Here is a 288358-nt window from a genome sequence, read left to right as displayed (position 1 = left end):
ACCATTAGATGTTATTTTCAGGTACTGCCAGTGTTTTAATTAGCTCTGTATTTTTATTTCCTTTGTCATCAAATATTTTATATGCGAGTACTCAAAGTTAAAGGGGATTTTATGCACTCTCTTTTCCTTTTTTAAAAAATAAAAAAGAATCATCTCCTTTTCAATGGAAAACTGAACAAAGGGAAAATAAACTTCACCCTTCTTTTTTCCTTGAGGGACAATGAAATCTTGTTTCTAAAATGGCTGCCAGGATTTTGTGTTTCCTGGGCGTTGCTAGTTTCTGTCTACTATCTAGATTGACAGGTTTGTTTTGCTTGAGTACCTCTTGTTATGTCTCCCCTTTAATTGCAGGCAAGCAAAACAAAAAGCAGCCGTTTCAGAATTAATTCAAATCAAAAACAAACCCCCACAAGAGAACGGCTGGAGCAAATTCCAATACACAGCAATAAATCCACACTCTGTCCGGCAATCCTGGCGTGGCAGTAAATCACAAGCCTCAGAGAGTTTGCTGCATGTCTTCACTCCTAATTAGTCACTTTGCTTCTGGCGAATTCCACCAGCCCAGCAGTGTCCTTTTATTCACTTATGAAGCGTGCTAATTTCCCTAATTAATGACTAGCTCGACGCTTCCTTTCTAACTGAGTTTGTCTTCTCAGCCTCCTTCTGTTTCTGACGTATAGCCATAAGTTCTCCAAATTTTCATCTCCGCTGGAAAACTCTCTCATGCCTTCCCTGTCAGCCATTCCCGGCTGCTGATCAGATAAAGAACCAGAGGAGGTCGAAGGTCCTGACAACTCTATTAATTCAGGTCTATCTTCCCTTGTTACATCCATCTCCTCATCCTGGTTACTATCCAAATCGCTAAGCAATGCCAGCTCATATTTTGCTGCCATGTCCTCATCACTTGAACTCATATCTGCCACAGGAGCAGAATCCAAACCCGGAGCCACAACAACCTCTTATCTGGGTTTTTTAAGATATACCCCCCCTCCTTCACTACAGGTGTTTTAAAAGAGGGAGGATAACTAAAGTTGGTGGCACTTTTCCACTATAATAATAGATTAGAACAGTGGTTCTCAACCTTTTCATCACTATGGACCTCCTTTAAATACTTTTTGTGGCTACAGACTCCCAAGACTTAAGCCAAGATTGAAATAATAACATTTCTTAAAGTCTTCGCAGGCCCTCTGTGATGACACTGTGGTTCCTCAGGACTCCTCAGACCACAGGTTGAGAGCCACTGGATTAGAGACTATTCCACGATGTATTTGTAGACATCTCCAAATTGGGTTTGTAATACTGTTTCTTAGAAAAGTAGGTTGATGCATCCTCCACATATTAAGAACTTGTTTTTGTAGATCCTACGATTTAATTCTTTGCAACCCCCATATGCAAATAGGACATTAATGATTCTGCTTTCCCTCTATTGCACCCCTGTGCTGCATTTCCTTAGAAACACAAGTAACTGTTGGTAATAAGTAACTAAGTGATCATTTATCCCTTGGAGCAATGGCTTTTACAGCAATATAATGTCTATTAGTAAAAGCAAAACATGCAACAAAGAGCTGGTAAATGAGCCTTCCCCCCCTTTTGTTTTATTTTTACAAGATATACTTGACTGAGCTACATGTTACTTTGATTACTGGAAAGATCAAAAAGGTATGAAGGGCTCCTGGATTTGGACTCCAACAATTCAATTGACTTCTGGAAGGCCACAGCAAGCTAAATTTTTCTATTATTCTTTGCCATTTAGTGGTTGTCCAGATTTTTGCAGCTCTGAACTGAAAAATTAAACTATAAGATTCATACTTTACTTTAAAGCAAGGATTCAGGGCCCGCATTCTGTATACTCTCCCAAACCTCAGATTGAAAGCAAACCAGGAATTGGCTAGGAAAAAATAAACAAACCATGCAAGCCTTGTTTTCATGCATAAATCCATCACACTCTCACTTGATGAGACATTCATAAGACAGTTTACTTTTAGGAGACATGGACTTTATTTTGGTTGTATGTGTATACAACTTTATAAGCAATGTTGGGCTTTAACTATGCTATGATACTATCAGAGAAAATGCATCTCATACAGTATATGGATAGATGGCCCTGGTTACTTTGATGATAAATGACCAGTATACTAACTCTGTTTTTCTTAACAAAAAGACACACAAATACCACCATTTCCCTGAGAGGTAAGCCATCACGAAGATCTATACCACTCTGGGGAAAACTTTGTGTTTCTTAGAATTAACAAGTTATTAAATGTTACGAGAGAAAGCATGGGAAAAATACCCAAACTGCTTAAATCCACGATGTTTAAGAATGTTACTAAAATTCTGATGCTTAATTTAGGAAGTCTTTCCCGTTGTTATAAAATATCCTATTGTTTGAGGCTTTTCTTGAAATATGCAGAAGGCTAAGCTAAAATTAATGCTGTGCAAATCTGTTTTATTTTAAAAGGACAGAGTTCACACACATTTACTTCCGCCATCATTTTTTAAAACAGATATAAATGTTTAATTTTTCAGGCACAAATCCATCACACTCTCATTTGGTGAAATGATATTTTAAAGAGGCATGTACTTCAACTCCCAGAATTCCCCAGTGGGCCGGGAAATTCTGGGAGTTGAAGTCCACATCTCTTAAATTGGCCAAGGTTGAGAAACACTGATCTAGACAATCACTAGATAACAGCAAAAATATATGAAAAAGAAACTGGTGTCTCCTGGATTTCTGCAGTTGAAATAGGATAACCCATTTGTTTGTTTGATTTATAAAATGCCTTTTTATGGGAGCTCATATATGGAATAGTTCCTTTCAGAGTCTGCTACAACATTCAGAATAATAAAGACACAACAATATATTTGTCTCTTGGATGTGGAATTCATCTGTCAGAGTGAAGGGAGGATTTAAATATTTTACTATTTATGAAATTTGTATACTTGTATATTCCCAATGACCTTATATCATGCTGTTTCTAATAATAGCCAAGTAGAAGAAATAAATGCTTCACAATATTCCACTCAGACAACCCATCTCCCCATCAGGGTGTTGGAAGAATTATCCTTCTGGTTTCAGTTCCAAGTGGGGAAAAAGACACTGTAAACATGGAGGCTGTTTGGAAAGATGGTTTAATGGTGGACAGGACCACATGGCTTGGAGCTCCAAAGTGAAAAGGACGATCACATGCTTCAAGATGTTGGGTGAAGGAAAAGAAGAAGGGCCAAGATGCTGGGAGACCCTTAGTTATATACCCTGTGTTGGGATTTGAATTTGAGCTTGTATTCTGATTGGTTGTCAGATTCTCATGGGGCCATGCAGGGGCAACTCTGTAGGCTGTTCTGAGTCCCAGGATTGATTGAGCCTTGCTGGATGATGATGTAATGAAAGGGCTTTGGGCAACTCCTATTATGGCTCTACCTGGACTAGATCTTTGTTATGTAAAACAGACTGTCCCAGGCCAGTAATGGCCCATTAGCAAAAATGGGGGCTGAGTTTCTGCCTCTGAGTTTTTACTTTTCTTTTTAGGGAAAATATTCTGCATTTTTAGTAAAATATTTCATTTTTCTAGGAGAGGGGTGCGTTTTAACTTCCAACAAGGGGAAAAAGAAAGCCTGTTAAAAAATCTACAAGGGAAGTTTTCATGCTTTTTATTTAATTTTTTTTTAAAGTTTGTCATGTCAAATATTTTTCCTTTTGGTTTATCAAAACTCCATAATTTTTCTATGCTTTCTTTTACTATTGCACAATTACTATGTAAATTACAGAGTATACTTGAATGTTTGATCTCAGGAATTACACAAAAAAATCTGATATGTTGGCTCAGTTTCTATGGTAATCTGAATAATTCTGAATTAATTGTAGGCTGTTGCCTTGGTTCCTGATGATAATTCCATGTTGACAAGATTTATTATCCATGGGGAAATGCTTTATTCATGTCTTTAGTACCTGTCTACATATTCATTTCAGACACTTCAGAAATCTATTAGAACCTTAATTGGGATGTTAAAACAAAAGATATTTAAATTGCTGCCTTCCCACCAAAGCTCCGTTTAAGCAGGCCAAAAAGAAGTAAAGTGAAGTCAGCAGTAATATTCTGGTAATATAAGAATTTGGTTCATATATAAAAATTGATTGTAAAGAAGTCTTAACAGTGTCAAACAACTCTAATTCTAAAAATATCAGATAATTCCTGTGTATCATGTTTACCTAACCTAAACAAACTAAGTATCCTGTCTGACAGAGTTGAAAGCATAGAATCATTCATTCACTCAATAGAAGAATGCTTACTAACACGTTTTGAAGCAACTATACAAGCCTAATCTCTCTTGAAAAAAAAAATACAGCACAGATAAGCGAATACCTATCAGCTCAAACTCAAATCCCAACTCAACAACCATGACCACAACTACTACCTCAACTACAATTAAAACTACAACCAAAATTAACCACCAAACCACAGCCACAAATAATCACTACCCCATCAAATAATTCCACAAATAATTCCCTTACTCATCAGAGACATCATGGAATGTGATCAGAAATGTCCAAATGCCATCTTATTTTGTCTCGAAGACACCAATGAATCAGATGACATCACCAAAGTTTGCAATATCATAAGCAACTCAAATACAACAAACATCTCTCCTGAAGATATCATTGAAATAACCAGAGATGGCCCCGAGTTCAAATACAATGATGGCTCGGTGTCCCCAAGATTTTGTAGAGTTGTTTGCAAAAATGAGTCCAGCAAATGTATATTTATTCATACAATAAACACCATTGCAAAAACCAATCCCAACCATAACAAACTTCGCTTAAGAACAGACTTATCCATACTGCAAAGAATACGCTCCCATGAACTCCGCACAGAACTCAAAAAACATCTAGACAATGAAGAGAAGGACCTGTACATTGACTATCATGCTGATTGTATCAAAAGTAAGTCACACAACCCACAACTCCGCATCCAACCCTACCTCATCCAACCCACCATCATTTAAAACTAGGCACGCATGCCCCTAACTACCTCAATTCCAACTACAAATGGCCTTAAATGCAAGCTACTCAATGCAAGAAGCCTTGTGAATAAAATACCTGAATTTCTCCTCTTACTAAATATGGCTAAATTTGACATCATATTTGTCTGTGAAACATGGCTCAATGCATCTCTCCCTGACTCCATTACCACAGTAAGAGACTATCATGTTTACTGATCAGATCGTGAAATCCGTAGAGGAAGTGGTGTTGCTATCTTCTATAAAAAGTCCTTACATCTAAAAAACATCCAAGTTACCCAGAGCTTGCTTTTCCTGAGACTATCATCTGTGAACTGTCCTTAAATATCACATTTCGATTCTTATTATGTTACAGAGCACCTGATTATGACATCGAACATGTAAACAAGTTAAATTCACTACTAACATAGGCAACATCCTGCCCACATGCTTTTATCTTTCTTGGTGACTTCAATCTACCTCATATTAACTGGACCCCTAAATGAATGTAAAACTGAACCCATACATGCAACCTTCTACAATGCTGTAACAAATCTGGGACTGGAACAACTAGTAACCAACAATGCTAGACTTAACAACTGCCTCGACCTCATCTTCTGCAATAGTTTGAATTCAATTTACGGATTACAAATTAAAGAACCCTTTTCCAACAGTGACCACAGCATGATTGACTTTTGTCTCAACATACGTCCACACAAAAATCAACATAACGATGGGATCACCAATTATAACTTCAAAAAAGGCAACTATGATCATATAAACAACGATCTCTTCATCTCTTGATTGGCAATTTTTATTCACTGGATGGAATACTGTCGAAGACCATTACAACATATTTTTACTTGAAGTCAAAAGAGTCATCAAACTATATGTACTAATAACAACTCCCAAAACCAGAAAAAAACAAATTACCCATAACAATAAGAAAGCTTCAATCCAAAAAGGGATCACTTTGGCGGAAAAACAAATCTGGTTGCGTTGCCAACTTCAAAAGCCAATACAAAAATTTATGCCTCCAGATACAGACTGAATGCACCAATTATCACATTAAATAAGAGGCAAAACTGCTACGCACCAATTCCACCCGCGCTTTCCACATTTTTGTAAAAAACAAACTAAAAGACGCAAGGTCCATCCCATCCCTGAAAGCACCTAATGGTAAAGACTGCAATGGTGACACCATTAAAGCCAACCTCTTTTATGCATTCTTTGGTTCAGTATTTGTAATTTGTAAATCTGAAGGCGAAAATCTATAACTCTGTGGTGCGCCCGTGGCCATATACGGCGCAGAGTGCTGGCCGCGACCAAAGAAGCCGAAAGCAGATTCCAGACAATGGAGATGCGAATGCTCGATGGTCGGTAGGCCTCACCCTACTCGATCGCGTCAGGAACGAAGAAGTGCGTAGACGGTTCAACGTCGTGCCCATCCCCACGGTCATGAGGCAGTCCCGGCTATGATGGTTCGGCCATGTGAGTCGTGCTAAGGAAGAATCCATCATCAAATCTGCGATGAAGGTGACTGTCGGAGGAGCGAGACCGCGTGGTAGACCTAAGCAACGCTGGATGGACACGATCAAGGCCGATCTAGAGATCGCGAAGGCAGACCCGACATACGTGGCAGACAGAGAGGCGTGGAAGCAATACTCAAGGACATTAGCGTGCCTCGATAGAGCGCGAGACAAACGCTGAAGAAAAAGAAGAAGAAGAAGAAGAAGAAGAGTATTTGTAAACAGCAATGGATCATGCCCAGTATTTCCTAGTCAAACCACAGACAACTACAATGATCTAATACATATTGATTTTACAGAAGACAATGTTGAAAAAGCACTATGCAATCTAAAACCATCTCTATCTATTGGACCGGACAGAATATGTGCCTACTTCTTAATAAAAGCTATCCACTGCCATAGCTGAACCTCTAATCATAATCTTTGAAAAATATTTCAGGACCAGCTCCTTGCCAAGCCTATGGTCACTAGCCACAGTCATCCCCATCTTCAAAAAGGGAGACCCCAGCCTAGTTGAAAATTACAGACCAATCTCTTCATGCTGCATCACCTGTAAAGTCATGGAGTCAATTATTAACCAATCCATTATCCTCCACTACTCTCTAATAATTTGGTTTCAGAAAAAAACTATCCTGTAATCTGCAACTTTTACACTGCAAAAACATATGGACTACACAACTCGATCAGGGCAAAGCAATAGACACAATTTACATAGACTTCTGTAAAGCCTTTGATTCAGGCTACTACTCCTAAAACTAAAATCTTATGGTATCTCTGGACAAACTACTCCTAAAACTAAAATCTTATGGTATCTCTGGACAACTGCATAACTGGATAGAAGCATTCCTGTCAAACAGACAACAAATGGTCAAAACTGGGAGCATCCTATCAAATTCTGTACCTGTCAACAGTGGTGTCCCCCAAGGCAGTGTTCTAGGACCAACTCTCTTCATACTCTACATAAATGACCTCTGTGATCATATTAAGAGCAACTGCGTTCTCTTCGCTGATGATGTAAAACTATTCAATATCACTGACAATACTGCTACCCTACAAAAAGACCTCAACTATGTATCAGAAACAAATGGCAACTTCAAATCTCAACAAATAAATGCTCTGTCTTACATAATTGGCAAAAAAAATCAGAAAATAAAATACAAGCTGAATAGTCAAGACCTTGTTGATGATCTAAACTCTGTCAAGGACCTTGGAGTACTCATCTCTAATTATCTAAGTGTTAGAGCCCACTGTAACTACATAGGCAAAAAGGCATTAAGAATTGTTAACCTAATCCTATGTAGCTTTTTCTCTGGTAATATCACACTACTAAATAGGGCATACAAAACATCTGCTAGACCAATACTTGAATACAGTTCATCAGTCTGGAACCCGCATTACGTATCTGATATTAATACAGTTGAGAAGTCCAGAAATATTTCATAAGAAGAGTTCTCCACACCTCTACTCATTGCAAAATACCTTATGCCACCAGACTTGAAATTCTAGAAATAGAAAACCTAGAACTACACTGCCTTTGGTCTGATCTAAGTATAGTACATAAAATTATATATTGCAATGTCCTACTTGTCAATGAATACTTCAGCTTCAATCATAACAACACAAGAGCACACAATAGATACAAACTCAAGGTAAACCGCACCATACTTGACTGCAGGAAATACGACTTCAGCAACAGAGTGATCAATGTCTGGAATACTCTACCTGAGTCTGTGGTTTCTTCCCCAAACCCCAAAAACTTTAACCTTAGACTGTCTACTATTGATTTCACCCCTTTCCTAAGAGGTCTGTAGGGGGCGTGCATAAATGCACCAACGTGCCTTCCGTCCCTGTACTATTGTTTCTTTTTATTTTTCTTATATGTATCCATTTCATGTATTCATAACTGTGTTTATACTTATACCTGTTATCTTATAATCGCTTGACAAAATAAATAAATAAAAAATAATTCATTAGCAATTGCTAAGAGTGGTACCTTCTACTGCAGTCACAAAGAAAAGAGCTTTATTTTACTCAATTTGAAGAAGAGAATTTACTTTTGGAATTTCTTTCAAATGAAGATAATTTCTGTGCAATGTACTTACACTTGTTTTGACATGAGGAAACTGAGGAGTCTCACTAATCTCAGGATTATTACGGATTATTATGGTGGATTATGATTATTATCTTGGATTTGGCATTTTTATCCACCAATTGAGTACTTCCTAAAGATCTAGGATAGACAGGTGTGGATGTTTGATAGTGTTAAAGGTATAATCTCAGGATGTAAGTTGTTCTGTGTAAAGCTGCAGTTTGCAATTGATTGATGGTGATTTTGTCAATGCTTATTGTGCTCCAGTTGTTTTGCAATTGCACCCAATGCACCTATTACTATTGGTAATGCTTTTGCTTTTTTATTGTAGTTGTTCTATTTGCAGGTCTTTGTATTTTGTTATTTTCTGTAGTTCTTTCTCTTCTCTTCTGCTGTATCCCGGTACTATCACATTAACTAGACATTTTTGCCTTTCTTATCAGGAATTACCAAATCTGGGTGTTATGCGGCAGGTCCTTGTTGGTTTGAATTCTAAAGTCCTAGAGCATGTTAGTTTCTTCATATTCTATTACTTTCTCTATTTTATGTTCTCACCAGTTCACACTTGCATGAAAATGACATTTCTTGCAGATATTCCAATGTACAATTGTTGGTACTTTGCCGTGCTGTTGTTTGTTGTCAGTCTGTACAATCTTTTTGCAGCAGCTTACCAAGTGGTCCACTGTTTCTTCAGCTCCTTTGCAGAGGCAGCACTTGCTGTCTGTTGCTATCTTCTCAATTTTGGTTTTGTATGCATTTGACCCATAATTAGCCCCTCTGTCTCTTTCTTCAACTTTCCTGCTCTTAGCCATTGCCAGGTCTTGTTAGAGCAATAGCACTTAGACTTATATACACAGTGCTTTGCAGCCCTCTTTAAGTGGTTTACAGACTCAGCATATTGCCCCCAACAATCTGGGTCCCCATTTTACCAACTTCAGAAGGATGAAAGGCTGAGTCAGCCTTGAGCTTAGTGAGATTCAATCTGTCAAATTGCAGGCAGCAGAAATAGCCTGCAGTACTGCATTCTAACCACTGTGCCATCATGGCTCAGTGATCTGTTTTCCCTGGTTTTATTTTTTTTAATGTACTGGCAATGTAATGCTTTGTGTTCCGTGCCTTTTTTTTTTCATTTGGTCTTTCCTGGGGGCTTGTTTGGTTTCTCCAGTAAGCCTTCTTGGCATACTAGCTACAGTGCATCTTCTTCACTATGTTTCAAATACTCATCCAATGTCCTTTTTCTTCTTCTTCAGCCATCTGATGTCCTTTCATGTCACATCCACCCATTTTCCTTGGTAGAAAGAGGTCAAAATCCTCTTCTTGTTGGACTTGGTCTCTAATAACAGACCATTATTTCTTTGTTTCAATCTCTGTATATTTGTGGTGGGTAAACACCTTTCTTTCCAGTAGTCCTGCAGCTGCTGGCCCTGGTTGCTCAGCCAACATTCCTGAGACCCGTAGCCCATTCTTCACCACATGTCCAGGAATTCCAACACCTAGCATGGACCTTGTTGACCCAGATGACAACCGACCTAGTATGCATTTCTGTAAATTATGTTTCACCTTATTTTCTATGGGAGAGACAGCCTTCATCTGGCTCTTTTAGTGAAACCTGTCCAGCATGGTTGAAACTCTGGTATTGTGGTCATCTTCCTCAGAACTGAAGAAGCTTCTTTGATGAGAAGTGAAATGTCTTCAAGGAAAATAAAGTCCCAGTTGCCTTTTGAAAAAACACCTTTCAGACTTCTGGTTTGAGCTCCTTCAGAGACAAACCGAAATCCACAATCGTGCGTGGTTTCGATCCGTGCTCGCAGCCAGAGGAACCGAGCCGGCTGGTTTTGGGACTAAGCCACCCCGTAGAGGTGGTGAAGAGGGGGGAGACTGCCAACAGGGTCAAGGAGAGCCACATCTCTCCTCCCCAGCTGGCCATTACTCCCTTTCCCAAAGGCGGTTACAGCGGTGGTCAGAAATGGCCACCTCAAAGAAGAACTCGACCGGAAAACAATGTGCAGGAGGAAGATAAGAAGAGAAAGTTTTGGTTGACCGGGTTAAACTGAAAAGCAACAACATAAGGTACCCTGGAATTTAAACTATAAAAAATAACATTGTTCCCAAAGAAGACTTTGAAGTGGCGAAGGAGAGACGGAAGGGAAAGGATTTGGCTTTCCCCCCCCCTTCCTTATACTGACAGCTAGGAGACTTAAGTAAGAAATTGACAAAAATCCACTTTGACATTAATAGGCATTTAAGCTGAAAATAAAATGTCAAAGGGATAATAAAGATTTTTAGATATTTAAAAACTTTTAAAAGCAGGAAAGGAGAAAAAAAAAAGAATAAAAGGGCAGGATCTGGAAAAATGGAGGAGACTGCCTGGAACTAAAAGGAATTTTCAGTTAAACCTTAACAAGATTCTTAAAAGATACATCCTAACTGAAACTTTGTAACAAAATAATAGAACCCCAGGAAGAGAAAGTGGAAAAAAGAAGCAAGAAGAAACATTTTGGATTATTTGGATTACTTGGTGATTTTTGGATTTTTGGCTATTGGATTTAAATGACTAAAATCAATCGGGTGGTTGTTTAAAAGTGTTTAAAATGGCGTCACTTTTAGAAGAACTGAAAATGGAATTTTAAAAACAGAAAGAAGATGCACAAGAAGGAAGAAGTTCTTTTGGCTTTGTATTTCAGTTCTTAGAAATGGAGATCTGGAACTATGAGAAACAACAAGAAATGCTTGTAGAACAAGAAGATCTGGACAAAGAAGAAGCCATCTTTGATGATCAAGTAATTTTATGTGGGGGAAAAAAGTAAAGGGGAGAAAGAGAGTGAAAAGTTTAAGATTTGAAAAAACAACTAAAAAAATAATAGTTTGAAACATAATTACAATATTAGAAAACAACAGAAGAGAGGATTACAGAAGAGAGAATTAGAAGTAGAGAGACAAGGGGGTAAAAAGGGGACGGAGAAGAAGAGGGGGAAGAAGGAAAGGAAAAGAAATTATAAAAGACAGAAACAAGATACAGAGAAACAGGGAACAGGTATAAAGATAGAAAGTATAAGCCTGTTTAGAGATAATGGATGAAAATTTAATTGAAAAAGGGATTCTGCAAAGGTACATAAGATAGTATTGTTATATTATAAATAGAAATAATTTCAGAAAATATGATGACTAAAATGATGGATAAAATATTTATTGTAATACAGTGGAATGTTTGTTAATAAATAAATGAAATAAAGTGAATGAGAGAATGAAATTAGGAAAGGATGAGAACATTTTAATTATTATTAATGATTTATAAAAATATAAGTGAAGAGAAATATGGAGAGAAAAAAGAATTAATTATGGAAAGTTTATAAGTGTTCACAAGGAAGTATGATATTCAGTTGAAAAGAAATGTTAAAGATGTTAAGATTTTAATGAATATTAACGAAAGAATTGAATTGGAATGGAATGAGTGTTTTATTTACATATATATATAATTTTTTAAGAATATCGTGTGTATTTTAAGAATGTACCAAGCAGAATTCGATTGGAAGTTATGTATTATATTGAATGTTATAATCTTAAAGGTATAAATTGAAGCTTAAATAAGAGTTGAATGGACAAAATTAAAAGATATAAAGGTGTCATACTCCAAGTTAGTAACTACAGGGGAAAATTTGTTTAATGAGAAAAGATAATATGAAATTGAAACAGGACAGACAAAAGTACAAATATAATGATTTGAATTGAGATATGAGATAATTAAAAATAAAGTTGAGAAAATCAAAGGAGGGGAAAAACTATGTAGAAAATGTTAAACAGTAATAAGACATGGAATAGAACACAAAGATGAACATGAAATTGAGTTTGTGTCTGTATGAAGAAGTGATAACCCAGGATCATGCTATTCTCAAAAAAAGATGTTTTATTTGTCTTATGTTTTTTGTGAAAACCCAAATAAAATTTATAAAAAAAGAAAAAAAAAACACCTTTCGGACAACCATGACCTGGATAACTGAGAATCTCCATAGACATCTTCCTCAGAGCACACAAACCCCACAACCACGTCAAGGTAGTGCCTCACAGAAGGTTGTTGTTATTATTATTATTATTATTATTATTATTATTATTATTATTATTATTATTATTATATATTATTATTTACACAAGATTACATAGTAAGAAATAATGTGGTTATTTATTTATTGAATTTACAGTATCTATCTGAGAACTCACCATGGTTTACATGGGAGTCTCTCCTATTTTTCCCCAACAACAATCATAAAAGGCACTTAGGGTGTAGCTGTTCCAAACTAGTCAAACTGGCTTTCACTAAAATGGAAACTCTCATCCAGACATCCACTTTTAGGACGCATCCCTCCTGTCACACAAAAATATACTGGCCAGAAGTTGCCTTGTTTAACCACCTGAGCTTGGTTCTGCCTTAGTAACCAGGCTGTCAAGTGGTACGATCCTTGCAGCTTTAAGAGGAAACAAGTTAAGGGCAGGGATTGGTGGATTTTTTACCCACAAGAAAAACTTCTACTTAATGCTGGTTAGGGAAGTAAAAGAGATGAGTTTGAATAGATGACTAGACCCAGGGATGTAGCTATGTGTCATAACCTGAACTGTTGGATAGAGCTAGGGTTTTTCCTCTTTTCATCCACACAGGATAGACTTTATAGTACTTGAAATAAGGTTTTCATAGTACAGTTTCACTGATTAATTAACATGGGTTTTCTTGCATTTTAAATTTGCTTTTTTCAATTGTGTTGTTAATAATTTCCCATAAGCTTTGGCCTTCAAGAAAAGTCTCTCTTTCAGAAACCGAGACTGACAGGAGAACATTCGATACATAATAGATAACGGTTTCGTTTTTAGCTTTTCTCAAGCCTCGATGAACAAAGAAAATAGTCAAACTCAATCTTGGGACACACTGAGAATGTATCTTATCCCCATACCTATTTTGATATTTTTCCTTTGCAAATGTTTCTTTTACGTTCATTCAGAATACAATGCTCTTTTCTCTGGTTATACTCACCTACTATTGGATGCTTTAATTCCTGTGATGTAACTGGACAGATGACTATTTCTAAAGCAATCAACTTTTCCTTTGAAGTTTTTTGTTGGGCTAACTATAAAAGTAAAAGTAATCCCTTTCTTCCGATTCTCCCCTTTCATAGGGAGACCACTTTTTATCAGAGTATTCTAATAAATTGCTTGTAAATGATCTTCAGATTCAGTTGTTTATCGGAAAAGGTAAACCAAAGCAGAACCTGCAGCCAGATTTGGCCAACAGTGCTTTTGTGTCCTTTTTCACCCACTTGCCTTTCAATTGCTTTTGTTCTCTATTTCTCTCTTTCTCCCTCTCTTTCTCCTTGTCCTCCTACTCCTTCTTTGTTTGGTCTTTGTTTTCTTTTCTGCCTCTAACGCACTTCTTGTTTCCTTGCATATTCTTCCCCACCTTGCTCTGTAATTCTTGCATTCGGTCTTATTGTCTCTTTCCCACGCTCCCTTTCTTTCTCTCATTCTGTTCTTTGGCTCTCTGACAGGCTCTGCTGTTGTACATTCTCTGCTCTGTCTTGTTTAAAAAGAGCTGACAGGAGGTTGTTGACAGGAACTGGTAGGTGGATTTCTCTGCTTGCATCCCACCTCCAGGTCTGGCAGTGTAGTTCATCTTGCCTGCCACTTCTCTGCCACAAAACAGCAAGGAAAAGCTGCAGCTCTAATCTCTTTGCAAAAAAAGGAACAAACACGGGAGGTTTGCCGTATCCCAGGGTCACTGCCAATGATTTGTTGGAACCATTTAACAACTGGAAAGAGAAGGTATAATTTGGGGTAGGAAGTCCTCTCTTGTCTTCACAAGGTTATTTCCCATAAGCAGTTGTCAGGGCTGAAGTTAACTTGTGTATGTGCGTCCCTGTGCACATTAACTATCACACTTGATGAATTGTACAATAACAATAATCGCAAAAGGCAGCTTTGCTTGGAACTGCTTACATTCGGCGACAATACCTTTAGCACTATTAAACAACAACATCTGCCTATCCTAGGCTCTTGGGAAAGACTTGATAAGTGGATAAAAATGTCAAATCCAAGCTAAATATTTGGCTGTCAATGAGACCAAGAATATTAAATTAAATTTACACTGTGTGCCTGAGTCCCAGAAGCCTTGAGTAGTTTTATATATAAGTAGTTAGATTTTTTTTTTTTAAATCAAGTCTTCTCCTAAATCAGAATTTTATCTGTCTCAGTCTGGTCTTCCCCTCCAACTCTTTGGAGATTTTGTTAATTAATTCTGAAGCTGTTGGAAAGATGAAGCAAATTCTGTTTCTCTTCTCCATCTATGTTCCTGAGTTTTATCCTTGTTTTTTTTAAAACAACAACAACAACAACAACAGTGCACAGATAGTATGCACTGACGTATGACTACAATTGAGCCCAAAATTTATGTTGTTAGGTGAGACATTTGTTAAATGGGTTTTGCCCCACTTTATGAGTTTTCTTGCCACCATTTTTTAAATAATATAGTTTTTATTAATTTATAATATGACATACAATTAGAATACAAAAGTAAATATTAGGGAAATTAGGAAAAGAAAAAGGGAAGTGGATAGTGGGGGAAAATAAAGAAAAAAGAAAAAAAAGGCATTGACTTCCGACATTAACACTTACCCTCAACTTTTTACTTTTTCATAATAATATAAACTAGTCATTTCTATCACAACAAATCTATCTAATCGGTAAAACCCAAAATCAAAGTTTTAGTTTTTTTCCCACCTCAAGCACAAAGTCCAGAAGTGGTTTCCAAGTAGAAATAAAGATACTGGTGTTTTTTCCCCCCTTTAATCAAAAAAGTCGATTGAGCCACCTCTGCTAACTCCATCAGTTTTTAAGTTGTTAAGTGAATCAATGCAGTTGATAAGTTAGTCACATGGTTGTTAAGTGAATCTGGTTTCCCCATTGACTTTGCTTGTCAGAAGGTCCCAAATGGGGATCACACCATCTTGGGGCACAGCAACCATCGTATGAGTGAACCCGTTGCCAAGCATTTTGATCACATGATCAGAGGGATGCTCCAAAGGTCGTAAGTGTGACAAATGGTTCTAAGTCACTTTTTCCCAGTGCCGTTGTAACTTTGAACAGTCACTTAATGAAGTAAGTTGAGGATTACCTGTCCTTGCAAGCTCAAACTTTCTTCTTGTATATCTCAAGCATTTTCTTTCCTTCTGCTTGACTATTGCACCATCTAAGTTTCTTTCCTCTTTTGTTTAATAGGGCACAGCTGGGCACTTCTGCCCTACTTGCTAAGTATAGGATGGTATTTTAGCTACTGTAGCATAAAAATACTGTTAGTTTATGTCCTTCTGCACAGCAGTCCAAAATGATAAATAGTACTGGTCATCATTACTGAATCTTAAAAAAAATAAAATGAAAAGGAGTTTGTTTTGTCATGTCAAAAGGTGCATCCATCTTTTAGGCGTCATGGTGCGATGAAAATGGGGGTTAGAAAATTCACCCAACTGGAATTAATAGTGAAATTAAGAGGAGACAAAAGTAAAGGATTTTCAAGTTCAGGCCCTGGAATTCTTTTCTTTCTTCTTCTGAGCTGTTCTGCTCAATCCTCCTCATTTTTGTACAAAAATAGGGATATTTTGATAAAATTCCCATAATATCCCATCTTGCAGTGAATCAGCAGTCTGGTTTATCATGCTGTGCAAAGCCTTTGGATGATGTTTATCCAATCATCTGTGGTTATGAAAACAAAACTTAGTGTAAGGTGAGAGAATCTTTACAAAGTATATATTTTTTGCACTTTCCTCGGTTGGTGGATCTTGGATTCAAGCAAAGTGAAATTGATCCCTATAATCTCCTTTTATCCAACTTAATCCACTGTATTCCCTTCCATTAGTTTTTAAAGAGTGGGCTCTATTTAGAGATATATAGGATTCCACTGGATGCATTCACTAAGGGCATGAGTGCTCTCCTTCTCCTTCTCCTTCCCTCCCTCCCTCCCTCTCTCTCTTTCTCTCTTACACACAAAACACACGGGTATTCAGCTTTGTTCGGGTATTTTTCCATGTCATTATAGTTGTGCTTTTAAAGTTCTAGCGACGTTTCAGCAGAACACCTGCCATCATCTTGTGTATATACAGTCGAACCCAATACACAAGCCTGATGATCGCAGATGAGATTCTGCCGAAACATCACTACAACTTTAAAAGCACAACTATAATGACGTGGGAAAATACCCAAACAAAGCTGAATACTCTATCTATCTATCTATCTATCTATCTATCTATCTATCTATCTATCTATCCATCTATCTATAAAATTCCAGTTCCCCCAGGTTCTAGCAAGTAGGCCATTAGCTAGGAATTTTGGCAGCTGAAAAAACATGGAAGCCTGTTTCTCCATAAGTTGTTCAGTGTCTAGAATAGACTGAGAGTTATTTAGGGCTTATTTAATCAACACATTTTATAAACTGAGTGCTAATTTGTGTAGAGGCTTACTTTGCTTATGATTCCCTGCATAATTAGATTTTTGAAGTTCATGGGAATAAGATCTAACCCACCTGACCGAACTCTGTATCAATGACTGATACAGAGGTGATACTTATGAAACTTATTTGTCAAGTTCTGAGGCAATGGAAGGAAATCCTTTATTATGACTTTTTTGAAGAATTATTGTGGCACCATGTACATCATTTATAGCGCATGCACCATGAATCTTCTTCAGTAATATTTGCAACAATTGTGTAAGGTGAGGCGATATTATTACTTTAGTGTTATGGAGCAGTTTATTACTTGATTTATCTTGGGAGCAGGTGCAACTTCCAATAATAAATAATGTTGAGTCTTATAATCAGCTGGAGTGAAAAATGCTGTAGTTTGTGGTTGTAGCCAATCAACTATATTTTCTAGAATATTTCAGGTTATGTGGCCATGAAGCATCCCAAATACTTCGCCTAAATTGGCCTTGTAGTTTCTCAAACAAATTCTCACGTGGGCAAGGATTTTGCTTTTCTTCCTTATTTTCAAAGTAGGGGCTTCATAATTTATCTTCATTTTCTTTTGATGAAATTATTGTGATTGGTTGCACAGTCAGCTAGATGTTCAGATTGAATTTGGCATTTTAGGTCCACCTATCAAATCCAAGTCCTAAGACCTGAGATAGGGAGATATTATTAATAATACTATTTTTCTTGGAACTTGTACAAATCCATGAAGTTTTCTAGGCAATGTTTTCACAACTAGGTTAAAGCAGGAGTGAAACTCACATTTCCTGTTTCTAATCCCTTGTTACATGACCAAACCATCCCCCTTTACAGAGCTTAATTATTATTCTTTAAAGAGACACAGAGTGCCACTGCGGGCATTGTTTCCTGTTACGCACCTTTCCAATACTCTAACTCCCATCTTTCCAAGTCTGAAAAAAGTCTCTTAACTGGAAACTAACCGACATGCTCAAACATAGAGGCTGCAGGCTGTTGAAGAGATGATTGACCAATGAAAGTAAGTATCAGTGCCACTTGTCATTAAATGAGTACGAGAGTGCATTTTCCACTGATCAGATTTTAACTCAATTATTTTCTCTGAAATAAATTTTAAAAGCAAATTCCTTTCCTCAAACTGAACGAGAGGTTTCTTCCTCTCGTGTATCACAATGTCAAAATACAGTATACCATACTTCTATTTTCCTACTTTTTTCCCTTCAATGCTCAACCATCTTTAGATAATCTAAACCACTGAAGACACCCACCCATGTTAAATTAGAGAAAAATCAGTACGAAAATTCAACAAACAGTACTATGAATGTAGATATAATAGCAATAGCAGTAGCACTTAGACTTATATACCACCTCATAGTGCTTTACAACACTCTATGAGCAGTTTACAAATGTCAGCCTATCGCCCCCAACAATCTGGGTCCTCATTTTACCAACTTCGGAAGGACAGAAGGCTAAGTCAATCTTGAGCCCCATCATGATCAAACTCCGGGTTATGGGCAGAGTTTGCCTGCAATACTGCATTCTAACTACTGTGCCACCATGGCGTCTAAAGATTTTTACATGAAAGGAAATATGAAATATGAAAATGCAGAAGTGTTCACTATTGATTTGCAAGATGCAGAAGAGGCAAAATAAATGCAAGAGGAACTAGATGAAAACAACACTGGCAGATATACCTATCTCTGGTGATAGGATACTTTTTAATTGCATAACTATTTATTTATTCTTTTTTCCTAAGTTACTTATGGTGTATCTTTATCCTATTAGACCTGCATCCCACTGAACTGAAAGCCAAACCAAATATATTCTATCCGTATTCAGCAGATTCTGACCAGTTCTGGAGAACCGGAAGCGTAAATTTCAAGTAGTTCGGAGAACCGGCAAATCCCACCTTTGACTGGCCCTGCCCCCATCTCTCCTCTGCCTCCCAAGTCCCAGCTGATCGATTCGGTCTTCTTTGGTTGCCATGCACAGGAGAACAGACCTGGAAAGCAGGATAGTGGAATGGGGAGGGAATGAGAATTTTGCAGTAACCTTCCCCTGCCACGCCCACCAAGCCACACCCACCAAGCCATGCCCACCAAGCCACACCACACCATGCCCACCAAACCACACCCACAGAACTGGTAGTAAATTTTTTTGAATCCCACCACTGATTCTATCCTATTGTGTTTTCCGTGTAGATGCTATTTTCTACTACCTTGGTTCCATACTCAGCTTGTCTAGAGCTGTGATGGCAAATTTATGGCATGTGTGCTGGAAGTGGCACTCAGAGCCATCTCTCCGGATATGCCAGCCGTCACCTTGCTCTTCCGGTTTCTGGTATACACATGCATGCTGGCCAGCTGAGCTTCCTGTTTCCAGCACAGTATGCACGCTGGCCAGCTGGTCTTCATGCGCACATGTACGCCAGAAACTGGAAAACCAGGAGGCCATTGTGCATGCACACACCAGTAACAAAAAGCTCAGGGAAGCTGCTCTTCCAGTTTCTGGCACTCCCCTAAGAGCACGTGCATCAGAGGTGGTATTCAGCAGGTTTTGACCAGTTCTGGAGAACCGGTAGCGGAAATTTTGAGTAGTTCAGAGAACCAGCAAATACAACCTCTGATTGGAGATTTTACAGTATCCTTCCCCTGCCATGCCCACCAAGCCACTCCCACAGAACCGGTAGTAAAATTTTTTAAATCCTATCACTGGTGTGCATGCACCTGTTTCGGCACTCGGTGCCATAAAGTTTCGCCAATACTGGTCTAGAGTTTGTGGGTTTTGTTTTGAAACCTTACTCTAGTGAGAATCAAATGTCATGTTTGTGTTCTTTGAAATCTATGTATAAAGTACTTATAAGAAGCATGTTTCAGCACGCCTTAATATATTTTATCTTGACTAATTGAATTCGGCAATGTTTTAATTAGTTTAGTCATGCTCTTGTTTGTATTATCAGTTCTTTATTTTATTTAATTAAGCTTATCATCTCATTTTCCCCTACTGCAGAAACTGAGATGCCACATGATCATATGTAATCAATCTATATAAAAGTTCAAACAAAGCCATCGGTCAGGTTGCAGTCTTAACTTCCTGGGTGATGTTGGATAAGAGGAAGGGAGAGGTTTTGTCTGCTTGAACTCTCAAGGAAAAAGGGGGAGACGAGCAAACAATAATTGGTAGATCATTACAATAATTTAAAATAATTCCCTGGTTTTGTGGATCTTTCATCAGTATGTGGTATTTTAAATTTTTGTTTTAAATTAGCCATGCTTCCTGATTGTTAAACAAGGAAATATCAATAATTTAAAGAAATAAATAGGATCAAGCAACCGGTAGCAAATAATGAAATTATCATCCTTACCTTCAACAGAATATGGGATACTATCTCGGGCAGGGGTGGTGAACTTTGAAAGTTTCATTTTCCCTTTTAAAGATTTAATGAAATCAATTGAACTTGGATTATGGTGTTAATTACAGATTCTTTTTTATTTATGTGCTTATTTGGGTAATGGTTTTTCCTCTTTGTCAGCGATGAATGTTTATTTTTATTTTATGTATGCTAGTCTGAAAATGAATAAAAACGATTCCATTAAAAAAAAAGAACAAAAATCAATCAAGGCTTCAGATTCTCAATAAAGCTAAGGGCTATACTAATGGTATAAGGTAGATACTGGCAAAGTCCCTAAGCTAGATGGGCCTTTAGTGAGATTGAACCAAGAACCTCAATATTTCCTTTGGAATCGTGAGTGGTAGAAAACAATTTCAGATCAGATCAGCTGTTGCTTGGCTCAAAAAGGTTGTATCTAATGATATAGCCCTTTTGGACATTAGGTGAGATGAGCTTCTGGATATGAAGGAAATTGCAAAAACAAACAAATAGCGCTCAGTGAAAATCAAGCAATTATGAAAGGCTGCTAAGAACTGGAACTATTGACTTGTGGTTTCTAGAAATAAATGGAAGATAACATTTCTGAAATCATATATTGTTGAGCAATGACTTATGGATCATAGATGTTTCAGGCTCAGAAAAAAAGGGTCTTTATAGACTTTGAACTTAATAAATTGGAACAACTATAAAAAAATGGGGGGGGGGGGGAAATGAAATTGAAAAAATGTACAACCAAAACAATATAGAAAAACAAAGCAACATAACTATCCATTGGAAATAGCCAATGAACCTTCTGAACAGACAAATCAAAATAGTGAAACGAAACCATAATTGTCTGAATTCCAACAGCATTATAAAAATGAAATGTATGAAAGAAACTGTAAGAGAAAAATCCTTTGAAGTCCACTCAAAATAAATATTTAAATGATTTTTCTCATGATGCATATGGGGCTGCTCAATTAATTATGACAAAAATGATCAAAGAGATGAACAGCTCATGTATAGCCTCATTAAAATAAGAACAACAGAACTGGATTATAAATTGAAAGCAAGCTGTGAAATGAAAAATTAAACGGCAAAGTCAAAAGTTAAACTGGAAAATAAAAAAAAAAACACTTTTGAAAATATATTAGCAACTTACAGCATCTGAATAAACAGAAATTGAAAAATGTGAAAATAAAACTAGTTTGAAAAAGGAATAGAATTTGAAGAGCAAAATGATTGTAGAAGTCATGGAAGTATTAAACAATGAATAATGTCAGCTTGTAAGAAAATTGATTTATATGAAAATAGAATCAAGCAATAGAATAGGCACTTTCAGACAAACTAACATTGTTATTTCAAAGCCTAACTGAAAGCACAAAACCTACTGAACCCTCTAAGAAGCAAGGAAAAGAGCACTCATATATGTTAAAGAAAAAATTATAAATAAAAACCTAAAAAAAGAAACAAGGAAAAGATATTTTAATTTTGTGAAAATATTTGGGATAATCACATTAAAAACAATGAAATATCTAATAGATATATGTTCAGCAAGACCTGAACAAATGGAAAAATATTTTAGTAACAATAGGAAATGCAGAAGAATAAGATAAGATGGTGAATAAATGGAATATAACAACCAAATGTGGCCTTCGTGGATTTTGACTCAAATATCCTTCTTTATTCCATTCTTGTCTTGCAAATCATTTCAATCAAATGTTGCAGCAAGGATTAATAGATGACTTGCTCAATACAAGCTAAATATTTTGATAATGAAAAACTAAGCAAAACGAAACAGACAAATGAGAAATTTTCTTCCAATTGCTTGTCTTCCCTAAAACATTCCAGCTCTTAAGAATCATTGCTGGTGGTAAAATCTACAAGCCCTTGTTAGCAAAGTTGTTGTACCTTATAGAGCAAAAAGGGATTTAAAAATTTCTACATGTGCAAAAGGCTCAATGATAAAATGATATGGTTTAAGAAATGTAATAGAACTAATTTGATCTGGTGGTCATTAAGACACTGGGCTAAAAGCGAGGAGATTGAGTGTTCTAGTTTCACTTTAAATATAAAAGCCAGCCCATGTTGTCTCAGAATGTTATTGTTATGGGGAAAATAGGCGAAGGAAGACATATATTAGATATATTCGCTACCTTGAGTTATTTATAAAAGTAATAAAGATGAGATGATTTTTTTTAAAAAAAAGATATATGATTTGGACTGACCGTAAATAAGTCATTTGTTTCATTAATCAACAATTGGATTTAAAATGTTGGAAACCTTTTTGAATTTTTAAGTTTAATCAAATTAAAGCAAGAATGGTTCCCATATATACAATATATTATGCAGCAAGTCAATAATAAACATTTACTGTATGGTTTCTAGGGGCCTTAAATGTTTGTATACATTACAAATTGGTCAAAAGAAGAGGGAAGTTAGAAACTGAATATCCATATTTTTCTCATTTTGTTTTTTTTCTTCTTATTTTAGTTATTGTTGTCAAATTTGCTTTGTGTTTTATTTCAACACGCACAAGTAATAAGTGGAGACTTCAACACTAAGTAATCGGCTTAAGCCAGAAACCCTTATTGAACAACAAATATTTTGATGTAATTTGCAGCATTTTAAAATCTTATATTTGTTTCTGTATGCCAAGTTAAATAATCTCATGCCTATTAACACTGACATTTTAATTCATACAGTATTTACTCTTTGTTCTATTTTTAATGGTCTAAGTTATCTAAACATTAGAGTGTTAATAAACTTTAATACTGTACAAATACTACTGTATCAAAATAATATATGTACTGTACATATTTTATAACTATGATAAAGCAAAAAGTAATATTAAAATTAACATTTTAGAAAACATAGTAAATACTTACCTAAACTTTCTAAATTTATCTTTAAAGGTTATATAAATTATCTACAGTTAGTACTGTATAAGTACCACTGTATCCAAATAATATAATGTAGTACTTACGTTTTTTATTAATACAATCAAGTAATATATTAAAAAAATAAAGAACTAAATGGGCCAGTGATGTAACTAAATGTTTGGGTGCATATATGAGCAACACAGGACTCCTGAGAAATGAGGCTGATAAATCCTTGCATTTGCACACCTATAAATTATTTTTTGAACATCCTTTTACCAGAAACCAGTTTTCCTATAAGTATCACACTGAGGAAATCTGCATTATAAATTGACATTAAGAACATCTCCCATTGCAGTTAATCCTCAATTTACAACCATTCATCTAGTGAGGGTTCAATGTTATGATGCTGCTGAAAAAAAATTACTTATAACTGCTCCTCACATTTACAACCATTGCAGCATCCGCCTAGTCACATAATCACAATTTGGGCACTTATCAATGGGCATGTATTTATTTAAGTTACAACATTCCTGAGCCATGTGATCACCATTTCTGACCTTTCCAACTGGCTTCTGACAAGAAAAGTCAATGGGGAAGACAAATTCAGACCATGGTGATTCGCTTAAAGGGGTACGAATCACTTAATGACCACCTCACTTAGCAACAACTGTAGTCAAGGATTTTCTATATGTTCAGAGTGTGGCAAACTACTTGGAGGACCACACATTATCACCCCAGAAACCAGTTCAGAAGGAAAATGTGTCCATGTTCTGCTTGTTCTGCTCCCTCCTTTGAAGGAGCAGATTTACGTTAGGGCAAAATGTATGTATAGCTTGACAAGACGCTCGTGAGCACAATAGAATAACAGAGTTGGAAGGGACCTTGGAAATTTTTTAGTCCAACCCCCTTCTCAGGCAGGAAACCCTATGCCACTTCAGACAAAGAAGAGGTTGTCCCAATCTCTTCTTAAAAACCTTCTGTGTTGGATCATCCATAACTGCTGGAGGCAAGCCATTCCATTGATTTAATTGTTCTGTCAGGAAATTTCTCTTTAGATCTCGGTTGCTTCTCTCCTTGATAAGTTTCCATCTATTGATTCTTGTTCTGCCTTCAGGTGCTTTAGAAAATAGTTTGGCCCCCTCTTTGTGGCAGCCCCTTAAATATTGGAACATTGCTATCATGTCACTCATTGTCCTTCTTTTCACTAAGCTTATGAAAACAAGGTGAACTATAATCCTATAATGAACTATAATAAATTAATGACTTTTTAATAAATACCTTTTTCGATTTATTCCCTTCAGCCTTGAGCATTTCCTCTTGCATTCTACATATGCAAAGTTCTGATTGTAAAGCAGACAGAAAGAGGCTTGAAGGACATAATTAATGCAAGATATAAGGGCTTTGTCGTATTTTACTGCATCGTTAGCTGAAAAGTATCCCCCTATTTTCTGGATTTTCTTCTGATAATTCTGTACAAGAAACAAACATTTTGCTCCTTTTGCTCTCTTTTTTTTTCCATTAGAAAGTTGCAGGGATTTGGAAAATCAGCAAATATACTAGGAATGCTGCTGATTTCAGTCCAACAGTACCTAGCTGCGATGAAGAAACATATGTTCCCAGTTTCTTTGCAATATTAAAGAGGCAAAATATTTATTTCTTAATTAATCAATAGCTGCTGCCACCCACATTCATTTACCTTAATTGAATATATGAAAATTCATACCGGAGACGTTTCCTCCCCTTTTTTTGTGGAAAACAGGAAAAGCTTCTAATAAGCAAACAAACTGCTGGAGAGGAGAAAATAGCACATGAATTAAGACCCAAGGAAAAAAAATTATTCAGTACATGTGAGAAAAGGTACAAGAGAATTGCAAAAGAAGAAAAGAAAATCGTAGCTGAGTTAATATAAATGAATATTTTAGTTATTTTCAGCACAATTTTTTAAGTGATGTGAAAACCATCAATGAGAAGCGCAAGCAGGATTAGGTAAAATCTTGAGAGAGATTTTGTGTCTTGAGAGAGATAAGAAAATACAACATTTATCCTATATTTATACTGAGTTCCAGAATGGTTAATGTGAGATGACAGATAAATAAGAATCTAATCAAGGTAAAAAAAACAACAACATTATATGAAGATACCAAAATGGGTCTCACCTATGGAAGCTGATATAAGGGATACAAAAAAATGGTCAGATATGAAAAATTATTAGATAATCTGGGGAATTTAAAAATGATTGATAAATTAAAAGAACGAGATATAACTATAGATTGGTGGTTATACTTACAAATTCAGACAAAATTTAGAAAAGATTTAGAAGAACAAGGGATAGAAATCAACATGATAACACATCTTCCATTTTCAACCTTCAATTCACTCATTTGCTTTTTGAGGGAAAGGCATAATGTCTCCTCAAAGTAGCCAGGAACTACTGGGAGAAGCACCATGATGTTGTGGCATTTTGGTTTCTGGGACAGGAGAAGGCTAGAAAAGGATTTGCAACAACTGAATCAAATTTTGACAGGCAAGGAGATAAAATTCATAACAAGAATGTACAATTATTTGTTGGAAGTGGAATTAGAAGAGGAAATAGTAAAGGGATCAATGATTGCCTGGACAAAAAAAATGTAGGTATAACGTAAGTTTAGAAACTTTAGAGGATTGGGAAAAAATGTGGACTGATAACTGTAAATTGACATTGTCAACAGCATTTAAAGAAAATCAATAGAAACTGTTTTGTAGATGGCACTTAGCCCCAGCAAGACTGACCAAAATGTATCCAAACATAAAAGCAGAATGTTGGAAGTGTAAATATAAAGAAGGAACATTCTTCCATATGTGGTGGCAGTGTCCAGACATTAAAAAACGTTAAAAAAAATGTTGGATGAGGGTGCAAAGATGGTTATCAGAAATTACAGAACACAAATTAGAACTTGAACCGGAAATATTTTTATTAGGAATAATTAAGGGAAAATTGAGCAAGGTCATCCGATACATCATTATACATATCATAATGGTGGCGAGAATAGCCTTCGCACAGGGATAGAAAAAAGAAAAGATACCATCTGAAGAAGACTTGACACAAAAAATAATGGATTGTGCGGAACTGGATAAATTCACAATGGAATTAAGAGGCAAAGATGATTCAGATTATTTATGCGGTTTGGGATAGGTGGTACAATAGGTGGAGGATAGAAATAAGAGTTGATGTTTATGTATAAAAGGAGATGTATGTATTAATAATGACACAAATGCTATTAATGTGAATAGAGATTTGTATTTTTGTTTTTTAAAAATAAAATATTTAATAAAAAAAAGAATCTAATCATGGAACAGAATCATGGAGTACTGGGTGCAATGTATACAGGCATGCCTCAACTTACAGCAATTCCTTTAGTGACCATTCAAAGTTTGTATAAGATGTTTTACAGGTGGCATTTCCCCCCGACAAGAATAGCAAGAATGTTCAAGAATAAATCCGAAAAATGTTGGAAATGTCATCAGACACCTGGCTCATATTACCATATGTGATGGACTTTATTTATTTTATTTTATTTATTTATTTGATTTGCCAATTGTTTACAAGATAATAAGTATAAATGTATACATAGTTGTGAATACATGAAATGGGTACATATAAGAAAAATAAAAGAATAAGAGAAACAATAGGACAGGGACGGTAGGCACGTTGGTGCGCTTATGCACGCCCCCTACAGGCCTCTTAGGAAAGGGGTGAGGTCAATAGTAGACAGTCTAAGGTTAAAGTTTTTGGGGTTTGGGGAAGAAACTACAGAGTCAGGTAGAGTATTCCAGACATTGACCACTCTATTGCTGAAGTCGTATTTCCTGCAATCAAGTTTGGTGCGGTTTACTTTGAGTTTGTATCTATTGTGTGCTCTTGTGTTGTTATGGTTGAAGCTGAAGTATTCATTGACAGGTAGGACATTGCAATGTATGATTTTATATACCATGCTTAAGTCAGACCGAAGACGGCGTAATTCAAGGTTTTCTAGTTCTAGAACTTCAAGTCTGGTGGCATAAGGTATTCTACAACGAGTAGAGGAGTGGAGAACTCTTCTTGTGAAATATTTCTGGACTTTCTCAATTGTGCTAATATCAGATACGTAGTGTGGGTTCCAGACTGATGAACTGTATTCGAGTATTGGTCTAGCAAATGTTTTGTATGCTCTGGTTAGTAGTGTGATATTACCAGAGGAAAAGCTACGTAGGATTAGGTTAACAACTCTTAATGCCTTTTTGGCTATGTAGTTGCAGTGGGCTCTAGCACTTAGATCATTAGAGGTGAGTATTCCAAGGTCCTTTACAGAGCTTGGGTCATCAACAAGATCTTGACTATTCAGCTTGTATTTTATTTTCTGATTTTTTTTGCCAATATGTAAGACAGAGCATTTATTTGTTGAGATTTGAAGTTGCCATTTGTTTGACCATTCTGATACATAGTCAAGATCTTTTTGTAGGATTGCAGTATTGTCTGTGGTATTGAACAGCTTTACATCATCAGCGAAGAAAACGCAATTGCTCTTAATATGATCACAGAGGTCGTTTATGTAGAGTATGAAGAGAGTTGGTCCTAGAACACTGCCTTGGGGAACACCACTATTGACAGGTACTAGATTTGATAGGACGCTCCCGATTTTGACCATTTGTTGTCTGTTTGACAGGAATGCTTCTATCCAGTTATTCAGTTGTCCAGAGATACCATAGGATTTTATTTTTAGGAGTAGTTTGTCGTGTACCACTGAATCAAAGGCTTTACAGAAGTCTATGTAGATTGCGTCTATTGCTTTGCCCTGGTCGAGTTGTGTCGTCCATATGTTTTTGCAGTGTAAGAGTTGCAGATTACAGGATAGTTTTTTTCTGAAACCAAATTGTTTATTGGAGAGTAGGTTATTTGTCTCTAAGTGAAGGATGATGGATTGGTTAATAATTGATTCCATGACTTTACAGGTGACGCAGCATAAGGAGATTGGCCTGTAATTTTCAACTAGGCTTGGGTCTCCCTTTTTGAAGATGGGGATGACTGTGGCTTGTGACCATAGGTTAGGCAAGGAGCTGGTTCTGAAAGATTTTCAAAGATTATGCTTAGAGGTTTGGCTATGGCAGTGGATAGCTTTCTTAAGAAGTAGGCACATATTCCATCCAGTCCAATAGATAGAGATGGTTTTAGGTTGCGTAGTGCTTTTTCAACATTGTCTTCTGTGAAATCGATATGTATTAGATCATTGTTGTTATCTGTGGTACGGCTAGGAAATACTGGGCATGATCCATTGCTGTTTACAAATACTGAGCCGAAGAATGTGTTAAAGATGTTGGCTTTAATGGTGTCGTCGTTGCAGTCTTTACCATCAGGTCCTATCAAGGGAGGGATGGACCTTGAGTCTTTTAGTTTGTTGTTTACAAAATTGTAAAAAGCACGGGTGGAATTGGTGCTTAGAAGGTTTTCCTCTTGTTTAATGTGATAATTGGTGCATTCGGTCTTTATCTGGTGGCATAAATTTTTGTATCGGTTTTTGAAATTGGCAACGTGACCAGATTTGTTTTTCCGCCAGAGTGATCTCTTTTTGGATTGAAGTTTCCTTATTGATATGGGTAATCTGCTTTTTTGTTTTGTTTTGGGAGTTGTTGTTGGTACATATAGTTTGATGACTCTTTTGACTTCAAGTAAAAATATGTTGTAATGGTCTTCAACAGTATTGCATCCAGTGAATAGAGATAGCCAATCAAGGAATGAGAGATCGTTGTGTATAAGATCATAGTTGCCTTTTTTGAAGTTACAATTGGGGATTACATCATTGTGGTGATTTTTGTGTGGACGTATGTTGAGACAAAAGTCAATCATATTGTGGTCACTACTGGAAAAGGGTTCTTTAGTTTGTATTCCGTAAATTAGATTCAAACTATTGCAGAAGATGAGATCGAGGCAGTTGTTTAGTCTAGTGTTGTTGGTTACTAGTTGTTCCAGTCCCAGATTTGTAATAGCATTGTAGAAGGTTGTGTGTATGATTTCAGTTGTACAATCTTGTGCGGATGCTAAAAAATACTGGACTAAAATCCACATGTGGTTGGAAAAAATGACGAAAAAACATATAGACTTGAAACCAGAGATATTTTTATTGGGAATTTTACCTGAAATATATAGTAAAGACTTGAAATACCTGATTGTAAATGTATTAACAGCGGCTAGGATTGTATTTGCTAAAAACTGGAAAAATGAGAAAATACCATCACAGGAGGAAATCATTAAGAAAATATTGGAATGTGCTGAAATGAGTAGATTGACATTTGAAATTAGAGAACAAGAGGATAAACAATTTTATAAAATTGGGGATCTTTTCTATCAATGGTTAGACAATAAAGTACAGTAATGAAATATGTAGATTTTTAGAAAATAATAAATATATAAAGATGTACTTCTTTCTTATTATAACTACAAAATGATTTTAGGATAGATTTGGGATGATAATATGAACTGTTATAAAATAAATTAAGTAAATTATGGTTATCTTGTAAAACATGAATGAATAAAAGTATAGTCAAATGACTGATTAATAATGATACTAAGGTATTTAATTTTTGATTGACAATATGAGATTATATGTAATGTAATTGTAATTGAAGACTACGAAATGGAAGCACGAAACAATTTGTAAACCAACCGGCACACTGTATGTACACCTATGGAAGATAGCTTGATGTTTTTATGTTTTGTTTGTTTATGTTTGTTTTTAAAAACCAATTTTAAAAAAAGAAATAAGAGTTGATGTTTATGTATAAAAGGAGATGTATGTATTAATAATGACACAAATGCTATTAATGTGAATAGAGATTTGTATTTTTGTTTTTTAAAAATAAAATATTTAATAAAAAAAAAGAATCTAATCATGGAACAGAATCATGGAGTACTGGGTGCAATGTATACAGGCATGCCTCAACTTACAGCAATTCCTTTAGTGACCGTTCAAAGTTATAAGGGCACTGAAAAATGTGTTTCTACTGGTTTGGACTGGTACAGGCAAACCGGTAGTTCCGGTGATAATTTGGTCTCGCCCACCCGCCCCTTTTCCTGTGCTTTATTTCCTCATTTTTGAGCACAGCTGATTCACACGGCAGAATGGTTCGCTGCACATCAGCTATTTTACTAACTGGGGCTGCAGCAGAAGATAAGTAATATAGCTAAAAATTGTCTTTTTAAATGCTGCATGCGTGCGTGCAAAGTCCGCATGTGTGCACGAAGTGCACGTTCACCAAAAGGTTTGTTACACCGGTTGAATTGCATGACTGCTTATAACCATTTTTCATAATTACGACCTTTGTAGCATCTCCATGGTCATATGATCAGACGCTTGGCAACTGACTCATGTTTATGACAGTTGCAGTGTCCCGGGGTCATGTGATCCCCTTTTGTGACCTTCTGACAAGTGTGTGTATGTGTGTGTGTGTGTGTGTTTGTGTGTGTAATAATGAAACTCCAGTTAGGAGAGTGTAACTGGAGAATTCTAGTCCTTTCTTAGGTATGAAAGTTGGTTGGGACACTTTGGTCAACTCACTTTCTCTCAGTCCAATTTATCACACAGAATTGTTACCGTAGAGAAAATAGGAGGAGGAAAGAGGATTAGATATATTTACTACTTCGAGCTATTTATAAAAATATTAATAAAGATGGGATAAAAAATGTAAAGAAAAAACTCTGAGGAAATTTATGTATTCTAATAAGACTCCATTACAGTGCAGATTCCCCTCCTCCCTATTACAGGGTAAAGAATATTTAAATTAGAGCAGTATTTCTCAACGTCATCATCTTTAAGATGTGTGGACTTCAACTCCCAGAATTCCACAAACAAGATGATTGGCAGCTAGGTTATCATGATGGTGGGGAGGGCTGAGAAGGGGGGGTAAGAAGGACTGCAAGGGCTTTTAATCTGTCCTTCCACAGTAACTTTTCAGGATCCGGGTGGCACATTTATGGGGAAAAAAAATTAGAACCACAGGACACTGTGAGCAGGATGGTGATATGATGTTATGAAAGTGTACATAATGTAAGATCCAGGGGTCACCCCCCCCACACATCTGGCGTGAAGTTTGCAGAGATTTCATTTTGTTTCTTAATGTGTGAAGCATGGTTTCTTAATGCTTTAAGATCAAAATGTGATGGTGTGATTTCTTGAGTGCTTGTGGTGCCACAGCAGCTGCTGATCTTGGCTGATCCCTGAAAAGTTAAGGATTGCACTTGCTAATGTTTATTTATCTCTAGTATTTGTTCACTGTTTCCCATTAAAACTCCCCTTAAAATAAGTTTGCTTTAAAAATCATTTAAAATAGTAAGTTAAAATGACTGATGCAAACATATCTTAAAACGTATAAAATGCACAAACAGTAATACAGTAATTCAGAAAGTAAAACCGGTAGTAAAAAGGGGAGCTATCATAGCAGCATTAACACATTGTTAGAAGACCTAGGAGAATAAACATATGGGGGGAGGAAATATGGTTCCAGAAATATCACACTTAGTAGTTGTGGGGGAAATGTCAAACTGATTTCGTATTACTACCAAATAAACGACGTGGAACTTTCCACTGATCACTGATTATCAAAATCAATTTGATTTCTTTTAATATATTTTAAATGCCCAGAGGATAACATAGTCCAGTAGCCTAGGAATTACAAAGAAACAACCCAGTCCTGCATTCCAAATTGATCAATATGAAATAATATGGAATCTTCAAAGCAGCATCTTCTGCAGATTTTAGCAGCTGGATTGCTCTGTAACAGAAAAGGAGAGGTGATCCCTGAAATAGGAACCCTCTCTTGCTGACCATTCATTTGGTGCTGAAAGTTTTGATGGTGCTGAAAAAATAACTTTAAAACTAACTATTTATGACTATTTATGATCGTTGGAGTGTTCCTCGGTCAAAGGATTGTCTACAGTCAGTACCAGTGGTGGAATTCAAATTTTTTTTACTAACAGTTCTGTGGGCGTAGTTTGGTGGGCATGGTGTGGTTTGGTGGGCGTGGCATGGTTTGGTGGGCGTGGCTTGGTGGACGTGGCAGGGGAAGGATACTGTAAAATCTCCATTCCCTCCCCACTCCTGGGGGAAGGTTACTGCAAAATCCCATTCCCTCCCCACCCCACTAACCTGCTTTCCAGCTCCGTTCTCCTGTGCAGGGCAACCAAAGAAGACCCAGCCAATCAGCTGGGACTCAGAAGGCAGACAATAGATGGGGGGGGCAGTCAGAGGTGGTATTTGCTGGTTCTCTGAACTACTCAAAATTTCCACTACCGGTTCTCCAGAACTGGTCAGAACCTGCTGAATACCATTTCTGAGTCAGTACGCATTGTCCTGTGACTGATCTCCCACCTCTAACAGAAGAGAGAGACTGCAAAAAAGGAGCTTGTACAGAAAGGAGTACAATGTACAGTATTTGTCTTGATATGTCTTTCTATCCAGTCTCTGTTCTGTGAGAGGGTGGGGAAAAAGCAAGTGATTTCTGTAGGCAATCTGTCCTTTGCCTGACCCTTTTTAGTTGCCAGTATGATGATTGTATTAGGATTATGATCATGATTCATCACTTGTTGCTTGTATGTACATGGAGAGTTTATGCACTGGAGACAAATTCATTGTGAGTCCAATCATACTTGGCCAATAAAGAATTCTGTTCTATGATCACATTACTCTCCATGTGCAGAACAGCAAACACTTATTCTCTTGAAATCTCTTTCTTTCCAATCTCTTGGGACATGAGAGAGAGAAAAAAGCAAGCTCTTGTACACATTGAAAACAATGTGTATTATATTTGAGTGCCCTTTCTTTAGGTACCTATGTAATCATTTATATAAAATAATCCATTGTAATTCCTGGCACTTATTCATCAAAGCGACTTTAAACCTCTACTTCAAGTTCAAATGCTTTTTTTTAATCCATCTGCCCACAGCTCAGTATGTTAGAGAAAATAAATCAAAAGCAGTTAGCATCTGGAGCATGATTCCTCTGAAGATCTGACACATCATTATCATCAGCAATTTTCAAAGGAGAGGAAAGAAAAATGGCAGACCACCAAAAATAAAAAAAAATAAAAAACCTTGATAGCTACTGCTACTGTTTTCTGTTATAGTTGGTCACTCTAGCCAATTCCTTTTACTCAATTTTATGTCATATGTAATTAGTCCTGAAAAGTTGAATCAGGGGATCTATCCAATACACTACAAATGATAGTTTGTAGTAGCCCTCTCTGGACATTTTACTGCCATGTAGAATCAAAATGCAAGGTGTGGCGATAGTAAAAAAATCTTACAGTGAGGGCCTTTGAACTTTGTTATTTCTACATGTTGAGGGAAGGTGGACAACTTACCCTGTTAATAGAAAATCAGGGTTCATCATTCAGCCGAGATAATAACACTCTTACCCTCTCGCACCAGAAGTGATCACTTCAACTCCTGGAAGTGAAACAATTAAACCTGAACAATTTGCTCTTCTTCAAAATGAAATTTCCTAAGAGGAATTCATTGAATGAAATAAATTTTTAAAAAGTATTTTTTTTAGAAGTAATATCTCAACATTAGAGTAGCAAATTAAACAATATGACACGTTTAAATGGTATTAGAATTAGAAAATAAAAGTATGCATTTCTTCACTCTTTTACTGCTTTGAATCAGTAAGTGAAATGCCTAGGTAAGTCTCCTGTTGAAGAATCATCATGTTTTCGATTGTTTATAAATTAGAATAATAAAAAAGGTTTTGCCACAGGCAAGATGACTCAAGCTCTGTAAAGGACCTTGGAATACTCACCTCTAATGATCTAAGTGCTAGAGCCCACTGCAACTACATAGCCAAAAAGGCATTAAGAGTTGTTAACCTAATCCTACGTAGCTTTTTCTCTGGTAATATCACACTACTAACCAGAGCATACAAAACATTTGCTAGACCAATACTCGAATACAGTTCATCAGTCTGGAACCCACACTACGTATCTGATATTAGCACAATTGAGAAAGTCCAGAAATATTTCACAAGAAGAGTTCTCCACTCCTCTACTCGTTGTAGAATACCTTATGCCACCAGACTTGAAATTCTAGAACTTGAAAACCTTGAATACGCCGTCTTCGGTCTGACTTAAGCATGGTATATAAAATCATACATTGCAATGTCCTACCTGTCAATGAATACTTCAGCTTCAACCATAACAACACAAGAGCACACAATAGATACAAACTCAAAGTAAACCGCACCAAACTTGATTGCAGGAAATACGACTTCAGCAATAGAGTGGTCAATGTCTGGAATACTCTACCCGACTCTGTAGTTTCTTCCCCAAACCCCAAAAACTTTAACCTTAGACTGTCTACTATTGACCTCACCCCTTTCCTAAGAGGTCTGTAGGGGGCGTGCATAAAGCGCACCAACGTGCCTACCGTCCCTGTCCTATTGTTTCTCTTATTCTTTTATTTTTCTTATATGTACCCATTTCATGTATTCACAACTATGTATACATTTATACTTATTATCTTGTAAACAATTGGCAAATCAAATAAATAAATAAATAAATAAATAAATAAATAAAAATAAAGATAAAAGACATAACCTTCTACAGAATTCCACAAAGAGGACCTTCTTCCTGTCCCAGTGCGGAGGTGGTTGACTTAGTCATTATCCTGGGTCATAATAATAAATGGCTCCAGATTTATTTATGGATCAAGATGGTATGCAAACCATATTCAGTGGTGGGATTCAAAAATTTTTACTACCAGTTCTGTGGGCATGGCTTGGTGGGCGTGGCAGGGGAAGGATACTGTAAAATCCCTATTCCCTCCGCACTCCTGGGGGAAGATTACTGCAAAATCCCATTCCCTCCCCATCCCACTAACCTGCTTTCCAGCTCCATTCTCCTGTGCAGGGCAACAAAAGAAGACCCAGCCGATCAGCTGGGACTTGGGAGGCAGAGAATAGAAGGGGGTGGGGCCAGTCAGAGATGGTATTTTCCGGTTCTCTGAACTACGTGAAATTTCTGCTACCAGTTCTTCAGAACTGGTCAGAACCTGCTGAATACCACCTCTGGTATAGTTCAGTAAAATCATGATGCAATTAACACATCACAGAAACACAGCTTGCTTATAAACACAAGTGCTTCTGAATAGTCAAGTGATACAATTGTTATGTGTGCGGAGGGCAGAACTTTGATATCAAAGTGACCAACTTGCATCCATCATTGCACATGGCCTTAAGTCATTTTTTTTTCTTTTCCTCAATATATTTTTTTGAGTCTGGAGCCTGAAAACAGCTAGTACAGTTTCATACTTAGCATATTTCTATGCTTTTCCTTTGTTAAAAAGACCTCAAAGCAGGTTAAAATCATGAACAATTTGCACAACATGTAACAAAACCTGTCGTCTAAAATGTACACATAAAATAAAAGAATAAGAAAACAAAACAATAACGAAAAGCAGCAGCTGAAGGTTCAAATGATGACGACGATGGTGGGGAGAATAGCAGTGTCTTTTCTTGAGGAGTAAGTAAAATAGTATCAGATGTTCAAAGCTGGAGGGCAACCAATTCCTCCTCCTTGATAGTCATAAACTGTGCTTCAACATGAAAGGCCCCTGGAGTAGGCCTTGTGAAAAGCCTGAGCATTTAAGACAGGGGTCTTCAAACTTGACAGCTTTAAGGCTTGTGGACTTCAACTCCCAGAATTCCTCCTCCAGTCATGTGAGCTCAGGAATTCTGGGAGTTGAAGTCCACAATCTTAAACACATCAAGTTTGAAGACCCTTGATTTAAGAGGAGCATAAAGGAAATGTGTTCCTTCCAACATTTTGGTTTCAAACTGTGAATTTTGTATTGGTAACACACACACACACACACACACACTTGCAATAAGCCTTCAAATAGGAAAAGTCACAGTTAAAAAAAAGAAAGAAACTCTGAACCTCCAATCCCATGCACATAAACTATGGTCCTTGGTAAGGCAAAATATTGTTGCCAGAAGGGCTAAGTCCCATTGAATTGAAAAGAGACGGCTTGGTGTGTGCTTGTTGATTTGCTGTGTGACATCTGGAAACCTCCCTCCCGCCCACAGCAACAGCACTTAGACTTATATACTGCTTTACAATGCTTTACAGCCCTCTCTAAGCGGTTCACAGTCAGCATATTGCCCCCCCCCCCAAAATCTGGATCCTCATTTTACCCACCTCAGAAAGATGGAAGGCTAGGTCAACCTTGAGCCAGTGAGAATCGAACTGCCAAATTGCAGGCACAAAAGTCTTTTTCTTGGTAATGCTCATGTTCTAGAACAGGAGTGTTAAACTTGATTTTGTTGAGGACCACATCAGGGTTGTGTTTGACCTTGGTGGGCCAAGGTGGGCATGGCCAGCATAATGTCACTCATGTTGGGTGGTGGCCCAAGTGCTCTGCCAGCGAAAACAGGCTCCTCAGCTCTGTTTTCAGCTGGGACGGCCTCCTGCAACCCTGTGCCATGAAAACGGAGCTCGGGAGGGCTGTCTTTCTGAGCTCCATTTTCACTGGCAGAAGTACTGTGGGCCAGTCCTTTGCTATTTCCAGGGCAGCCCCAGGGGGGCAGATCTAAACACCCCCCCCCCCGGGGCCAGATTCGTCCCCCGGACTTTGAGTTTGAAAAGCTAAGAAAACAGTCTTATTTCAAATTGATTGTGAGTGCCTCTCTTGGGTATGTTCACATGCAAGCAAAATACAACAACAGCAGCAGCAGCAAAAACAACAACAACAACACAAATTAGACACCTGGATGGAAAGAGATTCCAGATTTTCAAGTTGACTTTAAAAAAGACCAAGAAACAACATTTGGGGAATGCAAGTTGGATAACTCAGGCAGCCAAATAATTTAGAAAGAAGCCCAGAGGTGATATTCAACAGGTTCTGACCAGTTCTGGAGAACCGGTAGCGGAAATTTTGAGTAGTTCAGAGAACAGGCAAATACCACTTCTGACTGGAGATTTTACAGTATCCTTCCCCTGTCACGCCCACCAAGCCACGCCCACAGAACCGGTAGTAAAAAAAATTGAATCCCACCACTGAAGAAGCCAATATGTTGATTATAGAAAGGCCTTTGACTGGATCAACTACGTCAAACTCTGCCATGTCCTTATGAACATGAAACATCTCATTATACTCATGCCAATCTATAAAGAGGCTAGAAAGTCACAGTCCTGGAGAAACAGATTGGCTCTAGGTCACTAAAGCAACAAAACGAGGATGTATACTCTCCCCTTAATCATTCCACCTATATACTGAATATACAGTATATTGTGGCTGACTAAAAGATGAACATAGTTTCAAAAATGGAAGAAGAAAACCTACGTAGTAACCTGCACTCTACTGGTGACAATATTCTGATAGCTAAAAAAATGCAAATGATCTGCAAACTCTACAAGTGAAAGTCAAGGAGCACAGTGAAAAAAAAAAGGACTAAGATTAAATATAAAGACCAAACTAATGACAAAAAGTACACCCACAGCCTTACAGTTGTTGATATTGACAGTGAAGCTTTGGATGTGATGGATTTGCCTTTTGGATTGACAGTTAACACTAAAGGAGTTGACAATTGAGAAATGTTAGGCAAGCATCATAGTGAAGGCTACGGGATAATTTTCATCTTTCCTTCTGATTCCTACCTAGTGAGACTCTGAAAAGGAAACCTTTTCAGAGTCTCACTAGGTAGGAATTAGAAGGAAAGATGAAAATTATCCCGTAGCCTGAGAAGGAAACCTTTTCAGAGGTATATTTCCTACTGTTCATTTCGGGATGTGGGGGGAGAGGAAAGCTCAACTCACAGATTTTAATGATTTCAACACCTCATCCTTCTTTCCATTTGCTTGCTCTAATAATGTTGTTACCTGCATAACTGATTTTGAATCGCATGGACTTCTGTCTCCCTGGCAGTTTTAAACAGAATGTAATGAGAATTAAACATAATGAGCAACTATTTATGTCAATCACGGGTTTCAAAGTAGCCCCTCAAAACAATTTTTACAGTATTCACTTCACTTCCAATTACTTCTACCCCCAAGATATAATGATAACTGAGAAGCTTCTTGTGATGGGATAATGATGTGCTGATGCCAAAATAACATTCAAGGAAATTGGTTCTGTTGTGCCAAATGATTAACGAGGCAGACACAGCCATTTTCTTTGCTGAATGTTAATGTGCTCCTGAGAATTCTTCTCACCATACCCCATTACTGGAAGGCTGGATTACAGTGTGGTTTTGCATACGGGCCATTTGATGTAACAACCAATAGGATGACCCATCTCTTCCTTTAAGACCTTTAAAGGTAAAGGTAAAGGTTCCCCTTGCACATACGTGCTAGTTGTTTCCGACTCTAGGGTGCAGTGCTCATCTCCGTTACAAAGCCGAAGAGCCAGCACTGTCTGAAGATGTCTCCGTGGTCATGTGGCCAACATGACTAAACACCGAAGTTGCATGGAACACTGTTACCTTCCCACCAAAGTGGTCCCTATTTTTCTACTTGCTTTTTTACATGCTTTTGAACTGCTAGGTTGGCAGAAGCTGGGACAAGTAATGGGAGCTCACTTCATTACTAGGGATTCGAACTGCCGATCTTTCTGATCAACAAGTTCAGTGTCTTAGCCACTGAGCCACCACATCCCTCTCTAAGACTTTTAGAGACCCCTTTTCTTGGTTTTGTCTGCCGGCATGGACACAATAACATGCATTACTATTATTTTTTAAAATATTATGTTGTTAAGAAATCATTCAGTGTGATCTGACTTCTTGATGTTGGTATTGATTGGGTTTTCTTGATGTGCTGATTAAAAGACGGGGAAGGTGAGATAAGCAAACACATGAGAGAATGAGCAGGAGGGAAGCAGCAATAGAAGAAGGGTAGCTAAATCTATAGATTCTTCTTTGAAACAATATGCACAATTGTCATCCCCTTAGGACTTGTAGGTAATCTATCACCTGGTCTCAGGTTTGCTTGTTGGTTTCCACTCTTTTCCTGCTTGCTATAGTAGATAAAATACACATAGTCCTTGACTTATGACCACAATTTAGCCCAAAATTTGTTAAGCAAGACATCTGTTAAGTGACTTTTGGCCCCTTACTGCAGTTGATAAGTTAGTAACCCGGTTGTTAAGTGAATCTGGCTTCCCCATTGACTTTGCTTGTCATAAAAGGTGATCCCATGACTCCAGGACACAGCAACGGTCGTAAATATGCATCAGCGGCCAAGCCTCTGAATTTTGATCATGTGATCATGGGGATGTTGCAAAGGTCGTAACTGTGAAATAGGATCATGTCATTTTTTTTTAGTGCTGTTGTAACTTTTAACAGTCACTAAAAAAAATGTTGTAAATCGAAGACTACCTGTACATTATCTGTATGGATTTTTTTTTTAAAGGGACATCTCACAGCTTCCTTCCTTTCTGTGAGGATCAGGGTGGTCTCTAAAGTCATAGCATCCAAAATTGATAGCAAGTTCCGAAGTTATGGTGGTGTGTTTCTCTTGCCCTTTAAGCAGATTAGTAATAAAGAAAGTTCATTGAGCCCATGATAAGTGTAAAGCAGGGGTATCAAACTCGCGGCCCGTGGGCTGGATGTGTGACATGCTGGCCCTGCCCCTCCCAGTTTAGCGAAGGGGGAAAAAGTCCCCAAACATCACGTGACACTGCCATGATGATGCGAGTTTGACACTCCTGGTATAAAGACGTCTATTTGCATTTAATTCCATATTTGTTTTAGAAATTTGAAAATTTCACACCGTTTCCTTGGTTGCATTGTTATTTCATGAATATCCCTCCTGGCAGTTTCAAAAGTGAAAAAAAGTATATTACTGGCTGCCAAAAATTTCCCTATCTTGGAAGTGAAAGATACTTCCATCCATCCATCCATCCATCCATCCATCCATCCATCCATCCATCCATCCATCCATCTTCTCTCCCTATTTTCCTTTCCTTTCTTTCTTCCTTCCTTCCTTCCTTCCTTTCTTTTTTCTCTATTGTTCCCTCCCCCTTCCTTCTTTCCTTCCCTCCTTCCCTCCTTTATTCCATCCATCCATCCATCCATCCATCCATCTATCTATCCTTCCTATTTTTCCTTTCTTTCCCCCTTCCTTCCTTCCCATTGATTTTTAAATGCTTGCCTAATTTATCAGATCCAAACAATTCTAGTAATTAATTATAAGTAATTAATTCTAATAATTAAGACTCTTCAAATTGTATATTTACTGTTAATAAAGTGGATTCTCCAGTCTCTTAAAAAAGAAAGAAAGAAAGATACTGGGCAAAAGTTGTCTAAAAGGGGGAACATTCCTTAGTGTGTGGTTGAGGCGCCATGCTAGAAATTGGGGGACCATGAGTCCTAGTCCTCTCTTAGACACAAAGCCAACGATGTGACCTTGGACTAGGCTCTATCTCCACTCTAGGAAGGAGGCAACGGCAAACCGTTTCTGAAAATTTTGTTAGCAACTGTAGGTGCTAGTCCAAGCAGTTGTCAGGAGTCAACACAAACTCAAAAGGACAAACCAAAATGAAACAAACATTTTGCAGAACACACACAGAGAGATGTAAGAGGTCACCCAATGAGACCAAGCAAACTCCATCTGTATTTCAATGTTTCTTCAGGCATATCGCTAGTCTGCAGGCTTAACATTTTTTAACATTCCCAAAAAGTGTATTACTGCTTTTTCATTAGCTTTTCTTGTACGTTAACATTAATAGCATTTGGCATATCATTATCATTCCCATGCAAATGTTTAAAATACTTCTTTCAGCACTTCACTTTTATCCCATATAATTTCATAACTTAACTCTGCGGGAGTTTCCTTAATTAGCACTTTTTACCCACTTCAGAAGATGCTTTTTATTTCCTAAGACAATAAAAGAAGTTTCTTGCTATCCATTCCATTGTTTGGTATCATCTTTGTCTCTCTTGATACATAGGACCGTAACTTTCTTCCTCATCTTTTGCAGCAGTCATTCTCTTACATGGATTTTTCTCATTCATCCTGCCATATATGTTTCATTGCTATGCAGGTAATCCTTGTTGTGGTTAGCCGGCAGCAGGTGCAGATGGCTGAGGAGAATGAAGACTCTGATGAGGAGCCAGGACCATCAGGGAGTGGACTGCTGCCTTCAGAGATTGTGGGGGCTGGCAGAAGTGATGAGGAGGCTCCCGAGGAGCCTGTGCCAAGTGCATGTGCACGAAGGATTGCTCAGAGGAAAGAACAATTACAGCAGCACAGGCGACTCGGGAGTAAGGCTGCAAGTAATGTCCCCTCCCTCAAGAGGATAAAAGCCAGGTTTGGAAAAGCGTTCTTTGCAGAAAGCAAAGAAGCTCTGAAGCTCAACTTGTGGACCTCTTAGTTTGTGTTTGGAGAATCTTGTAAATTAGTTCTTATCTCTGGGTTTTTGGCAGCACTGATGAACAACTTGGCAAGGCTCTTTCTTGTTGGAGCTAATTAGTGGAAAACAGCCTTTTATCTGTAAAGGAACAGAATTCGTGATTAAACCTTAAAAGGTGGGGGCTGCTGCCTTCGTCTGTGTTTGCTTTTTGGGAACCCGGTTGGGTCAGAGCAATCCTCTTATGACCACAATTGAGTCCAACATTTCTTTTGCTAAATGAGACATTTGTTAAGTGAGTTTTGCCCCATTTTGCCCCAACCTGTTTTGCTACTACACTTGTTAAATAAGTAACACAGTTGTTAAGTGAATCTGGCATGTCTTCCTTATCAGAAGGTCATAAAAGGGATCACATGACCCAGCACACTGCAACTGTCATAAATATGAATTCTGAATTTTGATTTCATGACCATGGGGATACTGTAACTTTTTTCAATGCTGTTGTAACCCTAACCCTAACCCTAAACGAACTGTTGTAAGTTGAGGACCACCTATATTTGTAATTTTTTTTCTTTTTATGACCCTGTTATCCTTTGCTTCAGAGTGGAGTTAGGGCAACTGAATGGAACTGAGCCTTTACTGGCTGGATGCCCTTCCTGACGCCTATATGGAGTTCACAGCAGATATTTGCTCTTTGTGTCCTGATAGATCAGTGGTGGGATTCAAATTTTTTTACTACCGGATCTGTGGGCATGGCTTGGTGGGTGTGGAAGGGGAAGGATACTGTAAAATCTCCATTCCCATCCCACTCCTGGGGGAAGGTTACTGCAAAATCCCATTCCCTCCCCACCCCACTAACCTGCTTTCCAGTTCCGTTCTCCTGTGCAGGGCAACAAAAGAAGACCCAGCCAATCAGCTGGGACTCAGGAGGCAGAGAACAGATGGGGGCAGGGCCAGTCAGAGGTGGTATTTGCCAGTTTTCCAAACTACTCAAAATTTCTGCTACCGGTTCTCCAGAACTGATGAGAACCTGCTGAATTTATTTATTTTATTTATTTATTTATTTGGTTTGTCAATTGCTTACAAGATAATAGGTATAAGTAAAAACATAGTTATGAATACATGGATATATATAAGAAAAATAAAAAAATAAAAGAAACAATAGGACAGGGACGGTATTGGTGCACTTATGCACGCCCCCTACAGACCTCTTAGGAAAGGGGTGAGGTCAATAGTAGAAAGTCTAAGGTTAATGTTTTTGGGGTTTCGGGAAGAAATACCACCCCTGTGATAGATTAACATCTATTACCTAGAATTGAACTCTCAATCTGTCTTCCGATTGCCTATTCATTACTTTGAGTGATTCACCTCTCTTCAAATACTTTTTCGTACAGGGTTTGTATTTTCTATTAGAGCAGATATTCTTCTTTCATTCTCATTTCTTCTTTCCTTTCTCCCAGATCCATGATAGACATCCCATTCTTTAAAACTTTTTCATACAGTGTATTTTACTACAGATAACCCTTGTTTAGCAATTTACTCATTTATTGACTATTCACAGTTACCAGCTATAGTTCTCTGTATCTTCTGGTCTAAATGCCATCTCCACTCACCTCTCTACCTCTTAGTAGCTCTATTTTGGGGGCAATAAAATGCTGAAAATTACCATCCAGCCTGCAAGTCCTTAATTCCTCTACAACCCTACTTATATTCTAGAGCTAAGTGCTGCTTTTTCAAGCAGATGTTATAACAACATGAGCTCTGGCATAAGTTAATCGCTGCACACAGTATGATAAATCACGTTGTCCATACCTAAATGGATTTTTTTTTAAAAAAATAAAAATTCATGTTGAGTTTTTCCCTTGCCACGCAGGTGTCAAGGACGTAGAAGCTCCCACCCCGCCCACTTCCAAATACAGTCACCATTTTAGCCTGGCTGACGGCTTAAGAATATCCACTATTACAGTCGCATTGCATTAATAGTGTGAACTCTACGACAGAAACTATTTCAAGGTCTTATGGGGAAAAAACACTTCATGTATCACACTGCACTAAAATGGAAATGATTTCAAATGACGTGGCTTTTTCAGGTAGTGGGCAATCTTGTTCCAGCCAGCCTGATGTTCTGATCAGTTTTTGAAAAAAACCTGCAAGATACAGTATTCATTTCTCTTCCATTATTGCTGTAAAGTCAATAGTCCAATAGTATCACCCAGGTGAATGAGAGGAGAAAAACAAGAAAAGAAGGACAAAATAAAACATTAGCTATTATCTAGAGTATGCCAGTGTGCCACTTTGCAATATTTCATGATAGGGCCCATATCTCTTATAACTCTTAGTGCTTTTTGTTAATAAAAATAAAGTTTTTTTAAAAAAACCCTTTCTTATTTTAGGTTCAACTCCTGGTGATTTCACAGACATATCTATGTTAATTGTCCTGCCATTGCTACTGATTTTGTGACTTATTAGAGTCTCAAATACAATGTTGAAATATTCTGTCATGTTACACCTAACTAGGAACCAGGTCTGATCCTTCTTTGTATCTTTGACATCAGTGAGGAATTCATGCAAATATTGCTTTCATTATGAAATTATTTTTCCCTTTGCATTTTTTTCTTTATGAAATATAGATATTTTGAAAGCATTTAGATGCTTAGAGCTCTTTAACATATGTGATGTAAACATTCCTATTTAACATCCACATGAAACTCTTCGGTGAGGTTTTTATGACAACATAGGGTGTCATCAATATGTTGATGATGCATTCCTAGCTTAACTTTTTTGCTGGGGTTAAATGATGATTTGGACGTTGTGTCTCAGTGGGGAAGAAAAGGCTGTGGGTTCAGATTCTTTTGGATCCAGGCTTTTCCTGCCTCTGAATTTGGATAGGGCTACACTACTTGGGGTTCTCCTGGACTCCTGGCTCCTGTTGAAAGAGCAAGTGGCAACTGTAGGGAGAAGGATTCTGCCCAACTTCATTTATGCATTATTTATGTCTCTTCTTGTCACTGTTGCTCACCCTTTGGTCATCTCCTTAGTGCTGTGCATGGTGCTACTCTGGAAGACTGTTTAGATTGCTGCAGCTGCTTCAGTGAGCTTCCGGTTAGAATTTAAGGTGAAGGATTTTATAGATTGTCACCTATAAAGCCCTTCATGCTATAGGGCTGGGCTATTGGCAGGACTCTTCCATTAAAGAATGTCATCTTATGGAACCACAGAAATATGCCTTCAGCCATTATACCCACTGAGATTAGATTGGCCTCAACCCTGCTGGAGTTTCAGAAAGATCTAGATGGGTTCCAGGACCTGGAAGTCAAGATGTTAATTGTCCTAGTGAGAAGTTTTTGTAGTTTCATTACTTAAGATAACCCTTGTTGACCACTATAGTTTTTCTTAACCCTTTGTTAAAATTGATTTTTTAATTTTTTTAAATGTGTTGTTAACTCCTGATAGAATTGGATTGGTAAAATGGATGACCATTTAAATTGGCCGGATTCATTAAAAAGATTGCTTTTAAATAAGATATTAAATAAGACTTCTGCATCTTGATATGGTTCAAGAACTTGTTTCTTAATAGGCTAACCTTGGTTGTGTGCATTTACTTAACATGTCCTTTGGGATAGCAAAGTAGTACAAGGACCGGCTTGATGAACCAAACCAAGATTCTATCTATTTCAGCATGCTACAAGATACTAATACTGGAACAACTTGCCTCTTAAGGTTATGGGTGCTCCATTGCTGGAAGTTTTCAAGAATTGCACAACCCTCTGTTTGGGAGAAGATAAGGATCCCTGCCTTGGGAAGGGGGTTGGATTGGAAGACCTCCAAGGTCCCTTCCAGCCCTATGGCTCTATGATTCTAGATTCTGCTACCCCAGGGGTATGAAACTCACATCGTCATGGCGGCGTTACGTGATATATTGGGACTTCATTAAACCAGGCATGGGTATGGCCAGCATGTGATGCATCCAGCCCATGGACTGGGAGTTTGACAGCCCTGTGCTACTCAGTAAAGCTGAGGCCAGCTTTCTAAATGATTGCTGTTGAACCTAGTTCAGTTATTAACTACTTATATATAATTTCCTATTTAAATTAGTTTCCCCCCTTTCATGAACTAGGGAGGCAAACTATACTGTTGATCTTCTGTTAATTACAAATCCCAGGGTTTTGTTTTTTTTGCAATGCCCCAGCAAGCTGAAAAACAGCAGGTGAAGTCACATTTGTTGTGAGAACATGATTCCATTAGTGGTTTGGGGCAAATGATTACATATAGTAATTAAACTTGCCGCTGTGCCAGCAGCATAGATATGTATCTTAACATACTAAGGGAGAAAAATGGGAAGGTGAAAAGACTGAAAAGAACACTTTATTTATTTTGCATGTTTTATATTTACAGAGGCAGAGTTGGCACTGCAGTGTACTTTATCCTTTCCTTGTCAACATAATGTACCTGTTATATCTAAGGTAACACTAAAAGCACTGTCAGATTAGATGGCTTTTGGTTGTTTAAGTTTGATTCCAATTTGAAACAAAGCAGACAGTCCTAAGTGATTCGGTCTGACTTTTAAAGTTGCTAGGATATAAATAATGTTAATCTGTGGTGCTTGTAGAGAATCAGCAGATAATCAGTATATGCCCTTCTCTGCTGGCAGGTGAACCGTACAATGTTTGGTTATTGGCTGGTGATTGAGATCTGAATAAAACGTAGCCACAGGCTGGGGCAAATGAGAGTTCCGGGCCGTCAATCAATCAATCAATCAATCAATCAATCAATCAATTAGTATGACTTGAGCAGGTGAAAAGAATGTCCCAGTATGATCACATACATTCAGTAATGGTATTGACTATTATGTGAATCAATTCCCTTTGCAAGTGGCTTTGAGATGTCTGAAAGTACTCCAAGACAGACTATTGTTGACCCACATGTGTGTTCACCACGGGTGTCAAACTTGCGATATCATGTTGCTGTCACGTGATGGTTTGCGATGTTTCCCCCTTTATGGAACTGGGGTGGGCCTGGCCTGCGTGTGACACATCTGGCCTGAGGGCCACCAGTTTGACACCCCCAATGCAAGTTTCAGAAAAGTGTCATTTTCAACCCTACTTCAAGATGCAAAAACTGAACATGGATCCATAACTTAAAGTCCCAGGCATATGCAGTGGTAGGAACTAAAATCCGGTCTGGTTCCAAGCCGGGAGAAAGGCACTGGAAATAAAATGGAGGCTGATTGGAAAAAAGGACTCTGTTTATTGATAAGCAGAACCAACAACATCATAGTTCTGGTACAGCTGATAAAATGGCGGAATCAGTGGATAGATCTTTATAGGTTTCTGTTCTTGGGATTGTGCAATAAAGGTGCTTTTGTGTCTTTTGCTATTTTAATGGGTGGTGGTTAATACTATTATGTCCTAAAAGCAGAGGTGGTATTCAGCAGGTTCTGACCAGTTCTGGAGAGCCGGTAACAGAAATTTTGAGTAGTTTGGAGAATTGGCAAATACCATCTCTGACTGGAGATTTGACAGTATCCTTCCCCTGCCACGCCCACAAGCCACGCCCACAGAACAAGTAGTAAAATTTTTTGAATCCCACCACTACCTAAAAGGTCATGTCCTGTCCTTAGAAATTGGATGGCAGGAATGCAAATTCTTAATCCCACAAACTGGAGCTGAAGATGTTTTGTTTGTGAATAGATTGGCCCAGTCTTTCTTAATGGGCACAAAATATCCATCTCTAAAGTCTTCAGGCATCTGCTGGAGGATTTTGGAGCTGCTTTCTGCCTTTGTTAAGATTTTTTTTCTCAATTTCTCCTTTGGGGAAATATAATATTCTGCCTCTTTTAATATCCCACCAAATATTTCATTCCTGGTGGTGGTGGTGGGGGAACGTCCTCCACAGCCTTTTCATATAATCCAAGTGTGGCTGTCAAAGTGATAATTGAAGTTATTTAATATTAAGTGATTTATTAAAAAGATGCTCTTGATTCCTAGGGACTGCATGCTAATACAGACACAATTTTGTTGGCAAAAGGAGTAGTTTATCATTTTTTTTTCCAGAATATTTGATAACTGTCCAGTTGTGTCCATAGGCACTGGAGTGTTCTCCATCCAATACTAACCAGAGTCAACCCGGTTAAGCTTTTGAGCTCAGCCAATGTCAGGCAGATGCTGCCACCTTCTGGAACTTGTAATTTTCATTTACTTGTAATTTCATTTGAATGGAATTACTGTAAATATCTTTTTCTGCTTCTGCTCTGCTTCCTTTTTCGAGTACAGGCCTTATACACTATAAACAGTTGCAATTCATTATGAAAATCTGTTTCACAGCCTCAATTTTTCTCCATATAGTCACAAATCTAGATTATATTCTGGAGTGGAATCCTAATGAATCCATGTTTTATGGTAGCTAGGTTAGTAATCACTATGTTAAAGTTACTTGATTTCAATCAATACTTTTATCCATCTCAGTGTGTAGGAAATTATATGCCACCTATAATGGTCTTATTTGTTTGATCTCATTTGATTGATGAGCTTACCTATCTTTCATCCCGCAAAGTCTATTCTTAATCACCAAAAGGTATCTTTTCCAAGTGATGCAAGCTGCTTTGCAAAACTTGGAAAAGATATATTTTGGTGATTAAGAATAGACTTTGGGGAATGATCCAGCGTGCATCTCAAAAAGGTTATAATATAGATGTAGGGGAGAAAACATGTGGAATTTATATTCAGGAAATAATGTTTGGGAAAATGTACACATTAGGCAAATACAGCCATTGAATTAGAGAAAAGCAAAATAAAAAAAAATGTGGCAATGCAAAGAAATTGGCATTTTTGTTTCATTAGCAAAATGGATGCAGAATTGCTACAGAATGAATTTAAGGCTACCGGAATGAAGAATTAATGAATGTCTTCATTGAAATAATGTTCTGTTCCCACCGGTATCTTCAAGTTAAGTACTATCCTATAAAAACATTATAAACATAGAAATATAGGATTACTCTGCATATCATTCAGTACAAATGTTTATAACAGTTATAGGAAAGCAATGTTTTATACCATTCCTGTTTCATTAAACTGTGTCTTGATAAAGCATGTCAGGGATGGGTTCCCTTTTCTAATCTTTCCTGGATACTATGGCATAAACCTCTTAAGGTACACAATTATAAATAAATAAATATATATATATATATATATATATATATATATATATATATATATATATATATATATATATATATATATATATATATTCTTGGGAAAATATAAAATTTTACCACTGGGTGGCAATGTACATCAGCAAAAATAAAAATCCAGGCATTTATAAAAAGTCCCAAAGTCAACCTTTTGCATAAGAGTCTGTGATTCCAAAGTAACAGGTCCAGCCATTTTATCCATTGATTTATTTAAGATGTTTATAACCTCTCCATACTCTTTATGAATCTCACAGTAGGTTTCAATACATAAAATAAGCCAAGGCCAACAGGAAACCAAGGACAATAATAATAATAATATAAACAAGGAGTAGTTAAAAGACAAAAGAACTGAGTTAGGCTGTAGGTCAGAGGTGGTATTCAGCAGGTCCTGACCAGTTCTGGAGAACCGGTAGCAGAAATTTTGAGTAGTTTGGAGAACCGGCAAATACCACCTCTGGTTGGCCCCGCCCCATCTATTCTCTGCTTCTGGAGTCCCAGCTGATAGGTGAGGTCTTTTTTCGTTACCCTGCACAAGAGATTAGAGCTGGAAAGCAGATTAGTGGGGTGGGGAAGGAAAGTAACTTTTTGACCAGTCCTTGAATTTATGACCATCTGTAAAAGGAAAGCCAAGTAAGATCATATTAGTTTCACGAAGCAACTTTTTCGCTTAGATAAGTAGGGCAGTAGCTGTTTGATCAGAGAAGGGAGCAATAGGTATTTGATAGCCACATTTTGGCTAAGAATGAGTCAAATCAGCTTAAATCCAGAATTTTGTTGGGCCCAAAATGAAACTTGAGTTGTTTGTAAGCCTGTTAACTAGGATCATAATTTTGATTTAAGAATCTAATTTTGAACGTAAAAGGGATCAGTTTAAATTCAGGGGCATGTATAAGTGCACAATCGTGCCTACCGTCCCTGTCCTTTTATCCCCATTTATTCGTACCTATTTCCTGTATTCTTACTCAAGTTTATACTTATACCTATTATCTTGTAAGCCATTGACAAATCAAATAAATAAATAAATAAATAAATATATTAGGATCTAATCATAATTCTCCCTCAGTAATTTCTCATTTTGACATACTTCGTGAAGTAGTTGTATATATTATATGCTGTTGGGTTAACAAAATTAGAAAAAAATGAGATTATGACTGCGCTCTGAACAATTCTCCAACAATTGAGACAATACAGAAAGATTTGCTTCTTAAGAACCGTCCTATGTTTGATGTGGAAGAAAACTTTAAAAAAAAGTTATTTAACCTTATGAATACAGCAAAAAAAGCTACCGAAGCAAGAGCCTTATAGGAAACACCAGTAACTGCCATGCAATTTTGAATATTGATTGTATTCAATTGTGTGGGGTGAAACTTTTATCTCCTTCACCAGGTTCTGGGAACAGAACTCATTGCAGTGAACCATAGATAACCTCCCTAAAGAAGTCTACTCGGAACAACATGAAATTGTAGGAGACTGATGAAGATACCTGATTATCTGTGGTCAAAAAGAATATTTTTCTGCTGCTGTTTTTTTTTTTTTACTGCTTTTTTGTGGCTTTACCTTGTATTTTAAAGGTTAGCTGAATATGTAGCAAACAATCTATGAAAGTAGAAAAGTATAGGTAGTCCTAGACTTACAACAGTTCTTTTACGGACCATTCAAAGTTACAATAGCACTGAAAAAAAATGATTTAGGACAGTTTTTCACAGTTATGACCAATGCAGCATTCCCATGGAATTGTGATCAAAATTCAGACGCTTGACAACTGGCTCATATTTATGAGTTGCAGTGTCCCACAGGATCATGTGATAATCTTTTGCAACCTCTGGCAAGCAAAGTCAATGGGGAAGCCCCTGATCTAGTTGAAATGAATTGCCCTAGAGCAGGGGTCCTCACCTCCCAGGCCGTGGCCCATTACTGGGCTGTGGTCCGTTCAGATAGGGGCTACAGAAGCAGTCAGCGAGTGTGCATGTGCACGCAGCTCCACTTATGCATGGTGCAGATGAGTAAGCGCATGCGTGTGGAGTTCCATTTGTGTGAACGGCAGGCACGTATTCCTGCTGCCTGTGCAAATGGAGTTGCATGAGTGTGCGTGCACACTCTCCCACTGCTTGCACAGAACCATCCCTCCACTAGTCTGCACAGCTAGAAAGATTGGAGACTGCTGCCTTAGAGTATTGAATGTCTTCCTTACATGACATTAATTCAGAGCAGCATGGAATTGATAAGGTGCCATCAAGTCATTGTCAACTCTTTGAGAACCACACAGATTTTCTGCATGCAAATCTGTCCCAAACCTGGTCTTTCAGGACTTCCAATGTACTCGTCATCACTATCACTAAATTTATCCACTGTCAACTCGTAAAGCATGCCTGTTTCCAAGTTGCCGTGTGTGTGTGGGTGGGGTGGGGGGACCAGAAGTACATTCCATGCTTATCTTACAAAGATTGTAGCTAGGATACCGGATATTCTGCCCCCGAAAATCCTTCATTGGAGAGTGTGATTGATGACACCCAGCCCATGAACATGCTTTATTGGAGAATCTGATGTATGACACACCCGGGGGGGGGGGGGGAAACAGGGTCACAAGTGACCGTGAATTACATGTGTCAGAGTTGATTTCAACTGGGATAATGCCGACATGTTGCTCCTAATAAATCTTTTGGATTCTTTTGAAACTTGGCTCGAGGCTCATGATTTAATTAGGGCAATCACCAGAACCTTGACATCCATCTTATTGCTGGTCCTCCTCTTCTATTCTTCCTTCAGGTTTCCTGCATTAGAGTCTTCGCTACTGAGCTATGTCTGCACACAATTCACCCCAAAATAGGATGTAATAGAAGAGGCATGGAAGGTCTACATCAAATATAGATTGCTGTTGATAAAAGGCCATGGAATCTCAATGAGGTGCATGTACATTTTTAAAATATTTTTTTTTGAGCGATGCATTCATTTGTCTCACCAGTTACTGGTTTAGAAATTGTGGGAAGCAGAATATTAAGACCATGTGTAGTGCTGATACTGCAGTTTCCAGTATGCCAAAGTAATGGTAGGGATAGGAATTCTGGAAGTAATTTTTCCTATATGTCTGGGAAAAGCCAAGCTGGAAACAAACATGGAACAGGGATTGAAACAGCTCCGGTCAAGGGGCTCTTTAGCTATAACAGACAAAATAACAGTTGCAGATTCTTTTTCCTTCAATTTAAATTTTATTAAAAGAGTTCTAAGGTACTGCATCCAGTACATGATATTTATTACCAAAATTATTAACAAATATACAAAACTTATATATGGAATATTTATTACATCCTTTTATTCCTCTATAATACTGTATTTGTTCAAGTAGGTCACCTACAGTGTAAACTTCCCTCAGTTTGATCTTGACTAGCTTGGGAAAGGCCCTCTAACATCATGTAGATATGAAATTAAAACTTTATTTGGCTTTTACTGGTAACATCTGATTCTTGTATTTGGCACGTGGAAGAAGTATCTACAGTGCAGAAAGGAGGCATTCTTTTTATGATTTTGAATCGTAGTTTTTAAAAGCTGAGGAGACTCTGCATACATTAATTTGATATTAGTAATAATGGGTCAGTCATTCACCCTTCCGCTTCAGTCAAGTCTTTTCCTCTTCAGCCTCTTCATTAGGATTTGCTGGTAAAAAAATATTCTGTTTTACTGATGTCTTCTATGTTCTCTGACAAATTTTTCTTTTATAAACAAAGAGGAGGAAATCATCTACTAGAGACGGCTTTCTACCCACAATTCCATGTGAATTGAAACGTATAGATTTTTACACACAGATGTAAAAAAGTTAATCAGTGGTCCATGGATGTGAGTGCGTGCTTGTGTTTTAAATCAGCCAGATAATAATGTCATTCTAATCCAGAACCGAATGTTCAGGTGTAGTCTTTGAAAGAAAAATTAAAAAAAAAAAATCCCATGAAATTCTTCCCACCTGTCTTTCTCTCCTGTTTATCATCGTTTACAAATGTAACTTAAAGTAATTTCATAAAGCTGATCCAGAGAGTGCTATGATTTATTCAAACTCTTCTGCATTCTCCCTCAAGCATCATATTGCTAATTGTAGGAGGCCATCATCCCACCAAAGTCACATATCAGACGAGTCCAAGTTTAGATGGCGGCATTTGAGTATCAAGTACTTGGCCCTTTTTGTTACCAAAGAGTCCCACTCCCCTCTGTGGCACCATACATTTCCGCCAGCTTCCTAAAGCGTGGTCCCCAGTCTGTCAGATAGTCATAATTCTGTTCTGAGTCCGTAGTTACAGACTGTAAGGAACTGAGCGATTCAGCCACTGAGCCATTGCCCTCAAACATATAGGTCTGGAGGGAATCAAAGGGAGGTGCCCAGAGGTCCATGTCTGCTTCATAGAGTTTGGCCAACACATAGCTGTGAACACTGCTGTCCATCGTGCAGGCCTGAGGAACGTATCTCGAGAGGCTTTCAATTTCTGGCATCATGTCTTGTCGGTTCTTCAAGAATGCTTGGGCCTCTCTGGGGTTCCACAGGGCAGAAATGTCAAAAGCTTCCGTATCTTCTTCCCCACCGCCTTCGTCGTCATATCGGACAATGTTCTCATGGATATTCTCTTCCTCATCGAGCATGTAAGGTTGCTTCCGGTGTCTTTTCATGGATAAGATCAGTAGCACCAGAACTAAAGGTAATGAACGAAATAGAAATACTTAGCAATTTTCCTTCACTCAAGACAAGTCAACAAGAAATATTTTATACGTAATGGTAATTAAAAAGGTCTATTTTCCCCCCCTCAAAATTGCTACTGCTATAGTGGTGATTCTCGACTTACAACAGTTCATTTAGTGACCGTTCAAAGTTACAACACTCCTGAAAGAAGTGACTTAGGACCATTTTTCACACTTATGACCACTGCAGCATCCCCATGATCACATGATCAAAATTCAGGTACTTGGCAACTGACTCATATTTATGACGGTTGCAGTGTCCCAGGGTCATGCAATCACCTTTTGCGATCTTCTGACAAGCAAAGTCAGTAAGGAAAGCCAGATTCACTTAACAACTGTCTTACTAAGTTAACAACTGCAGCGATTCACTTAACAACTGTGGCAAGAATAGTCATCAAATGGGGCAAAACTCACTTAACAAAGGCTTCACTTAGCAACAGTGGGCTCGATTGTGGTCGTAAATGATTCGTATTACAGCCCAACAAATCTTGCCACTTCCCTTATTTCGCCTGAAGAATATTAGATCTGTTCATGAGATGGCATGTATACTTACCGAGCAAAACAAAAATGCAAGCTAGAATGGCAATCAGAGCACCTCTGCTCAGGCTGACAGGGAGTATGTAGGCCTCTGCATTACAGGACATCACAAGGCCCTTTTCATCACAACTGCAAACATGAATGGTTACTGTTCCAGTACTGCTTAACACAGGACGTCCATTATCTGCTATTAAGATGGGAAGGTAAAAGGTATTCTGCTCATGTTGCCGAAAGCCTGATCTCTTGGTTAAAATCCAAGCTGTGTTGTCTAAAGAGAAAGAAAAGAAAGAAAGAAAGAAAGAAAGAAAGAAAGAAAGAAAGAAAGAAAGAAAGAAAGAAAGAAAGAAAGAAAGAAAGAAAGAAAGAAAAAAAGACCCAATACTTATTCACAATGCAAAACTATCAAATATACATATTACAAAACTGATGTTTGGATTAGTTGTATAAACATACAGTATTATGATTACTTTTATCTACAGGTGCAACATAACTACTTTTGGAATATGTAATTGTTTGTGAGTCACTCTAGACTTTCAGTGACACGTGTTTCTCTGTCTTTGGAAGCTGGCTTGTTCATATCCATGCTATGGATGCTATTATTATTGTTTATGACCAGAGGTAGTATTCAGCGGGTTCTGACCAGTTCTGGAGAACCGGTAGCGGACATTTTGAGTAGTTTGGAGAACTGGCAAATACCGCCTCTGACTGGCCCCGCCCCCATCTGTTCTCTGCCTCCTGAGTCCCAGCTGATCAGCTGGGTCTTCTTCTGTTGCCCTGCACAGGAGAACAGAGCTGGAAAGCAGGTTAGTGGAGTGGGGAGGGAATGTGGATTTTGTAGTATCCTTCCCCTGCCACACCCACTAAGCCACGCCCACAGAACTGGTAGTAAAAAATTTTGAATCCCACCACTGTTTATGACACATTTATTTGCTCAATTGATATGGCCTCCTGCTAGCCAGGTGATTTTTTTTTAATTTTTATTTTTAAATAAAGTTTATTTAAGTTTCATATATTTAAAACATTTAAGAAGAAACAAACAAACATATAAACAAATATACTGTATATACATATATACATTTTGCAGCAGGTATTGAGCATTGGTTACATTTTTCTTTTCTTTTTTTCTTTTACCCCATAACATTAACGTGATCTACCTTGTTACAATACCTTCCTCATTCTTTTAATGTTTTAATTTCACAGAATACTTTATGATTAAACACACGTCCTTCATAGTTTCATAACTTATTCAGTTGTCAAATGTTGCCTTTTCTTTAACCATTCATACCAACAATTCCAAACTTTGTAGTATTCACTATCTTTGTTGTTTTTTTAAGTAATTTGGTTAGGCTGTCCATCTTTGCACACTCGTGAATTTTTTTAATGACCATCTCCTCTGAAGGGACAATAGACAGTTTCCAATTTTGAGCATAACTTATTCTGGCTGCCGTTATAATGTGCAAGATTAAATATTGATATTTTTTTCTATTTTTGAGTCTATCATACCCAGCAAAAAGGTTTCGGGTTCAAGTTTTACTTCTTGTTTAGTTATATTTAGAATCCAATTTTTGAAATTTTCCCAAAACTTCTGAGCATATGGACAGGTCCACCACATATGAAAGTATGTTCCCCGGACGCAGTTACACTTCCAACAGTTTGGGGGGATGTTCGGGAACATCTTAGCCAGTCTCGCGGGTGGCAAGTGCCAACGATACACCATTTTATAGAGATTCTCTTTGTACGAGGCTGACATAGTTAGTTTGTAATTTATTTCCCAAATATGCTCCCACTTGTCTAATTCAATACTGTGGCCCACATTTTTTGCCCAAATTATCATAGACTCCTTGACTGTTTCTTCTTTTAATTTATAACCCAATAGATATTTATATATTTTACTAATCAATTTCCTTTCCAATTTCCAGCCAGGTGATTTTGTTCACTTTTGTATTTCAAACAATGAACTTAGTTGCACATAAGAAAATTGAACAAAAAGAACCAATTAAAAGATGGCAGGCCTTGAAAAGGAAGGAGGTAGGAGAAGAAAGGAGAGAAAGAATAAGTAAAATAGAGATAACTAAGACACCACAGTGCATTAAATTTAAGAATTTCAGTTTAAATATCTTGTGTTCTTTTCTTATAAAGTGAAACCATTTGGAAGTTTTCGGGAGCTTTAGGTTCATCAACCAACATGGTAGATTGAACTTTAGCTGTGATCACTATGTTGTAATACATTTTAATGTTTTATTTTATTCTAATCAGAATAATTCAGAATCTATTCAGAATCTATTCAGGAGAAATTTCCTGACGGTTAGAACAATTAATCAGTGGAACAACTTGCCTCCAGAAGTTGTGAATACTCCAACACTGGAAGTTTTAAAAAAGATGTTGGATAACCATTTGTCTGAAGTGGTGTAGGGTTTCCTGCCTAAGCAGGGGGTTGGACTAGATGACCTTCCAACTCTGTTATTCTATTCTATTCTATTCTATTCTATTCTATCTATTCTATTCTACTATCTATTCTATTCTATTCTATTCTATTCTATTCAATTCTATTCTATATAATCTATAATCTCTCTCTCTCTATCTATCTATCTATCTATCTATCTATCTATCTATCTATCTATCTATCTATCTATCTATCTATCTAATTATATATAATCTATAATATATTCTAATCTTCTTAATATGCATATCCATCATTCTGAGATTCCTGTTAAAAATAATGAAAGAATATAGAAAGCAATGGCACCAACTAGCAGATACAGAAGCTTTTATTCTTCTGCCTGATAAAAAAATTGATGTGCCTGAAAACTGCTTTTTGACAATAAACCTCTCTTTTCTTTCCTAATTAAGATATTCAAATAAAGAGGCAAAAGGGAGAGAATTCCCCCCTCAATTACTAAATGAACCTAAAGCTCAAATCTTTTAATTATGACTTCTTTCAAGCTCATCAGTAGTGTAAGTTTTAAGGAAAGAAAATAAGAGTCACAAATATGTCCCAGCAAAGCAATATCTTGCAATCTTCACAGCAATTTCCAAATAATAAATCTGGGCACTTCATTGCTGTCTTGATGATGTGAGAAGGCACTCCATTTCTTGAAAAGTTATACATTTCTAAAAATTCCAGTTTTGCCATTTAAAGGTAACTAAACTAGTTAAATATGTCACCTTTATCTGACATTGATTTGCACCATTTTGAGTAAGGTTGTTATGGAACAATAATTGTGTATAAAAAAAAGAGCTAGAGAAAAAAATAGTTTTTTTAAATTCCTCTTGGAGAACATCTATGAAATGTTCTTGGCATCATATTGAAATGTTTTCCAATAACCCTTGCTTGGCTTTTTGAGATAAGTCCAAGTTAGCTAAATGTGAACTTCTAATTGTGGGTGCACATGGGAATATGTTGTGGTGGAATGTGGTCTGGGTTCCCAGGAGGTAGGCAGTGCATTCCAAAAGACAACTCAGTTTAGATAATTTGTGTGAGAGAAAAGGGGAGAAGGTGACTCCTTCCTAATAGTCCCCAGAGTATATGATTTGTGCAGGATGGTAGCATGCTTTAGTTTGGCCAGATTTTGTCTTTAGGTGAGGAATAATAAAGAAATCTGTTCGGAAGAACCACAAGGTATCTCTGTTTTTGGAACCTTAAAATGTCCTTTACCAAACCCTTTCGAAGCTGAACTGAGCAGGCTGAAAGGAATCTGTAATTTTTGTGCATGTGGCTTCCTGAACACACACAGAATAATCACTGCCTGACCACATGGTGTGAGGCCTGTAGTGGAGAAGTTAGAAATTCAGCAAACCAGTCAGTCCATTTTATAAAGCAAAGGGATTTTTTTAATATTAAATTGAAATAATATGCTAACTCAAATTTCAGACTATGGGGCTATGTGAAAAACTGATTTTGTGAGTAACATGTCCCAAAGCAACCAGTACTACATTTTCAAGGAATTCCTTTTTGGTAAATTCACTTTTTCCTTGCTTCTCCAGCTGTTGAAATAATGTTCACCATTAGGTGATGCTATAATGCTGCTTATTTTTATTGCATTTTCTACATTAATAGCTCATTCATTTCCCCAACTGTTTTACTGAGTTAAAAGAATATCATCCACTCAACAGAGGGAGGTGTCACTAGACTGAGGAAAAAAACTTTTGGTTGCATAATATATTTTTGGAAATTAAAAACTACAACTAGGCAAAAGGAACTTGAGCATGCTCAGAAGTAAAAAAAAAAAAATGCTATTTCAAGTGGGGGAAAACTGGAATTACAAAAGAAAGGGAAGGCAATAGAAGTGAACTGAAAAGGTACTTTTGAAAGGGACATGAGTATATTTGTTACACCTGGTTGACTTCTCTAAAAGAAGATGAAACTTTTTCTTGGTTCATGCAGCATTTGTGTACTATTTCCAGGAAAATAGAAGTTGAGTTAAGGAGATATTAAGGAGATGTTGACAACCTGTAATGGCCTTGTTGCACCTTATCTGTCTCTGTTAAATTCAAGTGCATATTTTCCTGGAACTACATTACTACCTTGGTATTCCACTGCTTTGAAACTCAACACATTTTGATATGGACATATTGTTTGTTCAGTACTCAATGTACAAGCTAGAACTTGTCAGTATCAGCTGTCTTGCGACACACTACATTTTTCTTTATGGCAGAAATTTGTTTGGTACTCATTGTGCCTCTCAGAACCAATTAATGATGAGTACTAAGGTACCACTGTAGAGTTGCCAAAAGCCAAAAAAGAAAAAAAAAGGCTTCATTAACGAGGAGGTGCACCAGATGTAGGAAATTTTCCCACATTTTCTTTGAAGCTCCTTTTCTGTTTTGGATACCACCCAAAGGAAGGAAAACTGAAATAATAAGCAATGGCCTTTTCTGTGTTTGGGGAAAGTCCAGAGAAAGCTTAGGATTGAGAAAAAGAAATGAAGCAATATTCATTTGGACCTCTCTTCCCTTCTGCCTCACCAGCGATTTATTACTGAAAATACCTACAACATGATAAAAAGCTTTGGATTTGCCGAACCTTGTTATTGTTCCTCATAAGAAAAGGCTTGTATCGCTGCACTGAGACATACAAGACAAATTCTTTGTAACTTTCTTAAAAACAAAATGAAACATTTATTTCATGGCTGCTTTTAAGAAGCAGGTGTCATTTGTTATTATTTGCAATGGCTGGTTCATGAAGGAGTTTTAAACAGAGCTTCTGCAATTCAACTCACTTCAGAAGACATTAATTAGCCAAACAAATTGCTGTCTAGTTCAATTACCTTGATTGTCCCTAAGAGTAAAATTGGGGTTATTTGCTGTCTCAGGAGCCAAGCTGTAATAGAAGTGCTGTCCCTCTTGTGGGTCATCTTGGTCCACTGCACTTACTGTCTGGATCAGCTGTAGGACAGAAGAACAAAACAACTGATTAATGACAATTCCAGTGGAGATAAACACTTTTAAGAATTAATCTGAAAGCAAAAGAAATGTAGGTTTTAAATACTACGGAAGTAGTATTGGAACAGGAAGCAGAGAGTTATGAGGGCAATCAAAATATCACAGGGATCAATGGTTAGGAAAAACCAGTCTCCTCAGGAGTTGTTTTGCTTCGTGGGAGAAGGACAAATTTGTATGGTCCATATCTCAGTGAAAGAGGACATGGTTTGTATACAGATAATCTGTGCAAAAAAATCAGCTAGTAAGGCTAGGAAAGAATATATATTATTATACTTTTCTACACCATGTTACACTACACTACACTACTCGACATTGTCACCCTGTCCTTGCTGGCATTTGATGGACCCAAATGCAGTTTTGAAGACAACTGGGTTCTTTTCTTGAAGCTCCGGCATGTGGTTCAGTGGACGCTCTGGTTGTAGCTTGGAACAAGCACATGGCAAGGCTCCTGGATTGGAATGTGCCTGCATGGATGTTCTCTGGTTGCAGACCTCACAAAGCACTTTGGTTTACTGAGGAGTTCCAAAACATGAAGCAATATATTGTGAGTAACCAAAACAGGCGGGAAAAATTTGAACTGTTGAATCTGAGGAAATGGACCAGGTCCTTGCTGCTCTGAGCTCTGCCATCTGTGCTTTGGACTCCTGCCCCTTGTGGGTTGGTCAAGGCTCCCAGGAACAGGGCATATGATTAGGTCCAAGTGGTGATTCACTCTTTGGGTTTTGTGAGCCACTTGAACTTGTAACAAATAAGATGGGTGGTCATACAAGTCTTTTAAATATGTCCCCCTCTCTCTGTCTCTATACCTTGGGAAAAAGCTTCCGGTTAAGTGAAGATAAGGTTGGGCCCAATGAAAATCGATTCTTGACTAATAAGCCAATCTGATAGGTTGAATGCAGTTTTATTATACTTAGAGAAGACATTAAAAAAATGGGACATCAATTATTTGGGATACATTGACTTCAATACATTTATTCTAAATCTCAAGTAATTTCAAATAAAATTCAATATCCTTTCAAGTAAATTTTGATGACACGCACAGAATACACTTTTCTTTTGAAATCTATTTGGGAAGACACACGAATGTATTACAGCAACAGTATACTTTTTTTAACCACCATTTTAAAAATCTCAATCCTAACTGTTCAAAGTGACATAATTGTTTTTCACATTTACGACCTTTGCAGCATCCCCATGATTAAGTGATCAAAATTCAGAAGCTTGGCAATTGACTCATACTTATGACTGTTGCTGTGTCCCAAAGTCATGTGATCACCTTTGGTAACCTTTTGACAAGCAAAATCAATGGGAAACCCAGATTCACTTAATAACCGTGTTGCTAACTTAAAAACAGTGGCAAGAAAGGTCATAAAATGGGGCAAAACTCACTTAACAAACATCTCACTTAACAACATAGATTTTGGGCTCAATAGTCGAGGACTACTTGTAAATGTCAATATTATCTTTTCTCTAATCAATCAGCTTGCCATATGTCATTTCCAGTGGTGAGATTCAATTTTTTTTACTACCGGTTCTGTGGGCGTGGCTTGGTGGGCGGAGGAAGGATACTGTAAAATCTCCAGTCACAGGTGGTATTTGCTGGTTCTCCAAACTACTCAAAATTTCCGCTACCAGTTCTCCAGAACTGGTCAGAACCTGCTGAATACCACCTCTGGTCATGCCCCCATTGGGCCTGAATTTGCGGGGGAAGATGAGCTGAAACCTGAGCCTCCCCCATCTCCTGAAATAGGACAAAAACCCAGGACAACTAGGACTACAAAACCAACATTAGGTTAGAGGGCAGGTGGTTAGCAAGGATCCAACCTCCTAAACATCTGGTCATGTTTAGTCTGCGGCTTGAAGATAATGTGCTATTGGAAAGAAATAGCTGCCCTACATTTAAAATCCTTTATCAAAATGTATCTACTCAACCTTTAGAAATGTCTCTTAATTGACATTGTGGAAAGACTGATCAATATGATTTCTTTTGAACAAAATGTAAATCTATTTAAAAGCAGAGTTACTTTTACATACCTATCGTGTGTGTTTTATTCAGATTCTTCCTCCCTTTTTTGTATATTTTATTTTTTTTTTTTTTTTTTTCAAAAATTTTAAAAAAAAAAAAAAAAAAATAAAAAAAATGAAAAAAAAAAAAAAAAATAAAAAAAAAAAAAAAAAAAAAAAAAAAAAAAAAAAAAAAAAAAAGGAAAGAAAGATAAAAATATAGTTGGGCCAACTCACCCCCCCCTATATTCCAGCTATAAAATATATATTTTAACATTTCTGCTTCCTTCGCCACAGTTTGGAGGACATAAGAAATTAATTTTACTGTTGCTTTGCTGCTCTTTTAAATATGCAGTGGATTTAATTTAATATTTAAATTAGATATTAAATACTAAATTACATAGTGTTATATTCTATTGAAATTGTAATGGGAAGGGACAAACATGTGCTTGTACATGTAGACTTAGGTATGTTCTCATTCCTTGCAGTTATAAGCTACTGTACCCTTTGGATTCTACTTTCGAAGTTTCAGAGAATGCAGCTCATATCTAGACAATATTAGTTTGGAGATAAAGATCATAGATAATGGTACCAGTTTTAAATATAAAACACTGTTTTAGCTTCTCACCTGTCCAACTTTTGCATTTTCACAGACAAATGCTTCATAGAACCTGGGAAATTCTGGTATGTTGTCGTTTACATCCAGGACTCTTATTGTTACTGAGACATTGCCAACCTGTGAAGGATTGTCTGAAAGGAGATAAGAGTTAATTAATATCAGAGGTGTTCTGCCTAAGCAAAAATTAATCCTGAATAGCATGACAGATCTCTGGAGAATACACTGCCCAGATACAGTAGATAGTATTTTATTGTATTAAGACTTTTGACTGGTGGCGTCTAATTTAGCTTTCTCTGTCGTTGTCCCTGATCTATGCAACATGTTGCTCCCAGAAGTGAAGATGGCCTCCGCTCTTCTGGATTCCAGAAGAGTTTGAATATCTGGTTCTGCCAATTGGCATGAAGAATAGCATGCAACTTTGGCTTGAGGGTGCCAAAGTGATTTTATCTCTGATTTTATCTTGCTCTGAACCTGTTCTTAATTCTGTTTTTAACCCTGTTTTTAATCCTATTTCTTTAGGCTTATAGCCATGATGGCGAACCTATGGCATGTGAGCATGTGAACTGTCACCCCAGTTTGGTTCCACTGTGCATGCCGCGCGCTTCCCATCACCAGCTGGTCTTTGGGTCTCTGCCATGCATGCATGGGGGTGGGGCGCATGCAGGGGGTGGGGGTGGGGTGCATGTGCGGGGGATGAACGAGTATGCGCAGGGCGGGGCACATATGCGGGGAACGCATTTGCGCACATGCAATGGGCACATGCAGGGGGTGGGGCGCATGCACAGGGGATGTGTGCACATTGCATTTTGGGGATGCGTGCACGCGCTTTGGGCACTCGATGCTGAAAAGGTTACCCATCATTGGCTTATAGCTTTTACTTGTAAAATGCCCAGAATCATCTAATCAGTGAGATATCTAAATTTAATAAATAATTAAACAAATAGACACATATTTTTCAACTTATAACTTTATCTATACCTACTTACTAGATATATAGATATAGTTGTCAGTTTTAATGTAAATTATGCATTATATTTACTTCTTGGATTGTAAAATAGCTAAACATACCTGTCTGTCTGATTTATGTTAAGCCCCATAACTTAATTTTGTTAACTATTAAGCAGTGATTAGACTACAGATAGGCTATTTCAAATATTTTTAGATAAAAAAATAAAAATAATAATTCTAAAACTAATGTAACTTTATACATGTTGGGCAGTTTGTCATTTGCCCTTGTGATAATAGGACTGTGCAGGGTAATAGTAGTCATACACATAATAGGAGCAAGTGGTAGGATTTATCAACAAAGATTTTACATAACAGAGATTAGTAGGAATGAACCATTCCTAATACTCAGCAATTTCAACTCAGAAATATGCAGAAAGAAACATGCATTTTGGAATGTAGTATCCAAGAAAGCACACAATATTTGGAAAAATTACATGAACAGAATAATAACTGGAGTTGGGTGAACAATACATTAATAATATTAATAACAGGTCCTTGGGAAGGAGTCAATAGATGGATAAAAATTTAGCTGACAGTGGAAACAATCATAATAATTATAAATTAGAAGAATTGCAACTTTTCAAACCTATTCCTTCTATGTGGGGTACTGACTTGATGCCATAATATTATAAACATTTCTCTTGAATTGTACAAATGAAAGTAGTTTACTAGATATTTTCCACATGAAGGTGTTAATATCTAAATGGGATATTTCAACATAATCCTTGCTGGCCAGAAGCTTATCACCAGTCTTGTAAGCCAAAAAGATAATACTATAGAGTTTTAACAGTCTAAGTATCTTAACAGTAGGATTTTTTTTCTACACCATATTCACCATGTGATGTAACAAGACCATATAATAATTTTCCTTCTCAAAATGTGATAGGATTAACTCATGGAATGTTTAAATAGGCAATAAATCAGCAGGAACTAAGGAATCCATATTTTAATGACATTTTCTGTGACCACGGGGGATGGTATCAGCTGATAAATCACTATACTCTGCTGAGGAGCAATTGTGCAACTCACACCATAGTGATATCATTTTTTGACAGTGAATGCCACCGTATAGCAAAATGAGAATTAAGCTCAGAGTAAGTTGTTTTAATGTGGTGATTTGATTTGATATCCAATTCTACTCATGAGGGAAATGTTTTCAGAAATATTGCTCTAATTCTAAAGCAGAAATTAACCAAAAACTAAGTTTTGGAAAGTATCTGAGATCCTAGCAAGTAGCTTTTTCTGTCCCAGATTAGGTATATTTATTTATTTATTCTTTTTAAAAAAAAAAATTCATAGGAGAATTCAAATTAACAATTGTTTGCTCAAAGAGTTTTTCAATCAGAGGTTGAAGTTATTAGCAATTCTGCGAGTCAGCTAATCTTTAATATTGTTTTTTTTCCTACTCTGATAAACTCTGTCATCCCTGTTCTGCAACTAATAATTCTTGGACAGAGTATGTATAGGTAGGTGTTATCTGTATTTCAGAAAAACCATCAAAACCTCCCTTACACCATAATTCCCTTGAATGTTAACTATTTGAGTAACCAAACTTTGTAGGGCTCCCAGGGGTATATAGATTAAATTCTAATTTCATTATTTGCATATACACACATGAGTTTTATAAATATATGCTGGCTTCTTAATTGAAGTTTGAATGATCAAAAGCTGGATTTGAGAGGCTGGTTTTAAATCCTGATCAGATGGAATTACAGGTTAACTGTAGTTAAGGTTAACTCAAATTCATCTTTTCACTGTGCTTTAGGACACTTGAGAAGAAAGAGAAAAGGAATTGGCAGATACAGTCTGAAGCTTGGCTTTCATCACTGCTGAATGGAAGTACTGTGCATTCCTGCTTGGTATAATATGCGATGTCTCCTTTGTTGATCCCTCTTCTGCCTGCATTGCTCCTTTCTCAGTTGTATCATTGCTAGTGACTTTTCTCTGGCATAATGTGTGACAAAGCCTAACAGATTTTCTATATCTTGACATTGCCCTTGGACAATGTTTGGAATTAGGGAGGAAAACAAAATTGAAGTGCTGCTACTTTAATACTGGAACAGATAAGGATGACTGCGTTAACTGAATAGCTGTGAAGAAGATCAAAGCTGTATCCCACAGACATGGCTCAAATATGGTGCTGTTCAGACTTGTTGGTGTTATGTTTCAGCGAACATATGTACATTGAAGCATTCATTAGAAATATAAAAGGGAAAAAATAGATATATTTGATAATACGTATAAGAAAATGTGATTATTGTTATATTGGTAAGCAAAACATGAATTATAATTGTAAGCACAAGAAATATGTACCTAGTCGACACGCAGTTGAAATGGAATGGAATTATTGTATATATAAAATAAAATAAAAAATTGGGGGAAAAAAAAAGAAATGCAAAAGGGAATTGATTCTATTTTTCCTTCTTTCTTTTCTTTCTTCTACTATGAGCATAAACATACTTGTTTTCTTTCCAGAAAGGTAAAAAATTGTATAACCTTAGAAATAGAACAAAGAGTTGGAAGGGACTTGGGAAGTCATCTAGTCCAACCCCCTGGTTGAGCAGGAGAGTCTATACCAGGGGTGTCGAACTCAAGGCCTGTGGGCCAGATCCAGACCATGGGATGCTTAGATCTAGAACTCACCCTGGAAACAACGAAGGACCGGTCTGCAGTGTCTCTGCCAGTGAAAATGGAGCCCTGGAGGGTCCACCCAGGCTCCATTTTCACTGGCAGAAGGCTACAGGATGTCAAGGTGGCCACGCCCACCCCAGCCATGCCCACCCTGGCCACACCCACTCAGCTCCCTGAGGTCAAACACAACCCTAATGCGGCCTTTAATGAAATTGAGTTTGACACCCTGATCTGTACAATTTTTCTTCTTGAAAGCCTACAGTGATATAGCCTTGCTATACAGAAACACACACACACACACACAAACACAGTTCTTTGGAGTTGGGTGGGCAATACATTTAAATAAATAATAATCTGATTGCCTTACTCAATTCCACACCTAGCACACTGATATTGTGCCATGAAATGTCTTCCCGATCCAGAGGTCTTGCAGTCATCAGAGCACCTGTTATAATGTCCACATAAAAGAAGCGTCCAGGATCACTGCTTCGATCAATGGAGTATCTGTAGAAGTTCACATTAAAAAAAAAATGTTGTAGTTAGAACCTGCCATTGCAAATTAAGGTGTAATTTAGTTTCATCGCTAATTTTTTTTAAAGCTCTGTGGACTTAACAGTAAGTCAGTTCAGATGCTAATTTATGTGTTGTTTACTGGCTCAATCAACTAATCCTTGAAAAATCTTTTATCATTGACTTGTGCAGTAGGAATAGAAGAAATAATGCTAGTTCACTTTAGATTCCACTTTTTCATCTCCTTTAGCAAAGAAAGACATATTTGTGCTTTGCTGGTTGCACTAATACAAGGAAGAGTGTTTAATTCTAGTTATTAAATTTTAAAAAGGATAAAAAATTAACATCCATATTAAATTAAGAAATATAAACTTATTGAATGTTTCTTAGACTCTCTTTGAGAAAGAATAAGAGAATATTCTTTCTTTGAGAAAGAATAAGAGGCATCACTCATTTTTTTTAGAGTTTAGGACAATGGAAAACAATTAAGATGAGCAGCATTAGCAGTTGGTAACATTAAGGAAGAATTAGGTATCTTTCTTTGTTTGGTAATTGACCTTTGGAGACACGAAAAGCAGTTAATATTCATAGTGTATCTAGGGTGGAAAAATAGCATTATTTAGTACAGTATGCAAGCATGCTAATGAAATAACCACACCAATCAGAGTGGGACTTGCTTCTAAATATTCATGAATTTACTCAGGGCAGTAAACGTGAAATCTTATTCGTGCAATAAAATTCCACAATGTTTCTACAAATTAAGCACCAATATTTTCAGTATGACATAGTGTCAGTTAAGAGTCTGCGTAGTTTCAAAATCATACAGTTGTGCATGAATAGCCATTAGTGCATCTGCTGATACCAAAACCAAATTCTATAGTGTGCTCAAAAAGTCGTCATTTAAGTTTTCATTAAAAATGTAAAACATGAAAGTCCAGTCCCTAACAAACTCCTCTGAGCATAGTTCAGAATCAAGATGCATAAAATAGCTGTTGCATAATCCTGGAAAGATGGAATGCACAGTAATTACAGAATCAAGGAATCGGAAATTATTCTAATTCCCAGATATAAGAAATTTCCCATTATGCCATGTCAATCCCAAGGAAAACCATCTGCCATCAGCTTCTAAATCCATTTTAATGTACTGGTTAAGGCACCATGCTAGAAATCAGAGGTTGTATTCAGCTGGTTTGGACCAGTTCTGGCATACCGGTAGTGGAAATTTTGAGTAGTTTGGAGAACCGGCAAATACCACCTCTGGCTGCCCCCCCGCTCCCGCCCTTTCCTGTCCTATATTCTCTTGGTTTTTAGCTCAGCTGATTTCAATGGCAAAGCGGATTGCTACGCCTCAGCTGAACTAAAAAACAGCTCACCACACTAACGCTGACACAGAGAGTGTTTTTTGAGTGCTGAATGCGCACGCAAAGTGCGGTCTCATAGAACCGGTAGGAAAAAATGTGGAATCCTACCACTGCTCTGAATGCTAGTTCTTCCTTAAGGTATGAAATCCAGCTGGGTGACTTTGAGCCAGTCATGCCTAACCTATAGGATTGTTGTTGTAGGAAAAATAGGATTGTTGTTGTAGGAAAAATAGGATGACGAAGGAGGTGTATCAGGTATTAGTCATCTTGAATTATTTATCAAAATAATAAAGATATATAGATATAAATAAAATAAATTAACATAAATTTAAAAAGCTATATTAGAGGATAAACCCCACTCAATAAAATTGAATTTACTTTTGAATAAACATTCCTAAAGTTGAATATTCAAAATAAGTGATCATGGCCTCCTTAGAACGAGGCAAGGCAATTAGACAAAACTCTCTAAATGTATCATGTCCCTTTTTAACAGGAAAACTATAGCGTTTACCATTTCAATAGTAAAAGATTTTTTATAACAACTGAAAACAGAATGCAGTAGCATTCATATTTTATTTTCAGTAAAATGCAGTTCTTTTAAAAAACAATCCATTTACATTTATGGAATCTTTGATTTTAAGTGTTATTTCTTGGAATTTCATGGATTGCAGAGTTGTAGGATGTAATATGAAACAAGCACAACTTTTTGACTAGAATGTTAGTTTACTGTTTGAGATGTAAGAGCACAATCGAGCCAAAGTTTAAAGTGAGAACACATTTCTTACATTTATTCCATGGGGTGCCAATGAAACTAAACAAGTTTTAACTTTGGCTGGACTGTATCCAAGATCTTTACAATTCCAAATTAACTCTCTGCTTAGCTGACTGTCATCAAGAAAAGCTTGTCACTGTTGGGGACAAAGTAATTTCAGGAGACTATTCATCCAAGAAACTTCTTTCCCACTTTGTCTTCTAAACTAATTTACCAATTTTTGGAATTAGTAACATTTTGTGTATGGTATCATTTCTTCCCCAGATTCTTTAAGGAAGGTTAGCTCAGTGAAACATAGTTCTGAATGAGCCATCTTGGCCTCACTGCTTTTTTATGGAATTTATGTTGAATTTACTTCCTGACTTTATATGGTATTACTTTGTAAAGTACATAATTCACTCTGAATGTAAGAAGCCTCTAAGGCTGCTGCTATTTATTTCAGTTTGTCCGGAGTTTAATATTTCTACCTATCAGCATTTAAAGTAGGTTCAAACTGCTAAATAGATAAGAAGATAGGATACCTACAAGCAGACTTTGTATAATGGTATGTGAGAATGACCTTGGGAGACAAAAGGAAGAGCAGCAGATTAAGCAATGGTGAGACAAGTGGCAGATGAGTCCACAGAAGGAATGGGACAACAGGGAACATCTCAAAAAGGACCCTCCCTAGTTACCTGGCAAGGCATAGGGGAGAGATGTACTTTCAGCTTTGCAAGGTATTCCAGATATGAAATTATAGCTCTAACCTTATTGTAAAGTTATGTTAACAGAATCTTTCTCCTATACTCCATCTCTGGCTCAGTACTTTCCAATAAATCATAAGAAGGGAACACTGTTCATCTTACAAGTCTGATAATTAGGTATTTAGGTATTTAGTCTATCTTGCGCTAAATGTGTAGAGTGTGCACCTATCTTTTTGAATAATTTTTAGAGAAAGCTAGGTTGTGAGTAGTGTGAGTTCAAAGAGTGCAAAATTCATTTTAGTGCGATTTATAAGTTGAAAACAGGTTATATTTAATAAGAGCCAAAATTTAGTTAGTGTAAGGCTAGCATGCACAGGCACAGTTGTGGCTAGCGCATGCACAGTTGCAATTTATTTATTTATTTATTTATTTGATTTGCCAATTGTTTACAAGATAATAAGTATAAGTGTATACATAGTTGTCAATACATGAAATGGGTACATATAAGAAAAATAAAAGAAGAATAAGAGAAACAATAGGACAGGGACGGTCTCATGCAAATCATTGTTTGTTTGTGCAAAATGGAGGAAAGCAAGGTTGAAAAAAGAGGAGGCTAATTTTGAAGAATGTAGCAGAATGTAGGAATCAGCTGGTACTCACTCCTTTTTTTAACTGGTATATATTATTTTATTAATAAATATATAAAATGTATGTTTAAAAATTGTAATTGTCTATTTCCTCTGAGCTGGAACCAATTACCCCATTTTCCACAGAAATATCGCTTTGATTAGTCAGGATTCAAATAATGTGATGATTTTGTGGAATTCATTAACTACATTAATTGAGACCAAATTGTACAAACACACATAGAGAACTGAGTTAGTAAAATGTAGAATCCCATCTCCTGGGATCATATAACATCTATTTTCTACCTTCATTGCCAGTTTGTCTTTAATATGTAGTTCATTGTTTTTACTGTCTTAAATGGGTTGGGACTGAGTTAACAAATCGTCTTTTTTCATGTAAATCTACTATATCTTTCAAGATTAGTTTTTAATCTTCTCTAGCAAATGCTTTTCCCTAAAATTCCTACAATCATAACACCTCCCTCTTTTTCATTCTAAAAGTTGATATTTTAATTAAAGGATACCAAAAAAGAAAGAGGAGTGAAGCATCTGAATCTTGTGGAGTTTTTATAGTAATATATTCTAGACCTGGAATTTATTACCTTAACACACATATATAAACAGGCCTTGCAAAGTATATAATCACTCTGGAAAAGCCTCTTCCCCTATTGACATGTAGACAGCTGCATGTGCAACCTTAGTTGATATCCACATAACAAAGATCCTATTATGGAAGGATACCGGATTGCATGGAAGTGCCAATGCATCAAATTGTATGTAGACGGGTTCTCTATTAAATTTATATACAACCCCTAGTTTGTTAATAAATTCCATATAACTCTTGAGACTTCCAGTTTGTCGGCTTTGCGAGCGGCAGGGATTCGCGATACTGCACGATCCCTGCTGCGCTAGCCGTTTTTGGTGCTCCGATCTGGACGGGTTTGGAGCTAAGGCTGCCCTGCAGGGCGGCTGAAGATAGGGGGATCCGGAGAGGGGTTTGGGGGTGTTGAAGACCCCTCCCGGCCGGCAGAACCCCTTTTCCCAAGACGGTGCAGCGGCGGTCCGTAATGGCCGCCACAAAGAAGCCGGCAGCTGGGCAAGAATGCGCAGGAGGAAGAGGAGAAAGCCTTTGAAAGTGAAAGTTTTTCTTGGTTGACCCAGGACTCTAAGACATATTTAACATAATTCCTGGAAATTATGGTTTTTTGAATGATACTTTCCAGAAGAGAAAACAAGCGGCAATTTTGAGGTGCTGAAAGGAAAGTTTACTCTCCTTCCCTATGGAATCAACAAGTGGATACTGAGAAACCTGTCTTTTTCAGGTAAAAACTGGCTTTATGTGATAAGTGGGAAGGGAGAGGACAAAAAATATATTTATATGTTAAGATTTTGTTGGAGGAGATGCCTTAAGGATCTGAAGACTGAAATGTATTGCAATAAGGCTTTAAGATACAGATTTGGACTTTCTTTTTTTGATTGATACTACCCCAGGAAGAGAAAGTGAGAACTTTGTCTTGGCTTGGATTGATTGATGACTTTGGGATTGTTCTATTTTTTGAAATATCTTGGTTGTTGCAAGAAGAAAGAGGGGGAAAAAAAAGAAAAGAAAAGATTTATAATGGCTTTTTCTGTTGAGGAACTGAGAAAAGAATATGAGCAAACAAAAAAAGATGGCAAAGATGGTGTAAAAGAAGCCTTCCTTTTTTTAGAAATGGCGCTTGCTACCTATCAACAAACACTACAACAGATGGAGGCAGCAGCAGAAGAAGAAGAAGAAGAAGAAGCCATCTTTAATGAATTTCAAAATTTAACTAAGAAAGAAGGAAGAAAGAAAGGAAGGAAAATGAAGGACTTAAGATTTAAAAAAAACACTCAAGAAAGAGAAAAAATAAGGTGCAAAATCAATATAATGATAGTAAACAAAAGAAAAAAGGAACACAACAGAGAAGGGAAGCCAGTAAGGCAGAGGCTAGGAGAAGGGGGGGTAGAAAGGTCTGATGGGAGAAGAAAGAAAGGGAAAAGGTGGAGAAAAGCCACAAAGTTTTGAAACCAGATGGGAAAAGAGGAATCTTTTTTTAGGGACAAAGGGTAAAGTATAATGTCTTTAAAAAAGATTTTGCAAGGTACATAAGATGGTATTGTAGCATTTGTATTAGAAATAGAAAATTAGAATGGTTTAAGAGTTAATAAGAGATTAAAATGTTGAAATGTTTAGTAATGATTGATTTTAAAATTTAATAAAATATTAAAGGGAATGTTTAGAATATTGAGTTTTAATTAAAGAGTTTAATATGACTATGGTATTGATGTTATTATAAAATTATTATTGTAGCATTTGTCTTTGGAAAAGGCAATGGGAATGTTATAAGATTCAATATTTAGATCTATTATTTAACTATGTATTTAATCATTTTGGATTTATTATTTTTCTTTTATTAAAAAAAAAATTAGTAGACAGAATGTACCAAGCAGAATCAGATTGGGTATTAGGTGTTATTTTAAATGTTAATCTAATTAATTTAGGGGGAAGATAGAAAGGCATCATACTCTGATTAGTGATTTCAGGAGAAACTCTTTTTTTTATTATAAGGAATGAGACAAAGGGATAATAAAGAATGGACAAAAGATACAAATATAATGACTCAAATTAAGATGGATTAAATAAGATAGAATTAAGAAGAGTGAAATGTGTGGAGAAGCTAATATAGAAGACATAGAATGGTAAATAAAATAGGTAATGACATGTAAGATGAGCATGAATATAATTGAAGTCCATGTAGAGAGAGGTACCTAGGGCCAAGTTACTTTCCTAAAAGATTTTTTATATGTTTGTGTGTTGTGTGTTTATGTTTTTTGGGAGAATTAATAAAACCTTGCAGAAATATAGAATGAGAATAATGGTAACTAAGTCAGAAAGAAATAGATGAAATAATAATAGTGAAATTGAATAAGAGTAAAGAGAAGTAAAGAGAAACTGGATAAGAGGTATTTGTATGCTCATATGGAAATGGTTTAAAATAGAATTATATTGTATAAAATAAGGTTTTATTTGACTTGTAAAATTTATAATGGAAAAAGGTTCAAGTATGTAATGGTTAATGATGATTTGTTTGTCTTTAAAATTAATAAAATTTGTTTAAATAAATAAATAAATAAATAAATTCCATATAACTCTTTAACATAATCAGCTACAAAATATTACTGTAAAATGACATGATATATCTGCCAAAGAAGAAAATATTGCTTTGCTGTTTGATTTGTAAAAATGTTGCCTTTTTCAGAAAAAAATCATTATCCATTTCCAAAAGCCATTTGTTAACATTGAAATAATATATTTTTTTCTAATTTATCACTCTTCCCTTTTCTAGGGATTTCTACATTTTTAGTAGTGTATCCTCTGGGACAACATGGTGAGCCACATAAAATGTTTGCCTTGCAAAGACATGACAAGAGATGGATTGCACAAATTATGCAATCAGCTAGAATATTGATTGCACAAACTAAGTTTCCATCGGATAAAATCTCTTTGAAATTCCCTAGTTGCCATGATTATCTATATATTTCCCTAGTTCCGTGATATTTATACTACAATGGTAGTAGATTAGATTTCCTGTATTGGAAAGACACAGGTCTGAATAAATGTTCATTCAGAATTAAACGAATAACATGATGATTTTTCTGAATAAACTGGCCCCAAGCAATATACAATTCAATATCGTATTCCATTTGTCATTGTGAATGCATATTAGCCAAGCAAATTACAAATCCAAGGAGTTCATATAATGGACAATTAGAATGATTAAGGAAAAAAATAAAATAAAACCTGATTGAATTGTTGATCGCATCAGGGTCCTTGGCGTTTATCATTTGTATGGTGGTCCCAATGTCCACATCTTCAGGCACTTCCACAAAATAAAAACTAGGCTCAAAAACTGGTGGTTCATCAACATCTTCCACACTTATATGCACAGTTGTTGTGTCACGGAATGGACCTAGATTCAAGAAACGCATTTCAAGGTGTGGATTGGCACCTTCTACTTTTAAAGTGTAACTTTTCTTGGTCTCAAAGCTCAGTGGCTGGAAAAAGAGAGGAAGAAATAGAAGACAAATTATAAAGCAACCTCTGCAACTGAAACGAACCTTTTCCTCCTACTTATCAATATCGTTTTTTTAAAAAAGCATTCCAATTGAATTTCTATTTCAGTCTAAACTGTGGAACTGTCTAAGCTTATCAATACATAATGTTGGAGAGATCTACTTCACTCTGTTATTTAAATATATTGCAATCTCTAGTTCTTTCCATTCTGTTAATGAAAAAATAACGGCATGGATTTTGATAAATTCCTGCTGAAAAGCAAGCCAGGTACAGTTCTGATGAACCACACTGGCTAAACGCAATAAAATAACTATTCTACCAGAACTAGCATTTAGAAAATAATGTTGATCATCTTTGGTGGACATGTAGGAAAGCTAAGAAATTTTAGAATCAAATATTTATGTGGATTCAGAAAATTTTGAAACTAGATGTAAAATTGAAACTTGAAGATTCTCTTTTAGGGATGGCAGATAAGCAGTTGGAAAGAAAACATGGCACTTCGTTTTTATATATGACATTGGCAGCAAGGTTGCTGTATGCCAAAGATGGAAAGATATACCCACAATGGAGGAATAGATTTTGAAATTAATGGAGATAGCCAAGATGGCAAAATTTAATGTTTTGCTTAGAGACAATGATTTGACTAAGTTTTTTATGACTTGGAGACTTGGATTTCTTACAAGTCAAGGAGAAAAAAATCAATTTTTGACTTTAGGATTTCAGGATTAGATTAGATTTGACCAGATTAGGGAAATATTGTAGCTTTTTAAAATATAGATTTATTCACATTTGACAATTTATTGTCCAATGATGTATTTGAGAATAATAATATATTCATTTTTAAATTTTACAATTCAATTTATATTAAATTTTATATAGTAAAATTAAGAGAAGAATAATTTTCTGACTGCTGATATATTAGAAAGTTGATTACTAGTATTCTAAGAGATTGGTATTATTAGGTTAAAGTTTTAGACAGAGGTTGTTGAACTGTTATTATCTCCAGACTTAAAGAAAGTTGGAGGTTATCTTTGTTGCAAATATGTTAGCAGTAGATTTTTTGTCACTTTTAATTTGTTTTGCTATTCCTTTTCCCATTTATGTTGGTTTGTATTTTAATGTTTGACTTTGAAATTTAATAAAGATATTATTTTAAAAAAGGATTAGTAGAAGCAATCACATTAAGAATATACCAGAAGTGCATAGTGTATAGGCTGCACATTTTTACATTTTAATGGCTATAATCATCTGTGCTTATATACTATTAATCCCATTGATGTTAATGGAGTTACGCACACGCTTAAGCACTCCAGTGAAACTAATGAGTTTCAAATATATTATGTTTGGTTAGTTTATAAGCCTTCTATTATTATTGCTGAAACTCTTAAAGAGAGGTCTTTATTACAGAGAAATGGAATAAAATGAAAAGCAACATGCGAGGCTTTCCCTTCTGCAGATCAATTTCTGTTCCACGCTGAGCTTTCTTGCTTTTTTGTTGGGGATATTCTACCTCAGAAGAAAATGACACCGATAATTGTATTGCACTGATACATAATGTTGTGCTTTTTATGTGTAACAGTAAAAGGATAATTAAAACAAATCCTCGTGACAACAGCAAAGCAAGTTCTAGGAATGACCAAAGAATCTTTGTAAAAGTGGATGTGGAAATGGAGGTTGCAAAGATCTTATACAACATAATGAGGCTTCCAGCTGGTAACTTAATTTCCAAGAATGCAGTGGTTATGTGCTCTTTACTTTTACATAATGGATACATTGCTGAATGGAATCCTCTGAACTGGCACAGACCTTGATCAAAACAAAATGCCTGCTAGTTCCAGAAGTTGCTGGTTTAGAAACAACCTCTTATTTGGAAGAAGTTTATTTTTGTTCTCTGTCCATATTTTTACATTCATGTGCTAAGCAATGTCACATCCAAGTTTAATAGAAAATTGTAAGCATGCATTGATATCTCTGTGACAGCTACAATATGTAAATTGTATACAAATATATGCAAATTCCTTAGTACAGTGAATGTAACCGAGAATTTGAGAAGTTAAAACTGTATCAGTTCCCCCCAGTCTGGATCATTTCTTTCTCAATTTCCCACTGCTAGCTGTCAACCCTGCCAAAACTTTGCAAACCGTAGTCACAGTCATACCAGAAGGGAAGACCTGATGATGCTAATTATTCCTTCTGATGCTAGTCATGTCCTTTCTGACAAGAGCTAGTGGAGTTTTGCCTGGAATGCTTTCTAGTGACCATGGATAGGCCACTACCTTTCAAACTAATCCTTCACTTAGACTGTGGATAAAATAAGATGGTAATGGACAAATCCTTCCTTAAGCTTACTGAAGAAGAAGGAGAAGGAGAAGGAGGAGGAGGAGGAGGAGGAGAAAAAGAAGAAGAAGAAGAAGAAGAAGAAGAAGAAGAAGAAGAAGAAGAAGAAGAAGAAGAAGAAGAAGAAGAAGAAGAAGAAGAAGAAGAGAGAGAGAGAAAGAAAGAAAGAAAGAAAGAAAGAAAGAAAGAAAGAAAGAAAGAAAGAAAGAAAGAAAGAAAGAAAGAAAGAAAGAAAGAAAGAAAGAAAGAAAGAAAGAAAAGAAAAGAAATTTATTTGTTCCTTGGCAAATTAATATCCTGCATGCAGAATGCCTCACTTTATCAGCACTTAATCCAAAAGATGGAAAAAGAGTTATTTCTTGAAATGGTGTGTTTGTGTTTCAGTCCTTCAGTAAATCAAATAGCTGGCCAGAACAGATTTGCCACGTATATTCAGACAGTGCTGCATTCAGAAGTGTTTGCACACTTTTGAGAAATTGATTACCTTTCTCACAGAGATGATGCCAGCTTGGTAATTAAGATCGGTGGTAATATCAAAGACGTCCAGTCCATCTCCATCCACAAAGCTGTATTTCATCTCAGCGTTAATACCTTCGTCCAAGTCTTTAGCAAGAACATGGCCCACAGTGGAACTGATGGGAGCAGATTCCAGTACGCTCATCTGATAATGTTCTGGAGAAATAAATAAGAAAAAGACAATGATTGCCACAAAACTTAGATAAAGTTATTATCATAAACCGTGGGGCTACAACAGCAGGGAGAAACAGTGGTAAATAAATGAGATTAAAAAATTTTTTGGCTTGCAATTGTGTAATCATTCACACACACAGGTCTGTCTCCTGCTTGACTGCTTGACAGAAACATCTGTATGGCTTTTTTTGACAACAGTATGGAAGTAATTGGTTGCTATTTTCTTTCAAGAATTTTTTTTAGCTTACAGTCCTATTATTTTGCCTTTTCTTAGGACAACCTTGAAAATTGGGTAAGACTAGGTCCTGGGAAACCTGTACTGTGCTGGGCTTTGATGCTGTTTCTTGCCACAATGGTAGGATTAGCCTAGCCTGGGCTGGTGGAAAACATCTAAGGATGCCTGTGACAGCAATCAAGCCATATTTAGAGTCTAGGCCCAAAGACAAAGCTGCCCAAACAGAAATGTATTCACTGTCCGTCTTTCAGATGCACATATATAAGATTCACTGGGCCCAGCGTCAGGTATTTGGCATAGCTCTGAGACTGTCCCGGGACTGCTTGGGCAGACTTGTCACCATGGGAGTGGCTGCTTTGCTGGTAGAGTTGATTTTTCTTCTGGCACAGATGATATTAAGAGGAGGATAAAAATTAAAAAATTAAAAAAAAGCCAATCTCATTGTACACATGTTGTACTTTGACAATAAAGGTAATAGTAATAATGAGCTGACCTATCCTAACTGATCCAGGCCGAATAGTAAATAGACACCAAAGAAGTGATCATCTGAACAACAATAACAGTCATAAGAACAATTTCTTCAGAATATTTTCAGCACTTTTGTTTTGTTTAACTCTCAGTCATTTATAGTACTATCTTCTTAAAACCCTGATCCTTTCTTCAATTAATACAATTGAAATTACACTATGGATTTCTAATTTCTCAATTTTCAGGGTCACAACCTTTTCGTGGTGCCTTCAGTCCCATGATTCCTTTAGCCTCTGGTTTGACATAAGAAGCTGTGGAGGCACAGTGGTTAGAATGCAGTATTGCAGGCTAATTCTGCTGACTGTCGACTGCCAGAAGTTCGGCAGTTCGATTCTGATCAGCTCAAGGTTGACACTGCCTTCCATCCTTCCGAGGTTGATAAAATGAGGACCCAGATTGTTGGGGACAATATGCTGACTCTGTAAACTGCTTAGAGAGAGTTGTAAAGCACTGTAAAGTGGTCTAGGTGCTATTGCTATGGCAAGTTGCACTCCTCCAAAACTAACTTCCTTCATTGCTTTCTTTTTCTTCTCTCCCTAAGTCCTCGTTGTCATATCTATCATCATTTTTTTTGCATCACCCAGGGTGCATATACAATTCCTTCTATTTTTCCCACATTTCTTCTGTATCACGCCACCTCCCTTTCCTAGAAAAATATGCACAATTTCACATAATGCCAGGTCAAAATATTTCACATAGATATTTGGAAAGTAAATATCTTAAAAAGAGCAAGAGGCTTCCATGTTGTTTCAAGCTATGGCTAAACTCTTTTTCAGCACTTCAGATGCTGAACTCTTTTCAGTGGCTGTGATAATTTTACAAGAATAATATGTTTTATGACATATTTTCCTTTTCAGGATCATTATCTTTGTATATATCTATCTTTCCCACCTTTGGCTTCTTTGTCTTATACTTTACATTGTAAGCTTTCAGTGCAGGGATTTATCTTGCTGTTACTTTTGACGTGACTCACATACTGATACATACAAAATAAATACAAACCAGACTTTATTATGCAAAATAAATAAAATCACTATTCATATTATAGCCAATGCTTACTGAATAGCAAGCAAATAATAACGTATCAGCTGAAGCATGCCTTCAAACTGAGAGATCCCTTGAGAAGCTGGAGGACAACAAAATACAAACCATGGACGCTACTTACTCTGTGGAAATCTGGGTGGATTATCATTAACATCAGAGAGAGAAATATTGACTGTGGTTGTCCCGGCTAATCCTCCCAGCTGTCCACCCATGTCTTTGGCTTGGATAATAACTTCATAATATTCTTTTGCTTCTCTGTCCATATTCATTAGTGCTGTCCTAATTAATCCTAGGGAAACCACAGAGAATAATACAGAAAAATACCAATTTATTAAATAATAATATGTCAAATTAACTGGAATTAGCCTTGATTTGAAAATATAGGCAGTTCTTGACCTTAATTATGACCACAATTAAGCCCCAAATTTCTGTTGTTAAGTGAGGTATTTGTTAAGTGAGTTTTGCCTCATTTTAAGACCTTTCTTGCCACAGTTGTTAGGTGAATCATTGTAGTTGATAAGTCAGTAACCCGGTTGTTAAGGGAATCTGGCATCCCCATTGACTTTTCTTGGGTAAAGATCGCAAAAGATGATCACTTGACCTTGGGACACAGCAATGTTCATAAATATAAACCAGTTGACATAAATATGAACCAGTTGACAAGCATCTGAATATTGATCACAGGATCATGAGGATGCTGTTGTAATTTTTAAAGACAGTCATAAGTCACATTTTCCAGTGTCACTGTAACTTTGAATGATCACTAAACAAACTGTTATAATTTGAAGACTACCTGCATTGCCTTTTCAAATAATTACTTCAAAGATTTCCAAGAAAAAATGATCTTTTATCAACTGGGAACTGACTTTGTTGATATCATTTTTGATTACCCAAAGCAATTGTTATGAAGGGTTATCTCAGAAGACAGTGAATTTCTCAGATTATAGCAGGAAATCCTGTTTATTTTTGAAGTAGAATTTGATTTTCAACAGGAAATGTAAAAGAAACATTACAAACAAGTTTTCCAGTTAGCATTAAGTGGTAATTACTATTTGAAATATTTCATACTTTTTTTTCTTATCTTCTCAGAGATGTAACACATTTGCATTTTAACATAATGGTTTAAGTCAAATACTTATTTAGTTAATTGTAATGCCATTTCTTTTTAAATAAGCATTGTATTTCTGATCTGAACCGCATGCATATTTGATGCCATTAGAAAGTCAATACATTGTTGCTGGATTCATTTAGGATGCTCAGGTTGTTATATCAACAATGCTTCAAAACTTTAATATGATGCTCTCACACTGCTTAAAGAGATGCCAATGCTTCCCCCCTGGAAACTGGTGAACAATTAAGCCAATTGCAATTAACAAGCATCTCAAGTGAAACAGAATTTGGACCAGCACAATAAGAACAGGTAAATCTGCTGTAGAGAATACAAAAAGATGGTAATAGTCATTGAATTTTTTTCCCTCTCTAATTAACATCTGGGTTTGTGAAAACCAGGTTTCTTTTCTGAGAACTTTACTGAAAGTAAACATGAGCAAGGTTGCCCCTGAGAAATCCTGCCAAGACCAATTGTTCCTTTTACTGAATCATGTTGCTCTTGGGTATAGAACAGGAGTAAGAAATCCTTAAGGTCTGCTGGCTATTTCACAATTGAACAGGATTTAAATGTAGGTTTACAAATTCACCAATGCTTTAATTTTTATTTTATTTAAGAATTTAGGTAGCTGACCATTTTACCTCAGTGAGTTTAGATAACTAAATCCAGCAACAACAACAACAAATAGTAACAGAAACAACAATAATTAATATTATGTAGGCCCAGGCCTAAGAATATTAATCCATATGGATCAAGCAATGAATCTACTTATAGACTGGCTTAATCTTTCAGCCCCAGGCATGAGGAAACATTCAGGTCTTTAATGCCCTAGAAAGGGCCAGAAAGATCAAGATCAGACAGATCTCTTGAGGGATGAAAAGACAATGCTGTTCCAGAGGGAAGGTGCTGCCACAGAGAAGGCGCAACCCTTATGTTCCACAAGATGCTATTTCTTGATGGAAGGGACTTGAACTAGGCCAATCCTGCAGTTTTGGTGAGATGATCACCAATATCAGATCATGATATTTCCAAGAGTGTCTTGCCCTAATGTCATGTAGGTAACAAACAATTGAATGTCGTCAAGCTATGCAGCCTGAAGGTGAGTAAGATACAATTTCTTTTTAAAAAAACAAAAAACAAAAACAAAACTGCTTTTAGATATTAGTGTCTGGTAACAGTATTACACTGCTGTTCCATCTGTATTGGGGTGGGGCTCAGGAATTCTGGGAGTTGAAGTCCACAAGACATAAAAAGGCCACAGTTCTTCACCTTTGATCTGTATGATCAAATCTTTGCTTGCCACCTGTCTCTCTCCACCCACCTTGAAAGACATAATAAGCTACTACTTGTAGCGGGAAAACTGTATTTTTATACCAAAATATATATTTTGTGTGTGTTTCTTTTAACCTTGATTTCCTCATGTACTTTACAGTAATTCTATTAGAATTTGATACAGCATTTAGTCAAGTTAATAATTCTGTACTCATCTGCCCGTGCTCCCTAATTAGTCATGTTTTTTTTTTGTATCTCAATACTTTAGAGCTTGGTGCTTTAGTGAAGTACGATGGGACACATGGTTATTGACTACTTGGCTTTGATGATGAAGCCCAAACTGAACACGCCACGACAGCTAAACACATATGTCACATGTGGGAATGATTTTGGATGAAATTACCTGTTTTGGAATCCACAGAGAAATATGGCTGTCCTTGGAGAACGCTGTAGACTACTCTGGCACTGTTCCCGTAAGTAGGATCATCAGCATCTGTTGCTGTCACTTGGATAACAGAGGTGCCTGATGAAAACAGTGCAGAACCTTGTTAAGATTTTGGAAGAGAAGACGTGGACAGACAGGAAGATCTAACAAGGACCAATGAATTGCAGGCTTTCTCATGCAAAGATGTTCTTTCTGTGTCTTAAGAATGTTGCACACATGAGTCATTAGCAATAATGGGAGTGACAGGCATAAATTTATTACACATCAAAAAGTGATCTGTAGTGAAACTATATATAAGTTATGAATGCTCTGTTAAATGTGGATCTTTCTTTCTTTTGCTTTAAAATGTATATGTAAAATATACCCATTGTGTTATCATTAAAAAAGAAAAACTGGCGGGAACCTTCAGAAATATTTTTACAGATATCTGTATATCTGCACAACCATCGGTATATGGTACTCTTTCTAATCCTACAGCCAAAACAGTGTCACGAAACACAGTCACTTGTAGCTCCATTAAGATTCCTGTATTGTCAGCTGATGAAAAATATATCTCAACTCATGCAAAGTGCAATGAAAATGAATATACCACTGACTATATTCATATCATCATATAATTTTCATAATGAGAATACAGAACTCTTATTTCTAGAGATGATTTGAACTTAATGCTATACAATATTTTTCTCGAAGTAGCCGGTCATCCTGCTATGAAAATTTCAGCAGGTAATTCACAAAAACTAGATTTCTTCCACAAAGACCACCCTTTATACCACCATTCTTCTTCCTGGCTTGTGCCCTGACTTGCCTGAAATTACAGTCTAGATTGTACATCTAATTTTTATTCTTTCTTCTGCATGGTTGTGTTGTGTCAGATTAGATGTGGAGAGACTTGCAAAAGCTCATTGGATCCCAACCTCAAAGAGTTATTTGTAATAAGAGCAGGAAATATTATAGGTGATGACTCAAGATCTTAAATGAAAGCTGGTCTATAAGACAAACAAACAAACCCAATTGTTTTTGTCAAAGAGATGGAATCGAGCCAATATTTATCAAGTGTATTTACGTCCAAGTTTAACACATATTACATTCTTTATGTTTTCCTTACCCACTGGTGACATTTCAGGAACTGAAGCAACATATGGCCCATCTAGGAATTTGGGTTCATTATCATTGATATCTTGGATTTTGATGATAAATTCAGATTCTGGTTCCATTGGTCTGCTGGTTCGTCTGTCCAAGGCTTGGGCCCTTAAAGTATACTGAGACCTTTCTTCTCGATCTAGTCTCTGAATGGCATGGATATCTCCAGTGGTGTCATCAATAGTAAAAACAATTCCTGCTCCTTCTCCCGAAAGAATATATTTGATTGATCCATCTCCTCTGTCCATATCAGAATGGAGCTACAAAAAGTAATGAAATAGAATTGGTAAACAGAACTTGCAAGGTGTTCACTTAATGAATTTGCTGCAGGAGTTTTGTGATCATATGATACAAAAGGACTAGCAAGTTCAATTATTGTAATAATAATACAAGATTAAGTATTCAGATTTATGATTATTCTCAGTGTTCGAGTATAGAACCGAGAATAAAGGAAAGAATCATTTTCATAGACTATGGGACTGACTGACAAAATACAAATAATTTAAAGATTCAAAAATCTAAAACACCAAAACCAGCTGCTGTTCATGAGCAATTGAGGCAGGAAAAAAGTACTAACTCTTATTGGCTGTGAAATTAATAATAATAATAATAATAATAATAATAATAATAATAATAATAATAATAATAATAATAATAATAATAATCATCTGTGATTGTCCTATAAACAACATAAAAAATATACATTACAGATTTTACTTATTGCATTCCTCTCATGCCACATCTTCTCCAGATGGTGAAGTTTTTGTGTAAACTTGACACTGCAAGTTTTTTGATCTAGTACCATAGGTGCTTTCTTATAATGCTGAAAATGTCATGTCCCTTAATGGTAGCCAAAGCCTTATGCCATCTGGCAACCTTCCATCATCCTCTGCAAATATAGTTGCAATGAATGATCGCAATTGCTCTCCAAAAGCACACTGAAGCTGTCAGGTTGGGCAAGTTATGCGGTAGCATAACTATGAAATATAACTGAAGGGTTGAACTATAAATAAAATCTGGCACGATTCTACAGAATAAGATGTGATGGGGGACACTCAGAACAGGGAACACATTAAATGAATGGCTGTTACTAATTCCTACAGAGGACAGCAATGTATGGTATTTAGGAAAAATATTGTAAAAGAGGCGAAATCTGCCTACTACTGTCTTGAATAGATGACTTAACCATCACTAATAGAGATCCCATAGAGAGGAGTAAAATACTTTCAACGGCCCCTGGAAGTCTAGGGTTATAAAACATATACATACATACATACATACATACACATACATGTACGTACACACACACACACACACACACACACACACAATATTTGGTTCTAAAAGAGTGATCCTGGATAAATTACATCCAAAGCATCCAAATAATGCTTCTTTGCATTATTTTTTTCTAGGACCTAAAGACCATTCATTATGGGGCAAAGTAAAATTTATGAATGTATATCCGTTCCTATTATATCTCCATCTCTCTTTCTCTATGATCTCTATATTTATTTTATCTAATTTCTTTACACTGTGTTCTAATATATAAAAGTAAATTCAAGTTATTTGCACATCATTTGCACTGCAAATGAAGAATGGGCTAATTATGATATCTACTAATTTGGAAGAGCTGACATATACTGGATTCACCTTATAACACACTGTATATATAAATATTTACAGGGAGTATGGGAACACAGCACAAAAATTACTTTGAAAGAATATACAGATTTTTTAAAAATGACCCTGTAATTCCTTGCATCAGGATGGAGTTTGGGTGACTGAATGGAACTGAACATTTACAGGCCGGATGCCTTTCCTCACACCTATGTGGAGCTCACAGCAGATATTATCTTTTTGGGCCCAGAGTGAAAAATATCTGCCACTATATAGGATCAAACTCAGAGCCTCCTGTTTGTGAGGCGAGTACTCTACCTCTAGGCCACTATGCCACTCTCAGTAAAATATACAAGAATAGAGTTTTAAAAGCATGCACAAGTAATGCACATATTCCCATGCCCCTGACACACACCTTAATTAAAGTAAAACTATCCATGTTTAAAATATAGGAAGGTAAAAAAGCTTAAATTGTCTTTGCTAAGGGAATAGCACAATGGGAAGGTAGGGAAGTCTCTTAAGGGAAATATTTCAGCAATTTGACATGACTCAGAAAGACTTTTATCTAATTACAAGTTATAACATCTCTGAAGGCATCTAAATACCATAGAAGAAGCTTTGAAGTCTGTCTCAAGGAAAGGCAGGTAAAGGGTGATGTGGGAGCACATCATAGTTTGTATTTGGAAAAGTATACAGTTCTTGATCGACAATGGCATTGATGGTGCAAGAAAAACAAAGCACTGGAGCTAGGAAAAAGCACTAAAATTTTCCACGTTACTGTCCTTTTCCTTTCCTCATCACTCCAAACCACAATTAACAAGTGGATCATAAAAATGTACACATGAAATAAGTCATTAAAAAAACAAGGCTGCTATGTGGTCTACATATTTGGTCCCAAAGCTATTGCTTCTTTGCATTGTAATATCCCACTCCTAATCAGTATTTCTCAGTTATCCAAGATTAAATCGAAAGTACAAAAATAACAATGCAGTGAATTTGTTTCACAGAATATAATGTAGTTAAGTAAAGGAGAAATAATAAAGTTATAATGTGGACATTATTAAAAAAACAAGATAAGACAATTGTTTGGGACATCTTTATGCACTCGCACACTGCTACAGATAAATACAGGATAAAATGTTAAAGGCAGTTAATGAATCAACACATTGCACAATAATTAATTAGTTCTGAGCACACTTTGGTAATCTCATAGACCAGCAAAATAAAGTACTGTTATCTTTTACGAAAACAAGAACAATTCAATTAATAACATGCCTACCGTTTCCTTGGAAAAATAGTCAAATAAATATTAAGCATACATAATTTGTGCCTTGATTAAAAAGCTTGTGGAACCCTAATTCACAACAGAAAACTGAATAGGCATTGTGTTTGCCTTTCACATGTATTGATAGAAAAAAAAGTTGAAAAACAAGAAGTAAACACTGCTCCTTTTATTGAATTTAGATGTCTAGTAATGTGATTGAATCTCAAGATCCACAAAAGAAGACTCATTTGCATATTAATCTTGGCCACAATAACCTTATCCTATACCCTTAGTTGGATTTTACAATTTCTTGTTTTCACTTGTATATAATTCTAGGTTTTTTAAAAAAAATTTGATAAGTATAAAAAAAATACAAATGCAGCTCCTAAGTAACTCATGAATGCAGCTAAAAATCTTAGGGCAGGAATGTTAACAGAGAGCACATTGTTAACATGTCATTATAATTTTGTATACCAATTATGCACTAAAGCACTACAGTGTTGCACTAAGCTCAATAAAGTCCACCCACCCACCACTCCATCCTTCCTGCTTTTTATTAGAGGTAATCTTTTTGGAACAGTTGGGTTGTTCAGCAAATATTGTATGTATTTAAAATATTTACATAGTCACCCATCTTATAGCAAGCTCTGGGTGGTTCCCAATCCAAATTTAAAACATGCATCTTGCCTCTTCTACTTAATTAATCTGCAAAACTCTATCCTGAAAAAATAATAATCTGTGAACTCCATAAAATACTTTAAAACCCAAACTCCTTTAAAAAAAGGAAAACAAAGATATTTTGATTACTGTATAAATATTTCTGTGGAATGAGGTGAGTGAACAAACAGCTTAAGTCTGCAGCGCAAGAGATGGGAACACAGTTTTTTCTCCTAAAACGATAAGCTTCACAATGAGATCATTTCTTTCATGTTAATATTCATCTCTGAACATCTCTGAAGACTACACACAGTCTTTCCAGTGTTTCCAGAACAGAATCTGCTCATCTGGCACAGACTTCTGTTGAAGGTCCTTGCTCTTTTCTATATATATAAAAATTTGCAGCATAACTCTGGAACGCCTCGAGCAATTTCAACCAAACTTGGTACACAGATAACTTACCCTCTGGAGACAAATACTGTGAGGGTAAGACCCCTAACAGCCCCTGGGGTGTGTGTGTGCCTTAAAATAGATTCTACTGTACAGCACAGTGGACTTGCCATGGTAACGGCTTCACAGTACTCCACAAGGGGATTCCCTCTCGGCCCTCCAAGGAAACGTCAGGTGATTGGCCAAGTCCAATCAAATGCTACAAAATTGAAACACCAGCATAGACAAGAAACTCCCGAGGAGAGGAATAGAAGACTTGCGATGCTGCGCGAGAGATAGTACAACAGCATGAGTCCCAACTACAGGATTTTCCTGTCTAAGATAGGATTGGGATAAATAAATACCTGGGCAATGCTGGGTTATTGGCTAGTTGTAAAATAAATGGGAGATGAACCAATTAATATACCTTCTCAAGAATGATCTTCTAGCTATCAGAGTGATTTGGTGAATCATCAGAGGTAGCAGTAGTTGCTGTTGCTATATTATTTGTGTTGATATTATACATTAAATTGTTGTTCACTGCCCAGAATTTTTAGATTATTAAATAATAACTGCTTGTGAGCAAGACGCCCCCTTTTGCTTAGTCTGTAAGCAAAAGCAGGTGAAAAATCTACAAAGAAATACTGTTTGGCTATCTCCTGGGCCTTTACTGTTGAGACCCTTGACTAATGTCACAAGAGATAGATAAAATCAAACTTTATTTAAAAAGGACAGAGAAAGAAAGAATATAAAGATCCCCTTTTAAGTAGCATGTAGAAAAATTCAGCGACAAAGGATATGAAAAATATGGAGCTGTTCAACCGACAGACCACATCAAGAGAACCTCCGGTAGAAAAATGGGCAGAATCTAATGCTTGGAGCTGTTCACAGGATAATAGATCTGCTACTAATATAGAAGGAACTCTGGTGTAAAAACTTGCTAATTTACTTAAAACACACTAGGAGTGAGTGTGTGTAGATATCACAATAATCAGAAACAACAGATTATTTAACTTTGTATCTCCCATGCTGGAGACGTTCAGAAGAATCTTAGGGCTGCTGAGGTCAAGGAAGGCCAAGAGGGATACTCCAGCTTCATCTTGATTCCACCAGAGAACATTTACAATGTTCTTACAAGGTCTAAACAGGGATGGTGTTCAAATTTCTTAACAACCGGTTCTGTGGGCTATTTTGTGGGTGTGGCTTGGTGGTCATGTGACTGGGTGGGTGTGGCTTGTTGACTGGGCATGGCTTGTATGTAAATATTTATGAAAATATTGATATTTTTTTTTTATAAAAAAGAGCAACTTTTACCCAAAATCAGGCAAAGCAGGCAGGCAAATTGAGTTGCTCACAGAATCACAGAGTCACGCATAGATCTACCTTTCTGAAATCGGCTTATAAAATTTGGTAGCAAGCAAACTCTCAAAATTAACTCACAACACACCATGTATGTAAATATTGAATTTTTTTTTATTAAAAAAGAGCAACTTTTACCCAAAACCAAGCAAAGCAGGCAGGCAAATTGAGTTGCTTGCAGAATCACAGAGTCACTCACAGATCTACATTTCTGCAATCTGTTGCCGAGTCTGCACTGAAAAATAGAAGCTTCAGTCCTAAGGAAGGTTCAACTCTGCTCTCAGGCCACTTCTCCCCCCCGCCACTCAAACCCCTGAATACCAGCCCTGACTGGGCCTCAGGGAAGCCTCCTGGGTGAAGGTGAAGCAGTACAACAACGATTTAGATTAGCTAGAAAGCAAGAAATATGACAATTTCCTACTTTCTACTAATCTAAATCGCGTGGCACAGCTGATAGTTGGAACAGCTGATCATTGGGAAAAAAAAGGAAAAATAGCAACTTACCCAAAATTAGACAAAGGCACAACGCAGGCAAGTTGAATGGTCCATATGCAAGATAAGGAGTGACTGGGTGGGGAGGGGTGGGTGGGGAAGGGCGGGACCAGCCAGTGGCACGATTTGCCGGTTCTCCAAACTGCGCAGAATTGTAACAACCGATTCTATAGAACTGGTCTGAACCGGTAGAATCCCACTCCTGAATCTAAACCATCCTAGTGCTGTATCCCAGATAACAGATAATCAGAGTTGGAAGGGACCTTGTAGGTCATCTAGTCCAACCCCCTGCCCAAGCTGGAGACCCTACACCATTTCTGATAAACGGCAGTCCAATCTCTTCTTGAAAGTCTCAAGTGATGACGCTCACACAACTTCTGATGGCAAGCTGTTCCATTGGTTGATTGTTCTCACTGTCAGAAAGTTTCTCCTTGTTTCCAGGTTAAATCTCTCCTTGTTCAGTTTCCATCCATTATTCCTTGTCTGCCCTACAGGTACTTTAGAAAATAGTTTGACCCCTTCCTCTCTGTGGCAGCCCCTCAAATATTGGAACACTGCTATCATGTCTCCCCTGGTCCTTCTCTTCACTAGACTAGCCATGCCCAGTTCCTGTAACCATTCTTCATGTGTTTTAGTCTCTAGTCCCCTAATCATCCTGGTTGCTCTTCTCTGTACTTTTTTTAGAGTCTCAACATCTTTTTTATAATGTGGTGACCAAAACTGGATGCAGTACTCTAGGTGTGGTCTTACTAAGGCTTTATAGAGTGGTATTAGTACCTCACTTGATCTTGATTGAATCCCTCTGTTAATGCAATTTAGGATTGTATTAGCTTTTTTGGCTGCTGCTGCACACTGCTGGCTCATATTTAGCTGGTTGTCCACCAAGACTCCAAGATCCCTCTCACAGTTACTGCTATTGAGCCTGGTTTCACCAGTCTATATGTGTACTTTTGTTTTTTCTTGTCTAAGTGTAGAACTTTACTTTTCTCTACATTGAATTTCATTTTGTTAGATATGGCCCAGTATTCTAGTCTGTCAAGATCCATCTGGATCTTGAGCCTATCTTCTTGGGTGTTAGCTATTCCTGCCAGCTTAGTATCATCTGCAAATTTATTAAGTATCTTCTATTCCCTCATCTAAGTCATTAATGAAGATATTGAAGAGTACTGGGCCTAAGACAGAACCTTGTGGCACCCCATTGCTTACTTTCCTCCATGTAGACTTAGACCCATTAAGACTACTCATTGAGTACAGTTTGTCAGCCAGTTGTGAGTCCATCTAGTGGTGGTGCTATCTATTCCACCTTTTTCTAGCTTACCAAGAAGTAGGTTGTGGTCTACTTTGTCAAATGCCTTGCTGAAATCTAAATACTGTATATTATGTACACAGCATTTTGCTGGTCTACTAATTTAGTCACTATGTTGAAGAATGAAATAAGATTGGTTTGGCATGATCTGTTTTTAACAAACCCATGCTGACTGCTAGTTATTATTTTACTTGTTTTTAGATGTTGGCAGATCTGCTTTTTTATTATCTTTTCCAGTATCTTCCTGGATATTGATGTTAGGCTGATTGGTCTATAGTTTCCTGGGTCTGTTTTTCCCCTTTTTTGAAAATGGGAACTACATCAGTTCTTTTTCAGTTCTCTGGTAGTTCCCCGGTGCTCCAGGCTTTTTGAAAGATATGGTGCAGTAGTTCTGAGATGACTTCTGCCAGCTCCTTTAAAACTATGGGATGTAATCCATCAGGCTCTGGTGATTTGTGTTCATCAAGATCAGACCGGTGTTCTTTTACTATTTTTTTTTGCTTCTTTTAACTTTTATTTCTGGTCTGTCTTTTACAGTTATGTTTTGGTAGGCTGAGCTATAGTTTCTTTTTGCATGAAGACTGATCCCAGTCTGAAATCCAATTGAAAAGAGTCAAGATACCTGCAATATTTTTACTAGTATCCTCTGAAAGAGTCCTTACCATTTTCTCAATAATCTTTCATAAAAATGGAAGGTTTTGGTCTCTGTAGAGATTAAGAAAGATTATGTCGACAAAGATATGCAGGAACTGTTACCGAGATAAAAAGAATTAGGGTTAATGGTAGGGTTAGGGTTAGGTTAAATATTTTTAAAGTCCAGAATGAAATACCTTTCAGAAACAATTCAGGCAGATAGCTACCTAATTCACTGAACGATAAGGAGAAAGTGTAGACTTGCAAGATCTGTAATCATAGTCAATCTCAATAGAAGTAGTTTTAACCTTCCTGTAACAACGATTTCCTGGTCTGGTCTGTCTAGTGGGACTGATAGAGACTGACCAAAAATTGTCTAGCACTGTGGGATCCAGCCATGGTTTCTTAAGGATGAGATGGAACATTGCTTCTTTATGACCTAGCACACACTACCCACTCTCTCATTTACCACTGCCTGGATCTAACCATGTGGTGTTACTTTGGGTTACTTTGAGCAACTTGGGGGGACATGGCTATAATTGTACCCACAGATCCAAAGAGTCTGTTCACTTCCTTGGTACTCACAGGTTTGAGCTATTCTCAACTAACCAAGCCAGACCATGCTTCAGCTAACTCCAAAGAAGCTGCAAAGTCTAGCTCTAAATGGTTACAAAGAACTTTATGCAATAGATGTCTTTGCACAGCACTGGTAGACATTTCCTTGGCACCTTCCTTCACCGGAGGGATTGAATCATCTTAAATAGGGCTACCAGCTGATTATCTACAGATGAGATAAGAGAAGAAAAGGAACCATGTTTTCTTTCAATTATTACCTCACAGTAAACCTAAATAAGATTTTATCTGTATCTAATCATATTTGGTTCATCCTCTTCCTCCAATGCTCTAAGGTTCTCTTTTGTCATTTTATCTCTCCTTGTTCTTTTGAGAACCAAGGAGAGATGAGAGAATCCATTCAGGCACAATCCGATCTCTAACCATCATTGTGCCCTCATTCCAGGCCATGGAGATGGCCTCAAAAGAACCTTGCATCACAGCCTTAAAAATATCCTCATTTTCCCTTGGAAACACTTTTGCAGTGAGGAAAGACGACAGAGGACTTCAAAGTTGACAGATAGTGATCTGACCATGACAAAGGTTTAATACTTAATATTGCCTAACTCCAGATATCACGGTCACCACCCTGGTACAAAAGCAGGTGTGATGTGTGACTATTTTTGTGAGTCAGGCTTTTAATAATCCAGGTCAGGTCTATAGTTGCCATGATGCCATGGACTCCTGGGTTGCCTCTGACTGCATACCCAAATTAAAGGAAAATAAAAATATACAGTATGAACTTCTGGACAATTCTGTTGCTAACCAGCCACAGTGGAGAACAGCTTTCTTTCAAGAAAAGAGACAAATAGAGTCTCATTCCTTTTCTACCCTCAGACTGAGGTGCTGGGAATTTATATCAGTGCATTTATCACTCATTGAAGGGTCAATTGTTGGTTTAGCCTAGAGCCCACTTCTTCCTGTTGCTCTGTGCTGGTTTAGGGAAATGCCTAAATTATCTGAACTGACCATGGAATCAGCTTGATGTTGAAGTCTCTCGCCCTAAATACCTCGAGCACTTAAACTCCTAGATTATACCAAACTTTTTCAGGAACATTGTAAGTCTAGTTCAGCCAATCCTGAATGCAGCTGTGATTGAGAAAAATATTTTAAAACTCCATATGTTTTTGTATAGCTCAGGATAATTTAAACAAGTGTTTTTCAACTTGGCAACTTTAAAACATATGGACTTCAACTTCCAGAATTCCACAATCAGTAAGCATTTCTGGGAGTTGAAATCTGCACATCTGAAAGTTACCAAGTTTGGAAAACATAGATTTAAGCACTGCTCCCTATCCCAGGAGGGTTCATTCTGGTTTCTGTTCCACCTGTGATGAACTTAATAGGTGGGTCTTAGACTCAAATCTTAACTTGATTCAAATCGCTGTGCTTTCCATTAATTATGATTAAAAAGACAATAAATGGCAATTGCTTTTGTTTTCTCCTGTGTGATACTGCATATATTTAATCAATTTTCAACCCACATTCTATTAAAAGTAATCTGAAATTGAACTAAATTTGCACAATTATAGCCTCTCATGAGATTGCATCACATGCCAAACTGAAGACAAAACATGGATTATTTTTTTTGTCATCAGAGAGATCTGCCAATAACATTTTATTTCTTGGCATAAGTGAAAATAATATTCAAGCATAGTTGACTCTTCTGAGGGGATAAATCTGCCAGGTTTCAGATGATTAGGTTCAAGGGTTTTATGTTTCTATCCTGGTTAATGAAAAATGTAAGACAAATGTCCAAAAAGAAATGGAAAAAAGAAAGTAAGAAAGAAAGCTGATTCACAGAAGAGTTTTTAAAATAAATACATCAAATGGCCTGCTGTGATACTCTTCATTTTCAATTCACTGGTGACTCTTTGATCAATGTATGAAAAGTCTTCAGCACTATGGCCTTCAGGCTAATGAATTAATCCTCAGACAGCTCCTGTGATGATTTGCAACCTTTGAACTAAAGGATGGAACCTAGAATTGTGTCTCTTATTTTTCTACAAATGGTCACATTTGTCAGATGCAAGTGAGGACAATTCTAAACTCTCTGTGGTGGTTCTAATCCAGATGCAGCCACCTATGTCTGTATCTTGCTATATAAAAATGGTCTCATTTCGTTCATTAGGACCTCTTTCATACAATTCACTTGTAGATGAAAATTATAGATATAGAAAATTACTCTTTATAACAATTTAGATATGACAAAAATACCATTTTAAATTTATGCATGAATACATATATTTGACATATTCATGTCTTGTTGGAGCACCTTAAGACAATGAAAAAAGCTCATGTTCATCTGCTGATTTAGAACAATCAGTTTAATGTCTTAAAATATTGTTGTTTCTTAGAAAAGGTTTAGGTGAAGATAAATTAAAGGTTTTACAAGATGTGTAGTTTTTAGGAAACTGACCTTTGGAATGCATTATAATGAATATTTCTATGAATGCTTGCTGCAGCCTGTTAAAATTGTTAAGGAGTGATTTAAAAAAGTTTATTTCTCAATAGCATAATTATCTCACTGCCTGCACACCACAGAAATACACAAGATTGGGATATACTTCTTATAGCTGACCTTTTTGAATTTGGAAAACTTAGTAGGCCAGGACATGTCCTCCATCTTTCTAGCACCACTTTCTCAATTACATTTGAATTAACTCAATCCATGTAATCCAGTACCCTCTACTTTGAGTGACTACAGCTCTCTCAGGCTTTCTTTTCCAATCTCTTTTAACTTGAAATACTAGTCAAGGAATCTTGGACCTGAAACAATACACTGAGGAAATCATTGAAATATTCACATTCAACTTCACTAAAATATTGATTTTAAGTGTGGGAAATCCACCATTAAGAAATAACTTATAGTAAACACTAAATGATTTTTAAACCTCTAAGGAATCAGTCAAGGTTGCAAGCTGGCTTGTGACTGTGAGGTGGCTTGTGGTAATGATCTCCAGTTTATGATACAGTTAATTTGATCCTGTTTAGACTAGAGAATAAGGTAGCAAGCTAGAAAGTGGGAGACTTGAGAGTTCTGGTTCCACTTTAACCATGAAAGCCAACTGGGTCATCTTGGACCAGTTACTCTCTCTCAACTCAACTCACCTCACAGAGTTGTTGTGGGGAAAATAGGAGAAAAAAAGTGTGTTAGATATGTCAGCTGCCTTGAGTTATTTCTAAAAAAACAATAAAGGCAGGATACAAATAAAATAAGTCTCATTTCAGAATGGAGATACCAATTTATTGGGGTTATGATATGAACAAAAATCTCACAGGTTATTCTTAAACTCACAAACATATGTTGTTTATAACCTGTTCTTTTTGTATTGACATTATGTAAATAATGCAATGATTTTTAGTGAAGAGATTCACTCCATTGTGTGTTAAAAAAACACAAATATGAAAATGATTGCTTTGGGAAAGTACTAGAGTCATATTGTAAAATGACCAAAACGCATTGTTTAATAGGGCTCTTTGGGCATATCTATGATTTGACCAGATTATTGGAATTACAAAAAGTGACTAAGTAGATGAATGTTTTTTAACCAGACAACTTTGCAAACAAGGAACTTATTCTTCAGTGTCTCAGAATAAGAGGCTAAAAGTGAAGCTGATTGGCAGTGATATGAACTAGTTGGGAAGATTCACACTCCCAGTAACAACATACTTATAGCAATGGTCACTAATCACATTTCCTACGGTTGACATATCTGCAAGATGCTGCTACTGCAAATAAGATAGCTCAGTTCTGCACCAATTAGTAATGATTGCATGTTTTATTGGACTGCAAAATAGTTGGCTGCAAAGGCTCTTTGAATCCCGCCCCCCATTTTGTACATCTAAAGCGAGATTGCTAAAATAATTCTTTGCAAACCTCGCTATCAACTAATTTGCTTCATAACTCCCAGAGTTGGTTGCAACTAAACTCTTAATTATTGAGTAGCTTATACATGAATAATAACACATTTCTGGGCAGTTTCAAAATACATTTTTAAAAAATTGACAGAAACAAGTATTTTAAGAGAAAATAAAATTTCAAATGTAGATTTAACTACAATGTAAATGTTATGGTAGATAAAATAATTGCAAGTTGATGAAAAACCAGGATCAAATATTATCCAGATTAGAAATCCTAGCCATTCCCTACTGGTACTTGCTACATACGATGAAGATCTACCTTCATATTTTGTACATAGCATGGATAATAGGAGTTGTAATCCAGCACATCTGGAAAGAGGTTGTAATTCAGCACATCAGCAGGTTCTGACCAGTTCTGGAGAACCGGTAACGGAAATTTTGAGTAGTTCAGAGAACCAGCAAATACCACCTCTGACTGGAGATTTTACAGTATCCTTCCCCTGCCACGCCCACCAAGCCACACCCATAGAACCAGTAGTAAAAAATATTTGAATCCCACCACTGATCTGGAAGACACCTGGTTTGAAAAAGCTGACCCACCCACATAGAGCAGCAGTTCGTAGAGATTTTCAGTCAATGGATATTATTCTCAAAATGCCCAATTCAGGGCTGGCTTAAGTTCTTTGCAGGCTGTAATCCATCCTTCCTTCCTTCCTTCCTTCCTTCCTTCCTTCCGTGTTTTAACTAACATAATACGGTATATTCCAATCATATTGGATTTTGTTTCTAAAAAAGATACATAAAGAACAGTATCAGATATACTTTGAGTGCTATTGATAATATAAATGAGGAAAACAAGAAAATTGTTATGATTTTTCTTATTGTGGAAAATGTCTTTGATAATTTTAAATGGCCTTTTATATCCATAATATTGAATATACTGATGAACTGTAGGGATTTTCTTGCATGGGGCATGGCATTTAGAAAGAACAAGAAGCAAAATGGACTCCCTTTCTCCTTCCTTTTTCTTTCAGCTTTTTTGAGGAAGATATGACAAAAAATAAATAAATCAGGAAACAAACTGGAAAATTAAGAACTGTATGCAGGTGAAGTTGCACTTACAATTATTCATCTAAGGGATTCTTTAGAATTAATAAGCAATATGGTTTGGTATAATGATATTGAATTAATTAATAAGAACAACACTGAAATGGAGATTCCCTAAAGAAGAAAAGCAACATTTGCCGCAAATGGGATTCAGTATTACTGTTAAAGCAATTAAATACTTGGGAACTTATTTAATAAAAACAATGAACATTTGTAAAAGAATAATGACTTCCAGACTTAGAAAAATATAATTATGTTAAATTTATTTAACATATATTAAAATTGTCCTGGAAAGAACAGCAGCAGTAAAAATGGATATTTACCAAGTTTTAATTTTCTATTTGTGGTACAAAATCTTGTATAAAACGACTAAGCCAGCTTCTAACTTACACCACAGACTGGATTTTATAATCTTATGTCTGGGTTACTTTTGTTGAGAGAGCAGGACTTCCAGACAGCTTGCATAAATAGCTTTAGTTTATAGAAATAGAAATGCAAAAACTATAGTACACTATTCAGTCAAAAGAAGCAGATTAAAAATATGGAATAAACACAGAAAAAGAATGAGCCCAGATTCATTGCCCCTGCCTCAGTGGTAAATATTTATCTAATGAAGGTGAATATACAAAAATATAATCAGTGGAGAGATAATAATTCATGCAGAATTATGAATACCTAATTCTTAATAAAACGAAGATGAAATCCTTTAAGAGTCTCTCTTCATAATGGCCAGAGTCATCTTCAAATAAGCACTAAAATTCAAAAGGAATTGCAAAACAGAGCACAACACTTGGACTGAATATGACTTGTAACACAGAACCCTGAAAACTTTGCAGAGCTTATTTACAAGCTGATACTGATATATTACACAGAAATTAAATAAGTTAAGTAGTGCATGATTAAATAGACGCAGAACTTAAACAGTATAATTGATATAGAACAATGGGAATATCATAAATTTAACCTAACCCTGATACTTAAAGAAAATTGGATATAAAATATTTTACTATAAGTACATTATGCCAGTGCCGATTCTCAAAATAGATAACTCATTTTCTAAAAATTAAGAATCTGGTTGGATCACCCATTCCTATTCAGCAACAATATTGTAAATAAAAACCAACTTAAAATCCTGGGTGAATTACATTATTTGGAAAACATACCTGATGCAAAAGGCTTAAATTATAGGATGAATTTCCTGTTCTTTTACTCTCTGGGATCAGCTATTTGTGTTATAATATGATCAAGAACCTATCATATTAGAACACAAATAGATGACCCCAAATTTGTTGTGATTCGTTGTTTGTCATTGTTTAGGAGCAGGAATGCACAATGTTGTAAAATCAACAAATAGCTAAGAGGGAAAATTAATTCCTGCTTTCAATAGCAATTAATATTTAGTACAATATGATTTTGATTTCACTTCAGCTTTGGCTACAGATACTTGGGTCAAGGGTTGGGAAATAAATGCTGAATATAGAAACACTTCTTGCTCAAAGACTTTCAGAAAGAAGCCAAAATAAGGCAGTGCAATCTCTCTTTGTCCCCAATCTCTCTTTATCAATCTGTACCAGTCTGTGCACTGACACTGAAGCAGTTCAAACAAATGCTGGCAGAGATTTTGTTAGGAAGATGTCAATTACAGCTGGTAATTGTCAGTGCTGACCTTTAGGAAAAAGGCAAAATCACTGACAGTCTTTCAACACAGCCATTACTCTTAGTTCAGGGTGACATAACAGGAAGCTCTCAGATATAAATAAGATGTTCACAAATATATACATTGCTGGAGAACAGAACAAAAATCCTATATTCTAACATCTCTCTCAAGTAACCCTGTTGAGGTAATTCCCCGTTAGGAGAATGAGTGCACATAGGGAGAAGTAGTGAGAGTAGTGAGGAATAACACACACAAAGCACACAGCTACACTGTATAGTAAAATGTAGGTTTTTACTTCCAATAAATGTTTAAGCAAAGTCCAAACAAGCAGTCCAAGTCATTCACAGTTAAAGCAGTCAATTTTCAGTCCAGGGATAATCCAATAACAAAGTCCAGTGTGGCGTTCGGAAAAGACTGAGCTTTTCACTCCGGTCCGTGTTTCCAGCGGGAACACGGACCGTTCTTATTGGCTGATGCCGTTTGACAGCCGGCTATAAAAGGGAGCTGTCAAACGGTATCAGCTGTTGTCCGCCAGCTGGCTGCCTTGTTAGCGCGGCAGCCGCGGCAACCCTTTATTGTTACAATAAAGTAAAAGCTGAAGTTTGCTCCGTGTTTGCCTCAGGTTATTCTGCCGCTCCACAACACTGGCGATGAGGGCAGGATTCCTATAAGAGGCAACCGGGCAAAGAATCGCTGAGCGAAGTCACTACAAAAAGAGCCGAAGTCACTACCGAGCTGAATGTCACTTTAAGAGCTACTGTCACTATTCGCGAGCGTGAATTTCAACTTTCCTCGAAAGATCCGGCACCGCTGAGTCGAGATGACTTCGAACCCTGCATTCCCGACTTTCAGACTGACAGTGGAAACATGGGAGTCCTACAGAAACCGATTTGACTGTTTCCTAGATGCCATAGACCTTGCTGACATTTCTGACCATAGGAAAAAGTCCTATTTTTTAAGTTTTTGCGGAGCCACAGTGTTTGACACTGCTACAGCATTATTGGCTCCACGTTCAATTAAGACTGTTCCATGGGAAGAATTGCAGGAAATTCTTTCCAACCACTATTCCCCTAAGCCATCCCAAATTGCCAGGCTTCATGCTTTTAGGAGACGGATTCAGGCTGAGGGAGAAACTATTAGTGGGTACATGGCTGCCCTACGAACAGCTGCCTTGCATTGTGGGTTTAGAGACTATCTGGAAGACATGTTATTAGACCAACTAGTTTGTGGAGTCAGGGATTTAAGGCTACAAAGGCATCTATTGGCTAAAAGGGATTTAACCCTTAAATTAGCAATTGAAGAGTCTCAAGCTGCTGAACTATCAGCACTTTCAGCAGCAGAAATTCAGGGAAATATAATTAGCCAGGGCAGCTCAGCCATCCATTACGATGAAGCCTCCTCAGAAGAAGGCTATGAAGAGGCTAATGATGTAAATCGCCTCAGGCAGCAAAAAACCAGTCAAGGGGAAAACAGGCCAAACCCCAATCTACCTCCACGGCATCAGCCCATTTGTCTAAGCTGTGGGGGAAACCACCTCAGGGCATCCTGCAAGTTTAGGAATGCCATTTGTCTAAAATGCCAAAGGAAGGGTCATTTAGCCAGGATCTGTCAAGCAGGAAAGACTTTTGCCCAAAAGCCTCAGACAACCCAACATTTCCAAAAACAAGTTGAAGACTGTTCTACCTGCTATCAAGCCAAGCTGACTAACAAAGGCTCTAACAAAATTAGTGTTTTTGTTTCTATAGAAGGAAAACCTTGCAGGATGGAGGTTGACACAGGCTCAGCACTGTGCATCATCTCATGGAGCACCTTGAAACAACTACTTCCCAGAATGGCTAAGAAGAAGCTTCACGGCTGCCAGTTAACCCTACGCGACTACCAAGGCAGAACCATCCCAGTCATCGGAAAAGGCAAGTTTTTTGTACAAATTCAAAATTGTAAAGGTCACTTGCCTTTAGTGGTAGTGGATGGTGCCCTCCCTAGCCTGTTGGGGTTAGACTGGTTCCCTGCCCTTGGCCTCCATATAAGCGGAATCCACTCTATTACAAATACTGAAGTGGACACCTTGTTTAATGACTATGCTGATGTGTTCAGCGAGGGGCTAGGCTGTTATTCAGGAACCCCAATATCTTTCAACTTGGACCCTCAGGCAGTACCAATCCGTTTAAAGCCTCGAAGGGTACCTTTTGCAATCTGCTCCAAATTAGACATGGAGCTTGACAAATTAATTAAACAAGGTGTATTAGAGCCTGTGGACTTTGCAAAATGGGAAACCCCAATAGTGACACCCCTGAAGAAAGATGGAAGCATAAGAATCTGCGCGGATTACAAGACGTAATTGAACAAATATTTACAAATCAGCACCTATCCAGTCCCTGTTATCCAGCACCTACTACATTCTTTTGAGCCAGGAAGCATTTTCGCTAAATTAGACATGTCACAGGCCTATCAACAGTTCCCTGTTGATGACACAGCCGCTGAACTACAAACTATTGTAATGCACAGGGGCGCTTTCAAATGTAGGTGCGTCCAATTTGGCGTAAGTGTAGCCCCAGGAATTTTCCAATCCTTAATGGAAAGACTTCTTCAAGGATTACCGGGCGTAATTCCGTATTTTGATGACATTTTAATATCTGCCCCTGACAAGCCTCAGTTACTGCAAAGAGTCAGAGGAGTCCTCGATCGTTTCAGACAGCATGGTCTTAAGTTAAAGAAAGACAAGTGCACTATTGCCACTCCACAAGTAGAATTTTTGGGATACAGAATTGACGCCTCTGGTATTCACCCAATTGAATCCAAAGTAAGGGCTATTCATGAGGTACCCACGCCAACTAACAAAACTGAGCTCCAGGCCTTTTTAGGACTCCTTAACTTTTACGCTTCATTTTTGCCTCATAAAGCTTCCGTTGCAGAGCCTCTGCACAGACTCTTGGACAAGCAATCCCCCTGGCACTGGGGACCTAGGGAACCCCATGCCTTCCATGCTGTCAAATCATTACTTACATCCAACGCTGTCCTGATACAATTTAATGAACATTTACCTTTATTTAGCAGCAGATGCTTCTCCTTTTGGCATAGGTGCTGTTTTAAGTCATAGACTTATGGTTCGAGGCACCCTTGCCTTTTTAGAACTTTTTCCCCAGCTGAGCGCAACTACAGCCAAATTGACAAGGAGGCTTTGGCTGCAGTTGCTTCTGTTAAAAAATTCCATGAGTTTCTATATGGACACTATTTCGAGTTGATTACGGATCACAAGCCTCTGTTAGGCCTTCTGTCTGACGAAAGACAAACTCGTCAGATTTTGTCTCCAAGAATGACCAGGTGGACCTTATTTCTGGCTGCCTATTCCTATACACTGGTTCATCAACCTGGCAAGAGTCTATGCCACGCTGATGCTCTTAGTCGCTGCCTCCTGCCTGTTCCTGTGGAGGATCCTGCACCAACTAATGCTGTTTTCCAGATCAACGATCTCAAACTCCCCATCAATGCCCTCGATATCGCTGTCCACTCTTCCAGGGACAAGAAATGCCTGAAGCTGAGACGCCAGCTTCGTCAGCACCAGAAGTTGCCCAGCAAGCAGAAAAGTTCCTTCTAGCAGCAGCTTCGTCAGGACTTAGAAGATCTGGCTGCCTGCGCAAGCGCCCGAGTTATCTGAAGGACTATGCATGCTCCGTTCTGGGGGAAAGGAATGTGGCGTTCGGAAAAGACTGAGCTGAAGTCTTCATTCTGGTCCGTGTTTCCAGCAGGAACACGGACCGTTCCTATTGGCTGATGCCGTTTGACAGCCGGCTATAAAAGGGAGCTGTCAAACGGCATCAGCTGTTGTCCGCCAGCTGGCTGCCTTGTTAGCGCGGCAGCCACGGCAACCCTTTATTGTTACAATAAAGTAAAAGCTGAAGTTCACTCTGTGTTTGCCTCAGGTTATTCCGCCGCTCCAGAACATCCAGTATCAAAAACAGTTCAGTAACAGACTTACATCAAATCCAACTATAACAGTCAATAGGGAAAAATGGAGGAATGGCAACACTCTCCAGAACAACAGAACAGGAACTAAACAACCCAGGTTTCTGGCTCCATCTTATGGCCATTTGAGGAACCACACCCAATTACAGTTTTAGCATTCTCTTAAAGAGACAGCATTAAAATGTCTATCCTGGTTTATATATTTTCCAACCCAACTAACTGTTAGGTGACTTACATTCCTAACAACCCCCCCACCCTTTTGTGAAATTCACAACAAACATTCTAATATTCTTTAAACTATTAACCATCTCATGACCATAGTAGATCTCTGATTCCCCATCCCACATACAGCTCCTTACCTTCCCAACGTACAAAGGATCTGTTCCTGTGTATTCTTCCAGAACAAAGAACTGGTTCCACACCCAACTCCTCTTCATTCGCTGATGAAGAAGCAAGTTGTCTGAGAGATTTTGTCCTTGTCCTTTGCTTGGAGATCTGCTAGTTCCAGATAATACAGTTGTAATGAGGTTCATCATAAAGCAAAAACTGAGTCCAAGCCACTTCTTTGCATTGTCCATTCTGCTTGATGTCCGCATTTTCATATGAGGATTGTCCTCTAAAGAATCCAACAGATAGGTCCGTGAAACTTCCAAATAAAGCCTTTCAGTGATACTGGGCAAGCACCTTAAAGGAGAATAATATCCTGTAAAGTTAAAGAAGATTTACTATCAGCTTTTTTGGGGTGGAAAAAAACCCTCTTAAAAAAGAAAAAAGAAAGCTGAGCCATGGAGTATTTGATCTCCCTCATAAAAATGTAGGCCTGTTGCATATAAAGGAAGCTTCTTGTTTGAAATGAAGGTAATAATTGACTAGCTAGAGAGGAAGGCCTTGCTAGAAGAACTGCTGGATTTCACTATATTATTAATTGACTTGGGTTAACAGATACTTTCTTCGGAAATATTTATGACCAAATGTCTTTGATAGTAGTTACAAGGAGAAATTCTGTTGGTATAAATTATAATTCATAACTAATAACTATGCAATGATTTCTCTTTCTCTCCCTCTCCTCCTTTGACTTCTGCAATATTTTCATTGTTACCTACATCTTTTTGATCAATGATATTATAACCCTTTGATTTAAATTTAGCAGCTTCCATCTATTTTTCACTTTCATTATTTTTTTAGTAGTTAACCTTCCACCACTTTAAGCCAGCTTCATATTTTTGCTTGCTCTTTGAAAAACCAGTGACATCAGCTAATGTGACGTTTCTGGAATTCTGAATGGTTGGTTAATCATTATATTATCCAAAAAAAAAAAAAAAGTCCTAATACTGAAAGAAGTATCTCCCAAGACTTCCAATGCATATAGTTGTGGGCATAGATTTTAGTGAGTCAACATATATTCTTCCTCCTTGAATCTGAAAGACTAATTTGGATCAAGGCATACTGATCTCCATAAGAGGATGTTTCATCAAAAAATTTTTTTTGATGTTAAATTAGATGGTACCTTTATTCAGGTTTTGCTTTGTGATAGTCTTTTCTTTCATTGTTTTGATGGACTTAATGAGGTGGCCTTGCAATCTTTACTTGGTCAGTGTACTTCAAGAACATTCTTCTTTTAGGGCAAAAGTGTTAAAGTTTGTATTTTTTGGGGGGATTAAACCCATTCTCAAGAAAGATTATTTTTTTTAAGTCCACTAGGATCTAACTCTATTTTCTATTATGAAATTAGGTTACTGATTTGACTATCAGTTGAATTATTTTAACTACATAGATGAAAAGAGAATAGGCCAATCCTATTCTGCTTTTAAGTAATTTACCCACCCCCTCAAAACAAATGTTATTGTGAAATTGTTATACCACTCTGGAAAGGATGCATATATGTAAGTAGAACTGGTAGCCTAATCATATTTTACAGGCATGAGAAGTCAATAGATGAATGGACACTGCAAGTCATAATATTGCCTTTAAAAAAAAGTATCAAGTCTAATTAGTAGGGAAAAATCAATTGTAATCATTGTTGAATAAATATTGTTGAATATATTTTGTAAACAGAAGAACAATAAGAAGAGGAAATGCTTTCAACATATGTTCTGAAAATGTATTAATATTTCTGGATGCAACCTGGAATCTTTCCCCATTCTTTTAACCTAAGGCTACTGCAGCTATGATGAAAACAACTCCTATGGTCGAACATTTCATCGTCTAAACCTGTGATTTAGGTTGTTTTATGCTGCTGTATGCTAGCCACTGCCATGAGGCAGAATTAATGGTCTGAGTTTTGAAGGTGAAAAGTAAATTTCCATATCTGTTAACACAGGAAAGTTGTATTGAGCCACACATGTTTAAAACTTCAGATTTGCAGCTATATTAGAAATGCCCAAGTATTTTGATTCTTTTATCAACAATGCAAGTCAGTAAGTCTTACCAATTTGTTTTCTGACAGAACTGTCAAAATATGATATGATTCACAGTAATGTAGATCTCTCTCTTTTCTTCTTTTATCTCCCCCCCTTCCAAACTGTTAGGACTATACAAAACTTCAAAGGAATGCTTTAATTCAAAGAAGATCGGATCAGATTACCTCTATTGAAGCAGATTTACGAATTGAAACGGACATTCAGTCAACACAGCAAATCAAAGCAGATGGTTTCAAAGATTTGATGGCTTTTCCACTGCTTCTGTAGTCCTTACAAACAATATACAATGATGCTACAATTTCACTCCCACATAGGGAGAATGCTAAAGTTTGGCCATAGATGTGATATGAAGTGATGTGCTCCCTGACACTGACCTGTATATCAGAGTTCTTTGCTATGACAAGCCTTGTACATTTTCTTGGTTCTTGAGGTGTTGAATATGGACAGTCACCTGCCTTTGATTTGCTTTCCCTTGGGGTAACAAAATGGTAAAGATTTGTACATCTCCCGGCTAGCAGATTCAGGAGCCCACCTCTATTCTCAGTACCCTGAATATGGACTTAAAGTTGATGAGCCTGGTATGCACTTTTGGCTTTGTCTTCAAATCTATATGGTTGCAATAGGCTTACATCTTTTGATAATAAGTCAATGGGCATCAGAATATCATTTAAGGAATTGGTGGAATTGGTTACTACTTTTAAGAATACGACAGTGGTAAGGTTATGAATAGGCTGACATCTTTCTTTGAGGCCTATCTCTGGCATACTATATTTCTCAGTGTATCAGCCTGCCTCTGATCATTAGTTGACATGAAGCACTGTCCACAATCCTGATAGAATTTTATACTGTGTACAAATCTCTCTGCAGCATTTGAAAAGCGATATAAACCCTAGATAACAGGATAATCAAACAATTAAAGGTTTTCTTCTCTACAAGAAAAGGTTAAAACATTGAGGACTCTTTAGTTTGGAAAATAGGTGACAAGCCATCTTATACGAAATCAAGCACAGCATAAAATTGTCCAGTGAAGCTAATTGGGAAGAATTTTGCAACAGATATGAGAAAGCAAGTTTTTCACACAGCACGTAACTGGACCATGGAATTCATTACCACACGAATGGTCACTAACTTGGATGCTTTTCAATAGAATTAGATAAATTCATGGGGAACACTTCTACTGGGGCCTTTGGTCTCTGAAACGTGGTGTTACTTCCTGGAAATAGTGAATATCATTTGCAAGGAAAAAATGATCAAAGAGGAATATATTCCTGTCTTCTGCTTGAAAGCTTCCAAAGGCATTTAGTTAATTATTTTTGGAGACAACTTTATAAGATAATTAAGATAAAGTTATCTTTAGAAAAATTGAAACATTGCCAATTATATATTCCAAGTAATAGAGATCTCTGATTTCTGTTAAATATAAACTTAACAATGTTCATGCTTTGGAAACTAATTCTTTATTTAGTTGCACCAGGCAACAAAACCTGGAAAGAAGAGAAAAATATAGTAAGCTATTTGCTTTTAAATTCCAATAAGTGTTTTTGAATTTGCACAGCTTAATGTAATGGCTTTTGCTAAGCAAGGTTTTAATCTTATTACATTTTTATAGTAGAACCATTGACTTGATAACAATAGATGTTAAAATATTATGCTAGTAGCTTCCTGCAGTCACATGTTCCTGGCAATGGCCAATAGTCTAGCCTGGGTTTATAGAGTGCCATCAAGGTATGGCACTGATGATGTTAAACTTATAATTGATATAATAGTTTTAATTCAAAATACATAATCACCATTGTTTCTTTCAGTTGAAATCTATCAAAGTTTCAAAAACCTCCACTTCCAATGTAGATTTGAGTTTGTGTTTGTTTTTAAATCACAGTTATAAATTTTAGATAGGCATGGTTTATTCAATCCATGTAGCACATGCGTTTTCTTTTCTCTTTAATCTAGTTCAGAACCACTGGATTAGGCAATTAGAAATTCTGTAAATGTTAGAATATTGTAAATGTGAGGCTGAGAGTAAAATAATAATTAAAGAAGATGATGCATTATAGTTAATAGATAACTTGTTTAATAGCTAACTTCTATTCCTTATCATATTTTGTTAAAATGAGAGTTTGTTATTTTATTTATTTATTCATTTTATCAATTGTAATACATGTTATTTTATCTATATTCCATAAATTCAGATAACCAGATTTTATGTCATTCACATTTAGCGCTTATATGACTAAAACAATTTCTAGAAAGCTTTCTCAACTAACAAATTAGAACAACTATTTTGGTTCAGATGGTATTTGGTATTATCTGATAATATAAACATGAACTGAAAAGAGCCAACGACTGAAAAACATGGAGAACAAATAACAAATAACAGAGGGGTATAATGTAGATTCCCATCTCACAAACTGATAGCAATCAAAATCCTAAATTATTATTCATTAATGATGTAATAGTGCTAGTGTAAATTAGGTTATTTACATCATTGTATCTAAAACTATTAATCATGTATCATATAAACAAAAGAAAAATAAATACATTTAGTACAGGCAGTCCTCACCTTACAAATTTGTTTAATGATCATTCAAAGTTACAACGTCACTGAAAAAAGTGACTTATGACTATTTTTCACACTTATGACCTTTACAGCATCCCCATGATTATGCGTTCAAAATCTGAATGCTTTGCAATTGGTTCATATTTATGATGGCTGAAGTGTCCAGAGGTTACATGATCACCTTTTGCGACCTTCTGATAAGCAAAGTCAATGGGGAAGCCGGATTTACTTAACAATCATGCTAACTTAACAATTGCCGTGATTCAATTAACAAGTGCAGTAAGAAAAGTCATAAAATAGGGCAAAATTCACTTAACAACATAAATTTTGGGGCTCAATTGTGGTTGTAAGTTGAGGACGACCTGTGTGACATGGAAATAAAAATCTAATGATAAGAATAAATTATTGATACAATCATAACAATAATGAATAATTTGTTTCCAAATAAAACCTGGAAAATGTAATGTTGGAAGATGTAGAAAATTGAAAGGACTTATCAGAAGAATGAGGACTAGCCAGAATGAATAAGATATCAGGAAGCCTGAAAAATACCCCTCTCTACCAAATTTTTCCAAATTTGTTCAATTGAGAATAATAAACAAAACAGAACAAGAAACAGTAAAACTTGATGTAAGATCCAATTTTCATCTACTGTGCTTGTATACCTCTTGTTCAACTGTTTCATGTAATTAGGAGATTAATCTAGGAGATTAATCTATCAATCATTCATTGATGAACACTGCAAATAAACTGCTGGTCTTTGACTCGAAAAAGAAAGCAAAACCATTCAATTGCACCCTCACACTTCTTTTTCAGAACTTAGTATGTTTTCCATATATAGAAAAGCAAAAGCAAACTAGTTACTAGTACAATATTTTTTGCAGTCCTGCTGTCTTATCTTTTTGCAGCTTTCTGAAGCATTAAATTATTCAGGAGGACTTGAAATAGTTTAAACAATCTTTTGCTTACCTTGGAGAGCCATAAAAACTTTCCTGATCAGCAAAATTCAGTTTGGGATTTGAGATTCATCCAAATCCTATCCACGACCATAATCCCATGGCACAAGTATCTTAAGATCATAAGCCACCAAGAGGAGATGCTTGTCATCTTTTTGGAAGCAGTCTTGTTTACTGAACATCTGTGCATGTCAGTAAAATTTAAGGTAATAAAGAAAATAAATGATCCAGAATTAAACTAATTCTCATTGGAAAAGGAAGGCTTTAGTTTGTTTGCTTCTGTGGGGAAAAATTAATGGCCATATTTCTGAGTGCCTGGTCAGATTCTTCCACCCAAGAAGACAGGAACACAGAGAAATGCCTTTGGTGGGATTTTCAACAAAAGTCCTCTTTCTTATTGAAGAAATTTCATTCAGATTAAGTATAAACAATGCAAGTAAAGAATTGCTCAAATTGATCTCGATGGCTGGTAACTTCATAGACATATCCATCTTGATAGTGACAGAGAAATGCTTTCTCATAGCCTTCATCTCGAATGTTTGTTCAACTTCCCACCTTAGAGTAGTATGCTAGGATTTTCTGGCAATCCTGACTTTATTTCTATATCATATGATGTAGTGATTAGGATATTGACCTAGGAATAGGAAGATCCAGGTTCTAGTGCAGTGGTCGCCAACTGGGCTGGGGACCACTGGTGGTCTGTGAAAAATTTTTGGTGGTCCGCAGAGAAATGTCACCCCAAAGCACCCCCCCAAAGCAATTAATCCAGGCTGCGTGGGAACACAAGGCTTGCGTTGCTTGCATTGTGAACAACACAAGGTAGTGAGGGGAGGGGGGAAAGGGCAGAGGGGGGAACTTGCCCCACTCACCCCATGCGCCTGGCCTGGCCACCGGATTGCTTCTTTCCGCTTCTTTCTTCCACTTTTGGCTGCACACAAGGAAAGCAGCAAAATACTTTCTCTCTCTCTCTCAAACTCCGGCAGAAATGAGTATTTGGGACCCTGCAAGGCATCCTGCTCCAAGAGGCTGCTCTGGTGCAACAAGTCTCACACAGACTCATTTCTGGTGGAGTTTAGGGGAGAGAAAGAAAGATTTTGCTGCTTCTGCTGCTTGCATGAAGTCTCTCTCTCTCTCCCCCTCCCCGAGAATGGAACTGGAGACAGTATCCTGCGATCCCAAATAAAGAATGATCGATCAGTAGGAAAACTGGATAGGGAATTTTCCTGCAGACTTTTTGGGGGATTTTCCCAGAGTCTCTGGTCTGCGGGATTTAAAATTATGAGTTTGATAGTCCCTGAGGCCCAAAAGGCTGGCGACCTCTGTTCTAGTGTATACAGTGTGTGTATGTACACACACACACACATATATATACATATGTATATACATACATACATAGTGTTTATGTATATACATATGTATATATGTGTGTGTGTGTTTGTGTGTGTGTGTGTGTGTATATAGTGTGTGTATATACATGCACACACACGTGTGTGTGTGTAGGTCTATGTGTGTATATATGCATATACAGGCATACCCACATACGTATGTATACATGTATGTCAGGGCTGTAAAAATCCCAACCTGTCATGCCCCTGGTGTAGACTGACTCTGAGGAAGAGGAGGAACAACAGGGAGTGGGAGTGTGGTTCCAGAGGTGGTGGAAGAGGCTGGAGAAGGGCAGAGGCTGGCTGAGCAATCAGAGGAGGATCCAGGCCCATCCCCTATCCATCCTAGGTCACGCAGGGAGGAGAAGATCAGGGAAAAGCGAGGTCTACTCAAGAGGAGATTACCATGATCCTCCTCGTGGCTTGCAGCTGGGAGCTATGTATATAAGTTTGTAACTGCGCAGTCAGAATTGCTGGAGTCAATTTAGTTTTTACTTTGAAAGAGGTTTATCTTTGCTGGCGTTCTTCCCATGGACTCTCCTCGGTTATTTTCCTGGAGTTTATGATTAGTTATCTTGGCTTGCTTCGGAACTCTCATCAATGTGGTTTGTTTTGGTTTTCTTTTTGCCTCATTATTTACTTTTGTGACTTTAAACTGTGCCTAATAAAACAGTGAAGTTAAGTTGAAGGCCTTACCGGACTTTAATGTATGTTTTGGGTTTGGGGTTATTTTGAGAGACTATTGGGTCATCACAACCCATGGGCTGGATGTGTCATGTGTTGGCCATGCCCACGCCTGTTTCAGCGAAGGGGAAAAAAGTCCTGATACATTATGTGATGCCACAGTGACGCCATGACTTTGACACCCCTGGTGAATGTATATGTGTATACATATATTTGTGTGCAATATTCTGAATATTGTGCTATGACTCAAAACTTGCACAAGTATGTACATTAGGAAATTATGTAAAAATATATTAGAAAGAAGCACTTGTTAATGTATGCATATTTGGAAAGTTTATAGGATTTTTTTCTGGCCAAATTTTCTTAATATAGAAATAGAATGAAAAAAACCATGCAATATCAGAATGATAGACTTGATTATCTCTCCTAGTACAGCTGAGTGAGAAACTGAACAAAAAAGCAAATATAAGGAAATAAAGCTAAGCAATTTTTAAGGATTTGATTTATAAGCTAACCCTCCTGTATCAATCTGACCTTGTTAATAACTTTTTCAGATGTCCTTGTTGTAGGTCCTCCTACTGTCCTAGTAGTAGTGGGTGTCAAATGTTGATGGCAACTATGACAAATGTATGCTGCCAGCTGGAATGGCACAGAAGGGGCCATATGTTGGACTCTCTCTCTATAACTCCATTAACAAAATGACCATTTTTGAAATCTCATTGCTGATAAAAGCTATATGCTGAGCAGTTCAAGGGAAATAAACACTGTCAACAATAATCAAATGCGGGCACCAATCTTTTCAGTAAAGAGGGGAAGATTCTACAAATTCTAGAGGATCTTAATTATTGCGTGCAATCTTCTGTATTCTGTTAGGTATAACCTCCATCGAAGAGGGTAGAATTTACTGCCAGAAAAATATTTCATGATGAAATACATATGATTCAATTATATTAACACCTCTGTTGTGTGAGCTGCATTTGCTTCCAGCTTCTTTCTGAGTGCAATTCAAAGCGCTGGTCATCAATTTTAAAGACTTATATGCAGGGGTGGGATTCAAATTTTTTAATAACTGGTTCTGTGGGCGTGGTTTAAATTATGGGCATGGCTTGGTGGTCACATGACCGGCAAATCAAATACAAGTGGTCCTCGTTTAATGGCCAGTTGCTTAGCACGTGTTCTGATTTATGACTGACCTCCCCAGAGCTACTTGACCTGTTTTTGAAGTTTTGACAGCTACACACACACACACACACACACATATCCTTCTAACCCTGCTGGAGCAGGGGGTTGGACCAGAAGATGACCTCTGAGATCCCTTGCAGGCCAGCCCTAGATTGCTGTGCTGTTTCAAAGAGTCTTCTGAAGCCAGGGTTTCTGTCCTTCTGTCCTTTTTTTCCTCTCTCCCTCCCTCCTTCCATGTATCTATCTATCCATTTATATATCTAATTCACTTTCCTCTTTCTTTCCTTTCTTTCTTTTCTTTCTTTTCTTTCTTTCTTTCTTTCTTTCTTTCTTTCTTTCTTTCTTTCTTTCTTTCTTTCTTTCTTTCTTTCTTCTTTCTTTTTCTTTCTTTCTTTCCTTCCTTCCTTCCTTTTCTGTCCCTTCCTTCCATCCCCCCTCTTTCTTTGTCTATCCCTTTTCTTCCTTTCTCTTCCTTTCTCTTTCTCTTTTTCCCCTTTTTCTTTTCTTGTCTCTTCCTTCTCTTTCTCTCCCTCTCTCCCTCCCTCCAAATCCCATTCACTTTATCCTCCCTCCCTCTTTCTTTCTTTCTCTTTCTCTCTCTCTCTTTCTTTCTCTCTCTCTCTTTCTCTCTTTCTCTCTTTCCCTCTCTCTCTATCCCTTCCCTAACCCATAGCAAAATTGTCTCTCTTATATCAACAGTAAGATGTCACATAAAATGGTTCATTCTGTATTGTTGAATTTCTACTGCTTATTGTCTCAGGTATTAAATATTGTCACCTTGATTGTTTTGCATTTCATGATTATCAGAAGCCACTCTCCAGCCAGTATAATAAAACATAACTATTTTGTTATTATATTACAATTTCTCTTTCTCTCAATAACCTCTCTACCCTAACTATTATATTTATCAGCCTGCCATGGGCTGGTAATATAAAATACAAGAAGCCTTGCCAAAAGTGGAGAAAAGCGGAAAAAAGCAGCCAGAGTCACTTTCATCTCTTGAGAGCCCAGCCAAAGTTTCCTGTGCTGCTTGCGCTTCAGCGCTTTGACTCTCAGGAACAGGAGTTCAGCCAAGCGGCGGTGGCACGTTGGAGAAACAGAGCAAGCAAAGCTGGAGGTCGGTAATTTTCACTGCAAGAAGCCTCCAGACACTGTGTCTTTTTGCCATTTCTTTGCTGGCCGGAACTGAGCCGGGAGCGGCAGCTGAAGGATTCTCCTGCCAGCAAAGAGGTGGCAGTTGGAGGCTTCTTGGCGGAAGGACGGGGACATGGCGAGATTTGGAAGGAAGCTCCTGTGCCCTGCCTATCCCTTTTTAGTCCCTCCCTCTACATCAAAGTACCTTAAAGGGACAGGCTGGGACAGCTGCCTTCTGAGCAGCAGAGGAGCGAAGTGAAGGGAGGCAGGAAAGTTCACACAAGTCTTCTCCTCCTTCTTGGGCATACGCAGAGCAATGCATCTCACGGTGCCACAGGGACTCGCCCACATGCCATCTCCTCACAGAAAGTCCTGGCATCATGTGCACATGTAAGACCCAGGACTGGGACTGGCCCCAGGACCTCACATGTACACATGTAAGACTGGGACCTTCTGCGAGGAGACAGTGCGTGGGCTACCGGCTCGGTTCCAGATGGCAAAGAAGCAACAGCTGGGACTCGTAGCCCTGTTCTTCATACCGGGCTGCACCTCATTGCCTACTGTGCCAGAGTGGAGGTGCGTGCTGGCGGGGAGCCCAGCGGCTCTCAGCCCTGGCTTGCCTTCCCTGATGCTATGCCACCCAGGCAATGCAAGCCCGGGCAGCATAGCACCATGCTCCCTGGTTGCTCCCTCCCTGCTCCAAGGCCCAGCAGCTGCAGAGAATCCAGACGGGATGCAAGCAGCGATGTGTCAGCCCTCGCCTTCCTCTCGGCCACCAGCAAGCCAGGCAAATGGGGTGAGTGGGGGAAAGCTTGCTAGGCTACGAGTGCCTCATGGAGCCACGGTGCTGGTAGCTAAGCAAGCCATGCAAGTACGGAGGGTGGGTGGGAAAGCTTGCTAGGACATGAGCGCTGAGGGTGGCGGCGGCATGGTGATGGTGGATTAGGCCGGCCTGGGAGTCATGATTCAGCCAGGGCTTGTGGCAGTGGTGGCGGCAAGGGCAAGGGCGGTGGTGGTGTGGCGGTGGTGGCCTAGGCCAGCCTAGGAGTCGGGACTCAACTGGGGCTCGAGGCAGAAGTTACATGTAGGTGACCGGGGCTTACAGAGGAGACCAGATTGTGGAAGGCTGGCTGGTAGGCCGGTGCTGCTGCTGCTGCTGCTGCTGCTGGAAGTGATGGTGGCGGGCGGGAAAATATGGGAAGTGATGTAGTGCACATGCGCTATAAAGAGTGCTTGGGTGGGGCGGGCGGGGGGAGAATGCCGTCAGTGATTGTCGTGCTTGTGAGCGATGTTGTGCATGCGGAATAAGGACCGACTGGACAGGGAATGGAGGAACAGGCAGAGAGGAGCGGGGCCAGCCAGGGGCCTGTTTTACTGGTTCTCTGAACTACCCGAACGAATAGTAACAACCAGTTCTATAGAACTGGGCCAAATTGGTAGAATCTCACTCCTGCTTATATGGCACAGAGCCAGGTTTATCTATGGGACTGCCTTTCCCTAAGGATATCTACCCATCCTACCAGGTCAGATAGGGTGGGCCTGCTCCTAGTCCTCCTTCTCTTAAACATTGCCACCTGATGGATGTTAGGAAGTGACTTAAAATAGCTGGCCATCAATCAACCAATAAGAAGCCACACAACCAGGCACCACATAAATACTACGTATACCATAGCCCAAAGCACACATTCCGGTAGAGTGGAGTTTCCTGAGGATGGACTCCAGCATGAGTTAAAAGCTCAGAAGACTAAACTTCTGGTCCCAGGGATCAACCCAGATTGGATCCTGCTAGGAAGTGTGTCTTTTCAATGGAAGGCCCCTGTCGTATAGAACATTCTTCCTGTTCTGTATTTGCATTCTTGTAAACCTGTGTTCTGATTGGCTAAGACGCATAGCACTCGGATTGGTCGAGTGTGCAGCACTGATTGGCCGTTACAAAGCACCCGTGATTGGCCGAGCCGATCGCGGGAGATTTGAACGGCTGTCATTGGCTGCAGCGCCCGTACAAGACCAATATAAGCCGGCGCCATTCCAAGCCGAGCCGAGCCGATCTCAGAACCTAATAAAAAGAGCTTAAAAGTCACTGAGTCTCGCGTCTCCTTCGCGATCGGCGTATACAACACTGGCGACGAGGATGGGATCGCGGAACTGATTCCCCCAAAGCACGTGGCACCAAGACGAATGCAGCCGACAATATGGCCAGCAACATCGCGCCACCCGCACCCTTTAGCCAGGCTACTGAAGATTGGGAATCATACATTGATCGATTCCTGATGTTCCTGGAAAGTAGCAACCTCAAGGACGCGAATGGAAAGAAAAAAAGGGCCATATTCCTGACACACTGCGGGCCCGCAGTGTTTAAGATGCCGAAAGCCCTTGAAAAACCTGAAGACGTAAAGGCAATGGACTGGGCCGATCTCGAGCCTCTATTGCGGAGCCACTATGCCCCTGCTGTGCCCACCCTCATCAGATGGCACGATTTCTACCGGAGAGATCAGAACGAGGGTGAGAGCATCAGTGACTTCGTGGCTGAGCTGCGAAATCTGGGGGGCATGTGCGGTTTCACAGACATGGACGAGGCCCTGCGAGACCGCGTCATCCTGGGGCTCAAGGATCCTGTCCTGCAGAGCCGGTTGATGGCGAGGGGCAACATATCCCTCACGGACGCCCTCGCCGAGGCAACCACAGCCGAAGCGACCCGGAAGTCAGCGGCGAGAATGCGACGGACGGACACCGCAGACCGGCCTGCAGCCACCGAAACATCTCTGAGGCCCGAGGTACATGCGGAAACGAGCCGCCGGAAGACCACCACCACCCATCATGGCGACCTCGACTCCTTTTCCGACACCACAGATGAGGAGGAGGACTTCCACCGACTCCAAGCGGAACGAGACCGGCGTGAGCGGCGGAGTCGTAAGTCGGGACTGCAATGCGCTGTGTGCGGGGGTGACCATCCTCGGTCAGAATGCCGTTTCTTTGACGTGATCTGCCGACAATGCGACAAGAGGGGCTACATCGCCAGAGTCTGCCGATTCAAGCGGACCTACAGCCCCAGCCAACAGAACAGCAGCGGCAGGAGATGAGACGGCACTCCCCCAAAGGCGAGGGACCGACCAGCCGAGAGCCGATGGAGCCGAGACGGAAGGAGTCGACGATACGGCGAGAACCGACAAAGGGAAGAGACCCATCAGACATTCATCATCGGCCATTCATCAAGCTGGGATGGCCGCAAGGTACACGTGGAGGTGGGCATTGAGGGCCAGCCATGCAAAATGGAGGTGGACTCCGGGTCCTACCTCTCCATGGTTGCATGGCGGGAAATCAAGCGCCTGGTGCCTACCATCCACAAGCGAGAGCTGGAAAGCCAGAAGCTAATTCTAAAGGACTACCAAGGGAATTGTATCCCCGTGGTCGGAACAGGACAATTCGAGGTCACACTTAAAGGGCGCACCGAATTACTTCCCCTGACGATTGTGCACAGAGACCGCCCTAGCCTCCTGGGATTGCAGTGGTTCGCGCCGCTCGGAATCAAAGTAACGGGCGTCGACCACGTCAGCGAGGCAGACTGGGAGGAACAACTCGCGAGGGACTTCCAGGAGGTCTTCGACGGCAGCCTAGGCAAGTACCGAGGGCCCCCTATTTCCTTCAGCCTAGACCCCAGTATTCCCCCGATCCGCCTTAAACCGCGGCGAGTGCCGTTCGCACTCAAGCCCAAGATCGACGAGCAGATAGACAAGCTCATCAAACAGGGAGTACTAGAGCCAACCGATCACGCCAGGTGGGAAACCCCTATAGTCGCCCCAGTCAAGCCCGATGGGTCGGCGAGAATCTGCGGGGACTATAAGGCCACCCTCAACCATGCTCTACAGCAAAACGCTTACCCCGTCCCAGTAGTACAGCACCTTCTGCACTCACTGGGGAGAGGCAAGGTTTTCGTGAAGCTCGACCTGGCGCAAGCCTACCAACAACTGCCGGTCGACGCAGAAACTGCCGAGGCGCAGACCATAGTCACCCACCACGGGGCCTTCCGCTGCAAGAGGCTCCAGTTCGAAGTCAGCGTAGCCCCGGGGGTCTTCCAGAGCCTAATGGAGAGGCTACTCCAAGGCATCAAAGGGGTAGTGCCCTATTTTGACGACGTGCTGGTGTCAGCAGCTAACGAAAAACAACTAGAGAGCCGCCTGAGGGAGGTACTTCAAAAATTCAAAGACTCGGGGTTAAAAGTCAAGAAAGAGAAATGCCAGCTGTGCACCAAGAGAGTCGAATTCATAGGGTACCTCCTAGACTGGCACGGGATCCACCCAACGGAAAAAAAAATCAGGGCCATCAAGGAAGCCCCTAGACCGAGGAATAGAACCGAATTGCAGGCGTTTCTGGGACTGATTAACTTCTATAATGTTTTCCTGCCCCAAAAGGCGACCGCAGTGGAACCGTTGCATAGGCTGCTGGACAAGACAGCCACCTGGAACTGGGGAAGGCGAGAGGAAAATGCATTCAACTGAACAAAAGACTTACTCACATCGGACACTGTTCTCATCCAATACAGCAAGACCCTACCGCTGGCCGTAACATGCGATGCATCCCCTTTCGGCGTCGGGGCCATCCTTAGCCACACTCTCCCTGACGGAAAAGAGGCACCCATCGCTTTCTTTTTAAGAACCCTCTCAAAACCAGAAAGGAATTACAGCCAGCTGGATAAGGAGGCCCTGGCAATCGTCGCCGCCGTAAAGAAATTCCATGAGTACCTTTACGGCAGAACCTTCACCATCATCACCAACCACAAACCGCTGCTCGGGATTCTGGCAGGGGACAGGGCCACCCCGAGCATTCTATCCCCTAGAATGACGAGGTGGTCCGAATTCCTCGCCGCCTACAATTACCGGCTAACCCATCGTCCCGGTAAGACAATCTCAGACGCCTTGAGCCGCACTCTGTTGCCTGACCTGGACGCGGACCCAGCACCCGCCACGTCCACCCTGAGCATAGAGACCTTACCCAACCTCCCTCTGACCGCGTCAGACATTGCCTGCGAAACCAATAAAGACAAACGTCTGCCGCGGGTTTTAAACTGGGTGGAAAAAGGGTGGCCGGAAAAAGATGACGATGAACAAGTCAGGACCTTCCGGAGCCGGCAAACAGAACTTTTCACTCAAAAAGGTTGCTTACTATGGGGCGACAGGGTGGTTATCCCAGAGAAATTACAAAAAAGGGTTTTGGATATGTTACACGAAGGGCACCCGGGCATCGCTAGAACAAAAGCCCTGGCCAGAAGTTACGCTTGGTGGCCAGGGATAGACAAGGACATCGAAGCCTGGGTGGCATCGTGCAGGCAATGCCAAGAATCCAGGCCGAGCCCTCCCACCGCCCCAATCCTGGAATGGGAAACCCCCAGAGGGCCATGGTCCAGGATTCACATAGACTTCGCCGGCCCCACAAAGGGACACACGTTTCTGATAACGGTAGACGCTTACTCCAACTGGCTGGAGGTAAGCAACATGAGAACGACTACCACAGAGGCTGTTATCAAAGAACTCAACAAACTATTCTCAACCCACGGCCTCCCAGATGTAATTGTATCTGACAACGGGCCCCAATTTACTGCGCTACCATTCGAAAAATTCCTAGCGGAACGGGGAATACGGCATGCGCTGACAGCGCCAGCACATCCGGCAGTGAATGGGAGGGCGGAACGAATGGTACAATTTACCAAAAAAACAATCCAAAAAATTGAAACCGGGGAAATAAAAGAAAAGATTAATAAAATGCTATTTATACAACACATAACCCCAAACACGACAACCAACAAAAGCCCCGCAGAACTATTAATGGGGAGGAAATTAAGGTCCCCGCTAGACAGGCTGCACCCCACGTACAACCCGGAGAGACCCCCCGACTCATCCAGCAAGCACCGAACATTCGCACCGGGCGACTCCATATACGCAAAGAACCTCACAGGAGACCCACTCTGGGTACCAGCAACAATAACCCAGGTAACAGGTCCTCGCTCGTACCGGCTACAAACAACCGATGGACGAGCATGGAAAAGACACATCGATCAGCTAAGATCGAGAACTAACATGGGAAATACAATCGACATGGAAACCAGAGAGGGAAGGGGAAACCCAAACAGCAGCCAGGAAAGAGAGGAAAGCACCGCAACGCAAAACAAACAAACCCAGCAATACTCACCAGCAGAGCCACCGACAGACTACCAGCCCGAAGCCTCGCCTGGAAGGTACAGCCAAGCCAGCTCAGCCAGCCCGGGAAGCACGGGCAGGAACAACAGAGCCAGCAGCTCAACCAGACCAGGCAGACCGGAAGGGAGCTACGGCGAAAGGCCCGACTCACCCTTCCAGGCGGTTCCACCGATGAGGCAGAGAGCAACACAGACCCTGACCAAACCGGCTGGAGACCAAGGGACAACTAACCTGCGCAGGTCCAGTAGACAAGTACGGAGCCCCGCCTACTTACGGGACTACGTCACGTAGGACCGAACCAAGAGGGGAGGGGTATTCTGTATTTGCATTCTTGTAAACCTGTGTTCTGATTGGCTAAGACGCATAGCACTCGGATTGGTCGAGTGTGCAGCACTGATTGGCCGTTACAAAGCACCCGCGATTGGCCGAGCCGATCGCGGGAGATTTGAACGGCTGTCATTGGCTGCAGCGCCCGTACAAGACCAATATAAGCCGGCGCCGTTCCAAGCCGAGCCGAGCCGATCTCAGAACCTAATAAAAAGAGCTTCGCAATCGGCATATACAACACTTCCCTTTGAAGTTTGGCAGGCCTCGACTCTCCTAGCATTCTGTAAAACACTGACTTTTGCCCAAGCCCTGGGAGAAGAGATTATATGATTTAGCATCAGGTTATGTTGTTTTTAATGTGTTTAATTTTATAGTTTTCTTATGGTTTTTATGTTTCTCTCATTAGTTTTTGATTTGGAGCTGCCCAGAGTTGAGTATAAGATGGGCAAGCATGTAAAAGTTTTAAATAAGCTAAACTAAATAAATCAGCAAAAGATTAGTTTTGATTAAATGGATCATACCAGCCTTTAAAAAAATCAGCTTCTCCTATTGTGTGCACTGTTTTCTCATTCCTGCCAAATACCAAACACAGGGTAGTTTGCATGCTAATGTGAATGAGTGCAGTAACTTTCCAATCCCTTGCTGTGCCTGATGCCCAATGTTTGTTAGTATCATAGGAGCCAATGCTTTCAACATTATCATTATTATCTTTTACTTGGTTTGATTAATTAGCAGAGCAAAGGTAAGGTACACTCCATATGCATGCATGATTAATGGAGCTATTTACTTAGGTAGTAAAAAGCAATTACTGGCTAATCTATTCCTCTTTGTATTTTTTTCCTAAAAGTTTCACAGCTCAGTTCAGATATATAAAAAGCACAGCCTGTAGGGATGTAGGAATAAAATGTTTATTCTCATGGTTACAGTGATTCATGTGATTGTGAATTCTATGCAGCCAAAGTTTCTAATCATATAAAGCGATAACCATGTTCAATCTCATAAAAATTAATTTTATGTTAGAGCTTTTCCATCAATATGGTGATCAGGGACAGAACTGGAGAATCCATCCCTTTTTTCCATCTATACTGAGGATTAAAAAAAAAATTAATTAGAGCTTCTGTTACATTGCGCATACTTTTCAATCTTTGGAACTGGTGGATAATGCTCCTGGAATTATGGCTGCTCTAGATGTAACCAACTGCAAATAGCTGTTTCATAGAATTGCACATTGAGGAATCTGATCCAAATCACAAATCTGACCCTAGGGAATGATTCCTTCTCAATTCCAGATCAATTATTGAAACCTTTGTTATGCTTACTCTGTACTACTATCAAATATTCATCTTCATCTCTCTTTGAATCTCAAATCCATTCAATTTGGAGCACATATACAAAAAAGTCCACTGACCTTAAATATATACAGGCCTTAAGACCCCCCCCCCCAAATCTATTCAACCTCTCTATATTCTCCCCATTCTCACTGGTATCAACAGCCTTTCAACATGAATTAGAGCCTTGCTGAAGGACAGAAGAAAATACTTGAATGAAATGAGAAAAAAGTGCATTTAATTTATTTTACAAGAATTTTCAATGACTTTCTTTTTGGCCAAAATCTTTCAGATCCTGATCCACTTGCTTGAAATATTCAGTGAAAAATGTCAGACGATTCAGTCATAATGAAGCAGCTACAGCTTCAACTAATTATTTTAAAAGTTTCTTTCACTCCGTCTTCCATTCCAAAATGACTGGCTTGGCCATGATTTCTCCACATATTGATTATTTGTTTGTTTTTATTTATGAGGTGTTAGATGAAATGAGAAAGATGAGAAAATGAAGTTGGAAAGGAAAACGAAATGTTTGACCTAATCCCACAGACATGAGTTTTTTTTTTAAAGGGCCCAACAAGTTTGAAAATGTCAATAAAATCTACTATACTAGGTAAAGACTCTGCAGTACTCTTTAATCATACCTTTTTTGCCACAAGTCGAACAGAAGCAAGTTAATGCTGAATCATTGATTCAGACTGACAAATGTTCAGGTAATTGTTATGCAGATAGTTGGGGCCAATATTCTCCATTATGAGTGAAAATATCTACTACTAGATCATAGGAAGGCTCTAAGAAAGAAAACCAGAAAGTTTCTACCCTAGTGTACCTGAAGCTATAATGGTTCTAAAAAAAAGAAGCAGTGTTGTGGGAATTCTTCCATGTACTTCCATCTCATTTGTCTCAATCTTGCTAAAGAACTTGTCAGAATAGGGCTTGGGAAAAAAAAATCACTTACAGTTTTAGACAGCTGCCAAGAACCTGACAATGCTGCTGTACTGATAAACAATGATCAAAAAGCTATAGCTGGTAAAAAAAAAAGACGGGTGAGGGTGAATGTAGGGAAGGATAAGGGATACCAGGCAGGAAAGAACATAAAACAATGCTTCATTACAAAGGAGCAGATCAATTGTGGTGTTCAGGAGAAACATTGCCAATTCGATGCCTTTCTGGCATCCCTGAGTAAATGTAGAGGAGTTCAATAGACAACCTTCAAGAAGGAATGCAAAGGGATTACATAAATATTAGTTTAGCTCTGAAAGAGACGAGGAGTGAGAAAGAAACTTAAGATTGTCCCATATTGATTCTCATTGGTATGTGAGGGGAGAGAGAGAAAAAAAAAACCTCTGCCAGGTATTCAAGAATCTGATGTTAAATCCTACAACAATAAGAATTACAGTTGTCCTTGTGAGGTAATTTTCCTGACCTGGTTTACTTTAATGTACTGACAATGCTGTCAAGTTTGTAAGATTCCAACAACCTTGGAACTCCTACGTCTTCTGCCTAAAGATATGCCTTTTTCTTCCCTTTGAATTGTTGTCATATTGTGGCAAAGATGAATAAAGCATCACTGTTGGAGTCTTCAATTTTCCATGGTTTTATCCCTTCTTTCTAGGTTTCCTTAACAAGTGGAAATTTCTATTCTTAACTAAATCCAAGGTTAGTGTACATCATCCTTTTGTGTCTCTGTGGTACAAAGGATCTCAGATCCTAGACAAATAATCCCTGATTCCTCTCCACTCCTATGTATATAGCTGATATAGAATTACAGAATACAGAATTATTTACAGAATACAGAATTATTTGCAGAATCCTGTAAATAAATTATAGAAATTTCTATGGAATAAAATGCCTCAAAAACAAACAGAACTTGTTCTCCATAGAAAGAGGCAGTGTGTCAAAAAGATTTGTAGGTTAATACTTTATTAATATTCGAAGAACTGTATGACAGATGGTGAAGATAGCGGCTATCATTAGTACTGAAAAGAATTTGTTGAAACCTCTTGCTCTGGAGAAGATTATAGACAGATTTGCTTTCCTGTGACAAAATCAAATTCAAGTTCATTGATCAACTCACAATCTTTCCCCACAGCAGGCAATCACTAGTTACCCCCAGATGTCGTCATTTCAGCAGTGTAATTTAGAGGAAGGAAATTACTCCTTTGCTGCTATTGTAAGGCAACCGGTAGTCAAAAATACTTGCTGATCTATATCTATAAATCCTAATCTACCAACCCACCATTCCTACTATAAAAGTTCTCTCTAAATCGTGACCATTCATTTAATCTATAATTCTCCCTAGCCATCTCAAGCAATTAAGTCACAATCTAAGGGTAAGAGCTAATGTCTTATAGCAGTGGACCATAGCTGGGGAGATCCAGATTTAAATCCATTCTTATCCGCAGAAGTTCTTTAGGTCTTTGGGCAAGAACCTATCTCTCAGCCCAATTTACAACATAGGGTTGTTGTTATGAAGAAAAATGGAAGAAGTGCTATGTATGTTGCCCTTAGTACCTTGAGGAAAGGTGTAACAATATTCAAACAAAACAATAAAAATTAAATAAACTCCTGCTGATGTGACCAGAAAATAACTTTTACAATCAATAGCATAATAAAACTCTTTATAAAACTTTACAACTTTCATAGTATTTCTTTTCCTTGTATAGTCTATGATCAAGCCTCTAACATATGCCTTCATTGTATCCCATACATTCTGAATTGATGTATCTTCTTTTTTGGTTCCTCTAAAGAAAAAAGCCAATTCTTTCTCCATCCACTGTGTGAAGTCTTTTTCCTTTAAAATAGTATTATTTAATGTCCATCTAGATCTTCTTTTTTGTCCTTTCCATTTAATTGTCATTGGATTGTGATCTGCCCAAGTACTTGTTTCAATATTTATTTCTTGAATATTAGTTATTAATTCTGTTGACATCCATGTCATATCTATTCTGGACCATGATAAGTGTCTATTTGAATAGAATGTGTATTGTTTAGTTTTAGCATTTCTTTCTCTCCATGTATCTTTTAGGTTTATTTCATCTACCATTTTAAAAAAAGATTTAGGGAGAGTCTTTCTGTTTTGCTTTATTGTTTTCTGTGCTGTATAGTCCAATTTATTGTCTACAATTCCATAGAGGCCTTAGAGGATGAGTATAAAAGACTTGAAAAAGAGCTACAGAAAATGCCACAGAAAAAGGACATCAAGCTAAATATGGATATAGTTAAACATAAAATGGGTCAAATAGAAAAAGAAGAATTAGCACAGAAAATTAGAGGTGCTAAACAGAACTACTTTGAAGACGCAAACAAACCAGGTAGATGGTTAGCATACAAATTGAGAAAGGAGAAAGAATCATGCTAATTTAAAGAATCATGCTAATTGATTAGCTAATCAATGCTAATTTACCTCAGATACCTAAAGAGATTGAAACAATGTTAGAAAGCAATATAAAGATGATGGAGTTAACTGAAGCACTCAAGAAGCAAAATAATGGAAAGGCACCAGGCCCAGATGGACTTCTGGCAGAATTTTACAAAACATTACAAGAATCGTTGAATCTTCCATTGCTAGAAGTTATGAATGAAGTTATGTTAAAGAAGAAGATACCTAAATCATGGTCAGAAGCCTATATTACACTTATTCCAAAAGAGGAGGCCGATCCATTACAAATTAAGAACTATAGACCTATTTCTCTACTAAATGCAGATTATAAAATTTTTGCTTCAATATTGGCAGAAAGACTTAAAAAATATCTAAATAATTTTATTCATCCTGATCAAAATGGATTTCTGCCAAAGAGACAAATTAAAGATAATATGAGAGTAATCTTGGACACCTTGGAATACTACGAGGCACATCCTGAAAAACAAATGGCTCTGATATTTCTAGATGCACAGAAGGCATTTGATAATGTGAATTGGCGATTCATGTTATTACTGTTGGAACAGATGGGCTTTATTTATTCAAGCAATAGAAGCTATATACTATAAGCAAACAGCAAAGGTAATGATAGAGGGAGAACTGACAGACTCTATCAATATAAGAAAAGGAACAAGACAAGGGTACTCACTATCACCTTTGTTGTTTGTGTTATCTTTGGAAGTGCTAAACAGGAATATTAGAAATGAAAAGAATATAAAAGGAATGAAAATAAAAAAGGAAGAATTTAAGCTGCAAGCATTTGTGGATGATCTGGTTTTCATCTTAGAAGACCCTCTAGAAACAGCACCAAAATTGATAGAAAAGATAGAGACATATGGAAAGGTGGCTGGTTTGAAAATAAATAAAGATAAGACAAAGATCTTGACAAAGAATATGCTATTAAGACAAAAGGAAGAACTGGCAGACCTATTGAAAATTCAGGTCATGAATAAGATCAAGTACTTGGGGATATATTTGATAGCAAGATGTAGTACACTAAAAGAGAATAATTATATCAAACTTAAATAGCAGATAGCGCTAGATCTGACGAAATGGGAAAATTTACAACTGTCACTAATAGGGAGAATTTCAACAATCAAGATGAATATATTATCCAGAATTTTATATTTGTTTCAAACAATTCCAATTAGGCTTGGAAAAGATTACTTTGAAGATTTAAATAAAATTGTGTTGAAATATATATGGCAAGGTAAGAAAGCGAGAATAAAGTTAAAACTTTTGCAAGATGCTAGAAATAGAGGAGGATTTGGTTTGCCTAATTGGGAGTTGTATTATCAAGCTACAAATCTGATGTGGGTTGAGGAATGGATAACACTAAGAAATACTAGATTGTTGACATTAGAAGGACATGATTTGTTGTTGGGGTGGCATGCTTTTTTATGGTATAAAGGAACTAAAACACAGGGGTATTTTAGAAGACATTATATATGGGAGTCTCTGTGGTTAAACTGGGAGAAGATTAAAAGACAATGTTATTTGAAAATTCCAGTCTGGCTATCGACTATTGAAGCATTTTCTTATCCTATAATATACAAAAAGGAACAAACAGTTAGATATGGTGAAATATTGAATGAAAAGGGTGAACTCAAATCTATACAAAAACTAGAGGAACAAGGTATAAAGATGAATTGGTTTTCATATGCGCAAATACATTCAAGGTATGATAAAGATTCTAAAATGGAAGGTTTCTATGATAAATTGACTGACTTAGATAAGATTTTGACAGGTACTGATGAAAAGGTGATTAAAAAATTGTATGGATATTTATTAGAAATTAAATTAGAAGAAGAACAAGTTAAAGAAACTATGATTGCTTGGGGGAAGAATTTTGGATATGGGATTGATTTAGAGAAATGGCAAAAATTGTGGTCTCAAAACTATAAAATGACAATGTCAACAGCATATAAAGAAAATGTGTATAAGATGTTTTACAGGTGGCATTTCCCCCCGACAAGAATAGCAAAAATGTTCAAGAATAAATCCGAAAAATGTTGGAAATGTCATCAGACACCTGGCTCATATTACCATATGTGGTGGACTTGTGCGGATGCTAAAAAATACTGGACTAAAATCCACATGTGGTTGGAAAAAATGACAAAAAAACATATAGACTTGAAACCAGAGATATTTTTTATTGGGAATTTTACCTGAAATATATAGTAAAGACTTGAAATATCTGATTGTAAATGTATTAACAGCGGCTAGGATTGTATTTGCCAAAAACTGGAAAAATGAGAAAACACCATCACAGGAGGAAATCATTAGGAAAATCTTGGAATGTACTGAAATGAGTAGATTGACATTTGAAATTAGAGAACAAGAGGATAAACAATTTTATAAAATTTGGGATCTATTCTATCAATGTTTAGACAATAAAATACAGTAATGAAATATGTAGACTTTTAGAAAATAATAAATATATAAAGATGTACTTCTTTCTTATTATATCTACAAAATGATTTTAGGATAGATTTGGGATGATAATATGAACTGTTATAAAACAAAGTAAATTATGATTATCTTGTAAAACATGAATGAATAAAAGTATAGTCAAATGATTGATTAATAATGATACTAAGGTATTTAATTTTTGATTGAAAATACGAGATTATATGCAATGTAATTGTAATTGAAGACTACAAAATGGAAGCACAAAACAATTTGTAAACCAACCGGCACAATGTATGTAAACACATATGGAAGATGGCTTGATGTTTTTATGTTTTGTTTGTTTATGTTTGTTTTTAAAAACCAATAAAAACTTAAAAAAAAAAAACCTTTACAACTTTCAGAGTTACATTCGCTAAAAATTATTGGTGATTCTTTTATTAGCCTACTAAAAATAATTCTATGCTACTGCCTCTTTACTATTGCCTCTTAATGTATTTCTTTTGACTAGTCTCTGATAAACTCAGTTCAGCTCTTTAAATTAAAATGTCTGTGTGTGCTTTCAGTCACTTTTCACTTTTGTCTCTCCTTCCTGACTTCCTGAAGAATATCAGGTATTCCGTTTGGTCTTTGTATATCAAAGTGCCCTTGTAAAAAGTTTAAAGTAGTACAGTACCAAATATTTGACACTGGAAATGAAATATAGAATGGTTCCATTTATTTAGGTGCCAAAGAATCTTTAACTGTAGGAACCATCAACCTGATTTTAAAGCGCAGTTTGAGCATTGAGACTTCATACCTACTGTTGTTGTTTCCCCCACTAAAAACAGATTCTTGCTCTTTTCTATCCCCCACATCTCCATTCCCCTCCCCACCATGAGATCTGGGACTTTGGGGGATAACTTTCCCTTCCCAACACAATCCTGACAAAATAATTGCACAGAAACTGCTAGATACATCAGAATGCAGTTTTCATAGGCCCAATACTTGATGTCATCATTTTTATGGACTCTTGCTTCACTGCATAGGCCATATGTACTGTATGTTCCAAAGAGAAAAGCTCTATAATATCAGGTATACAGAACTGAGTCAGCAAATAGTGAGAAAAAGAAAGAGGAATACAATCAGATGCACAAAATTGCATATGCACCTATCTATTCTTAGACATGCTTTTGTACACATTTATATAGTAAGCAGTTTTTAGAAGCACATGCAGTGTTGAAGGAATATATTAGAGAAGATTGACTTCTGTGGATAATCATTTCTTTTGAAAAGAGTTTTCATATCCTTCCTTCTCCTGTTGTAAGGAAAGCAAACAGCTTGATAATGTACACAGGAGGAAATTGAAGCCAATTGTGCAGTTTGCTTTAAGGGAACTGTTTATTTTGCCTTTTAATTTGTTGCAATATTTAACATTAAGAGCAGGGGGGTAAGTACTTTTCTTCATTAAGAACTTAATTTTAGCACTTTCCTTACTGTTGCTGTTCTTTCATTTACCCTTTAATGTTTATATCATCGACCTGTAATTCTTACCAAGAAACTCCATGTGGATTGCAAACAAAATGAATAAACGGCAATATGCTTTGCTTTTGAACATGAGCAAGCCAATTATTATAGTAGCTAGTGTATAGTAATGTTTTCTGCAATAATGTAATGTCTTCCACAGGTCCTCCACAGGATACATTCACTAACCATTGTTCTTAGTCTATTTCTGAAGGTTGTCCTTTCCCAAACTAATTTTATAGTAACTTATTTTTGATGTTTCTATTTTTTTATTGAGTTATATGTTTCTGGCTACATTTTACTTCCAGTGACATGGCTTTTAAAACATGCAGAAAGAACACTTCTGCATGGTGGGATTCAAATTTTTTTACTACCGGTTCTATGGGCGTGGCTTGGTGGGAATGGCTTGGTGGGCGTGGCAGGGGAAGGATACTGTAAAATCTCCAGTCAGAGGTGGTATTTGCTGGTTCTCCGAACTACTCAAAATTTCCGCTACCGGTTCTCCAGAACTGGTCAGAACCTGCTGAATACCACTTCTGACTTCGTCCTTTGATCTTATTCAGGAGAGGGAATAACGGATGATTCCTTTTTCACACATATACAATTGCACAGCTGTGAACAGCCGCACAGGGCTTTAAACGTGTATGTATTGTAGCTGCTTGTTTTTAGGATGGATGGTGGTGCATTTTTTTTAACCCTGATATAGCAACATGATTCCTTAGAGAAGACTAAGCTAAAATTGGTCTTATTGAATTCTGCTGGAAGAAAAATTAAAATCCATTAGCTAGAAAAATTGAACCCACGGGGCTCTACTGGAGGCTCTTTGTACAGAGTGATCTGTATTCAAAGGGGTGAGTGAGTATGAAACGCTCAAGAAGGCTCTTTTTAAATTGGCTGATTATCATAAGCTTTGTAAAACTGAGTAAGAATTTTCAGAGTAACATTAAATTAGTACTGCCTCTAAAGATAATCTTGCATCAATTTAGCACATTATTGGTAAGATTTTAATAACACCTTTAACTGTTAGTATTTAAAAACAGTAAATTAGAATAAACAATAGGAATGTCTATCTAATCCAAGAAAGTCTCTCCTTACTGTCATAAATCAGGCAAGATTTAATCTTTCTAAAAATTTAAATTAAGAGGAAACCCAAACCTGGATTTTATATAAGTCCACAGGCACAGCTGTAGTTCATAAATGGATTTTAGGATAAGTAAGGATCAGACTTGTTTTTTTTAATGTTATTTTGTGTATTGATATATACTCTCATACTTTAGTCTGCTGTTCTAAATAAGGACATCTATCTATCTATCTATCTATCTATCTATCTATCTATCTATCTATCTATCTATCTATCTATCTATCTATCTATCTATCTATCTATCTGAAGCATAAAGTATGTTAGCATGCTCTGAGCTGATTAAAATTAAGGAAGAAAAAGAACCTGGGGACACAGTACATAGCTCCATAAAGATGTCAGCTCAGCATGAGAGAGCTGTGAAAAAGGCAAATTCGTTGTTAGAGATCATGGAATTAGGACTGAACAGAGAATAGGGACTGAAAGTAAAACTGCCAACACTGTAATGACCTTAACCAATCAAGATTATATCCACAACTGTAGTACTTGTGCAGTCCTGATCACCCCATTTATAAATGGGTGTAATAAAGCTGGGAAAAGGGCGTAACAACCCAAATGTCCAAGAGGCTATGTGGAAAGATTGTAAAGTGTGGGACTTTTAAGGAAAAAGGGTAATGCAGAGGTGACATGCTTGAGATATATAAAATAATGCAGACATTTTGGACAAGGAGGAAGTATTTCTCCTTGTTTCAAAGCAACAGGACCAGATGAAGCTGACTGGGAGTTTTAAAAGAAAGAAAAGAAAGCCCTTGTTCATAATGACCCTGATTGTGAGGTTTCTTTTACAAGATATGAGTGACAACCACTGATTTGTATGATTTTAAAAGGGAGCTTAATAAATTTATGGAGAGATAAATCTAGCAGGAGCTATTAGTCTTGAGAATTTAATGTTACTTATGGGAATGGGACAGCATGTTCCTCTAGTTGTAGGAGCACAAGGGAGGAAGAGTCTATGCCCCAATCTCCTGCTTGCAAGAACCACAAGATTATCTGTTTGATCGCTGTGAAAATCAAAATGCTGGTATATGGTGAAGGCTTGCATGCTCCAGAAGAGCTATTCTTATATTCCCTATTCACAGTGGTATAAAACAGTGGTCCCCAACCTTTTTGTACCAGGGACCAGTTTCAAGCACAAACACTTTTTCAAGGACCGGGGGGAAGAATCCAGTTGGTGGTTTGCTTTGCAGACGTTTCATTACCTGACTAGGTAACATCTGATGTTGTTACCTAGTCGGGTAATAAACGTCTGCCAGCAAACCACCAAGTTCAGGGAGCGCCTCGGCCCTGCCTCCCTCAGCCCCATCCCTCAGGTGTCTCCCTCCATCCCTCAGGTGTCTCCTCCCTCCCTCAGGTGTCTGCCTCGTTCGCTCTCTCAGTCGCTCTCTCGCTGCTCCATCAGCCCAGGAAGAAACTGCTTCAAAGAAGCCGGGTGGCTTTTCCTGCAGCCACAGCTCCTCCGAAGCGCCCTTTCCCCACCCGCCCGCTGGCGCGCTTCAATTCAGTGCTCCGTTCTGCCTGCCTGCCTGTCTGGTTGTTTGGGAGCAGCTTCGGCTGAGAATAATAACTATTTGCCTCTTTTTATCAGCGAAGCTGCTCCGAAATGAAGGCAGGCAGGCAGAACGGACGGCCCGGTACAGAGTGCTCCACGGACCGGTACCAGTCCGCGGCCCGGTGGTTGAGGACCCCTGGTATAAAATACTGCTGATTGGGAAACTGTTGTTTCAAATGAAAATTTACAGGCCCGTGACATAAACAGAACCTCTGCAGATTGATTAGGGAAAAAATGTCATTAGCCATTGTGATGATGGCTAAAATCCAGGGCCTATCATGGTTATATTTACACTGAAGATACAGCACAAAAAATAATTGTGGATTTTTGAATGACGTATGTAATTTAGCTCTATGTTCTAGATGGTTTTGAAAGTGCCTCATCCACTCCTGGGTGTTCACACTGTCCAATTATGAGGGATCCTTTTGTTATGGGAACAATCCACCTCCCTTTTCAGGCACCTGCAGTAGTGACCTTGATGATTTCCAGGCTCTCACAATTCATGCACAAAATCTCAGCATTCCATTCCATCCTTCCTGCCTCCCAGTTCATTAGCAAGTTGAATAGCAATAAGATTAGAAAGAAGCAAAGCAGTTCAATCTTGACAGGCAGACTCCATTTTAAGCAGAATACTGGACTCTTCCTCTCTAACAGGAAAGAAACCCTGTCTGCTTCTTTCCATGACCAAGTGGTCATTTTACTTATCTGTGCAGAGATGGTGAATCTTTAGACCAGGGCTGTCAAACTCCCAGCCCTGCATCATGTGTCAGCCACACCCCATGCCTGGTTTAGTGAAGGGGGGAAAAGTCCCTATACGTCACATGGTGCCATGAGTTTGACACCCCTGTTTTAGATACTATCGACTATAGCTCGAAGATGTCTCAGAAACCTGGCACTCTTGTGATGGGTGATGAGAGCATATTTTGAAATATCTGGATTTAGAGATATATGTGTTGAAAGTACCATATATGTATCTTCAGTGGTAAACAAAAAAATATAAAAGAACACAGGGAGGCATAGTATCATTCCATTTCTTCTCTAAAACAATAGATAAATCACTATACGATTCTGAAACTTGGGATAAACCAATGTCATAAAATTAAAACAACAGATCAATCAACAATTCTTTGATGATTGATCTGTTGAATGAAATCTTCAAAATGTTTAATTCACCAAAAAAAGGTATATTTCTTACAGAAATATTCTAACCATAAATAATTGCATTCTTTCCCCACAAATCTTATCTATGCACAGCCAAGCTAATGATTTTTTTTTTTTAGCAGCTGTGACTCTTCCCACTTGTATTTCCTAAAATGGAGCAGTTCATCTGGATTATGGAGAACATTTGGAATAACAGAGAAACTGTTCAGTGCTGGATCTGCTACTACTACTATTGCACATTCAAGCAATGAGCTTGATCAACTTAGGAAATACTTTTAGCAAAGGAGACACACAAAACTTTTTATTTGTCAAATAACTTTCTCATTGTGCAATTTCTCTTAAATGTTAGGCAAAAATTGTTTCCTTCCAAGTTTCATCCATTTACGCTAGTCTGGAGTAACAAATAACAATTTTGCCATCTTTTTCATGATATAATTCCAGCCTTTTGATAAATGTGATGATATTTTCCCTTTAATCTACTTTTTTTCCCTAGTATAAACAAACATTATCTTTTGGTAGACATTTAGAAAAATGGCACATTCACCAGCAGTTCAAATTACTGATGATTTAAATTTAGAAAGATAAATATGTAAAATCCAGATGAATAATAACCTCACTTTAGAAATGTTCAAGACCATCACATATTACTATTCTGAACTTCTCTTAAGGCAAAGCAATATGATTAACTTTGGATTATCCTTCATATTGGAAGTTGAAGTTGACAGGGATACACTTAAGGCCACCTGGTGAGTTCATGACAGAGATGAGATTTGCAGCTCCTTCTCTAAATCACTGTGCCACAACAGCCCTGTTGTGGCCCATAAGGATAGATTATATAGATTAGAAGCAGGAAAGAATCAAAGTAGTAAAAAAAAAAAAAGAAAAGAGGATCTGGTTTTACCTAGAAGCGAGATAAAGTATAAAAATTTGATGACAAATTCTTGCAGCAATTCTTTCTTTGTTCTGTGGGCCACATGAAAAGCAGAGCCTTTGGAAGGATGTCATTTTTGACTTTTAGCTTCAGGGATGAGATATTTCAGAGAAGAGCTATGCACAATGTTCTGTCACTTTAGCTACAATATTGCCAGGTTTGTAAGCAGTATTTGCCTTGTCATTTATGATAAATAAAACAGATTCCAGGCAAGTGGAATTATCAACCGAAAGATAGTTGCCTCATTCTTCATTCAGTTTGTTAATAAGAGGAGGCAAACAAAGCCTTTAAACAGAAACCTAACTGTTCTACATGATGTAGTTCAGGCATAATGTTATCTTCCTAAAACCATGGGTTGTACATTATATCAATGACCATAATTTGATATAGGTACATTCCTTCATCTCCTCTCAGGTCTCTGTTAAATTAAAGGGAAAGGCTTTGTGAGTTTATCTTTACACTCAATAGGTTTGTAACAATCAATCCAAAAGTTCTTGCTCTTAAGCTAAACAGAATTATCTTATAACAGATTACACCTGAGGTCTACTTCATTATCTCTAACCACTATGATCAAATCTGAGATAAACACATAATGCCCCATAAACCTTGTATAGTAAGAAAAGAAGATAAAGCTACCACTTTTTTTTTTTCATTTTCAACTATTTTTCCATTTCCCCACCCATGAGAACAAATAGATGGGGAGCCAGTACACAGCAATTTTTCTTTCATAATTATAGGAAAATATTTCTAGCTGGAAATATGGCAATTCTAGAATCTACTTTTTGAAAAGAGAACGGAGTTGGCTGAGAAGGATGAGATTTTATCTCTATTTCCAGAACTGTTACTCCATGTGCTTATCAGAATCCCAAAATTAGCACAAACTTGTGGTTCGTATGTAGTGATTTTTATTTTATTTTATGCACTTACATTTATATGTAGGGCAGGTGTATGAATCTCAGCCTGAGGTTTGCTACTAGCTCATCCTGGAAGTCCTGGAATATGTGGTAATCCAAAGGCTAATTTATCTTCTTCTGGAACTGACATTTACAAGTGCTGGCCTGGAGCGACATCTATGCTACACAGTCTTGACCTTACTGATTGCCTTAACTCCAGGAAGGAATACCATTACTGAAAAAGATAAAGAACATTTTCAGCTGTCTGTGAAATCAACCCTTGCAAAGGAATAAGAGTCTGTATGTATAACTATCTAAGTTGCTACAGATAAGTCTTAACATTCATGCTTCAAAAGACCCTTGGGAATGTAAAGTATGAGTCCATGGCCCTGACAGCAATCCTTTAGACTAAAAGAATAAAGCAAAAGAATATAAAGTATCTTGACCTCATTCATCACAAAAGTGGTCTAATGTAAAAAAAAAAAGAGAGAGAGAGAGATGCTCCTGAAGCTTTAAATGCTGCTTCAAAGTCTCTGTGTAGAAACCTCTGAATATTGCTCCTTCTGTTCAGCAGTAGCTCTGCTGTAGACCAAAGCGATTTAAGGCATTATACAACTGACTGAGTCAGGAGGATCATTTATACACACAAGTCATGCACTTCAAAGTGAATGCACTATAATCCTATAAGTGAATATGCTATAATCCCTTATTTTCTTTCAGAAAAGACTGATACTGCACAGCCTTTCTTGTCTCTTCCCAAAGCTCACTCAAAATGCTTATGTATGGTGTCTTCAGAGTTATTTTCCACCCTTTTCTGTGGCTGCCCCATCTTATGAAACATCCTCCTCTGATGATATTGTCGGCTTCCACCTCTTTAGCCTCCTAGATGGCCATCAAAATCTGGCTCCTTACACAGGGATGAGGATAGAGTGGTGGGAGCTGGTGGATGGTTGCTGGGGCATCTAGGGAAGTGATTTAGGCAGTAGGTTTTTAGTTTCAGTTTTATGGATTCATGTGTTTCGTAGCTATATAGTTTTTGTAAACCACCCAAAGTTGTGTTCCAAGGTGGGCAGTCATATACCTCTTAAGGAGCCGTGATGGCACAGTGGTTAGAATCAGTGGTGGGATTCAAATATTTTTGCCAGTGGTTTGGTGGGCATGGCTTGGTGGGCGCACTTTGCGTGCATGCACACACTTTCCATGCACACGTGCACCAAATGCACACTTTGAGCATGCACAAAGGCATTTGCACAGGCGCAGAGGCATTCTAACTCTCCTCCTGCAAGCCTGCACGATCCTGGTCGGTTCAGCAGCTGCCGCACAGCACTATTCTGTGCCGCGCAAAGCAGCTGTGCTTCAAATTCAGTGGATAAAAGTGAGTATGGGAGCTCGGGTGAGGGGGCTGGGCCCAACAGCAGAGCGGTGGAGAGAACCGGTTTGGTCTCCTCTGCTCATCGCTGCTACCGGCTCGCCAGAACCGGTAGAATATCACCACTGGTTAGAATGCACTACTGCAGGCTACTTCTACTGACTGCTGGCTGCCTGCAGTTTGGCAGTTTGATTCTCACTGGCTCAAAGTTGTCTCAGCCTTCCATCCTTCTGAGGTCAGTAAAATGAAGACCCAGATTGTTAGGGGCAGTATGTTGACTCTATAAACTGCTTAGAGAGGTCTGCAAAGCACTGTGAAGCAGTGTATAAATCTAAGTGCTATTGCTAATGTATAAGCAATTTTTAGTGAAAATGCAGACAAGCAACTACATAAACACCTAAATAAAAGCTCCCTGGAGTTAAGTATATTGACTTGTAGCAGATTTTTGGAAATAGCAAAAATATACAGGAGGCTGTAAAACTCAGTAGAAGGACAAACACAGAGGTTTCAAGTTCTGTCACAAGCAACTTCATGTGAAAGATAAGAACAAACCCTTCAGGCAATACAAATAATATTGTTTTAGGGAAACCAAACATCTGACAATTTAATAATTGGACATGTGTTAACCAATAGTCAATGAGATGTGTCCATAGCATGGATACATGCCTACAAACACACTGCATAGCACTTGAAAATATGAGATTTTTAAATCTATGAGCACTGAGAAAACTTATTACACGTCAACGTATCTAAATAAATAGAATTATCTCCCTATATTTAAATAATCAGTATTGTTTATGCATGCACAAATTCAAATGTTTTACATTCTAAAGGCAACGATTCCAACCTTTTTATTTCATGTGAATAATCATCACTGAAGTTTTTGTGGGTCTTCACAAAACCTATTGAAGCAGAGCTTGTGGGCAGAATCTTTGGCACAACTCTCACTCATGGTGTTATCATTAAATAAAATGTGACTGAAACATAATTTAAAATGGCCCATATCTTATATGATCACCAATTCATATGAGATAAGTCTGAATTTGACCATACATGTCATCCATAAGGCCAAAAATAACCTTGTGCAGTGAGTCAGCCATACATTATATATATATATGGATGGAATGTTTAATTGTTTCTGTTTGATTATTTGGATGCTTTTCAGTAGGAAAGCAGAACGGAAAGATTCTAAAGAAATTAATGATTACATTTGAAGGAAAACTTGGTTTGCTCTAAATCCCTTGTGAGTTTGTGGCTGAGTGAAGTTTTTTTTTTACTGATTTCCAAGTTCAACAGAGTTGACCATTCTGTTCTGCGCATTGCTTCTGAGTGGCTCTGAAGGTAGCAGTTGGAACCAACTCTCATGACAGCCAAGCGGGGCAATTCTAAGGTAATCCTGAAGAATTCCAGCATTTCCAAAGGCTTGCCAGAAATAAATCAGCACTGGTGATGTGAGAGAAGACTACCATGTGTTGCCCTTTCTGATATTTTTAGCTTAAAAAAGAGGCTTTCCATTGCTTGTTCCCAGCCCTCACCTAAATCTTCTACCACATCAGAAATGGGTGAGGAATCTAGATGCCTATTCCCCTTCAGCATCTGGATTTCAAATGTCAGAGCCAGCCCATTGCAGATGTGGAAATTTCATCTATCCCAAGTGCCAAGAAGTAGTTTGTGAGTCACTGAACTACAGTATTGTATTAGGGCCGTGATGGCGAACCTATGGCATGTGTGCTGGAAGTGGCACGCAGAGCCACTTTTGCCAGCACACGAGAGGTCGCCTGGAAGAGCCCCACTGTGCATGCGTGCACGCCGCCCGCCCAACAGCTGATTGTCAGGTATCTGGTGCGCATGTGCAGGGGGCGGTGTGTATGTGTAAGACACGTGCAGGGGTCGCATGTGCATGCACATTGCCTTCTGGGTTCTGGCATGCGCACGCATGCAATTTTCGGCACGGGAGACGAAAAAGGTTAGCCACCACTGTATTAGGGTATCTGGATATATACGTGCTAACTATCTGTATGGCAACTGCATATCAGGAGCTTGTCTACTTACATATGTTTACATGCATGATATAATGCCATCTCTTTTGACTTCCCTGTAGGTATCCCATAATCTGTAGTTTCTTCTTTGCTGCTTAATAAAATCCCATACCACTAGACTAACAAATAGCTTCTTTCCTTGGGCCATCTGAACCGCAAATAAACACAAAGTCACTACCTTATTAAGATGTGAAAAAATGTGAAATCTCAATACCTCATTCAGATGTATAATAACATATTACAGTACAATCCATCTCTTGTATATTATACTAGGCAAAGCGTCACAGTCAGTGTTGGATGTATATTTTGTGTATATTCGTAGATATTGTACTCTCTAATTGCAAATGGAGACGTGGGTACTCTATTTTTCTTATCTTCATTTTTAAGTGCTTTGGTTTTACTGTATTGCAAACAGTTGCTGGGGTGCATCCATAGTTTTGTTGTACTTGTACAATGACAATAAAGTTCTTCTAATTCTAATGTTGGCAATTTCTATCAAGTAGCAACACTGTTAGAGATGCCCCATGTAACCAAATATATTATCAACAAACACTTGAATTAGATTTTTGATCCTAGCTGGATACTAGTCTAAGAATTCCATGCCCCCTGCCAATTAGATGTGTGTGTGTGTGTGTGTGTGTGTGTGTGTGTGCGCGCGCGCGCATACATGCATACAAACTCTCCTTGAATAGTTTCCATCCATGGCTTCTTGTCCTGCCTACAGGTGCTTTGGAGAATAGATTTTATTCCTTTTATTCCTTCCTTTTATTCCTTGTGCCAGCCACTCAAATATTGGAGCACTGCTCTCATGTCATCCCTAGTCCTTCTATTCATTAAAGTAGACATACACAATTCCTGCAACTGTTCTATCTTTTTCTCTGTTCTAGTCTCAACATTTTTTATGAGCAAAGACTAACACCAAGGTTAACATTAGATCAACAAGCAAAAATTAAAAAGAATGTCCCAATCGAGATACTATCAACTCTGACAAACCAGCTAACAATAAACAACAGCCCAATCAAGGAACTACCTTGACCATTCCCATCAACACTGACAGGACAAACCACTAGTACAGTATATAAAATGAGAGGAAACCCCAGTCCATTCTAACACGGATGAAACATTTGCAAGAAATCTGCATTTAAAAGACAAAGGCCACTTTTTAAAAGATAGCAAAGTCTACATTTTGCACAGAGAAGACTGCTGGTTTGAAAGAGCAGTCAAAGAGGCCATCTATGTCAAAATTGAAGAGCCCTCTCTCAACAGAGGGGGAGGTTGTGACAGCACCTGTCTCCAGTCTACAACACAGTCCTTTCAGCAGTTCCAAGAAGGCTCCACACCCATTTGCACTACTCAGGTAACCCTGGTGATACAGATCAACTTCCAGGTAGCCTCAACAACTCTCTAAAAGAATGCAAATGGATAGCTATCTGCAAGGAGTATAAATCCTTCCATTCCCCACCATTCACCAGAGCTAAAGAAGCTTCTTGGATGAGAAGCGAAATGTCTTCAAAAACCCTCCCAGAAAGTCCAGTTGCCTCTTGAAAAAGCACCTTTGGGACAATCATGACCTGAATGACTGAGAATCTCCAAAGACATTTGCAAGAAAGCAATCAAGCTCAGATTAGTCTTTTGTCTCTTGCAAAAGACATTTGCAAGAAAGCAACCAAGCTCAGTAAGAAAACATGTATTCCATATTCGCAACAGAAAAGTTCTGGAATCCACCTGGAAAAAAGACAAGCAAAGAACCAAAGCTTTAACAATAATTTAATTGAGTCACTTCAACATGTGCAGAAATCAAAGCAATTTAGCTGATTTGTGTTAGATGGTGAAATATATCATATATACTCCTGATAAACTGAAAAATTAAAATGCCAAAATGCACTCCAAAAATTGAGCTTGGTTTTTCCACAGGTGGGCGTATCAGTGTGTATATGTGATTGTTTCTTGTAAACTGCCCAGAGTCAGTTAGGTGAGATGAGTGGTGTGGACATTTGAGAAGCAAATCATTTGATAAAATAAATCTGGTGCTGAACAAGCTGTATTGGGATTGCAATACAACTTGTATTACAGATATCCAGAAAATTTTTGGGAGTCTCAAAGAACATGGAAGATATAAAGACAGTGAGAGCTATTTTGTAGTGACTTTAGAAGAGGGAAAAACTTTTATCTTTAAAAAACCCTGTTACTTTTATGACTAATTCTTTTATTTTACCTTTCATTGGTGTTCTGATAGTTAAGAAGAGAATATTTGCTAATGAGTGGCTATATACAGTATAGTCAGCAAAGCAATCTGAATATTGCCAGGGGTGGGATTCTACCAGTTCGCATCTATTCACTAGAACCGGTTGTTAACATTCTAAGCAGTTCGGAGAACCGGTTGTTAGAAGAAATTACTGGCCTAATCCTGTAATGAAGGCAAGAAGGAAACATTCTGGTGTTGCTTACAGAAACTGCCTCTCCATTAACCCTTATTACATTCTTGGCAGGACTAGACTTCCTGTCTCAGGAACTTCTCTGGAGGTTTTTCCCCCCTCCTTTGCTGGTACTTTGCTTGTGTGGAGTGACCATTTAAAGTTACAATGGCACTGAAAAAAGTGACTTATGACCATTTTTCACACTTACGACTGTTGCAGCATCCCCACAGTCATGAGAGGCCAGGCGAGGAGATGCGTGCCTCGATGTGAGTGATATTGAGTTGGCCACACCCAGCCAATAACATGACCACCAAGCCACGTCCACCCAGTCACATGACCACCAAGCTATGCCCACCAACTAAGCCACGCCCACAGAACCGGTTGTTAAAAAATTTGAATCCCACCCCTGAATATTGCTAACAGCTTCACATAAAACTGATATTAGCAGTGAATGTAATCACTAGATGGCTCCCTGATGTTCCATATATAGGGAGAATAAAGAGAATGTATGTATTATCACATAATATAATAAATGCACAAGATGATAGCCTTTTAACATTCTGCATAATTATTTTGAAGTTTAACCTTTGGTCATTTTTTAAAAATTTGTTGTTTGTTTTGGTAGCAGCAAAATCATTAAAATCACACGATGGACCTGCTACTTGCTGTGTGTGAAGTGATGCGAGTAATCTATTCGCACATCTATGACAGCTTAATTAAACATGTTTTGCGCCATCAGTCCAACCCGTAGAAATATGTAGGTATGCTGAATTTCTTTCAAACAACTCTCTTTTTTTTCTTAACTTTATGTTTATGAATACTATAACACAGAGACCCCCAACCTTTCTGGCTTGGCAGACCAGTGGTGGGGCGGAGAGGGAATGGTTCTCTGTTTGTGGCAGGCACAAGTGCGAGTGTGCACAGCTCCATTTGCACAAACAGTGGGCACACGTCACTTGTGCAAGTAGAGCTAAGCGTGTGCGTTCGCCACCCTCTTGCGCGTCCCAGGGGTTGGGGGATTCCTGCTATAATGTTTGCCTACATCTTCAAATATATAATTCGGATGTTGTACCTTCATTAATCCAAAAGTCAAGTGCTTGATGTACATGTGTCGATCAGCTTTTAGGAATCACCTCCATAGGCTCTGTTTCTATGCTCAAATGAAGCTAGACCTTGATTAAACCAATACACTGGTATTACTGGTGGCTGCTTCCCAGTTCTGGAATTGCCTTTTCTCAAGTTGTAGGCCTGGTACAAAAATGAAGGACATTCCCCCCCCCAAAAAAAGAGTTGACAATGATAAGTGTGGCATATATGTTTGATGCTATTTTTAACATTTATTACCGTATATACTCGAGTATAAGCCGACCCGAATATAAGCCGAGGCACCTAATTTTACCACAAAAAACTGGGAAAACCTATTGACTCGAGTATAAGCCTAGGGTGGGAAATGCAGCAGCTACTGGTAAATTTCAAAAATAAAAATAGATACCTCTATGAAAAACAGCTATGAAATATAACTAAAAAGGCATGTTGCTTTCATTAGTGTCAAGATGGCATGAATTAACATGGCATACTCAATTGCAAGTTAACTTCATTCACTCTTGGCATTAAAAAATGCCACCGGGAGGGAATTATTATCTAATTAAAACTTTCACTAGGACAGTTGAGAATAAGTTTGATGTTCACAATTTCCTCTTTGAAAGAGACCAGTAAATAGGGAACAAGAAGATGAAGAAAAAGAAGTGTGTTTTTTCACACTTTTTCCCACTGCAGTGAACAAAAATGGCATCATAGGAACAGGCTTATTCTCAGTCCAAAGGTTTGTTTCTGATTTCTTCCCTGATTTAAGGGAAATTTGGGAAACGATCTCACTATCATGAAAGGTTTAATTGAAGAAGATTGAAGATTGAAGTTTAATTGAAGATGATGATGACAGTGGGAGGCAGGAGTCACTCTCTCCCTTGCAAGAAAAAAGCAAGAGCCGTTCTTATGATCTCTCTCTCTCTCTCTCTCTCTCTCTCTCTCTCTCTCTCTCTCTCTCTCTCTCTCTCTCTCTCTCTCTCTCTTTTGACTGTATTCCGGGGAGAGAGAGAGAGTGAGAGAGAGAGAGATCATAAGAACAGCTCTTGCTTTTTCTTGCAAGGGAGAGAGTGACTCCTGCCTCCCACTGTCATCATCATCTTCTTTTGGGTTAGTGAATCAATTAATTTGGGAAACGATCTCACAATCATGAAAGTCAGTGTTCTCTGCCCGTGGGGCATTTGGAAGAAAATGCCCCGCGGCATATCCACGCGCGTGTAAGGGGAATCAGAAATCCCCGCGTTCAACGCCTAGCACGGCAGAAGAGAAAACGCAGCTGTGAGCATATACTGGGAAAACCTGACTGATCAGAAGGAAGGAGGCAAAAGAGGGAGGGGTGGTGGTGGACGGAGGTCCCACTGGTATTGGTGAAACACTCGGTTGGCAGCGCTTAAAGTCAACATCCTCGCTCCCTCCCACCCACCCACTCAAAGCCACGAAGTCCCCCAATCGCGCAGCTCAGAATCGCCCTCCCCTCAGGGGGCAGCAAAGATGCCCGGTGTTTCCCGAGACAAGAAGCTCCGCCGTGCAATGAAAGCGCCCTGGCTCTAGGCTCGTGGGCTCAGAAAACAACGCGAGCCGAGGTGGCTTCGGCTCCGCTTGGCTTCGTTTCCTCAGCCCCAGCTGCTTTCAGTCCGCTCGGGAGGAGGGGTAGGAGGTGGTGGCGGCGGCTCGCGTTGTTTTCTGAGCTCTAGACTCTAGGCTTGCGGGCTCAGAAAACAACGCGAGCTGCCACCACCACCTCCTCCTCCTCCTCCTCCCAAGCGGACTGAAAGCAGCTGGGGCTGTGGAACGAAGCCAAGAGGAGCGAAGCCACCTCGGCTCGCATTGTTTTCTGAGCCCGTGAGCCTAGAGCCAGGGCGCTTTCATTGCACGGCGGAGCTTCTTGTCTCGGAAACGCCTGGCGTCTTTGCTGCCCCTGAGGGGAGGCGATTCTGGGCTGCGCGATTGGGGACTTTGTGGCTTTGAGTGGGTGGGTGGGTGGAGCGAGAGGACGAGTCAGCGAAGTGGGGCTTGCCTGCCCTTGCTGGCTGCCTCTGCTTCCTTAGGGGTGGGGAAGGGGCTCATCTGGACCAAGGGTGAGTCTCCCCCTCAGTTTCCCCTGAAGGATCTTCCGTCACTTTTGCTTTCTCCCTACGTCTTCCCTCTGTTAAAATCCCCCCCCCACACACACACTTATTTTCGGGCAGATAGATTTCGTGTCTGAGCATTCTCACATGACGGTGGGTCTTCCCCCCCCTAAAAACAGTTAAAAAAAGAAAAAACAATATATCCTCATGCAAGAACTTTTCTGCTTCCGATTACCCCCATGCTTACAAGTTGCAAAGGAAACACGGAAGCAGGGAAGCGGCTGCCCAGCTCCGGAGCTCCACACCATTTTTTTTCCAGAGGGGAATCTCACTCGAGTATAAGCCGAGGGGGTTTTTTTCAGCACAAAAAATGTGCTGAAAAACTCAGCTTATACTCGAGTATATACGGTATTTAATTGCAGCTGAACTGAAAGATGGCAAAAATGAAAATAATCTAAAAATTTAGAAAATTTAACAAAGAGCGTAAAATGTGAAGTTTTTTTTCCTATTATTTCAAGATCAATGAATTAGCATAGGAGTATTTCATTCAGCCGGAGCAATTTGTCTTTATTCATAGCAATACAAATTATGTTATTCTTTTTTAACTTTACTATGGTGTTTTTTTTTAAAGGGAAGTTTTTTTATATGCAATACGATAACAATCCGATTATATTCCAGATAGCAAGGATGCCCTAAAGTATAATAATATTGGAAGAAGAACTTGCACAAAAGTATTGGAAGAAGAAGTGCACAAAAAGTTCTTCAAACTCACAACTGCAAGATGAAGAATATTTTTGTTTTTGTTGTTTTACATCATAATCCCAATGTATAGAAAAAAGAAAATTTCAAACATATTACCCAAAGAAATGTTGAACAGGGAAATATTTCTAATGATTATGTCAATATTGTGTTCTCAAGTACAGAGAATCATTAATATTGATATATACATGTGATTTAATGAGTTTTATAGTGTAGTTAAGCTGTTGGACTAAGAGGAGAAAGAACCTGTCTCTAGACCATACTCAACCATGGAATCTCTCTCTCTCTTTCCTTTTTTTTCCATACCATCCTACCTTATAGAACTGTTGTAGAGAGAAATAGGAACAGGGAGTTCTGTTTATACTACCTAATCTCCTGAAAGGAAGACAGAATATAATCTTAATAAGCAAACAAACAATTCTGAAATATAGGCCTGCATGTCTTTATACCTTAAAGGGGATGATATTTCCAACAAGGCGTCGTCTCTCTCTGTATATTTATTTTTTCCCATTATAGAAATGGGAGCTGATTCATAGCCTCTGCCTCCAGTGTAATGGTGCTCTATGATCAGAAAATTATACAAAATGTTATTAAAAAGAGAAAACATCCCCAGTGTTCAGATGCACAACAGATGTTGCATGTTCATTGCTGTTGAACAAAATATAGCTACCATAAGGGTAAAAGAATGTCACGTTTGTGCGATGGAGAGTCATCATAATAACAATTTGTTGTTCCTCTCTCTTAATGTAGCAGGGTTAAGATATGTCTATTATAAATATTCCTATAGATGCTAAAAGTATTTTCTTCTATGTTCCAATCCTGATGTGTAAATGTTTTAATGAAATGTGGTTTTTAAAAATGTTCTGTGTATTAAATACCAGCCTTTTTTGCTTGCACTATTGATATATGCTGTAGAACCATGATGGCGAACCTATGGCACACGTGCCAGAGGTGGCACCCAGCGCACACTCTGATGGCATGTAAGCCATTTCCCCAGTTCAGCTCCAACATGTATGCGCCTATGTCTCCTGCCGGCCAGCTGGCCTTCAGGTATCTGTCACACGTGTGTCTGGGGGTACACATGGGGGTGTGCGTGTATGTGTGTGGGGCATGCACAGGGACCTCTGCATGCATGCACAGGGGTGTGGCATCTGCAGGGGGGGTGAGGTGTGTGCAGGGGGTCAGGCGTGCATGCACAGAGTGGTGGGGTGCATGCACGGGGGAGCACATTGCATTTTGGGGGTTTGGGCAGGCACGCTTTGGCCATTCAATTCAGAAAAGGTTAGCCATCACTGCTGTAGAACTTGCTGTCCTTTTAAATCCAATGGGATTTGTGAAATGGCAGAAGAATGCAGATAGTCCTTATTATCATTATTGGTGATAATGGGGACTGTGAACTCTGCGGCTAAACAATGCAGTTGTGAATCACGACAGTGCTGACTAGTGAACGGTCACTAGTTGTTCAGGAAATCCCAGTTGCTGTTGTTAGTTGAACCCCTCACAGTCACAGCAACCAGCAGCCATGAGATTACAAATTCCTGCCAGCTTCTCCACTGACGTTGCTTTCAGAAACCCGTGGTGAAGGTTGCATATGGTTATCACGTGATCACAGTATGCTGTGACATTACAATGACAAGGTTGCCAAGCATCAAAATGGCAATTATGTGACCCTGTAAGGATATTGGGACAGCTACAGCTAAGAGGACCTGTGTTCCCCCTCATTCAGAGCCATCATAACTTGGAATGGTCAGTAGTTATTGTGGAACAAGAACTGTTGGGATATTATGGTTTGTACAAGTCAGTCTCTTGCTCAGAATGACACTGAAATGTTTCATCAAAGATCAGTGGAGCTCTTTACCTCTGGTGCTATCTAAGCATTGGTACATTGCTGTCAGGTGATTTGGAGGGGGTTGGCGAAGAGTGCCTTGGGGGACACTGGATCAGTTGGACCCAACACTACAACTTAATTCCCAAGCATGGCTCAGAATAAAAAAAAAACATGCAACCTTAGAAATTTTAAGGGATTTTGCTGGTTTACCGGAGGCAAAGTATAGGAAAGAGAGGAATTCGCAAGACATGGTCAAAAAAGTCCAGATCACAGCCAGGATAGTGCGGTTGCAACTGTTTTTACATATGTTCCTTTTCCTGGTGGGAAAATGAACAAAAGCCACAGGTTGATCATTAGATCTTTAACTCTGGATGAGACATGCCAAACAGGTTATATTATTTCGTTAACCATTTTACTGTAAAGTCCTGTATCTGTTCCACATGTAAGATTGCACTAGAGATCTTAATATTTAGGAAACCACACAGGGTAGATTGAAAGAGGAAACAATATATTTCTTCTTTCACTTCCTATGGTAAAGGGAACTCTGAAATGTTATAGTACATAAATAAATAAAGTAGTAAAATTAGTTCATTTTCAGCCCAGTTAATTCCTTTTTTAAGCTGCCACACAATTTTAAATGTTTTTAAAATTTAAAACTTTAAAATGTATAAAAGGTCCAGAGAAAACTGTTGTCTAAATATGATTTGACTATCAGTTTGTATTGTAAATAATTCTTTCCTATCAGCAAATTATATGCAGCAAGTAACTAATCATTCTTTCCCCATTTTATCACTATAGAAAAAAATAATAATCTAGCAGATGAGACATTTTTGCAGATAAAACAAAATCTCCAAAGGGGCTTTTGGCAGCAGTTAATTATGGACTTCATTTGGTAAGCCAACCATTTTGACAAGTAATTAGGAACTACCTATAAGGTGCTGGTCTCAGGATGTGAGAAATTACTGTTGCTGGGAAATATCTTTTTTTTTTTTTTTTGCTCCAGTCTTGCAACACATTTTGCATCTATGATCTAATTGGGCTGTAATCTGGAGCATTTCCCCAATGCCTTTTCTTTTATTACATCCACTGATATCACTAAGCTAGCCCTTCAGTAATATGCAAAAGGAAATGCATTGGTCTTCTTGGAACAGAAAAAAAAAAAGTATCAGTTGGTTGGGCTCAATCCTAGCAGGTTTTTTTTTTCTCACTAGTATAGGCTGGACCAATAATATCCTAAGGGACTGAGGCAGTGGTGGGATTCAAGTAATTTAACAACCGGTTCTCTGTCCTAATGATTTCTTCCAACAACCAGTTCACCAAACTGCTCAGAAAGTTAACAACCTGTTCTCCCGAAGTGGTGCAAACTGGTTCAAACCCATCACTGGACTGAGGTCAAAGAATATAATATCAATTTACAAAAAGTGAAAGAAAGCAACATAAACTGATTATAGCCCAATTAAGTCTATTGAGTGTTATGAAAAAATATCCTGGATCAAAGGCAAACAAATGAGTTTTCAAGCAGAATTCTCTACATGACAAAGAATGGATAAATCTCGTATGTAAGCTTTATTGATATAAAATCAACTTGTTGCATCAAGCTATGGAAGAAGGTTGAAGTGTCTTCCATGTATAAATGCTTTCCATTACTTACAGTATCTAAAGGCTATATGACAGGGGTGTCAAACTGGTGGCCTGTGGGCCGGAATGTGTCACGCGCAGGCCACGCCCAGCTCCGCAAGGGAACAAAAAAATCATGAAACGTCACGTGACAGCAATGTGATTCCCCTTGCTATATGATAACACTTAGGGAAGTGTTACCTGACAACATAGGAAGCAGCCAGCCAGCCCATAAAGAACAAAACAAGGATGTATTTTGCCCCCCTTTTGTTTAATTTTTATATTAACTTTCGGTATGTAAACTTTTACAAACATACAGACCAATCACATTATAGATAGTCCTCAACTTATGGCCAGAATTGAACCGCAGATTTTGTTGCTAAGCAAGAGAGTTGTTAAGTGAATTTTGGCCCATTTAATGAACTTTCTTGCCAAAGTTGTTAAGTGAATCATTGCAGATGTTAAGTTAGTAACATGATTGTTAAGTGAATCTGGCTTCCCCATTGACTTTGCTTTTCAGAAGGTCACAAAAAAGGGGATCATATAACCCAAGGACACTGCAATCGTCAAAAACATATGCCAATTGCCAAGTGTCTGAATTTTGATCAAGTGACCATGAGGATGCTGCGATGGTTGTAATTGTGAATTATTTTTTTTCAGAGATGTAACTTTGAATGATCACTAACTTAACCATTGTAAGTCGAGGACTACTTGCATTCCCTTTCAGAGTAGACACTTCATCCATGTAATGTCTCATAAAAGTCTTCAGATTTCCATTCCCTGATATGAACCTTGCAGTTTGATACATAATAATGTTGGTATACAATGTGTGGACAGGTTTCTCTCACAACAAACTGGAATGAAATGAGTCCCTGAACCTTCTGTAAGGAAGAATTTTTGATCAACAACTATTTAAAAAAAGAGTTAAACTTTTAGTCCGTGAAATGAGTAAGACAAATGGATGGGATTCCAAACAGGCAAGTTAAGTTCTATGAATATTTATGATTCATCTTCCAAACTAAAAACCATTTATTTACTTACTTATTTACATATATGCATATGTATGCGTCCTATTCTAGTGACTCTATACTAGTTTCTGAAAGGAGCACATTAAACATCGTGTTAAAAAGAAAATTGTTGCTACTATTTTTAAGATTCTTTCAGATTAGCTGCAATTAAAAGTTTTGAGCTGATGGTGGTATCTCAGTTGTTAGATGGAATCCAAATATTCACTCACAAGTGCCCAGGTTATTTTGACTAGTTTTATTTATTAAAGGAGTACTCCTCACTTAACATTCAGTGACTGTTCAAAGTTACAGTGCCACTGAATGAAGTCAACAGACGGAGGGTCCTCACAGTTGTGGCCATTGCAGAGTCCCCATGGTTATGTGATTGCTTAGCAATCAGCTTACAGTTCCGACATTGCAAAATCCCCGTGGTCATGTGATCACAATTTTTGACTTTCACTTCAGCTTCTCACAAGCAAAATCAATAGGGAAGCCAGAAGGTGATCATAAATGGTGATAACCATGACCATGGAACACTGTGACTACAGAGGATTTGCCTAACAATGAAAATGACTTCTAGAATATCATTACGCCTTATGATTGCATTGCTTAGCAATGGACTTCCTTATTCCAATTACTGTTGGCAAGGGAGGACTACCAGCATTACTTCCATACGCAAATGATTTTATTTCTTTAAGCATAGTCAAGTTTTGTAATATAATATATGGGATTGCTGCAGTTTGATTGACAAGCCTACTTAATCATCTAATTATTAAATATCATTATGTAATGCATTTTAGAGATTGCTCATTAACCATAATAGTCTATTTATGCACTCATAAGGATTACAGACCATTAGAAACAGTTTAGTCTGAACTTAAGAGAACATCATTCCATTTACTATGCATACCAAATGCAGGTTTATGCAAATGAAGTGTGAGCCTAGACATAAATATTTAACTCTTGGTTCAATTTGCTATTTATTCCAGTTGGGTTAAGCCTGTTATTCTGATGGCTGATTAAGAATCTAGATGGAAAAGGGCCTCTATTCAAAAGTTTAGACTTACTGTATGGGTCTTCTTCCATATATTCTGGATTATGAACCATGGTGGTGCAGTGGTTAGAGTGCAGTACTGCAGGCTACTTCTGCTGACTGCCAGCTGCCTGTAATTTGGCAGTTCAAATCTCACCAGGCTCAAGGTTGACTCAGCCTTCCATCCTTCCAAGTGGGTAAAATGAGGACCCAGATTGTTGGGGGCAATATGTTGACTCTGTAAACTGCTTAGGGAGGGCTGCAAAGCACTGTGAAACGGTATATAAGTCTAAATGCTATTGCTATTACTATTATAACAATGATAAATGGATCATAGTTAATATGTAATTCTGTTTTTCAAAAGGCCACAAACTGAACTGTCCAAGAAAAATTGGAAGAGAGTTACCACAATCATTTATTTCCCTAAAGCATGGGACTGTTTAATGCTTTATCATCAAGTCTACTAATGGTCAGATAACAAAATATGCTGTTATTCAGCCTGCCTGTTGACAAAACACTGAAGAATTAGAGATAGATATTATATTTCCATATTGTCCCTTTTATAGGGAAGTTGTTGTTGTTATTATTATTATTTCTATTTTAATTATTTTTTTAATGTTGATAAAAGTCCAGGAAGAGATGAATTCATATTTTTCTTTTTGGTCTGAAAAATATCCATATTTTTCTAACAAAGTAACCACATTTTATGCCACAGACAGCAGATGATCAAAGTTAATATGTCTGAGCATATGATGAAATGTCAATATTACTTAAATCCTCAAGTGTCAGTTAGAGATGTATAGTAAACATGTATTCTGGAGAAAGTGAATTGGATGCTCTTTTTTTCTTTGATTCATGTCTCCTGGTACTGTTGGTTAAGAGAAACAAACCAAGAAGCACACAATCTTTTCTTATGTTCCTTGCTTATATTAGAATATTGACAGAAGACCAAGGCCAACATATGTTCTTTATATGACATTGTTTGAGATATTAAGGTAAACAACAATTTGGATTATTTGCTGTGGTTAAATATATAAACGGATTAGAGTCTTTAGTCTATTTTTCCAAACAGATAAATCATTATTCTGCAGGTACTTCCTTCTTCAGTTCGTTTTGAATATTACTCCTGTTCATTAAGTAGGATCAGTGTCCTCCATTGATGGTGGCCTTGACATTTGGTAGTTAGGTTTCTAATGTTATGATAGCTTTCTAACTTTTTCTACTGAGATGGTCACAGCTCAACTTCCTTACCCTTAGACTAGCTTCACTCTTCTTCTTTTATAAAGATTTTGCAATAAGAGTTGCTCTTTAAAAAAACACATAAGGTTGGGTTGCTAATTTTATTTACTATGCTGTTATGAAGCATATTTATAATTTGCCTCAAATAGTATGTTTTCATGTTACTACAAAAATGATGACATGAAAACAGTGACTAGTTTTGGCTAACTTAATAAGTTTATTTTGGGATCTGCATCCCCTTGAAAGCAAGCCATCGTTGTGTTGGCATAGCTAATCTGATTCTTTATAACCTAGTAGCATAATGCATGATTGTATTACACTAAGCTTGCAGCAAAGAGCCAATAAATCCTTTCTCTTTACTTTAAATTACTCTACCTACAAGGTGGAAGGCACTATGATGAGCACCTACAGTGACATCTGGCAGATCTGAGAAACTGATTTAAATTAATTAATATATTTAAATTCCATAGCTCAAAATAAGAAATAATGCAATTGTTTCAGTTAAGAATTAGGGGATTTTCATAATCTACACTTATCTCCTCAAGCATAAATATCTATGCTATTTTATAACTCAGTACAAAAGTAAATATGCTTTGACTTTTGAAATATTTTTTCTAAGCTTTAAAGATAAAATCAATTGTTAAATGGCAGTCCTATCCAAATGCTCATTTTTGTTTGAGACAAGTGCAAATTTGGAAATACTCTTTCATATTTCCTGGAATGTTTATTTTGTACCCTTCAAGCTATTCAACTATTTAAAGATATACTCCTCTGCATGTTTGCTTGATCAGCCTGCATGTAAATTACCATTTATATATAAAAATAAAGAGAACCCTTCCAACTGCTTCTCTTAGATCTTATATAAAAAGTCAGTATATACACCATTGAAGAAAGCTATCTTCTGAAATAGAAAAAGATTTACAGCACATAGTATTAGGGAAAAAATAGCTTTGTACTATACCTTTTCGCTCTTTTTGCTTGTTTTACTTTACGGATTTATTGCGCTGCCCTTCTTTCTATGCTCCTGTCACTTATTGATGTTGCTACGGTTATAAGTAGATATTCATTCGACAGCTTGTCAGGCAGGAACTTCAGCAATTCTCTCTTTTTATCATCACACAGTACCTTTAACCCAAAGGGAGGGGAAAATAAAAGAATAATTTATTTGTTAGTTAAGACCCATCGACTTTCAGGCAGGCAGGATCATCTTATACCTACAGGAGAATTTTTAATCTGATGACGTTGAGTTCTTTTCCAATGAAGCATTCAATGCTGAATGGCTACAATGGCCCATACAAGCTGCCATTCATGAGAAGGACGCGGATGGCACACAAGCCACTCGAGTGAACAATGAGAACAATTGAATACTGTTTTATTATGCTGAGTTGATTGTAAATGAATAATGCATACATGGAGATAACGGCTCCCCAACACCAATCTGAACAATATGGAAACAGGCTGTCCCAAAAACATTCATGCCTGCAATCACAATTTTATTACTGTATACCCTTTGGCTCAGGATGGGAAAGAAAGAGTAAACACCAAAGTAAAAATGAAAACAGTTATGTAGTTGGAAAGACACAAAACTGTTCACTTAGAGGACAACCAAATAGGATGTAGCACAAATCTTTTTCATTAGACAATTGTAAAGGAGAGGTAGTTTCAACAAAAGGAAGTTTACTTGTCCCCACTCTGACAAGCTATACATGTGAGAATTCTCTACCTTCTGTAGTATTTGAAAGACAGGCCCTTAACCTATTTATGGATAATGTTCTATCTAAATACAGTTCAGTTGGAATCTGAAACAAATATGCCAGGTGTCCTCAAGACTGCAATCCACATGTAGGCATTGCCCTGATTTCCCCTTCCCAAATATCAAATAATACTCCTTGAGAAACTTGTCATTAATAGTAACGAAGGGGCTGGTTTCATGTATTTGGACTTTAAATTCAGAAGCTTAGACAAGATGTTTTAAACTGGATTTGTTCTTGCAATCTGGGGGAAAAAAAAACTCTGTATCATTCCTTGTTCTCTTCTGCCTCGTCAGAAAGTGTGTGTGCTTGAGTCTCCTTCTTTGCACAATGAGTAGTAGATAACTAGTCGATTCCCTCACTTTGGAAATGCCTTTCTTTATAGGAAGAGAGAAGTTACATTAACAATCATGTAAAGTACTGTCGGGTTTTCATAAAACACCACCACTCCTCTTTAGAAAAAGAATGATTTACTGTAAGATTGCAATCCTTAATATCCTGAGCAAAAGGCGTGATTGAAGTTTCCCTCATCACGTTGGCAGATTTTAGAGGCAGTGATTGTTTCCCGGCGAGGTAGGTTCTGTTTGTTAGTTTTCAGTTCACATCACTGCTTCTCTTTTGAAATGTATGTTATTAGCACAGTTGGAGCCTATTTCTTATATGTCATTGAACCCAGTTTTGACATATCTTCCTAACAACTATTTTGGGATGCTGTATGGTTAGAACAATTGTCAACCTTGAGGGTGAAGAAGTAAGGGAAATTCGGGCAGAAGCAGAACCCATTAAGAATTTATTAAAAGGATCTCACTGATAAAAGTTGCACCCACCATTTTGCTAGGAGCCCAGAGCTAAACAGGAAAAAAAATAAAAAAGATTTCACCATTACATTTTTGTAAATGTGCACGAATGCCAATCTAACAAGGTCCCCTCTTCAACTTGTTTTTTTCTTCATAATCACCCAGCATAATGCCTTCAGCTTTAGGCTGTTTCAAGGGTTTTTGCCAGGGTTCTATTTTAGAAAGCATCTCTGAAATATATTATTATCCTTATATATTTTAAAAAGGTAGAATTAGTGAGAAATCTTGATTTGCTGAAAAATAGTCAACCTGTACTGTATGTTGCCTCAAAACACTCTTTTCTTCTGTTTACTCTTGTCTGCAAAACTTACTTTTGCTATTTTATCTGGGATGAAAAAAAATCAGTCCATGACTCCAAAGGCATAAAGAAAACTCTAACTCATTCCTTCCATGTAATGGTCATCAGGATTTTTCAGCCTAAAGTATTCAGCTGTATTCTACAGTAATCAAGAATAACGGAGAAAGCTATAAATCAAATATAAAAGACCTGAAATAAACAAGAGAAGTAAGTACACAAAATGAATTCCCTTCTCACCAGTTCACATTTTGTGCTCGTGTCCTCAGCATTAGTTTTTTCTTGATAACTTTTACCGTTCTTCTCCCTCTTCCTCTCTTTTTTTCCTATTAGGGTTCATATGGACTGTTTCCTTAGCTAGTATGTCAACACATGCTTGAATTCACTTGTAGAAAAGCAGCTTCTCCTTTTGTTTGGGTCTTGTATGGTGAGCGTCCTTCCACATCAATAAGCAGTGGCTTCCCCTCACAGTGGGAACTTTCCAGTAATTGCCAGAACAAATTAAATTGAAGCTTATCTGTTCTTTCCCTCTTTCACTTAGAAAATGAAGGGAACTGAAGAACAAGACCAATTTTAACTGGTGTCAATATAGTACAGAAATAGATTAGATACAGTTAGTGCAAAATCATGTTACGGACACGTTCCGCTGCTTTTCAAAAGAGAAATACATATTATGTCATCAACATTTTGGAATGGTCTCCTCAAGCTGAAAAAAAATGCCAAACTATTTTTTTAAGGTAGCTACAAATCCATCCATTCAAAAGTAAATAAAATAGTCACAAATAATTTACTCGTATATTGGAAATATGACTTATTTGGCTAGTCCACTGTTTTTCTAATGGGAAAATAATAGCCTGATGACCATAAAGGGACAGTCATTCATGCTGACAATAGAAATGGAGACCTATCAATGATAAACTAAATAGATAGTTGAGTGTGACAGACAAAAGGAAAACTATGGTATTCCCACAAACAAGTCACTAATATAGTTTATTATGAGTTCTTCATTTTTTTGTTCCCAGTCATTCTTTTTTATTTCCAAGGAAAATCAATACTTTTGTGAGATGTTATTCTAGCACCATTTCCTATTGCTTTTTTGCATTGATTTTTTTTTCTACCATTGATGGTAGCACTTTTTGAACTTCAGACTTTGGACATTCAATTGGTACCACTAACTATAACAAAATAATTTTTTCCACTGAGGAACATGGCATATTAGACCATTAAACTGCTATACTCTCAGAACAAAATTACACATTTACAAATATTTCCCTTCCTATTAATTGAGAGAAGACTTGACACAGGTAGTCCTTGACTTACAACAGTTCATTTAGTGACTGTTCAAAATTACAATGGCACTGAAAAAAGGGACATGACAATTTTTCATACTTAGGACCATTGTAACATTCCCATTATCACATGTTCAAAATTTGGACATTTGGCAACCGACTCATATTTATAACAGTTGTAGTGTCCCAGGGTCATATATCATCACTTTTTATCACTGGGGAAGCCAGATTAACTTAACAACCATGTTACCAATTTAGCAACAGAAATTTTGGGCTCAAATGTATTTGTAAGTCGAGGGCTACTTGTAAAAGAAGGATACTCTTGTCAGTGGTTTCCTTATATATGATTAAAAGAAAAGGTTGAAAGTGGATAAAACACTTGGAACAAAGCAAAACTGAGTTTGAAATAGAACTATATACTAATGATGGAGATGTTATTGCTAGAATGTTAAGATATGAGACGGAAGAACAAGTAAAATAATGATATTTTTTACAATGATAAATGGGCTAATAGACTTTCCATAATGGATGAATGGTTGGAAAAACTAATGGAACTAGCAGAGATGGCTAATTATTATTTTAATCAAAGAAAAGAATATATCCAACTTTGTTTCTACTTGGAAACTGCTTCTGTATTTTGTGCTTGAGATGGGAAAAAATGAAACTCTGACTTTGAGTTTTGCTCATTAGACAAGTCTGTTGTTATAGAAAAGGCTAATACATATTATGTAAAAATAAAAAGTTGAGATTGTAATGTTATTTTCTTGTTCAATTATGCTAAAAAAAATCAGAAGTCAATACTTTTCTTTTTTCCTCTTCACCCTAAATTACTTTCTCTTCTCTTCCTCCCATTTTTCTATTTTCATTTTCTTTTATATTTCATATCTTTATAACCTTAATAAAATTATTAAAAGGAAAAAGTAAAAGTCATAACACCACCAGTGGAGGAATGTTTGGTAAAGGTGATGGAGCTTGCAGAAATGGCTAAATGAATTTTGCTTAGAGAGAAAGTAATATTTATATCGGTATTTATAGCTGACTGGAAACCTTTCAAAGACTGGGAAAGATGCTCTTACTGTATGATTTGTAATTTTTATGGTTAGAAAAAGAAACTTGGATAATAGAAAAGAGTGAGCTTTCTTTAGTAACATAGAGTAAGAGATAATTATCTAATTATATTTGTTGCAAAGAAAATCAATTTCCTTCCTTCTTTCTGCACTTTTTTCTTTCTTGTCTTTCTTTTTTTGTTTTTTAATAATTTGTATTAGCTTTTAATAAAAATGTTTAGTAATTTCTTCAGTAATACTGAAGAAGTGGTGGAATAAAATCATTAAAGAAAGGATGCAGAAGGAGGGAGAAAATGAAATTTGAAGTGACAAAATTAAAAATAATGTCGAAGAAAAGTCCAGTTATCTGTTCTGACTCAAGCCTCGTTCAAAGCAAACACCAAACAGAGATAAAAGCAAAACCTTTTTAATGTTTCTCTGTGAATTCCGTTCATTCACAGTAAAACGCTATTAAAAATGAATTGTCCCAGATAAGAACAAGCCTTGCCAAAGTTGTGCAAGGCTGCCAAGAAGACTAGATTAAATTGCAAGGAAATAATCAAAACCAAAAGTCTCCAAACACAAACCAGGATAGTCTGAACTTCCACAAGACTTGAAGTGCAAGAACTTCTTTGATTCCTGCAAAGAATCTCACCTGTGAGGGCTGGCTTTTATCCCTTAAAGAAGGGGCCATCACCTTGCAGCCTTACTCCTGATTCACCCTTGCTGCTGCAGCTGCTCTTTCCTTCAAGCAGCCCTGCGCACACGCGCACTGGGCACAGGCTCCTCGGGGTCCTCTGCATCACTGCTGCCAGCCTCCACAAGCTCTGAAGGCAGTACTCCACTCTCTGATAGTCCTGGCCCCATCCCTGCATCACACGCAGACCCCTCACCAGTGTCCTCACTCTCTGAGACCTCAGCCATCTGCACCTGCTGCCGGCGAACCACAAAATTATCTCACGTTTTGAATTGTTTTGTGCTGAGTTGGTCATTAAGCTGCCCTATGTTGAACTGATCGGGAGAGTGGTTGGGGGAAGTTGGCCGGGGTGAGATGACTACAGTGAGTCAACAACGGCAAGTTGTCCTAGACCCAGGTTTGAACATGCCAGAACATGCATGGGCTGCAACTAGGAGTAGGATGAGCAAGTTGAGGAGTAAGCTGAGTTGAGGAGTGAGGAGGCGACAAGGGAGGAAGATCAGGTAGTGAGATAGGTCATAAGAGAGAGCGAGAGAGAGATGCTATATCAAAGCCTCCATGCTGGGTTCTCCTTGCTGGTAACATCAGCCTGGGGAGCTCCATTTTAGGGCCCAAGCAGGAAATCGGGGCTGGCTTGGCCTAGTCATCAGCAACTGCAGATGCATGCTTGTCTTTCTGCAGGCCCAGTGGCCTTTGGGGGTGGCTCTGCCTCAAAGCAGGTGCAGGAAATCTCAGACTGGCTTGGCCCTGGCGCCAATGGCCCCAGGAGCACCCACAAAGGCAATGGGGGGGGGGAGGGAGGGGCTCTCACAGACGAACACAATACAGAAGCCTGATGATGGCAGATGAGATTCTGCCGAAACGTTGCTACAACTTTAAAAGCACAACTATAATGACGTGGGAAAATACCCGAACAAAGCTGAATACCATACATGTAAGTACCCGCGAAAACTTAAGAATATATATATGCCTTCACCAATAAATATAATAATTTTATAACTTGTGGCCTATATTTGAACTTGAATGAGCAGGAGGGCCCTGAGCCCTGAAAATATTTCAAGGATTCCTCCAGGCTGAAAAAATTGAAAAAGGTTGCCCTAGATGCTACAAAAATACTACAGAAATGGCAATGTTTGGATAAAAGTGCTTATTCTAATAATAGTTTTCTAAACTTTATATAATATTATCCCACATTCACATATTTATACAATCTTAGCTGCAAACACATCTAAAGTATTCCATTACGGTCATAATGCTTGGAAAAGGTTCTAAAAAGGACAGATGGAATAGCCTATTAGAGAAATAGTTTCTCTAACATTTGCTGCTTTTTAAAAGAATTCAATTGCCTTTTATAAAGGTGGATTAGTGATTCATAAGAGCTCAGTATTGTCAATACTGGCTTTCTCCAACTTAATGTTCTTCAAGTATGCTCAATATATAGAATTCTATACCCATTATGACATTCAACAGCTCTAACAGCTTTTAAAAGCTAGAGAATTCAGGCGGTATAGATCCACAAATGAGTATTATTGATGATCATTATCTACATATCCAGAAGATGTGTACCAGAAGATGTGTACCAGATGTTGGGAAAAAATAATAGAAAACAATTGTTTTCAGCCTGATACAGGTCCAGAAGACCTGAGAGAGCTTCTCTTATAGCTTTTCTTAAAACAAAACAAAACATAACTTTTTTCCTCATGTTCTTTCTTGGATTTATACATGATAACTATTAAAGTTGTCATGCTGCATGACTAGGCTTATAGCATATTTATGTTGTTGTGATCCTAAATGGTATCTGTTATTTTGATACAGTAGGAAAAAGCTCTGATATTTTTATGGGTTGGAACTTCCCCAAAAGATAATGTATCAGAGAAATGTGTCTGCATGTAATAAAAACATTTGGTGAATGTAGTTGCATTCATAAATGAGGTGTGAAAAAGAGAAATTTGCCTCTAACCTTCTCCTTTAAAACGGCTTATTATAGCCTTAGAAAGAAAGAAAAACTAAAAGAATTTCAAGGAAGATGTTTAATATTACAGTAATAATGTTTATTTACATACTTTTTTGATGTTTACAAAGCATTCCAAGAAATGTAGAGTATGACAACACATGTTTATATTAAATGCACGATGATGAGAAAGATATTTAAATTCTTATATATAATACAATACTTGAGCTACATTCTTTTAATGCTGGCCTTTAAGTTTTTTTAAAAGTCTTAAAAGCTACTAGTGCTTATTAGATACTAAGACAAAATTAATCAGTCAAGAAGATCTTATTATAATAATATTGTGAATCTTTCTTTGAATCTTTTACAGAAAATAATAGATATGCTGCACAATTTAATCTATACTTTTTGGAATGCATATTTTATTGTACATAATATGCAATGTAAAAGGTCAGAACAAGAAAAAAGTGCAGATAAATCCGTTTGACACTGATAGGTTGAAGAAGAATGGTGAAAAATGCAAAACTCATAAATGTCAGTGCATTTTTACAAAAGTATTATTTTGTGCAGAGATAAGTTCCAGGATTCCATATATATGGTAATTATTTAGGTCTGAAGAAGACACACTATTGTGCAGTAAGTTCATTTGTAAATATGGCTCTGCAATTCCATTCTGGAAGCACAGAATCTACCACAATGGATACACAGGGAGTCCATTATTGTAATATCTATAGTTGATATTCTGTGACAATGTTCAGTTTTTGGTGATGTCTGTTTTCAAAGTCATGCAGGCCAACCCAGTCTAAGAATCCAAAAAGTTGTACACACATTTTGTAGACCAAATTTTCTAACCATGAACTAATTAAGATGAATTTTCCTGAAGGAATATATACATGATGTTATTTCATTCTGTGAACACATGTTCCCATTTTAGAAATCAAAATCATTCCAAATCTGATTGAAATATTGAACTTGATTAAAATAATGAACTTGATTGAAATATATTCTAATTACAGCCTGGAATCCAAACTACAGTATCTTAATTCATTCCTAACCTTGCTAATTGGCTTTAGCCATAGATAATTCCAAGACCTTCTGTTACCATACACAAGAGGAGAAGATAACATCCATATCTCCCATTCTACACACCAAAGTTTGTTCACTATCATGTATGAACGAAGTAGGCTGGGTTTGCAGATACATGCAGTTCTTTTCTCTGGTATACTGGTTCTTAAACTATTTGTCCCAATTATTCCTTTTTCCAGTCACAAATAATATCATTATTCCCACTCACCTACCCAAAATATTCTGTATTTACAACCTCAACAATCCCAACTTGGATTTTTGACTCACAAACAAGTAATTACAAATTGTTCCTTTATCTCCTAGGATGTGGTCTAAACACCCATTGGGGGTAATTATTTACAATTTAAGAACTATGGTACTGCTCTAGTACCTTTTATCATATTGCCATTGTTTTTTCTGGTTATTCTTATTCAAACAAATGCTGCAATAAATTTTTATGTCTTTGTAGATCAGGGATGTCAAACTCAAGGCTCAGGGCCGGATCAGGCCCATGGGGTGCTTAGATCTGGCTCACGGAGCTGTCCTGGAAACTACAAAGGACCAGTCTGCAGTGCCTCTGCCAATGAAGATGGAGCTCATGAGGGCTGCATGTGGCCCTCCCAAACTCTGTTTTCACTGGCAGAGTGCTCGGGCCACCACAGGCGCCCCCAATATGAGTGATGTCATGCTGGTCATGCCCACCCCAACCACACCTCCCTGCTCCCCCAAGGTCAAACACAACCCTTATGTGGCCCTCAATGAAATCGAGTTTGACACCCCTGATATAGATGATGGTCATGGAACAGAACAACAATGGAATGCATGCCCTGTTGCTCATGGTTCCCCCCGATCCATTAGTTACTCTGTTAGTACACTGAGCAAAGATAGACAAACAAACAATTGAACCACCTAATAAGTCAATATTTTTGCAGAAGAAAACATATTTAGGATTCCATTGAAAGCTAACCCAAATATAAACTTGCCCTAGGTAGCTACAGTATAAACATGAAATATAATCTACATGATGAACTATTTTGAATGTTTGAAATATACATATCTTTCTTAGTTTATCAGGAATATTCCATAGATCAAGGGAATAGTTACACAAACTTTATATTTATCCAATATATCTTTTTTTTTAAAAAAATGAAGAGTGCAGGTTTAATTCTGAACCACCTCCTGTTCATCAGTAATGATACAGAGTGTACAGATTTGAAGTTTTGTTATTCATAAAGGAAGGGTTAGGGTTATAGTAAGACCTTCATGTTCTGTGAGCTACAAGCTGATTTAAATGGGATGCAATGTTTGATTGTAATAACAATTATCATGGAAGAAACTGTTCTCAGAGAAGAAGGTGTCAACTGAAGTGTTTTATGTACAAATTCAGAAGATTGAAAACCTACATTTTTCAACCAGTGGGTGGTTTCTAAACCATGAGAGCACCAGTCTCTTAATAGACTTGAGAGGCAGTAAGTGGCTGTCCTACATTAAAATACTACATCTGTTGAGCTGAGAGCTCTTTTGGAAAGAAAAATTGTGTGTAAGCCACAAAACCTGTAAACAAGCAAACAAGCAAGATGGTAAAATTTTAAGGGGGAAAAAAACTCAGGACTGATGTCATCCATATTGTGAAAATAGAAAGTAAGTTTGATTTGGGGAAAAGATGGATTACTGCCAGAAAAGATTTGAGCAGCTTCCTAAGGAGATAGGATAGAGGATATTCTGAGGTACAAGTGGGGCAATTTTTTTCTGATTTTCTGATTGCTTATATCTGGCTATAGCAATAATGATGCTCAAAACCAATTAAATTTTTGTGACTGTACAGTACACCAAGAGTGGAAATGAGGTTAGGAAAAAAATGATATAGTCTTGAGGGAGGATTTGATACAAAAATTTAATAGAGAGTTAAGAAGGGGAAATGGATTTGAACTGTCTCCTCTGTTGTTTTAAAGCAAATATCTGAACCTTTATTTTATTTTTGATCTCTGATTGTGCCATTTTTATGCTCAATAACATTGAGAGTTTTGCTCTGCTTTGGTGAGGATGAAAAGATAGTGGCAGTAAGTATTAAGTTTTAAAAGGGGAAATATTCATAATACTATAGACAATTCCCTGAAGTAACTGGATGCACAACTGAGCAATACCTCTAGCCTCCTTCATGCATTCAACACATGAGCTATTTTTTCTCATTCCTTTATCAACATCACCATGACAAGAGCTATGGTGGCACAGTGGTTAGAATGCAATATTGCAGGCTAATTCTGCTGACTGTCAGGAGTTTGATTCTGACTGGCTCAAAGTTGACTCATCCTTCCATCCTTCCAAGGTGGGTAAAATGACCTGTCTCCCCCCAGATTGTTGGGGGAAATATGCTGACTCTGTAAACCGCTTAGAGAGGGCTGTAAAGCATTGTTAAGTCCAAATGCTATTGCTATCCTCATTGGCTTCTGCAGAAGTCCAAGAACTCAGCACACTTTTGTCTGAAAAAATCAAACGCTGTGATGTTTTTAAGATAACATTGATATTTGTACTTTATCTAAGTATTAAAAGAGGTTTACTAAAGAAATTGTAGTGTACTTTCATGGAATTCTTCTTACAAGCTGATATCAAGCAATGTAATCATCCTGAAGAGTTCCACTGGATGGCCAGTCTTGATGTGATAGTGGTAGAAAGGACACCCCAAAAATTATATAAAATAAATTAAAACTTCTTTTAGTAGTTATACATTCATGTTTCTTTTGTCTATTGCTATAAGATACCAGGACACCAAATACCAGAGGTTCTTTTTAGTAGAAGAACACATTTTCAAATGATTACATTAACTATGCAAGTTTTGTTTCCACTTCTAAAGATGAACTGGGTCTTTGAAAGAGACACCTTGGGATGAATTTCATTCTACAACCTCAGCATTTTGTCACCTTATTTTGCTATATTTGTAGACTATGATACATAGAATAACTGAGAAGCCTTTCTGATAGCCTTGTTAACAATATCATAATAATCCTTATCATGAAATTCAGGCTGTTTTAAATAATTTATACCAGGCAGCGAACAGGGAAGTAATACACACACACACACACACACACACACACACACACACACACACACACAGAGAGAGAGAGAGAGAGAGAGAGAGAGAGAGAGAGAGAGAGAGAGACAGACCACCATTATAGCTACACTTGTTTTGAGGAAAGTAATCTGAAGAAAGGAGGTAATGTATAGTAGACCAGTGCACAATGGCTTTATCCAATACCCTTTTTACATTCACTGTAAAATATAACTATGCTCTTAAAATGTATTAACATTATCCATAAGTATGTTTCACGTGCTTTTTGTTTAACTATGAATCCACTATTTTAATATCATAGCTTGCATTAAGTTATGATTGAATAGTTTATATAGTCCACTAGGAATTTTCTCCAGGTAGAAGTATATATGCTCATAAATTACTACAGTGGTTTTAATTATTTTTTAAATATAAATGCTGGTATAATATGTTAACAAGTACTTCATAGATGGACATTTCCTCTGTTAAATAGGAAACAAAAAGCAATATGAATTATAACTGTATATTATTCATTTTTTCCTAAGCTAGCTTCCCTATTTGTTTTGTTTTAACCAGAGAAATGCAAATAGACGTGGTTATAATAGACTAATGAATAATACTTAAAAAAGTAACAATATAATTTCATTACAGATTTTTGTTAGAATACTTAAAACACGTTATTTGAAGTTGGACTCTATTAATCCACAAGCAGCAAAAGAACTGAGAAACTGAAAAAGTTTAGCCATGCATTAATGAAGCAAATAAAGAATAGGCAATTTGAATACAGCTATTCTGCTTTGATTGTTGCTTCTATGAATTAAGTGCATTTACTTATCTTAGAAGTAAATGCCTTTTATGAAAATTAGGTTCTGACTAGAACTTCATATTATCATTTGGGCATGATATGATTGGACTTATAATCAAATGAATATACAAGCATTTCTATCTGTGAAAAATACTAAATCAGGAAGCAATCTAAACTTATTCAATTAGTTATCTGATGTTTTTTCCTCTATGTAACATTTCTTTGAATATGGAGGCAATCTTTATTCAACTGTTTGACAGCAACTCATGCTCTGATCACCTCATTGTTTGACTACTTGCAAATGGTCTGTAGGACTTTTCTTGAAGATCACCCAGAAACTTCAATTGTTTCAGAGGGTAGCATTTTGGGCAGGATGGTAATGCCTCTGTTTCATGAGCTGCATTGGTTGCCAGTTTGCTTCCTAGTGTGACTCAAGTGCTAGTTGTAACCTATAAAACCCAACATGGCAGAAGGCCTGGTTACCAGGGTGGGATTCTACCGGTTCTGTCCACCTCTGTAGAACCGGTAGTTCTGAAGAGCAGCAGACAGAGAGCATACATAGAACCGGTTCTATGTCTGCTGCTGTTTTGGCCCACCCGCTTGCCTGGGCTCTTACCTGACCTTTATTTCCTGCTTCTTCAACCGCAACTGCTTAGCACGATACAGCTGCGGTTGAAAAAGCAGGAAAAAATGGCTTTCCCAACTGCTGTGCACTTGCACGTAGCACTGCTCAGCTGTCCGGGCAGCTCAGCAGGTCGTAAATTGCACTCGTGTGACTCGCACACACGTGCGCAAAGCGTGCATGATGCAGAGTAACAGAACCGGTAGTTATACCGGTTGGATCCCATCCCTGCTGGTTACTTATGGGATTGCCTCTCTCCTATACTATCTGCCTGGCTGATTCGATCTGGTAGATTTGGCACATTCTGTGTATTTCTTTGATTAAACGTTAGTATCTATTGGAATCCTGAAAGCACACTTTCTCTATTTCAGTTCCTGCCCTCTGGAATGAGGTTTGCACAAAGTTTGGATGGCTACTATCCTGTCCATGCTTTAAAGAGCCCTGAATACTGTTTGTTTATTTGTCCAGTCTTGGGTGAGAATGATTGAAACCCATTTTGGGTTCCATTCCCCCCCACCACTCCTTTATGGTTTTGTCATCTTTACCATCCTTTACCCCTTAAAAATAAATATATATATTTATTATTATGTTCTTTTTCTTTTTGTTAATTCTTTATTTATGAACCACTCCAATCCTTGGAAATCATGCGTCATATAAATTTAATTCATCATCATCACCAGCATCACTACCATCATCATCAATACCAAATCCTTTCTGCCATGAAAATATTTTTATTATTGATTTTGGAGAACTATTTTACATAGGATTGTAATACTAAGTATAAGATACATGCTTATCTGGACAAATCCTTGCAGTGTTCTGTACTTATCTTAAAGGTGGGAAAGTAACAGCGTTCCGTGAGCTTTCGGAATTTAGTCATGCCAGCCACATGACTACGGAGACAACTTCGGACAGTGCTTGCTCTTCAGCTTTGTAACGGAGATGAGCACTGCCCCCTAGAGCCGGAAATGACTAACACGTATGTGCGAGGGGAACCTTTACCTTTTTATTCTCAAAGTATGCTACTTATGTGCTACTAATGCCCTCCATTATCTGTTTTGATAATACTTATTTTGATTTTATAATACTTTATTTTATTTATTTATTTTTAATTTTTAATTTTTTATTATTTTATAATATTCATATGTTTTTATATTTGTTGTTTGATTTGCTTGTTGTACACCACTCAGAATTGTTTTTGGGCAGCTATACTAGATAGATAATTACATTTTGTCCTTTGTATTTAAATCTCTTAAACATCCATAATTTGAGAAGAAATATATAAAATAAACAAATAACATATTAGAATAATTTCAGTGCAAAAGGATAAATCTATAAAATATTTATCCCCCCTCCATTTTCACAGCACTATTCCTTTTCAGATTAAAAATAGTAACAATATTACAGAAAAGCTACTTTGATCTAATGATTAACATGCTACACTAGGAGTGGAGCAACCTGATTTAGGCATGAAAACCACCTGGATGGCTTTGGGATGGTCACTTTCTCTTAATTCTAGGAAGAAGGCAATAGCAAGTTACTGCTGAAAACGTTACTTAGAAAATTGCATGGATTCAAAATTATAGTTAATATTATGCATTTATTTTGCAATTTAATTGTCATTCATTCTGTCTATATGAGCAAATTACATCAACAAATGTCTTACGCAGTGGTCATTCACAATTCAGCCTTCATTCATTCAGCACCCTTTCATTCTTGACATGTTGTTTTACTATACATACTTTTTAAATATCCACTACTATCGCATTCAACTTTTATGCTTCCTCTAACACAGCAAACTCTCTTTTCCATATAACAAGTGGACAAGAGTACATTCTTATCTAGAGAGCCATTTTCCCTTCTTTCAAAAAAGTCACCATAATTTCTTTTGACTGACAACAATCCAGTAGCTTTCCACCAACATTTCCATCAGCATTTGCACAAAATTTTTTCATCTGTTTTTCTGACTTTATTAAACTTTCTACCAAATACACACATTCATAAACTTTGTACTGGTTTTTCATCCTTTATCTTATATCCATTATTCCTTTTTCCATATCATATACAGTTATCTTGTTCTTAGTTGCATTAATTTTCAGGTCCATAATCCATCCATCCATCCATCCATCCAACAACCTAACATTTGTTTCAAATCGTTCAGATTCTCAGTCAACAACATATCATTTGCCTACAATGGCATATGTGTATTCATGTCCCCAAAAAGCACAACCATCCCTTAAAGCATTCATTATATAAAAATACATTAAACCACTTATTACATTCAGCAACTAATCTTCAATTTCCAACTTGCACAAAAGATTTCATGATGTAAGGTTGTTTACTTGCTCACTTTCTCTCACTCAACAAGCCTACAGTAGATTTTCTTTCTTACATTTTACAATGACCTGCTGAGTAGTAAAATTCTATTGCATCCACCCAATGCCTGTGCTTTGCAGGTGTTCCTTATTGTCACCAATAATACTCTTTCAATCAGAATAGTTTCCCTGTTAAGAAACAGACCTCTCTATAGTCTTTGCATTCACTCTCAATATCTTTCTCTTTTTACAAGAGATTCTTGCAAATCACCATACACAGGTTTGGCCTCCATACAATGAAACACAGTGTAGTGCCACTTCATAAACAAACCATAACCATATTTTACTTTTGTAAATGATTTGAGTAGCGATAGGATCTCAGGAAAATATTCTAGAGCAAAGGAAGACCTTACTGAGTGCCCTGGGCTATTTCAAAACACCTTATTTCACTCGGTCAGCACCTCCTAGCCTTAATCATTTTCTTGGGATCATGAAGTTATTTTGCTACTTTTTAAAGCCTGCTCTGATGCACTTTATCAACTTTGGATCTGAAGTGCTAAACATCCCTAGTTATGCCATTTACATCTGAAGTCTTAGGATATCCCCACATTTTCAGAGCACTTATAACTTTCTTTTCATCTATTTTTTTTAAGGAAAAATAGTGATATGCATATTTTTTTGCCTATTAAATATTTAACATTTAAAACATGTATTTCAATTCAGCTCTTTGGCATATCAGTATTTCCTAACACACATAGTACTCCTTCTAACATTTCTCCATTTCAGTTTTACACCAAGCTCTTTTTCATTTTTATTTTAAAAATCAATCACTTCAAGGCAACTATACCTTAATTATCTCTGTTATGTATTAAACATATACAGTTATGTTAAGCCCTGCTAAAATAAAACTAACCTTTAGATGACCCTAAAACTCCAACTGTTTTGGAGGGAAACTTAGAACATTCATATTTGGGTGGGGTTTTCTAAGTTTCATGATTGGTTAAGGCCCTGTGGGCCTAGAGTATAAATTTCAGGCATTTGCCTACTGTTCCTCAGTTCTAGTTTTGAATCAGTAAATGCTGTTGTAATTATGCTGGCCTGTTTCTTGCCTACTGAAGCCACTACACAATAATCTCCACATCTTTATTAATCAGATTTATATGGCCACCCATCTCACAGAAAATGACTCTGGGTGGCACGTAACAATATCCTTAAGTTATTCAACCCCACTGAAAATAAGAACGTTTAAATGGATTGCAAAGATATTTATCTGTTGTCCCTAGATATCTCTAAATGCTCACCATTTGTGCTATGCTGTGAAAAAGAATTTATATACACTACATCAGTAAGAACCTCAGTTCTGGGAGTAGATAAACAGAAATACAGTATTTGGATACCATAAACAAGTCTTGCTGACTATACATTTACATTAAAGAATTATATGCCATGTCTGACATGCTGCATCATAGTAAGGAAAGTTGTCAGGGCAGGACACAGGGAGAAAATGAATATTTGAACCAACTTTCTCCCTGTTCACCACTAACAGTGATTTCACCCTTTTAGCATGAAATTTTCTGGTGATTAGATTTCTGGCTTTTTTATAGCAGATTTTGCATTTATTGTTTTTCAAAAACTCTCAAATACAGTTATTTACTTTTATTAGCTATATTCATTCTAGCATTCCATGCTCTATAAGCAACTGTTCCATCTGTAAACTTTCTTTCACTTCCGAGAAGCGTTCTAGAATGCTTTTGGAATGACTTCAGAGAAAGACAAAAAAATAAATCCAAAAATTAAGTCCTGCGGAATGGAAACTTGATATATTAAATGAATAGTTGGTATAAAAAGATGTGTCGCTGAAAACTATAAAAATATGCAAAACTACTTTTGTATCAGGAGAATCCACCTTTTAAAGAAATCTCTCAGTTAGTTGGTCAGTTTTAAAACATTCCCTATGAAGCACAGAAGTAATATTTTTAAAAAGTTGCACTGGTTATTTTAGGATACATATATTATTGATATATATTTTCTGCCAGGATGAACACATCAAAAATTTTAGCTGGGATCCCTAGCCTCTCTGAGCTTTTCAGCATATACACCCACTTTAAAAGAAGTTGTGGTTGATAGATACAGACATGTTATGACCAAAAAATAAAATGGAAGAAACCGCAACTCACTTGTTCTTTCTTATGCACATTCAGAGCAAAAATGAAATGAGAATGGTGAGCACTAAACTCCACCAATCTCAGTTAGCAATTTAGAAACTAACTTACCTTACTCAGAACTCTGCTTTTCAGCTACAGTCGCAGGTCCTGTTTTATAGCAGAGTCATACAAAGACCAAATAAGCACAAGGAATTTTTGTGCTCATTTTTTTGGCATTATAATCCAGTCACGCAAGTTAAGTGTGGTGGAATCAACCCTCCAACACTATAGGTTTGAAGAAATGTTATGATTTAAATCTTGAGTTAAGTCTTGGGGGTCCATGGCCATGGCTCGTGGCCACAAAAGGTATTTAAAGGGAGTCCATGGTGAAGAAAAGTTACTAGAATAAAATAATAATATGATTACAGCCCAACCTACCATGTTATAGTCGGAAAGAGCCAGGTTGTTATCTTAAAAATAATGGCAGGCCACATAGGAATAGCTAGGACGTCAAACAACTCTTGGGTGGCTAGCAATGCTTGACAACGTATGTTTTATAGTGAAAGTGACTGCAAAAAGCTAAGTGGCAGAGAATCCTTCCTGGTGATGCCAAGATTTGATGGCAGTGGATTGATAATTTTTCAAAAAATGCTGGGGATTGCATACAGTTGCTTGGAAAATCATATGTGAATCACAAGTAATGCTAGCAGGACTATGATCCCCTGGATGATCACTAAATGGCAGCAAAGAGGAACAACTGTACCCCAAATATGGGAATCCTAATTTCCTTTACATTGCATAAAAGTATACAGAAAACAAGAGAAACATTAAAAATAAATACAAAGAGAAAAATACAAACAAATGAAAGAAAAAAAGATGATGCAAAAAGACTCAGATCCAAATGCTTCTCTATATATGACAGAGAATGATATGTGAAATACAGATATAGCTACATATGCATAGTTTTGGACTCAGTTATGGACTTTGACCACACAGAGCATTTTGTTAGCCAATAGAGTGAATTTATACATACAGAGCAAAAGAGAGCAACACATATCATCAATCAAAAGTCTAAATCTGAGTGACATTGTCTTTTTCATCATGTCTTGACTGCTACTTGAAAGGAAATATTCTGCCACCCTTCTCTCCTACATAATAACCATTGCAATCCTTACGTTGTTTGTTGTAGATCAGGGGTGTCAAACTCAAGGTCCGTGAACCAGATCTGGCCCACGGGACTTGCCTGGAAAGAGCAAAGGACCAGCCTGCGGTGCCTCTGCTAGTGAAAATGGGGTGCGGGGTGCGTTTTGGATGGCAAAGTGCTGCAGGAGGCTATCCAGGCCAAAAACGGGGCACACAGGAGCAGCCCGCATCCTATTTTGGCCAGCAGAGTGCTACAGAAGGCTGGCTGACCCCCCCGGGCTGATGCTGATCCAGCCCTCCCAAGAAATCCAGTTTGAACCGCTGTTGTAGATGATTCCTGTTATTTCTTCTTTGGTTATTGATTATTTAATTTAAAGTTTTCTGGAGAAACTTTGTTGGTTTAGGCACTACAATGGTCCAAGATATATGGTTGTCTCAGAGATTATGAATATTTCTTAATCTCTCCACACATAAACAAATCCAGCCATAGTTTCAATTAGGAAATGACATTTTAGACTAAACCAAACCCCCAAATACTAAAGAATACCCAGAAGCTTGGCCTTATGATAAATCAGTCATTAACAGACATAAAGAGGCAAACACCATCTACATATCATTTGAAAGATATCACAAAAATTAAAGGAAAGAAATGAACAGCCTAGAACAGGGGTCGCCAACCTTTTAGACCTCAGGGACCGCCAAACTCATAATTTTAGATCCCAGGGACCACTAACCTGTTCTGTGGGCGTGGCCTGGTGTTCATGTGACTGGCTGGGCATGGTTTATATGTAAATATTATAAATATTTGCATAAATATTGAATTTTTTATAAAAAAAGAGCAACTTTTACCCAAAATCAGGCAAAGCAGGCAGGCAGATTGAGTTGCTCACAGAATCACAGATTCATTCAGAAATCTATCTGCCATCGGCTAGTTCAGTCTGTCACATAAAATTTGCTTACAAGCAAACTCATAAAATTTTTTAGCAAGTAAACTCACAAAATTAACTCACAACACACCATGTATGTACATATTGAATTTTTTATTAAAAAAAGAGCAACTTTTACCCAAAATCAGGCAAAGCAGGAAGATTGAGTTGCTCACAGAATCATTCAGTGATTTATCTATCTGCCATCGGCTAGCTCAGTCTCTCAAATTTGCTTGCCGTGAGTTTGCACTGAATTTGCTTGCCATGAGTCTGCACTGAATTTGCTTGCAAGCAAGCCTTCAGTCCTAAGGTTCGGCTATACTTAAAAGCAGAGCTGAAGATCTAAAGACTAGCTAGAAAGCAAGAAATCCAATCATTTCCTGCTTCCTAGCTAATCTAAATCTCCCAGCACAGCAGAACAGATGATGGTCGGAAAAAGGAAAAATAGCAATTTAGCAGGCAAGTTTGCTGGGTAAGGAGTGAGTGGGCGGGGAGGGTTCCTGTGGGCCATGTGGGCGGCGCAGCCTTGTGTTTCTGCACAGCCTGGATTAATTGCTTTGGGGGGGGTAGTCTGGGGGGTGAGATTCCTCTGCGGCCCACCAAAATTTTCTCACGGCCCACCAGTGGGCTGTGGCCCACCGGTTGGCGACTGCTGGTCTAGAACAGATTCCCTCCCTCTCCCTCCCTCCCTCTCTCTGCTTGTGTGTGTGTGTGTGTGTGTGTAACGAGATATAAAATACTGTACTCATTTTAAAAACATTTATTTTATAAACTCATTGGGATTTTTAACCTGTTTATATTTATGTAATAAATAGCCTGAAACAGTTACTTCTAATTTAAACAGAAAATGAAGCTCCAGTTTTAATAGACTTCCATAGGTACATTAGAGCACAAAATATGCCCCTGTAATTCATTGAACAATCTCATAATTTACTCTCATACAATTATCAATAAATTTTAATATAGATTTTTTTACTGTTCTTTTACTGTACTGTCTGTACACTATATATAGTGTAAATATATAGTGGGAAAAATTACATGGAGAAACAAATAGCACCTGCCTACTATATATAAAAATAGCTTGGCTTTTAACAGGATTTCATTCAAAGCTGAAAAAGGATGATTTAATAGTCGCATTAATTTTAATGCATGGATTCCTTAAAGCAGCAGCACAAGCATCTTGTTTCAGGCTCCCCCAGAAGCCTTAAAAAAAGTAATCTGCATTAACGAAGAGCAGAGAGGGATGCATTCATGCAGCATGTCAACCATTTTTTTTCAAATCATTTTCAAAATATGAACAGCCTTGTTATCTATATTACAGCTTGGAATGTGGGGAGGTGCAACTAAAAACAGTGCCCTGTTTAGTAGATTATGTGACAGTATAAAATTAAATTTACATACATACAGTGTATCCTGTTTTTCAAAATAATATGTGTGTTAGGATTAAAGTGGTGGACAAAAGTGCTTTATAGATTTTGCAATCAAGTACAGTAAAGGTATTTTTAAAGCATGCTTTCCATTTAAATGAAGTCCCACAAGCTTTCCAATGGCATATATTTTGAATCGACCCATCTTAATTTAACTTATGCTTTTATTCCAAATGTGATTGGAATTAAGCCCTGGCTGATCTTCTCATATGTATCTTGAGGATTTTTCAGCTTGAGAGATGTATCACTGGTAGGTAGAAGCCCATTATGATCAATAGCATTGTATTGTAATTGTCACAGAATCTTGTTTTCTTGAGGCTTTGAAAAAATGTGTAATATACAATGTCTTTTTAAAAAATTGATTTATAGCACAAGGAATTCATTACCCCACAGGGTCAATGTGGAAGACTGCTTTCTAATACTAATACCTTTATCACTTTATAATGGGACTTTTACTGAATATGGCCAATATGTTCTAGCTCTTTCTAGTAGGGTTTCATAAAGACATTGCATGAAATTAATTATAACTTTCAAATCCAGTCAATCCAAAGGAAGAGAGTATAATCAGTCTTCATTGAACTCTATACACCAGGGATGGAGAACTTATATCCTCCAACATTTGCTGAATTATCCCACATTAATGCTGACCAAATGAGACTGCTGGGAAGTATAGTTCATATTTTCTGGATAGACAAATGGATGAATACTGACAAGGATTGCTTTTACAAGAAATAAATTTCAACTGCCACTGAGATCACGACTAGTGCTTATTTTGTAATAGGAATACTCAGACATTTGCTAGAACTATTAGAAGAATCTGTTGCATGTTCTCGCATTGAAAAGAAAAAGATACAAAGAGAAAAATACCTATTATTTTCTGTATAGTTGCCTAGAAACTCAGATCATTATAATAAATTATGGTCACTTTTATGTGGGAGGATGTCATATTCTACCTATTTACTCCAAAGCCTTCAGGACTTCGGACTCAAAATGTTTAAGTGTGTCTGGAACAGCTTCAAATTCTGAGAAACTTTGAACTGAAATTCATCAACTCATTATTTGATTTTCATATAAAATATACATCAAAATAGATATGGGCAACTTTATTAGAGTGATTTACAAATATTCAGTGGGTTTCAGAATTCTGAAGTAAAGTAGGCAATTATTTTAGGTAATTACAAATCAGCAGAATTACCAGTTCTAATCTTCCCCAAATCATTCAGAACATTAAGAATTCCTTCAAGTTTCACAACAGATTTAGTAATTTAATTAAATGCCAATCTTACAAAAAAATATACACTATTATAGTAACAGAGGTTGACCTATGATTATAGGTAGTCTTCAACTTAAAACTACAACTGGGCTCAACATTTCTGTTGTTGTCAGACATTTGTTAAGTGAGTTTTCCCCCACATTACAACATTTCTTGCCACAGTTGTTAAGTGAACCACTGAAGTTGTGAAGTGAATCTGGCTTCCCCATTGATTTTGCTTGTCAGAAGATCGCAAACGGTGATCACATGACCCTGGGGCACAGCAACCGTCATAAACATGAACCAGTTGTCAAGCATCTGAATTTTGATTACATGACCATGGGGATGCGGCAAAGGTTGTAACTATGAAATATGGTCATAAGTCACTTTATTCAGTGCTTGTTGTAACTTTGAATGGTCACTAGACAAAATGTTGTAAGTCGAGGACTATCTGTATACCACATATCTATGGTCAGATGTTGTATATCCTTAGATGAATCCTGTAAAAATCCTGAATTGCAGCATTCAAAAGGCTCTTCTGAACAGGACAATCATTTTAAGGTAGCTAACAATCCCTAGAATGCATCTGGCAGGCAAGCTAAGAATTTGAGTGATCAGTAACAGTTGATAAATCATCCTGTCTTCCTACCCAGCATTGCTCAAGATAAAAATTGATGAAAGGATATCTTAATAGAGAAATAATTTCTTAAAATATCTATGTGATTCTGTCTCTTTGCTCATCACATCTTGCTGTACCTCCAATGCGTCACATTTGTCATTTAAAAAACAAAAACAAAAAACGCAATAAGTTCATTCAGCCTGAATAGGGTTTATCTTTTCAGCTGCAACATTCAGATGGTACATTATAAACAATAATCTCATAGAACAGTATAAGAGTTATAGTATAAGAGTATAAGTATAAGAGTTTAAGTATAAGAGTTTCTATTTACAACTCCAGCAAGCCAGATATTCTTGTGCAATTTCTTGTTCTGACCTTTTAATGGTGACAGGCATATTGAATAATTACCTAAAAGAAGAGGTCTTTTTAATATCATTTTATAGGCATCCTACAGTGAAGCAATCTTTCACAGAATCTTCAGTTTCATTGCTATATACAAAAGTCATCAAGGACTCCATAAACTTGGACTGAAAACTAACAAAAAGTCACACATAATTTTAAGTACAAGCAGAATATTCCTTGCAAATTTGGGCTGTTCTAAGAAAAAAAGTTTAATATAATATTAAAGGTGCTCAAATTTTTTTTGCAGCACAATAATCATTATAAATTGTTGTTTACAAAGATGCTAGAAAGGTCATCTTAAATGAGTGACAAGCTTACCAGTTACTAAACTCTTAATTACGATGGTTTTATCCTATACACAGAAAGAAAATGAGCATTCATGTAAGGAAATCACATACCACAGCTGATGTACTGTAATATCATATGATTCTTCACATGCAAAAGCATTGGTTTATACAAACTTTACTCAGTTGGTAGACTTAGTAAATATCATGTTTACCAAAATTCTCAGTGAAGATATCATATTTACCAAAAAGAATAAACAATTCTGAATTTAAGAAAATTTACTATGCTTATTGCTGATTGGAAATACCTTACAGACTTTTTGTGGAAAACAGAAAAAAATGAACTTATGGTTTATGGTTTTGATTATTAGACAGAATAAATAATAGAAAGGAGAGAGAGATATTGTAACTTTAAAGAAAGAGGTGAATTTATAATTGTACTTCTGCTGTACAGTAAACTAGAGCATTACTTTGTACCTTTTTTCTTTTTCATTTACTTTTTTTACATATTTAACTTTCTCTTTGTTTTTTTTACCTTATTTTAGTTTCTATTAGTTTTTAGTATTTTAGCTTTAGTTGTGGGTGTTTATGTGTATATTGGAGATACGGATAAACACGTTTCTAGCATGTATACATATGTACCAGTCAGAAGAAATATTAAAAATGGGCAGGGGCAAAATATAATGAATTGATAGCCACCGCTTTAAATAATTAATTGCTTTTAAAATAAAAGTCTCAATTAAATCACTGGGAATACCTACCATTCTCTCACATACACTATCAGGCACAATGAAAAAGGACCCCAGTTAAGTTGCAGTGAACTGATTATGTTCCAGTTAAGCTCATGTCTATGCACAAGAATCTAGTCAACTATCAGCACTAAACTGTCACTAGATAAGAGTTAATGGAATTCAAGAGGGGCTGGATTTGGATTGCTTGTGGGAATATAATAACTCCAAGTTGATATCTCTCTTGACTCTGCTCCCAGGCTCTGTCTCTCCTTCTCATACACACACAAGCTATGCACATCCACAGACATTCCTTCTTTCCAGTAAAAATGTCAAAAAAGGGGGTAGAAATAGGATGCAGATTGAGCAGTGGAAAGGAAAGGGAAGGAGCCCAAACCTAGACAATGATGAGATGAAGGAAATAGTTAAGGGAGAAGAGAAAGAGAGAGGGAGGGAGGGAGTGATGGAGGGAGACACACACACACACACACACACAGAGAGAGAGAGAGAGAGAGAGACAGAGACAGAGACAGACAGACATACCTTGTTTAGGTGCTTCAAAAAGGATGAAAATCTATTAGGCAAATAGTGTAACTCCTCTAAACAGTGAGTGATCTTCAGTGCTGCAATGTGAGCACCCCAGTCAGGTCCTCTTTTATGGTAACACCTAGAAACTTAAAACTGCCCACTTGCTCCACTTGGTCTCCATTGATAGCAAGAGCTGGATGTCTGATCTGTTCCTTCTATAGTCCACTATAAGCTCCTTGGTCTTATTGGTGTTGAGGACCAAGTTATTGTTTTCACACCACAAAAGCAACTGGTCCACCTCATCTCGGTAAGCAGACTCATCACTTGGGACTCATGTGTTGGCTCTGGTTCCTCCTGGATTCTGGACCAGACAGTTGCAGGGTGGGGTTGGATTCTCCATCGACACCCTGAGAAGGTGCATGTCAGGTAAGACCAACACCCCTTCTCCAGTGTGCTGATTGGAGAATCCAAATTTGGGATATACCAAAGCCAGCTGTCCTAAGTGGGGGTAGCAGCCTGGTCCTGAGTCTGTATGCACCTGAATGTGTATGCACCTGTTGGAGCACTCCTGTTGAAGGCTGCTTCAGCCAAACCAAAGGTGTTAATTTATAGTGCCTTACAAAAGGTGCCGGGGAGGACCACGTTGCTGCCCTACAGATGTCCTCAATAGAGACCTGTGTTGCCCATGCAGCTGTCATAGCTTTGCTTCTGGTTGAATGGGCTGTCACTTGCCTGGGTACTGGGAGAGCTTGAAGCTTGTAGGCCTTGGTGAAGGCCTGTAGTACCTTGGACAGGTCCCAGGTGGGATACCTGTGCACCACATGAAGTTTTAAGTTAGCTGCATCTCTGATGAATGTGCATACCACCGGATGCTGGGTGAGGGATTCCAGGACCCTGCATGTTAGCACTATGGACAGAGCAGCCACTTGTCTGCAAATGGTGTTGGAGACAAACCTTTGTCAAACCTTCCTGTAGGAAATCCAGGATCTGTGGCACAGATACCGAAGTAGAATCAATGTGATTCCTGGACTATCTGTTACAAAAGTCCTTCCAAGTCGAAACATAGATTCGATTGGTTGATGGCATCCTGGAGGCCTGAATAGTCTGTATCACCTTCATGGAGAATTTGTCCTTCCTCAGAATACTCCTCTCAAGTGCCAGGCGGTTAACTGGAGCTACTGAGGCTCTGGCTGGATCAAGACCCCCTGGCTGAGGGAGATCCTGTCCTGAGAGATCCTCCAAGGATGGGATACTGAGAAGTTGACCAGATCTGTGTACCATGGCCATCTGGGCCAGTGGGGAGCAAGAAGTAGGATCTGTGCCCATTCTGTTAACACCTTCTTGATTAGCCCTGGAATGAGAGAAAGAGTGGGGGGAAGGCATACAGCAGGCCTGTGCGCCACGGACTGTGGAGTGCATTGACCCCTTCTGCCCCCGGTGAAGAACCTGGGCAACTGGGAATTTGCTGGGGTGGAGAACAAGTCCAGGATTGGATGGCTGAATCTCTCAGACAGCTCCCTGAAGAGGTCCAGGTACAGGCGCCACTTGGAGTGGTCCTGCTGAGCCAGTCCACCTGCATATTCGTTGCCCCCAAAATGTGTTCCGCCTTGATGGAGAACAGGTGATTCTCTTCCCAGAGTCCCAATTGTTCCACTTCATGCATGAGGGACCTGGAGAGAGTGGCCTCCTGGTGGTTGATGTGAGCCTTGGTGGCTACACTGTCTATCAGAATTAGGGTGTAGTGTCTGGAGACAGTGTCCTGGAAGTGACGGAGGACCAAATGCACTGATCTGAGCTCCAGCCAATTTTTGTTGTTTCTCAGAACTGTCTGAGTCCATTGTCCTTGTGCCAATTGAGACTGGAGATGGGCGCCCCAGCTGAAGAGGCTGGCATCCGAGGTCATGGTCAATTGCTTGGGCTCCTTGAACAGGCTTCCCCTCATTATGCCTGGGGAAATCTACCATTGGAAGGACTTGAGTACCCCTGACAGGACCTGAACCCTGGTACTTGAGTTGCTGTCACCGGACCTTTGCTACAGAAGTAGGAACCACCATAAGGTCCTGGTGTGCATCCATGCCCATGGGACATTTGCTATGCAAGATACCATCTTTCCCAGGAACTGCGAGAGGAGGGCCAAGGGAACGGTTCCTTCTGCTTGGATCTGGCTCGCTAAGGACTTGACGCTGTCCTGGCGTTCCTGGGAAAGGTAGACTCACATTCCCTGGTATCCATCACCGTGCCTAGGTGTAATAGGTAAGTGGAGATGACCAGGTGGCTCTTTGTGAAATTGACTGAAAATCTGCGGTCCTGAAGGACCCAGATCGTGATCTGCAGATCCTCTTGTGCCCGAAGGTGAGAGGATGACTGTATTAGGATATCATCGAGATAGCACTGGACACGCACAGGAGTTGACCTGAGGTGTGCCGCCAGTGCTGTCAACAACTTGGTAAAGGTCCTGGGCGCCAAGGACAGGCCAAATGGTAAGGCTCTGTACTGGAAGTGCTGCCCTGCATAGCAAAACTCAAATACCTTTGGTGGAATGGAAGGATAGGGACATGGAGGTATGCCTCCGTCAGGTCTATGGATGTTAGGAAGTTAGGAAATAGCACGACATGAGCTGAAGCACACAAACCTGCTGGTGAGAGAATCCAAGTCTTTCTCCTAAGTTTTCTGAGCCAATCTCGTCATGTCTCTATAGGGCCAAGACTGAGTCGAAAGTGGGGATTCAACAGACGACAGAGAGGTGTGGCAAAAGATTGAGAACTCATTCTCTGGGCAGAAAGGTGAGTGTCAACCCAAACTTGGATTCTCCAACTGGCACACTGGAGAATGTGTGTTTTTTATAAGGAGACATGTGACTTATACACATCATCCACTTGCAGTACTAGCATCCTAAAACAGACAGCGTCCCTGATTAGAAAAAATATCTTTTTTTCCCCAGATGCTACTGTTTTGAAAATAGAAATGTTATTGTTATTTATTTGTCCAATCAGTTATGAAAACAATGGCATATAATTGCTTCTGGATTTTGTCTACCTAATAAGCATATCTTATCTGCTGAGAGTAGGTAAAATCAGTATGGACAAGAGCTGTCAGCAGAGGAGAAGGTGCTGTGACATCTTTTCCTTTTCCTATAATACAGCAGTGAAATTAAGTTTTAAGCACACCTGAGGACTAATTTAATAGATAGCTCAAAACAAAAATAATGATTCTGAATTTTTTCCCATATCCCTTCCAGGTCAATCTAAAAATATTCTGCAGTATCTATTTATTCTGTACATGGTTTTAAATATTTTCCTATGCTACTTTTAAACAGAAGGGTCGTTGGTTCTAACCTGATACGACCTTTCTCTTTGGGTGGAGATAGCATTCAGGATTGGGTAATCAGTCTCTGCTGCTGATTGGACTGAGTCTGTCAAAACTCTGAGGACATTCCCTCTGTTGCTAGGGACTTCCCAAAAATTGGCGAAGGAATAGTGACAGACTGACGTGTTCTCCTATAAGTATAACATACACCATTACATTCGGAACGCACCACAAAAGGGTAGGACTGAATACTATCTCCACCCAAAGAGAAAGGTCGTATCAGGTTAGAACCAATGACCCTTCTTCATTGTGGTGGAGATAGCATTCAGGATTGGGACATACCAAAGCAGGCTGTCCTACGGGTGGGCCTAGTGTGGTCCAAGTCCCTTACACAGAATGGACCTTTTGCAGAACCCTCCGTCCAAAAGCTGCCTCAGCAGAAGCAAATGAGTCCAGCTTATAGTGTCTGATGAACGGAGAAGGAGAGGCCCAGGTAGCTACCCTGCAAACCTCCTCCAGAGAGGCCTGGGTGGCCCACGCCGTCAATGTTGCTGCGCTTCTTGTTGAGTGTGCTGTTATCCTTGGAGGAACTTCAAGTCCCTGTGTTTGGTAGGCTTTGGATATGCATAGTCTTATCCATCTCCCCACAGTCATTGGAGTCACCTTGCAGCCCATGGTAGAAGGTTGAAGGGAAATAAAGAGGGATTCAGACCTCCTGAAGGATGATGTTCAGAGTATGCCATCTTTTTTCTAACACATGCACAGGATGCGGACAAAAGTCAGGTAAAATTCCTGGGCTCTGTGGAACCACGAGTTCACCTTTAGCATGAACGAAGGGTCTAGTCTTAACACCACTCGATTGGTATGAAACACACAAAGGTCTTTCCTGACAGACAAGGCTGCCAGGTCTGAAATCCTTCTGGCAGAGGTGATTGCTACCAGAAAGGTTACCTTACAAGACAAAAACTGCAAGGGAATTGACCTCAGTAGCTCAAATGGGGTTTCAGTCAGTGACTGCAGTACTTTAGAGAGGTCCCATGTTGGATATCGATGAACCACTGGAGGCCTCAGGTTTGTAGCCTCCTTCAGAAACCTGTGGACCGTGGGATGTCTCGACAAAGATTCCACTCCCCCCAAGGATAGAACAGAGCAGGGGGCGCCAACAGGACGCTAAATGGAAAATATGTTTTGATCATCACAGGGTTGGAGTTAGCATAGCTGGTGCTATGTTCATCAGCTTCATAGAAAGAGTAGGATGACCTTTACAGAGGGAAAATAGCAATAACACTTAGACTTATATACCACTTCATAGTACTTTACAGCAGAGGTCGCCAACCTTTTGGACCTCAGGGACCACCAAACTCATAATTTTAGATCCCAGGGATCACTAACCGGTTCTCTGGGCGTGGCCTAATTTGTGGGTGTGGTTTGGTGGTCATGTGACTGGCTGGGCATGGCTTGTATGTAAATATTATAAATATTTATATAAATATTGAATTTTTTATAAAAAAAGAGCAACTTTTACCCAAAATCAGGCAAAGCAGCAGGCAGATTGAGTTGCTCATTCAAAGATCTATCTATCTGCCATCGGCTAGCTCAGTCTGTCACATAAAATTTGCTTGCAAGCAAACCCATAAAATTTGCTTGCAAGCAAACTCATAAAATTTGCTAGCAAGCAAACTCACAAAATTAACTCACAACACAACATTTATGTGAATATTGGTTTTCTTATTAAAAAAAGAGCAACTTTTACCCAAAATCAGGCAAAGCAGGCAGGCAAATTGAGTTGCTCAAAGAATCATTCAGTGATCTATCTGTCTGCCATCGGCTAGCTCAGTCTCTCAAATTTGCTTGCCGTGAGTCTGCACTGAATAATAGAATCTTCAGTTCTAAGGGAGGTTTGGCTGTGCTTAAAATAAAGACTAGCTAGAAAGCAAGAAATCCAATCATTTCCTGCTTCCTAGCTAATCTAAATCTCCCAGCACCACAGAACAGCTGATGGTCAGAAACGGGAAAAATAGCAATTTAGCAGGCAAGTTTGCCAGGTAAGGAGTGAGTGGGCAGGGAGGGTTCCCGCGGGCCATGTGGGCGGTGCAGCCTTGTGTTCCTGCGTAGCCTGGATTAATTGTTTTGGGGGTCTTCTGGGAGTGACATTTCTCTGCGGCCCACCAAAATTTTCTCATGGCCCACCAGTGGGCCGTGGCCCACCAGTTGGCGACCGCTGGGACAGAGGACAAGGCTGCAACCTGCCTCCGCAGAGTGTTAGGTCAGAGTCCCTTATCTAGGCCCTCTTGGAGGAAGTCCAGTACCTGGGCAATTGAGGTCCCAGAAGAGATAATGTCATACTTACAACACCATTCGCTGAAAGCCTTCCAGGTTGTATCATAGATGCGGTTAGTGGAGGGTCTCTTGGAGGCCTAGATAGTTCTTATTACTTTGGAGGAATAATTGTCCTGGATCAGAGATCCTCGTTCAATCTCCAAATGGCCAAGTGCGGCTCTGGATGCAAGATTGGCCCCTGGCTGAGCGACACTCTCCTCCAAGGTCTGAAAATGGAAAGGTTTACTAAGTCTGCAAATCATGGCCTTCTGGGCCAATGAGGATAAGCTCCACTATTTCCGCCAACAGTTTCTGGATGACCCTCGGGATCAGGCGCAGGGGAGGAAATGCATACAGGAGCTCTCTTGGCCAATGGCTGCATAAGTCATTCGTTCCCTCCACCCCTGGAACCGCAAACCTGGAATAGAATCTCGGGAGTTGCGTGTTGTCCTGGGAAGCGAAGATACTCCACTGCTGGGCATCTGAAGCACTCCGACAGCTCCTGAAACAAATCGGGATGCAAACGCCACTCTGCAGGGTCAATGGTGGCTCTGCTAAGCCAGTCAGCCTCAACATTGGCCACACCTGCAATGTGCTCAGCTCTGAGCAATATTTGGTGTCTCTCTGCCTATAAACAGAGCTGTTCTGCCTCTAGCATCAGAGGCTCTGAATGAGTCCCCCCTTGGCGGTTAATATGTGCCTTAGCTGACACATTGTCACTCAAGATCAGGATGTCCTTATCTGAGACCATGTCCTCTAATTGTCTCAGGGCCAAATGGACCGCTCGAAGCTCTAGCCAATTAATATTGCCCAAATCTGCCTGGGACCATTGTCCCTAGAGCACCCTGGATTGAATATGGGCTCTCCATCCATGAAGGCTGGCATCTGTGGTCAGCACTAACCTGTCTGGTTCCTTGAATAGAAGTCCCATGGAAAGCGCCTCAGAAGACCGTAAAGACTTTTGTTTTGTTTTGTTTTGTTTTTAAATTTTTTTATTGGTTTTTAAAAACAAACATAAACAAACAAAACATAAAAACATCAAGCTATCTTCCATATGTGTACATACAGTGTGCCGGTTGGTTTACAAATTGTTTTGTACTTCCATTTCGTAGTTTTCAATTACAATTACATTGCATATAATCTCATATTTTCAATCAAAAATTAAATACCTTAGTATCATTATTAATCAATCATCGTAAAGACTTAAGGACCAACGGAGTTAATCTGACCTGTAAGAGGGAACAACTCCTACCTGTCTTCTGATAAGGTAGAAGAAACCACTGGAGTGACCTGGCATGCAATCTAGCCCAGGGCACTATATTAATGCATGATATCATTTCCCCCAGGAGCTTAGAAAGAGTAGCCAGGGACACTCTAGGTTTAGATTTTACCTGTCCAATTAACTCCCTGATATTCTCCTGATGTTCTTGGGATAAGGACACCTTGTAGGAAATGGTATTTATTACAGCTCCCAGATGGAGTAAAGTATTGGTGGGAGTGAAGTGGCTTTTGGCCTCATTGACAGAGAAGCCATGCTCTTGGAGCAGCTGAGCGGTGAGCTCTAAATCGTCTACTGCCCTAGATGGGGAAGATGACTGGACCAGTATGTCATCGAGATAACACTGGACCCTAACTGGTATAGTCCTAAGGTGGGCTGCCAGGGCTGCCAACAGCTTAGTGAATGACCTGGGGGCTGATGAAAGTCCAAAGGGCAAGACCCTGTATTGGTAGTGCCTCCCATTGTAGCAGAACCTGAGGAGTTGTCGATGTGCAGGGATAATAGGGACATGGAGATAGGCCTCCATTAAATCAATGGAGGAAAGGAAGTCCCCCTCCCTAATTCCCTCCAGGATGGACTGGAGTGAATGCATCTTGAACCGTCTGTATTTCACCTGGCGGCTAAGACGCTTCAAATCCAGAATTGCCCTGAGGCTTTGGGGATTACAAACAATATGGAATAGAATCCCATGCCCTGTTGACCCTCAGGAACTGGCTGAATAGCCCGAATCTCCAGCAGGTGCTGAATAGCTATTTCCATAAGGGTCCTTCTCTCTGTGTTCCAAGAGACAGGACAACGAATAAAAAACCTCGGGGGCATGGAGAGGAATTCTATAGATAGTCCCGAGTGGACTGTCTCCAGGACCCAGGTGTCAGTCGTTACTTCCTCCCAATGTCTGGCAAACAAGGCCAGACGTCCCCCAATGGGAGAGTTGACATCCATTTTATCTGGGGCATTGGAAGGGATGACCCCCAGCCTCTCGAAAGGGCCACTTATTGTTAAAAGGATGATTTCTACCTGTCCTGTCCTGGTTTTGTTCCTGCCTGGGGGTGAAAAGACTCGGGTCTGGGGAATCCCCCTCCTGCTTCAGGGATCCTATAATAGGAACGTCTGACATAGGTTGTTGGTCTAAATTAACTCTTTCTGGACCTGGACGGCAAGACCTTCCCTTTGTCCTTGGAGTCCACTAGGACCTTGTTCAGAGCCTCTCTAAATAATTTATCCCTCATATCAGCCTGCCATTGCTTTAGCCAGAGCAGGTGACGAGAGGTCACCGTTCCCCCTATTGCCCTAGATGCAAATCTGGCAGCACTCAGTGTGGCATCAGCTGAAAATTCCACTGCTGCCAATAGTTTGTTCACATGTTGGTGCGATCTGACATCATCCAATGGAATTCTCTCTTGCAGCTCCTGAAGCCAGATGAGAGAGGCCCTGTTAAAGAAAGATGCATCTGTGGAAGCCTTCACTGCCCATGCTGCTGACAGGTGTGTTCTTTGCAATGTTTGCTCAGCCTTCTTGTCCTCAGCCTTCAGTGAGTCCTCAGGCTCCCCAGGGATGTCTGTGTTGGCTTGCAGGGCTGCAACTGGGGCATCGACATCGGGCACATCCAGGGCCTTGGAGAGATCATCTCCTACATTAAACAATTTCTTGTCCAGGGAGGAAGGGCTTGGACCAGACCCGAGGAATGACCACTGCCTTTGGATGACTGTGGTGAACATCTTTGGCGCAGGGATGACATCTGTTGTGACTGTTTTCTCTGAAAACAATGGGGCATTGGGGTCCTCAGGGGGTCTGCAGGCTCCTGTGGTTCAGGGACCAAACCTCGCCCTGTGGTCTTTTTGGCCTTAAAAAGGAGAGACCTAAAGATGGCAGGTTGGAACAGGCCCAGGATAGAGCCTTGGTCAGCATCGTTGAGGCCTTCATCATCAGAATAGTTCCTCTCCATCATCTGGCCACTGTCAGATGTGATAGAGTGGGAGCTTTCAGCAGGAATATATACACCTGATTCTGTATGCAGGGAAAGATCATCATCATAATAAGACCTGTGTCTTCTACTATGTCTGGATGAAGAAACTGAAATCTCTGAGAGTGAGCCTCTGGTCTGTCTCACTGCCTCATTTAACATAGGCTGCATATTAACCTGGAATTCAGGTTCCGGCCCCCTAACTGGTCTAACCCCAGCTGACATGGGAGTAAATGTCACCTCTGGAGCCATTCAGTGTCTCTGATCAGTGACTGTCAGTTGCTCTGTTGCTGGGCAGACAGAAAAAAATTCTAATCTCAGAAGCCTGGAATAGATTCCTGCTGCTCTTCAGCTCCCTCTATGGCCGCTTCTGCTACTGCAGTCCTGTCAGTTTGCAGCTGCCTCTCTCCTCTCAATAATGGTCGTTCCTCATTTGGGCAGGAAATTATACTGGGCACCATTTCTTCATCATTTTGCTCTTTCCCTCAAGCCCATAACTTATCCAGCGCCTTGTCCCTGCAGCGCTCGTCCCTCTCTGCTGCCTTGGAGCCCTTTCGGGTTCCTGCAGCCTTGTCCTTTGGCTTGGGGCTGTAAAAGGAAGCCGTCTGTTCTGGGGCTGCTGGGCTTAGAGAGCGTGACGGCCTGCAAGCCGTCTCCTCCACTCTCCTGACAGCGCGGTTAGCATTTTGTGATTCAGCCATTTTTAACTCCGCCAATGTTATTCCGGAGTTACCGCCAATCATGGTGAAGCCTTTTTGTCACTTTCCTACCTAAATCTACTCTCCCTACCTGCCTGTCGCACTGCTGGTCTTTGCTGCAGTCTTCGGCCCCTTTAAATACTACCACAGTTAATTTCAGCATCTGCAACGGCCGTTTGAAGCCGCTGAGAGCCTCACCAAGCCAAAGTGTGGGGATGTGGTGTGGATGGTGTTTCAACACACCTCCTGCAACCTCAGTACCTCAGTACATTGTAGATCGGCCTTCAGCCTATCTGATGTCCAACGGCCTGGGCCGAAGCCCCGACTGCGCTGCCATTTGACAGCTGTCAAAGTGGTAGACCAGTTCCGGCTTCGCGATAGTATTCAGGATTGGTGATTTTATTCCTATTTTCTGAATCAATTTTTTTTAAAAATTGAATTTATTAGGAGAAGAAATTAACACGTCGTCCAGCTAGCTGACTGAGTCAATTTCTGGGAGGACCCTAGCAACAGAGGAAGTGTCCTCAGAGTTTTGACAGACTCAGTCCAATTAGTCCAATCAGAGACTGATCACCCAATCCTGAATGCTATCTCTACCACAATGGAGAAGTCATAAGTACAATTTTATTATTGCATGTGCTTCAGACTATACCTTTGGATGTTATATAGTGGTACTTCAGTCGTCATCATTAATTGATTCCAGGAGGTGTGAGTACCAAAAATGATCAGTACCAAACAAATTTTTCCCATAAGGAATAATGTAGTGAGTCATAAGGTAGCTGACACTGACAAGTTCTGGTTTGTGCATTGAGTACCAAACAATACCGGAACGAAATGTTCATGTCAAAATGTACCAAATTCAGTGAGTTGAATTCAACCAAAACAGTTGAGTACCAAGATACCATGTAGTACTTAGTTCTATGTAAGCTTAAATAGTCTGAAATGTATTCCAAGGGTTTCTCCCGTACATTGAGTAAGCAAGTTCATTTTACTTTTTTAAAATTTTATGTTTTAAAATTGTTTTATCCCAGATGTATTTTTATTATATAAGTTTACATTATAATTTCAGATCTTTGGGGATATCTTTTCTTTTCTTTTACTTTCTCTAATTCATGTCAATTGGTTGCACTTCTGACAAAGCTTACCGGTATGTTTCTTACTTAAATACCACATCTTTCCACAAACTATTTCATTCTATCCAATTTTATTTGATTTCTAGGCTCCTCTTAAGTTTGCTTTTTATTTCCCTATGCCATTTATTCTTTCTTTTACTTTTTGCTTCCTGAATAGCAGAAACAAATTAAGTACTGTACGATGAAACTAGGAAAGATTTTTAAGTACCTGCCCATTCAATCTTTCAAGAAAAATGATGCCTCCTATTCAGAGATTTACCAATAACGTGGCTGGTGGTATGGACCTTTGTCCCAAACAGGAATAACATACAGGGTTAATTGTGAAGTTGTTAGAAGCACGGAGGTAATGGGACTACTCGAAATTCATTTCATGAATTCTTTAGCATTATTGTCTTTTTGGATTAAGGTTAAGCCTGGGTGAATATAAACCCTGTTAATCCACAAGAGAAATCCCAAATCAATGTCTTCTTCATTTTTCGATAGTTTTAGCATGGTAGACAGAATAAAGAATGGGAGAGAAAAAAGGCATTTATTTATAATACTCATCATAAAATCATGAAAAGAAACTCACATGAAGCAGGTTATATTCATTTTTTCCCTTAACAGACAAAAGAAAAAAAAGAGAGGCAAAAGCAGCTTTATTGGTGAGTCTATAGCATAGTGATTTTACTCTGGATCTTTAGAGAATTGAATGCTGTAGAATTCAAATGTAATGCTATTCTTTGAAAGCCAAGAAACTTCAATTGCTGTTCAAACAATTTTAGGAGAACTAGTCAAATATATAAACACTTGCAGTATCCGTTTCCTATATATTAAGAGAGAAAAAAAGGAAGATAATGATAATCTGATGTAATTTTTCTCTACTATAAATTCATGAACAGCTTTTCTCAAGCCTCTCTCTTGGCTTGGGCTGTCCATGTCATCATGTTGCTTTTGCACTGACAACAAAGGTAATACTATAGTTTGATATAATCCCAATTCAATTGTGAAAAATAAACTGACAGCTTTCACAGGCAGAGTTTTCATGTCATTGCATCAGTTTTCAAGCTTGTATGATGAACTGGCTTCCAATACTTTGCTGGATACAATTAATAGTGCTGTGTGTAGTTTTTTTCTTTTCTTTTAAAAGATCTCTCTTAAATCTTCCCCTCAAGACAGAATCAATCTGTCCTATTCACTAAGAATGCAAACCAACAGTGCATGTGCCTAAAAACCTATGGAGGTTCAGCAATGCTGAGCTTCTATAAATACCAGATGTCACATAGAGAAGCCTGTAGGGAAAAGTTTCATTGACGTGAATGGATCCTCTGAGGCTTCATGCAGCTTCATTCAGTACAAATCTCAGATGAGTACAGGATAATACAAATGGGATATGTTACTCAAGCTTTATCCTTTGCCTTTTCTATTAGGTTAATGGGTGGAGATCCCATTACTAAAACTCCAAATGTATCTTAGAACAAGAACACCAACAAAATGTGCCTCTGCAATTCAATCCTGATTCTGTTTGAATTGAAGATTCAAGGAGGGCACACTTTGATTTCATATGAGATTCAAAGGCAAAATGACTTGTTTTGAACTAGTTCAGAATTGGATTAAAAATAGTCCTCCACAGATTATAATGGACAAGTTACAAAAAGGCTAAACCTACTTCAGCTTTTGGGAAAAATGAGACACAGAAAGTGATAGAACCCCTTAGAAGACAAAAACGATGTCCCAATTTTTCAAAAGCTTTCAACAATGTATAATTCTGGAATACTTCACTGAATCTCTTTTTAGGCAGAGCCAGCAAACATTATGGACAATAAGATGGATACAGTCTTAAAATTAAAATTGTTTTGGTTGCCATGATATAAGTTTTGGTTGCCACAATATAAAAAAAGATGTTCAAAGAATACCCGAAACATGGTCAGAAGCATATATCACACTTGTACCGAAGGAGGACACAGACCCGCAGCAAGTTAAAAACTACAGACCAATATCACTATTAAATTCAGATTATAATTTTTTTTTGCTTCAATTCTAGCAAAAAGACTGAAAAGATACTTAAACAATTTTATTCACCCTGGTCAAAATGGATTTCTGCCGAAGAATATAAAAAAGATGTTGAGACTCTAGACTACAAAAAGTGTAGAAAAGGCCAATAAAGATGATTAGAGGACTGGAGGCTAAAACATATGAAGAAGGGTTGCTGGAATTGCATATGTCCAGTTTAATGACAAAAAGAGAACTGGGCTGCCACAAAGAAGAGTGACTCAATCTATTCTCCAAAGTACCTGAAGAGAGGACAAGAAGTAATGGATGCAAATTCCTGAAAGTGAGAACAATGAATTAGGGTGACAACTTGCCTCCAGAAGTTGCGGGTGCTCCATTACTGGATATTTTTAAGAAGAGATTGAACAACCATTTATCTGAAATGATATAGGGTTTCCTGTTTGGGCAGGGAGTTGGACTAGAAGATCTCCAAAGTCCCTTCCAACTCTGTTATTTTGTTATGCAGAATGAGCCTATGTTGTGATTTTACACTTGCTTTTCTTGACAAGATGTTGAAGAACGAACTTCTGTGATTGTCTGCTTTCTGCCTCTGGTAACTAGATTTTTGGGAATGCCATGAGGATTGGCATAACTTGTTGAAAAGCTTGTTCTTTCAACACTGGGTTTAAGGGAGTGTACGTTAGCTAATCTAACTTTTGAGGAGGAGGAGGACCTGAATAAATGCCCATGTCATAGAGGGGTGATATAAATGTGCTTCCTTCAAATACACAGGAAGGAACCTGTGGGTGCTTGGAGAATTGGCATAGCTTGTTAACAAGGTTGGCCCTCTCTGGGAAAAGGGTCTATGACCATTCGCTGCAGCCAACTAATCATGGCCAACTCGCTGCATCCAATTCTCCATAGGACAACTCACTGCAGGACACTGCTGCAGAAAGTTGGCTGCAGAGCATTGTCCCATTCCATCTGGGAAAGCCTGCCATCATCAGCCTGCCAGTGTCAGAATGGTGGCTTGCTGGCAATAATCTATGCCAATGTAATGAAATTAGTAAAAGAAAGCTTGCCCAATGCCATACAAAACCACTGACAAGAGTAAACCACAGAGAAAGAAAATGGCACAGGAAGGATGCAATTTTGCCATCTTTTAGTCTTAAAAACTGGAAACATCTAAGTAAGGTCTATTGCTCTGGCAACTATTCACTCTATGCTGAAAAACAACACTGCTGCAATCATACAGAAGAATCTTCCAAAAAGACAGTTTCACCCAAGGCTGAATACTAGAATAGATAATTTCAAGCCTCTATTGAGAGAGTAGAGTTGAACTCCCAGAATTAGCATAGAAGTGTAATGTTTTATGGGCCCAAGAAAGAGCAAAGTTGAAGACTTCTAAGTGCCACATCAAAGCGGTTAAGAACTGAGAAAGAGAATGCCAGTTAAATCAATGTTACCTTGCCATTCTGAAGCCCACCATACCACTCCTTGCTCAGTATTTCTGAGTGGAATACTGGAAGTGGAACTGAATATTGTCTGTAGAAGGTGCAGAAAAGAATCAAACTTGTGAAGCACTTCAAAAGTCTACCAAGTGGTTAGACAGCATTAGATTCCACTTGCAGCTTCATGCCATTCACACATCGCCCTTGATCTGATTGAAGCATTATCTAATTTTAGTACCCCTTAAAAGCTTTGCACAGTACTATTAGAAAGGAACTAGGAAACAGAGTTTGTTTGCTTCAAATCAGATGTTTGTTTCAAATCAGTGTTTCAGTACAGTGGATTAGATGCTATAGTCTCCAAGTGTCTTTTGATTAAAATATTGAGAGGTATATTTCACCTCAACATATGCATGGCATTTTAGAAATCTATTTGCTTTCTGGATTTTCTTTATTGTTTCATAATACTTTTGAAGGCCATGTGACTGCTGAAGGATAAGTTGAAGGATGAGCCATGGTGGTGCAGTGGTTAGAATGCAGTACTGCAGGCTACTTCTGCTGACTGCCGGCTGGCTCCAATTTGGCAGTTCAAATCTCACCAGGCTCAAGATTGACTCAGCCTTCCATCCTTCTGTGGTGGGTAAAATGAGGACCCAGATTGTTGGGGGAAATATGCTGACTCTATAAAACCACTTAGAGAGGGATATAAAGCACTGTAAAGCGATATATAAGTCTATTGACAGATGACTGCCATTTTCTAAAAATAAAATAAGGCAGTCTTATTCACAGTGCCTAGCATAGACCACCATTGTGGTCTACATCATCAAGGAAACTAACACTATAATATATGCCAATTATTGTAAAATAGAGCAAGACATGTCCAGGTGAGATTAAATATCAGATGCAGCCTAGCCCTATCATTTGATGGAACAAAGCAGTGAGTTTAGGATGCAGTGTAATGATATTATAAAAAGATAGCAAATGGTCAATCATTTGATTTATTATTGTTATATTTTTGCAGTCAAAGAGAAGAGGTATTTATGAAATTATTTTCCTTGAGTGTTAACACAATGATGATATGCTTTCTGATTTGGAAATCAATAGACACATTTTTGTACTTGTTGCCTTACTTCAAGCAATTACATTCTTTTCATCAAACTTATATATGATGAATCATTTTTCTGAAATTTTTTTTTGCTTGCTTGCTTGAGACATGGTGTTAAGTATTTGTGATTCATACATAGATACTTTACTTTCAGCTAAATGTCCACCATGACTTGGACTCAGGAAAGTTGATTTTAATAAATCATTTCTCAGCAATCTTATCAAAATAATCCTGTCAACTTTGACACTTTGTTAAGAGTCATAAGACAAAACATTTTGAAGGTAACAGAAGAAGACTGTGTCTTAATTGGCTTGATAGGATCTGCCCAACCAGAGTCTAACTCAGATCTCATTCAACTAACTGTCATATGCCTAGAATATTCCCAACATAAACAGGGTAACTGACCAGCTATCCGTGATGCAATAAGAGTGGAAAAATAACTCTGTTTGCTGTTCTTATTGCCATGATTCAATCCTTAATATGGATTCTCATATATACTGGTTGGCTTTGTCCTACATGTTTCTCCAATGGTGCAAGTTCTCTGTTGTTCCATCTCCTGAAGCTACTTAGAAAACCAGGGAATCTGAGTTTGAAAAATAGGAGAGGCTGCATGGGATCTATCCTATCTAAGAAACTTATCACATTCTCATCCCAGATGGAGACTAAGACCTTGCATGAACTATTCACCAGGAAAAAAAAACCTAAGCTCCCATTCAAATCCATCTTGGTCCATAAATCACCTCTTTAATTTGGTCCTACCTCCTGTATGATAGGAGACAGAGAAACAGTAACAACAACTAAAAAGCAACCAGAGATCTGAGCACCACAAAAAACCATTCAAATTACATCCCAATTACCTTCAGATTAAAACCATTTATCTATAACTTGAGTTAGGTTCATGAGTCCTATGGTAAGCATGAGCTGCCCCAGACTTTATGCCATGTAGAAAGTTGACTTTCTATTCTAAGCAAAAATACAATCACCACTGAAGAAATACATAATTACATCTGGATGGTGTTAATGTATGCATGAATGCGATTTCATAAAATATGTGAGTACATGAGAAAATTTAATGGGAACTGTACAATAAATAATATTTATGAAGAACACTTGAGTAAACACTGGTAAAACAATAATGTCCATGAACTTCCCAGTAGAGTGGGAAGTAATTCTCAGATAAAGCAGAATGATAATAGTTTATATTAAATCTCTACCTAGTTAGACATGATTCATAAGTGAGGAAATAGTATGGGAGCATAGTATGTGATTACTACAATATGAAAAGGACATACCATACATATTTTATAAAAAATGGATGTAAATTTCAAAAAAAGGAAGCACTAGATCATTCTTCATTGTGTGGTATAAATGTGATTTTTAATTTATTGTTTCATGGACAACTAATTTTTGATTATAATTGTTTAGTCAATGTCAAATATTTTACCTACCATTGAGTGAATAAAGGCATTTTATTGAGCCAGGATATTTCTATATCTATACCTCTTTTGAGAGCAGTAATCATTAATTCTAACTTTCTTCTAATTAGTTAAATCACATAGGCAAATATAGTATCTCAACAGGCCTTCTAAAAAGGTTTTGAAGTCATATTTTTCTAATTCACCACATGCATACTACAGTACATAATATAATAAATAGTAATATAATGCATTCTGCCAGAATTCATTACTGCATATAATTTAACATGCAATAAATTGTTAGTGTAAGCACTTAATACTACACTGCGCTTATCAAATAAATGAGAAAACCACATTAGGTGATCCATTGTGCAAAAACATAAATAAATTAAAAACTTCCTTATTAATTCAAGATAATAATGCATTAAAAACATGCTTGTTTTATAATGAAATTTCCTTTATAAAGAAACAGAAAGGGTAGAGTTTCACATCTATTCTCATATTTTCTAACTTCTGTAATAGAGTACCATCCTACTTAATGTTTATATGTGTTTGCTGTCCATTACCAGAACATCTAGAAAGTAACATGGAAACATTTTGCTTTCAGAAGATGACCAATTCTGTTGCTCTGGAGCAAGAAGGATTATTCTTATGCCTGTGATTAAAGCCTGTGATTTTACAAAATATATCCTGCTCTTTATTATTCTTATGTAGCACCAATCGTACCTACTGTCCCTGTCCTATTGTTTCTTTTTATTTTTCTTATAAGTATCTATCTCATGTATTCAAAACGATGTTTATTCTTATACCTGTATCTTGTAAGCAATTGACAAATCAAATAAATACTAAATACTAAAAAAATACTAGGTTTTTTTTAAATTAATGGCATATGAAGATAACTCTTTAAACACCACACGTAAGAATACAAATTTAATGTTATTCTCCCCTCCCTCCACTACAAAACATAAGGGTAAAATTTCAATATGTATCCCATTTTATTCGAAATAGATTATGGCAAATGTACTATAGGGTTAAAAAAAATAAAACCCTTAAACTTAGAGGAACAATTAGACGATCATACCTGGCAGTTTCTATGGCAGCCTCAAGGATTTTTATCAGTATCCATACAGGAAATATGCTTTTCACTTTTACATTAGTAGCATCAAACACCCTGAAAGAATATCACTTATATATTCAATGAGATGCTGCCAAAACTGTAGAAATCGAATGGATTTCACCTTTTGTGAAAAAATGATAAAAGTATCTGATTTTTGGAAGAATGTGTTTAACTGCATAACTAAAAATTCAATTCTCCCCAAAGCTACGTTTGCTACATGTCTTTGATGGCTGAAGTAAGAAACTAGGAGGAAAAGAAACCTCATTAAGTTTTATTTATAGCAGCCAAATTAGTCAATAGAATTATGTGGATAACGTTTCAATGGATTGATGGCAAGAGAAGGTCTGGTTTATAATTTTATATGGAAAAAAAGTTCAATAAAGTTGGTTCTGTATACTTTCTATCTGAAGCTGCCTGAGCTCAGAGTGATCAGTACGGAATCACAGATGCTATTCTCTCCCATATTTCACCTTGTGTTAGTGTCATGCCACAACATAGATAGAATTTTATACATCTAGTGCCCGGAGAGACAAACGGGTATATTGTTTGGAGCTGACTCCATCCATTTACCAATCAGCCCACACTTTCAAACCAAGTGCATGCTTGGAAGACAGACTCCATTTCCTTTAGCATTTGGAGAAGGAAGAAGCAGCCATTTTCATCTGTGGCACATGATCATCCAAGAACAAACTCACATTCCACCCACAGAGCATCACTGTTTCACTGTTCTATGTATAACTGCATGTTAGTCTGTGTCAGTGGTAGGATTCAATTTTTTTTACTACCAGTTCTGTGGGCGTGGCTTGGTGGGCGTGGTAGGGGAAGGATACTATAAAATCTCCAGTCAGAGGTGGAATTTGCCGTTCTCCGAACTACTCAAAATTTCCACTACTGGTTCTCCCGACCTGTTGAATACCACCGCTGGTCTGTGTGCAGCTTGACATGCATCTAAACCAGCCTATCCTCCAATAAAACACACCCTGTTCTCCCAATAAAGCATTCAGATCTATGCACACGGCCTATTTTATTGGAGGATAGTCTTTCAAGGCCAGGCCACACAAGAAGTATAACCAGAAGCACCAGGACTATCTTCATTGTAAGGTTACATTAAATAGAATCTTGCAAGAGTGAAAGTCTTTCTTCCTTTCTCTCTTTTTAGTCTCTGGTAAACTAGAAAGGGTACATTCTGAAACACTGTCCACATTCATTCCCCACCTGCAGGCTGAGCTGACTGTTATCAGACATTGTCTTCCTGCATTTGTAGTCTGGTGGAGTTTGAATTCTGTAGGATTGTTTGGTGATTGGATATTTCTGAGGAGACATCTATTTATTGGTGGTTGAGAATGATGTTAGCTCTATTGGAATGGGTCTGCCTTGTTAGTATGTTGTGTACGGTTTGAATTTGGTGCCTGACTGGGTGGTAAAGAGTGATCAGGTAGCTGACATTAACTTGTAATCTTGGTTCTTTATTGCACTAATTAAGAATTAGTTCTTAATTCTTTGTGTTAAGTATGGAGAATAAGGGAGACCAGACATCTGACCAGTGACTTCAACTCTTTAATAAAGTGATAGACATAACAGAGCAATGCTATGGGCAGCAGTAACCCTTTTATAGGGTTAGCTGCTGCCTTATTAACCAATGAAAATGTGCAACAGGTTCAAACTACTGACCAATAAGGACAGTCCCAAAAGTGGCCAATCAGGGACTGGTTCTGGCCCAATCCCAAGTTGTTGTATAAGGACCAATCAAGTGTGCAGGTTTTCAACCCCTAATTTGCATTTAGGTTATTCACTTTTATTGATTCACAACACTTTGATATGATTGATATCCTGCCTGGTCATATGTAGCACTGATTACAATACGGACAGCTGATTCTATCAATGATACTATTCTTCGGTATGAGTGTGTCTGTTGTTTCTCTGCGTGATTGGTGTGTGTGTATGTGTGTGTGTGTGTGTGTGTAGTCTTTTGGTTTTGTGGGTTACTGTGCCACAGTGCAACCTAGTGAGCGGGGCAATCTGTTGGCATAACCATTATGTAACTGCAACAAAGAATTTAAAATAAACCAAGTGTTCCAGAAAATACAGAAATATTTGACCATGCAAATCACAGAAGAACCATAAAATTCCAGGAAGCCCGGCATTCAAACTAAGAAGCTACCAACCAATTAACAGATGTAGATATAATTTATCACTCTATCACACACTAGATTCAAACCACACACAACAGCCTGACAAGATGGACTTGTCAGAACAACTTTCACAACTACCAATCAACAGATATCTCCCAAGCAGTTTCCAGTCACCAGCCAATTCACAGAGGCTATAAACACAGCAAGGCAATATCTGCTTCTGGATTTTTGCCCCAGAGACATCTCAAGCACGTTGAAATATTAGTGGAGAATGGGCGTTGAACTCTGGGGCCAAATGCCTTCACAGTTCAAAGTAAGAGAGATGTACAGTGAACCTGGGCCATCACTATCCTGAGATCTTTAAAACTTATTTTATGACAAGCCAAACACCAAGTCATCATCTTACAAGGAATGGTAGAATTTTATTGAGAGATACGAAATAAGTATTCTGGAAACAGTTTGAATCAAACCTTATGAACACATTAAAATGTATGTCCACTTTCTCCAGGCCATGCATGATTTAAAATGTTATAACCAGAAACCATTTTCCTGGCTTATAGAGTTCCAAGTATCTTGTGCTAGTGCATGTGCCCTCAAGTCAGTTGCCTCATTTTTCAGAAATGATTTGCTATTGCCTGCTTCCTAAGGCTGAAAGGGAGTGGCTGGCTCAAGGTCACCCAGTTGGCTTCATGCCCAATGCCGGGCTAGAATTCATAATGTCCTGGTTTCTAGCCCAGTGCCTTAACCCACTGTATCAAATTGTCTTTAACCAAATGTCTCATCACATAATAATTTTAGTTGTCCCCTTCTGCATTTTCCCAGATTATTTATTTAATTATTTATTTTATTTACTTATACCTCTGAGCAGTGTCAGAGTTGTAGATTATCATTCTTGTATCAAACAAAACTCTATTATATTCCATATATGGTCAATCAAAGAATCTATTTTACTACTATATGTGTGTATGAAATTGGACATATCTGTAAAATTGAGCTAATGTCTAATTGGTCTGTCTATGAAACTGGGGTATGCATCTCTTTAAACTTAAATTGTACGACATTCAATTGTCTCGACGCTCAATTTAAAGAGACCCTTCTGGAGTTTTTCACGAACACTTTTATTTTTCATAGTTTAACATCAGCTTCAAATTTGACCTGCCAACAACCTACTCCTTAAGGCACCAATATTTATAAATAAGTGTAAAAAGAACTGGTTTCACTACTGATTTTTCAGAGATTACATTTTTACTTTCCTCCACTGAAAACTGACCAGTTATTCTTACTCTCTGCTTTCTACTTTTTAAACAGTTAATTCATGAAAGAACAGGTTTTCTTATCTCATGATTGCTGAGCTTACTCAGTAATCTTTGATGAAGAACATTTTATCAAAGGCTTTTTGAAAATCCAAACATATAGCATTAAATAGTTTATCCATTCATATGCCTGTTTGCATTTCTCATTAAATTCTAGACTTTCCATAAGACACAATTTACCAGTGCAAAATCCATGCCGATTTCCCACCCCCAGCAAGGCTGTTTCCCCCTTGGATTACCATTATAACAATTCTACCAGACTGCAAGTTTCTTTTACAGTCAAACCAAATTGTGTGAGATCCAGCTGGTGGTTCTCATGTATATTAAATACAGTATAATCTCACCTTCATCTCTGTTTCCTATTGGTTTCACTTATCAGATCAGATCATGCCTATCATCTTGGATGAAATTTAAGGGTGCCTCCCTCCATTTGATTCCAAGTGAAGTTCATTCATCTAGAAATTTAATTTAATTTACTCTGGGTCAAGCTCAAATGTACCCATTTGAAGTTCCCTTTGCCTCTTATATTTTCCTTTCCATGCCTTGCTTATTAACTATCTCAAAGTTACCCTCAGAGTTTTGATCAGAGAAATCATACTTTATCCCAGAAATTCAAAGCTAGATATTATCACTCATGATAACTCTGTAAAAAACATCTGGTCTTCTGGCATGATAGATTTTATATCCAAAGCATCTCTTTCAGTGTTCCCTACCATGTCCTCTCTATAAATGACCACAGACCACCAATTTTTTCCGTTCATAAGGGGCATGTTATATCCAATTTATTTCTACTTTCATTTGCAACTAAGATCTCTGATTACCTATCTTGAATGGAAAACTTCTAGCACTGGCATTAGCAACATTATATTGTTTTTGAATTGTTCTTTGTGGGAATATTTCCTTTGAAAGCCTTTGTCTCCTTTTCATTCAATCTCTGGACTGTCATGTTCACCCACTAATTTAAACTCAAAGTCAGCTCAGTCCTTGGTACTTTTTTCTGAGACTTCTACACCCATCAAGTGCTGCCCAGACCTATTTGGGCTTTCTCTCAAAGGTTACTTTGAAAGCTACTAACCATTTCATTCAAATAAAGCCTGTCTGTCTTGTAAAATTCAGTTTCTCTCACCATCTCTCAATACCTAACAAATCAAAATATCTCTGCTTGCCATTACTGTCTCATCTATGCATCGAGATATCTAAGGTCTATTTCTCTAACTAGTTCTGCTCATTTTTTAAATTTATTGGGTTAAAAGATACTCCAAATTGACTCAATGCCATAATTTGGGATTAAGAACACATACACAATCATGTTTAAAATTGTAACAGATAGCATTTCTTAGAGCGGTATTTGGCAGTCCTGGAATTAAAACCCTGAATTTGCTTCCAGGACTGTCCATCTAAATTTTTCAATGTCACTCCTGTTGACATGGATTACAGTGGCTTCCTTTGTACCAGCAGTATCTGACAGTTTATTTGGATGGTGCATGAGGTTTGCAATCTTTGCTCCAGGCAGGCAGGTTCCTACAAAATCTTCATGTGAATCATCAAGAAAATCTATCATGACAACAGGTCATAAAAATATCCTAACTGGGAATATTTTGATGATGTTCTGTTGCTTTGGTAGACACAGAGAATTCACAACTGAATTGTACTTAATGATATATAAGAGAATCAAGTGTATGGCAGAACAACATATAATACAATTGTTCTTCAGTCTACATGATTTTTTTACCTGACAATTATTCCAATCAAACACTAAATAACTAAGATTTTGAATATTTATTTAAAAATGTTTGGTTTTCAATTATTATGCACCATATATTCCATCTTCCACATAAGAAACCTTAGGCTTTTTAATCTGCTTTAGAATATAAAAAAATAGCATTAGATGGAAAAGATGGACAACTTGACATGAAGTATTTTTAGATAATAATTCATTATCTAAAAAATTGAACTCAGAATAATAAAAATAATTCAAAGCAATATAAAATAATGAAGCTAAAGACATACTGCATTCAAAATACTAGAAATGCAAAACGTATGATTAATTTTTGCAAGTTGAAAAATGGGGAATAATTTACTTTGGTACTCTCAAATATCCACATTTGATTGGAAGCAACATTTAACAATTTAAGTAGTTTCCATCTCTACACACACACACACACACACACACACACACACACACACACACACACACACAAATGGAAATAGCTGATCCTTGAACTTATGTCTCATTGAAAGAAGCAGAAACACTGATTAATATCTTCCCTTCTAATAAAGCACTAACGGGAGAGTGTAATTATTTAAGTATTCAAGTATAATGCTGAATCTTTATAAAGTTAACTCATCAGGACCATTTCCTAAACAACAAAAATGCAAGTTCTCTGCTTTGAGTTTTAAAGAAAGGAAATCCCAATTTGCCTATTTGCATACCAGTTTTATATATTTTCCTATAAATTTTATGCAAATAACTGAGAAAACTGAATAATCTTGAATAAAGTTTTGAAAAAACAACTAAGGTAGAATTAAAATGGGACAGTCACTGTTTACTAATAGCCAATTTGGTTAAAAAGCACACAATGTAAAGTAACACACTGTGTTGCTTTTGACAAAGTTCATATTGCATTTGACTACTGACATGAATAAAACTTTAAATTAAAATAGTAGCTCCAGTATAAATTGATTGCTTTTGATCTGGATAAGTGAGAGTTTCATATAATGGTCTATGATCTGACAATATCCCAGTTACTAATGTTATTAAAGAAGCTGTTTTTATTGCTGCTTTTAATTATACATCAGTGATATTGTTTCAGAGTTGAGTACTATTTTTCAGACAAAATATATGAAGAAGTGTTCTTTACATATTGCACCCAAGATAATTTTGCATGGAATATGACTCCATATAAATTTTGTCATGTGTAGTAGTGCTTAATTATGAAAAAAAAACTGAAAATGAGGGGGGGGGGTTGACCACATTGCTCTAAATATAAATAGAAAATTATTTTGAATTTCACTGAACAAATGTCCACATATTCATTATTTAAGTTCCCTGCCCTTCCATCTGGAGATGGTCTTGCTTATTAGAAGATTTTTAAAGATAAAAACTAATTATCCAATAATCAGCCAATAAATAGAAGCAGAAAATGGAATTATCAAATTCAGCCAGTCCTTCACTTAATTAAAATTGTTGGTTCCATATCTTTCATATGTTATTAAGATCAGGAGATACACATGTCTTTTTAATATATAGTTGAGCACAATTGTTGAGGAGTCTCTGAAGACACATTATTTTCTTCTTTTATCTATTCTGAAACATGTATACATTCAGTCAAAACAAGTTGCTCTATTAGAGTGTTTAATTTCTATTTAAGATGCAGATAGCAAGTTGTCTCAGCTGTGACTTTTGGAGCAGAGAAAAGATAGGACTATGAATAATGCAAAATAGTTCCAGGCTCTGATCCAGCTGATTCCATTTTTAATTTTTGATTAGAGTATTTTTCCTCTTTAAATAATTTTACAGCAAAACAAATATGTTAACCCAGAGTGCATGGAAAGGCAATTCAACTGAATATTTTTATGGTTTCTAACAATGAGATTGCTTCATAACAAAAGCAAGTTGAGTTGGTTGCCTAGACTTGCTCAGTCCTTAGCATTGAGACAACTGTGGCTTATCTTGGGAGCTAAGTAGAATCAGCTCAGGTTAGCACTTTGATGGTAGTAAATTCAGCTGGGAATTCAGCTGAAAAAATGTAAGGTTGTTGGTTGGACTGAGAAATAATAATAATAACAAATCTCCACAAAAATAATGACATACCTCTTTCCTGACACTGAGAGAAAAATGCATATTGTCTAGGAGATGAGCTCAGCTAAAGGCATATTTTTCTTATACTTTTCTTATACTTTTTCTTTTTCTTATACATTTGTTAATGATAATTGTTTGTAAGTTTCTTCTCCTTTTTTGGTTGGCAATATAACAGATGCCTTCAACTGTACTTGATTGCTGTTACAATAAAAATCTCTGCAATTTTCATTATATGTGAAAAATGCTCTATAGGATACTCATTATCTGCTAGCTGTTCAGAAGCTTTAGCAGCCTATATAAAGTAATCCTGAAATGAAGAGAAGTTGTTTTTGTTAAATTAGGTTGGGAATAACTAAGACAACCAGAGAATTCAGAATAACCCTTTTATTCCAAGCTAACAGGGTTTTAAAAGTCAAACCGCGCGCTAACACTGTGGCTGACAGGCGACAGCTGATCACGTCTGACAGTGCTATTTATATAGCATGCTGTCACACGTGGCAGCCAATCAGCTGTTGCGCTGTTTCCTGCTACTTTAGCGGACCACATTGAAAACTTATTTACAACACTCCTCTCTCCTTGAATTGAGCACACAGGGCATCTCCTTTTCCTTGAGGATCTTTGTAGCGGGAACTTGGCCATTGGGTTGTTTGGAGGGTTAGTTGCTGGTTTCTTGTCAGAAGGCCCTTTTGGATCTTTGCTGGGAGTTTCCTTGAACCCTTGTGGATTACTGGGAGAATCATCAGATGGATTAACAGATGGAATCCGCTCAGATTTGTCTGGAGCCTGCTGCAACAGTAAGTCCCTAGTGGCGGCTGCAAGGCTGGGGGTGGTTGTCTTCGGGCCTAGCGTTGAGGCTTCGTTGTTTTCCAAGTCTGGGGTGTCCCTAGGGTCAGCTGGGTATCTTGTAAGATGGTCAATGTGCCAATACCACAGCCTGCTGTCATTTAACAACACCCTGTAAGAACGGGGTCCAGTTACTCCCATCACCTTTCCTGGTACCCACAACGGAACTCCGCCATAGTTCCTGGCATATACTAAGTTTCCATTGTTAAATGTCTTTAGGTTTGTTGTTGGTTCGTGGGTGCTGTCAAAGGCATATTTGGGGTGGAGTCTATCTAAATGGATTCGAAGACACCTCCCCATTAATAATTCTGCCGGACTGTACCTTGTGGTAAGGCTAGAGGTAACATGTAGCTACGAGCTAGACTTTTCATCTTAGCAATTCCTGGGTGCCCCTCATGAAAAGATTGCAATACCTGATGGTGTAAAGTGGCTGGTATGACTATTCTGCACCCCCATAACAGGCATCCCCTCAGTGCTAAGAGATCATGTCATGCAAAGAAGGGCTGGGATTCTTTGGAAAGGGGCATCGGTATAATTACCGTATTTATCGGCGTATAACACGCACTGGCGTATAACACGCATCTTCATTTTAAGGGGAAATTTCAGGAAAAAAATTTAAAAAATTCTGCCTGCCTGCCTTAGTTTCTGGTTGTTTGGGAGCAGCTTCGGCTGAGAATAATAACTATTCGCCTCTTTTACTCAGCCGAAGCTGTTCCGATTCAACCATTAACGAAGGCAGGCAGGCAGGCAGAACGGAGCACTGCGGGCGGGCGGGCGGGCGGACGGGGTGGGGGGGGGGGAGAGGCGACAGGAAAGCCCCCGCTTCTTTGAAGCAGTTTCTTCCTGTGCTGGTGGAGGAGCGAGAGAGCAACTGAGAGAGCTGACCCAGAGAGAAGGACAGGCTTCGGTTGCTTCCTCCCTCCCCTTCTTTCATTTGTGTCCTTGATCCCGATCCCAGCAGCATTCACCGAAGGCTTCTTAACATTATATCGGCGTATAACACGCATACATCATTTGCCCCTATTTTCAGGGGGAAAAAGTGCGTGTTATACGCCGATAAATACGGTACCTGTGAATGCCCTTTCTTGTTTGTCTGCGAGAGAGTCTAGTGTGGGTTGTCCTCGTCTCCTTGTCACATGATTGAGTCTGCCAAATCATTGACCTTGCCACCGTTGCTATGGTTACCCCAGCTTTCGGTGAAAGATTCTTGACAAATTGTCGTTGTGTTCTGAAAAATATCCTTCTCCCCCCCCTGCCAGACCTCCTCAGGGTGGCCTAGATTCTCTCGCAGTCAAACAAGAAAGGGCATTCACAGGTAATTAGACCAACACCCCTTCTCTCTTAGATTGCTGTGAGAGTCTAGTGTGGGACTTACCAAAGCCGGCATGTCCCTGGGATGCTTAGGTCTGGTCCTCATCTGTATGCTCTGATACAGCTCATTGAGGCACCCGTCTGCCAAAGGCTGCATCCGCAGAGGCGAAAGAGTCCAGGCGGTAATGATGGATAAACGGGGAAGGAGATGACTAAGTGGCAGACCGACAAATCTCTATAGATGCTTGAGTAGCCCAAGCTGCCATTGTGGCTGCACTCCTTGTGGAGTGAGCCATTAGTCTACTGGGCACAGGGAGTCTCTGAGTCTCATAGGCCGATGTTATGCAGGACCAAATCCCACCTTCCCATTGTAGATGGAAAAACCTTATTTCCTAACAAGGCCAGTTGAAAGGAAACAAGAAGTGATTCCATTTTATGGAACAAATAAGTCATTTTTATGTAAATCTTCAATGCTCTGTGAACATCCAGAGCATGCCATTTCTTTTCCAGTTTGTGAGTCAGATTAGGACAAAAATCTGGTAGTACCAGTTCCTGTGCTCTGTGGAACAAAGAGTTAATTTTTGGAACAAAGGTGGGATCTAGTCTCAGGACCACCCTGTTATGGTGAAAGATGCAAAGATCTCCTCTGAGAGCACTGCTAGTTTACCCTTTAGCTGACGTGATGGCCACCAAGAAGGCCACCAATAGTCAGAAACCGAAAGCCAATAGTTCTCAGAAGCTTGAAGGGAGTTCCCGTAAGAGTTTGCAGGACTTTGGACAGGTCCCATGGAGGGAACCTGTGGACTACCGGTGGACACAGATTTGATGCCCCTCTGAGGAATCTGTGGACCAGAGGATGGTGAGAAATGGATTCCAATGATCCCATGGATAAGACAGAGGACAAAGCTTCTATCTGTCTGCGCAGAATATTAGGCGACAGCCCCTTGTCCAACTCGTCCTGCAGAAATGCAAGAATAGAGGCCTCTATGGCTGAACGATTAGTCTTATTACACCAAGTGCAAAAAATCCTCCAAGTAGCATCATAAATGCAATTGGTACATGCTTTTCTAAATGCCTGTATAGTATATATAACCCTAGAAGAGAACCTGTCCTTGGTTAACGATCCCCGCTCAATCTCCATACAGCTAACTGAAGCCATTGGGGCTCTGGATGCATTAGGGTCCCATGGCTGAAAGAAATCCTGGATGGGGGGATCCTCCATGGGGGGTCACCAATAGGTTCACCAGATCCATGAACCTGGGGTGTCTGGACCAGTGGGAGGCCAGGAGTAAGACCTCTGCCCTCTCCGCCAATAATTTCCTGATTACAAGTGGAATAAGAGGAAGCGGAGAGAAAGCGTACAAAAAACCCTCCAGCCACTGGTACCGAAGAGCATTGATCCCTTCCATCCCCGGTGTGGAATACCTGGGGAGTTGAGCATTGTCTGGGGAAGCAAACAGGTCCATGACTGTGGATCCAAAAATCCAAGTCATTTCCCTGAATAGGTATGGATGGAGACACCATTCAGAGTGGTCTATCTTGGCCCTCTCAGCCAATCTGCCTGTACATTGTCGACCCCCAAAATGTGCTCTGCCCTCAGAGATAGAAGGTGTCTCTCTGCCCAAAGGCCTAGTCTCTCTGCTTCCTGCATAAGAGCCCTGGACCTGGTTCCCCCTTGATGGTTGATGTGTGCCTTGGCTGCCACATTGTCCATCATTATAAGTACATGGTTCCCAATTACTCTGCCTTGAAACTGTTTGAGGGCCAGATAGATAGCCCTGAGCTCCAGACAACTGATGGGTGAAGGAGGAAAATGTCTACCTGACCATTCCTGGAGCATGCGAACATGGAACCCACGTCTTGCCAGAAGGACGATGGTCGATAATACGGAGCTGGTCTTGTTTTAGATCTCTTGAACGTCGAAGGAAGAATCTTCCGTTTGTCCTGGGTTCCCACTAAATAGGATTCCAATGCATCTCCAAACAGCTTGTCCCCTTTTAAAGGGGCTGAAGCCACCTTTCACTTCTCCTGGCATCCATCTGCCCGTTGCAGAGCCACAAAAGCCTCTGTGCCATGACAGAGGGAGCCATATCCTTAGTGCCAAATTTAGCTGAATCAAGAGTAGCATCTGCAGTGAATTCTGTGGCAGCTATAATTTTGTTCAAATCCTGATGCACTCTGATGTCTGATGCTGGCACTTGTTCCTGCAATTGTTTTAACCATGAAAAAGGATGCTGCTGTAAAGGCACAGACCGCCTAGGCTGAAGCCAGGTGAGACCTCTGCAGGATGTGTTCAGAGTGCTTACCCTCCCCTTCAATGCATCCTCTGGTTCTGTGGGTGTCCCTGATGAAGATGCGGAACTGACTACTGGTGGATCCACTGATGGGAGCTGTAAGGCCTTGGCCAAGTCCGAACCCACATTATAAAAATTTTTATCAGAGGAGGATGGGTTAAGGCCAGTGCCTGGAGAAGCGCATTGCTTCAGCACTACATCCAGGAATAGTGGGTTGGGAGAATAAAGAATCCCCTTGAGGCTGTCCTTAAGGACTTGGCTCTACTGTTTGGCTATAGTTACACTCTGCAGAAGCAAAAGTTCTGGAGAAGAATGCTATTGGTGCTTCTTTGCCAGTGGGCAATTTGTGGCTCAGTACTGCCCCAATACCATATTGGGAAGCATCACAATACAAGAGGCGTTCGCTGTTCATTGAATTGAATTAAGACACTATCTGAGGTCAGAAGAGATTTTACAGCCTGAAATGCTGCAGCCTGCCTGTGGCCCCAGACCCAGGGTGAGTTTTTATCTAGTAATCTATGTAAAGGTTCTGCCAATGTTGTCTTATGAAGCAAAAAGATTGCATAAAAATTTAAAAGCCCTAGAAAAGCTTGTAGCTCAGTTTTGTTCCAGGGAGGTGGTGTTTTCTGGATGGCCATGGCTTTAGATTCAATGGGATGAAGACCAGCAGCATCAATTGAGTAGCCTAGAAACTCTACTCTTTTGACCCAACCTTATATTTATTATTGTTAACTTTGAGTCTTACTTCTTGGAGCCTACTAAGTACTATGTGTAGACGGTCAAAAAGCTGTTTTCAAGAAATGGCAGCGATCAATATGTCATCAAAATATGGCATTACACCTTGTATTCCTTGCAAAAGGCATTCCATCAGATTTTGAAAAAGGCCCGGGCCACACTTACACCAAATTGTAGGCGCCTGCACCTGAAAGCCCCTCTATGTGTCACGATTGTTTGGGCTTCAGCTGTCATGTCATCCACAGGCAACTGTTGGTATACCTGTGAAAGGTCTAACTTTGCAAAAATGTTGCTGTTACCTAAGGAATGCATTAAATTTTGAACCACAGGCACTGGATTAGAATGTACCTGCAGTGCCTTATTAAGCGTACATTTATAATCAGCACAGATTCTGACCAATTCGTCTGCCTTAACAGGGGTTACTATGGGGATTTCCCATTTTGAATGATCTACTGATTCTAATACCCCTTGAGACATTAACTTGTCCAACTGCTCATCAATTTTAGTTTTAAGGGCAAAGGGAACCCTTCTAGGCTTGAGCCTGATAGGAGCAACCTGAGGATCCAGGTTGAATGAAATAGGGGTGCCTGTATATTTACACAGGGTCCCACCAAATACATCTTTAAACTCCTGAACTAGATTATCCAAGTCTGTTTTGTTTAGGGAACTGATGCCACTGATTCCCAATCCCAATGACTCAAACCAATCTAACCCCAATAAACTGGGAAGTGAGCCCTCCACAATTACTAATGTAAATTTCCTCACAAAATTTTGGAAACTTACCCAGAACTTGTTGCTTCTGATGACAGGCACTAGATTGGACTGGTAATCATGTAGGTGGAGGGTGCAGGGCTGTAACCATCTCTTTGACATTTTGGGCACCCGGTGTTTAAGTGTATTTCAGAAATGATAGATAAGGACGACCCAATGTCTATTTCCATTTTGCAGGGAGTACCTTCAATTTGAACGGTTACAAAAAAATTTTTTCCACCTAATCTGTTGGCTTGCCCAATTACTGATGTAATGTTTCTGTCCTGCCTATCTAAAGTAAAACAGTCTTTGTAATGAGCTGTCCCTTTCTCTCTGGTAATTTGTAAATTGGGCCCTGAATTGGTGGCAACAGAGCCCTAGGTAGACAGTGTTTTTAAATCTACAAACCTGTCTCTGGTGATTACCTCCACAACCTATGCAAATAAGTTTTGTTTGGTGTGGTCTTCTCTCACCTGACAAGCCTTTTGTTTTGGGTGTTCTGAGGCGGTAGATATCCTGTTCAGGATCTATATCTTCTTCTAAATCAGTCTGCTCCAAATGGACTGACTGATTTCCTCTGGGTGCTGTTGCTTCACCTGTTCCCTGAATCTCTGCAGATTGGGTTGAAAGTTCAGCTGCCAGAGCTTCATCTATAGCTTGCTGTAAGTCTGGCCTGGCTAATAAACATCTCTGGAGGCGGAGATTTCTAACACCATACACCAATTGATCATCTAAATCTTGGAAACCACAATGCTGAGCAGATTTCCTTAACACGGCCATATATTTACTTATAGTCTCACCCTCACCTTGATACCGCCTATGGAAAGTGTGTCTATGGGCTATTCTGGATGGTTTTGGCATGTAGTGCGTTCCCTAAAACTGTCAAACTGGTGTCACAAGCAACATTGTGGACCGTCTGAGGTGATAGGAGCGCAGTGGCCATGTCAAATACTTCAGCGCTGCAAAAACTTAAGAAAAGGAGCATTGGTAGACTTACCTGAGAATGCGCCTTCTCAGAAGGTGTAGACAGGATCCAAGCATGGGATGTATTCAGCTCTGTTCGGATATAGACTGAACAGAAAAACTGAAGACACACCTTTTCTGGGCCACTGTCTCCAGCTGTGAATGAAGTCGAGGCTTTCTTTTATATGCTGCAAGAGTCCCATCTTTGTATATCATTCATGATTAGTAATAACTTAAATTTTAGTCCAATACCCAGCATGATTGCCAGAAACATAATAAATTGGGCAGGTCTGGGTCCTGTCTACACCATCTGAGAAGGCGCATTCTCAGGTAAGTCTACCAATGCTCTTTTCCAGAATGGTTTCAACAGGATCCATGCATGGGACATACCAAAGCAATGGCCCTAATGACTCTGATCTTCTGGCAATACCTTTTGAAGTACTCTCCTTCCAAATGCTGCTTCCGCGGAAGCAAAAGAATCAAGCTTATAATGTCTAACAAATGGTGAAGGAGTGGACCAAGTCGCCACCTTACATATTTCTTCCACTCAAGTCTGAGTACTCCAAGATGCTGTAGTGGCCGCACTACGTGTTGAGTGAGCCGTGATGCGAGATGGGACAGGTAACCCCCTGTGCTTTGTAAATGTTAGCAACGATTGCTCTAATCCATCTGCCTATGGAAGAAAACTAAACCCTTTGTCCTAATTAGTTCTGATGATAAGAAATAAACATTGCTTCCATCTTTCTAAAGGAAGCTGTCCTTTTTATGTAAATATGGAGAGCTCTCCTTACATCTAAGGAATGCCAAAGTTTCTCTCTAGGGTGAGATGAATTTGGACAAAAATTTGTAAAATGATTTCTTGCACCCTATGAAAATGAGAATTGACCTTTGGTATAAAGGTAGAATCTAATCTTAAAACAACTCCATTAGTGTGAAAAATACAGAGATCAGGTCTTATTGATAGAGCTGCAAGCTCAGATATCCTTCTGGCAGACATAATTGCCACTAGAAAAATTACTTTATATGACTTTATATGTAGGCTGACAGTTCTCAAAGGCTCAAAAGGTGAAAGCGTAAGAGCTTGCAGTACCTTGGAAGGTCCCATGATAGAAATCTATGAATGACCTCTGGTCTTAAATTTGCTGTCCCTTTAGGAAAACGCTGAATTAAAGGATTTTGTGACAATAAATCCGAACTTGTACATGAAATTACCAATGAGAGCGCTGCAACCTGTCTACGGAGAGTTGCTGGGGCAAGACCCTTGTCCAATCCTAGTTGTAAAAAATCTAAAACCTGTGAGATCAAAGCCTCTCCAGGATCTGAACCCTTATCCTTGAACCAATTACAGAAAACTCTCCAAGTAGTCTCATAAATCCTAATAGTGGATTGTCTTCTATCTGCCTGTATAGTGTTAATAACCTGAGTGGAAAGATCCACCTTTTTAACAGTCTCCTCTCAAGTGCCAGGCAGCCAAGTGAAGCCATCGAGGCTCTGGATGTTGAATTGGCCCCTGGCTGAGAGACACCCTTTCGGGAGGAATCCTCCATGGACATGACACTGACAACTGACCAAGTCCGCAAACCATGGCCTCCTGGGCCAATACGGTGCCACAAGGAGAATCTCTGCTTTCTGCTGTAAGGTCTTCCTGATGACTGCAGAGGTGAGAGGTAATGGAGGGAAGGCATAAAGGAGCCCCCTTGGCCACTGACAGCGAAGGGCATTCACTCCCTCTGCTCCCCGGGATGGGAACCTGGAGAAGAAACGAGGCAGTTGATGATTTGATATAGATGCAAACAAATCCAATACTGGGTGACCAAATCTGTTGGAAATTTCTTGAAAAAGAAGTAGATGCAAAGTCCACTCTGCCTGATCTATTGTAGATATGCTTAGCCAATCTGCCCTGACATTTTGTGTCCCTAAAATATGTTCAGCTTTGATTGAGAGCAATTTTTTCTCTGCCCATTTGCAGAGACAGGAAGCTTCTTTTTGTAATGACTTTGACTGTGTTCCTCCCTGACGATTAATGTGCACCTTAGTGGCCACATTGTCTGTTAGGATTAACACATCTTGTCCCCTGATTATTGCCTCAAATTCCTTGAGAGCTAGGTGAACTCCTCTTAATTCTAAACCAATTGATATTATGCTTGAGATCATTAGCATTCCAAATGCCCTGTGCTACCTTGTCTCGACAATGGGCCCCCATCCAGAGAGACTAGCATCGGTAGTTATTGTTGTAAACTCCCTGTCTTTAAAGGAGCATCCTTTATCTAATGCTGAAGTGGTCCACCAAAGCAAGGATATTAATACCTTAGTTGGCAATCTGGCTCGGATGGGAGAGGTACCTTTCATGGATCTCTGAAAAGGTAATAAGAACCACTGCAATTCACAAGAATGCAGTTGTGCCCATGGCACTATAGCAAGTCAGGATATCATTTTGCCTAGTAATTTTGACATTTGGGCTGGGGATGCCCTTCTTATGAAATAGAAATGGGCTGCTAATGTTTTAATGTTCTCTCTTCTTTGTTGAGAGAGGAAAACTAAATCTAATTCAGTATCTATTATTGCCCCTAAATGTAAAAGTTTGGTAGATGGTTCAAAATGACTCTTTTCCTGATTAACCAAAAATCCATGAGATTGTAAGGTTTGTAGGGTGATGGTTAAGTCTCTAATAGCTAACTTGTGGGAGACTGATTGTATTAAGATATCGTCCATGGAGGCCAGTATCCTAATTGGAACAATTCTAAGATGAGCTGTTACAGCTGCCAGGATTTTGGTAAATGCTCTGGGTGCAGATGCCAACCCAAACGGGAGTGCTCTATACTGAAAATGTTGACCGGTGTAACAAAATCTTAAATACTTGTGGTGGTCAGGTAAGATTGGAATATGCAAATACACTTCAGTAAGGTCAATTGAAACTATATAGTCTCCATATCGCATGTTCTTCAAAATAGATTGAAGCATGTGCATCTTGAACCTACGATAAATAACAAAAGAGTTTAGTCTTTTTAGGTTTAAAATAGCCCTCCATCCTCCTGATGATTTGGGAACAAGAAATAACATAGAATAGAAGCCTTGGTCCTGTTGCTCCTCTGGGACTGCTTCCACAGCTTGGATTGTTAGGAGGTGCTGAACTGCCTCCTCCATCTGTCTCCTTTTGTTTAAGTTTGAAGATACCGGACACCTGATAAAAAATCTCAGGGGCCTGGCTCAAAATTCAAGTGCAAGACCTTCCCTTGTTGTCTGTCTGACCCAAAGATCCGAGGTTGTTTCCTCCCATTGGTCTGCAAAACTTTGCATCTACCACCAACAGGAATTTCCAAGTGCCTATTTGTATTTTCGGAACAGCCTGTTTGATGAACCATGGAACAGCCATTTAGTCTGTGGTTGGGATCTTGCCTTGTAGTTGTTGCCTTGAGCCTGTTGAAAATGTTGCCTCTGGCCAAAGTGCTTGACTTCTTTGGCTGGTAGACCTGTAGAAAGGTGCATGAAAAGAGCATCTGTAATAGGGTGAAAATTTGTTGTCTGCTTTCTTTAAGACTTGACGGCAGTATCTTACATTTATCCTGTGATTCAATGAGAATGGGATCTAAGGGTGCCCCAAATAGCTTTCCACCTTTGTACAGCACGGATGCCAGCTTCCATTTCTTCTTGGTATCAGCCTGCCAATACCTGAGCCAGAGTAACTTGCATGCAACAACCGCCGAAGACATGGCCTGTGAGGCGAATTTGACAGAGTTTAAAGTTGCGTCTGCCATATATTCTGATGCAGCTATAACTCTGTTAAAGTCTAAGTGGGCTCTTGTCTGTTGGTACCTGCTGCTGCATTTGTCTTAGCCATATCACTGTGGCCCTAGTGAAAAAGGATGCTGCTGTGGCAGTTTTGACCTCCCATGCAACTGCCTGGTGTGTCTTTCATCACATTAAATCAGCCTTTTTTTGTCTTCTCCTTTTAGGACATCATCTTCATCACTTGAGAGTAGTTGAAGAAGATGCTAAAGCTAGAACTGGGTCATCAACCTTGGATAGCTGCAAAGTTGCTGCCAATGGTGTGTCTATATTGTAAATTTTTTTGTCAAAGCCCGTTACCCCGAGACCCGAACCGGGGACATCTAACTGTCTCTGTACCATATTAAAGAATATTTCATAGGAAGGGATAACTTCCATTTCCACTTTTGAATCCATGAAAAGAGCTTCACTGCCCCGTTTTGTGGGTAACACAAGGTGTCTCTTTGTTCAATTCAAGGCCGGTTGCGCTCTTGGCCTTGGCTAATAATGCTTTAAAAAAAGTGGTTTGAACAGGCCTTTGGTATCTAATATATCTGGTTCTGTCTCCTCTTCAGAAAGAGATTCTATTTCTCCTTCCTCTACTGGATAATCGGATTGTTTGTCCTTTGATGTAGCAGGAGAACACGTTCTAGTCATAAGAGTCTGCCTAGGAAGTGGGAATGTTTCCTATGGTTGGAGGGATCTACTCTGGACTCTGCTTGAATTGGAATGTTTGTCTGAAGTCCCCCCACTGCTGAACCACCAGTGGCATTAATTGCCCTCCTGTTTCAGTGTGTTGCATTTGCACTGGTCTAGGTAAAGGATGAGCCATGGGTACAGGATTACTCCAGTAAGAACACCCTGGCGTTTCAGAATCCTGTATGTTTGTAACTACTTGGCCCAAATTGTCCATGTATGATCTCACTTGGGAAAGAATTGACTGACTTGTGTGATCCTCCTTAGGAGGAATTAATTGCAGTGAATTTGTTTGTTCTTTTGAATTCTTTTCTACTTGCTTTACCAATACATCATGTAGTCTACGCTCAGCCTGTTAGCTCTGGCCCTGATCTTGTCAGCTGCATCCTGTACTGATCCTTTGGTCTTACAGGTTCTTTTACCCCTACCATTCTGCTGAGTGGAAGCGATCTGCTGTGGAGACAGCATGTTGGAAGATTCCTCCATAATGCCTGTAAATGACCGTAACAGTACTCTGACTATATCAAATAAAAATAGAAATAACAATTAATTAGTCTTAAATCCTTTAAGGAAGTCACTAAAAACATGTCAAGAGTAAAAGGCTGAGGAAAACACCCTTTTGTCTTTTTCTGAGGCTTTGCCCCTCAGGACAGAATTCTGCCGAATTGAGACAATTAAATAGCTCAATAACCAGAATCTTTCAAGATTAAGCGACTATGAGCAGTAAAGTTTGGATCGTAAGGCACACTGGAACTGACTAGAAAATGGCCGCCTCTACAAAATGGTGCTCCTGCCAATTTTAACCATTGCCGCGTTGACTTTACCGTTGCTGGAACCTCGTTGCGGCAGGCACAACAGCTCTGCGTAGACAGCGCTCCCTTATTTGGGCAGGCTGACAGGCTTTTTGCTCAGGGAACCTTCCAATTTCGGTCTGAGCGATCTGTCAGCTTTCGGCACGAAAAACGCTTGGCATTATATTGAATAGAAGTGCCTTCTGTACTCGGACTGTTTAGTGCTCCCTTATACGGGCAGGCTGCCCAGCCAGCAACAAGAGCCTCTTTGATGCTCCCAAATCCCTTTTCTAGGTCTTTGGGAGCGATCTTTGCAAACTCCGGATTTGTTTGTAAAGCTGATGGAATAGAGGCTTGTGATCGTAGTAAGCACCGAGGCTGTTTGAAAAGCCTGTGGTGCTATTAATACCTTAAGGACTGTTGTGCGGTTAGTCCAAAATAACAAATCTAAATAAAAAAATACTACAAACACCCCTCTATGAATAAAGTATAGAGGAGCAAGATAATAAAAGTCTATCTCCGCTGAGACTGAATAGAAGAACTGCAGACGGTGGCCCGGAAGGTGTGTGTCTTCAGTTTTTCTATTCAGTCTATAGCCGAACAGAGCTGAATATATGCCATGCATGGATCCTGTCGAAACTATTCTGGAGAAATGCCTTCTTTCGCTTCACTGATATGTCACGTAGATCGTTAGACCTTATAAAGCATTTGAACCTGTCAAGGTAAGATTCCCATGTATCAGCTCCCAGCTGATACAGGGCAAAGGAGAGTCCCTTTGCCATTTCAGCAATCAACAGCTCTGAGTGACTTCAGCTAACTGAAATTCAGCTGGTTGTCTTCAGTTCTCTATCCCATCCTCGTCGCCAGTGTTAAATTAGGTTGGGAATAACAGAGACAACCAGAGAATTCAGAATAACCCTTTTATTTCAAGCTAACAGGGTTTTAAAAGTCAAACCGCATGCTAACATTCGGCTGACAGGAGACAGCTTATCGCGTATGACAGCACTATTTATATAGTGCGCTGTCAGATGCGGCAGCCAATCAGCTGTTGCGCTGTTTCCTGTTCAATGGACTGCATTGAAAACTTATTTACAACAGTTTTCTGCTTGTTTATAATAACAGGATCATTCTTATGACTCATGAAAAAATGCATTTATGTTGAAAACTTTCCTTTCCTATTTTTTTCCAAAAACACACAACATGCTACAGTCCACCTAACTTCAGATGTTGTTGTTGATGATGTTATCCATTCAGCTGTGTCCGAATCTTGCACTACTTTGAGTTGTTTTATACTTTGGCTGGAGTCAACTTGATGGTGTCCAACCATCATGTCCTTTGGTTGGTCTCATTTCCTTTTACGGTTAACTTTTCCAAGTATAATTACTTACTCCAGTGAATTCCCTTGCATAACATGGCCAAAATAAGTGAAACACAGTTTTGTGATTTTCAGTAAGTTTGTGAACTTCAAATAGCAAAAGCAAATTGGCTAGGCATTGCATTTAAAGAAGACATTGAAAAGAAGGAACAACTGTTAGCTTTGAATCTTGATGGAATAATCACAGTGATCAAATAAAATGTATTCATATATTTTAAAATATTTAATAACTGTCTGTCTTCTAACCAACCCTGCATGACTCCCAATAGTATCAATGGAGAATATAAATCCCCCCCCCAAAAAATTGATATCTACAGGTAGTCCTCTACTTAGGGCTGTTAGCTTAACAATGGTTCAAAGTTAAGGTGACTTTGGAAAAAGTGACTTATTACCTGTCGTTTAAGTCACAATTGTTGCATCAGCCTCATAGTCACATGACTAGAATTTGGGCAGTTGGCAACTGGTTCACAGTTACAATGGTTGCAATGTCTTGTGGTTATGTGATTGCAAATATGGGACCTTCCCAACTGGTTTCCTATAAGCAGTATCAACTGAGGAAGCTGTGTGAACTGCTTAACAATGGTGGTAAAAAAAGACTGTAAAATCAGACTGGATTGTTTAAGAAGTGCATCACTTAGTGACCAAAATTCTTGTCCCAAATGTGGTTGTAGGTCAAGGACTACCTACACTGGTGAATATTCACAGGAAGTAGGAGTAAAAGCTATAACTAACCATGAAAATAATGCCGTATCATTACTAATGTATATTGAAATGGAGAAGAAATTTAGAAGGAAAAAAGCCTCGAAGTATTTATAATAGTCATTTTAATGCACTTCCTAGCAAAATATTTAAGCATTCCAGATATATAAAAGAGAATGTTGTTGAAATTGAAGGATATTTTCACATAAAGCATTTAGCAGTAGCTTTGTTAGGTATAACATTGATACCAAATATGGTTTGGGTGAATAAATATATAAAACTTAGATATCATGGTTTAAGTGCTTATCACTTTAAGCACAATGCAGCAGGCAATTAGCCGATTAAGGGTGCGGTTAGAAGTTACAATATAAGGAAGCATTAGAAGCTGTGAGTTACTGTCTGGCTGTAACTGTGTGCTGCTGCGACTAACTGTGATTACTGACTGTGAGTGCCTGTGACTGAACTGTTATTGTTTGCTACTGTTTGCTGAATATCCAGCGTTTGTTTCTCTGGAGAGTGAAACCGGAGGAGGAGAAGATATCTTTATCGGCTGATAAAGATATTGCAAGGACTCTAAACTTGGACTATACTAGTGAGTCTTACTGGATGGAAATACTGTGAATGACTTAATGGACTGAATGACAATGCTTAAACTCTAACTGGATTAAAAACTATTTAAACTACAAACAGTGTTTGTGTTCAGTGTGTGTATACTCTGGGGCCCTTCCACTCTCGTTTGGCTGCCTGGCTTGACTACTGCTGCAATACTCTGCTAAGGGTTAATCCTCAATCCCTAACATTGGTTATGGGCCCAGCAGCATAGTCTAACTAACCAGGATATAGCAGAGAGAGTTGGTGTGAGTTGCACATTACTGTAAAAACAAACTGTTTTAATTAGTTTAAAATAGTCAAAATATCTGAAGAGGAATGGCACAAGTAAATTTGTCACAACTGTCCATGATATCCAGGCTGGATGGAACAAACTATGTTTCATGGTCAATGAAATGTAGTTTACTTCTACGCAGAGAAGGATTGTGGGACATTATAGCAAACCCACCAGATGTGAGTAGATGGGATCCTGCTGATGATGATGATAACGAAAAGTTACAAGACTTTAAACTGAAGAATGAGCAGGCTTTATGCATCATAGGACTGACTCTCTGTGATCAGCAGCTTGTTCATATTCGTGGAGAAGAAAATGCTGCAAACTGCTGGGAGAACCTCAGGAAGATTTATGTTCGGGACAGTGTAGGAGCACATATAAATCTTACACGGAAGCTTTTTCAACGCATCTTCAGAGGAATGGAGATATGTTAGTTCATTTAAACTGTATGAAGAGCATTTTTCAAGATTTGCAAGAAAAAGAGCTTATATTTAATGAACTGCAAAAAGTCTACATAATATTATCTTCATTAGATCAAAGCTATGATGACTATGTGACTTCGTTAGAGGTATTGCCAAAAGAAAGCCTCTCATTAACCGAGATTACAGGCAGGCTACTAGAAGAAGCCAGAAGAAGGCGTGAGCGTGACGAGCTGAGAGAAGATAAGAAAGAAGAGAAATTATCTTCAAAGCTTGAAAGAAACCAGCAAAGCAAAGTAAAGCACCTGGAAGAAGAGAATTTATCTTCGACAGCATACACAATTAAAAAGTGTTTTAATTGTGGAGGCAGAGGACATTTGGCAAGATTCTGCAAAAAGAGAAAAAGCCAGAATGTAAAAAGCCAAAGAAAGCATTTGAACTAGCCACGTTTAGCAACTCTGATGTGAAGAATAATTTATGGGTGGTTGACAGTGGCGCATCCCACTGCATCACAAGAGATAAGACAAAATTTATAAAAATGTCTACAAGTTCTCAACATATATCTCTTGCCAATGGCTGGAACCTGAAAGCGAAAGGTCAAGGTTTTGCACGTTGTCCGTACATAAACCAGGATATAAAAATGTTGTATGTACCGCAACTAAAGTTTAATTTGCTTTCAGTAAGGGTATTAGATAAATTAGGTTATGTAATTACTTTTAAGGATAATAATTGCATAATTGAAAAAGATAACAAAAGGGTAACTGCAGCTTTAAATGGAACATTATATGTCTTAGATAATAGTAAGAAAGGGGAGGCTCAAACTGTATTTAATAATATAAAGCCTCATGAAGAATGTATCCATTTATTGCATAGGCGTTTAGGGCATGTAAATTTTAAAATGCTAAAACGTACAGTTGAGTTATCTGAAGGAATAAGGTTAAAACCTTGTGATAAATATTTGCGTTGTAATGTTTGCTGTGAAGATAAGAGCAAAGTATTGCCTGCAAATAGGCTAAATGGTTTCAAAACAAAAGAACCTTTAGAAGTAGTATTTGCAGACATAATAGGTCCAAAGAAACCCAGTATGGGGGGTGCTAGATATATACTGAGCATTATGGACCATTATTCAAGATATGGGTTTTGCTATTTAATGAAAAGCAAAACTGAAACATATCAACATTTTTTCAATTGGCTTAGGTTTGCTGAAAGAAAGTCTAAACGACAACTGATAACCCTGGTGACAGATAATGGCACGGAATTTATTAATAACAAATTCCAGAACAGACTTAAGGTAGCTGGAATAGAGCATAAGAAGTCTGCTCCATACAGGCCAGAACATAACGCTTTTATTGAAAGAAGAGGCCAAACACTACAGGCAATGGTTAGAACAATGTTAAATGATTCTGGATTACCTGATTCTTTGTGGGGGGAGGCTACAATGTGTGCTAATAACATATTGAACAACGTTGTTAATACAACAACAGGTGAAATACCATTCACCAGGTGGCATGGCAGGAAACCTGATCTAAGTTACCTGCACACATTTGGTGCACCAGCATGGGTGCATATTCCTGCACAACTCAGAAAAAAAGGGCAACATAGAGCTAAAAGATTTTTCTTCGTTGGTTATCAGGCAAACCATAGGGCATATAGATTTTGGGAGAAAGGCACATCTAAAGTGTTATGTAGTGCTAGTGCCCAATTTCTAGAACATGAAGGATGGGAGAAATTAGAACAGGATCCCAATAAAGATGTAATTGTTGAATCCTATAGAAATCCCATTAGTTATCCCTGTAACTTTAAAAATAAAGTAAAGAGACAAATACAGGATGAAATAGTGCCCATAAAGGAAGAAACAGATTCAATAGCTGAACAGGATGAGGAAGATGAACAGGTAGTAGTTCAACAAAGTCCTCCTGTAAGCCCTGTAATTCCCAGAAGAACTACACGTGTATCTAGACCGCCTGATAGGTACCAGGCTAACACAGTGTGCCAGATTAATGAAGTTCCTAATTCTGTTGAAGAAATTAAAAAGTATCCTAATAAGGAAAAAGAAAAATGGTATGCAGCAATGAATAAGGAACTGAATTCATTAAATGATATGAAGGTGTATGAAAATGCCAAATTACCTGTAGGAAAGAAATCCATTGGCTGCAAATGGATATTTAAGGTAAAAATAGATAAAGATGGTAATTTAATCCATAAGGCAAGGTTAGTAGCCCAAGGTTTTAGGCAGAATGCTAATGACTATGATGAGGTGTTTGCACCTAGTCTTAAGGCAGCAACCTTGAGGGCAGCTTTAGTGTGGGCAGCTAGTAAAAACTATATAGTTAACCATCTAGATGTGGAAACTGCTTACTTGCACGCCCCATTAAAACATATTATTTATATGAAAAAACCTGTTGGTATTAAAAGTGAAAGTAAGGATAATAATGATTGTTGGTTGTTAAAGAAAAGTCTCTATGGTCTTAAACAATCAGGCTATGAATGGAACCAGTATATTGTAAAGGAACTAGACAATATAGGATTTAAAGCTGGTTTAGCCGATCCATGTCTGTTTAAGAGGGAGACAAATGGGAAAGTATCATTATTATTACTATTCACAGATGACATTGCTTTGATAACTGAAACTAATGATGAAGCAAATAAAATAATATCATCATTAGGAAAGAGAATAAAGATCAAGCAATTAGGGAGATAAAGAAGTATCTCGGTTTGAATATAAAGAAAACACGGAAAGGTTTTAAGATATCTCAGGAAGATAAGATAAGCAAATTGCTAAAAGATTACAAGATGGAGCTTTGTAAGCCAGCTAAGACTCCAATGAGTCAGGAGTTTAGCAACACTGATGAACAAAGCCCTGAGTTTGATAAGGTGATTTATCAATCTTTAATTGGTAGTTTGAGTTATATTAGTAATTGGTCTAGACCAGATATATCGTACTGCGTGAATCAGTTGGCTAGATTCAATTCTGCACCATGTGAAAGACACTGGAATGCAGCTAAGAGGATATTAAGATATCTTAAAAAGACAATGAATTATTCATTGTATTTAGAACCAAAGGGTGATTTAATTCTGAGTGCTTATGCAGATGCTAGCTTTGCATCAGAAAGAGACACTAGAAAGTCGACTTCAGGAACAGCCATAATGCTGGGTAAGACATTAATAGGCTGGAAGTCAATAAGACAACAGCATATAAGTTTGTCTACTATGGAGGCAGAATTCTCCTGTTTATCACTGTTATGTACAGAATTAATAATGTATAAACAAATGTTAATTGATATAGGTATAACTGTGGATTATCCTATAATTATACATGAAGATAATCAGGCAGCAATTCAAATGGCCACAAATATTGGAGTAAAAACAAGGAGCAAGCATACAGATCTAAGATACCTAAACGTGAGACAATCTGTAAGAAGTAAGATGATTCAGCTAGAGTACTGTATGTCGGAGGACAATTTAGCTGATAATTTTACTAAAGCCCAAGGTGCCAGTAAGCACCAAGAGAGTTGTGAAAAATATGGGATTAGATTGTAAGGTATTATATATTTATTTCACCCAAAAGGGAGTATGTTAGGTATAACATTGATACCAAATATGGTTTGGGTGAATAAATATATAAAACTTAGATATCATGGTTTAAGTGCTTATCACTTTAAGCACAATGCAGCAGGCAATTAGCCGATTAAGGGTGCGGTTAGAAGTTACAATATAAGGAAGCATTAGAAGCTGTGAGTTACTGTCTGGCTGTAACTGTGTGCTGCTGCGACTAACTGTGATTACTGACTGTGAGTGCCTGTGACTGAACTGTTATTGTTTGCTACTGTTTGCTGAATATCCAGCGTTTGTTTCTCTGGAGAGTGAAACCGGAGGAGGAGAAGATATCTTTATCGGCTGATAAAGATATTGCAAGGACTCTAAACTTGGACTATACTAGTGAGTCTTACTGGATGGAAATACTGTGAATGACTTAATGGACTGAATGACAATGCTTAAACTCTAACTGGATTAAAAACTATTTAAAGTCAGTGTTTAATGCACTTCCTAGCAAAATATTTAAGCCATTCCAGATATATAAAAGAGAATGTTGTTGAAATTGAAGGGGATATTTTCACATCAAACCCTAACAAGCTTCTATAAAATAATCAAGGAGAACAAAATTTACTTTCATAGAACATCCAACGGAACCCATTAGTGGAAGGTTTTTGACGCTAACCTATATCAAAAGTAGTCTAATCTAGCAGCACTTTGTGAGTACAATTATGAAAAAAATAAATGAAAGGCCACTAAAGAGATATGTAATTTTCACAGTTTCCTGAATTGCATTTTCCTTGCCTTGAATAATGAGTAAAAATGAAATAAAATAATACTTGAGATTTAATTCTAGAAAGATTCATTGGAGTGTACAAGTGCAACCATAGTACCTGTCTGAGTCTCGTTCAAGCAGCCAATCATTTACTGCAAGCAGTGGCAGTCACTGATCCCAGGCAAAGATTTAAAAGAATTATACAGAGGGGCTATATTTGCACTCCTCACCCATTCTGAAGCACCTTTTCTACATTATTTTCAAATCCTTGTAAAGTATAATATTCAGTATCAGAATGCGTTCAGGATCCAATCTTTTTTTTCCCAATACATTTTTTATTTTTATTTCTTTAAATATATCTTTGGGTGACAGTGTGGTTCCAGGTCTTCAACATTTTAAAGCAAACATGACCATAATTATATATTCGAACTATTAACTTATCTGATTTCATTTTATTACCTATTACCAATTTTTTCATTCAATATTCTCATATGTTACTTTATATCAATCTCTATACTCTTCATATCATTTTTAAAATACATGTTCCTGTAATCATATTTGCAATTTTTTTCAATTTATATCATTCAATTAATCATTCCTAAATTCATCCTAATTTATATTATCCAGTATTTATCCCCTTTTTAATGTTAATTTTGTCACTATTATATTTTTAGTTGTCCTCTCTAATCTCATTACATTACACAAATCATACTTTCCATCTTTTTTATTTAACAAATCATATATTCTAGTAATAATATAATCATTTTTATCTATTACCATATACTATATACATATATGTTCTCCATCAGGTTCCACATGGCATTTCCTTCCCATACTATCATATTGGTTGTCTTGTATATTCCTTAAACAATTATATATCTTAAATAACAATCCTATAGTAAATTCTTATTTTCATATTTATTCCAATTAAAATATTAATCATTGTTTTTATTCTAATTATCATTTTATATATCCTTAATAATAATTATATGATAAGTATTAATTCCAAATTTATCAAAATCAATAATTATATATCTTAACTAATAAAACACCCATTCATCCTTATCCTTCCCTTCTTCAATCATCGTCTCTTACTCTCCTTACTATGTTAGTTATTCTCTTCCTGGCTTGCCTTCTATTTTCTATCATTTTTGGACCCTTTCTCTTACTCATTCTTCCTTATTCTATTGCATCCCACCATTTCTTTTTCTGGTTATCTGGTTTTACCACCACCCCTCCAAATCTTCTTTCTGTAATTTCCTTTCCTATTGCTTTACTTTCAAAATATTCTCCCCTTTATTTATTATGTCAATCATTAACATTTTAAATTTGATTTCCTTTTTGTCCTTGGATTCTAGTCTGGCTTTGTCAGTTAGAGCCATGGATCCTAAAAGCACCAACAACAAAAAAGGGAAATAAATAAAAATTTTGAACCAGCTTTTGAAAAACAAACATTGCATGCTATTTGCACAGATTGGCCAAATGTTTAGGACTATTTAATTTTGGAACTATGTCCATATTTTAGATAAACTATGATCTGAAAGAGCTGAAGCATAAAGCATATTTGAAATGAAACAAATTGAAATGTGAACCAATTTTGTTACAAATGTACAGTATTTGCATATTAAGGTATTAAAATGAATTTGTGATCAAATATTGAGCTGATAAACAAATACACTGCTGCTCCATAAATGTTTGTAGATGGCCAATAAAAAAATACTACCAATATTTAAATTTGAGAAACTTCCAAAGATATTTTAACAATACTGTCAAAACAAATGAGCAAGAAGAAACTGGCCAATGACATGAATAGGAGCAAATTACCATAAAACACTGACTAACTGAGCTTTAGGGGATAGAAGCTGAATATTTTCTTATTTCCCCCAAAATCCAAAAGTTTAGTTGTGCATTAGGCTTAGGAGAATGGCAGGGCTGTCCTCTTTGTCCTTCAGACTTCCAAAAAGGAATGTGATGCAGACTAGCATGAGAACTAAGTTCTATTTATATTTAAAGGTTTAAATGCATTTGTGAAGGTGCTATAGGCACATGCTTTGCACATAAAATGCTCCAATTCAATCTTCAGTGTTTCCTGAATTGCTAGAACTTGTTTGTGACCTTGGACAAGAGTACATCAACACTGACTAGTACACTGATTCAATATAAAGCATTTATACTGAATTCATTTGATCCTAGTATACAAAACAGTGGTCAGGATTTAAAGAATCATGCAGTTATTTCTTCTTCGTTAGGGAAACAACCGTATTGCAGCTTGTATGACATGAAAATCTCAGCTCCTTCTATGCCACACAGATGGAATCAAGAATCCACATTTTGCAATTTGCCTTGCTGAGATGGATCAACCTACTCTGTAATAAACAATTTGGTTTCAGAAAAAAAACATCCTGCAATCTGCAACTCTTACACTGCAAAAACATATGGACTACACAATTCGATCAGGGCAAAGCAATAGACGCAATCTACATAGATTTCTGTAAAGCCTTTGATTCAGTGGTACACGACAAACTACTCCTAAAACTAAAATCTTATGGTATCTCTGGACACCTGCATAACTGGATAGAAGCATTCCTGTCAAACAGACAACAAATGGTCAAAATTGGGAGGGTCCTATCAAATTCTGTAACTGTCAACAGTGGTGTCCCCCAAGGCAGTGTTCTAGGACCAACTCTCTCTTTTTTTTTTTTTGGAAATTTTTTTTATTGATTTTAAAGACAAACCATCATTAACCATTGAATACATAAAACCTCTTTCCATTATTAATTTTACAAGTCAAGTAAAATATTATTTTATACAGCATAATTCTGTTTTACACCATTTCGATATGGACATATCAATATCTCTTAGCAAATTTCTCATTATTTCTCTTTTCGTATTCAATTTCATTATTATTATTATTATTTTCTATATTTATCCAGTTTATAATCATCATCTACATTTCTCTCTGACTTAATTACCATTATTCTCATCCAACATTCCTCCGAGGCTTTATTAATTCTCAAACAAACGTGAACATACAAAACACAAAAATATAAAACTTCTTTTAAGAAAGTAGTTTGGCCCCAGATTACCTCTCTTTATATGGACTTCAATTAAATTCGTGCTCATCTTATATACCATTCTATATCTTCTATATAACTTCTCACCGCTTTTCATTCTTCTTAATTCTATTTTATTTCATTCATTTTAATTTAAATCATTATATTTGTATTTGACCAACTCTCTTCATACGCTATATAAATGACCTCTGTGATCATATTAAGAGCAACTGCATTCTCTTCGCTGATGATGTAAAGCTATTCAACACCACAGACAATACTGCTAGTCTTCAAAAAGACCTCGACTATGTATCAGAATGGTCAATCAAATGGCAACTTCAAATCTCAACAAATAAACGCTCTGTCTTACATATTGGCAAAAAAAATCAGAAAATAAAATACAGGCTGAATAGTCAAGACCTTGTTGATGATCCAAACTCTGTCAAGGATCTTGGAGTACTCATCTCTAATGATCTAAGTGCTAGAGCCCACTGTAACTACATAGCCAAAAAGGTGTTAAGAGTGGTTAACTTAATCTTACGTAGCTTTTTCTCTGGTAATATTACACTACTAACTAGAGCATACAAAACATTTGCTAGACTAATACTCGAATACAGCTCATCAGTCTGGAACCCACATTATGTATCTGATATTAACACAGTTGAGAAAGTCCAGAAATATTTCACAAGAAGAGTTCTCCACTCCTCTACTCGTTGCAGAATACCTTATTCCACCAGACTTGAAATTCTAGACCTAGAAAACCTAGAACTACGCCGCCTAGTATATAAAATCATACATTGCAATGTCCTACCTGTCAATGAATACTTCAGCTTCAACCATAACAACTCAAGAGCAAACAATAGATACAAACTCAAGGTTAATCGTACCAAACTTGATTGCAGGAAATACGACTTCAGCAACAGAGTGATCAATGTCTGGAATACTCTACCTGACTCTGTGGTTTCTTCCCCAAACCCCAAAAACTTTAACCTTAGACTTTCTACTATTGACCTCACCCCTTTCCCAAGAGGTCTATAGGGGGCGTGCATAAGCACACCAACGTGCCTACCGTCCCTGTCCTATTGTTTCTTTTATTTTTCTTATATGTATCCATGTATTCATAACTATGTTTTTACTTATACCTATTATCTTGTAAGCAATTGACAAACCAAATAAAATAAAATAAAATAAATAAAATAAATAAATCTTTGACTATATAGAGAGTTGTTGCTGCTGTTTTTGTAGCAAAGGTATGTGGATGCATACTATACTGTTCTACTTTCCCCATGAACCTTAGTTCCAACACATCCCAATCTGTTAAATTATAGTTCATTCACTTTAAAAATAGAACACTACATCGCCTTTCTGGATTTCTCATTTTAAAAATTGCCATAGTTTTCTTTTCTATAGTGTTAGACCTTGAAACATTTTTCTCTTTCATTTCTCATCTTGGCACAAAGCTGAATTCTAGACATATTTAAGACCTTTCATAGGATATTTATGCGTCTTTCCAGCCTACCTCTGCTCCCCAAAACCCCTATTGAATTTTGCTAATGCCTCTAGCTTTCTTCTGTGGCTGCCTAAACTAACAGTTGCAACAAACCTGCAGATCAACAGCCTTGTCAGAAGGAATAATCTAAAATTAATGTGCTTGTCCACATGTATTACTGTTCCTGACAGAGATTCTTTGCCTTCACAGGCTACAGCAGACAATCTTTCAGAAGCTCTTTGCTTATTGCCAGGGTCTACTGGCTGATAGAAAGCAGATAAAGCCAGCATCTCAATTCTGATGAAGAACACAATGGTGTTCACCTGCAAGACTCCAAGTAAATTTTACGAAGTCTTTCAAAAATCTTACCTGCCTCATGTTTCTATTTGCTTTAGTGTTACTGGTGAGCTTTCTACAATCCACTGAGAACTGCCTTGATCTGTTTCAAATTCTTTTGCTCAACTTTCTCAAAAGGAATTTGACCTGACAGAACTAAACATATGAAATTCAGAAGATGCTGTCTGAATTTTTAGGCTTTTTTTTGCATTACATTTTAGCTCTTGCTTATAAATCAAATACTTTTCTATACACACATTATACTGGGTCAAAATGATGAGTCTAAAAAGTGCATAAACGTTCCATTCTCTATTTCCTCTACTGCAAAGGTGGAAGCATCTAGAAAAGGCTATTGGGGAAACATAGCTGTTATATGTTGCAGCTTGTATGGCATGAAACCTCAGCTCCTTCCATGCCACATAGATGGAATCAAGAACCCACTGTTTTGCAGTTTGCCCTGCCTGAAATGGATCTTTGACTTTGATTTTAATGGAAATTTCATTGGAAGAAATACTACTTATTCCCAGCGGCATTACATTATTAACATAGCTAATTACCAAATACAAACTGGATAAATTTTACCAGGAATAACAAAAATGCAATGCTTTTAACTCTGCTTTGTGTGATTTCTCAAATATTTATTGCAGAAGTTTAATTTGGAAAAGGCTGGCTTGCTCTTATCTCTCATTGTAAACTCCATTTTAGATAAGGTTTTTCATTCTATTCTTGCAGAGCAATGCACAACAAATAAACAGATAGTGGATTTCATCAATTATGTTTAATCTGTTGGGCCATGGTTTGGAAAAGAGAGAATGATGCAGCTCCTAGATTACATTATTTTTAATAAGTTAGTTTCTTTTCTTAGGAAATTCAGTCACTTCTGGAAATGAAAGGATTTACCTATATTGTACATTTAATTATATTGTAACAGAGTACACTGGTAAATTCGTAAGTATTACCTTGATGTGATATATTCCACAATCTGTTAAGATAGACTATGTCAACTATAACTGAAGCTGAGAATGACTAGAATAGATTAAGACACTTCTATCTGAATTTATGGGACAACTATGATTTAAATGAGGAACTTCCAGGCTTACAATTAAAACGTTAGCAATCAGGCCACTTGATGAAAGGAACTTCCTTGAAGATTGCATTACTTTTGGCAATCGGGTGTCCCTTGAGCCACAGAGTTGTCACAGGCAAATACTTTCAATCCAGAAGCACCCTTCGGTTAGTTTTGTAGGTGCTTCTGACACGAATACAGACAGGCCACTGGACATTCATTGCTAATACTAAACGTGTTGAATGTTGATAATATTGCAGCTAGCATAAGACCATTAGGCAACTGCAATCCTGGGTTACAAAGAAAACATTTTTACAAATTCAGAAGTTATACTTCTCATTCCTACTTCCCCAAAAGAATCCAATAAGAACAGTATTATGCATGCTTTTATGTTGGAATTTTAAAATGTTGAAAAGAAAGGAAATAAAATAAAAAAATGGGGAAAGAAAACTGCACCTGAATTCTTAACCGCTTATGGTATCCCAAAGCAAGTCATGATTAGCTGGTACTTGAAAAGAAGGATTTTGGTGGGGGTCTGACAATCTACTTCAACATTTCATTGAACACCATATTTATATCAGTTTAAAAACAATCCTTATCCTTATTAGAGAAACCTGAAAGATCTTTAATAAAATTATCAACAACCTCAATAGTTAGTTGCTCTAAATTTATGACCTATCCAGGGAGTTTTTATTTGATAATGAGTGCTGAAGGGATCGAGGCTACAGGGTGCTCCATTCACTCTGCACTAACTATATAAGCAATTGCCATTGGCATCCCCGACATAACAACTCCTTATGCTCAAGATGAGCCAGTGGTGGGTATTTTTCAAGTGTAATGTAAAGCACCGTCTGCTCTGCGCTGATGAGACCCAGATGGAAAGAGCATATTAAAACTGGGAAAAACAGAAGTGAGGTTCACATATTGAAATGCTTATGCTTCCTGACTGAATAACAGAGAGATTGATGTCTCTTCCTTCTTCATTGGAAATGCTGAGTACTTAATTTTCCAGTATGCCTCCAATCACTAGCCAATGCTTGTCTTTCGTGAGCCAAACAACCTATCATGCTGGTTGTGGCAGAGGTTGAGAAACACTGCTCCAAAAGTCTGGACAAAGCAAAGAGATGTTTCTCTCTACGAATTGCCTGCAGTCTGCTGAACATCCATGAAAAGCGCAGTCTTTGCGAGGGAATGTTTCAGGCTGGATTCACACCGTCAGTTCAATCACTTGGGGTTTCATTTAGTTGGAGGTAAAGGAATACAAAAGGAGCTGGGGTAACAAACAATGAAGATTAAATGTACCTTATTGTTTAAGCCATTTAATTTTCAAATTCCAAGGTTTGAAACAGTTACAACTGGAGCATATTAAAGCTTAACTATTTTGAAGCAGGCCATTTATTGCTCAATTTACTGATTGCTTCTAGCAGAGTTCTCTATTTCTTATATTCTTTCTGTACAGACTAAATAAGCGAGGAAGACTAAAGAACTCTCCACCGGTGAAATTGGATTAGGAGGTTTGTTCCAATTGATTAGTTTTTAATATGGATTTTGTTTCATTGACTATGTATTAAATGCACCTGAGAAGATCATCTCCTGGTGGTAGCTGGACAATCTTTCTTGTGGTAGAGAAATAGATTTAGGGAGCAGAAATACATCTAGGTCCCAAAGCACATTTACATATGATCTGGAAATCTTACAGAAACCATGCAAGTCTGCATTTGCACAGTATCTTTACTTTTTTATGGGCTGACCGCCAAAAAACACAATGTACACCAAACATGTAGAATAGATAAATGTCTATGGAGATTCTCAGTCATCCAAGTCATGGTTGTGCCAAAGGTGCTTTTTCAAAAGGCAACTGGACTTTTTTTTTCCTTGAAGACATTTTGCTTCTCATCCAAGAAGCTTCTTCAGTTCTGACTCTTCCGTTCTGTAGAATAGATATGTATAGAAACATGTATACCTAAAATCAGTCCATCCATCCATTCATCCACCCATCCAACATACATACATATATACATACATGGTCACCCAGTCAGCCATGTTTAGATTGGATTTGGTCCTTTTATCTAGCCTTTCCCAAGGACCTGGGATAGGCAGATGTTGTTTGATGGGGTCAAAAATACCATCACAAGATACAAGCTGTTCAAAGTAAATCTGCCTTTTGAAATTGACCGATGGTGATTTGTCAATTCCCATGGAATTCAGTGGTGGTACTACATTTCCTTTATTGGCTGCCCAATTCTAATGTATATATTTTATAATATGTATCTATATTAAATAATATGTATTTAAATATGATAAATAGTACTCATATTAAGTAACGTTTATTTACAAAATAAACTTCCAGTGGATAAATGATTAGTCATATGAGGAATGAATGGGAAAGAAAGAGGCAACCTGAGATTCCTGGTTTGAGAGAAAAAGGAACAAATAAGCTTCATATTCTCTGACAGGACATGGGAATATGGTATAAATGAATGTCATCTGAGATTCCCTGTATGAAGAGCAACAAAGGAGCCTGTAGCTCAGGGACTTCATAGAACCTAACAAAGCAGATTTTTTTTTCATTTCCCCAAATTTTGTTCTATTGTACTTTACTAATTTATTTGATTCTTTTTGTTAGTTCTTATTGTTTTTATTTTTATTTTTTTGTTTTAAATATGATTTTACATTGTGTAAGCCGTCTTGAGTCACCACGGGCGAATAGGTAGCAATATAAATCAAATAAATAAATAAATAAATAATAAACTATATAAAAAGCTGATTCATGCTTCGATTATTTCATAAAAAGCTGATTCATGCTTCTTTTATTCGTAGAAAAGATCATACATTAAAATGCAGCAGAGGAACATTAACTGAATGCCTAGAAGGCATTTTTAACCCACAATTAAAAAAAACAAAACCCTAATCATTGCAATGAAACATAAACATCATAAAAAATGCCATATAATACAGCATCATAGGCAAGGTATATTTTTAATAATGAAAAATGTGTTAATTAACTGAATTTTATTTGTTAGATTGGTCTTCATAGATGTCAGTTAAGAATGAGTGCATATGCTGCAAGCCATGCCTCACTCATATCAGAGGTGGTATTTTGAGTAGTTCAGAGAACTGACAAATGCCACCTCTGCCTGGCCCCGCCCCCATCTATTGTCTGCGTCCCGAGTCCCAGCTGAATGGCTGGGTCTTCTTTTGTTACCCTGCACAGAGAATGCAGCTGGAAAGCAGGTTAGTGGGGTGGGGAGGAAATGGGGATTTTGCAGTAACCTTCCCCTGGAGTGGCGTGGGAATGGAGATTTTGCAGTATCCTTCCTCTGCCACACCCACCAAGCCACACCATGCCCACCAAGCCACGCCCACAGAACCGATCGGAAAAAAAATTGAATCCCACCACTGACTCACCTCCCAAATAGAGTACAGCAATGTACTTTACATTGGGCTCTCCTGGAAGAGGGTGTTAAACAGGGGTGGGATGCTACTGGTTTAACCCGGTTCTATAGAACCTGTAGCTGCGAAGAGCAGCTGACACCAAACTGGTTCGGTGTTTGGCCCACCCACCTGCCCAGGCTCTAGGCTGTCCTTTATTCCCTGCTTTTCCCTCCTCAGCTGCTTTGCGCGGCACAGCTGAAGTTGAAAAAGCAGGAAACAAGAGGTTTTTCAACCCGTGCGCAGCGCTTCTCAGCTGTCCAGGCGGCACAGCTTATTTCTTGCAAACGCTGCACACAAATGTGGTTTGGAGAAACGGCAAATCGCTCCACTGGCTGGCCCCTCCCCTCCCCACCCACCCACTCCTTACCTGGCATGCGAGCCATCCAACTTGCCTGGTTTGGTAAGTTGCTTTTTTTTCCTTCTTTCCCCGACCATCAGCGATTCTGCTCTGCTGGGAGATTTAGATTATCTAGAAAGCAGGAAATCCTTGGATTTCTTGCTTTCTAGCTAATCTAAAAGCAGAGCTGAACCTTCCTTAGGACTGAAGCTTCTACTTTCCAGTGCAGACTCAGGTAGCTGATTGGAGATAGATAGATCTCTAAGTGAATCTGTGATTTTGTGAACAACTCAATCTGCCTGCCTGCTTTTAGGTAAAAGTTGCTCTTTTTTAAAATAAAAATTTCAATATTTGCATATAAGGTGTATTATGAGTTAATTTTGTGAGTTTGCTTGCAAGCAAATTTTATGTGACAGACTCAGGTAGCCGATTGTAGATAGATCGCTAAGTGAAGCTGTGATTCTGTGAGCAACTCAATCTGCCTGCCTGCTTTGCCTTCTTTTGGGCAAAAGTTGCTCTTTTTTATAAAAAAACCCAATATTTTCATAAATATTTATAATATTTACATACAAGCCATGCCCACCCAGTCACATGACCACCAACCCATACCCAGTCAGCAAGCCACACCCACCCAGTCACATGACCACTAAGCCACACCCACAAATTAGGCCACACCCACAGGACCGGTTGTTAAGAAATTTGAATCCCACCCCGATGTCAAAGCTATAACTGCATGGGTAGTTCCTTGGTGAGAGCACATTTAACTCTGCTCCATAAGCTGCATTAATTATCAGTATGGTTCCAGATTCATCTCAAGGTACTGTTGATGACCTTATAAAGCCCTTCATGGCATTACACTGTGTTATTTTTGTACTGTTTGTACTTTTTGTATTATGTACTTTTCCTCATTATTTCCAGTAGATGATGCATTCTGTTAGGGAATGTCATCTTTTGGAGCCCAGGAAGAGAGCTTTTTCTGATATGGCACTTCTTATTTGGAACATCATCTCATCAGAGATTATATTTTCCCTGAGCCTACTGGCTTTTCAAAAGGTCTTAAATGTCACATTGACAATAGTTCTGCTAATTCATTTGGGTTCTGGATGTGTGATAGGGCCATTTTTTACACTGGCTCCTAATTGGGCTTGCATAGCTTTAAGTCAGGGGTGGAATTCAAATTTTTTAACAACTGGTTCTGTGGGCGTGGCTTAGGTGGTGGCGTGGCTTGGTGGACAAGTGACTGGGTGGACATGGCTTGGTTATTGGCTGGCCAACTCAATATCAATCACATTGAGGCACGCATCTCCTCCCCTGGCCTCTCATGACTGTGGGGATGCTGCAACAGTCGTAAGTGTGAAAAATGGTCATAAGTCACTTTTTTCAGTGCCATTGTAACTTTGAATGGTCACTCCACACAAGCAAAGTACCAGCAAAGGAGGGGAAAAAACTCCACAGAGGTTCCAGAGACAGGCAGTCCAGTCCTGCCAAGAACATAATAAGGGTTAACAGAGAGGCAGTTTCTGTAAGCAACACCAGAATGTTTCCTTCCTGCCTTCCTTACAGGATTAGGCCAGTAATTTCTTCTAACAACCAGTTCTCCGAACTGCTTAGAATGTTAACAACCGGTTCTAACGAAAAGGTGTGAACTGATAGAATCCCATCCCTGCTTTAAGTGTTTTTAATATAATTTTTAAAAACATTTTAAAAATTTTTTTATTTAACTTTTGTATTAGCATCCAAATTGATTAGAAGCAGTGATGCAGATTCTCATCTGAGATAGAACTTGATGACTGTTAAGTTCTGAGCATGGGCACAAGGAACGGAGACGAGGCAGAGAACTAGTGAACTTCAACTCTTTATTAATGATTAGGAACAGAGCAAAAACCCTGGGCAGCAGCAGCTCTTTTATAGAGCTGGCTGCTGACCCGTTAACCAATGAATTGTGTTCAAACGTTTAAATTGTGCCCAATGAGAGATGTTCAACTAATAGCCAATCAGGCTGCTCCGTAAGGACCAATCCCTGCTCGCTATCCATGGGCCAATCAAAGGCGCAGGATTACGAGCCTGCTTTCTCGTGAGGTTGACAAGTTTTTATTAAATAGTTTTTATTAGTTCATAACACCCCTCCCCCCTAGGTTCCGTTTGAGGGGTGCGGTAACATACTCGCGTAGATATGCAGGTCGTTTTACCTGCCTGTTTGATTTTCGCTGTTCCACCGGTTTTTGTCTGCAGTCCGATTCCGGTGGAACGCTTTCAAGGTTTTCTGGTACGGCTAGTTCCGTTTCTGTGCGGGAGGACTCGGCGCGGCTATCGTTGTTGTTATCCCAGTCTCCTAGGCTTACTTCCGGGTCCCGTGGGCTTGCCTCCCTCGTGCTATTTCCCCGCGGTGATGCCACCCCGCTCCCTGATTCTTCTTCAGGTTGCGCGTTTCTTTGGTTAGGTTGCTGGGTCCCCATGATTACGTCGTCATCTATTTCGTTTTCGGCCTCCTCGATATCCCCTCCCCCCTTAGTTTGCGAATTAGGGGAGTCACGGGAGGTGGGTGCCAATCTGGATCGAAGCTGATCTATATGGCGTTTCCATGCTCTCCCGTCATTAGTCTGTAGGCGGTAGGATCTGGGGCCGGTGGGTTGGGTAATGGTTGCAGGGACCCATAATGGGTCGCCAGAAAAGTTTTTAGCAAACACCAAGTCGCCTACCTTGAATTTGCGGCACTTCCCGCTAGATCCGAAAGGTTTTTCTGGTGAATAAGAAGGATGGAGACGGTCAAGGTGGGAGCGAAGTCTCCGCCCCATTAGCAGTTCGGCAGGCGTTTTATTCGTGATGCTGTGTGGGGTGATGTGTTGAAGCAGGAGTATTCAGTTGAGCTTGTCGTCGATGTCCCCATAGTCCATTTTATGTAGGTTTTTTTTGACGAATTGTACCATTCGCTCTGGCTTCGCTCTGCCGCAGGGTGCGCTGGCGAGGTTAGCGCATGGCGGATGCCCCGGTCCGCTAGGTACTGTTCAAAAGCCAGGGCAGTGAACTGGGGCCCGTTATCAGAAACTAAAACGTCTGGTAATCCATGCGTTGCGAATAATTTATTCAGTTTATTAATGACTGACTCTGTTGTGGTTGTCTTCATCTTCTGGATTTCTAGCCAGTTTGAATAGGCGTCAACTGTTAATAAAAACGTGTCCTTTGGTGGGTCCCGCAAAATCAACGTGGATGCGGGACCACAGACCCCGAGGGGTTTCCCACTCGGTTGGCGTCGCTTTAGGTGGGGCGTTGCTAACGTCTTGGCACTTCTGGCACGTGGTTACCCAGGCTGCGATCTGCTTATCGATGCCCGGCCACCACGCGTAGCTTCGTGCGAGCGCCTTCATGCGCACGATGCCCGGATGTCCCTCGTGTAATACTTTTAGAACAGTCTGTTGTAGCCTCTCTGGGACGACGACTCTATCCCCCCAGAGAACGCAGCCTCTCTGGGAGAAAAGTTCTGTCTGCCGATTCTTGAATGGCGCGAAATCGTCGTGGAGTTGGTCGGCTGGCCATCCTCGTTCGACCCAGCTGAGAACTCGTGCCAGGACAGGATCCCGTTTTGTCTCGATGGCGATGTCTCTCGCTGTTAGTGGCGGCGAGTGCAGCGTTTCGATTTGGAGCGTCGTGAGGGTTGGAGCTGGGTCGTTGACGGTTTCTGGAAGTGGGGAATGGCTTAAAGCGTCAGCGTGGGGAATGGCTTTCCCCGGGCGATGTTGCAACAGATAATTGTAGGCAGCTAGGAACTCAGACCAACGAGTCATTCTTGGCGATAATATATAGGGGGTTGGCTTGTCTCCCGCTATAATACCAAGCAATGGTTTGTGATCCGTGATTATCGTAAATGCTCGTCCATACACGTATTCGTGAAAGCGCTTCACAGCAGATACAACAGCAAGGGCCTCTTTATCGAGTTGGCTATAGTTCCTTTCAGCCCTTGATAATGTTCGTGAGAAAAACACAATAGGTGCTTCATTTCCGTTTGGCAGTACATGGCTTAAGATTGCTCCCACTCCAAACGGTGGAGCGTCGCATGTAATAGTTAAGGGTAGAGTCTCGTTGTACTGCATCAAAACAGCGTCGGAGGTTAGTAAGTCTTTCACTTGTTGGAAGGCGCGTTCCTCTCGATGTCCCCAGACCCAGGTTGCGCTTTTATCGAGAAGTCTGTGTAGGGGCTCCGCTACGGTCGCCTTCTGGGGCAAGAAAATGTTGTAGAAGTTAATGAGCCCCAGGAAGGCTTGGAGGTCTGTTCTATTTTTAGGCGTTGGGGCATTTTTAATCGCTTTTAGTTTGTTATCAGTGGGATGGATTCCTTGACTATCGAGAAGGTATCCCAGGAACTCCACCCTCTCTGTACACAGTTGACATTTATTTTTTTTAACCTTCAGGCCGGCGTCTTTAAATTTCCGTAGAACCATTCTGAGACGCTTTTCTAAGATGTCTCTATTAGGGGCGGCGATTAAAACATCATCAAAATATGGCACGACCCCTTTGATGCCTTGTAAAAGTCTCTCCATTAAACTTTGAAAAATTCCCAGAGCTACGCTCACTCCGAATTGGAGTCTATTGCACTTAAAAGCGCCTCTATGCGTAACGATAGTTTGTGCTTCCGCAGTTTCCGCATCTACGGGCAACTGTTGGTACGCTTGTGCTAAATCCAATTTAGCGAATATCTTCCCACCACCCAGGGAGTGGAGAAGGTGTTGAACCACCGGCACTGGGTAAGCACTCTGCTGAAGTGCGTGGTTCAAAGTGGCCCGATAATCCCCACAAATTCTTAATGATCCATCTGGTTTAATGGGTGTTACAATTGGGGTTTCCCAATGGGCGTGGTCGGTTGGTTCTAAAACGCCCTGGGCTATTAATTTATCGAGCTGCTCGTCGATCTTTGGTTTTAGTGCAAAAGGCACCCGACGAGGCTTAAGGCGGATGGGAGCTACTTCAGGATTGAGGTTAAACGATATTGGGGTCCCCTTGTACTTGCCTAGCTCTTCTGAAAAAACGTCCTGGAATTCTTGGATGAGAGACTCCTCCCAGTCGTTGCTCTCGGCTCGGTGGACGCCGGCTACCTCGATCCCGAGCGGGGCGAACCATTGTAGGCCTAATAAGCTAGGCTGGTCACGGTCGACAACGGTCAGCGGTAGTGATGCGATACGATTTTTGAAGGAGACTTGGACTTGGCTGGAACCGACAACCGGGATTTTGTTGCCCTGGTAATCCTTGAGTATGATTCTTTGGGGGCTGAGGTCCTGACGACGGATGGCCGGGATTAGTTGTTTGAAGGTCTTCCAGGAAACCATCGAGAGAGACGACCCTGAGTCGACTTCCATCACGCAAGGTTGGTTCTCGATGGCGACCTTCACTCGGATCTTTCTTGCATCTAAGGATGTAGCGTGGCCGATGGTAATGGTTTGGTGTGCCTCTTCTCGTCTCGTTGAAGTGGCAGGTGTTTTATTTCTGTAGGAGTGGTTGTTCCATTGGTGGTTCTGGTGGTTTCGATTCGCAGGTGGGAATCCTGTAGACTGGCTGCAGTTATTCTCCCTGCGCTTTGGGCTGGACCCTCGCTTGCTTCTACAGACCTTTGCGATGTGGCCTCTTTTTCCACAGGAACGGCAGAGTGCGTTGAGGAATTTGCAATCGGATCGTGAGTGGTTTGCCCCACAACCCGCGCATTGTCGCGGGAATCGTTGGTTTTGTTGGTCTCGTTCGGACCGGAGTTGGTTGACCTCTTCCTCATCACTTTCTGATGGGGATTCCAGGTCTTCATGGTGCGCCGTTGTTGAGTGCCTCTCGGGGCGAGGCGAGGTATCATTCGTGAGTTGACGGAGCGGTGCGTTGGTGCGGCGCATTCGAGCGGCCGACTTCCTGGTTGCTTCTGCTGTGGTAGCGTCTGCGATGGCATCGGCAAGATCGATGTCCCCTTTGGCCATGATCTTGCTCTGCACCGTCTGGTCATCTAATCCCAGAACTATGCGGTCTCGCAAAGCTTCTTCGAGGTTGGAAAACCCACAGAGGCCACCCAAGTTCCGGAGGTCAGCGATGAAGTCTGCAAGACTTTCGCTTTTCCGTTGGTCCCTCTGGTAAAATTCGTGCCTACGGACAAGTGTTGGCACTGCGGGTGCATAGTGGGCCCGTAGGAGGGGCGCGAGGGTGTCCCAATCCATCGATTTCACCTCAGCCGGTTTTGCAAGTGATTTCGCCATCTTAAATACGGCAGGCCCGCAATGGGTCAGGAATATTGCTCGCTTTTTGCCGGTTGTAGCGTCCTTTAAGTTATTGGTCTCCAGAAACATCTGGAACCGATCCATATACGAGTCCCAGTCTTCGTTTGCCGGGTCAAATGGAGCGGGTGGTATAGCACCGCTGGCCATATTGCCGTTGTTGGTGAGCATTCAGCCACGTGCTCTGTTTGGCGCTCTGTAGTGTTCAGTCAGCTCTATTGTCTCTGCATCCCATCCTCATCGCCAGTGTTAAGTTCTGAGCATGGGCGCAAGGAACGGAGACGAGGCAGAGAACTAGTGAACTTCAACTCTTTATTAAGGATAAGGAAAAGAGCAAAACCCTGGGCAGCAGCAGCTCTTTTATAGAGCTGGCTGCTGACCTGTTAACCAATGAATTGTGTTCAAACGTTTAAATTGTGCCCAATGAGAGATGTTCAACTAATAGCCAATCAGGCTGCTCCGTAAGGACCAATCCCTGCTCGCTATCCATGGGCCAATCAAAGGTGCAGGACTACGAGCCTGCTTTCTTGTGAGGTTGACAAGTTTTTATTAAATAGTTTTTATTAGTTCATAACAATGACCATATATTATTGTTGTTATTTGGGAGGCTTGTCACAAAGGTTTAATTAAATTGCTATTTTCTTGTTGCAAACTGTTCAATTTATGAAATGGCTCTGGCTGTTGGAAAATAAATATTTTGACACAAAATCATATTAATCTGTAACAAGGACTTTGAAGAAGGATAGACCGATATATGATCGGTGGACCGTACATCATATTAGATGGACTGGTGTTTGTTTCTTACCACTAGACAAATCTTTTTCTACAATAAAGAGCAATGCACACAGTGCTAGTGCTATCTGACATCCCTGAACATTTGCCTAGGTACACAGATTTGTGCCAGCTTGGGCTTATAGATTTCAATGGTTCCTGTGGAGTTAAATCCAATCTACTCCTGCTTAAATCATGGCCTGTGGAGGAACTAACAGGTAAAAGCAGCGAAACCTTCTTGCTTCCCAAGAGCTGAGCACAGTGCAACCATTAATAATGCTGGTACAGACTAAAATAATAATAATAATTAAAAAAACAAAAACAAATTACAGAATGCAAAAGAAAAGGCAGGAGGAGAAAGAAAAATCACTGCTAAGCCTGAAAAAAATTATTGTAGGTGCCCAACACTTTTTTCCTTTAGGACCATGGTGTGACACTTTTTTCTTATTGATGCATATTTTATCACAACACTCTTGCTATATATGATCTGAAGATTCAGAGCTTGTCCTTTGAGGTAGCAGCAGTGATAATAATGAGCACTTCCTTTTTTGTACCTCTCAAGATAGACATAGCTCCAATTGAAACCAAGTTCACCTTACAAGAAACACTGATTTGCTCCCACTATTAAAACCGAGAGTTTATCCAGTTATTCTCTTCATGACTTAAGAAGATATGTATGTATTTTGGATGCTAACAATATTTAGTGTTATTTTTTGCCATTTATATTTTGTGGAATTCCAAGCAAAATCATTTTGCTGGCTGGTATAGAAAGAATGAAGGCACATGTTTCTCCAGCAACAAAACAGTACATTACTGCGCTAGATACAGAGGACAAGAAAGAGAAGAACTTGCAAGTTTGATTTGTCGGATAGATAGAGTGCTCCATCTTTTCTCTACCTCCCTTGAATTTGATTATCTGCAATCCCATGTCTTAATTAATAGATCAGTGTAAATAAATGTGCCAAGCCTCAATGCTTGTTTTCTAGCATCACTCTGTGCCCCAAAGCAACTATGCATATTTTATTTATACAGCAGCCACATGCTCACCAGAGCAGAAAATCTTTACAACCTTCTGGGGGAGTAGCAGATCAGTTGGCCCTCACACTTCAAAGGACAGTTCTACAGTTGGGGAAAAGACAGCCCTTGCGTCTCCATCACCTTCATTTCACAGGGGGTGCAGATACTTAGCAATTCTCAAAGAAAGAATCAACAGGGTGATCAGATCTAAGAAGTGGTCTTATAATGCAAAATACGTTTGTGCCAATCAGCAGCTGAAATGCTGTTTCTGGGACCCACGCAGTTTCTGAGTGATCTTCAAAGGCAGCTTACATGCAGAATGTGTTGCAGCAGTCTAACTGTATGCTGACAAGGGCATGAGTTGCTGTCACCAGGAGAACCTGCAACTAAGTGTACCAGCTGAAGCAGGGCAAAGGCTCCTTTGGCCATAGTTGTTACCTGATGCTCAAAGCAGGGGGCATGTCTGGAATACTCTACCCGACTCTGTAGTTTCTTCCCCAAACCCCAAAAACTTTAACCTTAGACTGTCTACTATTGAGCTCACCCCTTTCCTAAGAGGTCTGTAGGGGGCGTGCATAAGCGCACCAACGTGCCTACCGTCCCTGTCCTATTGTTTCTCTTATTCTTCTTTTATTTTTCTTATATGTACCCATTTCATGTATTCACAACTATGTATACACTTATACTTATTATCTTGTAAACAATTGGCAAATCAAATAAATAAATAAATAAATAAATAAATAAATAAATAAATAAATAAATGTCTCCACAATCCTCAAGTCATGGATCTGATTCTTCATAGTGACTATGACCATTCAGAGCCAAACTTGGAACTGGAATAGAGTCAGTTGTACTTTTTTTTCTTGCTGGGATTCAATTTAAGCTTGCTTTTTTCCAATGCAGTCAGTCCCTTACTGACATGAAGTGGCATAGCCTAGGTGACAAAGTACAAATGAATGTGATCGCCTTATTTTCGATACCTCATCCCAAATTGATTGAGCTGCTTCAGGTAGATGGCAATAATACAGGGAGAGACTTGAGTCCTCCAATATGGTACTCCATATTGGACCAGCCCTTTTATCTATCTCTCTTTGTCCATGCTCAGAGAGTAAATATGTATGCTCATGAATAAGCAGAACACAGTCTTCCACTCCTAACTCATAGGCTGTTCTAAAGATATTATGGTCAATAACAGTGAATCTCACCAAGAGTTTTAATTGGACCAGGAAGTGCATGTTCCATCCCTTCAGATCCTATTATTGGCCAATCCTATCTCACTACAGGTGAAACTCAAAAAATTAGAATATCGTGCAAAAGTTCATTTATTTCAGTAATGCAACTTAAAAGGTGAACCTAATATATGAGATAGACTCATTACACGCAAAGCAAGATAGTTCAAGCCGTGATGGGTCATAATTGAGATTATTATGGTTTACAGCTCATGAAAACCCCAAATCCACAATCTCAGAAAATTAGAATATTGCGAAAAGGGTCAATATTCTAGGCTCAGAGTGTCCCACTCTAATCAGCTCATTAAGCCATAACACCTGCAAAGGGTTCCTGAGCCTTTAAATGGTCTCTCAGTCTGGTTCAGTCAGAATCACAATCATGGGAAAGACCGCTGACCTGACAGTTGTGCAGAAAACCATCACTGACACCCTTCATAAGGAGGGAAAGCCTCAAAAGGTAATTGCAAAAGTAGTTGGATGTTCCCAAAGTGCTGTATCAAAGCACATTAATAGAAAGTTATGTGGAAGGGAAAAGTGTGGAAGAAAAAAGTGCACAAGCAGCAGGGGTGACTGCAGCCTGGAGAGGATTGTCAGGAAAAGGCCATTCAAAAGTGTTGGGGACTTTCACAAGGAGTGGACTGAGGCTGCAGTCAGTGCATCAAGAGCTACCACACACAGATGGATCCTGGACATGGGCTTCAAATGTCATATTCCTCTTGTCAAGCTGCTCCTGAGCTAAAGAAAAACAGAACTGGTCTGTTGCTCAGTGGTCCAAAGTCCTCTTTTCTGATGAGAGCAACTTTTGAATCTCATTTGGAAACCAAGGACCCAGAGTCTGGGGGAAGAATGGAAGGGCACACACTGCAAGATGCTTGAAATCCAGTGTGAAGTTTTCACAGTCTGTGTTGATTTGGGGAGCCATGTCATCTGCTGGTGTTGGTCCACTGTGCTTCATTAAGTCCAGGGTCAATGCAGCCGTCTACCAGGAGATTTTGGAGCACTTCATGCTTCCTTCCGCAGACAAGATTTATGGGGATGCTGACTTCATTTTCCAGCAGGACTTAGCACCTGCCCACACTGCCAAAAGCACCAAAACCTGGTTCAATGACTGTGGGATTACTGTGCTTGATTGGCCAGCAAACTCGCCTGACCTGAATCCCATAGAGAATCTATGGGGCACTGCCAAGAGAAAGATGAGAGACGTGAGACCAAACAATGCAGAAGAGCTGAAGGCCTCTATTGAAGCATCTTGGTCTTCCATGACACCTCAGCAGTGCCACAGGCTGATGGCTTCCATGCCACGCCGCATTGAGGCAGTAATTGCTGCAAAAGGGGCCCAAACCAAGTACTGAGTACATATTCATGCTTATACTTTTCAGAGGTCTGATATTGTTCTATGTACAATCCTTGTTTTATTGATTGCATGTAATATTCTAATTTTCTGAGATTGTGGATTTGGGGTTTTCATGAGCTGTAAGCTGTAATCATCACGGCTTGAACTATCTTGCTTTGCATGTAATGAGTCTATCTCACATATTAGTTTCACCTTTTAAGTTGCATTACTGAAATAAATGAACTTTTGCACAATATTCTAATTTTTCGAGTTTCACCTGTACTTATGCCCAAATTTGAATCTTGACTGGAAGAGGTCCAGATAATTTGCTTCATCTTTCCCCAAAAAGGGAAGGAAGACTGGATGGAGTTGTTTATATAGTTAGATCAGGGGATCAGCCTTTTTAGGAAGGAGGCTTATCACTACTTTCTTTAATGCTAACCATACTTTCTACTTTCTGAAAGAGGCAACAATCTCCTCCCAAATCCAACCAAAGATTCCTCCCAATACCTGAAGGAGCCAGACTGGTGATGTATCTAGTCCACAGGTAGCAAAGCTACTAAGAAGCCTTTCTCAGGTACCAATCACAATAAATCTCAGAAAGACTTGCAATAAATTGTCCCAGTCTATGTTGGAATAGGCAACCAGCTTTTCCAATTAACCTTCAACCTTGTCCAGCAGGACAAGCTGCCTATCTCTGTTTATCTATATTAACTACTTTCATGTAAAAAAATCTCACATACAGCTATTAATAACATACTGTTGTCTTGCCAATTTCATTAAATGCTCTTAGATTATATGTTTTCTTATTTTTTAATGTTCCTGTAGCAAGTTAATTTGAATACTCTTAATGTCCAGGTCAGCAGAGCATAAAGTTTTTCTGGCATGTGGATAATGCTGAATGCTGTTTTTCTAGCCATGCTTTCCAACATGTGCTGTAACAGCTTGAGACATTGCTTGATACATTACAAAATATATTAAGAACCTGGGAAACAACAGATGAAATTAGAGAAGACAACAAAGATCAGGCTATCAGAGACCTGGGATTTAATCCTGGTCAGGAAATCTTGCAATGCATGTTAAAAAATGCCTGTCAGGCAATGCCAGAGACTGGTAGACAGTTGAGGTTGTTTCCTGCTGGAGTCATGTCATCCTTTAAGTCAGTGGCAAGTAGGGGCAGCTGAAACATTTTTCTGGTTGTTTAACTCTCATTTTCACAGATCTATCATCCACAGCAGAGAATTTTACATTATCCCTTTTCAGTTAGTGATTATGCGTGAATATGGCCATCCCAGGTTCAAGAAGCTGGTAGAAAATCTCGGAAAAGACATCAGATGCAACAATGTGCTTTTGCTATCTGAAGATAAACATAGAAGCAATTCCCATACCAAAGAAAAGGATTTCATACATCCAAATATATACATGTTAAAAATATCAGAAAGTTTTGAATGTATTTTGTTACCATATTTTCACTGCATAATTCTATACTCAGTTACTTACTAATTTATTCAATTGCAGTGATTCAGTGTGAACAAAGAGGATCAAGTTTTTTTTTCAAGGTTTAATTCTACTGCTACCTCGGTTCAAGAAAAACTTTTTTCACCCTTCTGGAAAATAACTTATGATAATTGTATCACTCCTACTGCTGTAAGAAACAGAGCACTGGTTCAGGGTTTTTGGAGTTCTTTAATATGCTTGTAGGATGCCACACTAACAATTATTCACACTACTCTAGTCAAGCATGCATCACATGGTCCTAATTATGTAAACTAGGTACTCTCAGATCTTTTTAGATTTATGACATTGTTAAAAAAAACTTTACATTGATAAGCTGCAGCTTTTTGTGATGCATTAGGCCTCCTGGCTAGAAAAAGGATGGGACACATTGCCTTGATTGACTAATAGTGATGTGCCTAATATCAAGGCTAATATGTGAGTATGTAGAGAATAATTTAGGATGGTGTGGGATTGGATGAGATGGAAGGCCGTCCCCTTGTAATTCACACCTGATAGTAAAATATTAAGTGGTCAGCCCAGCATATTGCCAGGTGCTTGTAACACTATGCTCAGCAGTATCTAGTTTGAACTAATGAAATATTCTGCCTTCTAAAATTGTGGGACACTGGAATTCTGCATCTGATGTCCTTGCCCAGATTGCTAATATGTTTATTCCATAATTTCCTGGAATGTAAAATCTTCTAGTCCACATATAGTCTATGGTTTGCATTACCCTGTGTTTTAGGCTAATGAATGAGTGTAGTGTGTTCTATTGATTATGATTGAAAGCAACATTTTGCAAAAGCCACATAAATCTATATTCAGAGTTTTGCAGCGATAATAAAACAGATGACTGATGCTTCATTTAACATCTTCATAAACATAGTAAGTAGATTTTAAAAAACAGTTGTAGATTTCTCCAACATGGAGCAAACTCAGACAGAAACAGGTTGCAAGCAACTTACAGCAGCATAGCTCCAGTCTTCAGCAAGCAAGCAAGTTTCATTTTCAATCGGCAGACTCAGAGCACAACATAGCTGCAGTGTTTCAGAGCTTAATATAGAGCCATACCTACACTACTTTTAGTGTCAGTTTCCAGCCTAGGCTAATCTAGTTTCAGTTTCCAAACTGTCCTCATTGGCTGATTTAGTTGCTATGCCTATTCATTGGCTGACCTTGTTACCAAGCTCTATTCCAGTCCATGAATATACTCTGAAAATCTACCATTCAGTAATACAGTTGATTTTGTCTAGACCGCTATATAGTACTTTATCCTTGCGAAAAAATCCCTTTTCATTGTAGAATGTTTTAAAAATATTAACTGCACAGAGATATGACAACATTAAGCGATTTAAAACCTTTTTCTCAGGAAGAACAAAGAGGTGTTTTTGGTGGGTTTTTTTTGAGGGGGAGGGGGTTATGCCAAAGCTTGTAATGCAACTTTTAGGAAACAGGAGAGATGGAATGTTGTGGAAGAATAAAAACATTAATAGGACATTCATGTACTATTATGTATCAATTTCTCTCAAGACTTGGGAAATTGCATACCGTATTTGCTGGCGTATAAGATGACTTTTTTGCCCTGAAAAACATGCCTCCAAGTGGGGGGGGTTGTCTTATACGGCGAGTATATAACAAAGGTCGTCTTATACGCTGGCAAATACGTTGTTGTCACTCGGTGCAAGAGCGACGGGGGCGGAGCTCCGCAACTTGCGAAGCCCCTTCAAGGCCAGCCGGAGTCTCTCTTCCTCCTCCCCCCCCACCCACCCACTCCGCTCGTGTGAGCGGACCGGCAGGCTCCAGGCTTTGCCCCCATCCCTCACCTCCTTCCACCCCCCCAGTGGCAGAAACTTTGCCACACGTGGGGACGAGTGGAGGGGATGGGAGAGCAGCGATGCCGCTCAAAGCTGAGAAAGCGCTATCCTTGCTTTTGCTCTTCGGGAAGAGTTCGTGTTTTTTGTTTTTTTGTTTTTCTCCCAGGAATGGGATGCTGCTCGTGTGATTTTCTTTGGGAAGTTTTCTCTTCCCGGTTTCAGCCTTTGCTCCGAATCCTCCCCCCCCCCGCCACCCCCAGATTCACTTCTGGAAAGGATGCTTGTGTAACTCTTTTCCTAAGCGTTGCTGGGGTGGAGGGGGGGCAGTGTGCAGCGTAAGCGAGAGGCTCCTTTCCTTTCTCCCTGAGCGCAAAACCGTCTGCCTTCTTCTCTCTTGGACGGACCGAGCAAGGCTAATAAGATAATAATAAGATAATAAGATAAGATCCTAAGCGCGTTGTGGAAACAGATCTGGATCTCGTTGGAGAAAGGTAGCAAATGAATGAACTGGACTTTTGACAAGTCTCGGGGTAGGAACTCGACGCTTTCTGGAAAGTTAGTGAGCAGGAAAATAGACATCCTTTCCGCTTTCTCCCAGCGTGGGTATCTCATTATCCCTCCCTGTAAGAAGTAACAACCACAAAGCCAAGGGAAAAAAGGACCAGTTTCTTGTGCCTGATCAGTGGTGGCCCTTTCGCACTCAGAACCCTTGGAGACAAATTGGTTGGGGAGGTGGAAAGATATTAAGAAACAACTTGACTGTTTTTCGTCCAGTTTTATTTTTATTTATTTATTTTCCCCTGAAAAAAGCAGATCGCTCAACAGTGTCACAAAGAAAGGGAATTGAGTGCCAGCCTGAGAAAGGCGAAGCTGCCTCTCTAAAGCATTTTGGTGGCTTTGTAAGTTTGGGGGAAAGGGGCGGGAGTGTCAATCAAGAATTATATCCAGAATACCCCAAGTATTACAACTTACCGTATTTACCGGCATATAAGATGACTTTTTTGCCCTGAAAAACATGCCTCCAAGTGGGGGGGTCGTCTTATACAGCGAGTATATAACAAACTCTATATTTTGAGTGGAAATGTTGGGGGCTCGTCTTATACTCCCAGTCGTCTTATACGCCGGCAAATACGGTACTTAGTTTAGCAGAGAGGTATGATGGTCAGCAAAGATTCAAGTTACAGATAGCTCTGAAATGATTGGCAAAAGTTCATTAAATTTATTTGTTTTGATAATCAGCATTTGTCCATGAAAGTTTTTTTATAACTTTCTAAAATAAGTACCAGTGCTAAATCCTGTTATTTTTCTTTTTCTCATGCTTGGATAAACATAATTATTTTCCAGGCAGTAACTTCAAAATGTACATTTCATAATCACTTGGCAAACTAGTTATCTGATTAAATACAGGGAACCATTTATCTAATTTCTTTCACCATGTGGCAAAATGATACAAATGATCATAGAATTTCTGCACTTTTTCTTGAGTTACATTTATTTTTTAAAATAAATTTTATTAATTTTGTAAAGAGATCATAAAAACTAACACAAAGTAATACAGAATAAAGAAAAAAGAGAGACAAAATTGCAGGAAAAAGATAAAAAGGGAAAGAATAAACTTCCGATTTCCTTTGCAAGAAATATAATTACCGAATTATCAATTACAGTACTGTATGGTTACAAAAAAAGCTTTTTCCTATTATCTACTTTTTTCTAATCATCAAAACACAAGTGCATTTTCTTCCTATTTTATGCAAAAAGTGTACAAACCGTTTCCAGTCAGCCATAAATGTAGATAATGTCTTTTCTCTAATCAAGGAAGTCAATTTTGCTACATCTGCAAATGTCATCCTTTTCACTAACCATTCCTGTCTTGTGAGTAGTGTTGAACTTTTCTAATTTTGAGCATATAGTAATAGCTGTCTTACATAAAAACAACATTCCATTTTTTTCCAGTCATTTGTCCATTAGTCCCAAAATAAAAGCCTCTGATTTCAAATGTGCATTAGTCTTCAAAATGTCCTGAATTATTGTATTTTATTTGTATAAGAAATATTTTGACTTTTTACACATCCCCCATACATGATAAAAAGAGTGTTGTCGTACCTGAATGCTTCTTCTCAGCACGGCAATGGAGAATCCACACATAGGTTGATACATGCCTTTCTGCCCAGAGACTGAGTCCTTAAACTTTTACCATGCCCCTCTGTCAACTGTCACTTTCCCAGTTCACGACGAAGGCACAGTCATCTGAAGGACTCTTTGGTGGCGTTGGCTCTTCCTGTGCTGGACAAGGCACCTGATGGTCTCCAGGGAGGGAATGGATTCTCCATTGCCGTGCTGAGAAGAAGCATTCAGGTAAGACAACACTCTTTCTCCAGCACATTGATTGGAGAATCCACACATGGCACATACCAAAGTCTGGCTGTCCCTATGGGTGGGAATTGGTCTGGTCCTGAGTCCCCCTATTGACATACACTCGCTGAAGTACCATCCTGCCAAAGGCAGCCTCAATCAAGGTGAATGTGTCCAGCTTATAGTGGTGCACAAAAGGAGATGGTGAGGACCATGTTGCTGTCCTGCAGATCTCTTCAATCGAAGCCAGCATCGCCCATGCGGCTGTAGTCCCAGTGCTTCAAGTAGAGTGGGCTGTTAATCATCTGGGAACCAGAATAGACTGTGTCTCATAGGCCTTGGCTATACACGCCCTTATCCAATGGCCTATGGTCGATGAAGTGACCTTTAAATCTAGAGAAGACAGTTGGAACAAGACAAACAGTGATTCAGAGCTACGGTGAAGTGCAGTTCGTTTGAGGTATCTGTGTAGTGCCCTCCTCATGTCCAGAGTGTCATTTCTGTTCCAATGGATGAGAAAGTCCTGGACAGAAGTTTGGCAGCACTATCTCCTGGGCCCGGTGAAACCAGGAATTGATCTTGGGGATGAAGGAGGGATCCAGATGTAGAACCACACTGTCTGCATGGAAGGTGCAAAGTTCCTCTCTGAGGCAGAGAGCAGCCAATTCCGAAATTCGCCTGGCCGAGGTGATGGCCACTAAAAAGGCGAGTTTGAATGACAGGTATCACAGACTCGTAGACCTAAGTGGCTTAAAAGGTGCTAAGGTAAGGGCGTGTAAAACTTTAGACAACTCCCAAGTTGGGTACTTGTGTACAACAGGTGGTTTCAAGTTAACCACCCACCTTAAAAAAGCACATACTACTGGATGGTGCGCTATGGATTCCAAGTCTCCATAAATCAGCACTGAGGACAAAGCAGCCTCCGGATAGTGTTTGGGGATAACCCTTTGTCTAGACTGTCTTGTAAAAAGTCCAGGATCTGTGGAATGGAGACAGACATGGGGTCCAGACTCAACCTAGTACACCAACTGCAGAATGCCTTCCAAGTAGAGTTATAAATTCTATTGGTGGAAGTCCTCCTGGAAGCCTGGATAGTTTGTATCACCTTCCCTGAAAAGTTGTCCCTCGTCAGGATCCTCCTCTCAAGTGCCAGACGGTCAGTTGGAGCCACTTAGGCTCCAGGTGGACTAAGACCCCTGTCCTGAGGGATTCTCCAAGGCCAGGACACAGGGAGCCTGATGAGATCTGCATACCATGGCTGTCTGGGCCAATGGGGAGTGATGAGTAATATCTCTGTTCCGCTAGAAGTTTCCTGATCACTCCTGGTATGATGGGAAGAGGAGGGAATGCATATAATAGGTCCTTGGGCCAGGGGCAGCAGTGGGCATTGACTCCCTTTGCTCTGGTGCAAATATCTAGGCAGTTGTGAGTTTGTGTGGTGGCGAACAAGTCCAGGACCAGGAGGCCAAATCTCTCGCACATTTCCTGGAAGAAGTCCGGGTGCAACCGCCACTCAGAGTGGTCCACCGTGGTCCGGCTGAGAAAGTCCACCTGTGCGTTTGTCACCCCCGAAATGTGCTCTGCCTTGATGGAACTCAGGTGAGCTTCTGCCCCCCAAAATAGTTGGTCCACCTCATGCATAAGGGACCTTGAGTGGGTGCCCCCTTGGCACAGTTGATGTGCACGTTTGCAGCCACATTGACATGATCAGTAAGTCTTGTCCCTCTACAGTGGTCTGGAAGTGTCGGAGGGTGAAGAACAGTGGTGGGATTCAAAACATTTTACCACCGGTTCGGTGGGCATGGCTTGGTGGGTGCGATTTGCACATGTGCACACACTTTGCATGTGCACACGCACCAAATGCACACTTTGCACAGGTGCAGAGGCGTTCCAACTCACCTCCTGCAAGCCTGCACTCTCCTGGTCGCTTCAGCAGCTGCCGCACAGCATTCTTCTGTGCTGCACAAAGCAGCTGCGCTTCAAAAGCAGAAGTTAAAAGTGAGTATGGGAGCCTGGGCAGGTGGGTGGGCCCAACAGCAGAGCGGCGAAGAGAACCAGTACAGTCTCCGCTGCTCATTGCTGCTACCGGCTTGGCAGAACCGACCGAACCGGTAGCATACCACCACTGACACAGTAGATCACTCGGAGCTCCAGCCAGCTTATGTTGTTCTTCAGGTCTGCCTGAGACCATTGTCCTTGAGCCTGCTGGTGCTGGAGATGGGCTCCCCATCCAAACAGGCTGGCATCTGAGGTCAAGGTCAGGCAGCTGGGCTCCTTGAACAGTGTTCCCTTGGCTATTGTTGGGGACTCCCACCACCTGAGGGACCTGAGTGTCTCTAATGGTACCCTGACCTTGGAGGTGGAATTGTTGCCCTCTGCAATGGTAGCAGGAACCATTGCAGGGTTCTTAAGTGTGATCGGGCCCAAGGAACTATGGCTATGCAAGAGACCATCTTTCCCAAGAGCTGAGAGAGTACGGCCAATGGAATGAGTTGTTCTATCCTGATTTGGGTGACTTTGCTCCTGGGAAAGATAGATCTTGCACAGCCTGGTGTCTATAACTGCTCCTAGATGGAGCAGACGAGTAGTTGGTACAAGATGACTCTTTTGAAAATTGATGGAAAATCCATGTTCCTGAAAAACATGGATTGTCATTTCCAGATCCTTCTGAGCTAGCTGGGCAAGGAAGACTGGATGATGATGTCATCCAGGTAGCACTGGAGACACACTGGGATTGTCCTTAGGAGCTGCTAGAACTTTTGTGAAGGACCTGGGGACAGAGGTTAGGCCAAACATCAGAGCTCTGTACTGGAAATGATGGCCCAAGTAACAGAATCTGAGGTACCGTCGGAGCAGGGGAAGGATGGATATGTGGAGGTAGGCCTCCATTAAGTCAATGGAAGTCAGGAGGTCACCCACCCTGATGTCATCCAAGATTGACTGCAGAGAAAGCCTTTTGAACCCCTTGTATCTCAAATGGACGTTTAATTTTTTGAGGTCCAGAATTGCTCTCCACCCCCCCGAGGACTTTGGAAATAGGAAGAGGATTGAGTAGAATCCGTGCCCCCGTTGATCTTCCAGAACTGGCTTGATGGCCTGGATGTCCAGGAGATGTTGAATTGCCATATCCATAAGATCCCTCTTGGTGGAGTTCTTGGAGATGGGGCAATGGATGAAGTGCCTCGGAGGAATGGAGAGAAATTCCAGATGCCATCACTCTGCTAAACAAATAATTCCCTCAACACTGTCAACTATTTACTAAGTCTGCATTACTATTACTATTACTAGTAATCCTCCCATCCTTCCTTTCACCAATCTCCTCCCACTTATGATTGTATGACTGTAACTGTCGCTTGTATCCTAACGATTTTTATTGACTGTTTCCTAGTATGATTTCATTGCTTATTGTACCCTATGACTATTATTAAGTGTTGTACCTTATGATTCTTGACGAATGTATCTTTTCTTTTATGTACACTGAGAGCATATGCACCAAGAAATTCTTTTATTGGCCAAGTGTGTCCAATCACACTTGGCCAATAAAGAATTCTATTCTACTCTATTCTGTATTGTAAATTATCTTCAACAAATATTAATCAGTTAATATGGATTTTGTGTTTAATTGGAGACTGATTTCTCAGAAGAGTCTTGAGTCTGTACAATATAACTACTTTCTACTTGCATATGGATAATAATGGATATGATTATTTATGGATAATTAGTGTTAGTAACCTGTACTTCTTGTAGTTAGCTATTTTTTTTTCTAAACAGAAATATTCTTACTGGTTGTTTAGGCCATAAGCTCAAAATCATTTTCTTCTACCTCTACCATCCTTGATTATGCAAGCCCTCTTTAATCTTGGGATGTAGAAAGTTCCTTCTCTTTTTCACTTTCTTCTCCACTGATTTTAAGTATGAAATATAAACGAAAGCTGAGCTTATGGTAACTCAGTTTTGTACTTCGATCAAAGTGAGTTCAAAGAAGCACTTCCGGCTATCACAAGAAAGTGAAAGGAAAATACAATCTGAGGCTTTTTTATTTTCTAGGGTGAAGAATTTAGAGCAAGAAATTCTTCAAATCCATACAACTATACATTTATTTAAGGCTCAAATTTGGCAGCTTGCTAATTAAAATATGCAACATTATATAAACCAGGTCATCTCTATTTTCAATTTTAAATTGCCATTAATTCTTGTTGAATTCCAGATCCAATTCATAGAATGGTAGGAGAAAGGAGAATCACTCTTATTTTCTAGTGAAAAATAGTTTCTGAGAAAGTGGTGTAAATATTGTACCACTCTAGTTTTGTTTGTTTAGATTAGATATTCAGTTCCGAACCAAACATTCATATTCAGTTCTGAACCACTATTTAGAATTGGGAATCAAAGTTAAGACAGCATGCTTTGAGGTTGTTTGAAGTGAAGCATTTATTTTATTTTTCAGGAAGGAAATTTACATGCTGACCTAACACATTATTGATTTACTGATTTTTACTTGTTATGGATTAGATTCTATTGCAAAATCTTTAAATATATGTATGAAAAATAACTGAGCACTACTTCAGAAAGGAAGAAACAGTGCAACTGTGCTTGGCTTAATTAGTGTCAGTCTCAGATCATCAAGTTCCAAACCACTGAAAAGTATTTTATAGACATCTTATAATAGATATCTTAAAGAGATGAAATAGTATACAGCTCATGAACATTCATTTCAATATAAAGATAATTCAGTAAAAGCTGAATAAAGTTTTCTAGATGAAAGTTTAAAGTGAAATCAGTCGTGAATTTCCATTTGATTGCAAATATAATTTTAGCTTTCTTAAGAGAAATCAAACCACACTGAGGTAATGCAAAGTTTCTGTCTCAAAATTTTCATCTCTTAAATGTTCTAAATGTTACGAACTAAGCAAACGCATTGGTTTTGAATCCTAATAGTTTTACTTCCACAGCAGGCTCGTAATCCTGCACTTCTGATTGGCCCGCAGTTTAGCAGATCGTGATTGGTCATCTCTGACTAATCTGATTGGCTGACAGCGGGTCGCCGCTGATTGGACGCATCCAGCGCAGCAAACTTGAATCATTGGACATTGTGACAGCAGCCAGCTCTATAAAAGGAGCTGCTGCTGCCCAAGCGCCCCGTTCCTTTTCTGAAGTCACTAATAAAGAGTTGAGTCACTATTCGATGCCTCGTCTCCATTCCTTGCGCCCACTCCTCCAGATCTAACACTAAATGTATGAGACAATCCTAAAAATAACAATATTTGTTAAAATATTACATTATTACTGTCTTCAGTGATCAATGCCACTGTTTTACTGAAAGAACTGGCAATAGCAGAAGAAGAAAAAAACAAAAACTTGTATCTTATAAATCAAGAAAGACCATTTGAATATAAAGAGCTTCCTTAAACCAAGTCATAATCATGAACCATTAACCAAATTATGGCAAACAATATTCCAAACAACACTCCACTCAAAAAAATGTACTGCCCTGAAGATACCAAGAATTGAATTAGGGACATTGTCATAGGAAACACATGTTCCAGTGGGATAACAGATAATATTTAGAAGAAAGCTTGAGCACAAACTTCAGTAGGAATATCATATCAATATTATAATGTTTACAGTGCTGCACTTAAGGTTTATTGAAAATTAAGTGACTGATCCTTGTGAGAATTTCTAAATCACATGTCTGAAATGTCAAAAGTGAATTTTGGGAGACTCAGCTCAGAAGATGCTACTCATAACGTCCATGTATGACTTCTCTTAGCCTTTTAGTAACGAAAAACCAGCTTGCAGCCTTGACAATGGATCATTCATGCATGCATCGATTTGGGAAAAGCAATGTGTTTATTAAAAAGGAAAAAATATAAAACATATGTTTAATAAAAATTGCAGCCTCTTTTTTTAAAAAAAATATGATGATTTAGATCATATGTGTGTTTTAATGCACCATGGATTAAAATAGGAAATATGAATAATCTTGGCTATAAATGCAAGTGTTGCTCAGGGTACTTTAGTATTATGATTTGCCTGAACCATTATTCCAGTCAAATCTTCTTACTCCGTTGTTCTGATAGTACAATACACAATCACATTAATCACCATTATGTGATCAAAATAACCATTATGGTGACACTTAACTCTTTTGTATCAAAAAATATCTGATGTCTGACAATCACCTATCCCAGGATAATACTTGTAAGACTTTACCTCAATAAGCATGGTTTGGCCACTGAAATAATTTCATTTGGGGAGGATGTATTCTGTAGTAATGAGATCTGAAATAGAAGAATATAATTTTTCAGATTATTTTGTTATTGAAATAGGTAATCAAAATGAGGCAATTGAATGGATTTTGTTTTTCCACAATATGGTAGATTAGGTGAAGATTTGTTTAAAGATTTGTTTTCTTTTGATCTTAGCTAAAGAGACTGATTGGAGTTCACTGACTGGAAGTTCCAGAAACAGCTTCTTTCAGTGCTGTAGCACTATTTTTATAATACATGTTAACCTTTTGCCTCCTGTTCTTTCTCCTTCTCCTTCATCTTTTAAGAAAGAATCACTCCCAGTTCCATTATGCAGTTCCTGGAACTTTTGCAAAATAAAATCATATCTGATTTTACACATTTAGAGTGATATATTTTGTTTTAAAACCTTTGATAATCTAATGGAGATTCCCTGCTTATTTAAATAAATGAAGAAAAATGAAAGCAAAAGGAGGATTTAACTAAGAGGCAAGATATTTTACTTCCAGGAAGCCCGGTGGTAGAGCCAATCCAACTTATCTTGAAATGCTGTATGGCTTTACTTCCAGGGGAATTTCAGTGAAACTTCGATCAAATCAAAGTTCCCTCACAAAGATTTGCACTGCCCTAGTTACTAAGCTTAAAAATACTTCTGACTTTTATCTTTGACTCAAATATCTGCAGTTGCTCTTTTATATTTGAACAACATTATATAACATAAATCTGAGCAGAGTTTACAATAGAATTCTGCTAAGTGTTTCATTCATAGTTGGTGTGAAATAAAAACCAAATTGCTTTAAAGTTGGATATTTATCAGTTATTTACAAGATGATCAAAGCCAAATTGATAAAATTTTAGAATATTTTGTTTTCAGTGAATCACAGCTAAAAGGTATTATGAGTTGGAATTTTTATATGGAAAGGTCATTGTTTTTGACATAAAGTACCAGAGGTGGCATTCAGCAGGTTCTGATCAGTTCTGGAGAACCGATAGCGGAAATTTTGAGTAGTTTGGAGAACCGGCAAATCTCTGACTGGAGATTTTACAGTATCCTTCCCCTGCCACACCCACTAAGCCACTCCCACAGTACGGTAGTAAAAAATTTTGAATCCCACCACTGTAAAGTACAATCTTTGATTTTTTTAAAAGAAACAAATCAAAACATTCATTTTAAAATGGAGAAAATTTGAATGGCATCTGTAATGAATGTCTCTGAATGATACCTGGTGCCTCTCTGCCCAGAGGCAGAGCTGCTCTGCTTCCAGCATCAGGGGTCTGGAATGTGTTCCTCCTTGGCGGTTAATATGCATCTTGTTTGTCACACTGTCAGTTAAGACCAGGATGTTCCTGTTACTGTGTCCTGTAATCCCCTTAGGGCCAGATGGACTGCCCTAAGTTCTAGCTAATTGACATTGTGGCTCAAATCTGTCTGGGACCATTGTCCCTGGACCATCCTGTATTGGAGATGAGCTTCCCAGCCATAAAGGCTGGCATCCGTAGTCAGCACCAGCCAGTCAGGGTCTTTGAATAAGCCCTAAGGAAAGGGCCTCAGATAGCCACCATCTAAAGGTTTTGATGACTTCCGGGGTTAACCTGACCTGGGAATGGGAATAACTCCTACCTGTCCTCTGATAAGGAAGAAACCATTGGAGTACCCTGGCATGCAATCTAGCCCAGGGTACTATATTAATGCATGAGATCAATTTACCTAGGAGTTTAGAAAACGTAGCCAGGGGAACCCTGTTCTTAGATTTTACATGCCCAATCAATTCCCTAATACTCTCCTAAAACTCCTGGGATAAAAACACTTTGCACGATGTGGTATCTATTACAGCTCCCAGATGGAGCAATCTATTGGTACGAATGAAGTGACTCTTGGCCTCGTTGACAGAAAAGCCATTCTCCTGGAGTACCTGGATGGTAATCTCCAATTCCTCTACTGCTGGAAATGTGGAGGATGACTGGACCAGGATGTCATCCAGACAGCACTGGACTCTGATTGGAATGTCCCTAACATGGGCTGCCAGGGCTGCCAATGGCTTTGTAAATGTTCTGGGAGCGTATGGAAGTCCAAAGGGCAAGGCCCTGTACTGAAAATGCCTACCGCTGCAGCAGAACCTGAGGAATTGTCTATGGGCCGGAAGAATTGGCACATGAAGGTAGGCCTCAGTTAAATCTATGGAGGTAAGAAAATCCCCCTCCCTAATTCCCTCCAGAATAGACTGAAGAGAGTGCATCTTAAACCACCTGTATTTCAACTGGTGGTTCAAACACTTCAAATCCAGAATTGCCCTCCATCCCCCTAAGGCTTTAGGTATTACAAACAAGATGGAATAAAATCCCATCCCCTGTTGGTCCTCAGGCCTGTATTCCAACAAGTGTTAGATAGCTGTTTCCACGAGGACCTTCCTCTCTCTGTTTTTAGAAACAGGACAATGAATGAAAAACCTCGGGAGTATAGAGAGGAACCCTAGAGAAAGGCCTGAACGGACCATCTCCAGGATCCAGATGTCTGTGGTTACTTCCTCCCAACACCTGGCAAACAAGGCCAGATGTCCTCCAATGGGAGGATTGATGGTAGATTTATCTAGGGCATCGGTAGGGATGACCCCCAGCAGTTTGTTGTTGGGCGGGCAATTTCTACCTGTCCTGTCCTGCTGTTGATCCTGCCTGGGGGTGAAAGGCCTCTGGGGTCTAGTAAACCCTGCTCCAGCTTCAGGTGCCCTAAAAGAGGGACATCTGAAATAGGGTATCAAGCGGAATTCGCCTCTTCTGGACCTGGAAGGTAAGATCTTCCCCTTGTCCTTTGAGTCCAGCATCTTGTCCAGGGCTTCTCCAAAGAATTTATCCCCTTTGAAGGGGGCAGTGGCCAACCTCTACTTATGTCTCATGTCTGCCTGCCATTGTCTAAGCCAGAGCAGATGGCGAGAGGCTATAGACGATCCTATCGCCTTTGAGGCAAATCTGGCTGCACCGAGGGTGGCATCAGCCGAGAACTCCATAGCTGCTAGGAGCTTATTAATATGCTTGTGGGATCTGACATCATTAATTGGTTTTCTCTTCTTGTAGCCAGATGAGTTCAAAAAGGATGCAGCAGTGGAGGCCTTTACTGCCCAAGCCGCTGACTGATGCATTCTCTGGAAGGTTTGTTTGGCCTCTTGTCCTCTGCCCTGAACGAGTCCTCGGGCTCCCCAAGAATGTCAGAGTTGGATTGCAGGGCCACTACTGGGGCATCCATAATTTGCACTTCCAGGGCTCTGGAAAGATCTGCTCCCACATTGAATAACCGCCTGTCCAGGGAAGAAGGGCTTGGGCCTGATCCAGGAGAAGACCACTGCCCTTGGATGACTGTTGTGAACATCTTTGGTGCAGGGAAGCCGTTATGGTCTTCTCTGAGAACAATGGGTCATTAGGGTCTTCTGACGCATCTGTTGGCTCTGGTAGTTCGGGAGCCTTGCCTTGCCCTTTGGCATTCTTTGCTTTAAAGAGAAGCAATTTGAAAAGGGCAGGTTGAAAAAGCCCTGAAATTGCAGGCTGGTCAGAATCAAGGCCTTCATCATCAGAAAAACCTCTATCCATCTGCTGCCCCATGTCAGATGGATTAGAGTGGGCATCTCAGCAGGAGTATAATACTCAGACCCTGAATAAATGGAGAGATCATCCTCATAATGGGACCTCTGTCTCATGCTATGTTTTGAAGAGGAAACGGAAGCCTCAGAAGGTGATCGCCTGGTTTGTTTTAAGGCTGCTAATACACCCTAATCACTGCCTCAGCTAATAGAACCTACATGTTTATTTGAAATTCAGGCTCTTGTCCCACTGCTGGACAAAGTCCCGCTGACATGGGAGTAAAGGTAGCCTCTGGGGCTACTCTGGTTCTATGGGCAGTTATCGTCAGTTGCTCAGTTGTTGGGCAGACAGAGAAAAACTTTCTTATTTCAGAGCCTTCTAGGGATCCTGTATTAAATCCTGCTGTTCAGCTTCCCCTGTGGCCATGTCTGGTAATACTCTCCTGTCAGACTGAAGAGGCCTGGCTCCTCTTGGTAATGGTTGCTCCTCATTTTGGCGGGAATCTGACATGGAGCTGGTAGGTGCTATTTCTGAGCTTTTTTTGGCCACTTGTCTTTTAGCCCAGTGGTCATCAACTGGTGGGCTGCAGAGAAATGTCACCCCCAGAGCAACCCCAAAGCAATTAATCCAGGCTGCATGGGAACACAAGGCTGCGCAGCCCACATGGCCCGTGGGAATCCTCCCCGCCCACTCACTCCTTACTCGGCAAACTTGCCTGCTAAATTGCTATTTTTCCTCCCCCCCCCGACCATCAGCTGTTCTGCAGTGCCAGGAGATTTAGATTAACTAGAAAGCAGAAAACCGTTGGATTTCTTGCTTTCTAGCTAATCTTTAGATCTTCGGCTCTGCTTTTAACCTTCCTTAGTATTGAAGCTTCTATTATTCAGTGCAGACTCAGGTAGCTGATGGCAGAAAGATAGATCTCTGAATGAATCTGTGGTTCTGTGAGCAACTCAATCTGTCTGCCTGCTTTGCCTGATTTTGGGTAAAAGATGCTCTTTTTTTAAATAAAAAATTCAATATTTACATACATGGTATGTTGTGAGTTAATTTTGTGAGTTTGCTTACTAGCAAATTTTATGAGTTTGCTTGCAAACAAATTTTATGTGACAGACTCAGGTAGTCAATGACAGAAAGATAGATCTCTGATCTGTGATTCTGTGAGCAATTCAATCTGCCTGCCTGCTTTGCCTGATTTTGGGTAAAAGTTGCTCTTTTTTTTATAAAAAATTCAATATTTACACAAATATTTATAATATTTACATACAAGCCATGTCCAGCCAGTCACATGACCATCAAGCCACACCCACAAATTAGGCCACGCCCAAAGAACCATTTGTTAAGAAATTTGAATCCCACCCCTTCCTCTGTGTGTGTGTGTGAGAGAGAGAGGGGGAGGGAGAGAGAGAAGTTAGATCAGATCTCTCTCTCTCTCTCCCCCCCCCACTGTCAGCAAGCCACCATCAGTCAAAATTCATATTAGTGGTCCCTGGGATTTAAAATTATGAGTTTGGTGGTCCCTGAGGTCCAAAAGATTGGCGACCCCTGCTTTAGCCCACAATCTATTCAACGCCTTGTCCCTGCGGCATTCATCCCGCTCAGCTGCCTTGGAGCTTTTTCGAGCCCCTGCAGCTCTATCCCTTGGCTTGGGGCTTTCAGAGGGGGCTGAAAAATTTGGGGCTGCAGGGCTGAGACAGCGTGACGGCCTACGAGCCATTTTCTGCTCTCCTGTTTGTGCAGCCAGTGTTTTGAGTGGAATCCGTCATTATAAACCATCCCTGGTGCTCAAACTTTCCCAGGAATTACTGCCCTGTGGCTACAAGGGCGCAGAACAACCCCCAGACCAGTGACAATGGAGAAGATCCAAAGCTGTTATTAATCGCAATCTCTTGTTACAGCTGGTCTTCGGCCCCATTTAAAGCACTGCCGTGGTAATTACAGGTTTCTGAGGTGGCCGTTTGAAGCTGCCAAAGCCCTCCCAAGCCAAACACTGGAATGGTGTGGAGGTTACTCTGACACACCACCATGAAATACCTTTAGCCACGATGCAGATCGGCCCTCAGCCGATCGATTCCCGGACGGTCTGGGCTGACGCCCTGACCGATTGTTCCTTTTTGACAGCCGCCTAAGTAGTAGACTGGTTTGGCTGCCAATGGAATAGCTTTCAGGATTGGTTTTAGTCCTAATTTTCAATGAATTTGAAGTTTTTTTGGAGCAATCAAATACACGTCATCCAGCTAGCTTGACTGAGTCAATTTCTGGGGCACCCTTAGCAACAGGGGAGTGTTCTCAAAGATCTGACAGACTCAGTCCAATCACCAAGCAGCGACTAACAATCCAATCCTGGATGCTATCTCCACCACAATGGAGAATGTGTGGGTGCACACATTAAAAAAAAGAGGAAATAATAAAAGAAACTATGAAAGGCAAAGATGAATAATGAGACAGACTGCACCCAAGCCTTGTCTGTACTATTGTCTTATAGTAGTAAAAATATATAATAATTATTGTAAAACACAGTTATATCTTGTGGGCTATAAACACTTTCATTTTCTATTCCTGACGTTATTTACGCTTTCTGCATGATATTGTGTGTTAATTTAATCTTTTTGGTTTGCCATGAAATAAAAAGTAAATAGATTGAATATGTTTTTGTGATATTTCCCATAATGTCCCAAGCTCTCCTGCTTTTCCTCACTCCTAATCTTGGGAATTCCAGCTTCCATAGAATTAAAATCTGTGCATCCTCCTTAAACACAAAAATGTAATTGTTAACTGTTGAGTTTCTGCCCCCATTCCTCTTTATCTTCTAGAGAATGATATAAAGCTAACGAGAAGTTACTATTTTATATCCTGGTATTCTCAGGGACACTTCAGAACACTTTTCTTAAAGAAAAATATTATATGAATTAAATATTTATGTAATAGAAAGGTACTGATCAGATAGATGTGTGTGTGTGAGAGAGAGAGAGAAAGAGAGAGAAAGAAATCTATTTTCATTTCAAAATGTTTTGCAAGAGTTGTTTGGAATAGATGAATGTGATCTAAGAAATTATTGATTCTTGCAACAAACAAACAAAACAGGAATATTTTATTAACCTGTCTTATGAAGGAACTCCTTTTCGGATGCCCACTTGGCATCTCCACTAGATCCCAGTTGAATATAAACTTACTCTTTCTGGTGCATTCAATATGTTCTTTTGCAACTTTGTCAAGGATCTTTTACTGATATTAAAGTTGTTGCCTTATTATGTCTTTCATCACTCATCCTTACTTCTCTACTCTGGCTTCCTGACACAGTCTTCATCAGGACCAAATTTCTTTAGATTTCTTTACCTCCTTATTTCTCAACAACATTCATTTTGTTCTTCTGTAACTTCTATTCTGTTACTATTCTGTAACAGAATAACTTCTGTAGGAGCTCAGTTATCACCATCTTTTTTTGTTGTTACTCTTAATCTTATTTTTCTGACTTCAGCCCCTTGAAGTCCGTATGCCTAAAATAAGTCAAGACACTATATTGCTATAAATAAGATGGAACAGATGTAGACATGATACATTAAAAATATGCTGTTCCACACTGACTCAGGATCAGAGATGGCAATGAAAAACAGCATAATGAAAAAAGAAAATAATTTCTTTTTCTTTCTGGCCATAGAAATCAGAAGGTGCACAATACTACTTCAAATCTCAATTCATGAGGAATACATTTATTATAAATAATGCATATAATTTGTTGCTTTCTTAGCAGCAGAGCAATCTGAAAAAAAAATCATGTAAGTAGTAGCTCAGAATATCTCAGCTTCCTACTTAATGTATCTGGTGTAAAAAAAAAAACCTGGCACTTCACAATTGACATAATCTGAATGTATTTTGTGTTCAATAAATCATTCACAAGTACAAGGAGAAAACCATGAAGTAGTCCTCAAAATCTTTGGGGTTAATAGCCAATACTTTTCACAGATGTTCTGCACAACTGCTAAATTATAATTTACTGGATTTGACCATTCAGCCATCTGCCTAACATATTCTGTTATGACAATCAGATGTCAACACTACCGTGGAATAAAATTATAATGTTATTAATTACCCTTTAATTAGTTGACACATGCAGTATTTTAGCTATAATTGGACTGCGATGCAATACTTACAAGGATGGAATGTGATTATGATTTTGCCTGTCATGAATACCAATTATGCCTTTGACAAAGCAATCTTATTATGAAGATGTACTGAATAGTTTCGACTCCTCTTTTCCTAAAATAATAATTAAAGCCGGGGATATATGGTATACAAAAATGCAGCTACACATCACCTACGTTCAACATTTCCATATTTCATTAATGAACCCTTCAGATTTTGCCTGAATTACTGAGGCACCTCACTGACACATAGTACTATTACATAGCTTCTTTATGCAACATATTAAATTCTTCTTTCAAAACCACATTAATTTCAATGAACTGGTCTTCAGAACTATTGTTTGTACTGGGTAACAAAGGAGATGCCCTAGAAAAAAGGATATTTGCTGGTTAATGTTTTTAAGATTAGTTTTTGTTTATCATTTTATATAATAAAATCTATAAAAGACCCTTATTTACTCAGAAGGCCAGGGTGCCGGGCTGTAGTTGGCACAATTATTGTCAGAATCTGAAATTATGAGCATAGTCTAGAAATGTAGTAGCTATCAGAACAAATGTTATTAGGTGACACAAAGTTCCCACTTACTTCTTTCTTCTGGAAACTTAACATTGGACACTAAGGAGCATTGAGATCTGGCATACAAAAGCATCTAGTCTTAACTTCCTATTGTCCAGTTATAGCCATGTCTTTGCTGCTGTCTCAGCAAATGTGAGGTACCTCACATTTCCACGAGCTTGGTCTCCAGGAACTAGTACTGCCAGATCATCTCCAAACAAAACAAAAAGTGTTGGTCATTATTCTGAAATCTCTATACAGGTTAGGTCTGGGCTATTTTAAAGAATATCTCTTTCTTATGAACAGTCATACTTATTTAAATTATCTGAGGAATTTTGCTTACAGTTAGGTAAGATCAGCTTCTGGTGATTTGTGACTGAGGTTTCTTGGTTGCTGCTCCAACTTTCTGGAATCCACTATCCATGCCCTGAACAACCAAGGAGCTAACATCTTTGTCAGCTTTCTAAAAGATCTTTCAAATATATTTTAGATCTGTTGGTTTAATAGTTGAATTTAACTATTTAACTTTTAATTTACTTATTTCTTTGGTTTTACATGCTCTTAACTAGCTGACACTATGTTTGTTGAAAATATACCAAGTAAGTAAATAAATACATTCTCAAAATCAATTGCCTGGCTTTTTCCTTTTGCTATTTTTAATCATTATTTTTCTAATGATTATTTATTTTATTTTGGACAACCCAAGACACTTTCCCTTGCCTATAGCCCCATGGCTTACAGAATTAGATACAGCTTCCAGAAATCTTCAAAACGAGAGCTAAATCAACAAGTATGCAAGGTTGCTGCTGAATTCCAACTGGGTATCACCAACAATATTAATATTAAAAAGCTTAATCATCCAGGTGGGGCTGAGAAGGGAAAGAGTATAGCATCAGAACAGCCTATTATTGACAAAATTTGTTTTACTTAGTTAAAACCAATATGTGATACTATTATAAAACAAATCAAGAATAAATAATTTAGAAAGGAGTTATTTAATTCTTGGCCTACTGCAGTATATGCAAATGTTTCATTTTGTAAATAGCTATTATCAATGTTCTGTAAAGTCATATTTACAGTTCATATTTTATTTATTTAGAAAATGTATATGCTGCCCAGTGCCAGTATTAGTACTGTGGTAAGAAGACTGCTAAGAATAGTCTACTAAATATAATTTGTATGTTGATGGCAGGCTGTTTTGAATTCACCTTCTCAATAGTATAATATAGATCTTTGGGTTATTATTAGATATTAGTATTAGATTTTTATATACTGTAATTATATAATAATACAGGAAGCAAGATGAAACCTGCCCCAGAACAATTCAATTGCAGAATACCTTATGCCACCAGACTTGAAATTCTAGACCTAGAAAACCTAGAACTACGACGCCTTTGGTCTGATCTTAGTACATAAAATTATACATTGTAATGTCCTACCTGTCAATGAATACTTCAGCTTCAACCATAACAATACAAGAGCACACAAAACTCAAGGTAAACCGCACCAAACTTGATTGCAGGAAATACGACTTCAGCAACAGAGTGGTCAATGTCTGGAATACTCTACCTGACTCTGTGGTTTCTTCCCCAAACCCCAAAAACTTTAACCTTAGGCTATCTACTATTGACCTCACCCCTTTCCTAAGAGGTCTTTAGGGGGTATGCATAAGTGCATCCACATGCCTACCATCCCTGTCCTATTGTTTCTTTTTTTTTTCTTATTCGTATCCATTTCATGTATTCATAACTATGTTTATACTTATACCTGTTATCTTATAATTGCTTGACAAAATAAAATAAATAAAATAATAAAATAAATAAAATAAATAAAGTTCAGTCTTCCAATATAATTTGATAATGTTCAGAGAGATAGGAGTATGGGGAGTGCTGCTTTCAGTGTCTGAAAAACTTCAGAGTTATACAGAAGCATCAAAAAGATTATACTCCCTCTTTTCAGGTACAGAGCATCCATCCGGACAGCTAGGGTTATCCTTCAAAAATCAAGATTAAAATGATTGGAAAGAATCTAGATAATCTGTTTCCTTCAAGTTGTTAAACCTGTAGCAATAGTGATATCTATTCAATTTAACCAAATATGAAATATAGGTTGTCTACAAGTAGTTATCAAATTGACTAGGTACAGTTTCTTAAGACCTTTACCTATTACTTCCTTTAAAGTACTAGGAAACCCTGTCTGCTAAAGAGTAGATGCTGAAGCATCTCAGAAATCATTGCCAAATTTCAAAAGCAAGAGGTTTTGAGAAGCTTTATAGAAATCATTTGATCTATTGGTAGTCCCAATGTTTTTTTAAATGCCTTGTTGAATCCTGGTGACTGCCTGGACTAAGTCCCTGGGGTTTTTTGGCAAGATTTTGGAAGAGCTTTGACTTGACCTACTTCCTGGGTCCATGAGAGAGTAAGAGGCTCAAGGTTACCGAGCTGGCTTGGTGCCTAAGGTGAGACGGGAAATCTCAGTCTCCTAATGTTTGCCCTGGTTCCTTAACAACTATGCCAAATTGGCTGTCACAATATGAGGATATAATATTTTGAGTACCTCCTCCAGCTGAAGTTTCAGGTAGACCTGTCATCAGTGCTGTGCGGTGGCAAAATTACTTTAAGAGTAAGACTATTATGTATAGGGCATGACTACATGAAATACAGAAGTCATCAAAGATATCAACATTTTAGTATTGTTAAATCTATTTTCCAGACTGAGATATACCTTTGTCAATTTCTTAGGTAGTGAATTATGTTCATTTCATAGAAACTAAAGGTTTATATTTCAGCAAATATTCATGGATTGCATCCTTAGTAATTAAGACTGTCACAGCAGAGAAACCCAAATAAGAAAACATAAACCAATAAATGGGCCATCTGAACTCCCCGAATTCTAAGCCAGGAGCATATCCAGGTCTTCAATGCTTCATAACAAATCATTAGCGTCAGGGCCAATCTGATCCTAGAACACGATGTTCCAAAGGGCAGGCACTGCAACTGAAGAGGCATACTTCCAAAGTTCCAAAAGATGACATTCTTTTATTGAGGGGACCTGCAACATTCCCCTTTGGTCAGATTTCAGATTTCGGTTCAGATTTCGGTCAGGGTTGGGTAGAAATCATTGGGGAAAGATATTTCCACAAATAATCCAGATTCTATGCCATAAACATCAGTATAAGTGACAATTGGCAACTTGAATTCCACATGAAAGTACATTGACAGCTGGTGTGATTAACAGAGCAGAGGCGTAATGTGTGTGCTAAGGTGTGCCTGTCACTGACTGTGCCTGTGCATTCTGTACCAGCTTCAGCTTTTGGAAAGGGAGCTCCAGGTAGCATGCATAGTAGTAATTCACTCTAGAAATAGCTAAGATATGAATGACCATGAATGAATGAATGATCAGTGATCAGATCAAGGAAGGAGAAAATTCACCATCACCAGGATCCAGTCACACAGTTGTCTTCTAAGAAACCTTAGTTAACTAGGAGGGACATGTGATCAAAACACAAATGTCCAAATTAAAAATTCAAAGCACCCAATTCACTTTATCAGGACCAACAGAATCAAGCCCATCCCATGATACTTCCTAATAGACTAGATTTAGGCAAAATGATAAAATACAAGGATCTATTAGATGGCCAAGGGAGACTAAATTCAAACCAAGAATTAAAAGAACAAGGAATTACAATTGATTGGTGGCCATATCTCCAAATTCAAAACAGATACAAAACAGATTCAGAAGAATTTGAGTTTGGTATGGGACAAAATCAATTGGATAAGATATTAATTGGACCAGAGCAAAAATTTATATTCAAAGCTTATAGATACTTGCTAGATTTTAGAATGGAAGAAGAAAGAGTAAAAAATACAATGATAGCATGGGCGTGGAATTTCGGTTATAATATAAATTCAGATGAGTGGGGAAATTATGGAGTATAAATTATAAATTAACAATGGCCGCAACATATCAGGAAAATTTATATAAAATGTTCTATCAGTGGCACTTAGCCCCAACAAGATTTGCCAAGATATATCAGAGTGCCAATCCAAAATGTTGGAAATGCCAACAAGTTGATGGTACCTACTATCACATGTGGTGGCTATGCCCTCAGGCCAGGATCTATTGGAATAAAATTAGGAATTAGACACAAGAAATTATTGGATGCCAAATTGAATTCAAACTGGAAATCTATTTACTTGGGTTATTCAAAAACAATACCCGAAGAAGAAAAATATTTAATTTTACACATATTGACAGCGGCCAGAATAGCTTATGCACACATGTGGAAAGAGCAGGTGATTCCAACTGAAGAGTTAATTATACAAAAATAGCAAACTGTGCTGAAATGGACATGCTCACACTTAAAATGAGAGAGAAAGAAGAATCAGAATACTACTCAATTTGGCATAGATGGTACATGTGGCTAGAAAAAGAGAGATAAGAATTAGAAAAGATGATTAAGAATTCTCAAGAAAGTGATACACAAGATATAATAGGATAGACAGAAGGATCAAAGATGTATAATAATAAGTGTAATATATGTATTAAGGATAGGTATGAATAGATGTTAAAAGAATAAGACAATATTAAAGATGTATAATAATAACTGTAATATAAAGGCAATATGTATTGATGATTAATGATAAACAAAGATAATATAGATTAAGATAGGTACGAATAAATGTTAAAGTATAAGTAATATTATATGTGGATGTCAATACTGTTGAAAAAGTAACTAAGATTTGTACTGGTGGAAAATAATAAAAATTTATTGGGAAAAAAAAAAAGAATCAAGCCCATCCCAAATAATCAGGCCAAATAGCATTTCAATCATCTCCATGGGCTTTGCCTCAAGGGCAGAATCCCTCTAAGTAAATCCAAGTGACTATCTGCCAAATGTGTTGAATATTCCTCACATTGGCCTCGAAGAAAGACCTCCAAATTGACCCTCCCTCCATGTAGCCATTTTATTGTTAAGGAAAGCTGAATATCAGTGAAGTGCTGGTCCAACCCAGGGGTGGGATACGACAGGGTTTACTACCAGTTCAGGATTTACGAGCTTCCCTGCAGGCTGCGAGCCACGCACCTGTAAATTGTCATCAGCAGCTGCCTACAGAGAAGCAGCCTTTGAAACAGCCCTCTTTTCTTGCTTTTCTAACTGCAGCTGTGTCTTGTTTGGCAGCTGAAGTTGAAAAATCAGGAAATAAAGATCAGGTAAGAGCCCGGGTGGGTGGGCAGGCAAAAACATCAGCAGACATAGAACCGGTTCTATGTCTGCTGCTCTTCAGAGCTACTGGTTCTACAGAGGTGGACAGAACCGGTAGAAACCCATCCCTGGCCAACCCATGTGAACTGAATAACAGAATAACAGAGTTGAAAGGGAACTTAGAGGTCTTCTAGTCCAACTCCCTGCTCAAGCAGGAAGCCCTATACCATTTCAGACAAATGGTTGTTCCATCTCTTCTTAAAAACCTCCAGTGTCGAAGTACCCACAACTTCTGGAGGCAAATTGCTCCACTTTATTTATTTCTCCTTAGTTCTAGATTGGTTCTCTCCTTTATTATTTTCCATCCACTGCTTCTTGTCCTGCCTTCAAGTGTTTTGGAGAATAGATTGATTCCCTCTTCTTTGTGGCAGTCTCTCAAATATTGGAACTCTGCTATGATGTCACCTCTAGTCTTTCATTAAAGTAGACATGCCCAATTCCTGCAACCGTTCTTTGGATGTTTCAGCCCCTAATAATCTTTGTTGCTGTTCTCTGCACTTTCTAGAGTCTCAACATTGTATTTATATCATGGCAACTGAAACTGGGTGCAATGTTCCAAATGTAGTCTTAGCAAGGCAATATTCCAAGTGGTATTAATACTTCATGTGATCTTGATTCTATCCCTTTGTTAATGCAGCCTAGGACTGCATTGGCTTTTTTGGCAACTGCAGCACACTGTTTACTCATATTTGTCCACTAAGACTCCCAAGATCCCTCTCATTGTTACCCCTACAGTTTCTTTCTCCTTTCTCCAAATCAAGTATCATCATGAGGCCAATCTAATTATTTTTGCACTTACATCACCAGAAACCTTTCCATAAGCACTGCTTTTTAGCAAATAACAAACACTCAATTTGCTACCCTTTTAGATTAGCCAAGGTCAGCTTCTAGAAGCATCCTCAGCTCTTAAAAATTTTGGGTACCCAATACTGAGTCAGTTTTATCTGCTGAGTTTTTATCTAGATGTGTTTGTTATGCAGCTGTCCTTAAGTTAATTGTAATGGAGTCATCACTTGTCCTCCATAGATAGAAGGATAAATGGATGTCTTCAAACTGATCACAGAAATGCAGCAAAGAGAACTGGTGGAAGAGCAAGTTACTTGCCTCCATCCCCTCCTGAAAATGCTGTGGAAACATTCCTAAGGAACAAAAAGCTCAGCACAGCTTCCCAACAATTATTATCTCTCAAGTGTATACAATTTAGATTTGTGTGATGCACCTGCTTCTGTAGGAGATGACAGAGTCACCAGCTAAAACTATTCAAAACCCTTACAAAATAAATTACATACTATAGCAGTTTTCTTCAAGCAAAGCTTGTTGAAAGCTAAACACAAGATATGAAAGAATCCCCACCAAAATAGAACTTTCTCCTCTCCCTCAGGAAACCTCTTCCTCAGGAAAGCTTAAGAAATATTATTCCCCCACTCCAGCAATACAGTATCAACTATGATGTTTTGTATTAGATCATTTTTGGCCTCTTAGATCATGAATTTCCCATTAATTAATATTCATATATCTTACACTTCATATATATGAAATGTATTAATATTCATTAAGCTCCATCTGGCATATGTAGGCACTAATACCACTAAGTTCCCACTGAAACACAGCAGCATTGTGCCTTTTGACTAAGTCTGATTTAAGTTTCACTTTTGGATTATTCCAGACATGCTTTGTTAAATTGACCTTCATCCTACAAATCTGTATGTAGTTGAGCTCTTGGGGGGGGGTGGGGTGGGGTGGGGTGGGGGGTCAGACAGATGTAAAAGCTGAATCCTGATTATTGAGCAAGTATCTTTTTTACCTTCAAAATGTAAACATTTGAGAAAGCTTTGTGAGTACAGCTTGGGAAATAAGGTCCGGCAATTTGAAGTAACATAAATTCCTTGATTTGCCAAAAATTATGATATATTAGATCAGGTTAGCCAGAAACCCTACATAGGGATAACTATTGGTCTGTTTTGCATTAGTTAGTATCTATTAATATATTAAATCTCCAACCTTCTTTTGGTCGCTGTGTTATCCTGCCAATGGGAAATGTAATATCTATGAAAAAAGACAGAAGGGATTAAAAAATAACTTGGACACATTATTAGGACTATTCTGGAAGGGCTATCATCCTAGCTCCCAGCTCAATTACTGTTCTGCTATATCCCAACCCAGGCTGGGCACAGATTATTAGTTTTCTTCACTTGTTTATCTGCAGCCATTCTGAAACTAAACTCAGGCAGAAGCAGCAGCTGCTGCCATTGACCCCCCCCTCCCCCAAGAGGATCTAAAACAGAAGCAATTGTTGCTAGGACTGATTTCAAATAATTCACTATCTGTTCAGACTCTTTGATTCCTCCCAGAAAAGACAGAAGGACAGCAATTGCTACTGCGGTTGATGAGGAACGAGAGTGCCTGATTCACATTTTGAAACATTCAATCTAACAGGCAATGTACCAACAACTAACAGCAATGTGATCAAAGACATGCTTTGAAATTTACTTTATTCACAGCAAATTGATTTTATCACCCTGCAGTAGAGCTCAGACTTCTTTTTTCATTAGATCTATAGAGTCAAGATATTGGGATTCTGGGAAAAAATCAACATGCTCTTACATCAATGATGGTCCCTATTTGTAAGAAATGTAGAGAGAAAAGACCAATGCCACCCATGTTCTCCATTAAAAGAATGTGGGTATACCATGTTTCAGTATAAATAGCAATTAATGAATTATCCTAGATCTTTATATATAAATTAATATATATAAACCACAGCCTTTTTAATGTTAGATTTCATTATAGGACAGTCTTTTGCAATATATATATATACATACATATATATATATATATATATATATATATATATATATATATATATATATATATATATAGATAGATAGATAGATAGATAGATAGATAGATAGATAGATAGTGTGTGTGTATTATATTACGGTATATTGCATTGTATTCTATTCTATTTTTATATTATATTATTACATTAATATGTATGTATGTATGTATGGCATTCAGCTTTGTTCGGGTATTTTCCCACGTCATAGTAGTTGTGCATTTAAAGTTGTAGCAACGTTTCGGCAGAATCTCATCTGCCATCATCAGACTTCTGTATTGTGTTCATCTGTGAGTCAGAAACGGCTGTGAAAATCTGACTCACAGACAAACACAATATAGAAGCCTGATGATGGCAGATGAGATTCTGCCAAACGTTGCTACAACTTTAAAAGTACAACTATAATGACATGGGAAAATACCCGAACAAAGCTGAATACTATATATATATATATATATATATATATATATATATATATATATATATATATATATATATATATATATATATATGTACATATACATATACATATACATATACATACACACACACACACACACACACACACACACACACACATATATTCTCTAGGCAACGTTTCGATGAAGTCTCATTCATCATCTTCAGGCTTGTGTCTTCGGCTCTGTGCTTCTCAGAGTAATGTGAGCTTGCAGCTGCTTCTTCCTTTTAACTGCTAGTGGGGGTGTGACTTGATTGGGTGGGGGCTTGGCTGTGTTCTGATTGGGTGGGGGGGGTGTTCTCATTGGTTGGGGGCCTGGCTCACTAGGCTCCAATGGCTCACTAGGACACACCATCTACCAGAAGAAAACACATACAAACCGCTATCTACACGCACTCTCACACCACCACCCAGCACAGATCAATTCCATAGCCAAGACACTCATCTCCAGAACAAAATGCTTAGCCAACAAACAACACCTAAAAACCGAACTACACACTCTCACTAAGGTACTAACAGCCAATGGATTCCAAAGAAAGAAGATTACCCACCTAATCCAAAAAGAAACCCCAACCAAAATCCAAGACAGTGAACAAGAGAACGGTAAAACCCTCCTCCCATATATAAAAGGCCCTACAGACAAAATCAGCAAGATCCTCCAAAAACACAACATTAAAACAGCATTCTGCACAAACAGAAAAATATCCACCATCCTAAGAAACCCTAAAGACAAAATCGAGTTAGAAAACCAAGGAGTATACGAAATCCCTTGCACCACCTGCCCCACCACATACATTGGACAAACTAACAGAAGAATAAGTGCACGCATTGAAGAACATAAGAACTCAATCAAAAAAGAAGAACCGACCTCTTCCCTGGTCCAACACCTCAAAGCCACAGGACATGAGATTGACTTTAAAAATACCAGAACTATTGCCAAAACCGAACACTTCAACAACAGAATAATCAGAGAAGCCATAGAGATAGAAAAATGCCCACGCAGCATGAATAAACGAGATGACACCTCCCGCCTACCAGCCATTTGGAAACCCGCCCTCATGAACAGACGAGTACCTAACATGAAGAATGACACCAGACCCACACCCACGAGGGCCACACAAGATGCTACCACCACACTTCCACATAGAAAGCAGACTCACACCCACACAGAAGATGAGACACGACCACAGACCAGAAGCCGCACCGCAGCTGCATTACTACCTGCTTCAAACCCCTCCGACCAATACATGAAGCAAACTGACGCCCACCATGAAGATGCGGCACGACCACGAACGCGAAGCCAAACAGCAGGATCACAGCTCACCAGCTCAAATCCCCCAGCAACTAAGACTAACCTGAGCACAACCAAGCCCCCACCTGAACAGAACACACCCCCAGCCAATCAGAGCACAGCCAACCCCCAGCCAATCAGAGCACAGCCAGGCCCCCAACCAATGAGAACACCTCCCCACCCAATCAGAACACAGCCAAGCCCCCACCAAATCAAGTCACACCCCACTAGCAGTTAAAAGGAAGAAGCAGCTGCAAGCTCACATTACTCTGAGAAGCACAGAGCCGAAGACACAAGCCTGAAGATGATGAATGAGACTTCATCAAACGTTGCCTAGATACTTCCAATTTTATGCGGAGAAAACCCGAATAACCAAAGATCCACATACAAATACCCGCAAGAACCTCAGAAAACACACATATATGTATGTATGTGTGTATGTATATATATATATATATATATATATATATATATATATATATATATATATATATATATATATATATATATATATATATATATATATATATATATATATATGTGTGTGTGTGTATTATATTACGTTATATTGCACTGTATTCTATTCTATTTTTACATTATATTATTACATTATGTTACATTATATTCTGTGTCTGTATATATATATGTGTGTGTGTGTGTGTGTGTGATGTATGTATGGTGTGTGGTATATGATATATGTATGGTGTGTGTGTACATACACACGCACACACACACACACACTGCGGTGTGTGTATGTGTGTGTATATGTATGTTGGGCAGGCCATGTTGCAAGGATGCCAGACCATCACATCCCTAAACAACTCCTGTATGGTGAGCTGTCTCAAGGAAAACAATCACAAAGGGGACAAAGGAAGCGATACAAAGACATATTGAAAACCTCCTTCAAGTCCCTGGACATCGACACCACCTCCTGGGAAACCCTGGCACAAGATCGATCGACATAGGGCACACTGATCCACCAAGGCTGCTAGACATTTGAAGACAAAAGAACTACTATAGCACATAAGAAGTGAGCATTCTGCGAAGCCAGAACTGCAAATCTGTAGCAATGGTTCTTGACATGTGGAAGAACATTCCGTGTCTGTATAGGCCTTACCAGCCACTTGTGGACACACCATGGACAGCCCTCAACCTGTTAGATGTCAAGTTCCTCTTCGAAGACGATGGATGAACATCATCACATATGTATATGTACGTATATGTGTGTGTGTGTGTGTGTGTGTGTGTGTGTGTATGTTTTCTTAAGTTTTTGCGGGTACTTACATGTATGGTATTCAGCTTTGTTCGGGTCATCATCAGGCTTCTGTAGACGAACACAATACTTCAGAAGCCTGGATGAAATTGGATGAAATCCAGACGAACACAATACAGAAGCCTGATGATGGCAGATGAGATTCTGCCGAAATGTTGCTACAACTTTAAAAGCACAGCTATAATGACGTGGGAAAATACGAGAGAGAGAGAGAGAGAGAGAGAGAGAGAGAGAGAGACTCTGACTTCAACGGATAATTAGAACTGCAGAAAAAACAATTGCTACCAATCTACCTTCCATTGAGGACCTGTATAGTGAATGAGACAGAAAGAGGGCTGTGAAAGTATCTACAGACCCTTCGCATCCTGAACATAAACTGTTTTAACGTCTACCCTCAAAATGATGCTTATAGGGCACTGCACATCAGAACAACTAGACACAAGGACAGCTTTTTCTTCCACGCCATCACTCTGCTAAACAACTAATTCCTACAACATTGTCAAACTGTCTAGAAAGGCAATGTTACCATCATTATTCTCATCTTCCCTATTACCTATCATGTTATCTTCTTATGACTATAACTTTGTTGCTTGTATTTTATTATTTAAATTATTTAATTAGTGTCCTATTATGATTTATGTTGATTGGTTATTTAGTATCCATGACTATCACTAAATGTTGTATCTAATGTTTTATGATTAATATATTTTTACAATGACTATGATAATAATCTATCACTATTGTTGTATGTACACTGAGAGCTTATGCATTGGAGACAAATTCCCTGTGTGTCTAATCACACTTGGCCAATAAAGAATTCTAATTCTGATTCTGATTCTAATTCTAATTCTAATCTATACGCTATGCCTAACATGTTCAAAGTTAAGCTTAGGGATGGCTAAAATGTGATGGTTTCATTCCATTCTTATTTTGTTCTTATCTGCCCTACTGCATGACTATTTAATTTGCCAATCTTAAAGCTCACATGAAGATTCATAAATCTGTGTAGCAGTATTAGTGCACCTTCAAGTCAGTTTTGACTCCTGATGGCTAATGAAGAATCCATGAAATTTCTCAGTAACAATTAGGTTGTAATTTGATATTGTCTTTTCTCAGGGGTGAGACAGTCTGACTGGGCAAATAGCCAATTGACTTCTGTACCAGAGGCAGGACTAGAATTCAGGTGTCCCTGAAAACATAGTCTAGCACCTTAACATCTATACCAACTGATTCTCCATAAATTTGTGTACATTTAAATAATTTCAACAAAGAACACATTTTGTGAGCAGTCTTCCCAGTATATGCATTTTTTGAATTGAGAACTATATGTACAGTTGTATTACAGTTGTATACTATATGTACAACTATATGTACTTATGTACAGTTATATTATTTATAACGTAAGTGTACATTTAGATGTAAACCAGCTAAAAAAATCTCCCTATGCCAAGCACCAGTACATCTTATGGTATGAACAAAATATTTTGTCTAAACTAGATTAATTCAATCCATGTATTTGGCTTTTTCTAATAAACAGCACATCCATGATGCCTCTCTGGGAATAATAAGCTATCAAAATTAATTACAAAACACAGCTATCAAAATGCAGCATCTCCTTTTTTGTAGTTATTATTATTTTTTGCTTTATCATAAACCTATTTCTTTTGAAAGCAGAAGTTCAGATAAAATGCTTTCATTTGCAACTTTTCTCCTCACGCTTCATATCTCTTCTCATGATCAGGCAGCCCATTGTTTTGGAAAAGTTAGAATATACAGGTCATATTATATATTGCTGCTTCAGGCCAAAATCCATAAGAAAACAATTAAGATATTCCTGAGACAATGTGTGACTTTTCCCTTTTCCAGCATATTGAAAGTTCAACAGCATTCAGAACTAATAATAAATTTTATTTTTAAGGTTAGAAAATAGATATGTGGTTTTGGCACTTCTTAATCCTTAACAGGAATTTTCTGGTTTCTTAGCACTCAGTGATCGTAGAGTGACATCTGTAGATTTCTTTTTTTAAAAAAAAACACCTGAACTACCAAATTATAAAACTTGGTATATTATAGCAGCATGGATGGGCTTCTTGCACTTGTACTAAAAGCCAAATTAATTCCTAATATATTTTTTGTCTGCAACTTAAATAATAAAACATTGATTAATCTGATTTCCAATACCAGATCTGATTTTTTTTAAAAAAATTAATTAGTTATTTTGTGATCAGATGCAGATAGTTGTGTGCATAGCCATTTTGTTTGGTTCACAAATATGAGAAATTAGTAAATGATATAGTGCAATATTTTAGATTTTATTCCCTCATATATTTATTTTATTGTTCAAAATATATTTGTTTCACTCATATATGATATTTACTTTATTGTTCAAATGTATATCATAATTCAACCACATTATTAGGTGGCTTCCTCAATCTTTCATCCTCAGTTTCACATGTGTTTTTTTAATCATTCTATTAAGTGATTTTTTAAATTATATATATCAAGAAGTATGTTGAAAAAATCAATGTAATCAAAATAAAACACAAACTACAGCATAAGGATATGTGATGGGATAAACATGGCACCTTTGTTTTCTAGTGGTTTAATAGCTCTGATGTCAGAAGAAACAAAAACAGCTGCCTGGTTAGGGTTATGTGACATCAAGACACATCAAATGATGATATCAAGGCAGTTGGATTGCAATGTCCCAGCACTCAAAGGATTATCTGTTCTAAATGGGGCTTCTTTCAAAGAATTTAGTAAACTTCTATCATGGAATGCTGTGACATTTCTGGTGAGAACAGGTTGGTGAGAGCACATGAACTGTGCATTTCCAGGCTCAGTTCAAAATCCTGTCTTAAACCTTAAACAGGCCTGGTCCTAAAAGATTTCTAGAATCAGTAGTATCATCAAAGCACTTTTGGAATGCACCTTTTGAGTGAATCAGCTTTTTGTGAATTTGGGAGCAGAAGAAATGCTTTTGAGACTGCCAGAACTGCTGTTATCGCTAGGCAGGCAGCTGCCTTAAGTAACAACTTTTGGAGTGTCATAAAAAGGAAGAAAAAAATTGTTGCTTTTTATTGCCAGGGAAGGAGAGAAGTTCTTGTGGGATATCTGTCTCAAGCACACACATTTCTTGGCTGGAGTTGGGTAGTACACACCTTTATCTAGGTGGGTAATAGAGAATCAACATTTTGTGTATAACTCCCCAAGCAATAAAATATTTGAAGCAATGGCAAGCGTTTTTCTATTTTGTAATTATTTTCTCCAAAACCCTTCCAAAGACCAAGCATATAAAACTTTTTCTAATTTGGGGTATGAAGCATATTGCAACTGAACCCTGGAATTAGATATGAATAGCCGATTTTAACGTCTGATGTTCTAAATCAGAGGTGTCAAACTGGCCGCCCATGGGTGGATGTGTCACACACAGACCACACCCACCCCAGCTCCACAAAGGGAAAAAACATAACGAAACATCACATGATGGCAATGTGACGCCACCAGTTTGACACCTATGTTCTAAACCCTCTGAATATATCTTAAACTATACTTCTCTGAACTGAGCCAGAAACCTGCGGATTTTGCAAATATCAAACATCACCTTGCAGTGATATTTGTATGCTTAGCACATAAACTAATATCAATAAGAAATTGTGAAAAATTTCCCCAATTCTGTGAGATTTAGATATTGTCATAATGGATTCCAAAATGGTCTGGTGAAATTCCTGGGTATCTACAAATACTGACATTTGCTATAAAGATATACCTTTCTGTTCATGAATACGTTCTAATGAAGTTCAGTTTTAATTCCACTACTGAGTATTGTTAAATAGTTTTATAGGGGAGAGTCCATTCTGTTCATAGTATGAAGGAACATTTTCTTACAGAAGCTGTACACTGTTGTACAAAATTTGCAAAATGAAAATCAACATGTTTTCAAGAAAAAGAAATGCGTATCATAGAATCGTCAAATCACGGAGAACTGAATAATAATTTCTTCCTGCAACTTTGGTTGCCAAAGCCTTTTACCACCTTGTTATTATCCAAAGCTGCACGTCAGCTTTTGCTTATAAAGTAGATGAACTTACAATAATTTCATTTACATTGTTGTGCATTTTCTCCTCCTTTCCCTTTTGTCTAGTGAATGCTAGGAACTCAGTATTGTTTGAAAGACCAGTTGCTTTCCTTCATTTTTTTTAAATTCATCTTTTATAGGAAGACCTTGTTTAATCCCTTCCTTCTGGAAAGTCTTTATCTCCAGGAACAATTCAAACTGTACTTTTAAAAACATTAAAGTTTAAGCCCTATTGAACAGAATGGGGCTTGCATCTGGATAAGTAAGTTTAGGTTTGTGTTGTAAGTATGTTAGCTGCATTTTCTAACATCTGTCTCTCATAGAGGAAAGGAGCTTTCATCCCCTTAATTTTCTTCTGATTATCTGAAAATAAATAAGATCCTTGAAGATGCTTCTTTTTATACTGCAAAACAGTTATGTGTAAGTGATGGTGCTATATAAATAATAGGCATTTTAAAAAGAAACATTTCATGCTCCTGAAATCATGAAAGATGGATAATGACGTTAAAAAAAAACTTTCTATAATGCAAGCTGGGTGTTTAATAAAACGAATCTTTTTGTAAAGAAACTTGCTTCAGACACAATAATTACAGTGTTAAAAAAAACAACAGTTTACTTCTTGAATCTTTCAAGTCTGTTTGAAGAACGTTAGAGCACAAAAGCTGGCACCATTAGCTTTCATCCATGCTGAGCTAGCAATAAAATAAGCATAGAAGAAGAATATATTAATTGGCATTACTTGAACCATTCAAAATGTTCATTCTACAGGGAACTTTATATTAAGAAAGATTTTCCATCTTTCTTAATTATATTTTTTTTCATCTTTCTTATAGGGAGACAACTATAGTTTTTGCATAAAACCAAAGTATACATAAGATTTTAAGGTTGTATCGGACATCAAACTTGCTTCCAAAAAGGGAGATAAATTAGTAGAGTAAGGGAGGCTTTGAACATAGTAATGATAGTTGATTGATATCATTTAAAAATTGATTAACTTGTCTTTCTTTTACTTGTTGCATTTAAAAACGCCTTCCTGATTACTGCACCTTGAATCCCAATAAACAATCAACTAACTAATTATTCTAGTCACACCAACTTACAATGAAATCTTTATTCAGTGTTTACAGCCATCTTTGGCAAAGAATGCCTTGCTGTTTTTAAACTAAGAAGAACTGCACCCTTTGGCTTCCCTCTGCCTCAGCTGCCTTGGTTTCAGAGCTGGATGCCAATAATGAGTCTTCTTTTACTTTTTTTCTAAAGTGGACACTTTAAAAAAAAAAAGGGTGAAAGAACTATTCTCATCAATGCTCCATATATTCTGGCTGATTTATGTCCCAGCCACTGAGTTCTTCCTTCCGTATCTTTTAAACATCTATTTTCTTGCACCTAAGTTAATCCTTTCTACCTCTCTCCCTCCTCTATGTGTAGTGTAGAAACAGAAATAGCAAGCATCTTATAGAGGGTCTGCCATGATCAGTTCAATCTCACCTATTAAATTTAGCAGGGGAAACCCATAAAACTGACTGAGTGAAAGGAAGAGACTCCCTGCCCTAAGAGGAGGGGGAAATCTTTTTTTTAAACCTCATTTTGTTTAAAGTATCAAAACCATATTTTTGTATATTCACTGAAAACTCAAGCTGTACGATAGATGCAGTTTTGTTCTTCCAAAATGTATCTTAATTTTTCAATACTTTTACAATTCTCCATCCTTATGACTTTATCTTTAAAAGCAATATTCTATTTCATGTTACTACATAAAAGCCCATTGTAACCTGAGTTGCATAAATATATCCACATTTTAACTTGTATAAGAATCTCCCATTCTGCCCTCAAAAATCCAAAGGCCATTTCTTTAAGTATTTCCTTGAAAACAGTCCTACATTTTTGTCAGTCAATCTATACACAGAACTCTTTACTTTTTTTGCTATGTTCACTGTTTTTTAATACACTTTTAAAAACCTAGAATGTACAGTTCCTATCATCATCTGGTAATCAGATTACCATTGTGGTAATTTTCTGTATAACTTCATTGTTTTTTTCCCTTTTTGCCACCCTGAAGCTAGCACGTCTAATAGATTTATGAAAGAACTCAACTTTTTGAGAAATATGCATATTTTGTCTATAGGCTTCTCATATGGATACTATTTTCTCCATTCATCTTTCCATCCTATTCCCAAGTGTTCAGAAGTCATTGTGGAACAAAAGCACCAGTAAACTAGAAGGAAATTCCATAGGTCTGTCATTTCATGTGCGCTGAAAGCATTTGCACCAAGTGTATCCAATCACACTTGGCCAATAAAGAATTCTATTCTATTCTATTCTATTCTATTCTATTCTATTCTATTCTATTCTATTCTACTCTACTCTACTCTACTCTACTCTACTCTACTCTACTCTATTCTATTCTATTCTATTCTAAAAGAATCATATTTAAAATTTGCTTGTATTTTGCATACCATATACAAATTATAATGCAAGAGAGCTTTCATTAACACAGGCAATAAAATGTAAAGACATTGGCAACAACTTCACATTCAAAGTTCCAGGTAAATCCAAATTCCTTCAGAGAGGGAAATAGGTTCTAGGTACAACACCTTAAAATATTCCAGTGGCACTATATTTCAACTGGAAAAAAACCTCCCATTTCTATATATTCATAGCATAAGACCCTTGGAGTCAGATCTTAGACCCAAACAGGAAAGGAATATAACTCTTCAGATGACTGAAGATGCCAAGGACCAATATTATGATTTGGGCCCAGACTGAAATTAACTCAAAGAGCATTCCAATATCTTTAGATGATTTCCTTTGACTAATTCTCTGTTTTACATGTGTGCTTAACTCTCTCTCTTGCAGAATGCAGTACCTTTTGACTTACATCATATACGGTTAGTGTCTGTCTGTCTGTCTACCTACCTTCTTCTACCTTCAAGATATATGAAGATCACATCAGTCAAATCTATTTCTTTATTTACCCTTGTACCCCATTATTACGGCAGCTGAATTCAAGGTGACTTACAAAACACAACCTCCTAATAACCATATTTTTTAAAAAAAAATAAGGTGGCATTAGTATAAGAAATCAAATAAAAACATTGCTACTTCCTTGATGAAAAAGCAAGCAAGCGACTTCTTGTTTGCATGCTCTTGTGATCAAAACAGTGAGATCTGGGACCACACTGCTCTTCCTAGAAAACACACACACCCCCACTTATTTTTCCCTTTTGGATTCTGAAGCATAAAGGATTGGTCCTTGATGAAAACCTCCCTCAATCACCGGTATTGAATACATGGTGGTGATTAAGTTAACAAGCCTGGTCCTTCAAATCTCCAAGTGATAGGGTAGATAGACAAATAAAGAAACAAAGATGGCTCTTCCCCCCCCCCCCTTTGGGCAAAATTGTCTCCTGATTACCCTCCAAACTAGGAGGTGAAAGTAGGCAATACTTTTCAAACAGCAAAGGCAAGTAAGAAATTGGAACCAGAAACAACTCACCCCATCAATCTTGTTGAGGGAAAGAAAAGCTGACTGATTATTTAGTGGCATTAACTTCTCCTAGAAGAAACAGTTGCTGACATGTTTGACCTTCTCTCTTTGGCTGGTACGTTCTTGGGGGAAGGTGGAGAAATGCGCAAGCAAGGGAATGTAGCAGCTGTGCCTCCCCCCCCCCCAAGCTCATTTTTCCTGGACATCACAATAAGGTGAACCACTCGAGAGAAAGTTGTTAATTCTGTCTGCTTGGTCATCTTTCTTTGGGAGCACAAAGTGGGCCCCTGAGCTTTGTACTTCTTCCTTTTACCTTGTCACTTATGAGTGGTACTGAGGTGGACCAAGCAGGAAAGGACTGTCTCTAATTGCACACCTCCCTTCTCCCTTTATTCATCTGGGCACCTTCCTTCTTTAAACAAGGCATTCAAAGGTCATGAACCAGCAACAGAAGACAGTGGCCTGTGCTTTCGCCCACCTGCCTTTGCCTGATAACTCCAACTCTCATGCCTCATCTTACTTGTCTGAAGCCAATTCTTACCAACATCTCCTTTGGGGGAAATTGACTGTTTTGGGAAAAGGTGCTGCAGTGGCCAGAGATTTTTTTAAAAAAGGAGGGTGGGGGGAGAAGAAGCTCCAGAAGACTGGAGGAGTTGTTGCCCTCTGGCTATCTCTCTAGGCAGGCTGGTGACCTCCAGATATGGTGGACCCACTTCTATAAATCCCAGTCTGATCCACCCACACCAACTCCTATAAATCCCAGTCAACACACCTGGAAGGTAACAACTCAGGAAAAGCTGCTCTGGAGAGTAGCATCCTCCTCCTCCTCCTCCTCCCTACCGCAATAGCCAGAGCAGATGAACTGGGGTGAGGATACAGGAAGAGTGTGTGGGGTTGTCTCGCCTTCATAGTTGCATCGCTGCCCCAGATATGGAAAAATGAACGGGAAGAGGAACGGGAGAACTTGCTTCAGGGTTGGGAAACTAAGGTGGGGAGGAGGCGGATTCTTACCTAGTTAGAGTTGGACGCGTCTCCTTACTTCAAAGAAAACATGGGGAGGGGGGTGAGGTGTCACAGTTCTCTTGCTCACTCAATCACCCATCTCTTTAAGCTCCCTTTGGTTCAGGACGTTCCATCATCCACTTCCCCATTGACTTGCCCAGCGCGGATCCTTCCCCAGAGACGACCCCCCCCCCCACTCCCGCTTTTAGAACCGCCGCTGCGCATCCCCTTACCCGGCGAGGTAGTAGCGTTCGCTCCTTTCGGGTCTGAGGTAACTGAAAGAAGCGGAGCCGTTCTCCCCGGCTACGGCTCGTCTTCCTTCCTCCCAGTACTCCTTCACCTCCTCGACTCCTTCACCTCCTCGACCCCCTCAACGGCACCGAGCGGGGAAGCGGCGCCTCGCCCCGGCGCTCTTCTTCGCAAGGTCCCGGCAAAAACTCCAGCCCCGCGCTTGAAGAAGCGCTTGGCCGACGGCAAAGGCGGCTCGCTCCTCGCCGCCCGCAGCCCGGCGGCGGCGCTTCTGTGGCGAACGCGGCGGAGCAGGCGGCAGTGTGAGGCAGGACTTTCTTTTCGGCGGCTTCTCCAGCTCTGGCGAACGCCGTAGTTTTTGAGCCCCCCTCTCTTCCTTCTGGTTCGGCGGCAGGCAGCCAGAAACGACCGGCGGAGGAGAAACAGACCAAAAGCGTGAATTAAAGGAAGGCGAAAGGAATGGCGGGCAGATCCTGGGGGGTGGGTTTTTCCTTTCCCGCTTTTTGGAAAAAGTACCTCTGAGGGGGTGTCTCCCCGAGTCCCTTGTCTCGGGTTCAGTTCCTCAGAGATAGCTCGCCTTTGACGGGGAGACTTTCCTCAGTCCCGTTGTTTTCCGAAAGCCCCCGCAGGTAGGCGGCAGGAGGGGGGGGGAAGAGGACGGGGTGGGGGACGCCTTCAGTTCAGATCGCGAGGTGGGAAGGGAAAAAAAAAAGCTTTTCGGTATATTTTGGGTGAGAGAAAGTATCTATTTTCTCCCTTTTCTTCCTTCCCCCAGCTTGCTCTTGTTCCGAGTGGCTGCTGTTTGCCCGAGCCAGAGCTACTCATCCCGCTGCTCATGAATATTCCGCGAGAAGTGAGAGCCGCTGAAATAAATTGAATTAGTCCGCTGGTGCCAGGAATGTGCGCTCCTTCCTACTCGGAGGAGCTTGTCTGGAAAGCCACCACCTTACAGTGATTAATGGCCCCTGGGTAAGTTGAAGAGGAGACAGAGGCAGTGGTGCTCAGTGGGTACCTCCCTCCCTCAGCAGCGGGGTCCGTTAGATTTTGCAGCCCACCCAGATCTCTCTGGATGTGGAAATGATGGACTATCACCATGGGGGCTGGGAATGCTGGTTTATTAATATTGCTTATGGGACTCTATCTAAAGTTACCTATTTTGAATTATCTGTCCTTTGGGTTTTTATATTTCAAGCAGGATGCTCAAGGCAGGGCAATCCTACCTGTTGTTGTTTTTTAATTAGAATAGGCCAGTTATTCTCAAAATGGGGTCTGGAGGTCCTCCAAGACACTCAGGGTATTAGCAAGTTTTAATTTGGGAGGCAGTAAATATCTATAGATAACAACCAACATCAACTAAAGTTCTTTGGGGTCCTTGATCATTTTCGAGAATATAAAATGGTCCTGAGACCAAAATGTTTGAGAACTAGTGGAACAGACTAAAGGAGAGGTGAGGACTGGCCCCAAACCTTGCAAGTATCCATTGAGCACCACTGCCTCTGTCTCCTCTTCAACTTACCCAGGGGCCATTAATCACTTTAAGCTGATATTCCATACTCACTCAGAGCCATCCAACAGTTAATATACACAAGCCTTGGTCTCCATATTTCTTTCAGCAGGACTTCACAGTTTTTGGCAGTTGCTTACAGCAACTTGGCTAAAAAGAATTAACTGATTACCAGTGACTCTGACCTGGGTAAAGTCAGGAATATATCATATAAATTCTGCTGTTGGGAAGGTTGATTTGGGTTTACTGCTGAACCTCCAAGGCAGCTATGGGTTGTCTAGCAACTCAGAAGCCTAAAAATCTCCTTCAACCCTACATGAGTTCTGCAATTAAAGGATATCAATGGTTATTAGCATGGTGACCATGTAACCAACAAGCTCCATGCATACATCACCTAAGAAGGCCACTGATATTCCCATCAGATACTGTCACCCCTCAAGATAGATCAGATTAGGAACCAAAGTCATGCATGCAAGTACTGCTTTTATTAGTAGTAGCTATGAGGTAACAGAATCTTGCAAGACTGAAAGTGATTCTCTCCTCCTCCGTTTATCTTCATGAGAACGAAGGAGGATCATTTTTAAGACACTCAGGTTACAGTTCTAGCTCACACTCAGATTTCTTTTATCTGACCATTACCTTAGTTGCAGCTCTTCCTTCTTTTCCTCAGGACTATTCCTGCAGCATATCAAAGATACAGAGCATGAGGAAGTGGCATAAGCCTGCTGATTTGGCCAATGCAAATCTTGGACAGGGTTTCTGGGAACCATCATGACACAATGCCCTGCAAGACATACAATGCCCTTTAATACTAAGAAGCTGGAGATCTACTATATTAGCTATTTCCAAATTGGCTCCTTGTCCACCACTCTAATTCCAAAGTTGGAAGTAAGTGTTCAGGGCTTTTACCATTCACCAGAAGGCATTTATATGAATAACACTTTCAAGATGACCTGTTCCAAGATGAGATGTCTCACAGTTTTTATACAATACTGCAGTGGGTTCTGACTTTGCTTGTGTCTTCGCTTAGCTTGTGGCTGGGAATGTTTTTGAACTAGTCTGATACTGGAAACAATTCTCCATTTTTGAAGATGCAAGAACTACCATCTGTTTTGAGAGGCACTTTTGATTCTTTAATTCAGGGTACTTATTGGTCTGTGAGGAAGGAAATAAACTTTGTACATGCTCAGAAAAGCATTGGGAAAAATAACCCCTATGCCATACAGATAGCATGGTAAGAAATAGTAGAGTGAACAAATCAGGTATGCAAACTTATAGGCAGTCACACAGATCAATTCAAGACCAATGTTTTCACCAAGGTTTTTTTCTTTGTACTTAAAGAATAATATAGATACATCTATAGCTTGTTCTCTTTTCTGATAAACAGGATCCAAATAATTTTGCTTCCCCATATTACCAGAGAGTCCAAGGAAAATGGACTGAAATATTGACTTTTGAAATATCATTTTCTCCTAAGTAATAAAACTTAAGCTGCTGTTAGTATCCAAATGTTACTCTATTCTAATATTTCTGTTGTTATTATGAATGCTGCAAAACATCAACCTCGGTTTTCCTGTTCTGTAAAAAGGGAATAATATTAAATTCCTATTCATAAATGTTGGATAAGAATAATATTTTAAAAATCATTTTTCTGAAGTTATTGTATGGCCAGTTGTTATAGTAATAAGGATAATAATATAACAACACTGATGGCTGCTTTGTGACACTGATGATTGTGCCTTTAATATACTTGTAATCTCCATTTAAATAGACATTTACATATAGATAATTTTTTTAAAAGAAAATTCTATTGGGAAGGAAAGAAAGATGAAAAAAAGAGAAGATTGGGTATTTATTAAAATGAGCTGGCTATTGCAAAAAGGTAACTGCATGAGGATTTTAAAAACCAATTTCCATAAGTATAAAGTGAAGAAAAGAAAGGATCAAAGCACCTTAAAAAGTATGACAGACTCATGGTTCATATTTTTAAAATCTGCCCATGAAGCAGAAGCAGGAGTGTTGCTTCAAGAGCGTGGAAGAAGTAAATTATGAGCTGCGGCATCCATAGCACACCTGATCCTCCAGAAGTCTTGGTCTGATTCCACCGTTTCTTTATTTTCCCTTGGGAAATAAAGAAAGCACCTCTAGGAAGGGAGGGGAAGAGACTCACAGGTTTTAGGCATTGATTATCCAGGTTGGCTTAAATGTTTCATTATCAACAGTGACAATGATTAAAGTAATGCTTAAATATATACACCTAGACACATTTATCCATAATGTCTTTGATGAATTAGCATTAAATTCTAAACAAAAATAATTATTTTTACACACAAATGTGCTATCTATCTATCTATCTATCTCTATCTATCTATCTATCTATCTATCTATCTATCTATCTATCTATCTATCTATCTATCTATCTATCATCTATCTATCTATCTATCCTGTGAATCATATGAAGACACCTGGAAAGCCCTTGTAAGCAGAATTCATTCTCCAAGCTAATTGTGTACTCCATTCAAGTACAGCATAAGGATATTCTATGATGCCAAATTTGAAATTTTGTGTTAATAAGTTCTAGTGTATAAAATATAATGCCAAGCATAAGATAAAAGCTTAATTTACCTGTTGCTAAACTCATAGATTAAAAATGTTTTGAAAATGTTTTCAGAGATACCAATAAACAGGCTGGGCTGATTTTTGACAGAGATTTCATTAGCATAATAGCACACAGATTTTAGATTTTCGTGTATGCATAGAAAACAAAAATTAACTAAAATACCAGTTAAAGCAGACTGGATGCAATGGACAAAATCCCATCTGTTATTTTACACATTACTTTATGCCATTTTATGTGTGAATAATGCCATGTGTAAAAATCACATTTGCCATTCAAAGAACATTTGGGTATAACGGGCATCTCTTTTGCCCTACAGATCCATTAAATAGAAAAATTACCATGTACACAAAAGGAGCCTTCCCATATTTTATTACATCTATGATGCAGTGAACCTTCTTGCTTTCTTGATAAACCATGTTTTGAACAAATTATATGGTGAGAATCAATATCAATCTAAAGCACATCTCAAGGTAATTTCTGTATGACTCAGTCCTATACTAAGCAGATACCGCAAGAAATACCTGGAAGATACTTCTTCAAATGGTTGATCTATGATTTTTCATTGGTCTGCTTGAATGTTTCTCCTCAGAAGTTAGTTTCATGTCCCAGGAATATTTCTGTTTGATAAAATTTGACTTTCCAGCATATCGCTGTCAAAATGTCAGATCATTCTGTGAAATCAAATAAATCCTCAAGAGCTTCAGTTTCTGATAACTTCGGATAGCCAGTTCTGTACTTTAAAGAAGCAGATGCTTATGTCTATTATTTCTGCTTGATTCTTTAATAAATATATTAAATCAACTGAAATTGATATAGTCCTTTTGCCTAGTCTCTATTGGTCCTGCTTGCATGTCAGATTCCTAGCTGTCCTTACTTTCCTCATTCTTAAAAAGTTTAAAGGAGGATTCTGGAAAAGGGACATTCTTTTATGTCAATACAATTCTTAGTTGGATTTAGGCTTAGCTTGTAGAACATAAAAGAGCTCTGGAAGCCTTCCCTAGAAGTATCCTACTTAATGGAGTTAAAAGTACACACATTCTGGTGGTCACAGTATCCAATATCTATTGTCAAATTATTGTTTCAGTACAAAGTGTGTCAAATAAGCCAAGAATTCTATTCAATCTATAATGAACTTACTGGTTGTTCTTTTAGCATCTATTACAAATTATTTGTAGTTGTGACCTATTTATATTTTGGTATATTGTCAACACTATGATTTAATATCATTTCACATGTGTAAGATTGTTAGATATATTCCAGTATTACTGGTGATTTTGCTATTGTCACTACCTATGTTTCATATTTAGATGACGATAAGATAAACAATAACAACATAATGCCAAATCCAATCTAGACTTCTGGCCAACCATGTGACAAATCATAATAGGACAATAAAACAACATCAACAATAATAGTAATAATTCTTCAGTGTAGGAATGTTCTTACTCAGGAAATAATATCCTATGAATTACTTTGTAAAGAAAACACTTCAGACAAGTTTGTAAGATTTATAATAAGTTTCATATGTACCTTAAACAGAGCTAGGGTGGATGCAAAATACATGTGTAGTAAATACAGATTTCTTCCTCCATGCTGATTTTTATTTCTTTATGTAGGCAGGATATTAGTAAGAAAAAAATGGTGTGGATTGAAATTAATGTTCATCCAGGATACACATTCACAGAATTAACTGATGTAAGGTGTGTGAATGTTCAAATGCATGTACACTTAATCTTGTTTTCTTTTTTAAGTATGCCTCATCTAAGCTAAACAAAGACAGCTTTCAATCTATAAATCTAAACTAGTCCATGAAGATTCCACATCTGGATATAAAATACCTTTAGGATCATTGCCTCATTTCACAAGTTCCCTACTCCGTTTCCCCAACCCTTGAACCCTTATTCCAAAGGAAAAAAGTAAAGCTGTTATTATGTTTTCGTCAACAATTAAAATAACCCTGAATGATTTTTAAATAGCCTTTATTTTCAAAAGTGATAACTGTTGTAAAGTTTTATTGACCAATAAGGAATATTTTTTTGAGCTTGTGTTCTAGTATTAAAAATAAATCAAGTGATAATTAATATTGGTAGTGATATTTAATTGAAACATATATGTTCAGAAACTGTTTATTTCTCCAGGGTTTTCTGCTTCTGGATATAGAGTTTCCATATCAAAGACAGAATTTAGTCCACTTTCAGTCCTGCAATACTAACTGGGCAAGTCACATTTAGCATTTAATCTGATTTCCCCTCCCTCTTGCTTGATGCAATAAACTGGTTTATGGCCTAACAGGTCATATTTGGTGATTAATTATCTCACATCCTGTAATAGTAACTGTTTTGCTACTGTGTCATTATGTCTATTTGAAGCTATTGCTAAGTTATTAATAAATTTCCCAAAGAGTTAATCAAGGGTTTCATTAAAACTTGGTGACCTTTCAATGCTAGCTAAATTTTACTCATCTGATTGTTTATTTGGATCTCCATTTCTGGGTTAGACTGATTACATATTTTGTTGACTTTATTCCTGTGCTGCAGTAGTTATTCTGACTCCAATGATTTTGAACCATTCAGGAACCTGTGTCTTTACTTGTCTGAAAGTGCGTAATCCTGTTTTGCTTACTAAGCATTTCCCCTTCTTCTCTGAATCCAGTATGTCTCTTCCTGCTAATATCTTAGTCCATTTCACCTCTTGATGCAAGACCCAATGAGTGTGGATACATACACACACCCCATCTGTTTTCTCCTATGTCTTTCCCATTCTCAGGTTATTGCTGAAAATACAACTATATGCAAGGAATGACATTTGAAAGGATGGTAGACAGTCTATTCCATCTTCATTCAATCACTATATGAAATGTAGTCAGACTGGAGGGTTTAAAAATACTGATTAAGATTATAGACCTAAACACATTAACCTAGGAGTAACTACTATTGATCTTAGTTGAATTCTAAGTAGGTTTGCATTGTTAATGGAAGCCTCTTTATAATCATTTTTTTATTTGGGTCTGAAAATAGCCTTTTCTGGTTTGAAGTGTTGAGATGATATAGGGTAAAATAAAATATAAAATACTGCTACAGCAGAGAAGCAAGGATAATTGTAATTACTAAAGCAAATAATACATGTGTGGTATTACACTAACCTATTTTATAAAACATTTACATCAGTTATAAATATTTAGCTCTACTACTTAACAAATTCCTTACATATGAGCTTATTCATAGGTTACATTCTCATTATTATTGCAGATTGCTGTTATTTTTATTTTTATCTTAATTTTACATTCTGTAAGTGATTTGTTACTCATTTTTGGAAGGGAAAACTAGGATGATCAATAGGCTGATAGGCAGACAGATTAGATAAATGCTTTAAAATGTTTAAAATTTGTGGATGGTTTTCCATGATTGATGTGACAACAGAATTGTTCTATTTTGTTCGATTTCAGTTTCGGTTTGTAGTCTGTTTTTATGCTGAAAGACTTAGAAAATACTTCCAGCACTTTGAGAAGTGGTCTAGTACAATTATTTACATTTGAAGGATGGTGGGGGAGGAATGTCTTTCTAGCAGGGGACAAAAAATATACACACAGACATATCTAGTACTTATCTACAAGTGCAGGCGCAGGCATATCCACCTACACACCCACACCCAGATACCCCCCCCACACACTATTTATTGGAACAGAAAAGATTGCAATGTAGCATCTTTTCTGGTACATTGAGAGAACAGAGGGAAAATAGAGTGGCTTCCAGCTAATTAAATATTTAACTTGAAGACAAACTAAAAAGTCTAAAAGATAGATACTTGTGTATAAGACAATGGTAGCTCAACCCAATAAGAGTTCTGCAGACAAACTGATGTGTTAGGAATCTGTCCAACAATTAGTTGGGTTGGCAATATATAAACCAACAATGTATTTTTTGTAGCTTTAAGACAAAATCACTGTATTGATTTGTACTGTGTTCCGATTGGTTGATTGTATTGCAGATTGCCATAAGAGGGAGCTAGAGATCATGGCTTGTTCTCTTTGAAATTATGTTTCTCTGACATTCTGTCTCTCTGACATTCTTTTGCTATCTAAGCTGTGCTTATACTTTGATATCTTTGTTTACTGGAAATGATAAAGGCAACCGGTAAGAAGACTTTGTAATTGGATATTCTTTGGACTGTAAAATGTATATGACCTAGACTGTTTATTGGACTGTGCTATTTCTTAAAGTAAACTTTAACTCAATTTAGTGTAGCCGTGTGTGGCTGTATAATTATTCATAACTACTCTCATAAACGTTTCCATGTGCACATCCTTGTTTCTCAAGGGTTATTCTGTACATATCATAACATGATATTCAGAAGCATCATAATAGAAATAGAAATCTTAGTATTAAATAAAAGAGTACTAATTACAAAAAAGAAGAGTGTGACAACTAAAGCAATGATGGATATAAACATTCATCTCCAATATTGGATGGCAAGTGCTACAAAATAAAGTCATCTTCATGTCTAGTTCATGGGTGCA

General features: G+C 38.5%; 2 protein-coding genes and 1 pseudogene across 4 annotated transcripts; all 3 read right to left on the bottom strand.

The window, feature by feature from the left end:
• Positions 1-52096: 52096 nt before the first annotated feature.
• CDH20 (cadherin 20) lies at positions 52097-280542 on the bottom strand. 3 transcript variants are annotated; one of them, XM_087961189.1, is made up of 13 exons: positions 279703-280542; positions 150231-150394; positions 102003-102346; positions 82649-82943; positions 81499-81618; positions 78837-79004; positions 76703-76890; positions 73609-73862; positions 66201-66337; positions 62204-62325; positions 59397-59514; positions 54146-54397; positions 52097-53546 (listed from the first exon to the last, which is right to left on the bottom strand). In XM_087961189.1, exons 3-13 carry the CDS (start codon positions 102243-102245, stop codon positions 53047-53049), a joined length of 2397 nt encoding a protein of 798 aa, XP_087817315.1. In that variant the 5' UTR covers positions 102246-102346; positions 150231-150394; positions 279703-280542; the 3' UTR covers positions 52097-53046. The 3 variants fall into 3 exon arrangements, with proteins under 3 accessions (XP_087817315.1, XP_087817316.1, XP_087817317.1); XM_087961190.1 differs by lacking the exon at positions 150231-150394; XM_087961191.1 differs by lacking the exons at positions 150231-150394; positions 279703-280542 and adding an exon at positions 251474-251542.
• LOC148131403 (uncharacterized) lies at positions 182656-183580 on the bottom strand (annotated as a pseudogene).
• LOC148131402 (uncharacterized) lies at positions 203614-254869 on the bottom strand. The gene is given in 13 exon segments (XM_087960063.1): positions 203614-204104; positions 205869-206148; positions 206393-206466; positions 207928-208108; positions 209755-209828; positions 211248-211337; positions 231545-231955; positions 231958-232187; positions 232189-233376; positions 233602-233702; positions 233838-234098; positions 254001-254232; positions 254619-254869. Coding segments are annotated over 13 exon segments (3864 nt in total).
• Positions 280543-288358: the final 7816 nt, after the last annotated feature.

The sequence above is a fragment of the Notechis scutatus genome, chromosome 3, assembly GCF_049901735.1.
Source record: "Notechis scutatus isolate UNSWTSFEM ecotype Mainland chromosome 3, rNotScu1.2, whole genome shotgun sequence".
NCBI classification, from domain to species: domain Eukaryota; kingdom Metazoa; phylum Chordata; class Lepidosauria; order Squamata; family Elapidae; genus Notechis; species Notechis scutatus.
This window is presented reverse-complemented; position numbering and strand designations above follow the sequence as displayed.

Excerpts from the sequence above, each read along its gene's own strand:
- CDH20 (XM_087961189.1), bottom strand. The coding sequence starts at position 102,245 with ATGAAAATGCGGACATCAAGCAGAATGGACAATGCAAAGAAGTGGCTT. Across the intron at positions 76,891-78,836 it reads TCCACCCAGATTTCCACAGA|AACATTATCAGATGAGCGTA; the intron begins GTAAGTAGCGTC and ends TTATTTCTCCAG. Across the intron at positions 54,398-59,396 it reads TACTCTTAGGGACAATCAAG|ACAACACAGCTTGGATTTTA; the intron begins GTAATTGAACTA and ends CTTTCTCTTTAG.